Source organism: Grus americana, chromosome Z (assembly GCF_028858705.1).
Source record: "Grus americana isolate bGruAme1 chromosome Z, bGruAme1.mat, whole genome shotgun sequence".
Lineage (NCBI taxonomy): Eukaryota > Metazoa > Chordata > Aves > Gruiformes > Gruidae > Grus > Grus americana.
In genome coordinates this window covers 76,072,643-76,361,000 of record NC_072891.1, presented here as the reverse complement: position 1 = coordinate 76,361,000, position 288,358 = coordinate 76,072,643, and the positions used below count along the sequence as shown (strand labels likewise).

Sequence of the window (288,358 nt, the reverse complement as noted above, 5' to 3'; positions counted from 1 at the left end):
GTTTAATCTTTGTCTCAATCTGGTAGATACCAGCTGGCTACTGACCCCTGTCTAGCTTGGATTTACTCTCTCTTCCAGTATGTAACTGACTTGTCAACTTACAGAGTTATCTCTGTGTTTCTCCTTTCAGCTAGTGAGCACAAGGAAAGCTTTTTTCACCTAAGGCAGACTTCTGCCACAGCGTCCTGTTTCCATGTAGTGTATCTTTTTTTTCTTTTTCTGAGATGGCTGTAAAAAAGCCAAATTAAGAAGTTTGGGTTAATTTTTGTATTTCATAAAGAACGATGAAAACTCAGTCTTGTTCTGGTTGGACGATATTTTGGTTCAATGTAGTCTAGTCACATCTCTGTGTCTGACATCTTTTATTCCTCACTGAGCATTCTTGCTTTTTCTTTGCAGCCTCACTGTGTATTTTGGTCTGCTGGAGGTCTGCAAGATGAAGCCAGGAGAGACGGTGCTGGTTAATGCTGCAGCTGGCGCTGTGGGCTCTGTGGTGGGGCAGCTCACTAAAATTGGGGTGACTGGCTTGCATTTGCTCCTTAGAAGGGTCACTTGGGTGGCAGGGGAACAAGGCCATGAATGATCAGGAGGGCAAGCATCCCTGAAGGCATGCTTACAGTAAAGTCTTGAGATGGGACAAGCTCCTGAAAGTGTAGCAAAGTTAGTTGAATATTTCCTAGAGCTGAAGAACTCATATGGTGATGACAGCCTGACTTTAAGGGTGAGCCCTCTACCCAGTACTCTCTGATGGGGATGTTTAGAAATGTTTTTCTTTTTCTTGCAGGGTTGCAAAGTGGTTGGCTGTGCTGGCTCAGATGACATGGTTGCCTATCTGAAGAAAATAGGCTTAGATGAAGCCTTTAATTACAAGACCGTTACATCTTTGGATGAAGCACTGCATAAAGCCTCTCCTGATGGCTACAACTGTTGACGATGTGAGTTCAGAGAGGGGGCTTTGCCCTGAACAGGCTGTCATTTTCCTTAAACTACAGCAAGAAATCAATATTGCATACATCTAACTCAGGACTACACCAGGAACTCGATACCAAGTTCCATCTAATTGAGAAATGGTCTCTGTAAGAGCTTACTGCTTTTGTGTTCCCTTCCCACACTTATTTCTGCAACTGACTTGGGTGGTAACAGAAAGACCAAAGGCTGAAAGGCAAAGCTGTATTGTTGGTGGTGTTTGTGAATGAAGAGAGAGAAGCTTTCACTCTCTGGAAAGTATGGCACATTCTGGGGCAGTGAAGGTCACAGTGAACATTTTAACTGATGCTTAATGGAGAGAGCTCTGGTCCATTCCTGGCCCCACCTTGGACCACAGGCAGTTCTGTGTTGTTGCTGGAAGGGGAGTGAGCATGGACGGCCCCACATTACATGGTCCAGGTGGCTACACCAGTACCTGTAAACAAAACAGTTTGTAAAGCCCACTTGTAAAATTGCTGGAGTGGCCCGTGGAGGGTTCCTGACGTCTTCCAAGTACAGCTGGAGTTAACAGGGGCTGTGGACTGTTCTTGATAGGTTGTTTGACTACGACCATCTTGTTTTGGAGGCTAAGGGTGCTTAACAGTACAGGTGCAGTCAAACCATGTCATTCCACCTTGAAGCCCGAGAACGAGCCCTGGCTTTTTTAATTTCCTAGTATAGCTAATACATACATCATACCTGATAATATAATACCTGACATAGGGATATTAGCGGAGGTACTGGCCTAAAACTCCCTGGCTAGGTCTCTGGTTTAAAGGGCAGCTGTCATCACCCCTTTAACATGTTTTTCTCTCAGCAGTCCGTCTGCTGATCCAGGCATGATGGCGCTGCTGTTCTTTGTGGATTGCAACACACCCATCTTGCCCTGGCAATTGACGTGAATGCATGGTGCCAGGGCAAAGCACTTGTCCCTGTGGCAGGAGCTCCTGGTTGCTTTGCCTTATCCTTCCAAATTTCATGTCCTGTGCTGCTAAGGTCTTGAATAGGTTTTATGTTCATGTCTGTTCCCTTCCCTCTCACTTCCAACTTCTGTGCAGAGCTCTTTCCAGCAGTAAATTTTCTCACAGCTTTTCTCTGTTAAGAGCTTCTGAGCACTGCACATCCCTGTTTGGGAGAAGAGAATCATTAAATAAAAACTTGATATCACCAAGATGTGAAGAGGGAAAAGTGCAGACTGATGTGGGGGAAAAACAGAGGTGGTGCTTCTTAGTGCCCCTAGACATGCCCCTTAGGAGGAGAGATCTAACGGCAAGTCTTGCCCAATGCTTCCAAACCAAGCTTTGTGAAGCAGATTCAGATATAAAAAATATTTCCTGTGTTCATAACTGATTTTTAGAAGAGTGAGATCGAATCCTCATTAGGTGTTAGTCGACTGAGTGTAATGGTTTCTGCAGCCACTGAGTCTAGTAGTGGAACTCACCTCTTCATCCCTTAATTGAACCTGTTGGTGCAACAATGCAGGGTTGGCAGGTTTTGGCAGTCAACGCCAAACACTGGATTGTCTCTAATGCTGCACATGCTCTGGTTCCTGTAGGTGGGTGGAGAATTTGCCAGTATTGCTATCAACCACATGAAAAAATATGGAAGGATTGCAGTCTGTGGAGCCATCTCTCAGTACAATGTCTCCGTGCCTCAGAAAGGTGTGGGCCTGCTTTCTTGTGTCTAAATTTATTTCCTGTTTGGTGATGGCAGAGAGAAGGACGTAATGGGAGTCTCTTGAGATTTTATTGGTTGTTTCCGTATGCCATTTGAGTGTAAGTATGTGTGTATTTTGGAGTAACTAACTGCTGCTCTGAGAAAGTGGGAGTGTGACCACACTCCTTGAGTGTGTATGCACTCACCCTCCTTTGTGCACACTTGAATGGAGAACATCAGCTGATTAGAAATAGAGGAGAGGCTAAACTGCTTAAAATAGGATTCCCCAGGGCTCTAAGCAGATATAGATCACTAGAAGGCAGGCATGGTGGCACAATGCCATTTACACTGTACATACTTTTAGATGACAGAATTGCTTTCCCTCGGGTTTTTAGATAAGGCAGCTTAGGGTTGTTTTTTCCCCATAAGATTTCAGCTACTGGTGAAACTGCTGGGAAATGTGGGTGAGATGAATATTCACTTTCAGTAGCATTAAGTTTTCTAAATTTGCCTTCTAGAGGAAATGGGAGGTCAACTGGCTGGCTTTGGACTCCCAGGTCACTTTAAAAATTAGACAGGATTTTGAGAGTGGAGAGACTATTACGCATTTTTATGATTGAGGGAACTGGTTTTTAATGTGTATAACTTTTTTGAGATTCAGGAAGAGCATGAGAGCTTGGTAGGCTATCAAACAAGCTGTCAAAATAGTATTTCCAAGATTCAGCTGAAGCCCCTCAGGTGAAGCTGAGGCCACTTCTGAATGAAAATGTTTTCAGAAGTGTTGCATGTTTAGCCTCACAGCTTTATGTATCAGGCCTTTGTTTCCCTGGGTGGCTGTCTGTCCATGTCTTGGTCTTTTGTCCTAGAAATTCTGTTTGGGGAAAAATAGCAGTTGCTTCTGGCTGGAACGAAGTGATTCAGTGGTCTTTACTGGCTAAAAGCTCTCCTTATGCATTGAGTCTTATTTTAAATTGAACTGATATTGCAGGTAGTTTGCTGGTTCCTTTCTCTTGCAGGATCTTACGTTCAAGTTCCAATGATCTTCAAAGAGCTTCGAATGGAAGGGTTTATTGTGACCCGCTGGACTAACCGCTGGGATGAAGGTCTGAAGGCACTGCTAAAATGGGTCGTGGAGGTAAGGAAGGAAGGGGGAGTTTTCCATAAGGTGTACTCACACCCCCAGCTTCGCTTTTTGCAAGAGGTCTCTTCTCATAGCTGTTGAGGTGAGGTCCCAGCATGGTACTTTTCTTCCACCTGACTTGATCTTTGAGCCTTTTGGGGAACCTCAAACCATAATGAACACGCCTGATCCCTTCTGCTTTGTTGACACCTGCGATATTAGCTTGTGGGCTTAGATATGTTCCAGAATACATGTAGTCTTTGAAAAAGGATGCTTCCAGGGTAATTCAAAACACTTCACTGGCAATGAAGAGTTTTATATTTAGAGTAATTCCTCTATTTCATTCACAAGTCTCCTTTCATTTGTAGAATGAGCAAGGATTTCCATTGTAGTGTCATGCTGAAATTACTGGCAAGAATTTATGTTTTTATGGAATTAGGAACTGGTCTTTAAAGGGACTTAATAGGAAATTTCTTATTTTCTTAGAAAAATTTTATTTTTCTAAGTGGAGGCTGACGTTAACACTTGGTTCATGGCTGTGAAATGCTTGTGAACACTACGAACACTAAAGGGTTTAGTATGAACACTAAAGGCTAAGACGCTCTAGGTTTTACAGACATAAGGATTTGGGATGGCTCAACTTTTCATTACTTGGATTTGCAATTCATACTTCCCTATGGGTAGAGACAGGCCTGGCTTTGGGGAAATAATCCCCTACCTGTCCATTATTTGGGGACCAAGTAGCACTAAATCTGTCCTGATGTGTTTTTATAGCAGTGACCTTTGCTCCCTGTTATGACTCCAAGTAGAAGGTCTTGCAACAAAAGCAGATCCTCACAACAGCCTACTTAGTTCTGCAAAGTTAGCCTGGTGTGTGCCAGCTTGCGTGTTTCAGATGAAACACGCAAGCTGGAGATGAGTTGGCTGCAATTTAGTCTCCCAAAGATGGTAAAAACTAGGCAGCTGGTGAATGAAAACTCAGCAATTTCCCTTCTTCTTTTTGACAGGGAAAAGTGAAGTGCCATGAACAAGTCACTTAAGGATTTGAGAACATGCCAATGGCTTTCATTGGAATGCTAAAGGGAGAAAATCTTGGAAAAGCCATTGTAAAAGTCTAAAGGTCACATGTTCCTGGGAGACTGATGCAGTAGAATGTGATTCTGTTAAGTGCTTTTAACTTGCTAATTGAAAGGCATGTGTCAGTCTTTTTGGTGGACATTTGGTGATGATAACTTCTGTTAATAATTGGGCTAATAAGTGTAAGTATATGCCAATCGCTTTGCTCTTGAAGAATTTGAGAGTTGCTTCCCAAAGCTGTACAAAAAAAAGTGCCTTAAAACTGCTGAACTTAATCAGAACTGTAACAGATTTAATAATAGCTTGAACCTTTCTACCATTTGGCTTGTAGAAAGGAAAAGCACTTCCAAAGGCTTTGCCAGCTGATGGCACATGATTTGGCCCAGAACTCGGCAAAAGGGATTTTTTTTTAACCAGTATCAAGGAGCAAAGAATAGGCTAACACCACCTGGGTGTTCCCAGCTTGCTCACTGGCTGGATTTTTTTTAAAAATTTTTTTTTTTACTTTCATCAGGACATGTAGATATCTCAGTTATTCTGAGATTATAGAAAGAAAAAATAAATCTGTTAATGGATTCTTTGCTTGTGTTACAGTTTTGTTTGTGGAATGCTCTCCTCCTTGCTTCCTTGTGGTTAACACAGAGTGGCTAAAATTTTACAAGCACACATTTATCCCAGCAGATCTCACAGTGCAGGTGGCATGGATAAGTCACTTATTTCCTTGAGTAATTTGGCCATTGCTGTCCAAGCTTAGCATTGACCTTGCCATGGTGTTCACCCTGGCTCTTCTGGAAGATGAGATCAATATGGCAGCCCTAGCTGAGTTAAATGGGTGTCTAGGACCCACATGGTGCTGAGTGAAGGAGACACACAGATTAGTAACAATAAATATCTTAGATGTATTGAAAAAGCCAGAACAAGAACCTGTTACTATGGGATACAGACAGGTATTGAAGGTGATGGTGATCCGTCTTCAACCACTGTGGAGGACTTCTGGGTTAATTTTTAGGTCTCATTGTTGATCTGTGCTCTGGGTGGTCCCAGTGGCTGTCAGAAGGTGTGCAAGGGATTACCTGGGGCTAGATCTTCCTTGGCACTGCAGCAGTCCTCCATTGCATGCACCTGCAAAGGAGAAAAGGGTGTCAGCTCCACGCAGGGTGCAGTGCCCATTCCTCAATGGCCCTGCAGCTGGGGCTGTGCTGATGGTCATCTCTGGTCCTTTTGTGCTGCTCTTCTCCAGTCCACATAGCTGTGTCTGTGCCCCTACCTAAGGTACACTTAGCAAGTAAGCCTGACAGTAGGATTTCTGAGGCTGTTTAGGATCCCAATTCAGTAAGGATATGAGAGCAAGAAAAAGAGTTTATTTAATAATCTTAAATGTATACAGCTGCAGTCTTCATCATCTGTTGGCTAAATAGATCTTCATTTATACACATCATTAATTCTAGAGTTGTGGTTTAACTGCTTAATGCCTTATGCTTCCTGAGCAAAATGAAAGTCTATTAGAGGTGTTCCACTCTAATAAATATTGCAACTTTTGTGTCCTGCTCCTAAGCAAATTCAAGCTGGGGCTGGTGGCAGTGACCTGCCTGAGCTCAGGACACAGTGGGAACCAGCCTTGAGATGTTCATCGTGGCCTGCCACACCAAGGGTGGCCTCAGGAAGCCCTGGGAATTGCTGCAAAGAGCTGTGGGTTGCTGAGACTGAGGAGCTATTCCTGGAGTGCACTGCTGCCTGCTGAGCTCTCATGGTCCTCCAGGGTGGGTACCCACAGGGGGGGCAGGGGTCAGGACAACACAGCACAGCATTCATTCTCATGTGAGTCCTGGTCCCCAGCTGAATCAAATCCAACCTTAACCCCCCACCATCTCTGATGCAGCCCTGTACTGAAGCAAGACAAACCTCAGATCCTTTGCTCTTACTTTGTTTCCACAACCCCTGACTGTAGCTATTCATCTCATACCCCCCACCCAGCTAGACAGCATCAGCTCCCAACAGGTCCCCTCACAGCTTAGCTTGCTGCTGGCCATTACCTAAGGTGTGGGGAGACACCTCCTGTCCCTACCCTCAGCCCTTCATCACTAGCTGAACTTGGGCTCTGCTTCCTTGTGAGCTGGAAGCCTTTGGGGCTGTCCTGCTGTGGTACACAAACTGACCACTACATTTCCCTTATCTACAGGCTTCACAGTTCTGAGAACTGTTTGTTGTTCATGGTGCCAACCCTTGCTGTTCCCCCAGTGTGGTGGGTTGACCCGGGCTGCCCCCCCAAAGCCACTCTGTCACTGCCCTCCTCAGCTGGACAGGGGACAGAAAATGTAACAAAAGGCTCCTGGGTCGAGATAAGGGCAGGGAGAGATCACTCACCAGTTACCATCATGGGAAAAACAGACTCGACTTAGAAAAATTCATCTAATTTATTACTAAGCAAAATAGTAAAGAGAAATAAACCCAAACCTTAAAACACCTCCCCCCACCCCTCCCTGCTTCCCAGGCCCAACTTCACTCCCCATTTCTCTTCCTCCTCCCCCCAGCGGCACAGGGAGACGGGGAATGGGGGTTGTGGTCAGTTCATCACACGGTGTCTCTGCCGCTCCTTCCTCCTCAGGGGGAGGACTCCTCACACTCTGCCCCTGCTCCAGCCTGGGGTCCTCCAGGGGCTGCAGGTGGATATCTGCTCCACCACAGACCTCCATGGGCTGCAGGGGGACAGCCTGCCTCACCATGGTCTTCTCCAGGGGCTGCAAGGGAATCTCTGCTCTGGTGCCTGGAGCACCTCCTCCCCCTCCTGCACTGACCTTGGTGTCTGCAGAGTTTCTCACATCTTCTCACTCCTCTCTCTGGCTGCAAAAGCTGCTGCTAGTTTGGTGGGCTTGTTGGTTTTTTTTTTTTTTTTTTTTTCCTTTCTTAACTCTTATCCCAGAGGTGCCACCACTGCTGCTGATGGGCTCAGCCTTGGCCAGCAGTGGGTCTGTCTTGGAACCATCTGGCATTGGCTCCATCTTCTTCTCACAGAAGCCACCCCTGTAGCCCCCCCACTACCAAAACCTTGCCACACAAACCCAAAACACCCAGGCTCCTCTCTCAGAGGAACTAGAAACAGATGCAAAGAAAGGTGGAAAAAAACAGACTTGATTGCTTCCCTGAGGAAATGTCATGGACTGACTCAAGGGAAGGGGAGATGATACAAGCATGGTCTAAAACTCTTCCTCCATGGATGCAGTTGGACCTGATGCCTGGCTTCTGCACCTCCCTAGAGTCTGTTCACACCTCTGCCACATCCACCCCACTTGCTCCACTTCCTGGGGGCCAGGCAGATGATGCCACCTGGACAGTAGTAACCCAACCCCATGCATTCTCCTCTAGCCCATCATCTAGAGATACTACCACCACCCCAGCGCTGTCAGAAAGAGCGCAAGGCATTCCCAAAGCCAGTGTGTGAATAAATGTATGTATAAACATGGACAGTCACTGCCACCTTGTGGAGATTTGCATCTGTTACAATTTTGTCTTGGCCAGCTGCAGCTCCCATGCATTCTTCACCTTCTCTATCTACCAACCTGGACCATCTCAGCTTTCCCTCTCCAGAGGAGGAAAAAACTGTCCTTCACCTGCATGTGCTTCCCCAACATCTGCACAAGACTTTTTCAAATTCCTCAAACTCATCTAGTTGATGCTTGGAAGCATCTGGCTGGGTATGCTTCTCACCTGCATGAAATCTCCATTGAAAATAAGGATGCCACAGGGTGGTTCAACCTCCACTCAGCTGAGCCCACTACCTCCCCAGGGCTCCTTCTCAGATTCTTCTTCCTGCCATAGTTTTGTGCTGTAGGTCTTCCCCAGTCTTGGTCTTCTGACTGAGGAAGACCTACAGATAAACGTTTCAGCAGCTGGGGTAGAGTTGGTATACAGTTACTGCTTCAGATGAAAAGCAGAGACTCCGTGCCACGGTCAGGCCCCTGCTCAGTCCTGCATTGCCTGTTGTCAGCATGTCAATGTATCAGGTTTACATGGGAAGGTTCTGGTAGTGGGGGGGCTGTAGGGGTGGCTTCTGTGAGAAGACACCAGAAGCTGCCACCACATCAGACAGAGGCAGTGACAGCCACCTCCAAGAAGGACCTGCCACAGGCCAAAGCTAAGTCCTCTGTGATAACATACTTGAGAAAGGGTAAAAAGAAAAAGCTACACAACAGCAGTGGGAAGAGAGGAATGAGTATGTGAGAAAAAAAATATTACCCTGCAGGTGAGGCAGGCTGTCCCCCTGCAGCCCATGGAGGGCCATGGGGGAGCAGATATCCACCTGCAGCCCATGGAGGACCCCACGCTGGAGCAGGTGGAGGCACCTGAAGGAGGCTGTGACCCTGTGGGAAGCCCACACTGGAGCAGGCTCCTGGCAGGCCCTGTGGCCCCATGGAGAGAGGAGCCCACGCCAGAGCAGGTTTGCTGGCAGGACTTGTGACCCCATGGGGGACCCACGCTAGAGCAGACTGTTCCTGAAGGTCTGCACCCCGTGGACCACACACTGGAGCAGGGAAGAGCATGAGGAGGAAGGAGCAGCAGAGACAACACATTATGAACTGACTGCAGCCCGTCCCCCTGCACCACTCAGGGGTGGGGAGGTGGAAGTCAGGAGTGAAATTGAGCTCGGAAAGAAAAGAGAGGTAGGGGAGGGCATTTGTAGATTTGTACTTATTTCTTATTATTCTACTCTGTTTAATTGCAAAAATTAATTTCCTCTAGTTGAGTCTGTTTTGCTTTTGACTAACTGCCAAATGATCTCTCTGTCCTTATCTCAAGCCATAAGCTTTTCTGTCATTTTCTCCCCATCCTGCTAAGGGGCAGGGGGAATGATAAGAGGGGCTGGTGGGCACCCTGCAGCTAGCCAAGGTCAACCCACCAGTCAGTCTCTCCCACCTCTCACCAAGGGTCAGGGACCAGCACTGCAAGAGTTAAGTCTAGTGAGGATTTCACCATCATATTCCTCAAGACAACTCCTTGGGAGGCTGAAAGTTGCATGTCAGAGCACAGTACGGAGGAGCTGCTATGCCACAGTTTGTCAGCACTGGTAAAACAATAAAAGTTGTTTTTTTGTCCTTGCTAGATCCAGCTAGTTTTGACAAGTGAAGAGTAAGAGTTTAAGCATTATTGGAATCCTTCATGGGGGGAATCCAAGTCTAACTTCATTCAGGTCAAGGAAAGAATGAGAAGCAGATGGTTAACTGGAGCTGAAGTTAGGCTGACTGCTGCAAGAGACAATGTGGAAGAGATGTGCAGATAGTTAAGAGAATCCTCCCCAAGTGCACGATGGCAGTTTCATAACACGGATGGAGTTCAAGTGTCACTATTTCACTGCAATCTAATCATGCAGTTCCCTTGTCCACTCACTGTGAGCCCTTGGCCCTCCCTTTCATGATAGTCCTCTCTCATTAAGCCTAGTTATTCCAGCCATGTGTTCCAATTGCTGTGCTCAGGGAAGTGCTTCTCTTGCTGTTGGCCAGCCCACTATAAGAAAGCAAGCCATGTAACAGGCCTGCAGACAAAAACATCTCGCTCTACTGGTTTGACAGCAAGGCATAGATCCCAGCCATTTCACAGCCAAATGAAAGACTGCAGTCATTACCTGAGGGGAGGAGAACTTCTTCCTGAAGCCCAAAGAAACCTTTATATGTTGTTTCCTCTCTGCCTTGTACATCAAGTTTCTTCCAAACATTCAAGTCAGTTGGCCACCTACTGCTTCCCTCTTAAAGGCATCTTGGATCAAAGCAGCCAGCTCTGTTCCTGGAAACAGCAGATCGTAGAGTTCAGAGTGTGAATGTGCTGCACTACAGTCTGGCATATGGTAATACCGGTCTCACTCCTTCACATGAAAAACAAGCAAGCAAAAAAAAAGCACCCTCTGAGCTCCCCAGGGCATTACTTAACACCCATGTGGCATGGTATATGGCCCATGTTTTTAGCAAGGCTACACATACGCATTCCTTCTAGGGCAATCTAGGCTTTGTTAAGGTTGAAACCCCATGTTCTTGCCTGTTGGAAGACATGTTCCCATACTGAACTGCGGTTGTCTCCTCCCAGCAGGGGCACTGTTGGTGCAGGAACTGAGACTCCTGACAGCTCAGCTAGCTATAACCATTAGGCTTTGCTTTCCACCACCCTGAATGACAAGGGCCAACTTCATACACCCAAATTCTGGCATAACTACACATTTGAAGAGATGATGCTTGCTGGTTCCTTTGAAGGGAAGTTTACCTAACACACAGATCCTCACTGTATCTTCCTCAGAGACAAGCCTTAAACACCTCCTCTCAAATACAGCTATGCAAGTTATTTTCACCACACCATGCCTCCATGCCAGTTCTTGGAACAGGAAGATATGCAGCCCAGGAAGCTGAAGTTCATTACACTTGTAAGAAATGCTTTGTGCCCTGGGTTTCATCACAAGGGTTATTCCAGCCTTTCTGATCTTTCCCAATCCTATCTTGAATTTCTAGTTACTTGTCACCTGGATCTTTCAAGGCTATTTCAGAGTGGCATCTTAATAAGGGAGTAAACAAAGCATTAAGTCAAAAACACATAAGCAGCATTTCCCATTAACTGCACCTTTCCCCTGCTGTAATAGGGAGTAATGTAGTCTGGCCTCACCTCAGCAGAAACACAGAGTTGTAGCACACATTGGATGGAGTTCAGAGGACAGCCACAAAGATGATCTGAGAGCTGGAGCACCTCTCCTATGAGGACAGGCTGTGAGAGTTGGGGTTGTTCAGCCTGGAGAAGAGAAGGCTCCAGGGAGATCTTACAGCAGCCTTCCAGTACCTAAAGGGGGTCCTGCAGGAAAGCTGGTGAGGGACTGTTTATCAGGGAGTGCAATGATAGGACAAGGGGTAATGGCTTTAAACTAAAAGGAGGGTCGATTTAGATTAGATGTTAGAAAGAAATTCTTTACTGTTAGAGTGGTGAGGCACTGGCACAGGTTGCCCAGAGAAGCTGTGGAGGCCCCATCCCTGGAAGTGTTTAAAACCAGGTTGGATGGGGCTTTGGGTAACCTGGTCTAGTGGAGGGTGTACCTGCCCATGGCAAGGGGTTGGAACTAGATGATCTTTGAGGTCCCTTCCAACCCAAACCATTCTGTGATTCTAGGATCTCAGGAGCTTCCTCATTTCATAAGGATGAAACTGGATGTTAGGGGCCCCTCCTGAACTTCACCTGGACTTTTTACCAGTGATTTTTTTAAGCCTTTCTTGCTCCTAGCTACAGCCCAGAAGGAAGAAGCAGGCCACCCAGGCACCACTTTTGAAAGCTGTATCCATTTGCAGATGGTGCAATGACAGTGGTGCATTCTTGCTCCAGCTTCATGTTATTCTCCCCCCACAAGTGTTCATGGCACCACCTGGGGTAGAGGTTTCCCACTTACCTGCATGAACAGCCACTTAAACACACAGCTGCACTCAGTCCAATAGCCAGAGCTCCACAGAAAACATCTTGTATGTCCTTTTCATTGCATAATCACAACCCAGAGCTTACATCCAAGAAGATCCTTGATGGCTCATACTCTGCTAAAGGGTGTGGTCACTTCTTGGGACTAGAAAAATCTTGTTTCAAATAGGGAACATATGCAGCAAGCTGTGGAAGGCCAACAGTCCTCAACAGCCAGGAAATTCATGCATGCTTGTGGAATGAGCGTAAGGCTGAGTCACATACAGGCTCCCTATCACAAAGGGAAGATGCTCACCCTTTCCTCATCTGCATATGTAGCAGAAAGTCTTGCTTTTTCATCACTGATACTCAGAGCAGCACAGCTTACCTAGCCCTAATCATGGCATTAGGCATAGCTGCTAGCTACAGCCTTGCTTCCTTATTTACTTAATGCTTATCCAGTACTACACCCAGGCCAGGGAGAAAGACATTTTGATATGGTGGAAGAACACAACAGTTCTTGGTAACTCTGGGAAGAGTTGGAATTCTGGAAGAGAATTGTATATAGGGGCTGGCAGGTCAGCATTCATCTAGATAACCTGATGCAGGTTTGGACAACTGCAGAGGCCAGTTTACTGTCCAGCATAATCTAAGAATGGAATAGTGCAGTCAAATGAAGATGACAGGAACACAAGTCGAAGTTATCTTAAGCTTAAGACACTGAATTTTACCTCTTCAATAACTTGTTCCAGACTATTGCCTAGGAACAAAGCAGCCCAACTCAGACTAAAAATACTTTGCTACTAATAGAACCAGAAGTTACATCAATGGCAAAGCAAAACTGAAAAGGCAAAAAGGCAGCAGCTCCAAGCCCTGCTTTACACTTCCATGGTAGGGCTGCTATTATGTTCTGATACACAGCCAAGTCTTAGCTTTGAAGTCTAAAATGAAGCTTCACAAGTTTTAAGAATCTTTAGCTAAAAAGAGGCAACAAGAGAAAGAACCTATCCCACCAAGTGACCACTTTCTTTTCTGTAACTCCTGAACTCCCCTTTCTGTATCTGCAAGCCAGACTGCTACCCTTCAGAGTATAGCCTGGTGACTACCACCTGAGTAAAGTGGCAGAAGACTTCTCCTACAGCAACTGTTATTGCTATCCCACACAACACAATTCCCCTCCCACAGCCCCAGCAGTAACCCAGTAATAGGTCAGGTTGCATTTGACCAGTCTTTGTATCCAGGCAGTACTCCTTTAACACGGCAAAACCTGACGCTTGACATTATGAAATTCCTCACATTTTCATTCAATCACAGGACAATATCCAAAAATGAAGAATTTAAACTTTATTGTACTCATTTATAGATGTCAAGAGGATACCTTCCATGATGTAACCTAGCTAGCTTGATTAGATTTTTTTTAATGTAGAAAAGTAACAGGCTATAATTTAGCCAAAGCAGTCATGCTTCAATGTCTCGACGGCTGGAGATTAGACCAGACTTTTAATGGTCTCTTCCAGCTTTTCTTTATTGGCCCCAGAGAACTCCTGCACCTGTAAAGACAGAATGACTTTTAGAACTGTTGCATTCAATGCTTTATAACATTAGATGCATAGCATCCAGACACATATACATCTACTCAATTTTGCTACAACTAGAATCTTTTCACCCCCAAGAAAGGAAGTATTTTGCAGATGTTCATCCTACTCAACTCATGCAAAAATTGGAACAAGAGTCTATCAAGAATCACTTCCAGACTACCATTGCTGGAGCCTTCTACAAGTAAAACAAGGGAGAAGACAATTGATCCTGAACTAATGCTGTGTAAAACTCAAATAAAGGCTTGAACAGACTCTGGAGGTCACGACACAACAGAGCTATTTTGGGTTGCTGAGGACTCTTACTAATCAAATTCTGGAAGGATTACTCCAAATAACCTGTCTCTGAGCCTGGCTTCCCCTGAGAATTGTCCTTGTTGCAACTTACAGAGCAGACAGACAACAGCAACATTCAGGTCTCAAAAACAGCAGCTGTCTTCCAGTACCTACTGTGCTAGGTACAGCAAGCTACACTACAGGCCACAAAACTGCTTGCTTAATACTCATGTGTCCAGAGAACTCCTAAGGTCACCCAAAATAAAAAGCCACACAACAGGGTTAAGCATATCACCTTCACACACAGTCACATCATAATGACAATTCTTCTAATTACATTATGAAGCTGTATAAGTTTATCCTGAGAAAACTGTCAAAAGTTCATTATTAGTCATGATTTGGCCTCATACTGAATTAAGCTGAAAGTCACCCAACATCTGACACTCACTTTTCAAGGCCCAATTCCACTGCATTCAGCCATGAAACTTCTATCCAGGCTTTGTTTTACTTTAGAAAAGCCTACCTTCAGCTTGCTTGGCAAACTAAAAGCCTGAGACAACATACTGAGCTCAGCAATTCTTTAGTTCAGGCAGATAGTCATTCACAACTACCCTGCACAGGCAGCCTGCTATGCTGTCTGAGCATGGTCTGCATCCCATCTCACCCACCTCTTGGCCAAGCAGGCACAAGAGGTCTGTTCAGTCCTGAGGGACAGGACTTCCACTTCACAGGTTACACTGCCCCTACGTAAATGCATCCAAGCAGTTGTTTCAGCTGTGTGTATATTCAACCATGTGTTAGAGACTTCCATTTGGGTGGGATTCCATTGGCACATGTAGTCATATCTCTACTTGAATACGAGCTGCATCCAGAGAACAAATACTAACCAAGCTCAGTAAAAAGCAGGCTGCTAGGTAAACAGTCTTAACTAAGACATCTAACCCCCACTAATCTCTCATGAAGCCTGTAAGACTGATCTGTAATACTCAGTTCACTACCTGTGAACAATAGTGTTTTCTTCATCAGTTAACTGCTGGTCCATGTTACACGTGCTGCAGCACTAAGAGGAACTTAGGAGTGTCTTAATGCCAGTGGTGCCCCAGATACATTATCAAGAGAAAGCAGGCTATGTAGTCTAACATCCCCAACCTTCTTTCAAGTGTTTAACTTGCCTGCTCCAGTTCCAAGAGAGCAGAACCTACCTTCTTCCCATTCTTGTAGAACTGGAACGTTGGCATGCATTTCACATCACAGTGTGCAGCAACATCCTGGAAGAGACAGAAAACAATCTTCAGCTGTGCAGCCTCAAGGAAATTAAATTTAGAACCCACTAGCTGCCTTTTGTTTAGGTGATATAGCAAAGCCATTACTGCTAAAATGAGGCAAAAGCACTTCTGGTAGTCCATCACTAGCAAACACAGTGCAGTGTTAATATGTGACTGAAATAAGCCTGAAAGATGCTCCATTCAGCATTTAATTCATGCAACAGCAAAACCACATTTACTATACCTGTACTCTACGTTTGGAAAAAACAGACCTCTGCATCAAAACAGAGATGACTACTTGTAAGGCTCAAGAGCCCTATGACAACTTTTGTGTTTCAACCTGACATTGTTCAAGTACCTATTTGACATTGCCAGAACTGCTATACAGCAGACATTTTCCTGCACTTAATTCAAGACATGCAAGACAAAACAGCGCAAAGAGCCATGGAGAGACCAGAGCAAGCAGACAGTTGTGAGCCATTAGTTTTAGGGAAGATTGCAAAGCAGATTGAGGCCACAGACTAACACTCCCTTCCAAAGTAGATGGTCAGTGTTTCGAAGTTATCTAACACATGTCATAGTGCTTCAATGTGCAGATAACCAAGGCAGTTTGTTCTGTTCAGGTGTCCTCTGAGAATTCACTCTTTCCAGTGTAAGCGCTAAATCCCTATCTTTGCTTCTCAAAGCTGACAATCTTTTGTTTCGGTATCTGCAAGGACATTTTTAAGAGCTCTTCTTTGTCCCTTGCATGGAATTCATTAGCTCCCCTCTCTCAGCATTATCCTGGACCATACCTGGGCATCATCCACGTCAATTTCGATGAACACCACATCACCATACTTCTCACACAAACTCTAGAATAAAATAAGAAACTATGCAGTTAGTGTTCCAGGAAAGCTTTCTTTTAAAAGATACATTCATACAAAATGTACGCTGACACTGCTTACCCCCCCAGTGAAGCTTGCCTTGTTACCTTATTTTACTGACCAGAGAAAAAGTTATTTTCTGCTCCAATATCTGGAAGAGTCTGTTAAAACTTGTTCAAACATACTCCCCATAAAGAAGACTCAAATATCCCAATATAAAGTTAAATATAGCTATAACTCTATAGTCTCAAAGTAGATACTTCTGTGACTTCTCCCTTTTCCACAAAATGTTGGCAATCACATATTGCAAAAGGAAGTTTCCTCCACGTTATCATCAAGCAGCACAAGAACATCTGTATATACCTTAATACAGTTGCCGATAAAAAAGGAAAGGCTACTTACGTGGAAAAAAGGCTTGATCATCTTGCATGGTCCACACCAGGTGGCAGAGAAGTCAACCACTATGAGCTTCTCACCAGCAGATTTCAGTTCTTCCTCAAATTCAGACTATAAAAAAAGAATTGAACACATGAATGATTTTCCCTTTCCTTTCCCAAAATGATTTAGACTAATCCTAAAGCTAGCTTGCTCTCAGTCTTAATACACTAACCATTTTGGTAGCTCTTTAAACACTTAACTGGGGTATTTGTACCACCATGTAAGTACTTCAGCATGAATTACTTTCATCTGTCCTAGCATCAGCCAGTCTTACAAATTAAATTAGAAAAGACCACAATGCTCAATCAGTCATCCCAACTCAGCAACTTGTGGAAACATAAGCTAGAAATTCATCTAGCCTTACAATCCTCAACTCTAGCAGCTGTGTGCTCTGTTTAGTGTTACCCTCTGAATGTGATCCTTATCTTTCTTAATAAAAAATTTTCTCAATTCTGTCTTGGCATTTTCTGCAGAGGAAAGTCTGTCCCAGAAGAATTTGAAAAGGACACAAACCTTTGTACACTCCTCCAGTTTGATGCCCTTTTCCAATCAATGGCTAACATTATAATGATGTTGTGTGGTTTACCATACAGCATGTTATCTAAAGCAACCTCACAGGACAGTTATTTTACTTATTTTGCCAAGTGAACTAACATATAACATCACTAGCCAAAGCAATGCTACACATACAGACTACAAAAATGACACCCAATACTTTAGAGCTTCGAGCCTGGTTGTTGCACTTAGTCACACCAACCATTTTTTGTGAATGTCCTCTGGAATTTAGAGCTCCTTACATGCCATTAACCATGTTTTCTGGTCAAAAAGTGAATCTTTTAGAGGAACTGAAAGACATTAAAAGCAATAAATACTTGCATGCTAGCAAGAGGTAAACAAGTATCTCAGGCAGAAGCAGAAAATGCTAATCAGCTACTTCCTGACAGTTTCTTTTCCAAAGCAAGTACAAGCCACTTTAACATTCCTTGACTTCACTCTCATGGCAATGCAAGCTTCAGGACAGCTGTTAATATAAACTTCATTTCAGACTATGCATATAAAAAGATAGCTGCTTCATTCTCCCCTACTTAACAGTCCAGAGCATTAGAGTTCTGTGAGCAACAGCTAACTGAAAGCAGTACAGTTACTGCCACATGTACACAGTGGCTCATTTTGCAGGACAGGAGTTAACTAGTGCCAGCTTCTGCAATCAACCACAGTAAGTTGAGACTTGATTCTAGTAACCTATTGCCCCCATTAAAGAACACCATATAGGTGAGGACCCAGGAGTGCACACAAACTGGTCACCAGTATATTTAACAAGCAAACAGAGGGTCCTGCACCAGCATTCTTATGTATAAATCTATGTGAAAGTCTTCTTAAGTTCCTATAACTTCAAATATACACAGCATGACGTCTCCCTGTTGATAAGACATTTCTCCTCCCAATGCAGCTATCTTCAGAAGCGCAGCCTCCACATGCCGAGTTCTCCCATCCTTGCATCTTGGATATTCAGAGTCTACTCTGCTGTAAGATCAATAGCTAACACTCCACACCATCTACTCTCAGTCTGAAAGATGAGAACAGTAAGTTCTTCTCTCTCCACATTGCCCCATTCCTGTACTGACACAGCATGCATTCCTGCACCCCAATCCCAGAAGTACCCTATTCCCACCAATGAAGTTCAACATCCCTGCATACAGCAATCCATGTTAGCTGCTCCCTGCAACTACTTATACTCTAAGTTCCTCAGGCAAGCCTCACTCCTCCCCACATTCAAATCCTACAGCTTGGGTTTTGATATAGCTTCTCACATTTCTGCACTGCAACATCACCAGCTCCTTACTGATTCACTTCCTGCACCTGCCAGTTAGACCATCCTCTTCTTACCTTTAAGTCTCCTGTCCAGCTGCATAATTACTGTATTATGCAAAAGGCAGTCCAGCCCTGGCATGTGTTCATCATATGGCCACACATCTCAGGTTTGCTATTGCTCAGAACAAGGGGAAAGTGGCAGGGCATGATATCTGCAGCTGGTCACACACCATACACCATTGGAGACCTGGTTGTGACTACAATCAGGTGTCACCCTGCGAGTCATCTCTAGTATCAGCTAGAATTGCTGCGGGAGAGTGAAAAGAGATGTGGCTTACTCTTGCAAGTTAAAATATATTGAACTTAACTAGGGAGAAGTCCTGAAAGTTTTCCCAGAGAGCTTAAGTTCCCTGGAAGGAGGAGGACAGTAATTGGGGGCGGGGGAGCAAAACAAGCTACTCAACCTGTCCAACTGACTTCCAGAGTTGTCTTTCACATTATCTGTGAAGTGACAAGATTTCATATAAGAAAAAATAGTCTTTGTTAACAGAAGGGGAACCTCCCACCACAAAACCATCTGGTCACACTATTAGAGGATCTTGCAGCCTTGTTAAACAATGTTTTCTCCAGGTAGCACCCTACTGGGTGAAACCTGACCAGTGTTTGGGGTTTTTTTTTTTTTTGAACATTTAACTACTAGCTGCCTGAGCACATACAAGACCTGACTTTGCTTGTATTGTCCTGCAGCAGAAAAGCACATGCTGCATTCAAAGACACTGGTAGCAGGCCTCTGTTGCCAAGGGAAAAGACTCTAGTAATGAAAGCCTCCAGCGCAGCAGGGATTCCCAGTACCAGGTCATACCTCAAAATGGAGGCAACTGACCACAAACAGTGCTGAAAGGAGTCTACTGCTCTCAGCAATAGATAGCTTTAATCAGATGTGCCTGATGGTGTGGACCTTAGCTGCAACCATGATTTCCAACACATATCAAGTCACCCTTGAACTTGGATTAACCCAGTCATCAGCTGACTGCCAACAGTCACTACATAATTTAGGGTTTTGTTTTTTTTAATACAGAAGCTAGCATAAACAGACTGAAGGTTCAACTGCCTGAATTCCCTACCAGATACCACTTCTAAAGCTACCATCTGCATCTGAAGCTGCAAGTTTTTACTACTTGCTTTGACTCAAATAGAGGCAGCTAGTGTGAACAGGAAAGCTCTGGCAACACCAGCTTTCTAGCAGTTTATATACCCCATTAGCTTCTGCTGTAAAAAGCATTATGTCCTGTAATTAAACGCTGTTACAAGAGTCACCCATCTCATGACCACATACTTAAACCACCTGAAGTACTGCTTCTTCTGTCCACTAGCAGGGACTCAAGAGGGACCAGTAAAGCACCCTGAAAGTAGCCATTCTTCAGAAGCTAGTCAGTTTCTGAAGAGGTGTGTTAGGAAAGGAGCATCTCACAGCTGTCATTCACATTGCTTTACAGATGAGAATTTCAGGTTGCACTCACGTACCATTCCATCTCCCAAGATCTGAATGATCTTCACTTTAAGGAGCTTTCTGCATTCAGAGGTGATTAAGCTGTGGTCAGAAGAATCAGTATGCTCGTGTCAGATGTTAACACCTTAGCGGTCCAACAGGGAAAGTCTGCCATGCTTATTTATATGTACTATAGAACTGCATAGCCTAAAAGACAAACTTGGAAGCCATACAGCATCCCTCACATGTCCCTTACAATCAGATCCAAATGACACTTCAATCAAATTTAAAGTTCAAAATGCAAGACTAGCCCAACAGGATTTTTCCTGAAATGAAGAGCTCACTAAATTTGCACAGAGAATATTTTTGGAGATTTGCATTCATAAGTTAGACAACAATACAATATTTGTTAGCTGTATCTACTATGTCAGCTGCTGTGCAGAAGAGCACATACTATTTCATCACCAGCAGAGTATTCTCCATGTGTCAGTCTAAGCTTTATTACTATTCTGCATTACAAAGCCACAGACATGTTTGTATTCACAGAACCATCCAAACAATGAGGTGCTGCATTAGTGTACTGAACAAGTCAGACAGCACCATAACAAGGTAAATACTTCTTATGCCAGCAACTCCTGTTATTTAAGTACAGGAATGGACTCTAGTAATTCCTTTCAAGTCAAGAAAACTGGATTCATGTTTTGCATGAACTCTTATCCAGGAACTTACAATCTGTACTAAGAAAACCACCTGGTCCCCTAAACACTGGCTGTACATAAGGCAAACCGGGACTTCTAATACTACAAGTCCTGTAGTACCCTGTTATCAGCTTGATAAATGAAACATGACATTGCCTTAAGATCTTGAAGGGAAATGAACAACAATCTGTCATAATATGAAGTTACATCGTCTCTCTTCTCACTCTATCTGAAGCCTTAGGTAATATAGTTGTTTATTATCTCCCTTTGGTCTAAGCGAGTTCCCCACAGCGGCAGCTATGAAGCGGGCTGCCTCGCCGGGGCAGCGCCGGGACCCAGACTACGTCCTCAGCGCACGTGGGCTCTCACCCACCAAACCTCCGCGGGCTAAAAAGGCAGCCCGACAAGGGGCACCTGCTCGCCTGAGCGTCTCCGGGCGGCCAGGAGCGCCGCAAAGGACCCAGGAGGCCCGCTCCCTCCCCTCCCGCCGAGAAGGCGATGCTCACCTCGCCGCCCTCCCCTGGTGAAAGGACGGGGCCGCGCCGCCCGGGGCCGGCGGCCGCCACGCCCAAAGTGGAGGAAGAAACACGCTACTCTCCGCGGGCTCCCCGGCGGACAAGGAGGAGGAAGCCGCCGGCCGAAGCCACCTGCGCGGCGGGGCGGACAGGCCGGAAGGATGGAGTAAGGCCGGCCCCGCGCGGCGCCAACGGCCGCCACGCGCCTAACGGACTCACCAGGCTACCCACGCTCTTCACCATGGCGACAGCTCAGGGAGGAGGGTTGGCGGGGCGACGGCTCGGGGGTCGGCGGCTCAACGGCAAGAAGGCAGCCAAGGGTCTCGTGCTGCGCTCCGCTCTAGCCCTCTCCGTCACCAACCACCGCCTCAGCGATCTCCTGCTGCGGCCCCGGCGCCTCCTTATATGCCCGTCGCTGCTCCGCTCCGCAACGCGCATGCGCGGCGAATCGCCCCTCCCTCCGCCTCCCCGCCCCGCTGTTCGGAGCTCGGATTCCCGCGGGCGCAGGTGACGCTGCGGCGCGCGCGGGATGGGGCTGGCTGGCGCGCGCTGGGTCCGCAGCACCGCGCCGCCGGGCCGGGCAGTGGCGGGGGGGGGAGTGTGTGTGCGGTCGGCGGCGTCCTGACCACCCCCCCACACCCCTTCCGCTCCAGCCCAGCCGAGCACCGGCGCGGCGGCGTACGTGGAGAAGGGCGGGCATTGCAACCCTGCTGGCTGCCGGGGAGAAGCAACAGCGGGGGGGGGGGCGGGGGAAAAAAAAAAAAAAAAGGCAAACCCAACCATCGACTCTGGAAAAGTGCTGTGTAACGATGAGCAGGAAGTGTGTCGGAGGCACGGTCCCTAGCCTGGCTCGCCCAATTTCTCTCTTCTTCCTTCCCCTCTGCAGAGCCGTGCGCTCTGAGGCGGCGTCCTGGTGCTACCCGACACGCGGAGAGAGCGTGGCTGTTGCAAAGCTGGAAAGCGGGGAAGAGCCAGATCGGAGGGATAAATGACGGGAGTGCTTTTTCCTTTTGTTTTTCTGCTCCCCGCTCCCCACCACCAAAAGCACACCGTAGGGCAGCAGAGTAGCTGTGTGTCGCTGTGCGTTGCAATCTTTCTGCAGCACGGAGTGCCGGCTGACATGAGCGGTGCTTGCCCAGCGGTAAACACTACAATTAATACAGGTGACTGGAGACACTTGTGAGCATCTTTAGTAGTTCCCTGCTTGGAGGGAGTTAGCCAGGACCAGAAACAGTCCTCACAGACAGAATTATTTTCAGCTTTCCCAGCCAAGGGGATTTTTGTCATGGAAACTTCAATTTCCATTTATCTCATTTATTTCTCTGTGTTTTGGAGAGGTCCTTTGTTCTACGGCATGCTGCTGCACTACTGCCTGTCCCAGAGTGTAGGAGTGCAAAATGGATCTGTTGTGTCCCTCCGTTCCTTCTGTTGGGCTGGTAGAATTTTGCGTTGGAGTATGGGGTTACTGACTCCAGCTTGCACTACATGGCACACAGGAAAAGTGATGTTAGGTTCTGGGATGCAGCTGACCAGAGGAGGGTAACACTTAGTGGAGGTCCTGAATAAAAATATGAAAGAAAAAGAAAAAAAGAGAAGAGGAAAAAGGAAAAAAGAATAAAAAGAGAGGAAAGGAAAGAAGAGAAGAGAAAAAGAAAAGAAAGGAAAAGAAAGGAAAAGAAAAGAAAAGAGAAAAGAAAAGAAAAAAGAAAAGAAAAAAGAAAAGACAAGACAGTTTGGCTTGGATGCAGGTACCCTAATTCATTGCCTTGCTTTGTGGACACTGAAAAGCTGGTAACACCTCTCACATCCTCAAAGCTTGCCCCATGAGATTTGTGTTCGACATCTCCAAGGTTGCAAATTTGTAGAATAAGTCAGTTTTTATTTTGGAAGTTTATTAAGTGTGTGGCTTGCTACAGCAGCAGAACCACAAGAACCACTAGGCTTTCTTTTCAGACCCCGTGGTGCCATCCCCTTCGCTCTTCTCCCTGCTCGTGGTTGCACGTTCTGTGTGCACCACGGTGGGTCGCCTCCTGCCTAGCCCTTTGCTGGTCCCCACTCCCTTTGTGTCCGTGTGCCCCCGTGGCAGACAAAGGCAGCTGGTGCATGTGTCCCGTGCTCCTCTGGGGAGGTGCAGCTGCTGCGGCTGGCTCAGGAGAGGAAAAGCAGGAAAGCGTTATCAGCCAAGGCATCTTGCTTTGAAACCTGCTGCCGAGCAGGATAAAATGATAGAGAAACCCAGACTACTTTCAAACCCAGCTCCCAAACACCTCAGCTCAGCGTTGCGCTTCTTTTGCAGAAGCTAGTGCAAGCAAAAGAAGGAAACAACCCACTCAGACAATAAACTCCCTAGGGCTGATTTCTGTATGCAAGTGTGGATGGATAAACCCTCTGTGAATTATGAGGAGAGGTGCTACGTGCCCCCTGTCCTCAGATCCCATCAGCGGCCATTTGCCTCCTGATGTGCTTATGGTCAAGTACAAGCTTAGGCATACCACATTTTGAAGTCCAAAATGTTGCTGTGGGATTGTTGTTTCAATGCCTAAAGTAACTGAACAGTAATATAATTTATGCGATCTGCACTTGATTCTTATAGTGTACTAGTTACTATCATGACAGCACATAATAAAAATCATACAGAGGAATGTGGGACCTCTGGCTGGGAAAAAAAAAAAAAAACCACCACCACACACCCCCAGAAAACACACCCTGTTTTCTTATTACTTTTGTCTTTTTTTTTTTTTAAACTATGGAGTGTCTCATTGTTTAGCTCAAAAGTGCTGTAGCTGTGCCCCCCCCCCCCGCCCCGGACTGTGCGGGCCTTTGCTTCTCATGTGCCCTCACTGCCACCCACCTTCCTCACGGCCATAAATGCAACATACTTTTCTCCCACGAGCTGTTGGAGAAGGAGCATGGCTGTTAAAAATAGGCAAGTTGACTGTGAGGAAGTTGAAGATTAAACAAATTTTGTGCTTCAGCAGATTCTTATATGCCATGTCATACTCAGGAGTCACTTGATAGGACGGCGAGCCAATAGATGGCTCTGGGCAAGTGCTGGGGGAACCAGGAAGCGCTTTTTAAAAATATGTCTTTGCCCTTCAGGAACATGGTTTTGCTTGCTCCTTAAAGTCAGAGAACGTGGCTTGAAGAAGGACAAAGTCGAAATGCAATGAAGGCTTCAAAAATCATTCCTTAGACCGTTTCTCTGGCAAAAGCTCTGAAGGCATTGAAGAATGCCCATGCCACCCATGTATGCTAAGAATGAATTGCTACACTCCTTTGATGTGTGGAAAGACGGTGGGAGAGAATGTTGGCAGGTCTAAATTTAAGTGCCCTCAAGTGAATTAATCAGCATTAGATGCACTTAGATGCAGGCCAGTAAAGAGAGTTGTATTTTTGGAGAGCCCATGTACCCTATGACCCTCACAAACATCCAGGTGGGAAGTTAATGAAAATTTCAACTGTCTTAATCATCTTTAGCGCTCCTGTGACAGAAGGCATCCATTTTTTTAAACTCTGCTTGTGCTGATTTCTGTCATGTTAAGTGAGAGCATCATGCACCAGCAGTGGGGAAGGGCTTTGCCTGGAGCCGGCAGTGAACCTCCATGCGCTCAGGGTCAGGCCCACAGGAGGTTTGTGAGGCTGAACAAAACTGCATTTTCAGTTCTTCCCTAGCTGCCAGAAAAGGTGGGAAGCAGGATGGGAAAGGTGGGCAGCAGTGATCCCTGGCAGGATGACCAGTTAGCTGAGGCTTAAATCATGGTGTCCATCTGGATGAATGAGGTGGAGCTGTGGCCTGTGGTCCCCGTGTGATGCTCCCACAGCCCTGTCTCTGCCTCTGCCAGTGGTTTCCGGCTGCGTTTTCCTGTTGGCAGCCAAGGGCAAACAAACGTGCTGGGCTCTGGAGACATGGATCTGCTTTCCAAGGCTTGCTTTTGTCTTTTCTGCTCAGTGAGGCAGTGCATGTTGGTGGCTGGAGGAAATGCCACTGAGCGGTGAGACTCAAGGTAGGCTGGAGGTCTGCAACCGGACATCCCAAGGGTGGCACTGCAAAGCCAACAGAAAGCCAGCTCTTAGAGGCTTTGGGCTCTGGTGCACAGTAGTCACTCATGTTCCATCTCCCTGTAGATATGTGATGGACAGCAAGGAAACACGAAAATTAGGGGAAAAAAAGAGGAAAAAGAAAAGAAAAGAGAGCAGGGACCCTGATTCAGCAGCTGGTGCTAACTTCTCACAAGTTAACCCCTCCCAGCTCCTGTGAGCATATCTAAGACAAACCTGTGTCTCCCAAAACCACTGTTAAGTCACCCAGCCACTCAAATGCATGATGCAGTAAAAGGGACAGCTACAGGGAAAATATTACTACAGCCATGGCACAGATGGTCAGTCATGTCCAGCGTTAAGCAATGGTACACAGAGTTGCAGAAATGAGGAGGCTGCTAGAGGCAACAACTCCAGGCACTGCTGCATCAGATTTTATCATAGGAAAGCCAAGTTATTTGCCACTGCCTCACAATGGAAGTTACAAGTGTTGCACCTTGCCCTGACACTACAACAAAGCAGCAGCCTTTAATTGTACTTTCCATTTCCTTCCAGCCTGCTCTTCTGGAAGATTTTGCTTTTGTAACTGAGCTATTAAAGGTGCAATAAATATTTAATAATTAGTTTGGTGTGCTTGGTGTTGTGCCAACATAAGTCAAGTAGCAAACATGCTTCTCTCTCCCAACATGATGTACTGGTGATGTAATTACCCAGAGCCGTTGGAACACTTGGTGTGGCACATCTGGTTAAAAGATGAGAGGAGAAGCTGAGCCAAAAAAAGGAGAAAAAGGATGTTGGCTGTGGTTTGCCTCCCCTTACCAAGGGGAAATACTGGTTAACCAAGCACTTGCTCCTGAGACCCAAGAAAAAATGTGTGTTACCGCCCTCCCACTCATTATCGCTCCATTTTTAGTAGGTTCTTTGGAGAAAGGAATCTCAAAACACTCCAGAGCTGATGAAGCTGATACTTTTGGGCCTTGTATTAGAAGGAACCTGTTTGTTTCTTTTTAAAGAAACCTTCTGTGAGCTCACCTGGGTTTGTGGCATACTCTGGGTCTCCGGAAAGGAAGATACCACTGGCACAATGTTTGCAAACATGGGAATGCTCATCTGCATTCTCGAGTGTTGAGGCACTTCAGGTCTTGACCTGAGAGACTTCCACTTGTGCATGTGTTTGTGTTGGAGTGCAGCAGCAGCCAAAGAGGAAAAGAGAAGTTCAAGAGCTGGCCAAAGCATGAAGGTGAAATTTTGCACTTTGCTGTTGCTGTGGTTCTGCTGGGTGTCTGCAGAGTGGAACATCAGGGCTGCACCAGGAGACTCCTGGAGAGGAGACAACAAGAGGTTTTTGCCTTCTTGGGGACATTTGTATTGTCACAGCTTTTTGTCTGGGGGAGAATATGTGCTAGTTTTGCCTGATCATAGCCATATGCTGGTGAGTCAGGACAAGCCGTTGGTGCACACATGGAGGTGTCTCTGAGGAAGCAAGTCGTGAGGGATACGTGCGTGTGTGGTGTCTGCATGGAGGAAAGCAAGCTGGCATGCATTTTGCTTTCAGGTGTGGTGGGTTAGCCCTGGCTGGAGGCCAGGTGCCCCCAAAGCCACTCTGTCACTGCCCTCCTCAGCTGGACCGGGGACAGAAAATGTAACAAAAGGCTCCTGGGTCGAGATAAGGGCGGGGAGAGATCACTCAGCAGTTACCTTCACAGGAAAAACAGACTCGGCTTCAGGAAATTAATTTATTGCCAATCAAAAGTCAGAGTAGGATAATGAGAAATAGGAACAAACCTTAAAACACCTCCCCCCACCCCTCCCTGCTTCCCAGGCCCAACTTCACTCTCCATTTCTCTCCCTCCTCCCCTGCAGTGGCACAGGGGGATGGGGAATGGGGGTTGTGGTCAGTTCCTCACATGGTGTCTCTGCCGCTTCTTCATCCTCAGGGAGAGGACTCCTCACACTCTGCCCCTGCTCCAGCCTGGGGGCCCTCCCACGGGAGACAGTCCTCCACCAACTTCTCCAACGTGAGTCCTTCCCACAGGCTGCAGTTCTTCACCAACTGCTCCAGTGTGGATCCCTCCCACGGGGTGCAGACCTTCAGGAGCAGACTGCTCCAGCGTGGGTCCCCCATGGGGTCACAAGTCCTGCCAGCAAACCTGCTCTAGTGTGGGCTCCTCTCTCCATGGGGCCACAGGGCCTGCCAGGAGCCTGCTCCAGCGTGGGCTTCCCACAGGGTCACAGCCTCCTTCAGGTGCCTCCACCTGCTCTGGCGTGGGGTCCTCCACAAGCTGCAGGTGGAATCTCTACACCCCCTCATCCTTCCTCCATGGGCTGCAGGGGGACAGCCTGCCTCACCATGATCTTCTCCAGGGGCTGCAGGGGGATCTCTGCTCTGGTGCCTGGAGCTCCTCCTCCCCCTCCTTCTGCACTGACCTTGGTGTCTGCAGAGTTGTTCCTCTCACATCTTCTCACTCTGTCTCACCACTGCTGTTGCACATCAGGTTTTTCCCCTCGCTTCTGAAACATGTTATCACAGAGGTGATACCAGCATTGCTGATGGCCTTGGCCTTGGCCAGTGGGAAGTCATTTTGGAGCCGGCTGGCGTTGGCTCTGTCAGACACAGGGGAAGCTTCTGGCATCTCCTCACAGAAGCCACCCCTGTAGCCTCCCCCCCCCGCTACCAAAACCTTGCCATGCAAACCTAATACACCAGCGAATCAGTCTAATGCTTTTTGTTCAGTTTGTGTGAAATAAGATGAGTACCTGGAAATTACTAATACATGTATTTCACATGAGATGAGGCTGCTCTTGAGGGTAGGACCCTGCTCATCAGAGGGTTCCTAGGAAATCGACAGGGCCCACCCAAGGACTGGCAAGTCATGCTAGGCATCCACCAGCACAGTCTGCCAAGTCCTCCTGATTTTCTTCATCTTAAATGCAAATTCTGTGAATGAAATACACTGGGTTGGTGTGTTAACAATGAAGTAACACTCACATTTGTGTTAAAAGCAGCGTGTAGGCTCAATGTCATGCCCAGATCCTCTGTAAAGCAATGTAGAGAAGTTGCAAGTTGTAATTATGCTTAGCTGCCTTTTAAAAGCTCAGTAACAGAAAGAAAAAATCCATATACACTGGATGCAGGCTCCTGCAGTTTCACTAAGTGTTTGCTCTGATTGCAACCATTCACATCAAGCCCAAGTCTGATCTCCTGGGCAAACACTTACTGGTCTAATGCCTTTTGGCAGTCTGCTGCAGCAGAGCACACCGTGCTGCTTGCAGGAAGCAGCATGTGAGAAGTGGCGTGAGGAAAAGAGAGGTTCAGTTCTTCATTTCACTTTGCATCACATTCAAATTACAAACTGGTACCAATGACAAACTTTGCTTTTGAGTACCTCATACCCATCTCTCTTCAAACAGCTGTTTTGCTTTGTTTCTCTTTCTCTCTTTTCAAGCTTCCCCCCCACCCCCCACCTTGCTTTTTTTTTTTCATTCCTGACCTCTCCTGGGATTTTTTCCCCTCTCCTCACCATGCTCTGTTTCTCTTTGTCTGGAAGTAAGATACTGCAGTTCTGTGTAGTTCTGAATCTGCTTCACACACCTCCGCCTACATGCACAACCTCCAGGATGAGAGATCCAGATGTTGGCCCTCCAGGCATTTCTTCTGCATAAGCCACAGAGATAACTGGAGACTTTGACCTTCAGTAGTGATGCATTTCCCAGGGCTAATTTAAAAATATGTGATGTGGTTTGTATGCTGAGGCCAGAGAGTTGTCCATGGCCTTATTAGGAGGGTGTGGGGCTCACATACCACTTGTCCCTCCAGCGCAGACGAATACAGCCCCAGGGTCCCTAAGCTCAGAGGGCTGCTATGGTGCTGTCTGTAGGAAATGGCAGCCCCCAAAAACCAGAACAGATGCTGGGCATTGGGTCATCTTCACTAGCTTCAGAAGGACAGGTGTGGTATCTCTCTCAGGATCTCTGTACAGCTTTGACTTTTGTGCTCCAGTTGGGACCCTGCAACAGGCTGACCTGGTGCCTGGGGTGATTTTAACAGGTGCAGTAAGAAGCTGGCAGCAGTGTGGAGGAAAAAATGATGGAAAGAGAGGGGCAAGCTGGCTTTGGGCCTCCATCCCCAGATGCGTCAAGGCCTCCACATCACCTTGTCCCTGGGGTGGCATCACATCACTCCTGCATGGTGGACCTCAGAGCACTACAGCATCACCTCAGGACTGCTTTCTGCCCTTGCATCCATGGCTGTCCCTAGGCTGGGGGGTTGGTGAGACTCTCAAAATGCAGGTGTATGGTTGCTTCTGCAGTCCATGAAACATCAGTGTCTCATTTCCTTACCCAAAAATGAGAGTGCTCTGTGTCTTGATGCTGGCTCAGGTCAGGGTATGGTTGTGTGGGAGTATGGAGCTAAGTTTAAAAAATATATAGTCTATGCTTTCCTAGAGACTCATTAATAGAAATGTAATCCTCACTGAAGGGAGATGTGCACACGCTGCTGTTTCCAAAAGTACACATGCAATTGCATTTCTGTGCCAGGTGATGCTGAAGAGCTTGTGTTTACACTGCAGAAGTGCTCCAGCTGACAGTTGTCAAAGCAATTGTATTTTTGGATGTGCAAATTATGCAGTGTCCATCTGCAACCAATCTTAGAGTGCAGGGATGGGTTAGAAGATGGTCACGACATCCTGGAAGAACTTAGACTCCTTGAAGGTGCCTGTAATAAAGCTGTTGAAAACCAGGACAACCAAAATCGCTAGCCAGATCAAAACAAGTTAAGGACTTGTCTTGTGCTGAGAGGCCCTAAAGCAGACAGGAAGAAACAACACTAGCTGGCTGCCTCATGAGACATGCATCTGTTCACTTGCCTCTTCCACGTGCTTGGGGTGGCTGTGATTCATGCAACGACAGGAAGGCTTGAGGAACCACAGAACCAGAGTCTTAGGATGGAGGAGCCTCCCCTCTAGTCTGGCTTATCTATTGGCCATCTCAGGCCACTGCTAAACCTGAGCGGAAGAGATGCTGTAAATGGTGTCACATCCACGCTGGTGGCAAGTGAATTATCTTATCTATTTCATAAGGCTTTCACAGCTGCTTGGCTGACATGTATGTGGGGCTCCTGGGTCTGTCCATATGGCCAGGGTGACCACTGGCACATGGTACCCAAGTGTACGCCTGGCCACAGGTCATGTAAATGCCAGTGATGGGTTTCAGGCATCTGTTGGCACCAAGTGTCTTGTCTATCGGTGCAGACGAGGACAGGGAGTATCGTCCTTGGCAGCCTGCAGGGCATGAGAAGACAAAGCCTTGGCTTTCCCCATCAGGTGTGGAGCTGTGTAGCCCAGGCCATTGTTCTCTGCTGGGACCCTCAATAGCTATGGCAGTGCCTGATGGAGACAAGAACACTGCGTCACTCTCCACCCTCTCTATAACCAGGCTGAACCTCAGCCTCTGACTGGCAGAGGCTTTCAAGTTACTTGGCCGTGCCACTTGCAGACCACACACCTCCCAGTCAAGCTGTGGTCACGTGCCTAGCGAAGGTGCAAGGGAATGTGTGGACCTTCTCTTCATTTTCTGCTCTGTTGGAAAGGTGAACACTGCTGCAGCCACTGCTGTCTCACTAACTCCCTGACCTGCTGGAGGGCAAAGGATGTGACAGTGATTAATGAAGCAGGGAGGCGTAGCTGCTGCTTTTCCTTCGCATGCTGCACGTTTAACCTCCTCGTGCATGCTGTCATATCCTAGAGGATGCATGAGACAGAAACCTCCAAATGAAAAAAAGAAGCGTTCACCTGAGAGGGGGACCTGAACATCTGTATGCATCCCATGATTCTCATGGGTAGTTAATGTTTACCACCTTTCTGGCTAATTATCAGGAACCAAACAATTCTGGTTTATTGACATGCAATTTCTTTTCCCAGCAACTTCAGAATGACTTATGAGAAGTTTCTGAGAAGTGTGACGCTCATTAACAGCCTTCAGGCACACCTGGCCTGACGAGACATGCTTCTGGATGAGGGCAACACTTCTGCCACCAGAGACAAATGGCCTGTACACCCCTACCTGGGCTCGGGGTCCCTGCTCCAAGGATAGGCACTGTGTCGGTGGATGGTGTTGGTGCAGCAGGCGTTTCATCGGGGGGGTGCCTGAGGAGTCCACATGGGCTGCTGGGGTTCAGTGTGGTCATCTGATTTCTGTTAAACCCTGGCTTTTCCTGTCAGTGTTGCAGCACTGCATCTGGCAAGCACCAGTCCGCAGGGACAGATGAGGCATCGTCTGCTCCAAAAAGAGTCCTCCCTGACCGCGGCCTGGGGGAGATCCTGTCTCAGTCACAACTGCTTTAAGATTTGGACATTTTCTTCAGATTTGACCTAAATTCAAGTTGTAAACTTGAAGCTTGCTGTGGAGCTCAGTAGTGGCCCTTCACCCATACTTGCGCAACGCCAGCATGGCAGCCATGCTGGCCAAGCACCCTCTGTCCTAGGGTTACCCTTTAGCATCATATTTATATATTTTCCTTCTAATGCAATCACAGCCCTAGCTTTTTCCCAGCAGCTACAAAGCATAGAAACACAGCAATACAGAAACTGATGGAAATGCAGAAGTTTGTTCTTTTTTGTTAAGAACTGAAAGAAGGAAAGGCTGTTGGCAGGAGACAGAGTGAGGCAACGTAAAGAAAAGAAATTCAACATTTTTTTGTGTGGTCCCACGCTCTAATTTCAACATTTACAAGAGAGGCTGCAATAACAGCGTTCAGACAATGAGTTGGTCATGATGGGCCAATTAATGGTTCAGAGTGCTCCGAGCTCTTAACAAGATTAAGGGCTCTCTTGACTCATTTCTCCTTTCAGTATTGGAATAAAGGCCCAGATTTTGTCAGCAGCCTCTTACAGAGAGTATGCCGTCATTGCAGCAAACTATTTTATTTTGAGGGGAAGGTTGTGTGCAACAAGAAACTGGTTTAGTGGGGACTCCTTGCTCATGTCCGTGGGAAGCCTGGCCCCATTCCCAAGTGCTCTTCTTGGCAGCTGTGCTCCTGATCTCCTGCCAAAAATCAAGTCACCGGGAGGGAGGAACCATGCCTCTCCAGCCTTGCACCTCTCCAGGTGCCAGGCTTGCACTGCGAGGTTTGGGATGCTGCTTTTGGCCTGCAATTCAGCAAAGCACTGAAACTGGTGAGTTGTTGCAAACATGCTTTGTTTGGGGCAAAGGCAGAAGGCAAGGCTGTGGTTTTGGGATCTTTGGACTCAGGCTAGGCTTGCCTCTCCTAAGAGCAAGGCCAGTGGGCAGCTGGCTGGGGGGGGAGGTCAAAGGAAGTTTGCTAAACCAGCCAAAACGGAGACAACGTGACTGTGAGGGCACCCAGATCTGGGCTGTTACATGTCCACAGTAAAAACCAACACCAACGATTGCAGCACCTGGGAGTAGTTCCTGCCTTTGGCAATCTCCGGACCAGCCCTGCCCACTCAAGGGCAGTCGGCATGAATCGCCCGGTGCACGCTGACTCAAAACAAAGCTTGTGTTTCCAAGAGGACCTCTGGCCTTAATTTACATTGACTAGTCACTGGCCTTTTGTTTTTTCAACAGGGCAGGAGGCAAAGGCTACTGGACTGCACACTGCTTTTTTTTTTGTGCGTACCTCTTCTTTTACCGTGGCTGGCTCACATTGCTTTTGGCTCCTGTATAGGTTGGAAACCAGCTGATGTACATTACCGTGGGCTGAGAGGTGCCAGGCAGTCCCTAACACCTGCTCAGGGCTCTCATTTCTGCAGCCCTCACACAATATAAAGCCATTCAGGACCCTGTAAAAACAACTCAGTCCTCATTCTTTTTTTTTTTTTTCAAACATAGATTAAACCCAAAACACTAATAATGCCTCAACACCATAGCTCAAGCTTTCAGTAGTATTTGTTGGGATGCAGTCTCATTAGAAGTTGGATGAGATAATTCCTAATCTGATGCCTTTGTCTATGTGGTCCTGAAATTAAACACTAACCAGCCTCGGAGCAGGACACCTCAAGATTGTGCATGACCCTGCAAGTAAAATTTGAGTTTCTGGCTCACATCCACCCAAAAAAGTAGCTTCCCTTTTCCTGCATGGTCTGTCTTTCTTGGGCCCTCAGGACTGAAATATTAGCAAAAGAGGTGTCTGAGCTGCATGCAGTTTTCTGTCCGGAGAGCCAGGTTCAGGCCTGGAGAAGTTGAGGCTCCAATTACTCTTTGACACAGGTAGAAATAAGTGCCTACTAATTACAGAGGCCACGAAAGGTTGCTTAGAAGCATATTTTGGAGAAAACACACCACCTTCCCCCAGTGTGAGATGTGTCCGCATCCAGTCTTACAGAGTCTGTTTCCCCACTTCCAGTAAGAGACTCGCTTTTTCCTAATTTCTTTCCTGTTTCACTTGTTTGGCACATTTAAGAAATTTACCCGTTACAAGAAGGAACCACCTCTCCCAAGTATATATGCCAAGGTGGAAATTCAAACTGATAAAAAGTCAGGGCTTTGAAACAAGAAATGCCCAGCTAATGCTACATTAATTTCCTGGCAGCTCGCCAGAAACCCTCTCCTGTGTTCAGTAATAAAACATGATGGTCTGTGTTTGATTTGGATTTGCTTGGCTGTCTTTATTAGCTGGTGTGGATTTGGTGACGAGTAGAACAGTGTTGTTTTCCAGAAACTGAGGACCCTGACCAGAAAACCAAAGGAAAAGTTGTGGTTTATATTTGGTATGTTAATATTACCTGTCTAGTTGCTCTATACACTAAACAAAAGAGGACAAAGATTGGCTAAAATATTACAAGTGCACATTGAAATGCCCCTTTCTTATGCATATCTGTACCAGGAATTATCTCTAACTGAGTAAGACCTAACTTTGATGTAACTTCCAGGGATGTGAAACAAGAGCTGCATTAGATGCCCGGTATATATTTCCAACAAACCTGAATCAGTGGATATTTCAGGGTGTTTAGTGCTGGACTCGCATCCCAATGTATCTGAGGTTTTGGTCTTCGAAGAATTAAAACCAGGAGCAGTTTTGATTCCTGTTTCATTTTATTGCAAGGTTTAGTTGCTGGAGGAAGCAGACCATGGAAATGCCTCTTTCTTCAACCCTTAACATCTCCTTTATGCCCAAATTGCCAAATGCTACATGCAGAAATTAGTTTGCTTATTGTTTTGACCCTTGAAAAGGCAACTTCTTACAGTCGAGGGAAGGGGGCTTAGTAGTTTGGGTTTTATGCTTGAGATCTAATGTTGTTGGACTTTATAAATAAAGATGACTCAGTCTCTGTTTTCCGTCACTTAACCACCACCAAATTGACTTCAAAATTACAGAACATTGTGCTGCTCATTCCTTTTGGAGTAAGTAGAATAAATGGATTTGCCACAATGACAAGTAATAAGCTCAGCACTTGTCAGCACTCTGCAGCACAGAAGCTGTGCTATTTTATCTGAGCGTGCTGTTGTCAGTCCATAAACTCATAGGCAGAGGAGAGCTGCAATATCTCCTTGAATGTGGTGTATTTGGACAGGCTGCTCCACTGCAATTAAACCACAACACTTACAAACCAGCCACTCCTCTGAAGTGAATTTTCATGATTTGCTCTCAGCTGAGAGCTGAACTTTATTTGCTCCTCAGGAGAGAGATGATTGTGGCAGGTTATTGTTAAAGCTAGCTAGTGAGACAGGAAGCTTCTTCAGCAAGCACTGTGCTTGCTAAGGATCCTTGCAGGCCTGTGGTGCTGCCAGTAATGGTTTTCTCTGTGAGCAACAATCCTGGGTCCATACAAATGCTTGTCCTGCTTTTGGTTGGGGCGGGGAGATTACTGGTGAAGAAGAGAGGAAAGCTAGAGCCAAACCTCTTGGAGCAAATCCCCCCAAGCTCTGGGAACTTCAGAGTTTGCTCCTGAGTCCAGATGCTGCATTTCAACCTACATTTCCCGTTATCTGACCCCATAGCCCCAGAAATGGCCTTGCCTGCCCTGAGTGCTCAGGGCTTGGGGTTTGCTCTGGGATCAGAGAAGCAGCCTCCAAGCGAGACTCACATGGCTGACCCAAACCAGGTGCACAGTGAGGGCGATGAGTGATAACCCAGCTGCTGGAATAAGCATTGCAGCACAGTGCCCTCCTCCTTCACCCCCCAGAGTAGTGTGGGCAGCCACGGCTGCTCTCTGGGACCAAAGCTGACTACAAAGGTTGGACTGCCCTCTCCTGCCCTCTTCCTGGAGAAGAGGGACCACTCATGGCACTCCCAGCTCAATGCAGGTTGATGGACAGCAAGAAAAAAAAGCATTTGCCACGTCAGCTTCCTCTTCCGCTGCTTTAAATACTGCACAGGAGCCCCCAGCTCTTGTCTGACCTGCCTGGCAGCACAAGAGCAGCTGCAGGAGTCAAGTTCCCATAGCTCCCAAGAAATCAGAGATTTCCCCAGAAAACTGCTCCCTCCACCTTTTGCCTGTTGCTTACCGTGCATTAGCAGTTCTCTGCCTGATCTCATAGCAGCAGATGAAGATGGTGCAGCACCCCAAGGTGTTCCCAGGTGTCCTGGTTGTCTGCCCAGTGCCCTCCACCTGCTGTAAGGTGAGCAGACCCCAAACCTCCCCCCAGCTATGGGGAGGAGGCCTTCCTCTTCACAGAGGTATAACATAGCCCAGCGGCATTCAGGGACAGAGATGAGGATGAACCAGTTTTATCTGTTCCCTCTGGAGGGCCAGTTTTAGGTAACCTCACCTCTCCAGCATGCCGTAGCACCATGTGCCCTGAGTTGTCCCTCTTAAGGACAGCCAGAGGGTATTTTTTGAAAATGTGCATGCTTAGCCCTCATCCCCCTTCCCCAAAATTTAAACCCTTTTTACATCCTTTGAATCTTAAGCAAGAGCACAATTTGCAGCCAAACCACCCAAAGGGACCTGGTTCAAGTGAGGTATTTCCACTCTGAGCATTGCCTTAATTGCTCTGCTGAAAGCCATCATTGTGCTTTGAAGCAGGGTTGAAAAAATATCCATTAGTGACATTCTTAGTCTAACTGATGGTTGTTTCACTATTTTGTAGCATTAGTTGTCTTTATTACAGCTGGTTATTAACCCTGCAGAGCTGGGACTTGGCTTGGCTTTCATCCTAAGTAGCAAGAGCAGTGTCTGGCTAATGTTCCCTGAGACTGATGGGTTGGGTATCTCTGCTCCTGCAGGCTGGTGCCAGTGCGGGGGCTCTGTGGGGTGCTTCCCCATTGCAGTTCAGCTCTCTGCTCCTGGGGCACAAGCCTGCAGGTCATTCTGAGCCATTTTTGCTGAATTTGGAGTCAGCAACCTTCATGTTCACTGGGAAATGAGCACCCCCCCCCGAGGGGAAAAAGGATGCTAAAAGCCTATGTAGCTGCTTGGCTAAAGACAGTTGGCAAACACACACTAGATAAAATACTGGTTTGGGAAGAGCTGAGTAGTATGTAGGTAGGGATGCAGACATCCTCCCACATCCATCTCCCCTTCTACACTTGAGCACACAAATCTGCAAGCCAGTGCAGGTATAGTCCTGGCAGTCACCACAGCCATTGCTTTACTTTCTATAAGCCTTGGTGGAACATTATCACCTGTGATGTGATACCACCTCAAAACCGTCCCGTAGCCTGAATAAAAAGACTCCACCGCCGGCAGCGACCTGCCTGTTGCTGTAGGGATGTGCACACGGGCTCACCCCATGCCTTGTTGCTGCACAGAGGCAAATGGCAAAGCAGGGAAAACGCAAATGAAATGTATTATGAGGAAAGATCATATGACAGTATATGATGGGGCTGGGAGCCAGTAAAAGGAAAATCCATGCTGCTGATTCATGGGTGTTCAGGACATGCATGGGTACTATTGATGTGACAGTGTTGCCTGCCTGCCCTTGAGGGGCGAAGAAGCCTCCTGGGCACTGGGCAAGGGCGTGCAGGATGGCTCCCCAGCCTCTACTTGCTTTCCACACCACTAACCTGAGGGTTTTACTAGTCTACACCAATGGCTCTTCATGAACTTGCTGCATTTGCAGGCTTAGTTTGCTTTTACCAAGCAGTAGTGTAATCCTAGGGTAATACCCCAGATCTAAAAAAGGTGCCGCAGTAATAAATCTTCTGTGCTAGCTGGGCTTTGCAAAATCCCAGGCAACTGGCTCAGATCGTACCCCACTTTATACCAGCTCAGCTTTATTGTCTGTGCAGTGGTGCTCTTCCTTTGTTGCTGAGCGAGATCAGAGGGAGGTCTCGTGTACATCCACAACAACAGTGTGCAGCACACACCCATCTCCCAGGCAGTCAGTGTATTCCCAAGAGCCTTCTCGAGCCTGGCAATCCACAAAACTACTGAGTATTTTCTGTTTAAGTAATTCAGTATCAGCAGAGTTAAGAGATAGTCAAGGTATGTATATGGTATGTATATATGATTTTATCGGATGACTCAAAAGTGTGAGTGTTTATTCCTTTCAAGCACCTTTACATCATCCTGACTCAGCAAAACAAGTCCAATTCAACTTTTTCTTTTCTTGTTTAGCAAGTTTCCTGGGGATGTTTGTTTTAATGAGGATCTCATGCTCTAAATCTTGATGCTCCTGCTCAGGAAAGCTCCTGCTGCAGGCGAGGCACTTTGTCCAGGCGTTGACACCAAGAACGAGTCCCACTTTGACAATGGGACTTGGCACAGGGTTTTTGGGCACAGAGCCTCCTTGCGCCAGCAGGGCGTGCCCTCTGTACACGGTCCACGTGTGTCTGCCCGTGCACACGGATTATCCAGTGCATGTTGTGTGTGCCACAATTACCACTGTACCAACACTGCAGGAAAACCCTGGAGCTGGGACGCTGGAGCAAACGAGGGTTTTTTCAGTGGTCACAGCTGGCCTGCATTTACCAGAAGAAAGAATTTCTCATCTGCAGAGAGATATTTCTTCTTCGTTTACTTTAAAGGCTCCTCGATAACAATCTGCTCATTATTTGCTTCTTTGCCTGCCAGGTCGATAATAAATTATTCAGACCCACATGACATATAGGTCAGGCTCAGTAAAATAAGATGTGATGAGATACCAGAAGAGCTTGCATCAACCACAGGAAAGTGCAGACCTGCAGGGAAATAAGGTTGATCTTTCTTCCCCTCATTCTGGTTTTGGTTGCTTTAACACCACTGAAAACTGTCACTGACAGCCCGAGAAGTCAGCTCAGGTATTAAAGAAGCCCTTTTCTTTGGGCTTTACAGTAAAATGTTTGCAGCGCTGACACACGCATCCATAGTTCATCCTGCAGCCACTCTGATTTTGGGGATGGGGTACACCTGGCCAGGACTCTCAGACCAGGGGGCAACCTGTCCCATCTGCTAGGAGCTGGCTGCACCCGGGGTTTGGCAGGCAAAACTCCTGGTTTCTTGGATGGACTCTTTTTCTAGAGTTCCTGCAACCGCAAAAGGGATGTCCTGAAGCCTCTGGGGTTTTGACACCAGCCTTTCTGGGTTGCATGCTGTCATTCTCACCACAGCAAGATGCACTCCTGATAACCACCATCAGGCCTGGGATGCGCGGCTGTCAGATCTCCAGGTCTGGGATGTCACTTTCTGCCGAATTACAGGCATGTAGGCAGATCAATAGCTCAGGAAGCCTGGACCCCTTCAGCTGAGGATCTTTCCACGTCTTTGTTTGACTGTGCACACGCATACGTGTGTGTGCATATGTATAGGTATATATGGGTGCGTATGTGTAATCACAAGACAAATTTACATGGAGAAAATGTAAAACTAAGCATGGTGCTGGCTGGAGAGAGGCCAGCAAGGGCTTTTTAGACTCCAGCAGGTCCTCCAGTGTTGCATCAGTGTAAGGGGGTTTCCTCACCTGGAAATCCAATTTGATTGTGAAAGGGAAAGAAAATGCCATTTACAAACTGAATCCAATAAAAAATGAAACGCTGGGATCATTAGCAACAACAAGTGCAGAGCTGGAGTTAGGAAAGCCTGCTCTTTGATTAAGGCTACTGAACACATGAATAAAAGCTCTGGTGACCAGGATATGAACAATGAAAAAGTCTTCCTAAATGCAGAATCACCTGATGATGGCAGAGTTGTGGGTGGAAAAGAGCTAAAGGATGGAAAATTTGTAACTCTGACTCAGAAGGCAGAGGTGCTCTGTCAGTATTTTTGTTTACACTTGGCTCTTTGATGTGTTCTTCAGCAACAAACAAGTATTTTCCATGGCGTCACGCACCAGGGGTATTAAATAGGGGAATACTAAAGGCAAATAAGGAACGGACACAAGATTATCTCTGCTAGAAAACTGTTTCTGGCTCCTCCATCTCCAGGCGTTCCTAGAAAAATGCTGAAAAACGGGGAGGTTTCAATGGGAGCCCTAAGAGTGATTTGACATCTGCAGCAATCCTTTATCCGAGGTAAGGAGCGCAGAAATGGCCATGCTGATCCAGACCAGAGGTTCAGTTAACCCGAGGGCTTATTGCCAACGGTGGGCAGGGGTGGCTGCAGACAGGGACGTGCAATGGTGTCTCAGCGGGTCAGGATGGGACCGTGCTGGTGCTGGGGGCAGGACCAGCCTTGCACTTAAGGGTATTTCTGTGGGTTTCTGTAGATCCTTGGGGCTGCTGTTGCAATTAAGTGGCAGCTGTGCAAATAATCCCTTCATTATTCAGCTGGATTAGTTATTGCCATTTCAGCCATCATCCAGGAGAATGCTGGATTCCTGGTACAGGCTAGCCAGCTGCAGGGTGGATCACGCACAGGTGCCTCTCCTTGTTGCTGAGGTGCAGAGGCAGATGAAAATCAGACTAAGTAAACTCCTCCAAGTGCAGCATGAGAGCAGTTTACCCGCAGCACCCATGTCTAACGACTACAGCCTGGCCAGCTCTCCCCTCTCCACAAGGCTGCAGCACCAAAGGTTTTAGGTGAAAGCTAATTTATAACCTTCAAGACCCAACATACGTGGGGTCTGATACAAGATGGTCCACCTGGGTCTACAGGCAGCAAACTCCCTGGTGACCACCCAGCTGAAATTCACTTCACAGTGGACACTCAAAAGCCCTGTAGCAGAGAGATAAAAAAATAAGAAAAAAACCCCAACAACAACAACAAAAAAAGCACAAGAAAACCAGATAAATTAGCAAACATTAAGAAGGAGTCCATCTGACTGGTGGAGGAGCTGAGCCCTGTGACTTTGGCTGCAAAAGCAGAGGCCCTAAGCCTCCTATTACCCAGGATGGCTGCAAGCTGCTCTGCTCCCATCGGTGCTCCCACTGCCCGGGATGGGGCAGGTTAAGTCAGCCCAAAGGTGCAGCTTGAGCTGTGACTTCACGTTAGAAAAGAAATAGTTGTCCTGCTCCATAGAGAGAAGCCTTCTCTTCTGCAGGAGCTTTTCTGCACAGGGTTTTGGTGGGTGCGTACCCCCTTGCTTGGGAGCAGCATCTTAGCAGCTGATGGCACATGAGTTCCGCTGCTTCATTTTAAAATCTACTTGCCATTTTTGCATCTGCCAAAGGCAGATGATGCCAGCAAAGGGCAGCGCTTTTCCTTGTCTTCAGGCCAACTGCTGGGTCCCAGTGGCCATATGCATCAGAGGGGTCTTCAGGAGAATGGTGCCAGGATTTGCCCTTGCAGAGGATCCCGTCCACTTTCAGCAGGGGAGCAGTGGTCCAGCAGGGATGGCTGATGATGCTGAAGTTCCCCGTACCACTGGGACTATTGGTGGTGTCTGGGTGGACGTGTCCAGCACCTTTGCTTTTGGTAGAAAATAAATACCCTTCTTGGCATTTTATGTTTAAGGTATGGTGGCCCTTGCTGAGATGGCTAGGGGGAGGCAAGGAGGAAGGAAAGTGCCACACATTATGAAAATCAGCAAGAAAAATAATCTTTTTCATGATATTGCCACAAAATGAGAGCATTTTACAGGTAAGCAAACTGGGCATTGGGCAAACAGGGCATGTGATTGAAAGAAAAGGTGAAACTCAACATTTGGGATGCTTTTCAACATCCTGTCCTTTCTAACAGTACAAACTCCCCAAGATAAAGTCAAGATTTTGAACATTTCTCATCTGCTTTTTCTGTCATCCTTATTCACCTGCAGTTCTTGCTGTTTTGCTAAAAAAAAAAAGAAAGAAAAAAGGCAAGCCCCTTCCTCTCCTTTTGTGCAAAGCTCACTTTGTGCTAAATTTAAAGACACTTGATGCAGCAAGAAAAGGTCATCATCACCCAGTTACATAATCCCTATGTTTTCATGTAGTTATCTGAATTTGCCTGCCCAATGTAGCAACACATCTTTATCCTTCAATGACAAATTCCTTTTAAACCTGGGTCACCGTACCCTACTTGTACAGACGTAAGATAACAAGGCAATGCCTTTGTAATGAGTAAAATGAAGTTCTGCAAATCTGTTATTTTGCAGCTGAATGGGTTTTGGACATATGCTTCTGCTGAGCATGTTCCTGAGAAAACCCTTTTTCTGGCAGAGTTGTTCACAAAATTGGAAAATCCAGGGATGAGTTTTCAGGAAAGTGGCCAGCTGAGAGCACATCCCATCCGCTCTGTTGTGCAGCTGCTTGGCTTAAATCCTTCTTGATTGATTTAAACAAGACCATGCAGTTGATCTGGCTGATAGGGAGCGATTGCTGCCCAGCATCTCAGGAAACACTGGCTGGTTTGTGCCCATCACTGGTTTTGAATGTGTCTCAAATATTTGGAGTCCTCTGCTGAGAAGTGCTGGGCACTGAGGGATTTTAAACTTGCAGCTTTCAATTAAATTTGTCGGCTCTGTGTATGCTGCATGGCCTGAGCTGGTTTTGGGAACTAAAAGCAAAACTGTCTGGGGTCCTGCTGGCTCCCACCTCTCCCCAGGGCTGCCCTGCAGTCCCTGTGGGGGGCTGCTTTTCGGGGTGCAGAGGTGGTCCCGGCACTCGGTTGGTCCCGCTGGGGACATTTGCAGCAGGAGAGGAGTGATGATGCCAGGAGATGGAAACTGCCCACATGGGAGGTGTGCTGTGAGGAAGAAAAATATGGGGTGCAGCCCGGTGGGGCTTTGGGGGTGAGTGCTGCCTTCCCAGGAGCCGCTCACTGCTCTGACAGGAGGGGAGTGGCCGGGCAGGCTGGGGATGATGCTCTGCATGTTTTAAAAGAAACAAAGCTGCTGCTTCCCAGGTGGGTGGTCTTGATTGCACAGCATCTCTCCAGATGCAGGGGGTGTTTTAGGTAGACTTCAGCAGTGACCAGCAGTCACGATCAGCACAAACAGCTATCAGACCAGAGTACCAGGCAGTGCAGGAGGTGAATTTGCCTTGCATTTTAAAAACATTACCTCTGAAGGATGAGTGGCTCCAAAAATGTAGCTTTAATGGGTACAAAGATGTTTTAAATGAGGCACTGAGTTATTTTTTTTAAATGCATCACCTCCACTGATTTCTTACTTGTAACAGGTCCAAAAGCTCTGGAAGCTTCTGGAAGCTTTGGGAAGAGCTTTATCAGGCAAAATGCAGAGCTATTTTACAGCCCACAGCTTTTCTGTTGCTTTGACATGTCACTTGTGTTTGTAAGGAGCACTGACAAATGTTTCACTTGTGGGAGGAACTGTGCCGAAGCCCCTTGAAATGGGCAGGTGCTGGGTTCATCAAGATGCATCCCAGCCCTCACTTGCAGGCTGAGCTTTGAGGATGGACCTCTCTGCCTCCAATGGTGGGGAGTCTGCGGGGAAAGCATTCTCTGAAGGTGTTGGGTGGATGACAGGCATTTAGAGTCCTAGAACCTTTCTATGCTAGCCCTGCCCTTTGTCAGGGAAAGAAAAAAAAAGCCTGATGGGTCTCTGCTACCACTACCAGTATTTACTTGGTAATTGCTGCTTTAGAGTGAAGGGCCTTAAAAATGTGTGTATAGTGGGTTCAGCCTGGTGCTCCTTCCTCAGGGGGAGGACTCCTCACACTCTGCCCCTGCCCCAGCCTGGGGGCCCTCCCACGGGAGACAGTCCTCCACCAACTGCTCCAACATGAGTCCTTCCCACAGGCTGCAGTTCTTCACCAACTGCTCCAGTGTGGGTCCCTCCCACGGGGTGCAGACCTTCAGGAGCAGACTGCTCCAGCGTGGGTCCCCCACGGGGTCACAAGTCCTGCCAGCAAACCTGCCCTGGCGTGGGCTCCTCTCTCTCCATGGGGCCACAGGGCCTGCCAGGAGCCTGCTCCAGCGTGGGCTTCCCACAGGGTCACAGCCTCCTTCAGGTGCCTCCACCTGCTCTGGCGTGGGGTCCTCCACAAGCTGCAGGTGGAATCTCTACACCCCCTCATCCTTCCTCCATGGGCTGCAGGGGGACAGCCTGCCTCACCATGGTCTTCTCCAGGGGCTGCAGGAGAATCTCTGCTCTGGTGCTTGGAGCACCTCCTCCCCCTCCTTCTGCACTGACCTTGGTGTCTGCAGAGTTGTTTATCTCATCTTCTCACTCCTCTCTCTGGCTGCAGTTGCCCCTGGTGTGTTTTTTCTCTTTTTAACTCTGTTATCACCATCGTTTATGGCCTTGGCCTTAGCCAGCAGTGAGTCTGTCTTGGAGCCGGCTGGCATTGGCTCTGCTGGAGATGGGGGAAGCTTCTGGCATCTCCTCACAGAAGCCACCCCTGTAGTCTCCCCGGTACCAAAACTTGCCACGCAAACCCAAAACAACTGCTCAAAAGAGCAAAGGGCGTATGAACCTTTCCTTCCACTCTGGCTACAGAGCAGTTTGCTGAGTGCGGCTGTGGTGCTGACCTGCCAAAAGGGCCATTCTGCAATTTCCTTACCCATCCCACTTGAGTATTTTCATGGTACTACACTTCTGAAGTGCTTTCACGTGTCTGGCAAATCCCAGAGCCATCCACTGAGCTTGGTGTTCACATCCTGTCCTGCTTTGTTAAAAGCATGTTGCAGGCTATTTCTGGAGTGTGCAATGACAGTACCTTCTCTGCCAGAAGTGCAGCAGCACGATGGTTATGCTCTTGCCCTGCCTGTGTTGGCAAGTTTGCAAGCACCAGTGCAGGAAGGCTAATGAAGCTCATGGTTGCAAGTTGTCTGGGGGAAAACGTACCAGCAGGATATTCATGCATTGGGGCTGCAATGGTAAATTAGTGCCTCTTCCCAAATACACCTTTTTAGCAAAGACTAAGGTCTGTGCTTTCCAGCACCCTGCGCTTGCAGTATTGCCAGGCATAAGGCAAGGTGCTCTCATTCTCATAATCGAAGCCAAGCAGCTGAACTTCCATCTAGATTACCTCGTTTGCAGTGGGCTGCTTTAATTAAGCAGGGCACAAATCAACGGAAATGTTGGGGAAGAGGCAGCTGAAACATGTCTGGATTTTACGACCTGTACCTTCATGCAAGCAGAGCTTGCAAGCCTTCTATAGCAAAATGTATGTTCAAAGGATATGAACAGGCGGGTGGCATTCCTCTTTTGAGACTGTTTTATTGTGGAATGCCTTGGGCAGACCCAAACCATAAATTTGTGCTTTCGGTGCTATATAGGAGTTCGTATGCATGCCAAGAAAAGACCAGTTTGTTGCCACTCATTAAAACTATTTTCCATAGAGAAAAGCAATTTTTAAGAAAAGAGTGGAAGTTCTTTCTGTTTCTTTTTTGTCTTTTTTTCATCTTTAATACATGCATGATTTCAATACCACAGCTCAAGCAGATCCGCTGCCAGTCCTAGTCAATATAGTGGTAGCTTCTGTGAGATTCAAAGTGAAAAAAAAGGCAGCAACTGTTGGCACTGGAAGGGCCAAACTAGTTAATGCTGTATTTGCATCAGCCTTCATTTTGAGGTGCAGGCTGCATTTCTGAGCTAGGGGTTAAGCAGCAATAGCAAGCAGCAAGATTTCAGCCAAGAGGAGGAGAGGAAGAACCCACAGCTGTTAGACATTTACGGGTTGTCATGGGCTGACAAAATTAATCTTCAAACAGAGCAAGAGTTGGCTCAGTCAATCCCAGAACTATTTGTAATTACCACTGACAGTTTGCAGAGGGCAGCTAACATGCATCATGGCACCTGCACAGCAATCACGACAAATTGTACTACACCAGCCTGATTGTCTCCTGTGATGAGGTAAGATGTAACACTGGCACACAGGAGCAGGACACTTGGCACATCACTTGATGCTGCCAAGGCTTTTTGCGCCTTTTCTTACGCAGCTCTCCGCAGCATAGTTTAAATGAGATTACTAGAAGGTGGGCGCAGGCTTTGTTGGATGATTGTGCCAGTCATTTGTGGCCACATCGCAGAGAGACTTCAAGCAAGGTTTAGGAATGTTTGGGTGTTTTGGTTTTTTTTTTGGTCAGTCTGGTCCTACTTGTTATTTTTATTATTGACCTGGACGCTGGACTGTGGCATGTGCTTCTGACCTGTGTGGATGACGTTAAACTGGGAGGCACTGCCCTGGAGCACAGGAGTAGGACTGAAAATGATCCTGGCAAACTGGAAAAGTGGTTTGGAAAATAAGAGGGATTACTGTGAAAAAGGACCGGCGCAAACACTTACTTGTGCAAACAATTCCTTTGCATCCCTGCAGCATGTCTGGGAAACTTCTTTCCCTTCTGATGGCTGAAAAGCTGTTCCTGGGCACATGGAGTAGAAAAGGAAAAAGATAAAAACGACCCTTATCGGCACAGAACATGAAAAAAATGGTATCTCGTACTGGTCATGCATGCTGGCTGGAGGTGGCCCAGAGATCGACTGGAGGTGGTCTGGGTCAGAGGGCCAGGGGTAAGAGAGTGCCCGTTAGGGGTGCTCAGCCCTGAAAGGGAAAGCACAAGATTGCCTTTGGATGTCAAGTCCTTGGGTGCTGGGTGGCCCTGAGGCCATCTGACCCTGGAGAGGTGGCCTTGGAGATGCTTGGACTTGGAGGTAAGCACTGGGGAGAAGAGCAAAGATTATTTCCCATCTCCCACCTTCCTTATCTCTCCTCCTTGCTTCCCTCTCCCCTTGTTTCTGTGCAATTGAAATTAAGACAAATAGGAATAAAAAAACCCTGGGGGACCATGAGTGGATGTGATAAAGAGAAGGAACATAGCAAACATTATTTTGGAAGGCATGGGACCCCTGCCATCCTCTTTCCCACAGAGACCAGTGTACTGGGGAAGACTGTGGGACTGGGGGTCTCTTCCCACTGCGCTGCGCAGGGTCATGGTGGCTTTTAAGTATAAAAAGTATAAAAGGCTCTGGGGTGCTGCAGAAAAAAATAGTAGAAAGTGGAAAAGTGTGTTCACAGCTGCATTTAAGGACAGATCCAAACCAGGGCTCGTGTGCTCTCTGCATGGCATCCATGGAGGCATGCCACACTGCAGGCAGGCACTGCTAGGGGTGGTGGGAGGGATGGAGCTGCAGACTGGGAGCATGGGTTAGGCTTTCACCTTCAGCTGGGGCCCTGCTGCTGGCAGAGAAAAGGCTAGTGCAAGTGCAAGCCCCCGTGCAACCCACACTTTGGTGTGGGTCTGTCCATGTCTGCCTGGCAAAGGTGGCTCATGTCCAAGATCTGCATGGAAGCTGATGAGGGTGAGGGGCTTGCCCAGGCACACGCCGTGAGCCCGTAGCGGGGCTGGCAGGAGCCCCCGAGCCCCATTCCAGCTCACTGCGCTGCGTTACTGCCCTGAACAGAGGCTGCTGAAGCATTTAGTGCGGATGCAGAGCTGCTGATACCACATGTGAAAAAGCTCTAGCTGGACATGGTTGCTGGGTCTTATGTGGAAAGAAAAGCAGAAGCAGGTTAAAGATAGGGGAAAAAAGACAAAAAGGCTGTATAAGATGTTACAGGGATGAGGGGGAATGTACAGCTGCAGCTATACACAGCGCAGAGAAAGCCAAACCAAGCTTTGGGCATCCCCTGCTTGGCTGCAAGGGCAGTTCAGCTATTGCATGGACAGACCAAGGCAGCGGGGTGGGAACGGGATGCTGTAGAGAGCTTCAGGGCACAGGCAGCAGTTTTGGGCTCCCAGGAGAGTCACTGCCCTGCTATTGATTGAAGGCAGAGTCCAGGAATGTGACCAGCTCACAGGAGTGTTTCATTTGGACATATCAGTGAGACTGCATCAAATGCTGGATAAAATATCACAGGGTTGGCAGGGAAACAGTCTCATCTTCATCTGAGTCTTTTGGCCAAGCTGGAGCAGTGTGCACTTGCTTTGCTTATATGGTAAAAACACTCCGTCCTCCCAGAGGACACTTTGAAGGAAGAGCATTGAGAATAGCCTGTTCTAGGAAAAAAAAAAAAAAAAAAAGCATCTGAATGTCAAACCATTTTCATCAAGGGCAGAACAAAAATTCCTCAGAAGAGGACCCTCAAAGGACTGTTTTACCCAAGGTAGCAAAGCTCCTCAGGGAGCTTGTGGCCCAGGAGGACCCAGTGAAGCCTTGGTGTCCTTCTTTTGGCCTCTCCAGGGTCAGATGCTGGGGCTGCAGACAAAGGGTGTTTTGGCATCTGCCCTTGGGATGCTGCTTTGCTAGTACCCATCCCAAAACCGCAAGCAACGGGCTCACCCCCGGGGGGCTGATGCAACCTGCTGTAACTGCAGCCTCCCTGGGGAGCCTGTTTGCAAGCAGTGCCTAGGTGCAAGCACCGCTTTGGGGGGGGAGGCAGAGGAGCCTCCCATCAGACACCTCTCTTCTCTGTGCTGGCATGGGAGCAGTGCATTGCTCGGAGGGGATGCAGGGTCCAATCCATCACCAAAAATCTCCATGAGCAAGGTTGGGGGGGAATCCTCTGTTGTGGGACTGCCAGGCTGGTCTGAGTCAGGAGGCAAAACACAGGCTACTGGGACCCCCAGGAGACGGATGTGGGGTTCTGTGGCTATGGGAAGTGAGAGCAGAGCTAAAAGCCTTTTCTCACGCCTGTCATAATTTCTGTCACAGGGTTGGCAGCTGGGGGTGAGGGTGACTGCTACCGCCTGGGTGCCTCGTCCCAGCAAGCAGGAATATGCCAGGTTTGACCTGGATCTTTCCAGACAAGCTGGAATATTGCAAAACAAACTTTTGACGCAGCTGGTTTCCTTTGCATTTGTGGTGGTTGGGGGTTTTTTTTTGTTTGTTTCGGGTTTTTTTAATGTTCCCCTATTCTAATAGGTGTCTTCAGCAGTGGACGTGCTGTTGCAGGACTTCCTGTTTGGCTGCATCAGTCTCGCAAACTGAACTCGTGGGCAGTGCTGCTGATGCAGTGACCAATGAGCAGGAAGGAACCTGAAATCCTGCCACTTTCTAGAAACGGTGGAAATACAAGCAGCTGAGAGCCCACCCCAGCTGTCAGTCTGGAAAACTGTGCCAGGGGAGGTTCTGCATGCACTTGCAAAAAGGAAAGTTAAGCCTGAAAGCCCAAACCCACTGCATGCCAAGACTCAGGCTTTTTACCCATTGTAGATCTTTTTTTATTTCTCCCTGCTTTCATTTATTTGCTGCTTTTATGGTCCTGGTGATCCCCTGTGTGATCAGACACATGGCTCTCCCAGGCTTTCTTGCATATTCCCTTGTCAGCCTATGAGGCAGAGAGTACCCTGGTACTGGTGACATGTGGGACTTTTCTCCTGCATCCTCAGATGCCCCATCAGACGTCTGGGAGCCACAGAGGCCACTGAATGTAAGCTCTGCTTTGCAGTCATGGGCTGGCAGCAGTACAGCCTGGGAGAGGAGATGAGAAATCCCAGCTCCAGTCCAGACTGTATCTCTCCATCTCCAGTGGACAGCTGGGCAGATTACTCAGTGCCTGTGCTTTAGTTTTCCCATCTTTGTGGATGACATCAGTATGTGAAAGAATTAATTTCTTTCCTTGCTATGGAAATTAATTACATGTGGCCATGGTCTGCAAGCAGGCCAAGCTCAAGCCCATCTGCGGAGGATCTGACCTGTAACGCCTGGGGCAGCAGCCCAGCATCGCAGTGAGTGACATCCACATGTAGTGCTGGCAGCAGCAGAATGTCAAACTAACCGAGCTGCAGCAACACATCAATGTGGGCAGTAACAGAGAGTGGTGTAAGTATCCATCCCATCTACCCACCACATCTAGGCAGAGATGGCAGAGGAGCCAGAGCTCCTGACTCCCCTATGTAAAAGCCTGGGCTGCTGCCCTGGCAGCCAGCTCTGCCTCCGAGTGTGGGAGGACCGAGGTGTTCTGTAGTCCCAGCATGGGGCAAGAGGATGCCATACAGGAGGTAGCATTGTTCTTGGAGGCCAGCCCTGGGTTTAACATGACAGTGGCATGCTAGTTTGAGAGATAGTGGCCAGTGCGGCTCCCCATCAGGCTGCAGAGGGACAGCAGCTTTGTTGCCCAGGGAAGGCTCTTGACTCTCGCCACTAGACCCATGGGGTTGTCTGCTTGGGATCCTACCTGCCCGGCTCTGCACTGGGTGCATGCCTGCAGGCTGTGTGGCACTCGCTTTTGGCCCAAAACCACCTCTCCAGGAGGCTGGTTGCACATGAGCACTATGGGGATATGCACCCCACATACAGGTCCTCTGAGGCAGCCGAGACAATGGGCTGGGCATTGCTCCCATGTGGTTGCCGTGCAGAGCAGCGCTTCCCCTGGAAGGGGTCTTAGTGTGGGGCAGAGCAGGGCAGGGCTCCAGGGCACTGGCTGCCATGGGTCTGGCTCAGTGCTTTGCAGCCCTAAAGATGCCTGCCTCACCATGCCTGCATGGGCAGGGCATGACTAGACCTCCCACCAACAGGCTTTTGCTGTTTTTAAATTAGGAGAAGTCACTTTAACCATGGACAGCTAATCTGGTTCATCCCCTGCAGGCCACACTCCATCCATGCCTTGGTACAGAGCGGGGAGACGTGGAGCCAGGACAAGCACAGGCACTGCTTCCCCACGCATGGCAGACACTGTGCCTCTGTGCACACACATGTGCATAAGGGAGGTATAGAAATAGCTCATGTGATGTGGAATATCAGCCATGAAGGTTTTCTCATAGCAGAGATTTTCTGGATTAAGTGACACCCAAGTCCAATGGAAATTTCTGGGGTGTTGGACAATGTGGAAAATCCAGTTGTGCTCTTTGTTGTCCTTTGACAGGTATTCACCCCGGCTGTTATTTCCTGCTCTAGCCCACTGATGCCTCAGATCCTGATCCTCAATTTGATTTGAATTTCATTAAACTCCACAGAAGGGCTCTTGCCCAACTCCAAACGCCAATCACCAGGGATATCTGCAGCTGCTTTTGGGTCCAAAAGCACCCACTGGTGAGGACAATAGGGCCGAGGCAGATGGTGCACCCAACCACATCTCAAACATGACAAGGTCCTGAGCCTTTTCCAGTCAGACGGGGAGCCTGAGTCTGGCACCAGTGAAGGAAAGCTCTTGTGCAAGCCTGCACCCTCACTTTTGCTGCTCAGCTTTTATCTCTATTGCCCTAAGGCCCAATTATGGATTTCCTTGGAAATGTAGGTGGAGGGACATGGCTCCTTCTTCTAATCCTTGGTGCTTAAGCGTTTGATGGTTTCCAAAGTGCCAGTGTTGGTGTAGCCTGAGTCATGCATCCCAGGCAGACTGACTGTGTTCTTCACTACTTTTGTACCTTTTCATGAATACCCTGAAAGACTCAGAAAAACCTAGTACCTTCTTGAAAGCAGAAATATAAGAAGCCTGTTGGAGTGAGCTCTCTGGACTGTACAGTGTGTTTATCATGCTGTATCACGTCTAGTTTTACACTAACTGAGCTGATGAAGTCCAGGATTTTCTCAGAGGGAGCCCAGCCCACAAGTATCCTGAAAAGCCGGTATGCTTTTGGTGCAATGGGATATCTGCTCCACTTATGTTCAGTCCTTTTTTTTTTGGTATATCCACAGAGCCACATTCAGTGACTCCTCTCTGAAAGGTCCTCAGATATGGTATTTGTACACAGCAGCCACTTGTGTCTGGCTTATTCAGTCGTGCCAGGGATGAAATCAGGAGCACCCCATGCTTTCAGAATATTTATGTTGCAAAATCACCCTGAGCAGGAGGGAAATGCTAGAGCCAAGGCTCCAAGCAGGAGCCAACTTTCCCAGTTGTGCTGTGCAGTGCAACCTTTGGTGGCATGACCAGCGTCTGCTCCCCCCAGGCTGTATTTATCTCCCTTTATTTATCAGCCATTTCAGGTCCCCACATCTCCAGCCCTTGAGACATTCCTCCTTCTCCCCTGTGGACACCAGCTGCCAGAAGCCACTTGCTTCATATTCCAGCACACGCAGGAATGGCAGCAACATTATCTCACTGGTGCTGGCCAGAGAGAAATCATCACCTTGCTGGCAGCAAAAGAGCAATGGACTAAAAATCACACAGCCTCTGTTGCTGCATCACTGCCATGCTGTGGGCTGGTCTTCATTTTGCTCTCCTCTCTCGTGCCTAGGACTCTACCGGTGTCACTTCTTCCCAAGCAGGATACCCACACCCCGTGTGGGTGGGAATAGCCAGGACACCAGCATGCCTTCACACCACCCTCCCCAGAGGCACATTCGTTTTGGGTTTTTTGCTCAGAAACCACTGACTTGTCATTTCTAACTTTAATTTCACATCATTTCCTCCTCATATGATCATCCTTCCTTTATGTAATTTATTCCCACAGGTGCTTACAGCACCTCCCTGCTTATTAGCAGCAGGATTAATTAATGAACTGTTTATCCTTTACCCCAGATTGTTAACCAAGCTATTTAATAAAATCAAACCAGACATCTGGCCTAGCAATACCTGACTGGGCAGCCACCTCTTTTATCAGCCTTCTGCATTCAGCTGATGGCAAATATCCGGTGCCAGGCACTCAGCAGCCATCTCACCAGTGTCTGCAGGGCAGGCACAGTTTTTCATATTTATTATAACCCCATAATGACTAAGGCTGCAGTCCAGAAAAATGCTTAAGCTTGTTTTTAACTGCATAGGTGCAGCTAAGTACCCTTAATGGTTGTATGACATGACCATATACTTAAGTGATTTCTGAACTGCAGCTTTATTGAGGTTTCCATTCTTGTCATACCACAGAGCCTTCCATTTTGCCATCCCTTTTCTGCAGCATGGAAAAAGGTCATTTGCAGGGTGCTCCCCTTACCAGAATTCCCCAAATGCCCTGTGCCGGGTGAGACGGGTCTAGAGATGTGCCCAGGCTCTCCCCGGGCAGAGCTGCCAGGCTGCCCCTGTTCGACACCGTCAGTAATGACTGCCAGCATTTTTGCCCCTACCCCACTACCAGGGTGTGTGACACAGCCCCTCCTGGGCTACACCATGCCTGGTGCCTGGCATAGGTGCCTGGCTGCACGCCTCATCTCCTGGGCAGAAAGGCAGCAGCAGAGCCAGGACAAGGTCCTGCTGCAACGCTTTGGGTTTTGTATGCCCTTTGCTTGGGGAATGGGCTGTATCCCTGGCACAGACCCTTTATAATTCCCTTGGCACTGAGCAATATTTGGGACCTGCCTACTATGAACACCTGAAGCAGATGGGATTTCTGCACATTGCTGGGCTCCTGTGCCGTTGCACCAAACCAGGACCTTGCTCATGGCCCCATCTTGCTGCAATAAGGACAAGGGGTAATGGCTTTAAACTAAAAGAGGGTAGGTTCAGACTTGATATAAGGAAGAAATTTTTTATGATGAGGGTGGTGAAACACTGGCACAGGTTGCCCAGAGAGGTGGTAGATGCCCCATCCCTGGAAACGTTCAAGGTCAGGCTGGACGGGGCTTTGAGCAACCTGCTCTAGTGGAGGGTGTCCCTGCCCATGGCAGGGGGTTGGACTAGGTGACCTTTAAAGGTCCCTTCCAACCCAAACTGTTCTATGATTCTATGATCTACCAAGCAGCGTCTCCACGCTCAGAGCTGCACAGGCACAGATGCGCAAATCCGTTGTAAGCCACACCAGTGGAGTGGGTGTCAGGGAAAAGGGGGATCCCAGGCTGCTGCAGAGCAGAGGGAGAAGGGAGCAGCATCTACTCCCAACTGCCCAGTAAGGGACGGCCAGGCAAGGCAAGGCAAGGCATCAGCAGCTGGAGGAGCGCTCAGTTTCGCAGGGCTGCCGGTGTGCGTTGCAGGGGCTGCCAGCCCTCCTGCACCAGCAGTTGCAAAGGCTGATCACCCTTCCCACTGTGCCTTCCTCCCCAGCCAGTGAGGCTGCTCGTTTCTCATCCAATGAATCCTGCTCATTTCCGAGTTAGCTGCAAAAATCATGAAGCTCCTCTTCCAACAGCACTGAAGTATTACAGCCAAACAAATCAAAATAAATGGACTGTTCTGAGGAACCAGCTAGGAGGGGAAAGGAGGGGAAAGGAGGAGAAGGCATGACTAAGCCAACAGGGAAAGCCCTGGATTTGTTTGCAGGGCATGCATGAGCAGGGCGTGGCCACTGCAGTTATTGTTCTTTGCCACCTGGTTACGTAAGGACAAACCCATTTCCTGAGGCTGCTGGGACAAAGCACAGAAGAATCGTTACTGAGAAGAGTCCTGGGCGGAGGCGCAGGATCCATCCTCACCATGCTCCTGGCTGCTAGGTGGTGCAGGCACGGAGCATCACAGCACCAACCTGTCCCTCCCCAGCAGCCTCCTCTTCTGGACTCTGCTGTGCGTGCAGGCTCTGGGTGCAGTCAGAACTGGTGCTGGGCTGGGCTGGCTGATGTTGTCATAGCCTCAAAGTTTCTGGAGATAAAGAGGGGACTCAGGTTTCCAGGATGAACTGCTCAGCAGCTGTTGCTTGCAAACGACAATCTGAAGGAGGCGGATTTACATTCAGAAAAGAGAGTAGACTAGTAAGATTAAGGTTAGTGCTAGTCCACTGGGCTAGCAAGGAGGTATATTGATGACATCTGCCGAAGGGCTACCATTAATAATGACAATAATCATGCTTATATCTTACGTGTCTGCTTTCATCTGCAGCACCTTGGTAAAGAAGGAAGGGATCGTCTGGCCTGTAAAAAGGGAAGACGTGAAGTGACTTTCTTGTGGTGACACAGCCTGCCACTGCCTGGAAGAAACTCAATGTCCTATCCACTAGGCCATGCATGGTGCTTCTTGTAGCATGAGGTCATCATGCTGGTCCCATGAGTGACATCTGGCAGGACGGACCAGCCTGCACCAAAGAACCGTGTCAATCAGCATGTGAAAACCATCAGCTTCTATAGTGCTGCAAGCTCAGCTGGGAGAGCAAGTTTGCAGACCTTGATGTTGGCAGGCACTAGCAACACATCAGACTAGAAAGCAAGGGTAAGGGGAATACAGCCCAGGGCCTGGGAGAGGAGCAACTTGTAAATGGGACGGATATGCAAAGAAGTGCTCTGCTTCATGTGCATGAGTGGAAATAACCTTAAAGAGATCAAGAATGGTGCTGTATGTTCCATCTGGCCCGCCTCTGGGTACTGCAGTGCCCGTCTCTTGCTGCTGGAAATGCATGGTCAGGGTATGTTCTCCCAGAAAAGCAGCTGCAGTGCGGCAAAAGCAGCAGGGATCCTTTCCGCAGTGAGGATCCAAACTGCTCTAAGACAAGTCTGAGACGCACAAACTGTTCCTGCAAGATGCAAAAGAGATCACTGCTCAAACTGTCCTCAAGATGAAATGGTTACTCTTAAACCGCTGGCACACACTAACCCTGTTCAGTGCCCCAAGATCAGGGCCAACACTTGTACCTTTCCCACTGTACTTCCAAGAGCATACAGATGTAGGTGTCAGCAGCCTCCCTTCAGCGTTTTAGCTTGTTCAATTTTCATGGCAAAGAGGACAGGGCCAGGGCAAGTGCCCCATTCTTACCACACTTCCTTTTAAGTAAGGCAGTGCTCTGTATTTCCACAGCATGCACAAGATCTGAGTCCATGTGCAAAGGCAGCCCAGCTGTTCCCACTCAGGATTATTACCAGTATTTGGAAGATGTAAATTTGCATCTTTTTTGTATCAGATGCACGCCAAATTTCAGGGCTTCATGAACAGCACTGTCTGTAACCTCACACCACCTTTTGGGCTGGTGGCTTAGGCGGAGGCTTTGAAACATTGACCACTTTTTGCACTTCAAAGTCTCCACTTACACCTATGGATCAAAACATTGAAAGGCTTACTAATATTACCTTCGAAAAGCCCACACCCTAAATCTTTTGACTGCTATGTCACATATTCTCCTTGCTTGGAGGAGTGGTGAGTTACAAAATTTTCTTTCTGCTATTGTACATTTTTTACCTCAACTGTCTTTGAATATGTGTGTCTCCATATGTTTAAAAATGACAGTATTGATGCAGAATAAAACAAGCCATGTCTCCATCTGGTGTAAGTGGTGAATGAAGAAGGTTTTAATACATCTGTTTATGCCAGTGATAAATTTGGCCCTTGCAGGTTTTAAAATATGCTCTAGCAGTAGAAAGGATTTGAAAAATTAGGTACTAACTACATTTTTATCCAAAGATCAAACCTGGAATAATCCAGCACATCCCTTTAAGATTACTGTCAGCTATTTTGTCTTTTCCCTTGACATTTCCCTAATACTTGGGCTTTGCAAGAGGGTCCTAAAAGGTAGGTCAGTAATTTTCTTGCGAGGCATTAAGAAAATAGTGCAACATCACCTCTATATGGGTACTAAACAGGGTGCAACTTTATTTACAGTGTAAAGTGCATCACACATAAGTTGTTTAAAACACACAACAAGCAGTGACATAAATGACAATACAGTACTGGCTAGGGAGGGGAAAGCGTTCCAGTAAGTAGCAAAACATCATCAACAGCACTAATACAACAGCCTCTAGTTTCAGCTCCTCTGTCCTACCACCGCATCTCCTTACCAAACATGTTGACTGAGTTGATGCTGGGACCCCATGTACTAGTCACTAGTGTGAAGCTGGCGTGCTAAAAGCCATCCTGCAGCCCCAAAGTCTCCAACAATGTCCCGCCAGCTCTAAGCACCAGAGAAGCACACTGGAAAAGGGACCAAAACACGAGAGTGACATAAAGATCTGCTTTTCTCACCCATGTGCTCTTTCCCATGAGAAGTCCTGTGTTCCTCACTGCAGCTTCCATTCATATGCTGTTAAGGCAGCAAGGAGGTCAAGGAACGAAGTGCCTACAAATGGTGGCAACTATGGATTGAAAGGCGGACATTGTTTACTGAACACTAACTTCAGTCAAAGCGGTAAACATCGATGGCTGTGGAGCTGGGAGACAGAAGATTGTTGCTATGTGCTAGCAGAGTCCATTAGAAAAAGAAGGTTGTAGGAGCTGAAACAACAACTCTTCAGCTGGTTGCAGCTCCCACTGGGAAGGAATCTACATTCACATTAATCTGATCCCCTAATGACTCCTATTCTTTACCTATCTGTTTTTCTTTTAATTGGCGGAAAGCTCTTACTGGCTCACAACTTCGTTTGTTTCTTTCTTCTCCATTTCTGGTTTTGGGCTAACAGCCATCAGTTATGTGTCAGTATTTACTAGTGCCCTATTACTGTAACCGTGAGCTCATTTTGGTGTCATATCACTTTCCTGTGTCCAAATTCATGCATTCATAAAAGGAAGGTAAATCTATAAAGAGGGGAGGGGTGGGGCAGGGTGTGTACACTCTTAATCCAGAGGGTAACTAAGAGGGAATGCTACTGAAGGTAAAATTTATTTCTCCTCCTTCTTTCCCAGTGCTGACTGCAAGTCATGCTTTTCTATTATTACTGGGAAAAATGGAGCTTCTGATCAGTGACCCTCAGGTTCTCACTCTAACATGTTCTTTCAGACTTTTTGCTAACTGATGGTAATTACCAAACATTTGACCTCAAAAAATGCATGTGATTTCCACCTTGTAATTCCACCACCCTGCTTAACCATAGGTAAATCTTAGAATCTCAGTTCATTAGAGCATGACTTAACGATGGCATTCAGGTGTGTGTTATCCTCAGATGCAATGGGATCAACAGTGTGAGAAAGAGAAATCTGACAGCATGCGTGCTCACAGTATTTTTCACTCCACTGAGCATCTCTGCCTGTGTGTGTACTCAAGAGGCCTTTTCCAGTTCTCTGAGGGTTCTGCAAACATAAACACAACCTTTCTGTAAGCAAATAGCAAAGTTTCACCTGTAAACATAACTGGTGCCTTCTCTCTCCATCTTAGGGGCAGTCAAACTTTTTATATCAAAAGCATTCACCTAGCAGACAGCTACCAAGCATGTATTTCATAATTTACACAGGAAAAAGATGGTGGTTACAGGCGGGTGGTGAGTGCCATGGCAAATGGGAAGCGCAAGTTTCAGTGGTCCACCGGCTTCCCACTGCTGGATCCTGGATTATCCAGCTTTAGACCTACAACTTAACTGTCCGTAAGCCAAAAAGCCTGAAAGGCTCCTGTTGGCTACAGTTGATCCACCTTTCTCTGAATGACATGATGTTCTCTCATCTCTTTTACATTTTTGACTGTTCTACCAATAAATCTCAGGAAAAATTCACACCATTGCCTGCCATTAAGTCACTCTCCAATGATGTTAATGTCACATAATACACATTACAGAATCTTCCTCTTATGCCCACCAGAAACTGTGATTACAACATGGACCTTATCACATGTACTTCTAATTTACATCAACATGAGTTCAAAAACAGGCCCAATGCAAAAGTTTAGCGGCTCAGTTAGCCTTACGTAACTATTCTTTACTGTTGAGTTGCTGGACAGAAGTATGCTTTGGCAGATGGTAAGCAGAATTGCCACATTCTGTTTAATGTATAGTATTACATTACAGTAATGTAGCAGTATAGTATGGTTGAATTAGCTTACTGTATGTAAGAAATGGGAGGGACTTCACTGTACACAACCACATCCTCAGTGGACAGTAGGAATCTTTACATTTGTATGTGTGCGTATGGTGTGTGTGTAGCAGCATATATTTGATAATAATTTTGTAAATGAAAAATACTGAGAATTTCTTTAAAAATGGAAAGGTATAGTAAAAATGTATCACAAAACAAAATACAAAACAAGGGAGCCGGGGGGTAAGGGAAGCAATGGATTTGATTTACAATGCATTAGATTCCAAGCCCCGGTGCCTAGGCTGAAGAAAGGTATCTGAATGTAGAACTGCTGCTCAGATGTTAAAAGGGATAGAATCCAGCCTTCCGTTTCCTGTGTCAAAAAACCCAAACAAAATAAAATCAGTGCTGTACTGAACATACCAAACAAGATCAAGAATGAGGCACAAGAGGATGGTGTCTGAAAGTATACCAGGGATTAGAGTGCCACAGCTCAAGCCAGTATATTGAGAGGGGAAGAAGGTGGGCACGGGGAATAGAGGTATCTGGCATTTAAGTCTTGAGTTATCACAGAGTGGTTTGGAGGTAAGCTTGTCCTGGATGCTGATAAAAGCTTTTGGCCCTTTCAGCTTCCCCTTTAAATTACACCTAGTTAACCTGCAACAGCGAATCTTTGCTATCGTGGCATTTACTCCTATTCTGCCTGTATTGTGTTTTTCTCAGAACAGTATTGTACCCTGTGAAGAGCCACCAGTGGCTGAGGCCAAAGCTTAACAAAATACAAAACAGATCTCACTGTTTCTTTCTGTCCCCTCCACCCCCCCAGTTCTGTGTGGGAAAATTCCTCTCAAACAGCTCTTGAAGGGACAAGCTGCTAGACCACAAGCCTCTAGGGCTAATTATTCACCTTCTCTCAGACTTCACAATGCTGCATAGAGCTGTGGACTTGGACACACACACACAAAAAAAGAGTCCAGTTTGGTAATAGCCTGAAACTTTGTTATGCCTCAGAGATAAACTCCATAATTTTTGGCTGCTAAATCCACTGGATTTGGGCTTCTCTGTTTCATGTCCTAAATGGAAATACTATCAGAATTCAGATGTGTAGCTTTCAGTCTAAACAGCTGGATACTGTTTGTTGGCAGTATATTTAAGTTGCTTCATTTAGGCATATATAATCACAACTGGCAAATGAAAACTATTCATTTTGGACAATGTAATTTCTCAAACAGGCATCTTTTCTGTAGCTTTAAGATAAACAGTAGATCAGAGAGATAGGAAGGAATGTCTGTCACTACCTGTCCAGAAAGAAGAATAGAAAAAATATGCAATGTTACAGGCTTTGTCTGTATCCCAGAGAAAAATATTAATACTCAGCTGTTATTTATTTAGCTCTCCAGGATAGCAACCAATGTGTTCAGTAGGAGCCTGTGTGAGTTGAGGTATAAATATTTTTGCTAGCATGTGTTTCATGGCCCTCATTATTATTTCATGCAGGGAACAGAAGGACTCATGCTGCATGTTTTGTTATTATATCTGATTCCTGACCACAACACCACCATTACCATTCTACCTGCCTTCCCTCTTCACGGTAATAAATGGCTTTTAGTGACAGCATGAAATAAAACAGCTTTCCATAGAAAAACTGACTCCTGTGCAGACTGACCTCAAAGCCAAATACCGAAACATCACAAATTAAGTTTAAAAAACAAAGCTACAATTAAGACTTGTAAATGCTGCCTCGCATGGTCATGGGGCTCACTGATTTGAAAATCTAGTCTGCTTCTGGCCCCATTAAACATGAATCAGCAAACCAAAACACAAGGACTGGTAAAACTCTCTAAAAGAGAGGACATGTGGACCAGATCTAACCCAGTCCTTGGGGCTCTTGACACAGGGACTGCACTGCCAGGTTATTTGAATCGGGAGTTTACTCAGAGGCACTGTGTGGTGCTCTTTAAATGATTACAGCACTCAACGCTAGGTGTAAGAAGAGCCATTATTTATAACATCTATTGCATGACCAGTCTTGAACCTGCACCCAGCTGAGGTATACACAGTTCAAAATGAACATGTGTACACAGTAGGCTACCCAAATTTCCTGAAGAAAGTTCTGTATTGAACCATGACAAACATTTCCATTTACACCATTAAAAATAAGGCTAAATTTGCAGGTTTGCCTGTCTGTTACACGTAAACGTACCGTTTCCTAAATTTTCTAGAAGTTTGGCTATCATTTTCCAGAGTACTAAGATCTGTCCAGATTGCCCATAAATCATGAGCCATCCAATGACCGCTGATTTATAGGATCTTGAGATGCTCAAAATATGCAAAATTAATTGCACATTCTTCAGATTTAGATTCAGTAGGGTGTAATTCAGCCTAGCAATGGGACAGTGCTCAGCAACACTTACCTAGAGCAGTCATGTCCAGTCCATGATGAGGGACAATAGCACCGATTTGGTCGTATGCACTTCCCACCATTTAAGCAAGGCAACTGGCAAACAGCTGCATACAAATACACATAGACAGAGTTGCATTAATGAGCACATCCACAACAAGCTGATTAAGGGACAGGGCACTGAAAATCCAGCCTGCATTATTCTGTTAAGAACAGACTACTCTCAAAACTACAACATTAAACATCAGCTGTGAGTCTGTTGTAAAAGATGGTTTGCTCTGGAAATGGTAGCCTTAGAAGCACATCTCTGCTGAATGTGATCTGACCCTCTCTACTACTTCTGCTACCTGCTGCAGTGTATGAACTTCATGAAAGAGCTAGTGTATTATTTTATGTTGCCTTAACACCTCTGTTCTTTTTGCCTCAAGTTGAGGCAAAAAAAGGAATGCAAGTGGAAGCAGGAGGAGGAAGTAGAAGAGAAGATTCTGAAGATCAACAGGAGAATGCCTTATTTCTAGGAAGAAAATGTGGGTGTTTATTTGAAAGGAATATGACAGCAAAACAGTAGCCAGGGCAAGCAGACACCAGACCTGGTAAAAAAGTATAGAAAGAGGCAGCACAGAGAAAGTTAAAGGTCAGAAAGCCATTTACAGATCAACAGCAGGCAAGGAGTTAGACTTCACATAATGGCATCTGTATGGAGACAAGGAAAGGAAGCAGAGAATGACATTAAGTTGCTAAAAGACACTAGATAGCCATAAGAGGTGTGACTAGGTGGTACAGGGCATTTGAATTAGAGAACAAGCACTAGACTGCACGATAGAGTCATGCTGCGCCAGCTGTGAAATGGCTGTACTTGCTTTTGCATGACAGCCTAACCCAAGGATCTCAAGTAACCAAAGAAAAATCAAAGCTTCAAGTCTGCCTATTAATTTTGAGACTGGAAGATAAAGCACTGTACAATTTAAAAAACAGGTTTAGAGACTCACTTAACGAAGTCCTTCAAATGCAGACATTTATATCGCAGGAAAGCTGAAAGATGTGAAGTCTTTTAAGCATATAATGTCCTATCTAGAGGACAGACTTAAAGAAATCAGCGAGGACAAACACTGGGTAATATTTTTGCAACAAATATGCATCAGGAAACACTGATTAAAATGGAATTACAGGAAATGGAAATGAGTAATCACAGGAATGCGAAAGGAGATGGAAATACACTACTCTGACTCCTCTTGGCCAAACACGAACAAACACAGGAGGTTATAGAGATAGATCATCCCTGTGCAATTAAATGCACCAAGTTTGTCATGTCAAAAATGACTTCTGATTCTGGAATGAAGCATATGAATGAAACATCTTTTGCTCTCACTTTATGCACATAATTATTCCTGTGAGACCAGCAGTTAATTCAAGTATTTCTCATTTCACTTTGCTCTGTCATGGCAAAAGGTCAAGACCAGTAAGTAAAATGAGAAGTGGCTTAATAACTTCATAAGCAGTGGTTATGAGCTTTTATGAATGGGCTTTGGCACACATACAGTTGCTCACTAGAATTTTTTCTTTAGCTACTGAAAAGCAAGTCAGCCTGAACAGATTTGAATTGCTGGGACAAAAGTGAAAAAGCCATCTAACCACCTATGCTGTTACAGCGGCAAAGTTTGTGAAATATGAGAGGAAATGATGCATTATGTGTTAGGAAAGTGTCCCTTCAAAAGACAGTAGTTCTGAGTTAAAATGTTCACTCTGGAATTTCAGTTTGCTAAAGGATGGTTGGGTTTGCAGTGTACCACACAGCTTATTCTCCAGACTCACTATTCTTATCAGTTGAACAAATAATATGAACATTCATTAACGAAAGCATGAATTTCTCCTCCAGTTCATCAACTCCAAAGTCTTGCAGGAAGGGAAAACCAGGCTTTCAAATTAATGCCCTGTTAACAATCAGTTAAGGTGCGCCTGGACAATAAAAATACAGTGAACGAACTGTAAAATGATTTTTAAAAATAGTTAATATTTGTTAGTGATTGAGATTTAATAATGATTGGAAGACATTTCAATGATCACTCAATTGCTATGAGTTTTACTGGCTATTTCCACGGAGATAAGCTGTTCAAAAAACTAACATTTGTTAAGTCTTGATGTGGAACCGTATATCCCAAATTTGGGTTCAAATATTATCCCTAATTACAAATCAGCCTCATCTGACAAAAGCTGACTTGCCAGGACACAGGTCTGGAGCCTAGAATCACTCCCCTGACTATTTTGGCATGCTACATGCCCTTCAGCCAAGTAAGAGATCTAGTAAAATGCAGCACATGTTAAATTTGTTCGGAGACCTTAGATGATACCTAATGTAAGGTATCCACGTACCATGTACATAGTACCTTACATGGGTACCACACACCCATTAAACTCAACCATCCTTAAACAAATCCTTGCTTTGCTCTGCCCTCTTGCCTAGCTCAGACCTCAGGCAGTAAGTGGGAATCCCCCAAGCCAGACAGCTATGTGGTGAAAAACCTCTGTAGTACCTGCAGCTTGTTTGTCAGTTTAATGGTGACCTGCATGTACTGAAGATGAAGATTAAATTCTAGCTCTTCTTGGAATGGACAGTCTAGTTTTGTTTTCCTCTTTGGAAATCCTCTCTCCTCTGCACTGCTTTTTGCAGAGAGCACTCTTGTGAATGATGTCTGCTTCTGGGAGCAAACTTCTTTGAGGATTTTAAAGACTCATCAGGGACTACCCTGAAAATAGTTTGCAATTGGGGAACAGCAAATCCTCCAGGAATATTATTGCAGGCCTGGGTTTTCCTTCGAGAAGCTTAATAGTTCTACAGAGTCTTTAGTGAACTGTGCTAGGTATTGATAGTAGAGTCACAAAAAGTGAGAAAAGGTGAAAGAGTTTTACCCATATGGCAGCGTGATCCAGTCCATCCAAGGGGGCAGTCACACTGGTAAGGGGCCACACAGCGACCTCCATTGAGACACGGCAGAATGCATATTGCTAAGGAGAGAAGAGAACCAGTGAAAAGAATTATCTCCCATGAAAGCAGAGAATAAAGTGGGCAAGAAAAGAACTTATGTTTAATTAGAAACTCTACAACCCCTCAGAATATTTGCATGCAGCATCAGCAGAGTTGAGTAGGATCTATCCCCAAGGCATGAGCAGCAAATATGACTGGCATGGCAGCCAGAAACAAGAAGGAATGATGACAAACAAATGGACAGACTGGAGCAACTGCTGAAGTCTTCAGATGTCTGTAGGCTCCATGCTCACTGGAAATGAGCAGGGCTGTTTGCTTGTTTCTTGTGTGTAATATCCACAGATATTGCCCACTTCTGTGATGGCAATCATGCTTTAATTACAAACAACTGGATTGTCCCACAATGTAACATCCAAAGCAAGTTAACCTATGCACTGCCCATAGAAAAGCACTTGGTCTGAGCCACTTAAAACATGCTGAGACAGGTGACACCACAAGCCCCCCGTGGAAAGACAGCTTTGATGCAAGTCTTTTTGGGTACAACAGGTTGACTGGAAGCAGATACCAAGCAGCTGATGGCCTCTGGACTGAGCACCAATCAAGCTATACTGCTCCTGTGAGCAGACCTGCAACACCGTCCAATGTGCACACTGTTCATGACTTAAGTACCTTCACAAAACCACCATCTCCACTACTCTAACCGAGTAAAGCACTTGTGTGAACATGCTCTAATAAGAGCAAAAGTTGAGCTGGGTCTCAAATTTGGACCCCTGAGTGGCACTTCCAGTGGAGTTTTATACTGGGAGTGTGGATGGGGGCTGCAGAGGACTGATGCAGAGGACTGATGCAGAGGCTTCTCCTCTTCCGCTGCACAGCAGAGGTCAAGCTGAGCAGGTGCAGACAGCCCAGATAAGAAAAGAATAGTGAACTTCCATGGAGCTCACAGGTCTAACCCATAACTCCAAGAACTACTTGTCTCTATCATTAAACTAGTAGTGCTCTGCATATTTTTTAGAGTGGTCAGGTCTCTCTCAGGAAGATGAAATCTATCTTGTTATCTGTAAAATATACTGTGAACTACAAGGTGACTGAATTCTGTGAGAGCTCTGTGGCCTCACCTGTAGCCTGATCCTGACAGCACTCAATGCTCACACTCAAAAATGCCTTTGACTTCCAGAACAGGCCCTCAATTCCAAAGACTAAACCTATCTTTTCTGATCACTAGCACACCTTGCTTGACAAGCAACGCTGCAAAACTGAGGTGGTGCTAATCAATTGTGGGAATCCTTTTCCCCTCTCCTCACTACCTATGTCAAAGTAAAGGAAAAAAGAAAAAAAAAAAAATCAGAGCTAGTGCCTGTATCTGCATGAAGTGTGATCTGGCAAGTCAGCTGCCTGTTCGTTTTCCTCATACAGGAAAACAGGGTCTGAATTGTGATGACAGATCAAAACGACTAGGGGCATAAAATTTGTCCTCTGGTCCTGAAGAATGCATTAAATATCATTACTAGTGGTAAGGTAAGGAAATCAATTGTGGCATACCAAACACAATTCTGCCAGACACAGGGGTCAGTCTTCTTGTGCTGAAACTGTGAAACATACAGGGCTGAGTTTGCATGTCTGGCTATGGTGGTACTGACAGACACAGGGACAGCAAAAGAGGGGCTGTGTGAATGCACCACACAGCTGGGAGTTTCTGTAAATGCGAAGGACAAAACTTGCTGAACCTCTTCTCCTCATCCTGTATCTACAGCTAATTTGTGCCATGTGGAACTGACGTTGCCACAGAGAAAACCTGAAAGCTACAGAGGTAGATTCAGAGGAGCATTTTAACATCCGATACATCTACCTAGCAAAATGCTTGAACTATACTCCTCTCCATGAACTACAGGAGGAGGTGTCACATCTTTTTGTAGGTCTCCATGTATACTCAGAGCCAGGGACAGTGACACTACCACAGCTGCAGGTGTTCTTGGACACACTAAAGCTTTACATCAGGGCCATGCTGAGTAGTAAATACAGTAAGGGTACCTTCCTTTTCTATCCTCAGATCTTTGTCTAAGTGTGTGTACAGTAATAAGGCTTCTCGTGCAGCAGTTATGCCAGCATGAAAGGCTTAGCCCTCCCAAATTCTTTCTACTAAGATCATCACAAAAAAAATGGGAAACATGGCACAAACTGGCATCCCCAATGTCACCCAGGGAATCTCTGACAGATCCAAGAATCAGAGTTGGTTCTTTTCAACCAGAACAGATCCAGTTCCCTAACTATTCAGAGATGCAGGTCAGCAAAAGCCAGCCCAGAATTTGTGGAGTATAGGTACACAGGCCAGGAAGGACAGCGTGGAAAAGGCAACACAGTTGTATTCTTTGAACAAGAATTGATCAGGTTCATAATCAGAGACTGATAAAAAAAGAAGCTATAAAAACCAATTGCAGCCACCAGCAGCTCACATCTTTTCTGTTCTAACCCCTGTTCTTTTCCCAGAACTATCACGCATTGCTATTAGAAACAGACTTTGGAGAACTGAAGCAGGCCATTCTTCAATCACAGTGAAAGAGCACTCACAAACAAAATTGCATCAATTAAAAAGATGCTTGTTTTGGTTTGGAGATGTCAGGGGATGGTCTTTTGTCTAGAAACAAGCAATTAGTTGGTTCTTTCTGTTCTTTGTAATTTGTCAAGTAGAATAAACTAATGATTTTTTTGTTTTTGGCTCTTATCCTTTTAATTTTCCCACCTCGTTCACTGCAGTAAATTCACTTGTCTTGCCTACAACATCCTAAAAATACACTTAGGGATGATATACATACGTTCTTCACAGAGACGACCCATCCAGCCATCCGGACATGAGCAGGCATTTGGTCGCTCACAGACGCCACCATTCTGACATGGGAACCGACAGACAGCTGAAAACAATACAATTTCATCAAACTCAAGATGGTTAATTAGAAGCTTAGTAATTCAGCATCTTGCACAGATCTTTGCAGTTGTAAAGCTCAGAGTAGAACAAACAAATGTAGTGAAGTTCAGAAACATAACTTGACTTTGATTTCAAGTGCTACATTGTTTTCTGGCTCTGTGTGTCTGACTAGGTACTGCGAGCAAAAGTGTGGTAACAGATAAGACAATCAAAAATTGTCCATGGCAAGAATGAAAATGTAGAAGTTTTTAGCGTAGTTGGGTAAATTATTTGGATGATGTTTCAAGGCTGATGCTATGCTATATCTGCTTCCCCCCTGCCAAAAAAACCCCAAACAAAAACTATAACCCTGTTCTTTTTATTTTTTCTTTTTCTCTTCTAAATTAACTCTAAAATAAAATCAAGCTTTCTTCTAACCTTGGTATGAAAACACCAAGATAATGCTGTCTGGCATAATAAAAGGTTTGCCGAAAGTAAGATTAAACACTGTGACAGAACTAGCCATTTTTATTGCACTATTATCCAGCATAATGAGGAGTGACCAACAAGGGTGCAGCAGTGGCACAGCAAAGTGTTTACCTGTGGAACACAAAGTGTGATTGTAAACCTCACTTAGCATTCATGCTGACTGGTGCTCCTTGGCTTGCACACCTGTTAATAAGCACCTGATCATAAAAGTGAGGAGTTTGAAGGGGACTCTATCATGCTAGCTAGCCCACTATGTTGCCTGGACTGGACAGGCTTTGGGTTTCATCATTGTTTCTGTAGCATTGCACCGTATCTTGGCTAACACATCCAGGGAAACCAGCATCACTTTACAAAATCGTGTGGCAAGCTAAGCACAAACATGTTAGACTTAAAAGACCATTGAAGGAAGTACAATACTCATCATGTTGGTGTACATACCATATACAGAGGATCAAAAATTGCGGCTTCGAGACAATACTACAGAACAAATAAGTAATCAGACTAACTTCTAATTAGTGGTAGTTATGAACACAAAGTAACCTCAGGAAACTCAGTCTGAACTGTTAATTACATCCTATCTTTAATAAGTTACTAGGTAAGCAAAATATGAGTTTAGGCTTTGAGTGTTTTAGATCTTCTTCAATGTTAGTATTAAATACAAACAGTGGTTTAGTACACTGAAACACTGTTCAAATCTGAGCTTCACACTGGAAAGAATGCAAATCTTCCCCTGATAGAGCCAAGCTTGAGTCATTCTTGCAGTTAAGCCATGCCAAACTGCAAGCCACAGCTTGGAATCTGTTGAAATGAGGCCAAAAGCTTTTGCCATTTTATTTTTCAATCTCAAGAGCCTTCCCATCAACTGTCAGCTGATAATTAGAATGGGAAGAGACCTTAGGCCCTGGCAGGTTCACTGAAGTTGCAATATTTTAACAGGTTTTTTGAACAATTTTTTTGTAAAGATATCTATGACTACGCAGACAGCTTGTCTCTGGGTGTTGACTAAAGCAGAAGAGCGTGCCAGCCAGATTTCCTTTGTGCAGTGAAAAATTATGAAATTTGAATCAAAAAACATTTAAAGCTTTGTGTGATCCACACCACTTAAATGATATCTCATGAACATATAATGGGATGGGAAGTAAAAGGTTTGTATATAAATGATATCCCACATTAAATTCAAGGCACATGAAAAATGGTCTCTGAAATGTATTTTTTCTCTTTGTGTCAATGGACAAGATGCAAATATTTCATGCGTTACAGAAATCACTTTGGATGGCAACTCCATGCCACTCAGCGATCCAGGATCTCAGTCAGAGGTCGGCTTTTCCTGGATTTCTGCCCAGGCCCTGGTTGTGAAACTGAATGAGTAAGACAGTATCATCGCTAGGTGTACACTTGTTATAGACCAATTCAGGCAGGCAGAGACTCTGTGTCTGTAGCTGTGGGGATAATTCTTCACTCAATGGACAAGGCTAGAGAAAGGCTTGGGGCAGGAAGTTAAGCTGGGATCTCATTCTCTTTTTTTTTTTTTTGCTATTGTTAAAGCAAGCAGGGCAAACACAGTCCTGGTGTGCTGGGGAGAGAATGGGAACTATTAACTGTGACTTCAGTTAGAGACAGCAGTTCTCACATCAATCTTAAAGATCCCCTTGTAAATTCATGCCTGAGAGTTATCTCTACAGGACACAAAAGTGTTACACTGCTGCCAAGACGAACATAGCTAAGAAGGGGAAAAAATAATTTCTGCTATCTGTTCTCAGCTGTGCCAAAAAGCTTTCCTGTGGCTGTAAGTGAACAATTTCCTCATGTCTCAACTGCCCTCTCATAATGCTCGTTTGCTGATGGGGTACGAACCTTTTGGTTGGCAGCTCCACACTGACCGCTCCCAGTCAGCAAGATGTGGACAGAGAGCAAATAGACTACACAGATTTATAGCATTTCAGAGAGAAAAAATTGGAGTCAGGCAAGCTACGTACATCTGTGCAGCCCGCCAAGTCCTGCAGGTATTTACAATCAGTAGATCCAGGCTAATTCTTCTCACCCCTGAAACTCAGATCAGAATCTGGCCTGCAACCAGCAGTGATTCAGGCAAGTGCAGCTGTGGTGAGAGCTCTCCCAAAGAAGCTAACGAAGTCTGCTTTTTAATTATAATATTTACATTAACTAACCTGTTCAGCCGGGACAGAACGTTTCAAGCAAGCCTGATAATAATCAACTCACAGAGCCAAAAACAAGAAATGCAGCATGAGTCATTACAAAAAGTGCTTTCATGTAGCTTCTGATGTAGACCACAAAGGCTTGGGTCCTGTAGGCCTTTTGTTAGGCAAATCCCTCAAATGAATTATAAAGCAGTTTTGAAAGATTATTCTGACATGTGTCATGAAAACACAGGTTGGTCCTCTCAGATACATCTTTGGTCCTTTTTAGTTCCCCCTTTAAGTGAAAAGAGAGGGGGAAGGAATTGTTATTCTTCTCCCTTAATACACAAAAAGGCAGGTTATTCTGCTTTGTTTTCCTGCACTACACCTTGATCATCCATCCACCTCATCACTTAATTTTTTGAAATGATTTTCCTAATACTTATTTGTCTGAACAGTCCCAGCAGACTGAGGTTGCAAACAGGACACATGTTTGAAAGTGTTTTGCAGATCAGTGCTTCCAGGCTGCTAGTAGCCAGTGGCAAGAACCTCTCTTAGCAGAAAACTACAGCCCTTGGCATAACGTGGGGTTCTGTGTAACTCATAAATATTAAATAAGAATAAAAAAGTAATGCTGGCAATATTAAAGAGACAGTTGAAGAATCCAAAGTCTTACAATCTGAAGAGATAATATCCAAATAAATTTGTTAATGAAATCTAGCTTAGCTGGAGTAGCTATTACACAGAGATCTCTTGAATTCTGTAGCCACCACAGTTTAGAAAGAAATTACAGGATACTTGGCAAACTTTTCAGAAAGGGCTCGGTGCTTTGGGAGTGTAAATTTCTAACACGACTTTTGGATACCTCTTGACATCTGAAGTAACTCAGGTGCTTTTACTGTAAATCTTCCCTACATGGCTACTCGACAGGTGATTCTTCATAGCAATGGCAAGCCATGGTCACATAACCAGGAGAAACCTTTTTTTTCAGGAGCAGGTTCTCTATTCCTGAGTCACAAGCCCACTTCTTTGTCTCCAGGTCTTCTCAAAATGTTCTACTGATCCATGAATTTTAGGTAAGGCAATTATAACTGTCAGATAAAGAATTTTAACAGAGTACCTGCTTTCATAGAGTAAGGCAACTCAGCTTGTCTAGGTCTTAACATTCACAGTATTTTGCTGTCAGAATTCATATTAAAAAACTGATGAGGGGACCTTGATTAGTCAGGCTTAGCACGGTGTAGAACCCTCCATCTCCAAAGGGCTTCTGACCTAAGCAAAAAATGGCCAAGGAGGAAGTATTGTTACTTCCATTTCAGACAGGGGAGCTGAGACTTGCAGGAGGAGAGGCAGACCTGACAACTTTGATGATGACTGTTATGCTCCCAGATGAACATTCTGGCACCTCTCCTCTTCTGTGGGAATTCCTGAGCTTAGGGAATGGGGCTGCCTGTGACTGGCCACTGGCTGCTATGCTCAAAGATTTTTTGCTTTCAGTACTCACATTCCAAACAAAACACCTAAGGCTCAGTTTGTAGTATGGTTGCTGTTAAACCATCTGAGATAAGACTGCAGGGTGCAGCTAACTCACTGCTCTACAGCTGCCTGGCAGCAGAAGGCTAGTCAAGCTTCTGATACAAAAGTGGCAGATGGCAAGGTCTCTTCCATCAAAGCCCTGTGACCCTGGAACCCTTTCGCTATGCCTCATCCTTCATTTTAATTTAGTGCTTGAAGATGCTTACATCTGTTTTTAACTGTTTAGTTTGTCATCTCTTTCATGTTTTGTGTTAGTTTCCCCCATTTTCTGTTCAAAACTTTATTTATTTGAATATTCTGTGTAGAAGAGTTAATTCTGTAACTTATACGAGTGAAATTTTTAGCTCAACAAACCAAAAAGTGACATTCTCCTGCTGGTATGCCAAGAGTAGAAGGGCTAAACTTTGGTATTTTGCTAAAACCATGAATTTTTTGCAGTATTTAGTGTATATTATTAAGTGAGCTGTATCAACCTATCCTTAAGTATTTTATTGCAAAACAATTTTCAGGAGCTGCCAAACTATAAACACAGTGAGAGACTAAGCACCCATTGGATCTCTTACTTTTGTTTTCTGCAGTGCTTGGTCTTTGTGAAAAACTCACTGGCAGTGCTTATCTGAAACGTGTCAGAAAGATGACTGGATCTGTTAGTTTCTCATAGAAGATGTGAGGAGAGAGGATCTTATGTGTGGGATGCAACATTGTAGCAAAAGAAAGTGTACAATTAGTGAGGACAAAGGAGAAAAATTGTAGAAGCCCTCTCGCTGGGAAATAAAGCAACACTCTGCGCATTAAATGCCTTGGGTGAAACCATGACTGCACTGAAACTAGCAAAAATTTAACTTTAATTTTTATTGCAGCTAGGATGACACCTCTGTGCTTATGGCAAGTTGATATATGCTTCTGTTCATAAAAAAGACCTACCTTTGCAGGTAGGTGGTGTTGTCCATGTTCCATTTTCTAAGCAAATGCTCCGCATGGGCCCCTCCAGCATGTACCCACTGTAGCATGAATAGGTGATCATGTCTCCGTACTGATAGAAGCCACCACGAATCAGAGCATTCTCTGTGTGAGCTGGGGGGCCGCAAGATATCTCTAAACAGAAGAAATCACACAGAGGCTGGTGAGCTGCAATGCTTACACGATAGTTTCTAACCCTGGACACAGTGCTTTGCACAAAGGACCTGGGAGGTGTCAGAGAGGGACCTATGCTGGGAAATCAGTAAGCAGGATTTCTTCATGGTGTGGACACTCACAGGGGGAACTTGTATGTACACCCAGTGAGCAGGGAGATGGCCAGGAACAGCAGTTTTAGGTAATGCAACAATCGCTATATCCACCATATAGACCAGAAAATTTCAGATGGTCCTAGGACATACATGAGACTGGGTTTGTAGAGTGAGGTGATGTCATGGTCTGAACTAAACAATATTGCTTGCAAGAAGCCAAAAAGCTTTCAGACATGCCTGCACAAGGACACTATGCCTTCTGTCAGTGTCAATCAATACAATAAAAGACAGTACCTCTCCCTACAACCCTTGTCTCATCACCCATAATCTCACAGGAATCATTCTCAGGATATTTAGGGTATCCAACTACCAATCCCTGCTGCAATGCTTGCAAAAGGTAAAAATCAACCCACATAATATTCTGGATGCTTTTAAAGAAACAACTCTGCTAGAAAGAAAGAAGAAATAGCTCTTCTGTAGAGCTTCTTAGGTTGCCTTTATGTGCCTGGATCTCTCGCAGTGACCCACCTCTCCAATTAGCAACAGCAGACTAAAGCTCTCTTCTTCCAGAGTAACTGCATCTAGGTGAAGAGCTCTGCTGACAGGTCTGTGCTGTCACACACCTGTGTGATACAGCTGTGGTCACCATCCAAAGTACGATGCCCCTGCAGAACATGTACTTACTTTCACACTTAGCTGTTGATGGAGTCCAGGTCTCATCAGCATTACAGGTGATCACAGACTGTCCTTTCAGCTGGTAGCCTTCCCTGCACCTGATGGATATGTTCTGACCAACGTAAAAATCCACCTCGGACAGAAGGGCGTTCTCTGGGATTATGAAAGGCACAGGACAAGGGTTTGCTGTTCACAGAATGGGTATGAGGGAAAAGGAGAGGGGAGGAATACTTTAGAATAGTTGCAAATTTCAAAATCAAATCATATGAGAAGCAATAGAAATGGATGCTGCACACAAGTCCAATTTGTAATTTGATGTAAGGTTATGAGATTTGGGTCACAAAATAATAGTAAAAAATTTGATTCTCTGTTGTCACGTGGCTTGCTACCATATTCTACTGATGCCAGGAGAAGACATACTAAGGATTTAAGTGGGAAATATCCTACTTGTTACTATCCAACCATTCTCTCTTGTCCTTCCTGTATACTATAACCTTACTATAAAAAAGAGCCAGACCTATCCTACTTCTTGTTTTGAGGGGCTGGACCAATAAAGAGCAGCAAAAAATCCAGGTGTTTTGAGCAGAGACTTACAATAACATTAATTAGTTTCTCTGATAATCTTTCTTACTGCTGGCTTGCTGAGATATTTTTGCGTGGCCTATTTATCTCATAATGAAATGTAGAAAAGGTTAGACTCTATATATAACATAGATGGATGACAATTTCCTGAAACTAAAATCCTATGAGTCCTTTGCAATACAAAAATTAAATGTCTCAATTAACCACCCTAAGACTACAGTAGATCATAACATTAGTTACAGACACATACAGCAACAAGGAAGGCTATTGTGGATGTGTGTGCACAGTGCACATCTGTGTAAGGTACCATTTCACAGAATCACAGAATAATTCATACAACCATTAAGTCCGACCTCCTTCTCAAAGCAGGGCCAACAAGGTCAGAGGTTGCTCTGGGACTTGACCAGCTGAAATCTGAGTATCTCCAAGGATGGAGATTTCACATCCTCTCTGGGCCCCTGTTCCTGAGTTTGACTGCTATGATGGTGAAAAGTTTCTTCAAATACTTAATTGGAATTTCCTTTGTTGCAACTTGTGCCCATTGCCTCTCATCTCACCACTGTGCATCTCTGAGAAGAGTCTGGCTCTTTTTTCTTTACACTCTCCCAATAGTCAATTGTAGACAACAATGAGGTTTCACTTTGGCCTTCTCCTCCAAACTTTTCTCTCACCTGCTCCTCATATATCAAGTGGTTGACTACAATTGACTCCATTTTCTGTCAGCTTTCCAACTAAAGGGAGCTACGTAGAACACAGCTCTTTATTTTACTGTCACAAAAATACACTCAGACAAGTTAATACTTTAACATGTCTCAGTAGCTGCTCCCTTTGTTCCTCTATAAAAACGGGATGCATACCAACAAATCTCCCAATGTAGGCCAAACCAATTTTTTAAACTACAAGTGACAAATTCTGCTCATGGTCGCTCCAGAAAAAAATTACAGTACATTTCGACAAAGATCTGCAGAAGTTGCTCTTGTTTACTGTCAGTTTAAATGAAGAGCCGCCTAGGCTTTAGTGCTTACAAATTGAGATCACTTTTTCATTACAAAGCAAACACACACGTTTACAGAGAGGCAGGGGATTACTCCATCTTCCATCTCTTGTGCACTCGGCTGCAGGTTCCCCTTCCAAGCTGTATCCCCTCTCGCAGAAATATGCTATTGTACTGCCAACTGTATTGTTTTCATAAATCACCTTCCCATTCAGCAAGGAAACTGGAACTTTGCATCTGGTCTCTGCAAAGGAAGAGGTCTCATTAATTCAGCTTGATATTAGAGCTGGACTTCCAATAATTCCTGAATTACTCACACAATATGTTGAAGTGTCAGCCACAGACTAATAAATTATGAAGAGCATTGAGGGAGAGCTCAGTAGCCCTGGGAAGGAAATGTAGCCAAGCTAGCGAAGGAGCTCCTCCCAGTGATGGAGAAAAGCCACAGCCGCATGTTTTTCAGGTCAGTAAAATGTGGTGGTGCTGGGGAGGAGAGGATGTGACTTCATACTGGGGTCAGTGGAGCAGAACACAGAAATGGTTCTTTCTTGCCACTGACAGATACCGCAGAAACTTGCAGGCCTTTGTGCCTTCCTTTTCAACCCTGACAAGAAATACCAGATGAGATGCAGGATGGGTTTGGTGCAAGATGCTGACACTTATATTACTAATTGCTCCCCTCAAGATTCTCAGCTGTGTTTCTGAAGACAACAGGCAGACAGTCCAAGCTGGGTTACCACTGCTACACAAGAGACTCTGTTCTGCAACCCATTTTCCATTTGATTTTCCTAGGCGGTCTGCATAATGGGATGACTGATGATTGAACTATCACACAGACACAAAGCCATCAGGCAAGAGGAAGAGAGGAGTTGGTGAAGTGGCTGCGCTCAACCTTGTTGAAGGTGGTCTTCTTGACATCTGTTCAGCACTGCTAGTGTTTGACTTTTGTTAGGAACCTGGCTAGGTACTAGAGACCTCCTCACTGATGTCCATGTCCCCTATCAACTTTCCAGGTTGCTACTACAAGGTGTGCAAAGCATTAGGGCACTGTAGTGCACAGTGACCTGTGGACTGTGTGGCTGCCCAACATTGTATCTGATGGTCCCTACCGCTCCTGCAGTTTTCATGGCTCTGGTGATAGGAACCTAACACTTGTCTTGAGTAGAAGATCATTATCTGGCTTACTTTGGCAAGGCTGTCATAGCATGCTGGTCCCCTCTGTGTGATCGGCTGGGTGTGGAGACATCATTTCAGCTCCATGTAAGAATACCAGGAGCAACTATGAAAAGCACGCAGGACGCTGGGTCTAGAGTCTAGCTTGAGAGACCTGAGGTAAATGCAGCAGGGTCAAGAACAGCTTGAAAGGAAGTGCAATGGGCCAGAAATGAACTAGTGTGTTTCTGAGAGGAAAGGAAAAGTGTGAAGCCCAGACTCTGTATTTTCATGGCATCATTCATACTTAAAAGTTAACAATACTGCAATTTAGTAAGCATCTGTATACTTTACATTTTGAACAGAGCCATCTGACCATACTGGCTATCTGTTCAAACTTGGGATCTTAAGTTTTTGTTCTCTTCTTGTGTTGACAGCCTTGTTTCTACCCACTACCGCCCACTCCATATGACACGGCTCTTGCTTGGCACTTATTCTGCTTTGTGACATGAGCAACAGGACCTACTGAGGGAGCACCTCAAAACACTGATTTGCAAAATGCTACACATGCTGCATTCATGGTATTTGTTTATGTGAGGAGTGTGGAGGTTCAAGACTGAGCTGCTGAGAATGTCCTTGGGGCCCAAAGTTCAGAAAAAGACTATCAACTTAATAATTGACTACAGAAGCCCAGTGGAAGAAAAGTTACTTGTCCTCGTAGTCTATCACCTTTTATTAAGGGTTTGATTTTCTGAGATGGCAAGTAACCTCATTTCTCATTAAGCTTATTAAACTGCAGATTAAAACCCTAGGAAAAATAACGTCTATGCTCTTTCTGGCCTGGTAGCAGACAGTGCTCCTTGTAACACATTTCATTTTTCAGACACCATTTAAAATGAATATTACAGAATTGTTTCCCAAAAGCAGCTCAATCCCTGGATCATATGATATGCATGCGTAAGAGAGGAGCTATTGCTTATCCCAAATCAGAATGTGCCAGGCCATGAAACTGAACAGTTACCTTCACACAACGGCAATGGCTTACTCCAGCTCCCATTGGCAAGACACGTGATATTCTGCGGCCCAACAAGATGGTATCCAGAGCTGCACACAAAGGTTACATTACTTCTGTATGTGCTTCCTGTAGAAACGGCCTCTGCTTTTTCTATTGAGGGATGCAGTCCACAAGTAATTCCTAAGACAGGAGAAAGCTTTCTGGTTTTATACAGACAACAGAGGTCATTCTGGCTGTTACATACTGACAGCTCTGTTCACACCCTGAATTAACGGCAAGATGGGAAAAAAGAAGCTGTGAATTGTTATGTGGAGAAGGGTTATCCAATGCCTTGCCTGCCCTCTCTCCTGGGGTTCAGGCTACAGACACCTGAGAGAGAATGTGTCCAGATGTACCTGATGGTGTTGTAAGCTACAAGGTGTGTTCAATCAGAGTGATCCAGAGTATTTCTTCTGAGCAGGCCAGAGGCTGCATTTGCAGTTTCCTCTGCTTCCTGTACAGTGGATGGTGATCTCAAGATGTCCCCAAGAAAAATGACAATAGTTAAGAGGGATCTTGTCCCCTGTCCCACAGTTAGTGTGGAGACTAGGCAAATTGGTCAAAGGTGAGAAAGAAGAATGCAAGGGGTAGGATTATGACATCACCATGAAAAGATGGGAAATGATTTATTGGTAAAGACTATAAAATCTTGGCATTTTATTTATAAGGTTAATGAAATTCCTTCCTCCCATGCTCCCACAATTAATTACTTTCTGCTGCACAGAGAGCTAAGATTTGATCCTAGGGAGGAGAATCTTGATCTCCAGATATACTGAGTGGACAAGATATATTAGCCTTGGCATGGCTGAGACAAACCACCCCAACACATGATGTCCAAGATTCTGAACATCACAATGGAAGGCAAATCAAACACAGCAAGCCATAATCCTCCCCTATTGACCTGAGCATGACTCTATGCTTGTACCATTTTAATGTGCCAAAAGGAGCTCCCATCAGATTGGAGAACTTTTCTGCTCTGGTTTTTCTCTGGTTCCTTCTGTTGGAGGGGGAAACTGGGCAGAAGCCAGCAAAAGCACTGTTTGTTCCCTGGCTCTCCTGGAAAACTGCCACCATGCTGCTCTCCTTGCTACTTACGCCTGCATGAAGGGGTGGGGGGGCTCCACTTCTTGTCAACGTGGCAAATCCTGCGGCTTGGTCCCTGTAGCTCAAAGCCAGGGTCACAGCTGTAAAAAACCTCACTGCCAAACAGGAACTCCTCTCCCTGAACAGATCCATTTTCTATTATGTCTGGGGGTCCACATGATACTCCTATAACACAAGGAATGTGCAGTGTGTGACACTGCAGTCAGTGGGCATGAGACATCTCACAGAAATGAACTACCTTTGAGAATGAGTATCCATAGAGATACACTTGAGGATGCCAACTACCTGTGACTCCGGGCAATTAATGTTTTCAGAGGTCCTCAGTAAGCCCAGAAGTCATGACCTCAAGTGCCAGAACCATTTAAACTTGGAAGCTGTCTGCACAGCTTGCTTAGGCATGCAGGTGCAAGGCAGAAAGGTGTAGCATATATTATCTGCATACACCAGCAATTCAGTAACTCTTCCAGGCTGTTATCAGTGGTACTTATTAAAAATTTTTAGGCAAATGCAAACAGTAGGAGTTATAAAACAAAATGAGCATTATTGTTTTCTGTTGTGTAAAATCACCCTTAACCAACATTTAGTGATAAACTCAGGTGGAACGTACTTCTGCACACCGGTACTGTGCCACTCCAAAGCTTGTCTTCTTGGCAAGTCTGCTCTCCATCACCCTGTGAAACAAAAGAAAACACCTAAAGAACAACTTGACTTAGTCAACTCTCTTCTCCCATGAACTCTAATATTTTCCCTCACGTGCAACCCATGTAAAGAGATAGTTAAATGCTACAGCTTAAATGAATGTGATATGATGACCAATTTTCTCCTTCCAGGGCTCACTTACAGAAAATCTAACTAGCATTTTGTTCAACAGTACAAGCTTGCGTTTTATAAATGTAACACACTGATTTTAACCACATCCCAAACACCCATTCTTTAAATTTGCTTATAAATAATGTTATTTCTTTCTCACATACAGGTTTTATAGCCAGTCTAATAGCCCAGAATTTATTTTGTATTTTATTCCAAGACATGGATAATGACATCTAAATTTGTCTCTTGAAGTAAGGTACTTTCATTACAAAGCAAACCCATTGACAAGGGCAGATGCTTGACATGAGTGTTGCATTGCATCACACCCAGTGGACTTTGCTTCCCAAAGGAAAAAAAGGAGGACTTCTCTTCCACAGCAGTGAGAAGATTGATGCTAGGTGGCAAAGCTGGAGTACAAAGCTTAGAAGGACTTTTTACTGTAAGAAAGCATTGACTTACTACCTCCAAAAATTACTTGAAACAGCAATTCTACCTGTCTTAATACCAACCCACCCCTCCATCCCCAGTGATATTACATACGTGGCAACATAATGCAAATTAAATTTATTGTTACCTAAGCATTCTGTAAACTCTCCTCATTTGTATGCTAAGTGAGTTCACTCCTGACTGGGTGAATCCATATGCATGAAGTTGTTAATTTATTAATGGTGTTACGACAGTACAAAGGAAGCATGTTCCTGCATTCTGCCTGGTACTCACAAAACACAGTGTTAAGAGCCAGCCTCTGTCCTGGAGACACCTCACCACCTTGTGCCTCTGGGCAGGACCGATCCCTACTCTGCCATCACCTGAGGATGGTGGAGGCCATGCTGTGCCTCAGCAACACCTTTAATTTCTGAATTCACTGCAGCTTTTGAAAACACACCTGAGGCAGCTCTTAATAGGAATCCTCTCTGAGTCCTGATAAACAGACAGCAGTGCTGCTCTGGACGTCAGGTGGGGATAAGAGCCCAATGCTCATAATAAAAACAATGGACAGGAAAGAACTTTGTTCTCAAGCAGGGAACAAACCTACCATTGAACAAACTAGAATCTGTTTACTTTACTAAAACAAGAGATACAGCTTTCATACCACCTAGCAATGACATAGAACTGAGGACAGTGAGTTTATCAGAAGCATTGAGTCTGAAAGGTACAATACAGCAGACATAATGCTTGAGACATTATGAAATCAAGGGAAGAATGCAATCTACCTTTGGTCAGAGAACCAATTCAAGAGAGCAATACATGAGACATTAACTCTCCCATGATTTATGGTCACAAGCATATATAACGCTGTATTTACAGAGGGCTGAAACAACCTTCAGTTAAAAAAACCCAAACACTGAAAGGTATCTGCTGAACATGTATCTCTGAACAGGGTGCTTTTATTTGCCTCAGTTGTACCCTTGAGTAATTCAAGGACTGCTGCAGACATACCAGGAGCATTCTACAGACAGTAGCAACAGCAGATATCCAATTTCTATGGCAGTTAAGGGGATCTATCAATATGGACCAGACATAATACATTCTTGCAGTCATAAGAACTGAAAATCACAACTAAAGGTTTAGAGTGCTGGAGATTTGAACTTGCTTACTTGTAATTCATAGCCAGAATCACATTTAAAAAGAATCACGTCTTTGTAATTGTATTTAGTGCCAACCACAAATCCATGCTCTGGAGACTCTGGGGTCCCACAGGACACAGGAACACAGATGTCATCAGAAAACGATGGCACCCAAATGCCACTCTCCTGGAAAATAAATGTAATTAAAAGTGTGAAGGCACCAGTTTATATGCTTAATTCATATCTAAATGAAAAAGTTAGGAAAATCATAGTAGAAGCATCCAGTGGCTGTGGGTTACAGATGTGGTTAATGTAATGTTATCTGTGCAATCCTTAATAAAACTCAGTAATTTAAGTAACATTTCTGCCAACACAGACTGGAGCTCAGCTTTGGCAGGGGTGTTCAGCTTAGACTTACAAGACAGAAGGAACGAAAAAGTAAATGAGGAAATAGAAGCTTGGAAAAGCAAGTTCACTTGTACAAGGTCACCCAATAGCTCAGGGAACACATCAGGAGAAGAATGAAAAGTACAGCTGCCTGTTTCCATGGGTCTGTACTTCTCTCATGGCTGAATGTCTAACACCATGAGTAGGTGCTGCAGCTGCCTTCCCAGATTCTCCAAGGGAAGTCTGATACTTGAAGAAACACTCAAACACACCTACTCCTACTTCCACAGATTTTTTGAAACAGTAAAAAAAGGGGAAAACCTTTCCTTATGAAGTGGTGATTCTGCAAAAGCACGCACGCTCAGCTTTTCTCATATGAGCAGACTTACTCACTTCAAAGAGTCTATTTACAAACTTAAGTCAAGGTTGTCCACAGCTACTGTGACAAGAGGTTACTAGCAGAACTGATGAGGATGTTTGCTCTTTGATATACAGAGGATTCAAGCTTCTACAGCTGCACAGTGGATTAAAATGTGTGCTGCCTGTTATTCTGCAGAAAGACAGGTCTGCACACACTCTTCAAAATAATTTAAAAATCTTGGACATAATTTTTTTAAAATCTTGGACACGATTTATTCCCTGAAATGTGATAAAAGGAATGCTTTTCTAAAGGACAGCATTTGACGGTTGGACTTGATGATCTTAGAGGTCTTTTCCAACCTTAAAGATTCTATTTATGATTAGTTTTCAGTGGAAGAAGAAAACAATGATTTCTAGCTCTGAAAGTCTATACATGGAAAACTAATAATTGCTTTTACTGAGCAACAAGGAAGCATATTATATTTTGCAGGACATGCTTTAAATTTTTTTGTTGTGTGCAATTAAGGACCAAAAGCTAACAAGGGCATGAGGAGGACTCTTGAATTCAACAAAGCTGGCAAAATAAAACAGTGCAAATAACACTATACCTTGCAGGTAGATGTGCTTGTTCCCACCAGAGTATAGCCTTCTACACATGACAAAGTGATGTTTGTGTTCACAGTGAAGTTGTCCCCAGTTACAATTATATGGGTGATATTTCCTGGGAGGGGACACTTTCTAGGGCAACAGGAAATACTTTGAGGAGACCACTGTCCATCTTCCTGGCAAATGCACACATCCACCTCTGTCACCATTGTGTAGCCTTCCAGGCATCTGCAACACAGCATGAAGACCTGACCACAGAGACACAGCTAGGGATGAGCTAACCCATAAATTACAAAAAGTCAGTCATTTTTCTGCATTAGTTGTTCATAAGCACACCTTGGGATTTCTCTATTATTTCAAGGTAACCCTGTAAGAAGCATGCCTGGACTGAATCTATTCTGTTGCAAGAGCTGGAATCTTCAGATTTCATCTCCAGGTGCTTCATGCTGCTGCAGCACCACAGTGGAAAGTGAGTTGATGGCTTTAGTGCTTGGAGAGTACTGAATGCTTTACTGCAATTCCTGCATTGCCCTTCCCTTTGCAAGGAGAGCTTTTTGTTAGGTAAACTGTGTGAGCACCAAGCAGTTCTATAGATGATCTCACTTTCTTCCAAGAACAAACCAAGCCTTAGGCTGACCACAGGCCATTTGCTTAGACGTGTAAGGCTGATTTGTTTTGTTCCATGCGGTGCTTCACCAAGAGCAACTCAACTGGCTTGCAAAAGTGGATTCACTCGTAGAAAGGCAGTCACAAGCACCCCCTTCACCTTGTTAAAGATGCACGGAAATGACTGATACTGTTAAATTCATCCACATGCCATCTCCCAACTCTGTCCCATACAATTATTTGCTTTTACTGCCAAGAAACCATCTCCCCTTCTGCCAAGAAATTCCTCACCTTGGAGAAAGAAATCCACAATGTGCACACTTCAGGAAATTAACAAAGCCCCCTTTCTCTCATATCTGACAAAGGAGTAACTTCACATCAGCAGTGCTTGCTGACAGTGCAATGTTGCAGTACAGAAAATGGGACAGGAGGGAGATCAGCCCTTCTGTATTACAGCAGGCACCTGAAGCAGGAGGAAGACATAAATGGTATGCCAAAAGGGGAGAAAAATTGCGAACCCTGCTGACTATCACTGCCACCTGCTAAGAAAACCTGAATGTCCAGACCAGTGTTTCAGAGGAGGAAAAGAGAAACACAAAGGGGAAAGGGGAACTAAAGGTGGTAAAGGAGTGCAGCCCAACAGGCTGAAAATCCATGCTGGAGTTTTGACAGTGGTCCAAATAATATTTTATATATGCATGGGAATGTGAGCTTTGTCCATTTGAGCATGTGATAGGGCATAACTTTTCTTCCAGGTCTTTCAAAAACTTGCACTAGCTGAGCGTGCATAAACCTTCCACTTTCATTCCCTCTGAGATTTTATGGAAACAATGTCAGCAGCATTCTTACCTGTACTGGACCTTGCTCCCATAGGTGTAAGTGTTCCCAAGAACCTCTGCATTTGGGACAGAAGGTGGTGGGCCACAGCTTAACAGCTCACAGCTTGGGTATGGCTTCTTCCAGACACCAGTCTCCACACAAGTCAGTTCTGGACTCCCCTGCATGACAAAACCTGTCAAGCAGGTATATATGATGGTGTTCTCATCTGCAGAGCTGCTCCCATTGATAAATGTGTTGGGGATGATGGGTGGAGAGCCACAGGAGATCTGCCCACAGCGAGGAAACCCAGAATTCCATTTGCCAGCTGCCTCACAGGTAACTTTAGAAGGCCCTAGCAGTCTGAAGCCCTCCAGGCACTGAAACTGGGCACTCTTCCCACAGCTGAAATCTGTACCAAGAACAACCCCATTCTGAATCTGTGGTGTAGGACACAGACAGGGTACGCATGATGGAAGGCTTCCACTCCAGGAGCCATTGGACAAACACTGCCGTAAAGGATTGCCATGCAGCTCATAACCAGGGAAGCACACATACTGGGCAAACTCCCCATAGGTAAAGCCTGAGCCATTCAGAAAGCCATGGGAGATGTCTTCAGGAGGTCCACAAATGACTGGCTCACAGTGTGGAGCTTCTGAATCCCAGGTACCATCACTCTGACAGGTAAGCGTAGACACTCCTTGCAGGTCATATCCTTCATTGCAGTGATAGTGCACTTCTTTCTTAAAGCCAAAATCTGAGCCACTAGTTCTCCCATTGGGAAGAGGCAGTGGCACAGGGCAGGTCACAGCTTTGCAAACTGGAGCAATTCCACTCCAGCTTCCGTTTGCAAGGCAGACTCTACTCCTGTCCCCATCTAACACAAAACCGTCATTGCAGCTGTACTCTGTATGTCTCTGGAACGTGTACTCCTCTCCAGTCACCTGACCATTCTCCAAAACTGGTGGTGGGCTGCAGGAAACAGGAATGCAAATCGGTTCACTGCCATCCCATTGCTGGTTCTCTTGGCATCTTCTCTCTGTGGGACCATTTAATTGGTATCCAGGATCACACTCATAGTAGACAACACTCCCATATGTGTAGTTTTCCCCTCTTATGTTCCCATTCATAAGCTGGGTAGGCAAGTTGCACGTTACTGCTTTGCAGTATGGAGCAGTGTTACTCCACTGCCGACTTGGCAAACATAGCCGTGTGTCAGAGCCAACAAGTGCGAACCCTGGCTTACAGGTGTACTGCACTGTGCTGCCGAGCGTGTTCTCAGTGAAATGTAAAAAACCGTTCTCTGGGGGTGACAGCAAGGTGCACTCTATTGAAATGCAGGCAGGGGCAGTGCCGTTCCAAGCTCCATCTTCTTGGCAAGCTAGAACTGGGTTTCCCAGCAGCTCGTAGCCTGAGTAACATGTGTATAAAATGATAGTTCCAAATAAGAAAGTGGTGAGCTGCATGGCACTGTCCTCCTTCAAGGAACTTTTGAAGTCTTTCAAATTGTCAGTCAGTAACATATGTGAAATGGAGGGACTCTCTGTGACACTCTCCTGGTCAGAACGCCTTTCCCCATGTCTCACCTGCACATACTCCCCAAAGTCAATGTGAGGAGGCAAGCCACAGTCTGTTGGGAGGCAGGTTGGTGTGGAGCTAGACCAGCCCGACTCTTCACAGGTCTGCATGGCAAGGCCAGACAGCTGGAAGCCTGGCACACAGCTGTAAATGACCATGGCCCCATAGCTATAATCTGCACCCTCCACAAAGCCATTCTCAATGGGCTGAGGGGGGTGGCAGTTTATGGCTTTGCAGGAGGGAACCTCTGTACTCCACTCCCCTGTCTCTAGGCATCTCAGCGTTTCCTCCCCTTGGAGCTGGAAACCTCTGTCACAGGAATACCTAACAGTCTGCCCATAATGGAAGTTTGTGAATGAGTATTTGCCATTGAGGATCTTCTTAGGCCTTGGACATTGAATAGGTTTGCAAGCTGGCCTTCCTCCAAGCCACTGGCCATCTTCTCCACAGAGGATAGTTGTGTTCCCCATCAGCTCAAAGCCTGGTTTACATGTATAGAGGGCTGTGCTAAGGAAGGTGAGGCCCTGCACATCAACAATGCCATTCTGAATTTCTTCTGGTTGGGGGCACTCCACAGGAATACATTCTGGCAAAGGCATGCTCCATGAGCCATCAGCCTGGCATCTGATGGTAGACTCACCCTTCAGTAAAAACCCATCCACACAGATGTATTTCACAGTGCTACCAAAGTGAAGGGATGACATCAAGGGGTCACCAAAGGGGATGTATGGAGGCGCAGGACACTGTACAACCTTGCAGAAGGGAAAGGAATCATTCCACTGTTGGGAGGGCAAGCATTTCAGTACAGAGGAGCCATGCAAAACATAACCCTCCTTGCAGGAGAACTGTACAACACCAACTTGGTTGGTCACTTCCCTCAAGACCAGCTGGTTTTCTGCCAATGGTGGTTCTGGACATTTTGTTGGCACACACTTTGGGCTTTGCTTTTTGCTCCATTTCCCAGACTTCTGACATGTCCAAGAAACATCTCCAATGAGCTCATACCCTTCATCACAGAAAAACTCAACTTTGGAGCCCGTATCAAAAGTTTCTCCCTTGGAGTAGCCATTCTGGATGGGTGGTGGTTTTCCACAGCTGAGGGGAACACAGTAAGGAGGTGATTCACTGTACCATTGCCGATTGGCTTGGCAGATAAACAGTGAGCTCCCAACCAGCTGGTAGCCAGACTCACACTCATAATTTGCATGATTCTCAAAGAAACGTCCAGTTGTTTCCTGCAAAACAGATAAGACAGCGACATGTCTGAAATGAAGATGCATGATTGGAGCAATAGGGTGCTGATTTAATTTTTCGTGTTCTCTTGGTCTAGCTTCCAGCTGAATCCCAGACAGCAGTAAAGGCTGTCTGCAAAGGAATTAATGTAACTGACACAGAATGTCTTGCCTCAAATGATGCCCTCTGCTGTCAGGAAATATGAGAGCACCATCAAAAGGAAACAAAATTCAAAGCTTAAAAGGTAAAAGCTAGAAAATACTTCCTCTGCTTTCCCCCGTCCTGACACATAAGGCCAAAAGACATGTAGAAAGGAAGACAGAAAAGAAATGGGTCAGGAGAAGCTGCCATGAAATGGCCTGTTGTTGTTATGATTTTTGAGCTTACAGGCGTATTGAAGGCTGGAGCCTTCAGATGTACTACTACTAGGAGATGTTTATAAGTGCCACATATGCAGCTGTGGGGTCTTGAGCAGGCAGCTACGGAGCCCTTCAAAGTTGCAGGCTAAACTCTGGTGGAGGTATTAAAAATTATCTGTAACTGGAAGGAATATCTAGAGGAGTGATCCTACCTAAGGAAGACAACACAGAGTGGTATGCATTAATTAGAGGACGTATCTGTGTGGAAATCTGAACAGAAATTGTTGCTATTACTGCTGGAAGCCCATGTAGGAAGTGGGATGCAAACCCCACCCCAATTTTTAGCAAATGCAGATTCCTGGGTGGCTAGATTTAAGGAAGGAAGGGGGTGTTCAGAAGAAAAATCCTTTAAAAATCCAAAGTACAATAGTTTTTTTGATCTTCCTTATCACAATATTACTCCTGTGTATCAAAGCACGACACAGGTTAAGTAGTTGTTACAGGTTTGGTCTGCCACAAGGAGATTTTTAACTTCAGGCATTGTTGCAATGTAATTTGATAAAGAAAAGGAAGTTCTGACTTCAGTAAAGAAGTGTGCTTGCATCAAAAGGAGAAAAACTATCCCAAGGTGATTTATCTATTGCAAATCAGATTTTTTTTTTCACATCAGCAAAAAGAGCAAGGCTTGTGAACTGGCAACAGTTCTTCAAATCTCTCCAGATGGCACTGGAAAGCCACCTATGGACCAAACAAATGAAGAGTGAGACATTAAGGAAATCAATTGATTGTCATCTGGCATCTTGAGTCTCCTAATTGAAAACCCACTTTAAGATAAGAAATCCCCAAAAGTGTCCATGTTTTTCAGACATGATTCTGCTGCAAATCCACCTGGTTTTCCCTTTGCTTATTCCATCCAGTCACGTGCTTCCTCAATTTTAACAGGAGGGCAAAACAGAAGAAAAAAACCCCCCAAAAGTGGCAATTGTGAAGACATATTCAGTTTGCTATGGTACCAGGCAGATGACAAAACTCATTCTGTACCTTTATAAAGCCATTCTCAAGCTGGGGCGGTTCTCCACAGGACACTGGGTGGCATGTGGGCAAACTGCCACTCCAGTTGCCAGTGGCCTCACACGTCCGTTTCTTCTCTCCCTTGATGTAGAACCCCTTGTTGCAGCTGTAAGCCACCACTGCTCCGAAGCTGTAGTTGGCCCCACTGGCATAGCCATTGCTAATGTGGGGAGGCTCTCCGCAGCGAACGGGGATGCACTGGATGCTCAAAGAAGAAGGATTCCACTGGCCCCCTCGAAGGCACTCGATCTTGGCTGAAGTGTTCAGAACAAAGCCTTCCATGCACTTGAAGCTCACGATGGAGCCAGCTGCAAACCTGGCTTTACTAATGGACTCCAGGATGCTGTATGAGACGGTGGATGGCTTTTCACAGAAATCAGCTATGCAGTGGGGCATCTCCCTGCCCTCTGGAGGCACCCACTTCCCTTCTGCATTGCAAAGCAGCTGAGAGTTATCAGCCAGGCTGTAGCCATCTGAGCAGAAGTAATAAGCTATATCGCCAAAGAGGCGGTGGCCACTCTCTGGTGATGCATTTTCCACATGGGGTGGTTCATCACAGGATACTGCCAGGCACTGCTGGTGGCTCACACTCCACTCGCCGCTGGCTAAGCACTCTATGGTTGCAGGGCCAGCTAACGTGTAACTGTGGATAAGGAAACCACATAGGAAGTCAAAAAGACAAGCATTGTCAAATGCTACCTACAGTTTCTTGAAGCCCCTGCAGTACAAGCTTGCTTGTTAGCACCCGGGAAGAATAGGATCTTTTACAAAAGCTATGATCAACTTCAAAAGGAAAATCTTAAAGCCTACATGTCCACAGGTGAGGTATCACAATGAGGGATATATCCTAGCACACTGTGTATATTGCTTCTCTCTCATCTGTCCATCTGATTACCATTCCTGCACTTCCATTTTGGTTGAAACTACTACAACAAACCTAGTATTGTGCTGCGATAGTCCATATATTCCTCAAAGAAACTATCCCACCAAGAAATTCTTTCCCTTTAACAGAACTGAATGGAAAAGAAAGAGATGAAAAGCCCACAAAGGCCTTTTGGGTTCTTGTATCAGCGCTATCAATCTATTTTCACACTTACAAGCAATGAGAAACTCATTAGTGAGTTACCCAGAGATGCTCTTGTCAATAACACACGTTGCAATTTTGTAACAACTTCTTCCTAAAAAAACCCACTATAAAATGTTATAAAAGCCAATAAAAAAATTAATGCTGAGTAGCAAAGAAAAAAAATCTTTTACAATTAAATTCTACCACATGATTACTGTTAATGTAGTTCTATTTCTCTAATCTGTCTCTGGGATCTCATCACCCAACTTAAAACCCTGCTGCTTAAACATGCAGCACCTGTGACTACCTTCTTGCTCAGTTTTGAAATCTCTGTCGTGTGCTCTCACAGAAAGCAAACAAACTATAACTACTGCAAAGTTCCTGGTGACTCTTTCCAGTTGCCGGCTGGAAACTAGTTGTTCACATTTTGATGCCAACATCTATAAGGGTGCTTGTCTTGTTTGCAGGATTTGTTTTCAAAGCCTCATGACTGGACTCCAGAAAAAGAGCCTATTATGTGTCAGTGTTTAATATGATCCACTCTACTCACTGTCACAGACAGCTGTGATCCTCTTTAAATGCTGCTACCCTATCCCACTTAAAATCCTTGCACAGGAAAAAGAAGCAGCTTTTAAAATCATAATACAGTCAAGAAAATGGAATAAAGATGCTTTGCTTCAATTACGTTTCAAAAAATATTGCAAAGCCAGTTTATAAGAAAAATACTGGCTTATCAATCTACCTTTTTACATCAAGAAGGAGCAGAAAATCCTCCAGTCACTTAAGGCCTGACCTGGCAAAAGCTCTGCATACCTGCTCTGCCTTTTGGAGAGAAGTTTCAAGAAATTCAATGGGACTGCTCACAGGCTGTAAAGATAAGTATGTGCAAAGGTTCTTGCAGGATCAGAGTCCAGCATTACATTCATGCTCGACATCATCAAAGTGGAGCCCCATCTTTGATGAAACTTGGTCTGAAAAGGTCACTACACTGAATAGACAGAGATCAAAGAAAAATAATGCACCTCAATAAATGAGGAGTCAGAGTTTTAAGGAAGCAGAATTTAGAACATCAGACCAGACAGTTCTCAAAACATACCAAACAGCTTTCTTATAGCCTGAAGAGACATAAGGAATTCTTTATGATCAGGGACTTGAGTTTACCACAGAAGTACTAGTTCTGTAGGAACTTCAGGGGAGAGGGCTTCCTATTGAATTGGTCTATCATGCCCCATGACTCCTCTCCATTCTCCTCTTCCAGAGTATATTCAGCTGCCGTGAAACTACTTTAAGAAATGCCTATATTTCCCGTGCTAACTTCAGAGCCCACAAAAAAAATTCCATCACATTTAATTTCCAGAGAGTTAAGACAGAAGCAGTAAAAATTAGTTAGTGTGCAGTTATAAAGGACTTGTGAAATAGTGCACCAGTCAAACTCGTCCTGATCATTAGTCCAGTAGTGCTAATCTACATACCCTTCCTTACAGATGTAAGAGACTGTGTTTCCAAAAGTAAAGTTATTTCCATTGATGACTGCATCTTTGATGGCAGGAGGGGATCCACAAGAGACAATGTTGCAAGCTGGAGGTGTGCTGTTCCAGTTTCCTGAAGATGCACAGACAAGTACAGAAGGTCCCTGAAGGCTGAGACACAAAGATCATTATTAAGGCTGCCATTTCAGTCCGGGTGAGGAACAGAGAGGGAAAGAGGTGCTTTGCTTCTCATTGGCTTTCTGACCCCAGTGAAACCAAGGGGCCTCTCTCACTGACTTCAGTGGAGGCTAGAATCTCACCCTCTGTTCATGGAAAAGCACTGCTGATGCTGTCAAAAAAGCTGATCTTCAGATTATTTTGAAGAGAGAGCTGGTGGAATTCATGTGGGGCCTCAATGCAGTGTGCAGACGCATACATAACTTTGGCTGTAGCTTTGCCTGTCTTTGAGCCACAAAAGAAAGTCATGAGGTACTTAAATATTTAAGTTTAAATATTTACTTGTATGCCATCAACTCTATGCCAATCTTGAGACTTGCAACTAGGCCTCAGTCTGAGACCTGATTCACTCAAGGACTTAAAACACTATCTTCACTCAAAAAACTGAAGGAAATGCTCCAGTTCAGGTCTGTTTACAAAAAAGCATTCAGTTCCTTCAGGAGGTAAAGGATTTTGTTTGAGTGAATGGTCATACACATTTGAAGTTGATGGTAATTTTTTTGTTTCCTTAGCTGAGGAAACAGCAATACTTTGGTACAAAAGGTATGACTCAGTTGACTAAACACAGGTATTCAACACCACTCTGTGATGCCCTGGGTGAAGCCCTTGGCCTCCAGCTGCTATGTCAGCTGGCTATGGATTCCCAGTAGGTCTCATGTCATACCTAAGAGCCCTACCTAAGGTCTGTCTGATTCCCTACAATTTAGTCTCAAATATTATTAGACCCCCATGTTTAGTTGATGGAAATGAGCTCAGGGGTTAATGGCAGAGAACAACAAGGACCTGTAAAGTCCTTACAGATATGGCATAGGCCCTTGTCAGGGCAGTGGGCTCTGCCTACCTGTGGCAATATTCTTAAGACAAAAAGCACATAAAAGCTTCTTGAAGGAACAGATTGAGTCCACACTTAGGTCCAGCAATACTGCCTAAGAGGGACACTGTTTGGGAGGGCTTCCCCTGCAGTGGTGACAACAGGAGAGAGGACTTCTCTCATCAAGCTATCTATGCTAGACAGGTAAAGGGAAAGAGTCACAACTGATGTGGTATTTGCTGCCTCTGTGTCCTAAGTCCATGGTCAAAAAACCCACTGACACTGGTAAAACCACTGCTTGGTTTAGTGGAGTACAGATAAACCCACACTGTGGATCTATGACTTAACACTGGACTGGACTGCAGCTGAGGTATCCATTTGTAGTAACATGATTAAACCATTCACCAGATGAGCACACCTTGCCTACTTGCCTGCATCTGGACAAGGGAATGCTTGCAGCAGGAAAATAGAAAAAAAATTCAGACGTAAACAGGTCCATATGAGACCACTTGTGTCAGAGTAAATCTGCTAGAGGTACAAGCAGTTATCAGGAGAGGCAGGAACTTGCACTTGAAGCCAAATCCTTGGACGTAGCCTTACTGTATTAATTTTTAAGTGCAGCTTACTAAAAATGTGTTTCCAATATAACTGCTTACAAATGTAAAACAGAATAAAAACCTAGAGTAAATAACTACTACAAAGAGTTCAAGGAGTAAATTAGTGACTTCCAGAAGGTTCCTTCACCAAAAGTATTGTAAAACAATAGCAAAAATAATACTGGATATGCACTACAGCTGTGGGGGTATGATAATATTGAAAGACAAATGAGAACTTTCAAAAATAATGACAACTATTTTTCTGAATATTCAAAATATGTCTTTGAGCTTGATGGTAAAAATGAAAGCATTGCATATATATATATATACACACACACACATATATATATTTCTCAAATTCTGAATGATCTTATTGAACTGCTCCAATATAGGATGAAATACAAAATGTATCTTCAAGATATAAAAAAATCTTTTAAAATTCTATTTTAATATTTTATCTTTCTGAGCAACGATCCCAGCTTTGTCTCTTTCAGACCTAAGTTACACCTTTCAGCAAGCATGCTGCCTGCATTTGGCTCAGGAACATTCCCACATTTACCTGTATCCATTGTCACATGCGTATGATACAGAGGAAAGGTAGGTTGTGCCAGTGAGTTCGTATTTTCCATTGCTTATATCCTGTGGGCTAGGACAGGTCACCATTTCACAGGAGGGGGGAGAATGATTCCAAATGCCACTAGCAAGGCACAGAATCTCATTTTCGCCCACTAACTTGTATCCATCATTGCATCTGAGTTAGAAGAAAAGAAGTGCTATCAAACACAGAGCCTTTTATGCACAACATAATCAGCCATTCCTTTTCTCTCTTCATCCACACCTGCATACACCATCTTTCTCTGCAGGGCACAGAGAGGTAGAACTGGAGTAATCATTCAGCTCTACTAGTGAAGAGCCACAGCTATAACCAAATGTCTTTCCATTACGTTAATCCCATCTCGCTCCTCTCCTTCATTTCAACCACACTCTCAATTCAGCCATGCTCTCATTTGTTGCCAGATTCTCAATCAATTATTAATATAGCACTTCAAACATACTGAATTCCTACCTGTACACCACCTTATTGCGGTATGTAAAATTTGAGCCCAAAATGGCACAGTTCTCTGGAATAACTGGATCACCACAGGATATAGCTTTAAAGACAGGATCACAAGAGAGGTTGATACAACACAAATAAAAAAGAACAGAAAATCAGGATTTTTTTTTTTTTCTCTAAACAGGTTTGAAGAGGTGTAAAGCCTTAGGTAACACTGTGTTCTTGACCAAGCTATAACTGACATTGAGGGCTCTTTATCTGACTTCATCTTACTGAGAAATTTGATTAACTGGAAAGAGGTAGTTGGAACTGTTCTACAAACCACATGCTTGATGTCAAGAGGACTCCATATCCGCTCCTCCCTTTGAACAAAGTAATTGGGTTTTTGACAATGTCTCTGTCACTTCTTCATCTTACCCTGTTGCTTCACCTCATTAGTTCTGGTTTTCTAAAGAAACCATTTTTGCAATGATGCCATGTATATGTATGTGCACCAGCCTGTCCTCTCTGGTTGCTTATTATCACCTAAAACACAGTTAATGATCTTTAAGACATTACATTCCCTCAAGTTCCTTGAAAACGGGACACTGGGTGGAAAAGGAAGAACTTTTAATGTTTGCATTAAACCGAGATGAGTTTATGCCTTTGATACTTCAGAGAATCATAGAACGTTCTGGTTTGGAAAGGACTTCAAAGATCACCTAGTTCCAAACCTCCTGCCATGGGCAGGGACACCCTCCACTAGACCAGGTTGCCCAAAGCCCCATCCAACCTGGTCTTAAACAATTCCAGGGACGGGGCCTCCACAGCCTCCTTGGGCAACCTGTTCCAATGTCTCACCACCCTCACAGTAAAGAATTTCTTCCTAACATCTAATGTAAATCTACCTTCTTTTAGTTTAAACCCATTAACCCTTGTTGTATCACTACACTCCCTGATAAACAGTCCCTCACCATCTTTCTTGTAAGACCCTTTTCAGGTACTGGAAGGCTGCTATAAGGTCTCCCTGGAGCCTTCTCTTCTCCAGGCTGAACAAGCCCAACTCTCTCAGCCTGTCCTCATAGCAGAAGTGCTCCAGCCCTCTGATCAGCTTTGTGGCCTCCTCTGGACTCGTTCCAACAGCTCCATGTCTCTCTTGTACTGGGGACCCCAGAGCTGGATGCAGTACTTCAGTATAAGAGAGTATAATCTGCATAAGACAGTACCACTATGAGTGTGACAACTTGGAAAAGCTTCAACTGGTGCTTACATCTCGTAAGACAACAGAGACTTTAACACTGGGACTCAGGTCTGCGAGGACAGGGTCTCATTAGCTGCTGTGGTCTCTAAAGGCTCTACACTACTACTTTTCCCTTTCCATCTCTCTAACAACACCCATTACAATATGCATTCTCCCCAGGAACCACACCTTCACAGTAAGGTACTGGGTGACTCCACTCTCCAGATTCCATGCATGTAAGTTTAGTCACTCCTGTCAGCTGAAACCCTTCTTCGCAGGAAAATGTTACTTCACTGCCAACACTGTAAGTGCGCCCATATAAATGGCCATGCTCTGGATGTCCTGGATTACGGCACTTCACCGGTTCTGAGGAGGAAGAGAGAAACTATCAATAACATAACCAAGTACCAGGTTTTATAAACAAGTTGCAGGAGATACCCTTAGGAATCTTCTGAAAGTAGGAAGACAGAGCATGTGGAAAACACTCATAAGTAGATTACAGCCTTACCAGCTTTTCTCTGTTCTGTAAGTGACAGGTACAGAAGACTCATGCAAGTAAGCTAATCTTGATATGGAAGAGCCCTCTGTAACTGAGTTTGCATTAATTGTCAGAAGCAAACACATCTTGCAGTCAGTTTTCCCTCTGTGAGGGAAAGCGCACTCCAGTGTGTCCAGCCCTGAACACAAAATCAGCTCAGCTGCCTTTTATCCTAGCCTATGCCACTGTCTTCTCATCTTCATGCAAAGTTACCTTGCTTGATGTTTCCACAGAGAGCTCAAACCCTACTCAGGTGCCTGCAGCTCTGCTCTGCTAAGTGACACATTGTGGCATGGTGGCCTTTCCAGGTCTTCAGCACATGTGCTCCATGTGCAAAAGGATTTTGCATGTGTGCATGTCTCAGAGCAGAATCCCAATGACAGTTGCCTCCATAGGGAGAGGCGAGTTCTCAAGAAACAAAAGGAGATGCTTCATCACAGCCTCATTCAGGCCAAAGTGACCTGTAGATGAGAGCATGCCTGCCCTGTACCTTCTTAGATAGCAATTAATGGCAACTGTCTTCCATAGCTGGAGGCAGGATACTGGACTATACAGAACCTTGGACAGGCTAGCCAGATGTTTTTCTTTCCCATACCTGCACATTTTTTACCATCTCCTGTGTAAGGAGGGATGCAAGTGCAAACATAGGATCCATTTGTGTTGAGACAAGATGCGTGCTCATCGCAGTCTGATCCTACAGCACATTCATCAACATCTACAAAAACAAAACACAAAAAAGATGTCTCTAGGGTGGTATTTGTAATAAGCATCTGCTTTAAATTTCTGTCTTACTAACTCTCAAGAGGAATTGCTTTAATTAGTATAATCAAAAATCACTCTTACTTCAATCACATTTTTGATGCACTAGTAAAATAATTAATATTTAAATTAATATTTATGCTTTCTATATAATTTACTACACCATATTGTGAAATGTGAGAAAATCAGAGAAAGCCTATTAACTGTCAGTCAACACTTTCACAAAAAGTATCTTGTTTCCAAATAGTGAAAGAACAGACATTGTAACTTATGTGTTGTTGACACTAGTTTGGACAGACATTAGGAGGGAGGACTTCTGCATTAAACACCTGCTTGGGAAATCCTCTATATTTCAAGCTTCCCACCTGTAAGACAGGAAAACTTAGCCAAGAGGGGAAACACTCTGAACATAAAATATAATTAAAGCCCTGTCTTTGCTGAAGAGAATTTCATTAGCCTAGGAATGAAAAATACCTGCAGTTGCCAGAAAAGTTACAATGATTTCAAAATATATTAGTTATTATAATTAACTATTTATATGATAGTAGTCCCTAGAAATGCCAACTGATGATTTATGCTCCATGTGGCTTGGTATTGTACAGCAAAAAAAAAATTAAAAAATTCCCTCACTCCAGAATACTTCATATGAGCTTTAAAATCCTGACTGTACAGAAGTGTTCTTGGTATGTAAACAATGAATCAAAATTGCAAAGGGTCATTTTCAAAGTATCTAATTGAAATATGCTGGCATCAGGGATTATTCCTCATATAAACCAGACTGTTAGAGATAGAATAATTCTTCCTTTAAAAGCCCTGCTACAGGACATACAACTGGAGTTCTTTGCCTATTTCCAGGCAAAAAAGCTACTTGGTTAAAAAAGCAACAAAATTTGCTAAATTGGTGTGTTCATTCTTCCCTGCTGAATGAGTCTGGCCAGTAGGAAAAGAACTCAACAACGTTCTGAAAAGTGAGTTTCTTTCTGGCATGCAGGATGAAAACTCCACATAAATCAAAACAGCTGCCAATTAGACAAGCATCAAGAGAATCCAACGTGCTACCAGAACTGGAAAGACTGCTCCTCCTGTCATGTCTGGAAAGGCAAGGAAGAGTGGAAAGCAACTATGAATCAGATCCATAACAGAGCAAAAGGAATGCCCCGGGCAAAGGTGTACCAGGCTTTGTTAGCATGTGCCTGGAGCGTGAATCAGAAAGGTAAAGGGTGGGTCAGGGTGTCAAAGTCACTCTTGTTTTCATTTTCCCCTTAGTCTGCTCTGCTTTATGAGACAAGTCAAGCTAGAAGGTAGGGCACAGGGCTTTTCCTTCTCAACATTATGCTTCCTGCTGCACAGATGTCAAACTATTTGGACAGCCCTGCAGCATCTGCTCTGAGCCTGCTCATCTTGGCACAAAGGGCAAAGGATAAAAGCAGAGAGGAACAACAGACTAGATGGTCTGTTTGGAGGTTCTGAAGGAGTTCCAGTAGAGAGGATGCTACAAAACCAAATGGATCCTACTCCAAAGTGAATTTTGGCAGAACTAAAGGACAGTTAGCTTTGCTTTTGCTTGTCTTGACTGAAAAAAAACCAACCCAAAACAACAAAAAACCCAAAAGCGCTATACCTACATGAAATAAAAAGTCAATTCAAACACAGCTCTTGCCAGGTTGTTACCCTGCAACTCCCATGTCTGGCATGACATACTAGACAGCAGCAATCTGAGTGCAGCTAGCGAGTGGATTCCAGCAGGGATGTGCTGGAGACATGGCCCTACAAGAACAGTCACACCCAGTTCACCCTATGCAGTACAATGCTGGTCTGTCCAACCTTGTAGTTCCTGCAGCTGCATCTGGTATGTCAGACCTAGCTGACTAGGAAGTAAATTATGGTGTGGCAACTATGTGAACTGTGTCCTTAATTGCACTTCCGGCCTTCTCAATGCTGCAGCTGCTTATGTGACTGCACCAATAAACCCCCACGATGGAAGAAGGCTCAGAGCAGAGGTAGCTCAGGGAATAAGGTGGGGTGTGACTGACCACTGCTGTTACAAAGAAGCTGACTCAACACAAGGAGACAGGAAGGTGGCCTTTGTTTTAAGTAAACAACTATCAACAGTTGAGTTGATCAACTGGTGGTGTAAATGTTTCTCCCTGAGTTCATTAAAGGAGCATCAATGTGTACCTGAGTTAGCTACACTAGCTTGGGGGGGGGGAATTGGATACCTGGCTCAGGCCAACATGGAGTATAAAAACCAGACAACTAGAAATGGGCTTGAGCTGGTTTCAATCTACGTATTCATTCCTGGCTACTGGGGATGCCCAGTATCATGATGGTGAATGTATTACAGAGACTGGTAATGGGAAACACAGTGGTATTGTGATTGAACTGTGTATTGCAATTGCTGTATTTTGCTAAGTGTAACTTGAATATATTTGTATTGTGCTACACAGTGTATTTTGTATCTCTCTGCTAAATCAGAAATCTTGTGCAGCATCAACTATGTTAAAGTAAGTAAATTTGATATTAAACATGACAACCTCCAAGTGTGGAATGTCTAAGAGAACCTGGTCAGAGAGTATGGGATGCTGACAGCATGCTGAAGCACAGGGAAATGCACAGGTTAGAAGCAGAGAATGCAAGGACTCCAGGGCTAAATGAACCTGGAAGGAGAGAGGATGGGAGTGCAATGCAGGCTTATTATAGGGTGCAGGGCACACAAGAGGACTGACAGAGAAAGATGCCAGAATGAGTTTTGGTTTCACATAATCCTTAGCATGGTGTTTCAGAAATATGCATATTTTGGAGTGTGATTTCTGAGGCTTGGGTCAGCCTTCACAATTTCATAATGAAATCCCACCCAAAACCAAGTGCAAGATCGCCAGCCCGTGCAGCCACATGTATGGCACATCTCACCAAGGCAAGATGGCGAAATGCTGTTCCAGCTCCCATTGTCCAAGCACAACATCCTGGAGTCGCCCAACAAATAGTAGCCGTTGTTGCAGTGATAGGTAACAGTACTGCCAGCAAAGAAGTCCTCAGCTGAATAAAATCCATTTTCTAAAGGTGGAGGCACTCCACAGCTGATTCCTGAAACACGAGTCAGAAGAGGGTACAGACATTAGCAGAGCAGATACAGATCAACTTCAGAATAATTCCACGAGAGCCACCACTGGAGATTTTTTTCTCTGCAACTGTGGAATCCCATCTGCAAGAGGGTCCAGACCTTTTCTGAGGTAGCTAATTGATTCCAGGTCTGGTGGAGCGTCTTGTTTTGTGGGCACTTGTCAGAGACTGAGCAGGACTCTCCAGCTCCTGCTATTCTGCTAGCTCTGGAGGAGACATCTGTGACTAAGATCTGAGCAGTTGCCTTTCAGTCACAGAACACTTCCCTGATAATCAATGATCCTTCATGAGTTTTAAGGACAAAGGAAAAGTAAGTTTGCCTCCATAGAGGTTCCTGTTATTTCCTTTCACTGAAAAACAAGCTCAGTATTACTGTATTTGAACATTGCAAAGCTCGCTAACAGATTACTGCTAAGAGGTTATAATACTGGTCTGAGACCAGGGAATGCACAAACGATGGAGAGATTGGAACTTGACCTCACGTACAACTTTGGGCATCACTTTGACTGTAGTAAATAAGCCCTTCTGATCCTAGCTGTGCCAGCAGAAGGTGTCACTGTACCTGCCTCGCAGAAACTACTATTTATTCTAGCAGAGCTGCTTCTGTGCATCTTCATTTCAATCAAGATGACATGAACTTATTCCAACAGCTACACAGCTCATCTTTGTAACTACATGGATTGTACAAATTCTTGCTCCCCAGCCATGTGCAAGGATCACACAATAAGACACTGTGGAGTATTTAGAGCCCATGGTAATGAAAGCCAAGTCCTCGCTGTAGAGGGATATAACTGAAGAGCCTGTAACAAAGACAAGCTGTCAGGGGATGGGGACCTGTGGTTTTGGGGGTCTTTGGTAAGCAGGAAGAGGAATAGGATCCTGGTGGGTGAAGGCAGCGATTACAATAAGCCTGATTCAGTCAGCAGAACCTTTTCAGTATCACACCTTCCACCATAAAGCTGGTAGTTCTTTATGCAGGAAATAGCTATCTGCAACCCACTTTCATTCATCAGGTACTTGTGAAACAGGCTGAGAAAGGCCAGTGGTCGACTCTGGCCCTCATTCACTCAACATATTTGTGGCAGGTCAACCCTGTTCTGTCTGAGCTCTCTCCTCAACAGGTAAAACTGCCTGGCCCAATACAGAGATATCAGATGACAACACTAACAGGATTCTGGTGGCTTGTCACTGATAACACACCAAGAAAGAGCAAAGCTGTCTCTGCCAGTGAACTTATGCTCTGCCCAGCAGGACTTGCTTTTGGATAAATCCTCACATGAATGCTATTCTTTAGGCAGAAGAGGAGACAGATCCTGGATCTGTGCTATGAACAACTGAATAAAGAAGAAGATATGAAAATCACATCAAATTTAGATCAAACTATTTTTAAGGTATTTTTAACAATTTGGTGATTTTCCCCAAACTACTGATTGATTTTAGGATCATGTGATACCTACTTCTGGAGCTAATTTACTATTCTGCTGAAAGGAAAAATATTCAGCTCCAACACATGCAACTGCAGTCATGTGTGCAGTCACAGCAGAGGAGAACCAAAGGAAAGGAGAAGGCAGGAGCAGGACAACAGGAATCAAAGAACCCTGACAACCTGAATGTATACAGCCCAGTGTCTTAGAAGAAATTCTGTAAGTCTTGAGCACTTCTAAGTCCTGACAGAAATATCTGCTACCTTTAAAGAAAATACTCTACAACATACTAATGCCAAGGCTTTTATTTCAAACTAGACATTCTCAGTGACACTTAAAAATCATATTCTAGCATTTCCTGTGCATCTTCCACACTCCTGGTGCCACTGGGGAGAAAGTTCAGGGTAACAGATTGCTGATCCAAATAGACTCATTTCTGCCATGGGTATTAGAAACTGTCTGAAAAAGGTGGCAGAATCTGGTCGTAGTGTAATTCCTGCTCAGTAAAATGTGAGTTTAGTTTTAGGCATATATGTATATGCTGTAACAAGGATGGATTCAAGTGCATCATAGCTGCAGGGATAAACAGGCCATGAATAGTGATAGGGTCCAAATAAAAGCTAGAGTTGCCTAATCCTGCCAGCCCACTGAAACAACTCACTTTCACAGCGGGGAAAAGGCCGTGTCCACTGTCCCAGGTTAAGGCAGTGTTGAACAGAGTTTCCCACTATCTGGAAGCCTGGGTCACAGGAAAGGCTCACTTTTGACCCTGGCTTTAAATCAGCAGAAGAGGCTCGCAGATGTGGTATGGATCCTTGCAAAGACGGACAGTCTGTGGACAAAATATATGCATACAGTAAGAGATACAGCTATATGCTGAAATGAATAAATTTGTTATCTGATTGTTTGATCCTGTAGAAGTTTATCCAGGGGAAAGCTTTGGGAAGTGTTACGTATGCTACATTCTGCTTGGGTTCAAAGGGTTTTGAGAATCATCAACACATAACATCAGAAAAGGAATCTGTCGGAAAAGAGGTGAGGATGCAGTAGGTATTTTAATACTATCCAATTATATTTAGAATAAAAGACAAGAAAAACTTCCTTCTGACCCAACACCATTTTCACTCTTTCCCCATCTCAATTCAGGAAGCAATAAATTTCTGTCAGAGATTCTAATGAACTTTTGTTACAAAACCCTGGAATTTGAGAAATGAAGGATGGAATGTTCTAACTGTCAAATTATCAAAATAATTTATTCAAGGCTAACAGGGCAAAGGCTGCGAGCTGCATATTTGACCTCATAAAAGAGTCTTACAATATTGTTCAGAAAAACAGGGTTCTAGGAAATAAAGTTCTAACCAGCACAAAATATACTCTTGTAATCTATCTTCACTCTTCCAACAACTCCTGGCAGCAAATCTGGCCAGGCTAGTACATTTCCTTTTTGGAGTTCTTCTGGACAGGATGTAGCCAGAGATTTTACCTATGGATTTAAAAAAGTTGATTAGGTGCTGTTTAAGAACCATGTAGGAAAAGAACGTGAAAAAATATTCCTTCCATGTCTGCATGCAACACTAGAACAAATAATGAATAAGCGATGCTCATCCTTTCTAGCACAAGAGGCTTTTGACTGAACTACTTATTATTCTGTACTTACTAAGCCAGCTAGCTGTGGACCGGCATGTACTGAGGCAATATCTGAAGGCATACTTGTGATACAGGCAAAGTATAAAACATAGTTCTTGAAACACAATTGCATTTGTTACTGTGAGAGAAAAATGTATTTATTCACAGAAAAAGGCAGATATGAGAATGCAACCTTGAAAACTTGATGTATTTGCAGAAAAATGTCAAATAGGAGTCAAAAGGAACATAATGTTGAAGATCTGTATTTCTCAAACTCTGTTAGCACTTCACTACATTTAAGGAACAGAAACACAAAAAGGAGCAGTTTAATGAAGCAATTTGTTGTTTCCAAGACAAGAGTTCTGTGAATTCAATGCACTAGGCTATTGCATGGCTCTTCAAAACACTGCAGGCAAAGTCTACCCACATCAGTACTAACAGCAGTATTGGCATCAAATTCAACCAAAGCAGGACAGGGCCATAACTAACCATGTAGTGAAAAAGGAATTATACAGGCAAACTAATGATAGGAGAAAGAAAGGAACACACAGTTAGATCAACAGCAGATTCATATCTTGAGAGCAGATCTCATCAAATATCTTTGATGGAAAAGTTTTCCATTTAAAACATAACTCCTTTAATGGCACCACTAGGGGTTTCTTTTGCTTTCTTACTACAAGAAACTGAAATGCCAGTGGGAATCCAAAGCTGTTTCAGTATTCTATTTTAATGTAAAAAAAAAAAAAAAATAATTCTTCACTGTGACTCTGAGAATCTATTAAACGTAGTAATGTTATTACCTTTCTAACTGGCCACCAAAAGAAGGAACTTGGGGACTACAACCCCAGTTGGCACAGCACTTTTAAGCTATTCAGACATCAGTGTAAATTATATGCAATAGTAAGACTATGCAGACAGACTCTTAATGATGGGAAGTCATAAATATTCCACAGTAGTCCCTAGGAAGGAGCTCAGATGTCCTGACCCCAACATTTGTAAAAAAGAAGGCTGTTTAGTTCCACTGAATGCTCAGGGAGATTTCTGCTACATGAAAGTGTTTTAAAACTGCAAATGAAAGTTCAGGGCTTTGGATTCACTCTGCATTGCCTTTGTTCACTATAACTCCACGAACAGAAAGGAAACATAGTCCCAGAAGGTGACTGGGACTAAGGTGTATTTTTGGCACAGTACTCTCCCCATTACATTCCTCCCCACCAGGCCAGATGCAATCACATCTCAGCCATGGAACTGCTGAAAAAACCGTATGTGCCCTGAGGCGGACAAATGCACAGTAAAAGAATAATTAAGGATTTCCTCTTCTTTGAAGATATCACAAAGGGAAGTGGTCTATGGAGAAAAGATGGTTATTCAATTAAGAGAACATGTTAGTAATTAGGCTACTGAGATTACTTCCTACTCTTTCACTCTTCTGTGCTGGAGGGTCATTCCAGTAATTCCCTGGCAGGGACAAAGGAATGTTTCCTTCAGCAATGTGAAAAAATGAATTAAGAAGAACAAAGATGAGCAGCCCAGTGGGCTGTGTACATCTCAGCACAGCCAGCCTACCCACACAATACGTGCAGCATGGCTTCAGGACACAGCTAGCTGGTTAAAAAGCACAGGTGTGCCCAGTTCATGCCAAACAATTGGGAAACTGCCTTTCCAGAAGGACGATTGGCTTCTGTCAAGTCTCCAGTGGATGAAATCAACTAACAATAATAATGTGCTATACTGTCTGTCTTTGTGAGAAAGGAAGGTACACCATGAATCTCAGACAGAATTATTCTCACATCCCCCCTACCCTGAACTCCAGTGAGGCAGATCAGACTCTTCTAGAGTTGGATTAGCTGCAGAAGACAGCAACCTGCTCTGTTTATTCTAAAGCCATTTCAAAGATCTCACTTCAACAGTATGTGCTGATGGAAAATGCTTAGGCCAAAGGCTGCAAACAAACTGTAAGGAATCTGCTGGGAAAAATTTCCAGTGTGGAAAAGGCAGCCATATGATGGAGAAGGAAGGGCTGGAAAGGACCTCACAGTCCCATATAGACAACTCATAGTTCTATGGCTGTCTACTTAGCAACAAAATTATGAGACTGTTGGTGTACCTATATAAAATTTACGTGCAAATGGATGAGCAACTAAAGTACACAAAGAAAACTATTAAAAAGTGGACTTCACCTTTACGTTATTCACTGGGCAACATATTTTGTCACCCTACTTTCCTTTACAGCTGAGAATAGGAAGGTAAGACTTACTGAATAGTTCCATCTGACCATTACAAAACTGATAATAACAGATAATGATAGTGATTTACTATCCCAGGCTTTGAAATGAATGAGGTAAAAATTTTATGGGAAGCTTACTTGGCTCAGCTCCCTGTCTGGTCTCACATCTGTCTTTTCAGATGAGTAATATGGATACCATAAATGAAGGGTAGGATTTTCTTCCTCGTCCTAACTGTATTGCATTTGAAGTAAACAGGAGTTTAATCAAGCCTGTCACTAAAAACAGGTGACTACTGAGAAAGACTCAGAAAATCACACTTCTTCACCAGCGTGCCCTGTAAAATCACATGTATACTTATCAGCTTTAGAACTGCTAGTGAACAAAAACCTGAAGATTTGACTTGGCAATGCAACAACTAGCGACCCCAAAAGCCAAGAACAGTAGCAGATTGCTGGGCAGTTCTGAACCTACCAGAAAAGCAAAGTAGCAAAGAAAAGGAGAAAGAAGCAGAGGAGACATTTGGATGCCGGAAGCAAAGATTCTGCTTTACTTCTATTTTCTGTTAATTTTACTATTTCTTATTTGGATCACGGATAACAGCAGTGATAAACCACCAAATGGTGGTAAAACCTTAGAAAAAAAACAAAGAGGAGAAGAGCAAAACCTTTTAATCCAAAGACTCTTCTCCCAACAAATGCCTCTAACTTTGAACATTAGTCCTCACTGTTCAAGCGTTACCAACAATTTCATTGTTTCTGACCTTCAGGACTGAAATACTAATGACCAGGAAGTGGTAATGGAGCACACTGTCATCAGGTTTGCAGATAATATCAAACTGGGAAGTCCAGTCAGTATGCTGAAACACAGAGCTGCATCCATAGGGACCTTGACAGGCTGGTGGAATGGGCCAACACAGACCTCATGAAATTCAACAAGAACAAATGCGAAGGAAAAATCTCTGAATGATACCGGGTGGGGAAAGCCTGGAGAGGGAGCAGCTGTGTAGAAAAGGACCTAGGGGCTCTGGCAAGCAATGAGCTAAGTATCAGCCAGCTGTGCGCCTTGGCAATAATGAGGACCAACAGTATCCTTGGCTGTGAATAAAGTCACAACCAGAAAACTAAGGAAGGAATTATTCCTTCTTCTCAGTGCTTTTTAGACCACATCTGGAGTATTGCATTCCATTTTGGGCTCCTCAGAACAAGACAGACATTGACAAGCTGGAGGAAGTTCAGGGGAGGGCATCAAAAACGTGATGGGCAGGAGCATTTGCCTTGTGAGAAGAGGCTATGGGACCAAGGCTGGTTCAGCCTGGAGAAGAGACAGTTTTGGGGACACTTAACAGCAGCCCCGGTAGCTATGGGGAGGTAATCAAGTATATAGAGTCAGGCTCTTCATAGCAGTGCATGGCGGGAGACAGAAACTGTAGTCATAATCTGAAGTGGGAGGTCCCAAAAAATTTCACTCTCAGTATAACAGAACACTGAAGCCTCAGACTCCTTCTCTCCAGGCTAAACAGCCCTAGTTCCCTCAGCCGCTCCTCATAAGACTTGTGCTCCAGTCCCTTCACCAGTTTCGTTGCCCTTCTCTGGACGCACTCCAGCACCTCAATGTCCTTCTTGTAGTGAGGGGCCCAAAACTGAACACAGTATTCAAGGTGCGGCCTCACCACTGCTGAGTACAGGGGCACAGTCACATCCCTATTCTTGCTGGCCACACTATTTCCGATACAAGCCAGGATGCTGTTGGCTTTTTTGGCCACCTGGGCACACTGCTGGCTCACGTTCAGCCAGTTGTCAACCAGCACCCCCAGGTCCTTTTCCGCCAGGCAGCTTTCCAGCCACTCTGCCCCAAGCCTGTAGCGTTGCATTGGGCTGTTGTGACCCAAGTGCAGGACCTGGCACTTGGCCTTGTTAAACCTCGGACAGTTGGCCTCGGCCCATTGATCCAGCCTGCCCAGATCCCTCTGCAGAGCCTTCCTACCCTCACACAGATCGACACTTCCGCCCAATTTGGTGTCATCTGCAAACTTACTGAGCGTGCACTCGATCCCCTAATCCAGATCATTGATAAAGATTTCATTGGGTCTTCTCCCTCTTCTAAAAGGACTGCTAGCTTCTGTTTATGCCTTCATTTCTCTTTCAAAGCTACATAATAGAGAAAGGCTCAGTTAAAATAGAAAGTGACTTCTGTGTTGATTCAACCACATTTAGGTTTGCTTGAAGCGACTCTCCTTACTAGGCTAAGCCAGAGCTTCATGTGGTCCCCACTGACTTCTGTGGGAACACAGGTCTATCCTATATGCTCACTTGAAATGCCTTTTCAAATGTTCATCCTATGCTCAGAGCCCTTTGTTCGAACGCTGCAGTAAGGACTTACCTGCTGTGGAGACAGGACATGGTCCCAAATGTTGAGCTGGCTGATGGACCCCACAAAAGATTCAGCTGGGTTGAATCCTTCTCCTTTCTGATCTTGTTCTTGACCCAATACAAGTGCACCACCTCCTAAACTCAGAGAGAATTAGAACAGGGATAGGAAAAAAAGCCTTACAGCAGGGATCCCCATAAGAAGATTAAAAACTAAACAAAACAAAACTTTTGCTACCCTAAGTTACTAAGATTTTGTAGTGCAGGAGACCACCCACTTTCAACAAATTCTCTCAGCAAACCCATGGGAAGCCTTATGTTAGACTGAGGTAAGTAACAATTTGGAAGTGACTCTCAAACATGCATTGATTCTAAACTCATGCTGATGAGAGCAGAAGCTTTACATGGCTGCTTCAGGAATGGTACTGGCTCTAAGAGACGACTTCTAGCCCAGCGTTAGAAACGTATCACAAAGAAATGCAAAATGCAGCTTTGAGCAGGTGGGGCATATTTTAAAAGTGCTAGCTTCACTTCCTGCTTTGAACAAAAGCTTAGAAAGTTAGACAGAACAAATTTGATTCCAAACCCTCATAAGCACATTGGTGATTAGCCATTCAATGTTCAGACACACCACACAAGTTAAACTCTATGTAAATTTGGACAGTGGTAGTATGAAAACACTATCGAAATGAAATCTCTGTCCAGCAATCTAACATCAGGCCTTTCACAGCTCTTCAGTGCTGAAGATACTCCTTTTCATGTCTTCTGATATTACTGGAGAGACCGCTGATCACAGGAAACAATGAAATAGCAAAACCCACCTTGTTAGGACAAAATGCAAACATAACTTTAAAAAGATGTCTGAAAGTAACAGAAGGCAGCTAATTCAATCAATTCTGAGCACACATTTGTAAGGGAAATGTTGGTTCAGCTTAAGTTTGTTGTGTGAGAAACCTATTCCCAAAAAGCCATTCCAAAATCTGTTCAGCGCAGACTCCTTTGTGGACTAAACTGTGCCACCTCCAAAACAAGTTAGCTAATAGTTTACCCTAGAAATGTGCACTTTATCTTCAGTGAGGCTTAGTGAAGGAACTGTTCTCATTAACAAGAACAGCAAACATGAGCCCTGCTTAAATGTTGAAAATGTGAAAACATACTAAAAAACACCAAAACAAACGTTTCCTTGCAGGCATAGCAAATTCTGCAATAAAACCAGAATGAAGGCAACAGCTCTGGTATAATATAAACAAAGCATACCAGGGATTTTTGAGCCAACAGAGAGCCCGCTGCCTCCGTCAGACAGTTTTCCATCGATGTACACTTTCCATGCCCCATCTGTGCATGTCCATGTGACCGCAATGTGATGCCAGTTACCATCGTTCACTGAAGGACAGTCTGTGATCCTCTCTTTCCCATTTACATAAAGAACCCAGCTGCATGGAAGGAAGGTGAAGACATACTCAGTTGTATACAGCAACTTTAAAAGCACGGCCTGTCCCACATGACTCAAAGAAATGTTATTTGCCAAGTGAGGTAACCATGTCTACACCATACAAGAAATCTCCCTTGAGAGACCACCATACAAGATATCTTTCTCTCAGAGAACTTGGAAGTTATGGTTATCGTATACAAGGCACAGTGAAATAAGTAACGTGCTTCTGTACCAAAACATGAAGACTCAAGTCCTGGTGGCATAGTGGATTCTTAAACTTGCCCCTTGGGTCCATCCTTGCTTTTGGAGTCACACTACAAGTACTCTGAGTGCTAAGCTCCATTTTATCCAATTGTTGCCTCAATGCGCCATTTAAATATGATGTAAACATAGTCCAGACAAAAATAACCTGCTTTCTAAACTTCTAAGTTTGGATGCAGGCTTTTCTATCCCAAATAGGCAAAGCTGATATTCAGACTTCTGCTCTATGCTTTCTTTATCAATTCAAGACATCTGTAAGCTACAGAAAAGCAGAACTGTGATTTACCCATTGTAATCAGTCAGAAGAAATGCATTATCACTTCCATTCTCCACTGCATAAGAAATGGGAGTCCCATAGTTTGTGGTGTCAGTGGATTTCATCCAGAATGTACAGGTGATGTCACCAAGAGATGGGAAGACACCATCAAGCATGACGTATCCATAGATCCCAGAGACTTCAAAATCAAGATTGAAACCAGAGGACTGTTCTGCAACAAAGACAAAGAGTTTTCAGAGCTACATTCCTGAAAACCCAGAAAGACAATCAAATGGAATCTAAGCAAATGCAATAAAATGGAATGCAACCCATCTACAAAAATTATTCTCTTTATATTGATCAGAGGTAGAAAGAATGTATAGCAGTCTAATATCAGCAAGCATACAGAGCTTTCCAAGGCTAGAAAACACACAGGGTTTGAAGAAAAATGACTGGAAAAGCAGCTGATTATCTAACAAACAATGAACATGAACCTTGCTTTTCAGTCCTCTATCAATGAAATGACATATCCATCTGCAATCCAACAACCCAAAGAGGTGTAATCAGCTGGATCCATTTTATTCACAAGAGTCAAGATGAAAAAAAAAAAAAAAAAGAGAGATTTCTTCCTGTTCTGGACTTAACTGAAATATACGGCACTGGTATGGAACAGCACTTCTGTGCTGCTCTTCAATGCAGTGACGTGCTTTACAAGGATACTACATGTAAATGTACCAAGTAGAGCTCTTCTGAAAGCTGAGTGTTATTACACTCCAATGTAGGATGGCAGGTCGAAACGACCTGTATGTCCTCTACTGTCTCTGTAAAGCCAATGCAGACTCTTCAGCTTCTGTTTAAAGATTCACCAGCTACAAGTATAACACTTCATAATTTTCATGGAGACGATAAAAGACAAATGGATTTGAGCCTTGTGGTTGTGTGGCCTAACTCCAGCATCATGTAAGAGGTTCACTAGGTGTGACTGATTTTGCCTGACCATAGGGAACTTGATGCCCTTTTGCCCATAGGGAATTTGATGTCTTTAGGACTTCTAAAGCTGAGACTACCACATACTAATCTCCCTGTGATGCAAAGCCCTACATGAAATACAAGAAACAGAAAGAGCTAATTAACTTAGATACACACAGCAAATACAAATTAAACTCGATAGACCTACTAGGTATTAGAAAGATAGAACTGTGCCTTAGAAAAGAGAAATTAATAGAAATATGACATAGCACACATGCTGTTACTTGTCTGCAATTAGACATAACACTGCAGTCACACAGGCTCCACTCAGCATCTCAGAGTCCCGCCCTAGCTGCTTTCTGGGGAAGCTGTATGAAATCAGCCCACCCAGTGCAAATCTTGCCCAGAGACTTAGTCATGCCACCTTAGTTCTGACGCTTGGTCCTGTGTACCTGTTTCACACCTGCTGCCTGTAAAGCCAGGGGGACATTTACAAACGTACGAGTTCAAGGCATCCACACAGGTGGCTTGGTTTAAGCAGGGACTGGAGTCACACTCATTGATGTTCACTTCGCAGTTTAGTCCTGTGTACCCTGTCACACACAGACACCTACAAAGGAAAAGAGAAGCACGCATCAAAGGTGGCTGCTGTCACAAAACAGAATCCTGGCCGTGAGGCCAGGTCAACCAATGGGAATAGCATACACTGGAAAAAAAAAAAAATCAACAGAAGAGAATTAACAGAGTTTTATTTTGGTTGTTCAAGTATGCTTGAATTCTATTAGCTGCATAATCCTTCTTGATAGGGACAATGCAATATTGAAACACAATGTCTGTGTGTCGTCATAGAAATTGGGAGAGGCAATCACTGCGTTCCTGTGAGTGAAGCATACCTTCTAGAGTCCACAGAATTATAGACAAGAGGTACTTGACATGGCATATCTTTCAGGCATATATACTTACAGGGAGGGAAAACCAAGGAAGTAGAAAGGCACCAAAACCTCTGGTATGTGGAAAACCAAGGTGTTTGAAAGGCACCAAAACTTCTGGGACTTTAGGGAGGGAAAGAGTTATTAAACCCAGACAGTAATAGCTGGTCCATCTCTCTACGGTGATCTAGGATATGACACTGCTATTGGTATTTGTAACTTCTGATCTGAGCTCAGATACCCTAAAGCATAAAAATAAATATTTGGAAGATTCCATCGGTGTTTAAATTTTAATCTCTATATTCTCAGTATGTACAGCTATCCCTGTCTTCCAGGCTATAGAAATATAATATTATCAGGTACATAACTGGTCATCACCTATTCTTCTAGTGGAAAGCAAGACAAGTCCTTGAAGCTTGGGAAAGTGGATTTCTTTTGGAAGATCGGTATTAAAACCATGCAGTCCTACCATGCTTAAGCTTCAAACTCTGCATATTTTCTTGCTGTCTACCTTGGAATTTTTTAAGAGTGAGGACACTAGGATTTATTTTCTCACCTTTTAAAATCTCCTTTAGTGTGCATAAGGGGACCATTTATATTGGATCAGGCTGCCAAATGGCTTGCTGAAATCTAAGAAGGCTGAAGCACCACAATATATCTGACTTTCCACATTGTACTCGGGTAGATTTAGATTAGATATCAGGAAGAATTTCTTCACTCTGAGGATGATGAGGCACTGGAACAGGTTGCCCAGAGAAGTTTTGGATGCCCCATCCCTAGAAGTGTCAAGGCCAGGCTGGATGGAGCTTTGGGCAACCCAGTCTAGTGGAGGGTGTCCCTGCCTGTGGCAGGGGGTGTTGAAACTAGATGGGCTTTAAGGTCCCTTCCAACCCAAACCATTCTGTGATTCTATTACATCAATCTATTTTTCACCTGAAACTGTTGATACCATCTCTGCAGGTAGCTCCATTCCTACAGGGTCTGCTGAGACACTCATCGATGTTTCTTTCACATAAGACACCAGTAAAACCTGGGAGGCACTTGCAGGAGAAACTGCCAACTCGATCTTCACAAATAGCCCTATTAAGACACGGGTTTGAAAGGCATTCATTGACCTCCATTTCACAGTGAGCACCTGAGAAGAAAAGAACAAAGTCACAGCTCTGCTTTGAATTGACCTAAGAAAGAAGATTATTAACCCATCTGTTTTTTTAAGAACTGTTGCCCATCTTCTGGGAAACAGCAAACACCTGAGTAGCCAGGGAGGTTTGGGATTTACTCCATTAACTAAGGCAAAGTGGTCATAGAAGAATTACAGGAACCATCTTTGCAATTGTAGAAATTAACACTCAGCAAACTGTGTGGAATTTAAATGGATATTGCCCATTATGTGAGTAACTTGGGCCGAATCAGGAAGTCACCTGAGAAACTATTCTGAGCAACTAATGAAAAGCTGCTGCAAAAGACTTTTAGCTGGAACATTAACTCTAAGGAGAAACATGAAAGCTAGAAACACAGGATTCTTGGATTTCTGCTGTGAAAGAGGCTCTATGTTACAAGAACTGAAGAATGAAGAAACTGCATGTGATTTTATAGTGGAGCTCTTTGGCAACATGATCATTAACAGATATACCTAGCTGTTACAGAAAATCTATGAAAGCAGTAGAAGGCTGAGTATAGGATAGGGAGTAGTTTTAATATAGACCATTTTGTCTACAGTTACAGTATTTTTCTTTTTAAAATAAAATTCAAAATAAAAATTTGCATGCATATGAATGTCCCTATTCTTTCCTCAACATCACGTAGCAAATTCGTGGCAAAATTAGGAACTTAGTAAATCCTTCTGAAGCCACACTTACACTACGGGGACTCTGAGAGACTACACGGACCTAATGAATCTAGTACATCCATATCAACATATAGTATATGTAATATAGAGCAATGAGATTGAAATACTTTGGACAGGGTAGGAAGACATATTTTTTTGTCAGAAAGAGTGAAGGCTGACTTAAACAGAAAATGTACCTGTGAAACCTTTTGCACAAGAGCAGCGGTAACCGTTCTTGCCATCAACACAGTGGGCTCCATTCAAACACGGACTAGAGATGCATTCATTTATGTCTTCCTCACACAACAGACCTTCAAACAGCAAGGGTTACAAGGCATTATCAAGACATACTCAAGGTCTGCATGCTGCAGTGACTGAATGTGGAAGACAGAACAGCATCATACTGCTTGCACAACAAAAGGCTATTGAGATCAGGTGATAAAATTACATGTTTGACTGCGCTACTGTGAACACTTACAGAGATCACTAGTGTTATTTAGATGCTGGGATGTGAAAGATGCGAAATCCATGGTTTGTCTTTATAAAGTTTAAAAAATATCCGGCAAGTGTTGCTGTCGATAAATGTATACCCATGAAGATGAAGAATGAGGGAGACCATTTCTGGTGGAAAACACCTGGCATTTTTTTCTTAATCACATAACGTTATCTTCTCTAGAATTTATTTCAATATTTAGAAATTAGGTGCTTTTGGCAAAGTTCTCAAGCATGACAGTTTCCCCACAGATTTCACCACCTTCAACATGTATGCAGATGAGAGTTAAAAAGAGTGAGGAAAAAAGTAAGAAAAAGCCCACTCACTGATAGGGCTGTAGTAAAGCAACTGCATAAATGCTTTTTCTAGTCAGGCCGTATTCAGTCACACAAGCATTTTCCCTGTGAGTATTTACTAATTCCCTAAACTTAATTCCTTTTTTTTTTCAGACCGGAAATGTCACAAAACAGAAGCATGCATGCACACACATGGACACAAGACTGTCCTTGAATGCTCATCCTTTTATTTCAAAACCTATTCACATACAGCAGAACCTTACTCTAACCTGTAGATCAAATTGCTTTTTCCTGTTATAATTTCATAGATGTGGAATTATACAGCCCTTCTGTTTTGTGTTACCTACTTGGAACAGAAACAATGCCTGTCTGAATAAGGGCTATGAAGTGAAACAAATTACCTGAATAGCCTGGTCGACAATGGCAAACAAAGGTCCCAATGCCATCTTTACACATTCCATTGTTGTGACAAGGAGATGATTTACACTCATCAACTTCCGCTTCACATTTCAAGCCTAGAATGCAAAATAAAGGACTGAGAACAGCGAGACAGCATTTGAAATTGTTCAGAAACATAGAAGTCATGACTACTTAATGTAGTAAAACATGACTGATTAATTGCATACATTACCAGATATTCAGGTTTATTATAATTTCTTTACATTGTGTTTTAACACAGACCTGAGACAAAATGCTATGAGAAAGGTATGATGCATATCTGGCAACAGACAGATCAGTTCCAGATAGTGGCACTTAATACCTACCACAAGTAACAGAGATTACTTCTTGATAATAGCTGAATACCAAGTCATCTGTTTGCTTTGAAGCAACTGGGAAGCTAATAGTGAAGAGGAATACAGGCAGATCTGGTGGAATTAGCTGTTTAGAGTGCCAATTTCCAGCTTTTGCTAACAATAAATATTGCAAGTGATAGGATTTTAAAATCCACTAAATCCACTAACTCCACTAGAAGAAACACCATTCAAAATCCTTTTCTGCCAAATACAATATAATTCAGTGAGAACACGAGGAACCATTTCTTCTTCTTATGTATGGTAAATCTGTGATGGATATTCCAATTAGTTAAGCTATACTCCTGCACTGAAATGTTTTGCTCCTTAACACTTGCTCATGTTAATGGCATGGAGAATGTTAGCTCCTCCACCTGCTTCTCAATTTTTTACCTGTATATCCAAGTGGGCATATGCAAATATATCCACTTCCCAATTGTTTGCATGTCCCATTGTTGTGGCAGGGTTCCAGGAAACACTCATGAAAGACCTGCCAGAGGCAATAATGATACAATTACAGTAAAGGTGGACATACAGGTTGAACAAAATATTTTAAACTGCACACCCTATAATCACTTTGGAAAGCTGGGAAAAAAAAAGTCACTGGTATTAACTTCTAGCTCTTCATCTCTCAGCACATCAACCATTTGTTTTTCTAGAGAGAAGTACCAGGAATCTGAATTATTATTTTAAAATTACCTTTTACTTAGCAAAATGTCGTCATCGCAGTTGTTCCTTTAGAACTTTCTTAGTTATGATGCACAGGTGACAGTTTCTATTACGTTGTCTTTTAGGTAAGAGTTCTCCACTTACATCCTTTTACACTGGCTAATCACTTCCTGCTACTGGTCAGCAGGTGAACTGGTGGAGAACTGTACTGTATGGTGCTATTTTTTTCTAATGTAGCAAACTTGAATTCAGCAAATGGTCAACTAAAACCTCAGGAGATCAGTTTGTCACCTGTCTATATTTCATATAATGGTTCAGGCCAGATTTACCATCAGTCAACTTTGCTCCTGTTCACACAATTAGATTTAAACAAAGCAATCTTATCAGAGTTACAGGCTAGTGGGGGAGACGGTGGGAGTAAGGGTGCAACTCTGGCCAACATGGTCACTGGAGTAGTTTCTATCACATGAGGACTTGCCTGTATTTCAAAGGGGCTACTCACAGCAGAAGGGAGCTCTACTTGCCTCCTCTCAAGCGTACCTATGTTGCAGTAAGACAAAGATTTTACAACTAGGACTTAGATGCCTGGTAGCATTTTCTGGAATGCAGCATATGGAAGATATCAAATGACTGAGTGTGGTCAATCTGCTTTTCATAGATTGGCTGAACCTCTTCCATGGACTTTACATTTCTTTTATAAGTATGATAAATATTTCATACATCAGGTGAAGGCTTCAAGTCCAGAATTTAAGAATGCCAATAGCTGATGGCAGCCTCCTTTATTCAGTGAAAGTGCTCCTATCATTACAAAGACAGTTTGAGTGTTCCCCTCATGACCATGGCTATCATCTCTTCAGGAAATATAGTCAGCAAAACAATTACATTTAAAAAGGCCTTAGTCATTTACTGTTGCGGAAGGCACTCTTTCTTTCATTTGAGATAACATGGGAAAATATATCCTGTCCTTGCCTGACTGCTGACTTTGTACTGCTTGCTGATATTTTCTGGAGAGGCTGGTACCATCATTACACTTTCCTCAGCTGCTGAAAAAGTAGAGCCAAAACCTAAAGAGGAAAGATATGAAAGTGCTGTTAATAATACTGTATGGCAAGGTCCCTCCCTATTCCATGAGGGTGTAATAATTGCATGCTAGTAATGCACCTAAAGATATGCTGAAAAAAGTGAATTCGTGGGAATAAACCCCAAACTTTACAGTAACCACCACATAGTATTTTATATATATTTTACACATATGTGTTTGTAAGCACATATATTTCTAAAACATGTATGTGTGTGTACATATAAAATATATTTTATGTGTATTTATACACACATACATACACATATTTGTGTATATATATAAGTCTATAGTTTATATATATAGTATACATATGCAGTGTGTGTGCATATATATATATACACACACTCTGTACATGTATATTCTGTTATTGAGCCTTGATACGTATCACAGAGTCACTCCTTCTACATAATAGAGAGGCAAAACCAGTAGGCAAAACCAGCTGTGAACTTCACTGGTTGCAAAGGAAGGTCTACATTTGTTAGAAGAGTGAGTGGGATGTTTTCTGTTAAGACTACTGCTGGCTATCCTTTAGATGTTCCCTTTATTCGCTTTCTCCAGCAGTGATAATTTGACTTACTTGAACAATCTGTGATGGATCTGGCACCAATGACAGTTGTTGTTCCATAAAAGGGACAAGACAAGCAGTAGGACTTTCCCGAGTCTGGTTGATAGTAGTCTCTGGGACAGGGGTAGCAAGGTGTCAAGCCTGTACGAGAGAACTCGCCTGCAAGACATGGTACTGCAAGAACAAAAGGATATTTTTTGAGTGATTGCTTGCACCCCCACTCTATCTCCCCCCACCTCTTCCTGGTCATTTTCTCTCCTCCCCTCATAGTTCCTCCTCAAACTTAAAGGAATAGGGTGAACCCTGCCAGGAACTCACAACTCTAGGAGATGCTTTTTTAAATTGTGCTGTTAGGTGACATGTGGTTCTCAAAGGACTATGGAAATATCTGGGAAGTATTTCTATCTATTCCTTTTGCTGCTCTGGGGACAGCTTTCAAATGCAACTTCCTTTCCCTTTTATCTCTCACACCTTTATTTTCCTTCATTAAGGAGTAACAACAAAAGACAACTCTTTTTTGTACCATTAATCCCTGCAGACTATTTCGCCTGGGAATCTTTGTGGTAGAGCTTCCCAAAGACAGTTGAGGACAATTTCTTGAAACAAATTATGGAACAAACTGTGTTAAAATTCACCATTTTTGTACAGAGTATGTGGAAGCGGTTTCAGAGAGAAACATCCTGTCACTTCCTTTCTCTTCTGTAAGGAAAAAGGTTTTATTTTCATGTAGGTACCCATTACATACCTCCTCTTATTCATCTTTAGATAAGAATCCATTTTGGAAATAAGAAGTAGGGCATTTGAAATAATCAGGGTATCAGGAAATGATCTGTCATTTTGCTAGGAAATGCTGCTTGGTCCACACTTAATCAGAAGTGGAATTCAGTCTCAGGCAGATGAATTGATTATAATAGCTGATGTTCAAGCAACATTTAGAAATTTTTAGAATTTAATTAAAAAAAATTCTTAGCTCCTTTTGTTACAAACCTCCACAAGCTGAGACATCCACTGCACCTCTTTTAACTGTTGATGTATTTTCTGGGCAAGAGATGCAATTCTTGGATCCAAATGCTGGCTGGTATGTACCAAGTGGACAGGTTTCACATGTCTCAAGACCATTAGCTGAATACGTTCCCTGCTTGCACTGAGCTGTAAGGCAGAATAATTCATAAAGTTTAAGCAATGTCCAACAGGAAACATGGCTCCTAGCCTCTGAAAATAATGCTGAAATCACAATACATATCACAGGGACTTTTATTTCTAGAGTTTACTCTGAAGGACTTCATGGGTACAAAGAGCAAACACAAAAGGACTTGTGCTAAGTTACTGATAGTGTATTTGTAAATTATTAACCAGTTAATTCTCTTCCAATCAGCTTCACAGATGATTTATTTCAACTCACTCATTTTTAATCAACAAAATTAATGGTAAGACAATAAACAGGAAATAAAACTAGCAACTTCTTTTTCAGAGTAAGTCACAAAAAGACAGTGGTGCTGAGGTGCTCAATACCAGAGCACTGTAGTGTAGGATGCAGACATTTCACCTTTGATCATGGTAGGATGGAGAGGGACTGGCAAGGACAAGAACAGCATTATTTTAAGTGTATTAGTCCCTGCAAAATGGGCTCATAATCTCACAGAATGAAGACAGAAATTAAACAAAGCTTCAAAGGCCAGCTCTTCTTATAACATCTGCCCAGGCACCCTGCGTGCCACAGCAGTGGTGAAAACCTGGATTTTTCTCTTTACATATACATCAAAGGGCAGTTAGGACTGCTCCTCATTTCACAGGCTAACCTCACTCCAACACTCCCACAACGGGGACCAAACAGATACAACCAGGCATTCAGAAGTGGCTGTCTCAAGAAGAAAAAGTTCTCACCTTTGCATTCAGAGATGCTCCTAGAGTGCAGATACTCAGTATAGGTACCAGATGGACAATTTTTGCATTCCAGCTGCCCTTCCTCATCTTGGTAGGATCCAGTCCAGCAGCTTTCACATGTACGATGCTCCAGGGAGTAATAGGTACCCAAAGGGCAGCTGACTGTAACATTGGAAGCATAAGGTCCCCCTCAGAATCCACAATCATACATACTTGTCTTGCCTCTGGAGTCCCCATTTAGTCAAACCCTGTTTATGTGAAATGTGACTCTGTTCCTCAGCAAATGGGGTATCTCTCTGGAATACCAAAAAGATCTCACTACGCACAGGAAATGGAATCCAATTCCCTGTCTTAGCTACACATCACCCATATGACCAATAGGGTTAAAAGACTGCATACCAAGCACTGTTTTCCTGTGTATCACCAAGCGTGGATGTGCCTCACTTCCCCATGGGAGTGGAATCCTGGGTACAAAAGCGTCATTTTTGCACAGGCCTTGGTTAGGAACATAAACATCCTCTGCAAGTCAAACTACGCAAAGCATTTTTGCAGTTTATTGTTCTGGGAGGCCACAAGCACTGGACTGTGTCAAACCATAAGCCTCTGCAAACATCCTTTAAAACCTTGCTTTTCAAAAGGATTCTAAATACATGTAAGGTGCAAGTCATCTGGCTTACCACATATCCTCCCTCTCAGCACAGAACCAGGCCTGCAGAAAAGAAAGGCCTTCTCGGTCTCCAGTGAGTTGCTGTCAGCTACAATGAGTTCAGATGCAAACTGAAAAGAATACATGGGTTCCTTATTAAGAGTCCTGTTCAGCCTGTTCGTGATCATCTCCAGAGTTTTAAGGAGCCGCCGCTGGTTTTCCAGTTCCAATGTATCATTCCTTTCATCAGGCAGTGGCACGCTAGCTGGGATATAAACAGAAAACATGAAAAGCACACAGATTTTACAGTCAGGGCTTCCAGTGTACTCTGGAGTATATCAAGAGTGCAACACTCCAGCTTGCCAGTGGAAAGTGGAAAGCAGGTCATGTGCACAGTGCTCTCCATGAACATGAGGCTGTGATCTTCCCCCCAAACAGAAAGTCTGTGACGAAATGGGGCTATGAATATCTCCAGAAAACTGTCAGCTGCATCCTCAGCAAGCTTTGTGAACTGAAGGCTAAGTTTTACCAAATGTATTAGAAACATGTTTTTTAAAAAGAAGGAATAGGAGAAGGATGATATTTTGACTTCTCTCACCCGTGATGTTGAATATTAACTTGATTTTGTGGTCAGTCATTGGAACATTCAGCTTATGCCTTTTGACTCGAGCAGGTGCTGCTTTTACAGAGGCAGACAGATGCTTAGATAAGTCATCTTCTTGCGCTGCATCAACAAAATCATCATAGGAATAATCCAGCTGGTTTGCTGCGCCCCAGCCAGCAGGTCCTGTGAGGCATTAAGAAAGAACAAAAAGAGAAGCAACACCATGTGGAAAGGAAGTGCCTGTACTTCTAAAATACATCCCCAGTACAACGAGGTCTGTTTGAAGCTCCAGATGATGTGTGCTGGCTGTGCCTCCGCACAAGTGCCTATTGTACCAGCATTTTGACTAAAGAAAAAGGAAAAAACAGTCTCATTCCTAACTGGTATCCTAGAGATCCTGGATCTTGCGCAGTTAGCCAAACTTTTAAAGAAATACTGCTATAAAAGTTACAAGTTGCAATTCTTTCTGTTCCTCTGTCTTGCACGGACCCTCACCTGCCCAGTTTCATCTTCTGAAACAATTCCATATTGCTCTTTTCCTCTTCCTGCTCAATTACAGGCAGCATGGCCTACGCCACATATCTCCATTGCATCTTCTTCTCACAACTCCTGAAGAGTTCTACCATCATCTGCCCTCTCAGAAAAGGCTGGTAGCATTATCTTATGTGTTTATTCTCCCCAGACAGGCATTTCCTGTTACACATATTGAGTCAAATTCACCCCTGTATACTGTCCTGCACCTATAACACACTTTCAACCAGAAAAAGTTAAACAATTGTTTCTATACATAACCTATCTTTTCAAAATGACTAAATCTAGAGCTGTATGGTCTATTTCATTGATGTAGCTCTTTTTTTAAAAACATGAAAACATAAAAATATTCTGCCCATTATATGTTAGCAGTCATGTAGATTATGCTTAATTTACAGTGGAAACTAGGGCAAGTTAACTCCACAGCTTTGTGGTTAATACTGCATTAGTACCAATAATTTTCTAAACTGCTGTCTCCTGTGACCTGAGGAGTTCTCCTCTCCTGCCATCCTAGTATGAAATTATGAGAAACTCCAGAAAAACAATAACAAGGTTATTCTGATAAAAGGTTGACATGAACCAGAGGATAACGGGACCCCACATCCCACATCCTGAACACTGCTTCAAGTGTGCCTTTACAAGTTAGCTCCAGCTGTCATCAATATTCATCTCCACCTCAATGACAATTGCAAACCCAACACTCAGCCCCCTTGCATCTGATTACAAACAAATGTGCTCTCAAGCTCAGTGAAGCACATCTAAAAGGTGAGAACCAGCAGGAAGCTCTACCGAGAAACTCCACTATAAAAATGTAAAAGAGCCACAGTATGTACTCTGATGTTGACCTGCCAAAACGACTCCTGCTAAGATAGGTAATGTAAGTTATTTGTTTTTAGCCTTTCTGCTCTGAGCACCCCCGTGGGACTCAGAAATGCCAAGAACAACAGCAGTACATACACGAGCACTAACCTGTACAAAAAATGAACTGAAAATGACAACTTACTTGTCATAAAGCAAAGTGGGAACAGTCACTATGACCCTCACAGCTTTCACTCTGCTATAGCTACAGTCATCCTGCACAACGTGCCCTTGCATACAGCAAGTCATTTCACAGCTAATGGGCAAACTTAAACTTGTATAGCTTTACACTGTGAGGATTCTGTGCTGATCTGAACCAGCATCAAGGATGCTCCTCATTTTCTTAGCAATCTCCAGAACCATCCATTGCACTTTTTCAGTGTTTTGGTTTGAAATTGTACATTTTTAAAAGGTTGCTTTCTTCCAGGTTTGTAGGACTCTGTGTGTGGTTTTTTCCCCCCTCCTCATTATGACGCATCTCAGTAAACTTTTCATCTACACTATACAGGAAGCAGTATCAAAACCAGACAGGAAACAATTCCATAGTATTTTTATAAAATCTATTATGTAATTGCTTACTATCTTAAGAGGTCTATAGTTATTTTTTTAAAGATATCTCACACAATACTTCAGAACAAAAGGAATTATGATGCGTTAAACCTGGACGGCTAAGGAACTATGCAATCAATAATTACCAATGGCAAATCCATTTTCATAATCATAATTATATTCCAAGCAATGCTTCTGTGTCTGATCTTCCAATCTGCAGTCAATATCATCAACATCATTACAGAATGATGGGACCTTCCAACAGAAAGAAGAATAACATTAAAAAATAAAACAACATAGCCCCCTCCCCGACTTATAAAAACTTCTAGTGAAGCACTGGTCCTGCCAGTGACACTAGATTTCCTTATTTTTCCTTATTTCTCTTATAACCCTGGCAAGGTCTGCTGAAGGAAGTATGTTCTATTGATACAGCTAGGAAATAAGAAGGCAACTTGTAGGCATACAAGCTCTTACAGAGTTATAGAGTATCTTTTTTTATAAGAGAAGATGCCCATTCAGTTAACTACTCTGCATGTGAAATCCCAAAATGCAGAAATAAGTTCAGGCTTGTTTCTCCCTGCTGAAGATGACAGTAAAGGTCACGTTTGAAAACATTTGTGGTTTTTCCAGCTATGTAACTTGTAATTCTGTCAGGTTTACACCAATACCGTCACTTTGTTTCTAGCTTTCAAACTTTATTTCTTCATATCCACCCCTCCCTACCCATGGAAAGGGAGTCATGCGTTCCACCAAGAGACCTCAGAGGACAGGGAAAATCATCTGAAAAGGACAGAAACCACAGAACAGAAAAACTTGACATAAACCTTTCTGGTATTGTTGATTTCTTCTCTCCACAAAAGCAGTGGAAGTTAGATAAGAATTGACGAATGCATGATTTTTTTATAAAATCTGTATTTCTTGCTTTTTCCAGAAAAGTTTCAAGCAAGCTGGGCTCTAGGTTGTGTTTTGGAATTGCTGTTTATTTTCTGTATCGATTTTCATTGGAAAGATGGCTCCTTCTGATTCCTCCCTCCTTTTCAGATCTCTGCTATAACTTAGAATTCTTGGGAATAGGTATATTCAAAACAGCCTTTTTGACTGTTTTCCCAGATTGTTGCATTTTGATGTAATTGCTTGGGCAGATCACTAAGCATTGTTTCCTTATTATCTTTTGCTTGCTGGTAGTAACGGTCTAAGCACTGGAACCTGGTGGTAGTTGGCTCTTAAGGGAAAGGAACAGAAATAAAACCAGGCAAGATTTCTCTACTGGAAAAGAAGAAACCTGAAGCAAGGCAAAAGTGTAACAGATATTTAGGTCCAAGTGTCAGAGATTGCCTGATATGTTATGTAAGTTTTCAGCCATTTGACCAGGGCTACTAACATCTTTTCCAACTTGCAGGAGTTTGTCCATTAGCTGTAGAGAAGCTTTTAGCATACGGGCCTTGTCCTGCAAAAAATCTGTAACTGCTCAGTGTTCTCTTCTGGAGCAATGCTATCACACTATGCCTGGACATCCAGTTCTGAGGCCAGAACTCAGAGTCCTGCTGCTTCTGCTTTGCAGCTGGGGACAGACCCATGGATTAAAAGGGCAAGTTGTGATACTGAAGTGGAAAGCAAGAGGCACAGTAGAGAAGGAATGGGGTACCCCTTCAAATGCAGTGCCATACAGTTCTTAATGACAGGAGTGAGAACTCAGAACCTCAAGAAACTCAAGGAACCTGAGCAAATTATTGAAAACACTAGTACTGGATTTAAGTGCCTGGACATAGGCACCAAATGTGGAATTTATGTATTTGTATACATGTATAATCATTTATATGATATGGATATATGTTATACATATTCTATATAAAACACGTATTTTATAATTACATCCAACTTTCAAAACCAACACTGAGGTTAGGGAACAATCAATTGGGGTTTTCAAAACTGCACAGGTTCTCTTTGGAAGCCTACTGAAAATCTATGAGCGCCAGGTTCCTAAGCTACTTGGACACTTCTTATGAATTCTGTCCTATGTAACTTCACATTGAAGATTGAACTGAATCACATTAAAATGCCAGTGAATCATCTTTATTTTTAAAGGAGACTTGTCATCTTCTGAAAAAGTGCAAATTTCATTTATGAGTTTCTGTTGTATTTTCCATGTATGAAATTAGTTAGCTGGGAAAAGGAACAATGAGGTATACTTTTAAAAAGTTTTTAAAAGGAAGAAGTATTTACTAACCTACCATTTTACCAAGTGCACTCTGGAATGCATCAGTAAAGCTATTTAGAAGATTGTTGTCATCACATCGTGTTGCTTTGTAGAGCATCTCAAAGGATTTGAACCCATGGTTTGCAAAGCGATTTACTGAAAAATGTAGGAGAAAATTTTTTACTGGTCACTGCAAGGGTTTCACAGCTAAAAGCAAGATCATTCAGGCTAAAACTGGAATACACTAAGCTAACAAGCATTGTCTTTAAATTAGCAAATTCCTCGTGTTGCATACAGGAAAATGGATCACACGTACCTCAGCCAATACAGTTGAATATGACCCTTTGACAGGTATCAGATTAATTGGGGAAGCTAACAGACATTTAAAAAGGTGTGTCATTTATCTATTTCAGCATTGTCTTAATGGAAGAAACCTGTGAGCTGTCAACTAAACTCCATCTTTCTTTCTGCTGAGAGAGAAGCATGAGTATTAAAAGTCCTGTTACTAATTCTGCTAGGCTAAAAATGAAAAATTCGCATTGAGAATTCAAGCAAATCAAAGTTCCTAAGTGTCCAAGTTGTGGACTCTGAATTGATAGATAGCTCTGAAGCATAACTCTCATTTGCTCATAGCTGAAACAATGCTCTTTGCCGAAACCAAGAAATCCACTCTGATGGAGGTGGATGCAGCATGCTGCCAAGACTGGCTTCATACGTAGCTCTAATACACTTATCATTAAAATATCACCAAAACTGGGAAATTACACAGCTGAAGTTTTGCATGTGTCCATCTCAAAGAAAATACATAAACGTTTCTGATTTGGTGATAATTAGATATGTAAGTACAGCACGCACAATGCATTTGGACCAAGAAGTTGCAAATACTCTTGAACTTCCTATTGAAAAGACACTGTTAGTGTCTGTAAACAGTTTCAAATACCAATTCAAAATAATGACAGACCTTGTCTACTTTGCCATCTTTACTATTTTGTGACTCCCAGGACTCAAATTCACTACTATTCTACACACTGTTTTAGCTTCTGAAATAACACATTTAGGGGCTTTCAGGTATTCTTTGACAATATCTGTAACTATTTGGAGGCAGAGGACAGAGAAGATATGTTATCATTAAATAGAAGTAATAATTTCTAAAATATTTTCATTTACTTCCTCATTAAACAGAGTGTTTGATGAGTTGAAGATTCATTTAATAAGACTTACAAGAACAGCCAGGCCACTCTGGAGAAAAAGGTGGCTTCCAGATACCATCCTTATATGCACAATAGTAGTTTTCACTTGATCCTTCTGAAAAGCTATAACCTTCTGCACAGTGCAATGTGCAATTAACTCCCACTTCATCTGATGTGCATGTAAAATCACCATTCACAGGCTGAAAGGAGATTTCACAAGGGGAACCTATGAAAAAGACAAAGATTTATATATTGATGAATGTGGTGAAGTAAGCAAGCACACAGGAAAACAGCATTGATAGGATTTCCAGAAGTACCTACTATCAACCTGATCTTGCCTATGTTGAAGTCTGTGGAAGTATTATTTGTTGCTTCCACAAAGGCAGGATCAGGCTACTGCGAAATTATTCTCAAACTCTGCCACTGGAATTTGAAATCCAGAAATGTGAAGACTTAAAAAGATTGTGATAGATATGAGAAATTAAAAAAGCTCAGAAATGCAAGACCCAAACCCTTTTGTACTTCTGCTTCAAAGGCGCATGCTCAAGCATATACTTACTAAAATAATACAAAACATTAATCTAAATTTTTACATGAACTTTCATACAATGATTTATAGTAAACTATTACATCCTGAATTCTCAAACTAAACCTTATCCATTCTGCACTACTGAAACAACACACTGACTTGTTGGAATAATCTTAGGAGGGACTGACTGTAAAACCTCAGCTATGATTTATTTTATAGGCCAAGTAATTGTGAAGGAAACTGTGAACCAATATAAAATGGGAATGACTAAACAAGTGGAGACTAAGGTAAAAAGTGGAGTAGCATTGCATCCGTTATGATATTCAGTTAAAACAATGCCATACACTCTTGACCAGAAGATTAAGACAACAAACCTTTGATGACAATGTGGATCTCACATGTCCTGTTATTGCCAGAGGGATCCACAGCTGTGTATTGAACTGTTGTCTCTCCTTTGGGAAAGAGATCTCCAGGCGCATGACTCCTAGTAACAGTCAGTGGAGCACCTAAAAGAGTTAAAAGACAACCCAAAACATCAGTAAGCGAATGAGGGTTGCTCACAACCAACCTTGACAAATGGAGAAGGAAATGGCAGCATGTCTTCCAAATCATGTGTTCTTAAAAATAAATAAGTAAAAAAACCCTCAGAAAAATCCTGGACTCCAAGGGACCGAGGGTTGACAGGTTGGAGTTCCCTAGCCTTCCACTGTTGCGTGCATGTTTTGAGGTGCACTGTCTCACCTGAATTGTCTGAAAACTGTGGTTCTTCCCATGTCGCTGGGTACTCATCCTCTACTGCTTGCATGGGTGGTGGTGATCTGCATCTGTCAATTACGGGAGGTTCTGCATCTGCAGAATTTGAAGGGATGGCATGACATTAGCTTTCTGAACTGCTGCCACACTCAAATGAAATCTATAATCACAAGTAGTCAAGTAAACAGCAATTTTAAGTTCACATCAGAAGATATAACAAAGTTAGGTGCACACTTGTAAGCTATGGCAACTGGTGGATGCTGGGGGAATGGACAAGACTAATTCTGTGGAACTCATGGTTTCTGCATTGTGTTTGTTTTCTATAGGGCTGAATAACACAACTGTCAGACAGAAATACTTGAACAATGATTTGCATCAGCAATGTGCAAGAACCTTGGAAACTTTGTTGGAGTCTTTCAAGAAGAAAAAAAAGATATGTATGATGGAGACAATAAGTGACAACACAATAAAGCATTTAATTCACCAGTATAAGGAGAAATCTTAACATTCAGAATGAACAACAGAACAAAGCACAACCCAAACTGAACATACGGGAACAATGACTGCACACTATGCAAACTGTGACCCAAGATTAGCAAAAGCAAAGTGTTTATGGAGATTATATTACTCCTGGGCTTATACCTGCACACAAAAAAGCCGGAGTGACTCACAGTCTCTTCTGCACAAAATTATAAGGTTTCAAGTATGACAGACTCTCCCCCAGTGATTTTTACCAGCACTTACCAATAACCTTGACACTGAATGTACAGCTTGCCTCATTGCCTGACTTATCAGCCGCTGTGTAAGTAATGGCAATTTCGCCAATTGGGAGAAGAAACGGTGGTATGAAAGCTGGGGTAACGTGAACTGAGACCTTTTATAGGAAAACACTTGTTATTTAAAAAACAAGTCTGGTTAGTAATCACGACAGTCATGTTTCAAGAAATGGCCACAAAACAATATTCTTCAATGTCAAGCCTACTCATTCTTAACGCAAATAGCCTCTTCAAGCAATGAGGGCACACTTCGCAACAGATCCTTTTCTCAAGCCTGCTTTCCTTATAGCAACAGCAATTTACTCAGTCAGGGTTTGGACCCTGACCTGCTGCAGTTTACAGCACTGTGCATTAAGAAAACTCAGGACTGGCTTGTCGGCCTCACTGCACTGAACACACACTACGCTGGCTCAGAACATGCTTCGTCTGCAGTTCAGCTCTAGCTGCAAGGACAGCAGACCTGGGAGATGAGTGGGCATACAGTTGTGGGCTGTAAGTACTTACATATCCAGTTTTAATCTATGTATGAGTCCATAGCCTACAGATGCTTCAAAACATTCTGGCACAGCAAAGGAACCCTGCATTTGGATTAAATGACACTTACATGCTGTCTACAGCTCTTTCACATGGGTTAGAATTGTCGTAAGAAATTTCTCTTTAAAAGAACTGCTAAGGCACTGGGTTTCTACAGGTCAATGAATGACCGACCCTGTGTCAGCAGAGCTACAGTACCTGACTGTGGCTATGCTACAGCAAAAAAATGTGTCAACTTAAACCTCTTTTACTGGGATAGCTCACAGTTTCCAAGTGCAAAAAACTCCCATGTTTGCAGCAAATTAAAAGCACACACAGTCACTGTTCCTCTGCTGACTCATGATAAACCATTCAGTTGCTGCAACTTGATCATGTCTGAGCCTGTAGGGAATGTTACTCTTTATGAAACAGCTCTGGAGCAAATTTTCTTTGTAACTCCATTTCCAGACCTCTGATACACATAGCAGCCAAAGCCCAAATCTGAACCTTGCATCTGACAGGAAAATGAGATTTTTTTTTCTCACGTGGGAAGCTGAAACGAGTTTTTACTTATCACAGTGTGTTCTTGTTGGCCTTTTAGATTAATGAACTGGTTTACTTCTTTCTGAGAAGAGTCTATTAAACTTCTTCACATTCTAAGAGCTCATTTTTAAAGCAGCTGTCTCCATCTTATAAACAAGGCCACATTCTTTCTTTTGACCACATAAATTAACCATATAAGATTTTATGCACTTAAACACCATGCAGAGTGTCCTGTGACTGCATAACCCTAACCAAGATGGAAAATGCAGAATTCTCAAGATACAACTTTTCAGCAGATTTTTCTTTTACTCCTGCTTATCAGAAGAAAGAAATTCCAGTTCAAAAATTATTTTGAAATAGCTAGCTATAGAAAGACTGCCTCCAGTCAAATGTATAGATTTTAACTTGCCTCATCTCCAGAATTATCCTCAGCTGTTGGTACCTGCCAGCTGATATTAGCAGAGTTATGATGTTCCAGAGTCTCAGTCTCAATATTTTCTGGACAGTGGATCCGAGGAGCTTCAATATCTGAAGAAAGATCCAGAAAAAAGAGAAACTAGTTTTATATGTTGGATTACAGAAATAAAACCTCTATAATAGTTAGATCACAACTGGTTATAACCACTGTTTTTTGTGCTGCCTGGAATATAAATGCACATATTTTTGCAAGAGACTTCCTGTCTCTGCCCCTTTTTAATTTGTGCCTACAGGCTCATACATAAACAGTAAATTCCCCTGGGGAAGGGACTATTTTTTGCTGTATTTTTGTACATCACTTAGCACAATGAGACTCTGGCTTCTACATGCAACCATAAAACAAGGAACAAATAAGACAGAATGAATTTGTTTCTCTTCTCATTCATCCATTCCTTACACACACTCATCAAGAAGGAATCTGTCCTTTCACTGCCCACACACAACACATACAGATGTAAACACTTGTTTTTCATAATCAGTGACTTAAAAAAAAGTATTTGTGATATCATATATGTACTATGAACAAGAGTAGTGACTCTGAAATTCCTTGGAACATGGTGTGGAAATGACTTGAAAGAAACAATGGCAAGATTTCTGGCACCAGTTGCTGGAAATGTTCCTTAGTGAACTCCTGCTACAAGGTATTATGTTGCACCAATGGAGTCTTCTTATGACATATATGACAATGCTGGATGGTTTCAAAGGACTGGTAATGGGTATATGGGTAACATCTTCACCAACATTTAAGCCTCAAGTTTATCTGACAAACTTAAAAGTACTTCATTTCACTGGCACAGGGCCTCGCAAAACATTTGTGGTCAGGTTATTTTATTGCTGTAGTATTGTTTGATAAATGGTCTCTAGACTCAGGAGACAAGGACAACAGCATTCGAGCTCTGAACTGATATATGCCCAGGAGGCTTTAAAACAACTCAGAACTGATATCATTTATATTTTTATTACTAAGTAGTTCCAGTAAAGACATAACTCAGGCAATTAAACCTCTGTAATTAAGAGTACAAAGCAATAAATATAAGTGATTTTGCCTTCCTCTGAACTCACTCTGATGAAAATTTTATTAGAAATGCACTCTTTTAAATAACTACCAGTTATGGTTCACACTCCCCTGACCACAGCCTTCAGGCTGGGGCAAATTCCACTTAAAAGTGAAATTCTGTAGAAAGACTAATAAATAAGTCAGAAAGAAAATGGCTATTTTGAACTGGCCAAATATGTTGGCAGCAAAATAGAGAGAGACAATAACAAGAATGAAGGCAACTGAAATGCAACTGTTCATTTTTACTAGAGGAGAATAACCTTCAGAGTTTCTTGGTGCCTGGTATTTTAGGTTTTTATGCACTGGTAATATTTAAAAGCTTGAACCCAAGCCATACTGCTTTATCTTGATCCAAACACTTCAGCTTGCAGCCTTGTGTTGGGATCCCATCAAATATTAAAAACTGTGGTTTGGCACAGGTTTATATGAAAGATTCAGAAAAACAATGTGGTACATCACAGAGTAGGAAATAATATGTTTAAAGAGAGGGATAAAATCTTCCTGGCCATTACAGAGGAAAAAGTTCCCACCTCAGTTTCTGTAGTGACCTGGCATGATGACTGCCGTAACTGTTTTCTGTACTGTTCTTTCACCCAGTGCCTGGCAAGGGCCCCAATTTGGGGTGGAAGCATTAGTTCTAGGAGCACGATAGTTCATGAAGAGGTGAACAGCATATTCCCAGACAAACTGCACTTTTGATCGTATCCTCCTATAATCCAAAGCCAAGCTCTTTCCAACTCGGTGTGCATGTGTGTAAGGGAATATATAAACTAACACTTCTAGAAGAGGCGGGTAAACATGGCAGAATCATACTTAAATGCATGTAACCATCTTCTGCCCATCTTTATACCCTGTGGACTTGTGTCAGCCAATTTTGGCCTTGTGCGCTGTTGCTCCAGGCATGTTAACAGCCACAGTAAGTTCAAAGACAACTGAAATGAGCTCTATAGTTCTGTCTGTCAGCCAGGGTTTACACAGTGGTTACAGATTTGCTCCAACTACCTGTGCTAAATCAGTAACAGTATTATTATCATTGTTGTTTTACTAGGAGTGTGGGTTCCACTTTGACTATCTTTAAGCTAAGAGCCTTCACTTCTGCTTTAAAATTCCAAATTTACCTGCACATCAGGCCTTTTAGCAGGCAGCTTCCCCACAACAGTCTTATGAGACAGATCCCAGGACAGACAGTTAATGATAAGCTCTATAAGATGGCACTCAAGTAACCTCTGAACTCCACATTTTTATTACAAACTACAAATAAATCTGACAGCCAAGCTATAATGGTACAGGCAGCACTTCTTACAGACTGTTTAAATCATGCTTTCCCCAGTTCAAACCTGTCCTCACTCAGTTATTTGCTGTGTACTTCTCTTCAATCCTGCACACGCGTACATAGAAATGATGTTGTGCTGGTCTCTACCTTTACATAGAGCCTCCTGGATGTTTGCACTCCATCTCCCAAATGAAATGCACCTTAGTTCTTCTCTAGCTCCAGACAAGATGAATCCTTGGGGACAGCTCAGCTGGCACACGGTCCCAGAAACAGCAGGCTCCAGTCCACATCTGGGAGGGAGAACTGTTACACCTGCTGGTTTCTGGAGGATGGGACAACGCATTTCTACAAGAGACCAGTAGGACATGTATTTTAACTGACATACATTAAGTATACATTCAAAAAAATCTGCAAATACAGTCATATGGAAATTCAGAGGGAACACGAAATACACAGACTCTTAATTAAGAGTCTGCATGTGCTATGAGTTCATCAAAATAGTTAAGACCTGCTGAAGCTTTGTACTCCAGTGCTGACTGAAGTAAACAGCACCCAGGATATCAGATCTATTTTCTTGCTCATGCTTTTCTGGGACAGAAACACAGTATTTTTTGTGTGGCTCCACTATAGCTTACTGCCTGTTTGTTTTTTTCTTTTTTTTTTTCCTTCTTTCTTTACAACTTCACCTTTCATGGTTGCTTTGTAGCTGCATTCCCTTGGTTTTTATGGAAACCAGACCTTCATAGCAGAAGAGAGGTAACAGTATTGTATCTTTTTCCTTATACAGCTTTTACACTGCCTTTTGAAATAAGAATGAGGGAAGAAAAAGCACGCCCTGTTGTGAGCTTGCTGTTGGTTAGGGACATGGCATGTGATTTTGCCTACCACATTCCAAACTGAATGAAATCGGGCTTGGTCTTGACTGTGTTCAAACCCAGATGCAAAGACTCATGGTGATGTGGCAGCTGACCTTCTCTGTAAAGCCAGGAAGGGCTGATGGTTGCTTAAAGGCTGAAAGTGGAAGTTTTGAATTATTTTATTACTAGAATTCACCACAAATTCTGAAGATCATTTGCCTTAAAGTGTAAACTTCCAAAACCCACAATGTGCATAAACAAGGTTCAATTGTCACAAAAGTTTTGTTTCATTTTTGAGCTGTTCTTTTTAGCCTGTGAGGCAAGGAATGTTATTTTTACTTCAAACATGGAGGTATTAACAAACAGAGCAAAAAGGGGTATCCCATGAATGCAGTTTGAAGACTTTCAGTAGTGTTTCTTACACGAGATAACAGACAAACACCCAAGAAAAATGCTTCATTATTTATAGCCAGTGAGAAGTCTTGTGACTCTTTAGCTAGCAGGTCTTTACACAAAGGGTACACAAAGAACAACCCAACCCAGTTACAGAAGGTAGAGCTCTGTTCATCTCTTAGCAATGGTTTAATGACACAGAAGTGATTCACATTGAGAATGCTTCATATTCCTTTCCTCTCCTCTCCCAAAATATGCAGTGAGTAACTGAAAACTAGTTCTTCTGCATGAAACAAAATTTAAAGAGTTTAAGTATTCTAAGTATTTCCTGCCCCTTAAACTCTTGATAGTGAAATTGTGTTTAAAGTCCAAGCAATTAATAACTGCACTTCATTTCAAGAGGATGCAAAGATCAAAAATGTTAACACATTTGCTCACTTCAGGCAGACACTGTTTGCTATGCAATGTAAAACAACTCCTTCAGAAACAAAACCTCAAATCCTAACTTTTGGTTGCTCACTACAGGAAGGTAACTGACAAATAGCAGACAGATCAGAAATTGGAAAAAACAATGTTTGAAAAGCCAATCTAAAACCATTAAAATGTATACTACTCAGGTAACAAGTAAAAGAAAGGCCATGAAAGGTATAAGTATGAAAATCAGAGAAACTGCGGCTCTTTGGGAAGCAGTAACAGCCCTCCTGATTGACACACTTCCAACTACGCCAGCAAAATCCTAGTAGAGGACAAACATTCAGGATATTTATATCTGTGCTCAATTCCGGAATTTAATCAAGCTGACTCAGGAACTCTGGACTTCATGAGTAGCAGAGTGATATCCATTTTAGTCATACGAATAGGGAATTAATAGACAGAGAGGAAAAAAGCACTTCTAAGGAGAGACAAAAATGTGCTTTCATCTGCAACTGTGATGAACCACACCACTGTATTGTAATTCTTAACATGAAGAGGAACTTCAATATTGTAACAAAAGAAAAGATTACCAAGCAAATTATGCCTCTCTCCTTCAACCCCTTTGCAAACACAACGCTTCAGGGAAAGAATTGGCCAACTGCAGTTAGAATTGTGGAGTAGCAATTCTTTCAACACTAGGTGGCGTCAACAGCCTGGATGACACCTGTATTTTTACATTTCGTCCCTAAACCTTGAACAAAGCAAGGAGAACAGTATCTTACAAAATTCATTAATTTTAGCGAGCTGGATATTTAGAGTGCTGGGGAAGGAAACACAAGAACATGACTGTGGAATTTTTTTTTTTCAAATTGGACAACTAACAAAGTTTCCCTTTTCAGCAGATCTTTTGTTTGCAAGACACCTATATGTAACATACTCAAAAGTAAATCATTGCTAACGTCATCTTTAACAAAAAACACAAAAATTTAAAACATATGTAGTAGCCAAACTTGCACTAACTCCCAGTCTCTTGGAAAAAGACGCATATGACAACAGACCTCACAGAGGTGACTGTAAACAATCCAGGCTATGTAATGGTACAGTGTCAGTTATGGTTACAGATGATTGTAGTACAGTCTCAGATAACTTTAAAATACGGTAAACTTTGCACTGATGCGCACTCAAACTGAAAAGCATTCAGAAAAAGAGCTAGGAGAGTACCCTGAGGCCCAAGAAATCCATTTCAAGGTAAGAGACTGAACCCAATTCCACTTCATTTTTCTAACAGAAGGGTAGGAAATGAATAAATCATCAGTTACAAACACCTAAATACAGCAGGATTTCTGGTATCTTTTATGTAGTAGATGATAAATAATAGTTAGGAGCTGTTCAGACTAAAAATAAATGGAGAATACCCCCACGATAATAATGAACATTCAGAAAATGAGTACAAATGGTAGTTTTTGAGGAGGACATGATATTAGTCTTCTGATTTGCATCCTTCCCTGAATAAACACCATACATCTACCTGGAACAAGAATCTCAGCAAGCTTGTTCTAAACACCAGTCACAACAAGAAGCAGCAGAGATGTTTTCCAGCTAATGCTCTTCCCTCTATGACAATCAAAGGTAAATTTTATACTAGATTTTCAGACTCAGCAAAAATAAGCTATTGCCGTGGGTAATCCAGGAATGCAGGCAATATTGCATGGTGTGAAGAAATCTTCTGATACAGAGTAGAGCTGGATTTTAATAATCAAAATGCTAAGCTAGGAAGGATGAATTCAACTGATGAATACAGTTAATCTTCCAATTATAATCTTCCAACAGGATTTCAGAGTCCCTTCCTTTTGAAGTTAATTGAAGTTTTTCCACTGACTTCAACAGAAGAAAGATTAGGATCTCTTAACAAACTCTCTTGATAAATTAGTACTTGTGGATTATTTTCATCATTTTAGAGAACATATCTACAGTTAGAAATTTATTCTTGTCTTGTGCAAAGTCCACATTTTTAAGCCTGCAGTAAAACAGTAAAAAATAGCCACAGGTTCAATCCAAGTCACCCCGTTGGCATCACATTTATTGGACCCAGGTGACATGTACTTCACTCTGGCTTTAGTCAGCACTGGATCAGCTTCTGACTCACTGGACTTTAAGCTTGTGGTTTTTTTGTTTTGTTTTGTTTTGTTTTGCAGTCTACCCTTGGAAGTGTTTCAACTGTATTTCTTCCTCTTACTTTTCTAAGTTAATTTAATACCTGCTACTAGTCACAGATTCACAGATTTGTAGGGGGTGGAAGGACCTCTGAAGATCATCTAGTCCAACCCCCCTGCTAGAGCAGGATCACCTAGAGCAGGTTGCAGACGATCATGTCCAGGCGGATTTTGAATATCTCCAGAGAAGGAGACTCCACAACCTCTCGGGGCAGCCTGTTCCAGTGCTCCTTCTGTGAAGAAGTTTTTCCTCATATGCAGATGGAACTTCCTGTGTTCCAGTTTGTGCCCATTGCCCCTTGTCCTGTCACTGGGCACCATTGAGAAGAGTCTGGCCCCATCCTCTTGACACCCAACTTTTAGATATTCATAAGTACTGATGAGATCCCTTCTTGGTCTTCTCTTCTCCAGGCTAAACAGACCCAGCTCTCTCAGCCTTTCCTCAGAGGAGAGATGCTCCAGTCCCCTAGTCATCCTCGTAGCCCTCCGCTGGACTCTCCAGTAGTTCCCTGTCTTTCTTGTACTGGGGAGCCCAGAACTGGACACAATATTCCAGATGTATAGAGTAGAGTGGGAGGATAACCTCCCTTGACCTGCTGACCACACTCTTCTTAATGTACCCCAGGTACCATTGGCCTTCTTGGCCATGAGGGCACACTGCTGGCTCATGGATAACTTACTGTCCTAAATATGTACTTCTGAAATCTACAATCCTTTACTTCTGGAACAGCAATATATGCTTACCTATCCCTGCACAGCTGGTGTGACATCTAAATCTTGCCTTAGAGGTTCTTGATCCCTAACTTGCCTAAACTCTTATTTTCTGCTGGCAGTTCAGTGACAACTGTCACATCTCTACTTGGCACTCATAGTGCCTGGCTAACATACCTTAGTCCTTGTCTGAGGTCATCTTTAGCTTTAAGGTAACTTAAACCCCTAGTTTTTCACATTTAATATGCAGTATAGACCTACAACTTGCACATTTCCTACAACACATTGTGTGACAGTGTCTCATCACTCACCAGATGCAAAAACTTTTTAGTTATCAGCTGCCTGTGCTGGATTTCCTGACAACTTACTTTCTCCATTTACAAATTCCTTTGCCCCTCCACAACTTCTAAGACCTGAATAAAACATCAATAGACAAATCCTCATTCCTAACTAGCTTCACCAGCTATTAAAATATGGAGAGTTTCTCACTCATGACAGCATGTCAGAAAAGGCTGCACTCTGACATGAACAGACAGAGTGTGATCAGATACCTACCCACACACTTAGGCTCCTTTGAATCCCACTGTGAGGTTCCCTGGCAGGTGAGTTTGGCATTTCCTTCTATTTCATATCCCTCATTGCAGGTCACAAAACATACCGTCTTATAGGAGATATCAGCCGTTGAACAATTAATGTATCCATTTTCAGGAGCCTGAAGTTTGGGACATGTTCGAACTGCAAAGGGAAAGAAAAAATCAGTTCACTCTGCAGCACTGAGAACCAGTGGAGTTACACTAGTTTGCCCAGGTTTTCAGGGGTGGGACAGGTACTGGCTTGTACACTAGTTACAGTAGTTTGTACAAATTTAGGGAACAGGGCTGACTTTTTTCAAAGGCCTGATGCTTTCCTCTTCCTGAAACAGTCTTGCATAGCATGTATGAGGTTGGGTACCTGCTTCCAAGCTCACTTAAGTTCTGATGTAAGTCCAGCCTAGGAAACTAACTGTGCTCAGAAACGTTCCTAGCCATTGAAGGCATCTGGCATAAAGTGTGTGGCCTGTGCTAGTAATGTCTATCAGCCTTCAAAACAGGACAGCTGCAGTCAAACAGAATCCTGTGGAAAAGTGTGCATCTTTGGAAGTTTCTAATCCCCCAGCCTGAGAATTCTTTGGGGGATTTCCAACTGGCAGTCTGGTATGGGCTGAGTGCACACCAGGGAAAAGGCTGAGAGCTTATTAACAGAGCAGATGACAGTGTCCCACTGCTCGGGAACATTCTCAGGCACTCTGGAGTGTACTGATGTAGACATACACAAGTGTGAGCCTCCACAAATCAGAAAAGCAGACATTCATCATGACAGGGGAGAGAGAGAGGCAGGAAGAAGGAATATGAGGCATTCACAGACAAGAGGACCACGAGAGATGAAAAGAAACAAATTAGGCTGTTGCTGAGACAAAATAGACCCTTTCAGGTGTAGGGGTTCCCATGGAGGCAGTCCTGGCTGCTGCTCAGGACAGAGGCCTTTCTCCTGCCATGTCTCACAAGCACTGCAAGCAGCATGACGCCAAGGAGAATGCAGTTCTGTGCAGGATGCATGTGCAGAAAGGGAAGTGGGGCATGGAGGGCAAGCCTCAGATTGTTTTATGGTTTTGTTACTGAATCATGATGCTTCAGTTTAACATAAAGCTACACTGTAATTAAGACTGATCCCAAACCAGCTGAATGATAGTAAGAAAAAAATAGTAGCACTGCTACAGTCTGAATTTATGTTCTTCGTTTCAGTGTCATAACCTCAAGCTCTTCTACTATGGCCTCTTTCCTTTGCACTGTCTCCAGGTCTCCTCCTCTTCAGCCAGTATCTTATGCTTCTGCATTTGTCCCCTTGCTCTCCTCTGGACAAGAGACTGAGCTACATGCACACTGCCTGGCCTTTGGGTCCCTTGAACAGCTAAGCTGTATACACCTATTGTCTGGCCATGACTATACTGTGATGATGATACTTGTATGACAACCGGTTGATAGCAAGCCCAAATGTGTAGATGCCTGCTGGGGTCCTAGTGAACCTACACCTTCAATAATTCATGCCTCTCTGCTATAATCAGCTACTGATTTTCCAAAACCAGTGGAAAACTCATACAGTTGAAAACTGGTCTCAGCTGAAGCTGGTAGACACTGCTCAGTATGTTCAATGTTATTAGAGGGAGAAAAACACACACGAGCAAACAGTGTGACTGTTCAAAAATATAATCAAGAAGACTGCAGTTCCCTAAACTCTCTTCTCCCTGGGTTGTTTTCTACAGCTTCTGGTGACCTTGCTGGCAGGAAGGCAAGCTCTGATGACCGATGGCTTCAGAGATCTGGACAACTTCTCCACTGTGGTTTGGGATGCTGATTTTACCAACTAACCATCCTTGCTGCCACCAGGTAGGAGGCAAACCACAAGCTGCTCTCCAATGCACTCCAAAGTAAGCCAACTTGGCAACTTTCTGTCCTTTCCCAGTAGTTGTTCACTCTGCACAATGATGGGACAGGACATACCTACAAGTGGACACATGGACGGAACTATACACCCTCAAACTAATAAATGGGCACTCCTTTAAATGAAAGCCAGCTGTATAAATGTCAATAACTACAAGCCCCTCAAAGCTACAAAAAACACATGTCAAATAATGTCTTTTTTGAAAACAGCTATAGTGGCACCTAAGTGGAAAAAAAAGTGTAGCAAAACCTATGTATATTGGATAGGAAAGAAAGCAAGGAAAGCAAGGGAGAAAGGGAGAAAGACAGAAAGGGAGAAAGCCTTTCAGATGCACCCGATACATCTTTCATTACCACTGTCTCATGTGAGACACTCTCTGAAAGTACTATTCCTCTTGTGCTTGCATATACACAGGCCTCCTCTAGGAAGTGCATTTAAGAGTATAAAAAAGATCTTGAAACTTCCATCTTGCGAGAAGCACTCTGAGCTTCAGAGCAGCTTCTTAATACGCTGTAACTTAACTGGAGTAGAGTGAGTTAGAAAGACATTTTTACAGCTGAATCACACATGCTTTGTACAGAAGAGAATACCTTTTCTCTTTTAAGGTCACTATGGAAGTTTTTAATACCCAATCTGTGGTAAAAGGAAGCCAATGTTACCAAACTCCATGGCATTATTAACGAAGCCTGAATGAATCAAGAGGAGACTCTCAGCAATGTTAATGTGCCCAAAGAGAAGGCACTCCCTTCCACTACCTGGTAAGTCTAGCCATCTCTTCTGAGGGACTGCAATAGCTATAGTGCTCCTACCTCCTCGGTGTTTCAGCGTTCACTCTTACTTGTCTCTGTATGGCTCTGGCAGAAACATGTAACTGAGCCCATGTTATCCTGGTTATGGTTCCACCCATTAAACATAAAATCATCCTCTTGTCGACAAGGCATTTTCAATGACCAAGAAATATTTCCATAAAGCCAGTGAAAACAACAACAACGGTATGTTCTGCTTGCTCTGGGTTTTCTCCTAATACATTTTTCTAGATTAAATACATACTTTGTAGTTACTTTTTTCATGGGTCACTGTTAATTTCATGACATGACTGCATTAATCACTTTCTAATAGCACAGCAGACTTTAGCTAGCAGAACAACTGAGGAGTGTTTAATGTCAAAATCCAAAGCAGTGCAAAGGGATTTTCCTTCACTCTCCCCTCCTAAATTATTTGATAAAATACCCTTGGGATTAACAAGACAGCTATAAACTGTGCCTTTGATCTTGCTCCCTTTCATAGTCTGAGTGAATTGAGACTAGCAGATCCAGCACGTGTAAAGGTAGGATTTTTTAATATGTATTTTTTTAATTTGAAGTCTTCAGTATGATGGAGGATGGCACAAGAAAAGCAAAAATTATATCCTTTCAATGCTTCAAAGGATATTAACTCAACGTCAAGACAATATCTCAAGGCAGACTTCTCTCTTCCCCCACCTTCCAGACAAATTCCCTGTTAAAGGACAATCATGCACCAACATCTGACAGGTGAATATTTTTACATGCTCCAGAAAGTTTTCCAAGTACTAGAATCTTCCACTTCTCTACAGACAGTGAAGATGAAGGATCCTTTCTGGCTGACTGCAGCTTTCCCCAGACTTTTTGCACTGGAGGCAACTGCGTGACAAAAGCTTTGACAGGCAGGTGCTCTTTCCCAGAACCCTAGTCTACCTGAAGTAGCATACGTCTTCAGTCTGTGTTTTGATTGCTGGAAAGTCAACATCCCTAAGTCTAGCTTCTCAACATACCCTCATGGTACTGGCCAGCAATTTATTTTCTGTTGAAAGCTTCCCTTTCCTGCCTTCTGTCACTGGAAGCTATAAAGGAAAACTAAATTTTCCAGGATTATCTGAAGAAGTCCTGCAATGTAAGCAGATTTGAACTGCTACATAAGAATGTCCTGAGGAACTGATCTCTAGCTCTGATCCCTCCTTTCACAACCATGACTTGCTGTTTCTTTATGGGCTGCAGTGTTTGCTGTAGTAGCATACAACGCTAATGCCTCCAAGCATCTATCCTGCCTCCTTCCCTAAACTCAAGGTCAGGGCAAGAGTTACAGAAGGAGCTGATGACCTATTATTTGCTAGCTTCCATGCAGCATACTAATGTCAACTGCATCCAACTCAAGCTAAATATGTTGAACTACAGCCTGTGGCTGTTGAGTAGGATGAGGCTGCTACTTGTTTTTTCAGGCATACCAGACAGGACTACATAGAGATGCAGCTTCCCTTCTAAATCATCAAGAACCCAACCTCAGGCAGACACAAGTGATAACAAAGCAAAACTGTGTTCCTATGTACTTTTAAGAGCTCCAGAAATAATGTTTTTTCAGAATGCTCCTTCCCATGTTTCCTCCCTTTCACACTTTCTGTTTGTTTCTTTTCCAGCTGACATTCTCTCACAGTGAACTTCGAGGATACTGACAGTTGTTCCCTAGTGAAACTCCACTCAGAATTCTTCTGAAGACCATGCTCAAGGCCCAAGCTTTCCTATTTTTCATAAGAAGGAATTGTTAGGAAATGAAATGGAATTCTTCCATGGTTAATGTCTCCCAACATCAATGCCTCTCTGTGCCAGGAGTCTGGTGGATATTCTAAAACACCCATGTGGCAAGGTCTTGTTACATACTTGACTACTTCATAGGTTCACTGGATTTACATAAGGTAGATACAAAATTCATAGAAATTAGGTGGAGAGAGGTTTAAGGAAGGAGAGTGTAGATTTACATGGAAAAGACTGTCTGCCTACTAAATATTGCTCTGCATTTTCTACTGTAGATGACCTCCTTCCATTTTAGGAAGGAGGGAAAGGAGGGATTGGAGTGGGAGTTTACCTTTGGAACATTCTTTCACACAAGAGCTAACAGGGTCAGATCTGCACTCCCAAATATGTAGTGAGCAGCAAAAACCCCTGTTAAGAACAAACTAATCCAACAGAAAAAGACTTTTCAAACACATGACATCCATACCTCTGCAACTAGCCTCTGATCCAGACCACTGGCCATTTGGCTGGCAGAGCCGGATGCTGCTTCCCACAAGATCAAATCCTGCTTTGCATCGGATCCCACAGGCAGCATTGAAGTAATTGTTGCAGACATTCTGGACAAAGTAACCATTTTCAGGGGGCTTCAGTTGAGGGCAGTGAACAACTGAAAAATTATAAACAACCAGAGTTATGCTAGTAGCTGGAGTGCAATAGGCTATTGAAGAAAAACAATTTTTTTTCATTTCCGACTTGCATCTTGGTATTTTTGTTGTTTTGGAATGACACAGAAAATCTTGCATGGAATTAGACATGTCCTTCACAATGCAAACATGAAGAACAAAACTGTCCCAGCACTGCACTGTGCATTCCAGGGGTATTCTGTTCCTGGATAGAAACACTTACCTTCACAGCTTTGTCCTACAGCACGATATCCGTCCCGGCATGTACAATCCTCAATGGAGGTACTCCCTGGTGGAGAAGTATGATTCTTGTCAGGACATGAGGTGCAAGTGCTGATTCCACCTGGTGAACCTTCAGGCTTGTATGTTCCTGGTGGACAAGCTGTTGAGCAAAAAAAAACATGACAGAAAGGAGTTAGGGATATTGACCTTTCACAGCTAGAATAATTTTTCAGGTGTGTTGCTTTACTTTTTACATTATTTTTTCTGCCTCATACATCCAGTGTCATTTAGGGCAGGAGCATTCTCCACTTAAAGTGCTGTAGAGTTCTTACAGGGGTGAACTAAAGCTTACCAAACTCAGTGGAGGTCTCACCAGTGACTGCCTGGGGACTGATTTTAAGTCCATCTTCTTGAAAAAAAGCACAGTAGCAGAAGACACACCAGATTTTCACTGATAAAAACTGCGCTGACCTCACATTCTTGATTTAGAGGTGTAAAAATTAGTTTAGACAAAATCCTTGCCCCTCAAAACTACACCAAAGTTTAATGCATACAAATTCTTAACAACAAGCTAACACAAGCTCTTGAAAAAACCTGCCCTTGATTTATCCATTATGATTATATATGAACAACACACTATACTTGCTAAAATGTATGAACCACAAACAAAGAAGCAATTAACCAAAGCACTTGCTCCCTGCATCTTTTGTGCTCCTTTATAACCCATTTAATAGTTTTAATTCTGTGCATCTACATGCACGAGCCTTAAAGAGATTCAGGAGATGTCTTCAGAGGCAGGGAAAATGCATCGGGAAAAGGCACCTCTCACTTGAGAACTTCTGATTGGTTGGGTAAGTCCGAGTCTTATCTCTCTTTGCCTTGAATTCTATTCTTCAGGAATCCATCATAATTATCTTTATTTCACAAGGATGATGTGAGAAACAGGGGAGTGACTAATCTACAGGTGCTGATAAAGTGAAGTATTGATTGATCAGATTACCACTTGAAACAGAACTCAAAAGACGTGCTGAAAAACATACCTCCTGATGTAAAGTTCAGGAAATATTTTCAGAAGATTACTTAACACTGAAAACCAGCCAAAAAAGCTCTCATTTCATTAATTTAACTGTCTACAAATTTTCCTAATGGCCACACACGTTCTCTTGCGGACTGCAAGTCAGCCTCTCAGTTCCTGCCCTCAGCACAGTCACTTGGTATCATCTGGTGTAGCTCCGGATGGTATAAAGAACTGTACACCATAAACACCCTCAAGTGCCTTCCTCCTTACATTGTCAGGTGTGTTCTGCTTCTGGGACAAATCTCTCCTATTGAGGTATATTTTCTGGAGTTCAGAGATTCTGGTAGTATCAGTCTTGCCTTTGGTAGATATTGGACCAGCTCTGTTTGTTCTGTGTGTTAGATGCTAAGATACTCTGACTCTTTCTTATTAATGAAAAAAACTTCCTGCTTTCTAGGCAACTGGGAAAAAAAACCCCCAAACAACCAAAAAACAAAACAAAACACTCCAGCCTTTTTTTTCCTCCCCTGTCATTGGAGAATTGACTTTTATAAGCCAAATTTTATGCATTATACCTTAAAAAAATCAACCCATATGAATAGTTACCACTTCTTTCCAGAAGGAGCAGAGTCTTTTGAATAGCTTCCAGAGATAATGTTTTTGTTTCCTTTTCAGAAAAATTTGCAGTTTTATTCTGAAGAAAGCAACCAAGTGGCTAGCAGTTAAGGGGTGTTTTTGGATGCTGTAAATTGCCTTCACAAATCTGTATTTTAAAGACATTTTTAAAAAGACAATGAAAATGCCTAAGCGGTAAAGGATGTAGGAACAAATCAAGACATTTCAGGAAGGAAAAAAGGCAGAAAAATCCCATCAGAATTAGGGCTAGGAATTTTTCATTTTTGTTTTAGGACTTTTGGAAAAGCATTTGCAAAAAAATCCCTTTCCTATAGTTCACCCGCTCTTCCCATCCGAGACATTCCTCTTGGACTGTTACTGCTTCTTTCCTCTCTTCTGTGCAGAAATTCCTGCCCTGCCCACTAGATCTCTCTGAAATAGTCTCTCATGCTTCAGATGATCACCTCCAAACTGGCTAAGTATCAGAGGTATTACTCTAAACTCTGAAATATTTCCCTCTGGCACTTTGTGGAAGTCTCTGTGCATCCTTGTTAAAACTAATCGGTATCCAGTACAAAGTACATCCAAAAGGATACTGGAAAGAGTGCAAGTTAAGCATCACAGGGGACCTGCTGTATGACAAAGCTGCCCTCCACGTGCCAGCAAAAGTGAATTAGTCTCTTCTGTTCTATGTGTGGCATATACAATGCCATCTAAAAGAAATGTTTCATTAAAAATCCCAAAACAACAAAACAACAAAAACCCAACCTAACTTCTCTCTTGCTTGCAACCTCACCTTAGATGAAGAAGCAGCAGCTCTTTTCTGTTTCTGTTTTGGGAAGTATGGGATAAAAATAATCACCCATTTTATGATGTGGGTGTTTTTAACAATGAACGCAGTAATTGGCTTAGGGTTTTGAATTAGTCTGGTTTTGACAAAAGTGGTTCATTTTGAAAATACACTTACAATTTGCTCTTTTCAGTGAAGCAGGAGGGGGTAAATAATACTGTTAAAATGGTTAAGTAATGTCTCTACTGTGAAAGAAAAGTTTCTGCAAGTGTCCTGACACTTTTTGTATGCTTCAAATGCTCTCCACTGCCTTTCTAAAAAGTCGAACTATGTCCTATCTTGGCTTTTTATGTAGAATTTTCTCCAAGCCTGAGTCCCTGAACTGATTATTGACCCCACATCTCACCTAGATGTATTCAGCTACGAAACTCCACGCAAGCTACGTTCAAAATTTCCACAAGATAACACTTGGTTACAGAGCTATTTCCAAGTGTGTTGTATCACAGTCTATCCTGTGATGCCAAGAGATTGTTTAAGAATGAAACGTAAGCATGCTGACCATTGTGCATTTCCATGACAGCCGCAGAGGTTAGCCTGGCCACAGCTTAGGTTAAAACCATCCAAAATCAACTGGAAGAGCAGAGCTTCCATCATCTGCTGTACACTGGACTTGTCCATACCTGACCCAGCTAGACTGCAGACCCACTCCCTCCTGCTCCAGACAGCTCTAAAGCATGGCCTGAATCTACACACAGCAATGCATTCACAGGCAAGAGAGAACTTGATGGGCAAGCACATCTGAAGAGCACACGTGGCCCCATCCATGACTGATCGTACAGGTGTCTCTTTGGGGTCTCTTCTGAGAATTAAGCAGTGCTGAATTTTCATTGCATTCTAGTCACCAGTGTGCACTCACCAACATGCCCTCTAAACCCGCAAAAACTGATTGCAGGGAGAGATCATCTTATCCAGTGCTAATCTGTAAAAACAATTTACATTTTTTTTAAAGGCTTACTTCCACTTGCCAACAATATGATGGTATAAAAAGGCTCAAAACAGTGTCTGAATGAACCCCAGTGTAAATAAGCATCAATCTGGCACTCTCAAGAATGACAAAGAAGGCAAGAATTTTAAAATGGGGAAACAATTTTAACAGTAATAGGCTTTAAGCAGAGAGGACATTTATGTGCATGTCCACACGTATGATCTCAACAGAAGATTTAACTGCGCATATGTGAATCATGTTGTTCTTTGCCCAGAAGCAAGGGGAGGAGCAAGGCAATGCTTTTTGTTTAATCTAATTCTCCTCCTGAGACCAGAACAGTGAATACTGAGTTACACCAGAGGATTACCTTTCTTACAGGAATGAAAGGATATCTGGAAGAAGGGATTAGTGTGCTAACTCAAACAAGCACAGGTCCCAAACTCCCCAAGCACGCAAAGATGGCTCACATTAAAGTTGTCATCAACAGCAACCTGCTTGCATAAAATGGTGGATATTCACCAATAATTCACATTCAGATTCTATTGTGCATGGTGATGACAGTACAATAACCTTCTGATCAGAAATGGGAATAAAATAATACATGCTTGCTTCAGCATGCCTCCTTCAGCATGCCTCCTGCATTTTCCTCCTCAGTTATGCTCTCCTAGGGTATACAACTAACTGAAAAAAATGTAAGAAAATGCAGCATGTCTCTTCTGGTTTTGCATACCACAGGGCTTGATGGCCAATGGAACACACTTTCTTACCCATTTATCCACCAAAAAAAAAAAAAATTAAGTTGCGCATGGAAAAGAAATCACTAGAAAGGAAATATGTCACAGGTTTGCTAGAAACAAAGACCCACAGGGCAGGCATAAAAACATTTCAGTCAACGCAAGTGTACTGACAGCATAACTATGTGTCGAGACATTGCCTGAAGCTGAACAATGGACACAGAAAGTTAGGAAAGTCCACCAAAAAAATCAAAGGACAGATTTTCAAATTCAGTAGGATTTCTTCTGTTCTACCTGCCTAAAATAATGACAATTTTAATCTTCAAGCAATAATAATTTAACATTGTAAAAGTGACAACAAAAAACAAGGTATATTTCAGAGATTCACCAAACACTTAACATGCATTATTCAGTTTGGCTTTTTTTAAAATGCAAATACTAAAGCCAGTGGCAAAGTTAAGCCAACCAGTACTGAACCCACACGATGGCATAAAGAGTCCAGTCTGGATTTAAACAGGTAGAGATCGCGTGCCAAAGGGTTCCTCTCTGTGACACAGGGTCACGATACTTCCTCTGAATGTACGAGTACAAATTTTAAGGATAAACAATTCTCCCTTAAAAATGTAAATCTTTTAAAATCCTGGGAGATCAGGCAAGCTCAATATCCTCTCCAACTACACTAGTGTATCTAAGTCACTGAAATGGAATTATTCTTAATTTATCCCAGTGTAAGAGAGAGAACAGTCAAACTCTATGTATTTTAAAGATTAATTTGAGGGATTTTGTATTTTCTTCAATGCATAATTTCTCCCACTAACTACATTTACTAAGTAATCCCTGGCATGAGCTGTTTTTTCCACACTTGATGCTAATGAGGGTTCAGATCAAAGGTTTATCTTTTGCAGGATGTGGCAGGAATCAGCTAGGCAATATCCCGCTCTCTCCTGCTTCAACTCATGCTCTATTCGTACACTGCTACTGTGATTACTGTAGTCTCTAATTCTCATTTTTCCCCCTGTATGTGTAAAGTCTAAATGAAATGACACCTCGATGCAAATCACAAATACACAAATAGTCTTTATAGCTCAATCCCCAAACCTCTTAAATGAGGAAAGAAAGCCTAGTTTTCCATTTAATCAAACTGTTTTTATGCTACTGTAACTTCTTCTATAACACTGATTACGTGGATACACATTCAACATAGTGGAGTGGTGAATCTGTCCCAGAATCGGAGTATACCATGAATACCCATTCTTATTTTGGTTTGCTAGTGTCTACAAAAAATGATGCAATCCAGAGGTCACAGAATCGTTAAACACTGATCACTGGATGTTTGTATTCAATTCTTTCCCTGTTTCCTCATTTTTTTGTTACTGAACATATATGGACAGGAGATTCTTGGTTATGTGGATCTTTGACCTGGCATATGTGGTCTTGTACTTTTATTCATTCATTGGAACTTATGTGGAAGATCCAGTGTGTGCCTGGATCTACTTCAAACGATAGTCCACAACATCAGGACAACCAAAATCTTAAATTAACTCACATTTATGCCCTTGGAGAAGAACTACAGCCTGAAGGTGTGGGCTTTCTCTCACACTGCTTTACTTCACTTAAGAGTCTTGTGCCTTGGCAACAACAACAACAAAAAATTACAAAATATATCACCCTGACCTTCATGTGTCTGAAACAAGTGCTGTGGTAGCTGTGTTTGCCATCAGTCAGGTTTCAAATTTGCCACCATGAATGGGCCTGACTATAAAGCTTAGTTATTTTACTAAATAGAAGTAAAAACTTTCATGGGGAAAGAAACACAGAGAAGTTACGGTACATTATCATGTGCTACATCTTTCTACCCTGATACCTGCATCTCCCATTGTGACAGGGTACTACATGATCAGATTTGCCCCCCGGCCTCTGAAATGTATGTCACCAGACCTGCAGATAAAGATCTTTAAGCCTGCTTCTCAAAGGCTTTGCACACACTGGGTCGCTACGGTACACTCTGGCTCCAGAAATCATAGCTTTTGTTGTCACATTTAAGTTATCTGGGAAGGTGTTTTTTAAAAAAATCTCCTATATGGTAGGTTCACCAGAACAGACACTCTGTGCCCATGAAATGCTTTTGGAAAGCTAGGGAGAAAAAAATTTAAACCTTTGGCAGATACTGTAATCCACCTTACTGCAGTTTTCAACATGTATGGTGCCATAAAAAAACCATGAACCAGAAGCATGCTAAGATTACAAGAAATACGCGAGGAAGTGGCTTTAGTTAAACATTTGACATGTATGACTTGTACAAAGACTGCAAAGAAAACCTTGAGCTTGCCTTTAAGTGTAGGGATCAGGGAAGGATTTCTGCTAAGTCTCAGCATGTTCTCCAACTCTTTAGTATCTCCTGTTATCCCCAGCGTGTGCTCTGCATTAATTTCAGACAGCATTGAACCTGCTCATCCATCTGCTCTTTGTCAGTATTCCTTAAGCATCCTTCTCACAGCAACATGATTAGCAATTTAACAAGCTAGATGTCTTCTCTGTTCCTATTTGATGTATTTTGCTCCATCTCTTTATTAGATTTACAAATTTACTCTAACTAGGGAGAGCAGGCTGAAACAAATCAGAAGTTTAGCTACTTCTGTACATGATACATAGGGAGAGGTTCACTCAAACCTTTTTACTGAGTTTACAGACATCAAAATTGCAATATTCCACTACCAAGTAGGCTGCAGCATTTGGAATGATACTTTGAGATGATCTAGCTTTACATTTTTAAGTAGTTCAAACAGTCAAAACAAACTTTCAGCAGAAATAACTTGTTCATGATAAAAATGAGAATCTTGGATCCTCCCCCATGGGGCAGAAGAACTGGAAAGTTGCCTGGAAGGTGATGCAGTCCATTGGGTGAACATCTCATCTCAGGACCCCAAGCACACACAGTGTGGGGAACAATCTGCCTGCTGAAGAGTGTAAGTCCAAGAGCTATCACAGCTTGTAAAAGTTAGGATGCCTACAAGGACCTTCTTCCACAGGGAGGACTGGCCATGAGCCACGACTGTGCTGAGCATCCCTGGGTAGGCTTGGGGCCAGCACATTTAGATAGGATTACTGCAAAGCAATGATTCTGACTGTAAAATGTCCTCCTTGGTAATAGCAGCAGTACTGAGAATGTATAGAAAATCCATTTATGCCCGGTTTTAAAACTTTTTTAAAAAGCAGATCATGTTAAAAACATGGTGAGTGCCTTAAACAGATTCATACTTGAACCACATATGCATTGCAAGGACACAGAGTTTTTAAAAGCATTTAAAATGTTTTATGATCATGAAAATAAAGAGTACTGTATACACTTTTACAAAGAGTAACTTCTCTCTTTGTCTCAAAGCATGTGGGTTACTCAGGAATAAAAAAAGAAAATCCTGATTCTATGTACTGTATTGTAACTTAAAAAGAAATCTACTCATGCTTCATTCAAGCTACAAGTTCACAAGATGCATCCTGACAAGTTGTGCCATTTGTATACACAGAAATTCATGTATTGAAATGAAGCTCTTCTTGGCATTTTTGAATCTCAGTGGCATTTTAGACAGTGTTTACAGGTTTGCTGTTTGCAAAGACATCAAACCTAGTCTTGGTGATGCATTTAGAAGGTGTACCCAAAGCAAACATAAACATGTATTAGCTACAGACATCAGCTCACGCCAGCGCTTTTGATTTTTAGAGCTTGGATACTGATTTATGTCCTCATGCCCCTGCATATTTCTAAAACGTACAACAAATTCTGAAACCACAAAACCATCTTTCTGGGAAATTGACTTAGTTGATTGTGTAAAGTTTGCCATGCAAATACAGACTATTTATGAATTTATTTATGTGCAAGTGAAGGTTTTGTGTCCAAAACTTTGCACACCATCAAACTCTTAGTTAAAAGGGGAAATAAAATCAATTCTGAAAATGCTTTGCTCAGAGCAGAACTACTATATGGTAAGCTTCTCTGGACATGATGTTCAGCATAACCACAGACACACATTCCTCAGTAAACCTTGATCACAGCTGATGTGACAGCACACACTACTCTCAACAATACTCTTCTAAGTGCCCTGGTTCTCTGGATAGCTTCCTGCTATTTACATATATAAACACTGAAAAGGAACTTCTCCATCCTGTCCTAGGTGCACTTATTTGCCTTTAATATACTTGCTGTGAAGTTATATTTTTGTTTTTACAAAACTGTAAAAAAATACAGACAGGCTCAAGTAAAGCAAATTCCATTAAAAAGAACCCCAGCATTTTGTTTAGATTGTGCTACACACAGATGAGCGAATACGTGTTTCTGTCTTCTCTGAAGGCACTGGAAGCCCAGATTTCTCTAGGCCTGGTTCAACCATCATACCATGTATCAAATAGCTCTACTCTTTCAGCTGACAGAAAGGGTTCTGGGTCAAGAAGGAAAAGGGATGGCCAAGAAAAGGACACATTTGCAGAGGGGGATTCAGATCAGATGAAGGGAACAAAGTCACTCCATACTTTTTCTTACTTTTTCATTACTCCTCACTGTACCAACAAATCTACCAATCCCTCATCTCCCTAACAGGATGGACTAAAAAGCAGCTACTAGATCCCAAAACAGCCAAAATTATCCCTAGACCAAATCCCAAGTGACAGCAGTCAGATACATCAGAAGAGTTAAAAAGCTCCACCTGGGATGCACTATATGCTGCTCAGTTAACTTCTGCATGAGCTAGAGGCACACCCTGGAAAGCAAGAAATAGTCCTCCTCTATCCACAACTGGGAAGAGGGACTACTTGGAAAGAGAGAAGTCTGAGCTGGGGCTGGGGAAAAAAAATTGGTTCCTTAACAACTCCTGATGTGCTACACGCAGAGGAAGCTGGACAGAAGTGAGAATTTACACCACTGCCTGTGACTCTTGGGACACGCTGAAATCACCACAACTCAGCCAGCACTTGCTCAGCACAGCCTACACTTTCTTCCAGAAGCAGGGAGCAAGAATCTTATGTTACATGGATAACTCAACAGATCACCTTCTCCTGGGATTCCTCAAAGGTAATTTTAACCAAAATAAGAGACTGGGGTTTAGAAGTTGACAAAGCACGCACCCCAAGCTTCACAGCTCTGACAGGTTTCTGCAGTGAAGAACATGCCTGCTGGGTTCAAGATCCATCTCCATTGTGTTCACCTGTTCAGCAACTTGAAACAGTTTTGTGTTTAATGATTCTTGAGACTTAGAGTCCAAATGAAAATGACTCTGGTGAAACTGAATGAGCAAACTGGCTTTCCTGAGAACAGCAAGTTGCAGGAAGAATCTATGAGGAGTCAGAGACTCCACATCCTCAGATTTTCTCCTCATTCAGGCAAAAATTGTGAATTTGCTCTCTGGCAAAATATTAACAGAACTCTGTATGGTACTGAATTATTTTACTAGTCTAACGTGAAACACTCCCTTTCTGCTGTTGCCTCCAACACCCACTCCCAGCAGCTGTTGGTGCATATGATCATGAAGAAAAAAATTAAAAGACACCTATTTCTGCCTCCTTTTTCTGCATATCAGAGTAGTTCCAGTTGCTGAATCACAGATGGGGAATGCAGCAAGTAAAACCTATTATAAACAGGAAAGTGAAGCCATTTCTGCCAGACCCTCAATAAACTGTCACTACTGCATTAGGTGCCAAACTTGGCATCTTTTCCACATCGCTTATTTTTATCATTAAATATACTTTTCAACAACAGTGATTATACTCCTATTAAGTAACATTTCTGAGCACTGAAGATATAGCACATGATTGTGCAGATGGAGAACATATGTCACTATTTCCATGTTTATTTACTTAGCATCCCAGGGTGAGAGTCAGACAGTTTTTGGTTAACTTGAGAGCTGAACCACATGCAATGGCTCAGGCCAGTAATCAGACAATAAAAAGTGGTGGGCTTGCCAATTATTTTTTTTACATATTGTGAAACTATCCCAGCTATCCCTGTGTAGAGTTCAGTAAACTGTTGTAATCTCGATGTTATAGTTTCTACTTAATTCCTGGAATCACTACTGATACCCATGATTTACTGTGAAAAATGCCATAAATCCCATTCTCCATTCCTCATGTAAAACTCTTATTGAAACTGACAGGATCTCCTGACTACTTTTAAAATTATCTAAATGTGTAGATGAAAATAGAGTCTCATTTATTGGAAGCAAGAGCACTGAAAAAACAAATAGATCACTATTAACTGCTGCTTGGTCAAGAAATACTTGGATAAGTGACTGCTTCTCACTTCATTTCCCCTGTTTTCCCTTGTCCTTCTCCCCCTCATTTCTCTGCAAGAGATAAAGGAGTCCTTAAGGATGGATCTGATTCTTGCTAAAGCAGTATCAGCTGCAAGCAAAAGGGTCACCTCAGATTTGAACTGAAGGAACATGTTTTAAGTACCGAGTCCCACGCCTGCCAACAAGCTATGGTAAAAAAGATTAAAGATAAAAAAGATTATACTGCACTACCACAACCAAATACGCACCTTCAGTCCTCAGTCTAATGAAGCTTTCTTCTGTGAAGAACTTCCATTAAAACATTTCAGAACAACACCTTTGCATCCCCCACTAGACCGCACTAACCTGGTCTCCATCCCTTAGCCACTCTGCAAAGACCTAACCTTCTGCAATGTGGGAGTTCTCCCATAAAGCAGGAATCCCTGGCTACTGAGTCCTGTGTTTGTAACGCCCCTTCTTGCTATCAGTATTGACCAAACATGTGCTAAAGTAGCAACCTGTAACACCCAAAGGCTTTACTGAAGTGCAGTTGTTTCAACTAGAATGAAATAGCCTGCCGCTGCTGCCAGAAAGGGAGCAGGGAAATAGCAAAGTAGGATTCTTCCAAGAACTGTCAGGTGCCCAGCCTCTCTGTACATCAAAGTGAAACTGTGCTCTGTGTCCCACTTCTACATCTTCTTCTCAGCTTCAAGGGAAATTTTTCCACCCGGAACAAGCAGAATCTCTTGTTCTCTTTTTAAAGGGCAGTGAGAACTTTTTCCTCCCAAAACATACAAAGGGTCTGCCACACTACTGGCCCTACCTTCTTCTCTAAATGCATGCCCTTTTTCTGAGCTCTTTTACCATAAATAAGGCCATCTACACCTGCAGAGATGGAGAATAAGAAGGAGGGAACATTCTTACCTACAACCTGAAGGAAAACAGAACAGAAAAAAGGTAAGCAGTAATAGTGATTAAATCACTGCTTAATGGACCTAAGACTTACAACTACTAAACCACTGAATTTTAGCTAGAAAATCTATTCCTAAACAGCACTAGATTCCAATTAGTTAGGTTCAGAAGATAATTAATGCTGTCTAAAAATATCTCAGTTTTTCCTGGGTTGGAGCCAAGTTCTTGGCTAATTTCTTGCACTTTTGCAGACTGTGAACTAGTGAGGGATGCAAGCGACAGATGATAAACTACCTCTCTCATGTAGGAATGTACAAGGCATTGCACTTTCTATTTCAACATAGGAGGCCTCCCAAAAATGACCTTAAAAGTAGTGAGAATAAATCAATCTCTAACATCACTGGGAGTGAAATTTAAGATGTTACAGACAACTTTATGAAGCATCATATTCACAGACCTTGAACTTGTTACCTTTAATACTTGTCTGTGCTTCAGCCTTGAGGCACAAATCAGACAAGTAACAGCTGTAATCCATCACCTATGATGACAGGGTGATCATCTATCTTGAGAGACAGGTAGTTAAAAAGAAGTGGGGGAACAAGAAGACAGTAAGGGGCTTCCCACATGTTCTCAGGGTGCAAGTTGCCTTCTTGCCTATGACATAGTGAAAAGTGCCCAGGCAGCTGCTGAAGAACTGCTGGTATGCTCCTTCTCAGTCTGATTTTTTGTGATCACATTACTTCTGTCATCATGGGTTTGGACTGTGGGCACAAGATGGGCTACCAGTCCACCTAAAAAAGCCACACACGAATGCAGCTTGGCTACTCCCATTCCTGAAACTGAATCACAAAAGAAGACCAAGTGTCCTTGCTTTTGTGTACTCCTGTACCATGACCTAACCACCACCCCTGTGCTGCCATCGAGACAGTTTTGGGAAGTGGTTTTGGCCAACCAGGAAGAATATGGGTGCTCACAGAACTGCCATGTTTTTAAAATAGTCTTGTATTTTGTAAGGCATTGTATTTTTTACTTCTATTCAGGAAAGAGAGAGAGCAAAATTTATATATGTGTTTTGTTCCTCTACAATTCACAATGACATAAAAATTGAAGTGAAGGGATTTGCAAGTGACTGCATATGTTGAGGCAAAGGCTTAGACTCTGAAAAGAGGGAAATTGAATATTTGCATTTCAGGTGGTACTCTTTGCCAAACTGACAACAGAAATAGGGCTAGAGGACCCGATTATTTTTAGGTATACAAACTAATGCCTCTGTGACATAGATAATAATGGAATTCCAAAAGAAACACCATCTTAACTACACATAGCTCTTCTGGTATATAACCATGAGGTTTGGCAAGCATTCCTTACATTCTGTGTTGACACCAAGACTCCTCAGAATAAGGCTACTCAGCCTCTCACTCTCCTTTCCGAACTTAGAAAAACCTAGTCCTGTGAACTGAATTACTTGAAAGAGTAACTTTTGCAGCACTTCATAATCCTGCAGGCAAACCCCTCTTCCATACCCTCTGTCTTGAGACCTACGGCACCCCTGTGCCACAGAGGTAAAAAAAGGTGCAGATGATTTAAACTAGTTAGCTGCTGCATTTAAAGGTACTAGAGCACCTCCACACTGGCCTGGACTCCCCAGAGTGACCACACACACTATCGCTGCTGTAAGACGCACTGGGCTCATCTCCTGTGATGCCAAAGTTACCGCAGCAGGCTTTAACAGACTGCCATTCCCAGGCCTACGTAGGCTTCGTGGGATGCTCTGAGGGCAGCAGATGGGCAAAGTGTGAAATGAGGGGCAGGAAGAGAAAATACAGAAACAGGCCAACATTTTCCTTCAAAGCTCCAGGCATTTTTACACAGACATTGAACTCAGAATATAAATATACGGCTTTAAATTAAAGTGACTTAGAATATTCCCAGCCCATGTAGATGTAAAAGTTTCTGTGTTCCACCAGAACACTGACGTTTCCTGTCTCTATCTTGATATAGTTTTTAATACCACCTATGTTTGTTTCCGGATAAGAGTTTTTCTGGGGGAGCACAGTCAGAATGTAGCAAGCACTTTTCTGTCATAAAACCATAAAAACTGGGGATGAAGGGAAGCCTGACAATATTAATAGTGATGTTATACTCTGGACTATTCTGCGAAGCCCTAACCAACAAACAGGATGGAATTAATAGCAATAATCTGTGAAAAAAAACCCATACAGCATTAGCAGGCACAATGTAGGAAAGTTCTTGTACTTTATCTTCTGGCATTCTTGTTTGACAAACAAACTACACGCCACAAGGAGATGGAAACTTTGCATGGGTATTTATATTGCATTTACATGGGAACACCCTTTCTTTGAACTTTCAGGGCCAAAAATGCACTTTTTTTTTTTTAGCTATCCTCAATGTTTTTTTTTTTCTCTCATGGAAAAAAAAACCCACCAGCTTTGCCTCATGGCCAGGAGAAGGAGCCAGATCTTAGGTTGTTAGAATAGGGTGCAGCTCTGTGTAAAATCAGTACAGCTGTACACACCTACACAGATAAAGATTTTGCCATTCCTCTATGCTTCACACTAATGACAAGCTGCAACTTAGTGCTTAATTGTATTGGGTTTTGTTTCAAATCTGTCAGGTCCAAACTATAACTAAACAACATGACTACAATTAGACTATATGATTAAGTATATTATACACACGTAAAATTAATCTTTCTCAACACCCCACCCCCAAAGATCCATTCATTCTTCCCATTCTTGTGAAGGAAAACACTTCATATTTAATAAATTTCAGACTAGGGAGAAAAAAATCAACTCTTCAAACTACCTTCAGATGGCAGCCCTACTGAAACATCTGCATTGGAAGTGCTAGTTGCTGGCCTGGCTTTGTTTTGCATGGTAACAAATTAAACCCTAGGGTTTTCGCCTGAAGAGGTTCCCATTTCTGTGCAGAGTCCTGATTTCTGTTTTCATCAAAACACCAACAAAACCAGGAGAAACCAATTTCCTGTATGATGAAACCGATATGTGCTGCTGCTTTCTCATTCTCAAGGGATCTGGTCACACTCTACCATGCAGTCAGCACTGTTTCTGGGTGAGAAGGTTGGGCAGTAGATTTTAGGGTGACAGAACAAAACAAGGCTGCTTACAAGACAGCAGACCAAACTGCTCCCATCCATTCTGGCTGTTGAGTACCTGGCAGATAGATTAAGCTCATCATAAAATGTCTGCAACCTATTTTCCCTAATTCTGCTCCAAGTTTAGTGGGCTTTTGACCCGTTCTCATCACGATGTTTTTTCCAGCATACTCTTCTTGCTGCCTGCTGCCTTTCTGGAGTGATACCAGAGTCTGAAGTACTTCTCGACTCCTGTGGCTGAAGAAACAGACAATGTGCACAGTGGGAGAAGTGAGGGGCATAGCTGCAGAAGACAGAGAAAGAGGGCTTCTTCCCTGGAAGTGATTGTGAAATGATCTGAGGAACCTGCCAGGCAATTTTCCACAGAGAACACAGAGAAGTCAGCTGGACAAGACTGAACAAGGGAGTCAACAGAACAGCCATCTCATCCCTTCCCTCTATCTTTCCTGTCTTATGAAGGCGGTAGTCAAATGGACAGAAGGTACTGGAAGGAACACCCTTACGCCTTCTGGGTAAATATCCCCTGAAAGATTTTGTTTAGGTAAAAATCTGCAAACAAATGACTTATTCAGCTGTGGGTTATGACCTGATGAGCTTTGTGCACTTTTGCTTCTACATTTTCTTCCCCCTCTCAGCAAACCGAGGGCAATTAACAGATGACCATCTCTGAACATTTGCAAAATGATGCAAACTGCATTTTATACAAAATACTTGCTTCATATTGGAAGAGAAGTAAGCAATATTGTTTAAAATGTTGAAAGGAATAGTATTCATTCTTACAGAGAACACACTTTGCAATATTCGTTGGCCTGGGTAGAGTAAATATTGTAAGTCAAATCAAGGGTTTCAAAATGAAATTAAAACATTCCTACAATCCATGTTAAATTGGAAATTGATTCTGAGAGCTAAGAGTTAAATTTGTTTGACCAAGTGACAAATACACAACGTACAGTCCATCAAACTCCAAATGCAGAGACACAGCGACTGCCTGATTTTGTCACATTAAGAGTGCTATGTTCCACTCTGGTTAAATGAGTCAGCTTTGACAAGACTTTGGGAGCAGCTTAATGATGCTAGGAATCCTGATACCTGTTCACAACCTCACAGGCACAGGCACTAAGGCTAAACCTTACGAGTTAACTGTAGCATGAATTATGTCCTAGGAATGACTTAAATACTTAAACGTGATGCTTTGGAGCCTTAGAGAGTCACTAGGGACAAAATAGTTAATTATAACAAGCTCTAAGTCTCTTAACCTCTCTCCAACCTCTCTCCTTATTTCAGTAATTAACACTCTTTGCTGTATATTGCCATCTTATTTCATCCCTGATGCACTCTTGCAAGCATTTTAATTTTTTCTTCTCTACGACAAAAGCTACTTAAAGGCTCACAGAATGCCAAGATGCCTGCTTTTAATTTGCAAGACTGGCACAAGTTCAGGAATAATATGTGTGCGCGTGTCTATGAAAACATCCTGGCTATGTGTTTCTGAGAAGGCAGTGAAGGCAAGATGACACCATGTAATCCATAGGGGTAACCAAAGAATGTTGTAGTAAAAAACATTTAATTAAGGGATTCAATGGATAGACAATTATTCCAATAAGTGCCTAGTATGATGCAGGTGCCAATCCTGAAAATTATTCTCAACTCTCCAAGATTTGAGTCAAAGGCTTATCAAAGGCCTATGCTAAAATGTTTAAAATTTTGTGACAAGAGTCTGATGAATGTTTCAGGCAGTTAAAAAAGACATGTTCAGCACAAAATTTTGTAAACTACCACTTTGCCTGGGACTGCACAGCTGGAAAAGGATGTTTTCCAACCATGTAAAGTCTAAACGAAGGTAGGGCAGTCTGCTTTTTATCCTGTCCAGAGACTTAAGGCAAAGCCCAGGCTTAACAGTAAAGGTTTTACAATCATTTAACTAAAGGCTGAACCTATCTGCTGCTGTATCTATGCTTTGAGTTTTCTTCATTGTGATGGCCACCTACAATAGTTATACTGTGGCCAAAGGACAGCTTGGGCGCTCCAAGGAGAGACTAAGTCTGATCAGCACAGAAAGCTGGAGATATTTCTATATCACGTCTATTGCTACTCAGAGCATGGTTTCTGCTCCTTTCAAGCCCTCCAGATGGTTGATTTTTCTCCTCTAATTGCACATATGAATTTTGGCCAGAGGCTTTGTTTTCATGACATTCTGAGGTGACCAGGACAAGTCACTTCCGAGATAAGAAAAAAAGGCTTACTTGTGCATCACTTTCCAACTTTCCATCAAATTTATTTCAGAAACAGCTCTGTACTTAATACAAAATAAAGAGTCTGTTTTGGCATAGAAACTTATTTTCTAAAGCCTTAAATGACATCTAGTTGGAAAGGATGAGATGCTTTTCAATACTGCATGCAGACGTAAAATTACACCTCTGCTCTTCTGGTCTGCACATGTCAAAATTGAATCTGGGTTTTCACCTTCACCCAAAAACTTCATTTTTAAAGAATTTCCTCACAAATGGTGCCGGCATACACAGAAAACTGTTCTGTTGTTGGTTTTTGGTTAGTGGTAGGGTTTTCTTTCTCTGCTACAGTTCAACTTAAAATGCAAAGGAAACAAGCTACATGGTGCAGAGTTAGAAAAATCCTATACCAATGAAACACCATTATCCATATTAGCTATCACGTTACTTACTTAAAACTTTTAATTTTGCAACAGAATATGTATATAAGTTCATACATAGGGCCTGGAGAAGAGAGAAGAATAAGTGACTTAGTTCCAAGGACCTGATCCAAAACTCACTAACACTACTGGAAATACCCTTGTTCGCTTCAAGAGGCTTATCAAAACCATGGATATGGTTAAAAAACACCAGTAGCTGCACACGTCATTTGTTTAGGTGAAAAAACTTGCACCAAACTGACCAAGAAAAGCTCCTTTTTAACAATTTTGCAAGCAAAGTCATTGGCTAGATGTTAAAACTTCCATATTTCTGTGATGGTTTGGAAAGCTCACTGTCTGACTCAAGAGCTTGTTAAAGAGTTTTTCTGATGGACTAAGTGTGGATTAAAAATCCACTTTAGAAATTATGAAGTTCACATAATCTTAAACAAAACAACAATCCTCCACCAAAACACAGAAAAAACCCCAAGCAAGTCTGCATGATCTGCCCTACCTGAGTTGTGAATACTTAGATCCCAAAAGGAAGAAAATAAAATCCCAACCTCATTAGGTCTTTTTCCTATTTACATTTATAAAATGTATACTTAAAAACCCAAATTGTTTTACTGTCTCCCTTCACAGGCTTCACATGGGGAAAGCAGGCCACAGAGCTTTTACATACTGTAAGAAACACTTCAGTAAATGACAAAACCTGTTATCACTTCATACACACTGTAGCTCAGGAACCTTTTTGCTATCAGTCTGTGGGTTCAAGGTCATAAGGCTTCAAAGAGTAAACTCAGCAAAAGAAGCTTCCGCTGCCAGAAAAGCATCATCTTCAAAAAGATGGTTGTACAGGTAGAAAATGAACCACTTTGTTGCTAGAAGCCACTTAGAATGCAAGCAAAATTACTGTAGGATCATGCAAGCTAACAATCATCTCTGTCAGTCGTTCCTACCAAAAAACCTCTCCTGACATGAAGAGTTTACTGACATTATGCTTTTAAATTACCAAACCAAAGGAATTTATCTCTATTGTGTGCTCCTTTTCGAAAAATCTTGCAGCACCCAAATCCTTTTTTTACTCAGCCTTTGCTACAAGCAGGACAATCTCTACCTGAAGCAAAGCAGGAAATACCGGGCTTCAGGGGACAAATTTTTGAGAAAGCAGATTTCAATGCAAAAAATCTGGAAGAACATGTCTGCATGCTTCCAGATGTATTTATTTTCCACACGAAGTATCTGTAAAAGCCATTTTCTTCAGTCTTTATGCAAACAATAATTATGTATGTTTTTGCATTATTTTTAAAGTCTTAAAAAGATTTTTCAAAGATAATTAACCTACTAAAATTCCATTGCATTGTCTACAACACTTACTTCCTATATCCACCTTCCTCATCCACTTGTCTTCCAGTACCTTCAGTGGAAAACCAGATCAATTTGCATTTCTCCTGTACTTACCCATCATGATGTTATTAAACCCTCACTAGAAAAAAACACTGATTTACATTTCTTCTATATTTAACCATCATGATGTTATTCTCAAATTGTTACCCCTAATGAGTCAAGCAAGACATATAAGAAAAAGAAAAAATACGCAGAATGAGTGAGGAATGTTTTTGCCAGTACTAATTAGGCATCATTTCACTGTTGCTTAGTCACAGGTATTTTGCATCCTTCCTGTTGGTTTAGCTCCCTGCTTTCTTGTTTTCTCTTCTACTTACCTGACAGCCAATCATTTTAACACAGTATATTCATCATAGAAATCTGTGTATTATCACAGATAAAAAGTCACTGAAGAGAGGCTGTAACAGAAGAAGGCTCCACTCGGGAGAGGCATTTTTTAAAAATCAATAAAATACAAATAAAAGAGTAAAGTTTACAAAGTTATCTCATCCCCCAAAAGGGTTACAGAAAGGGGTTCATGGTTAGAGAGCTGTTAAGCAAAAGGGAGAAACACTGACTGACAGGTGGTGTACACAGAGCAAGGACTCTCCAGTCAAACTTTCCGTCTCATCTAGTAGATGAGTCCAACTCACAGTCTCTCCAAACTGCTCCGGTTTTGTAAGCATTAATTAATGCTTCATTAAGCATGTACATCCCAACTTCCATACCCAGCTGTAATACAAGTTTTTTCAACTCATCTTGTTTAAAATTTTTATTTGCTTTCTTCTTTTTGGTTATCAAGATCTGCAGGTTTATGTGGCACAAGATAACACACTAGCAGCCACATGACATTTTCCCCAAGGAGCTGTTCCTTTTTCAATTTGCCAGTTTTCAATGGCTGCAGGTCTCAGGAGAAGCCTTCTTTCAGTGAGAACTAAGCTAGAACTGAAGAGTATTTTTCTGATTTAGAAATTAAAAACAAAGGAGAGAAGAGGAACCCAAACAAACTGCTGTCCAGTTTTAAGATGCATATTCAACAGATGAAATCATGAAATGGCACTGCCTTGTGAAACAGTAAGAAACTAAGTTCTAAGAGCCTGAAAATTTGCAGTTCTGTGAACTAATTCAAACCTTCAGATTAAACAGGCAAATTTAGCCTGAGATTTTACTGTGGCTGGAGACATTTTGTACACTCTCTTTTTCACAATCCCTTTCTTGCTCTCTTTTTGCTCCCTGTCAGTCAATTACTAGTGGAATTTCAGAGTGGTGCTGGTGGTTCTACTCCAGATCCATGACAGGCACCCACTGAAGAGTATTGTTATGATATGTGTTGTTAACTCTGGATGCCCTGGGTCTTGGGGAGATCTTGTAAACTTAGTGAAAATTTCTACATACAGTACAAGTTCAAGATGGTTGCCAAAGCTTCATTAAGCCAGCACCTCCTACAGGGTAGCTAAAGAAATACCTCCCAAAAAGGAATACTGAGAAACTTCCAGGGGAGTAGAAGCTCCTATCAAAAGAAAGGAAGGATACAGCATGGCAGAAGAGATGCTTAGCTTTCTTTCACTAGGCCATTGGAATCACCACTGGAATTAGAAGTTCCTCCTGTCTGACTAAGAAAAGAACTAGCAATATATTAAACACAACAATTTTTTTTTTCTAACTGGAAAGCTATCCAACTCATGAACATCAGGTTTTGTTTTGCATTCTCAGCAGGAACAATCCTGAAAATCTCATGGAAAAAATGCTCAGCTGAAAATTGGGTTCAAAATCCAAGAAACCACAAAATGCAAATCTCCCCTGCCTTGCTGGACCTATGTTTCCTCAAAGTTTAAAGTCTTTTCAGTTAATGTGTTCTACATTAAAATTTGTAAAAAAAAAAGTCAAAGTTTTCACATGATTTCAAGTTTCATTGGAAAGGCTCTTTACAGATCTAATCCATGTGCTGTCTTGTAGGCAAAACTGTTGCCCTAGTGGCTGTGCAGATGATAAATGATATGCTGCATACTCCTAAATTGAAGACTAGACAACCTATTGAGTATTCATACATATGGTGAAATTCTACACTTCAATAATTATACCCAAGTAGTGGACCAAAAATAAACAAAACAAGGCATAACTATCATAGAGTACAAGTATTTCATTTACTATTCTGCCCCACCATCTGCACATCATCTTCGTGGATACACTGTGCTGCAAAACATGAGGTCCACATGTTAGATTAAAGAAACTACTCGTTCTAAGACAACAGTTTCCTGACCTCCCCAATAAATGTGGCTCTGCTTGGGAGGTAAGTGATGAGATGAACATGATGGGTAGCATCCTTTAGTTGCATTATCGTGAATCTAAAAGTTCATCCAACCCAAGAGCCCACTTAAAAAAAACTTTCTCTGGAGAGTCTTGCTGAAAAAATGTGTGAAAAGGCTGTGTTAAAGATGTATTCCCTAACTTCCTAGAACAGAGAAGATACAAATGGAGATATGGACATTCGTTTTACTTTTCCATGGAACAAGCAGTTGACTTGAACAACCCACCTTCTTTTTGAGGGAATGGATGAGACAGTCTTAGGTGGTGGAAATCACAGATTTATTTTTGCTGACCTCTGTATTTTTGTTTGGTTGTCTCTAGTTTGAAAATCAATGTTTGTAATCAAGGAAAGGAAGGAAAAAAAAAATGAAGCACTGTTGAAGAGGAGATGTTTATGTACTCTACAATACTTGGGACTGGTTATGATACTGCCTCTGTTCTTCCTCTTTCTCCCTTCCTTTGTCACAATTGTCACAGATGTCTCTGGCTCTATGAGGCTCCTAGTGTGGGCCAAGAAGCTTTTGTTTGGTTTGCTTTTTAAAGTAGAAAACAGTCAGTCTGTTCTTCTTTCTGTGGCACATCATCAACAACATTACAAAGAACAGGAGGGGAACATTGAAGCCAATTTCTGCTCTTCAGCACAAAGCATGTGGCTCCTATTTTATTTTATGGAAGCTTTCTAGAGGGTGATTTCAGGTAATTAGGAAAGTAAAGAACTGTTACAACTATTACATAGTTATTCTGATGTGTCACATTTAAAATCATAAACAACAGTAAGGTGTGTAATGCATATAAGCACAACAGCATACAGAAAATAACCACAGAAAATAACTAAAATAGGAGAAAGAACAGATACGTTGCAGAAGAACAATCTCTGGTCTTAATCAAAACTCTTTTACTGCATTAGGTAAATATAGGCTAGTAGAGCATCTGCAAGTTTAACTGATCAAAAGCTAGAAGTAGTCCAATTAAAATGTAAGTCCTGTCACTGGAAACTTGCCAAAAGTCCTCCTGCACATTATACAGTGAAGAAAAGTTAAGATGCATTCTTAAGATTCCTTACGCTTTACAAATCCACAACTATGCCTAGCTGGGAAACATATTAAAAAAAAAAAGGTTGGAATCCTTTTCAGAATAAAAGATTTCAAAATACACTGTTTTTCCTTTAAAGAACACATATTGCCTTTTGTTTCCGTCTGTCTTGAAGATGAATACAATAGTAGAACAGAGCAGACATATTCTACAGAACAGGCTTGAGTTATTCAGGTCAAATTCTCCCTAAATGTATAAATCTTCAATTATCTTCACATTCACAGCTGATGGCTGCAATGATCAGCATATTTGCAGTGTATCTAATACCAACTCCCTTTAAAAACTTATTTTACAAGCACTTGCTGATGGATGTCAAAATGAAACTTCCCTCTGCAGCTGTGAAGCACCCATTTAAAGAAATCAGACTTTTTTATCATTTTTGGTGGCACTCAAAAGGTATGCTCACCCCATCAAAAGATCCTTTCATGTAGAAAGGTTAACTCTAAAATGATAGGCCCATTATCTTTATGAATAGCTCAAAACAATATTTAATGACACAAGCTATCGATAGAGGTAGAAACGCTGTGTTTACTTTGTTCAATAGGCACTCAAGGTGGAGGAAATTGATTTGAATTACAAAAGGAAAAATTAAGATGAAAATCTGATTTTGTCTGAAACAAATTAGAATCACAACTGATACTAAGAAAATGGAATAGTGTATCTTCATTTAGTGTTAATTGAGCACAGAAGAAAGCTGCACCCACTTACATAAAATCAGATTCTGATCCAATGTGCCAGGGCTGACATTGACTCTAAGTACATTCCTCTACTCATGTTGCACCCAAAAATCAATGAATTCCTGATTACTTACTTCTCTTTTAGTACAGAACCAAGGAAAGATGCTCCAGAGGCACAAGGTGAATTCCAAGGTGATTATTGGCAGGGAGTGTAACACAACTAATCAACTTCCCAACAGAAACACTGGGGTATCTCAGTCCTTTCTTGCAGTGGTGACAGAGATCACCTTTCCCCCACAATGTGCTTATGTGTATAGTCTGGATCCCTCAGTGTATCCTTACAACCCTCCTTGTGCAGGCATACAGCCATCACAGTCTCTGTTAAACCTTCCCCTGAAGGAATTTTTAGCTTCCAGTCACAAACCTGCCTGTGCCTATTCTCTAAACAGAACTACCAACTTTTACAAGTTACATCAAGAGACTTTCTACATGTAATGAAAATCACATTTAAAATGCAGCATGTGACTTATGAACAATACAACCACAATCCGTATAGCCACTGCACTTGGTTCACATCTCATGAGGAAACATCTCATGAGAACTGTGATTATATATGCAGAACATAAGTAAGAATATGAGAATACAAACAAGATCAATATAAATACTGCATTTTGTTTGTAGTTGATAAATGTTTAATTGTAAGTACTCCTTTTGTCCAGCTCACAAACCAAATATAACAGAGTTCAGATATGCTCTGACAATTTCGAAACTTTTCTCCTAGAAAAATCAAGAGAATTGAATAAAACCTACTTATCTTCTCTGACAATAAAGAACTGTAAATTTTTGTTATTTCAACTATAGACTTTGAATGCATACTAGTAAAAGGACTTCTCTAAAAGCAGTAACAGCAATAACAACAATCTTAGCAAAACGTGATGACAAGTTTCTGTTTATTGACCCAAATGCCTTCTTCCTCTTTAGTAATTGAAAGTCAACATGACAGAATTAAAGAACATTTCATTGGCTGTAAGTTTGCAGGATTTATCCTGCAAAGATCCACATACACAGCCCTTCTCCAAACAGGAAAGTTTATGAAAGTTCAAAAAGTGATCAGCAAAATTCATGAAGGAAAATTTTACTAAGAGCACTTGAGTTACATATTGTTGGTGAGTTGTGTTTTAGGAAAGTTTTACTGTGTCAGAACATTTGCCCTATTCTTTCTTCTTTCCTGTGCACCTCTTTGGGCTATTGCTGGAGACAAGGTACGAGGTCAGTTTGACTGCTAGAGCTATTCTATGTCTTCAGCCAGAGAGAGTTTTCCAACAGCCTCAAACGCATTCTGATCCAGATTCATAGCCATAATCCCAAAGAGAGCTTTTTGCTCTCAACTAGATTAGCCCTATATTCAGGGCATACAGAGAAACCCAAGCACTGGCATGAGACTCACCTGTGCATTCATGTTGTAGTCCTTTCCCATAGTATCCTTTTTCACAGATGCACTCAAACTGGCCAGTGTGAGTGCCACATTTACAGCTTGCCATGATGTCGCAGCAGTTTTCATTTGCCTCACAGAGATAAGAACAATGCGATATATCTTCTTGGATATAGCTGCCAGAGGGCAGGTCTGAAATAGTATCAATTAATTAACAAAAAATCCAAACCAAAGTATCCCCCCAGCCTCACATTATGTCATTAGTGAAATGTTTCTTAAAAACCCTAGGTTCCAGTTCTAAGCAGTAGTGATGTCAGCATGAATCAGAGCCTTGCTACACTCAAAATGTAAAAAAAAATAAAATTGGTGTGCAAAGATCCTCACATTTTCTCACTCGGCTTCATTTGAGCCTAACACTGCCAGAATGCAGTCTCACTCCTAACAGAAGCTGCTGAGACAGCTTTTCCCGGCTTTGGTGGATGCCATCTTTGGCATCAGGAGAGCATTTGGTCATGGCATGTATAACCAGTTTGTCGTATTAAAAATCAAATCTTTCCTTTGGCACATTCACATAGACTAATTAAACCTTACCTGGAACAAACTGAATAACAGTAAAACACACTGTTATGTAAAAGTAGCATGCTTTTAAAAATTAAATATAGCAAATAAGTACTAATGGCTAGTTGGATGCACGTCCTAAGCCTCAATCAAACAGCTCTGGCTTACAAATGAAGGTCTAGTCATGTGTTCTCACTTACTAGTCTAAACTTATTCTATATTTCAGGAAGATTTTTTTTTTTTTTTAGAATACAGTAGATTAAAAAAAGATAAAAACACAGCCCAAACTCTCTTTCCAGTTTTACTGAATATGTAAGGTCATAAATTGTATTTACCCTTCTACACAGAGATCTATATCAGTTCTGAACAGGCTAGCTTTTGTTGATGTATAAAATACCAACAGGTATTAAGGTTAGTCCCAAGGTGTGTACTAGATGCCTCTTTTGTACAACCATGTATCTGACTACAAGCTTCATCTACTCAAGCAAAAGTTACACTGGCCCAAGACCACAGGCTGTTCTTCGTGGACAAAATGAAGAGTTGAATGGAGGTAAGTATGTATACACCAAGGAGGAGAATTTGGCTCATACTTTGTTGATGATGAGTTAGTCAAACAAACAGTTTATCTTTTTACCTGAGGAATGAATACCTCTGCTAGAAAGTAAGAGGAAAAATAGTAATAATAAAAATAGAATCAACACTACATGAAATGTAATTACAAGATTGTACTGGACATCTTTCTGTTCAGACATCTGCTCTCTGTAGACTTTTGAAGTTAGTACATTAATACCTTCATGAAGAGCTCTGCGTGCCAGAGCTTCAAACTCAGTAAAACTGTGAAGAAGGTAACAGTGATCTTCTTTTGGATGGGATGCCATGTCATTCAGTTCTCGGATATTCCCCTGCCATATCCCGAAGGTGAAGATCTCCACTCCCAATTCACGCAAGGATGCTGCAACGGGTCTTGGGTCTCCCCCATTGGAATATCCATCAGTAATGAGAAATATCACCTTTGTGGCATTTCCACGGGCATGTCGTAGTATTTGCTGGAAGAGAAAATGAAATTGCACACCTCAGCAAAGTGTTAGCAGTGGTTGATCTGTACACTCCTTCCTCCACAGTGTGACTCAATTTATTTGAATTATACAACTAGATGAAGTCCTTGCAAGACCACTCACTGTAATGAAGATTAACCATCTGCAAGTAGAGCCTATGGTTAGACAAGGCCAACCACTGAGTCACACTTCAGATGGTTACAGTCTGCACAATCACAGAAATCATGACATGATCTGAAATGAGACACTTTTCACGCTGACTGATAAAGTCACTCATGTGTCAGACAGCAATGGCCCTGACCAGTGCTTTAGCAACTTCGTTCAGACTGCAATTTGAATAGATAATACAAAAATTGACGATCTAGTGCAAGACCCATGGGACCAAAATGCAGATGCTGCCAACTGTCTCAGTGCCATGGGAGTGATGTGGACGCATATGAGCTGCCAGTTTGGTCTATGTTGCTTTTCCATTCAGCACATGCCATTTGGTTCAAAAATTGCTTGACCATTCAGATAGGTGAAAACTCACTAAATCCCACCATGAAAATGTGCTGCAAATGGTAGCACACCCACTCTCACTATCATGGCTTTCAGGATGTAATTCATCAACAAATCCTCTACAGTTTGTAAGGGGTAACTAAGAAGAAAAACTATTTTATTAGGGATTATTTTGCTCAAAAAAAGTCCACAGGCCTATTGGAAAAATTGTAGGGACTGGCAGATCAATGAAAGGTGAATAATCAGTAAAAACCACAGATACAAATGTTAAAAGCAGCTCTCACACAAAGTATCAACTTTTTATATGAGGAATCTACCAGCAGTTAAAGCTTCCACTGTGACTATCTGGCCAGAGGCCCACAAATTTTGTATTTCCACATGTTCCTTCCCCCCCCTTTCCTCTACCATTTCCTTGTCTAAAAGGTGAACGCTACTGAACTTCTGGAAAACAAAATAGTGGCTGTGTTATTGTCTTCCCATACAAGGTGGATGGAAAAGAGTTATTTACCCAGAAAGCTCACAAAAAATTTAATAGTGTATGCATAGACAGAGAATATCCCACAGAGCACATACATAAATGTGCATGGGTATGAAGGAAGAGGTAGTGAGATGGAAGAGATTCTGTCAGAAGAGTAATCTTAAAAAAAAAAGCATCTCAGATACCTGATGTGCAATGCAAAAATATAGCTGTGCCTGATGAGGCTTCATAAGCCTCTCTCTATGAGGGGAAGTTGAATAGATTTCAGAAACAGACAAGAACAAGGGATTAGAAAAAAGTTACTATTTATTGCCGGACTAGTAAATTATAAATAAAAAGCAAAAATTTGTGTGTATCTCCTATTAAACAAACTTCAAAAGAGTCACTCTGCAGAGGGTGACTTGCTTCCCTAAATGCACCCTCAGCATGCCTCCTACAGTCAGCTACTGAATCTTCGCTAACAGCACAACTGCACTAGGAAACTGGAACCTGGAAAAACAAGCAGTTCTCAAAACTGTAATTTTATGCATGGAAAACAAACCCCAAAGTGTGACAACAATCATTAGAGTTCACTATGGCATCGTGCATTCAAGGATCGAATGTCAAGTCAGAGACAATAGTTATGAAATTTAATCAGGTAATCAGTTGAGGAAAGAGAAACAAGTGACTAAAAGAACACTCAGTTTTCTTTACAGTGTGCAAACTGCTTGCTCCTAAGAGATCAAAATCCTTCTATCTATATCTCCCACCATGGTGACTGCTTTTCTGTTGGTGATACATTTTTGTTTTTCTTGCAAGTCTGAGGTAACAAACATGATCTAACATATTTTAATGTCATCTTATGTTTTGATCCACTTCATAAGGCCCGCTTCTGATTTCTCGTTAGTCTTCTCCCAACAAGCATTTGGATTGTTGGTTATTATAATCCCAGCATAGCACTCCCCATTTGTCCCTGCTGAATTGTGATTTTCTCCCTTACAACAATTTGCCAAGATCACTTTAGCTTGTCTGTCATGGCCTCAAAAACTGCCTGTAGTCCCTTCCACCCTGCTGCTATCTACAGATGTAAGGATCGTTCTTTCTAATACTTCACATAAAGCATTTGTGACAATACTCCGTAGTCCCTGAGTGAGGACATGCCCCAGAGATTTCTGCCCATTTCATCCTTCCAGTCTGATAGCACGCTAGTGCTAATTATTCTCAGAGTACGTTTGTTCTTGGATGACAGACAGAGCACCTGCAAAAATGTGATGTTAACATGCTATGGACTAGAAATCACCCTATGGAGTTATCACTCTCATAATTAGCCACAGTCTGTCGGAGTGTGGGTAAATATGGGACCATCACCAATCTCCTCTTGGTGGCCGGTGCTGTCTGCATCCCTAAAGCAGGGGATTGTGAAGGTGTACTTTCTCCTTCCTCTACGAACTTACGTAGAAGGAATTAGATGCAAATTACTAAGTTTATTTCAATAGTAGATTGTACTGTGCTACAATCAATACAACAAACCACATTTGACAGATCTTTGAATGATACTCCAAAAACCATGTCACTGTATGATGAGCAGTAAATGTATTTAAGCCACTCTTAACAAACACAAATTCCAAAACCAGTTGTGAACTGAACTGAGTAGTTTTATTACAAAATCTTCAAGTAAGGCTTATAAAGTAAAATTGACTGGCTTTCAGCTCAATCAAAAGCTTAGAAGTTCGGCCAGTCCAAATAACCTGTAGAGATTTTATAACCTTTCTTAGTAAACCAGGCCACATTTCAGGACAATTTGATTTTGATTTGGCAATTCATTGATTTCAGATAGAGACTACACAAAAACAAGCACACACACCATAAATCAAAGCACAGACCATTGGCACCATGGTCTGAAAGACTGCCAAGCAATGTGTTGCTGTTGGGCTTGATTTTATTACTACTTGTATGCAAAACCCAAAGGGAGTGAAACCAATTTCTCTTGCAGACATAAATACCCTTCGCAAACCAAACCTATTGTTCTTCATGTTGCTTAAGTCGTAAGTGGAAAACCAGAAAGAAGTGAAAAACCAGAATGAAATGGAAAACTAGAATGAAAAGAATCAGGAAGATAAAGACAAAGCAAAAGACAATATGAAGGCAAACTGTAGGAAAAAATACAAATGCCTCATTTCAAAATGCATTCTGAAATGGATGTTCTAAGACAAGTGGCACTGCAGGCAGAGAGAGTAGTCCTATTTATGATTAATGCATATAATTAACATATTTAGCATTAACTGTGCTATTTTAAAATACAATGTAAGCAACTTCTATCCAAATTCTTAAATATTCAGGCTGAAATTTTCCACTTGGGATGTTTGTCTCAAGCTGTTTCAGTGAAAAAGGCTTTCATTTTGAAAAACAAGATGAGGAAAAACCTATGTTCCATCCATACTTACTTGGTTTTTTTTGCAAAAGGAACTTTCAATCTGCAAATCATATTAATAATAAAGGTGGAAAAACAGGCCCCAAATACATGCAAGTTGTGGAACTTGTATATCTGAGGAAGTAACCACAACTTACACAGGGTTAAGAGACACAATAGAGATTGCCAGTGCAATTCTCTGAAGATCCCACCTGCACAGTTTGCTCTAGCAGAATATGATTTCAACTCACAATTATGCTGTAACATGTACAGAAGGGGGAACAAAGCTTAATTTTGGCAGGACGTGGCTTCTCAATTGCAGTAATACCCTTTCAGCACTGTTTCCCTCTGCACGTAGTACAAAGCTGCACAAACTCTGCAGATGAAGGCAGTGGATGGCATTACACACTGCCCTAGTTTTTCAGCAAGTGATGCTCATAACGGGTAGCAATTAAACCTCCATATTTTCCCCAAATACAAGGACCTGTCTGCATGGCCAATGAACAAACTAGCTTGAGCCCCAGTAGTCTAGCCAGGACAACATGGATCTCAGAAAGGGCTATTTCATTCTGATTAGTAAATTAGCAAGGATCTCTGCTTTTCTCTCCTCTGAAAGTGCAGTCGCCTCTTTGGTGCAGCACTTCTGTCACTTACAGACACAAATTGAGCTAATACGTAAGAGAGCATGAAGCTGTCTTCTTGCTGCCTGACAGGCTTGAATTTTCAGGCGCTAGTGGATCTTAGTAGAGAAACAGATGAACAGACACGATTGCTACATATTGCCCCTAGAAATCAAAACAAAACAAAGCCACTGAACAGCTTGGCCCTCCTGTCTCGCAGCTGTAACTCTAGACACAGAATCCCTGCTGTATAACAACAGAGAAAAAGAACAAGAGAAAGAAAGAAACATTCAACATTTGAGGGAGAGGGTCAAAAAAAAAAAGAGAGACATAAGTCTGTTTTTAAATCATCTGTATATGTCGGGTGGTCCAGTTAGTGTCTTGTTTCTTTCTGTGAAAGCACAGTGACATAAGGGACAGGCCACCATCCAGAGCTGCTGACAATCCAAGTAACAGTCTGAATTGCTCTGCCTCTTCTCTCCAGTATTTGTGTGGCATTTCACATAATTTTTGTTTCCATTAACCCTGACTCACATTCCTCTATTCTGAGACACCCCTCTCCTTCCCTCTCCAGAAAGTTCTTTTGAAAGCTTTTTTTTTTTTCCCCAACAGAAATCTCATATATTTTAAAATGTCTGTTCACTTAACCTCTAGACTTGTAAGCACACACTGAGGTGGTTCCATGTATTTAACCAGTCTCCATCAACTTCATGGACTGTATCTGCATAATGATGACTTTTTTTCATGACAAGGCTCTGCAGTACTTTCATAAATTGTCAGGTTCCCTCAATAAATAAAGCTTAAAAGTCCACTAAACAGTACTTGGAAGTTAAAAGGATCCGGAGAACCTGTTTCTTTGGTATGAATATCCACATCTGCTTCTGATTTTCCCATCAAATGAAACTAAGCACTAGCCATAACTCAAGGTGCTGAATGACCTGTTTAATTGAGAACACAGCTCATTTGGTGACTACTATAAATTAATAATAAGGGATAAGTACAAACAAAACAAAACAATTAATGCTTTTGATGATTGCAAAGAAACGCATGGGGCCACTAGAAACACCTCATCTTTGACCATTTTAGTACCTATTTGCTTGTCTACACTTCTTTCACAGGAGTGATAGATCAGTCAGTTTCAGTAATCCTTCCAGATCTTAAATAAAACATTCTTTTTACATTAGCAAAAAGTTATTACCATCTGTATTGTATTCAGTCTCTGTTTAGTATGTACAAATATCTGGCAGACTCACCATTTTCTTTGTGCCAATAACAGTCCTTAGAATTAAAAAATGAAGTCTTGCGCAATAAAAAAGTTGTTGTACATAACCCTCCTCTAGAAATTCACTGCTGTGAGGCAAAATGAAATCCTATCAGTAGGCACAAAACCAGCTAAACCTCTAACAACTTCTGTGTTTTTAATATTAATATGGAGTTTGAAATAGAAAATCAGGATGAGTAGCATCCAAGACCAAAGACTTCTTCAGCCATTTGACATCCACAGCAATGACGTTGTCAAGATTCTTTATTACTGCCTCGATTACATGTTCTGCATCTAATTAATAAATATTTGATATTGGGCCTAATCTCTGTCCTTACTCAGTGTTTTGCTTTTAAAGAGGATTCTGACCATACAGCATTGGCTATTAATATATCTGTGTAAAGGGAAACAAACTGAAATGGGTTCATGTGTCTCACTTTACAAACTAAGCCTTAGATGATAACATCAGTTAGCCCCAAGACCCTGGCCAGGAGAAGCTTGCCGCAAAAGGTTCATTGCTTCTTGTATATCTTGTAGGGAATACACTGCCTAGGGGCTACAAAGGGAATGTTATTTGTTATAGTTCACAAAGAACCATCACTGCACCTCAGAAGTGAAACAGAAAGCCCTCCATTAAAGAACCATTCAGGTCTGCTATACGAATAGACCACTTACACTGAATTTGTTTTCAGCCTAGGAATTACATAAAACCCACATGCCAAGGGATGAGTTCTGAATAGAATGAGATTACTTTTTTCCTACAGAATCACTTATCACTAGAAAAGTAGTAATTCCCATTTTATAATATTACAGAATTAGTATAACCATATATAATACAACATAATCACTATTAAAATTATGTTAAAATGAATAAATTATACTTTATTACAAAAACTACTGCACAGACTTGACCTATATATTCAGCAGAATATTAAAACAGTATGTCTTAATTTCTCATGGATGGCTTCAGAAGCAGATCTGCATGTCATTCACAAAGGGAAATGGCAATGCTAAATCGAAGCTCACTCTTTGTTTCAAGCTTCCTTTGCTTTCATCCTTCTTGCAGGTAAAAAAGTCCAAATCTGGCAGGAAATTTTATGTAAATAAATATTCTGGAAAGAAAAAAAAACCCAATACTGGGATCAACCATAGCTTTTGGTGGAGCTGAGGCATCTTATCACTGAATCCTGAGCAATCCTAAGGAAGTTGGTCATCCCACAAGAATAATGCAAAGCTAGGGAGTGGCAAATATTGTCTCCCTCATCATGATATAAATGTTGCTATTCCTCTACATAAAAAAGCTGGCTATGCCTCCTCTGCCCCATCTCTAAAATAGCAAAGGTCTGATTTCACCACCTTTTCTTTTAGTCACCGAACACTGCTACTTTCACGGCTCCACTCTAAATCTTACCCCCTCTTTAGGTTTTGTTGCCCCTTTCAGGATAGAAACTAAAAGATATTCCACAGTTAAAGGTTTTGGTTTGCAATTGCAACCTTTCGTTACTTTCTTCTGCACTGCTACACAAGCTCTAGAGAATGAGCTGTTACCTATATAGAAGAAATTAACTAATAGCACTCCTTGAATATACCCCTACCAGGAACTGCACTCATAATTCAGGGAAAAGATACATCTACAGGATTAATCTGGGTATTTAAATAGTGCTACAAGTAATAGGGTATTGAAGGTAACAACTGAAATTTAAAAAAAAAAGGAAAAAAGGTTATTTAAAGTACAATCAGGTCTAGTCTTAGAATCATAGTATCACAGAATCATTTTGGTTGGAAAGGACCTTTAAGATAATCAAGTCCAACTGTTAACCTAGCACTGCGAAGTCCACCACTAAACCATGTCCCTAAGCACCACATCTATGTGTCTTTTAAATACCTCCAGGGATGGTGACTCAATCACTTTTCCCGGGCAGCCTGGTCCAATGCTTGACCACTCTTTCAGTGAAGAAATTTTTCCTAATATCCAATCTAAACCTCCCCTGGCACAACTTGAGGCTGTTTTCTCTCATCCTATCGCTAGTTACTTGGGAGAAGAGACCAACCCCCACCTGGCTACGGCCTCCTTTCAGGTAGTTGTAGAGAGCAATCAGGTCTCCCCTCAGACTCCTCCTCTCCAAGCTAAACAACCCCAGTTCCCTCAGCAACTTCTCCCAAGACTTGTGTTCCAGTCCCTTCACCAGCTTCGTTGCCCTTCTCTGGACACACTCCAGCACCTCAATGTCTTTCTTGTAGTGAGGGGCCCAAAACTGAACACAGTACTCGAGGTGCAGCCTCACCAGCGCTGAGTACAGGGGGACTTGTTGTATCACAATGATTTTCACTTCAGTTAAACAATGTACTAGCTCTACCAATTATGTTCTCATGATTAATTTATGCAACAATGGATGGGTCCATCAAAATCATGTCCTTAATCTATGCATGTATCTTTCACCATTCCTATTCTTCTCATCCCCTTTACCTTCAACGTTCATCTTTTCCTTCTGCAGTGTTGCCCTCTCTGCACTTAGTCATCTTCCATTTGTCTCTTACCCTTTTCCAACTTAGATGTATTTTTTGCATAACTGAGAATGAACTTTCCAATCTCTTGTCAATAACAAAGTGCAAGAAACCTAACTAATTTTTTTTGTATGCTTGTTTTGTTTAGCCACAACACTGACCTTACAAGCATCTGTAATAACTGACATGTATGACCTGAGTAAATCTCACAACTGAGTCAGACATCCTCACTCAGTGGATCAAATCACACAGGTAAAAAAGCCAGGTGTCGTGGTTTAGGCCCAGCCGGCAGCTGAGCGCCACGCGGCCACTTGCTCACCCCTCCTCCAGCAGGGTGGGGAGAAGTGTAACAAAAGGCTTGGGTCAAGGTAAGGACAGGGAGAGATCACTCAGTAATTATCGTTACGAGCAAAACAGACTCAACTTAGAGAGGAGATTCATCTAATTTATTACTAAGCAAAACAGAGTAGAGGAATGAGAAATAAAATCAAGTCTTAAAACACCTCCCCCCACCCCTCCCATCTTCCTGGGCTCAACTTCACTCCCAGCTTCAACCTCCTCCCCCCTCAGTGGCACAGGGGGACGGGGAATGGGGGTTGTGGTCAGTTCAGCACACATTGTCTCTGCCACTCCTTTGTCCTCAGGGGGAGGACTCCTCTCAACATTCCCCTGCTCCAACATGGAGTCTCTCCCACAGGCTACAGTCCTTCACAAACTGCTCCAGCGTAGTCTCTCCCACAGGGTGCAGACCTTCAGGAGCAGACTGCTCCAGTGTGGGGTCCTCCACGGGGTCACAAGTCCTGCCAGCAAACCTGCCCTGGCATGGGGTCCCCTCTCCATGGGTCCACCAGTCCAGCCAGGAGCCTGCTCCAGTGTGGGCTTCCTTCAGGTGCCTCCACCTGCTCCAGCGTGGGGTCCTCCACGGGCTGCAGGTGGAATCTCTACACCCCCTCATCCTTCCTCCATGGGCTGCAGGGGGACAGCCTGCCTCACCATGGTCTCCTCCAGGGGCTGCAGGGGATCTCTGCTCTGGCACCTGGAGCACCTCCTCCCCCTCCATCTGCACTGACCTTGGTGTCTGCAAAGTTTCTTACATCTTCTCACCCCTCTCTCTGGCTGCAAAAGCTCTCCCAACTGTTTTTGTTTTCCTTCTTAAAGATGTTATCACAGAGGCGCTGATTGGCTTGGCCTTGGCCAGGGGCGGGTCCATCTTGGAGCCGGCTGGCATTGGCTCTGTCAGACACAGGGGAAGCTTCTAGCAGCTTCTCACAGAAGCCACCCCTGTAGCCCCCTGCCTGCTACCAAAACCCTGCCACGCAAACCCAACACACCAGGTATGCTCATATCCAGAAAGTGTAGGGATGTCATCTGAGGAAAGACTGACAACTAGTATTGTTCAGCCTGGAGAAAAGAAGGCTTGAGATCTTATCTATGTATATAAATACTTAATTAGGAGTGGAGTAAAGAAGATGGGTTAGAAGACTCTTCTAATTGGTAGAATGAGGCAAGAGGCACAAACTGAAATACAGGAAATTCCACTTAAAACAGAAGAAAACATTTTTACTAAAAGGATGATCAACAATTGAAACAGGCTTCTCAGGCTGTGGGATGTCCATCCTTGGAGACAGCAAAACCCAACCAGACACAGCACTGAGCAACCTGATCTTGTAGATCCCACTTTGAGCAGGGGGTTGGACTAGATGGTCTCCAGAGGTCCCTTCCAACCACAATTCAGTGATTCTGTGGTTTTGTGATATGGGAGGAACATATTAACCTGGCCATTTTCCCTCTTTCTGCAGCATGGATTCTGCCTGTAATGCTGTGTTAGATTTTAAACTCTTTAAGTACTGTTGCACAGTTAAAAAGTGCCATTTCATGCATTTTGTACAGTTTGAAAAATGAGTAACCCATTCTTACCTCATAGAGCAAAGCTATGTACTCCAAGTCAAAGACAATCATCTTTACATTGCATAAAGACTGTTTCTTCCCCCCACCAGCCCCCAAAAAACCAACCTGAAACCCACCACTGCCTTTGCAATGACAGGAGCGACTACATAGAATTTCAGCCTACGCACTTGTTTCACACGAGTGCTAGGACTGTTGGATCTGGTGACTTGAAATTGGGTGGCTTGCAGTTTTGAGCTCTGAATTCGAACAAACAGAATGCACCTAGTTTCCAGGAAGCAACTAATACGCATATCCTTGATCTTCTATCATTCTCAGGTCTTCTGAATGGGACATTAAAAGACAAAACACGTTATGTACATAGTCGTTTCCTCAGCTCTTGGTGCTGTACAACCTTTTAGCAGTAAGTTTATCAGGACTTTGAGAAGTTGCTGGAAGCCTTATATGCTGCTATGCTATGTGCTATATTCAAAATATCATCTTGCAAATAGATCTCAGTTTGATTTGAAAAACGAAAAATCCTAGTTTTCTTTGTGTGTGAGCAATTTACATCATTAATATAACCAAGATGTTACTTGATTTCTCTAGTACTGCTCTGGTCTTTTGCTAGTAATAAAAAAGGGATTCCAAAATATTTTGCTGAATACGTAATTAATGTTCATGTGTTTTCAGACCAAGCATTTACACCACTATTGACTAGTGCATCTGCCAAATATTTGTTTCTTTTGTGTTTGTTTTAAATATTCACTACTTCAGAAACGCAGGAAAAAAAGGTGAACAGAATAATTAATTCCAAAAGGACAATCACAATTCAAGACCTGGCCCATCTACTGCTGGCTGTCACTGCTCAATTACCTTCTGAATGTCGTCTTTTCCTCCATGACTGCTAGAACTAAGCAACATGAAAACACAGTTATACTGGTAAGAGCTCTCCCAGCCCAACTGAGTGTGGGGAAGTGTTTGGGAGAGAAATAGGAGAGACAATTGGACTCTCTGCTTCACTGTTTATACTGCATATGCTCAGCAGAGCACTACAGCTCTGACTGCTAAAGCTTTCTACAGGCTGCCTGTCAGATGCAAGGAGGTTCTTCATCCTCCTGGTTAAGGTTACCAGAGAGAGCCCGAACCAGAGGGAACATCATAATTTTAACAGGAGCTTTTGTCTTGAATTGTGTTAACACAACAGAGAAGTAAGCAGCACAAAGATTTCAACTGAGTCTTGGTCACCCAAAGAGTCTACCTGTTGCTAAAGGCAATAGTGCTTTTAATTTCTGCACCTAGGACAGTCAGAAATTTCTGAGCACCACAAACACTCTGTCTCGCCTGCAAAATCTAACTTTCAAATTCTAGTAACAAATGGAACTGGAGGACAAAGGCTAAAAATGTGCCACAGAACATGCAAAATATATGACATATATTAATGCTAAGGTTCATGTCAGGAAATACTGCTAAATATTATGTATTTTGCTGGAAAGGCCTATAAGTCTTAGAAATTAATTAAAAATATATCCGCTTATTTTATCCTCCTTTAATTCCTGCAGCAATGTCTCATGTTTCTCAGCTTTCCTCTGCATGTTACACAGGACAGTTGCTTTGTAGTACTATGCTGTAAATAAAGAGTGTGCCTTCTAAGGGACACCTGTCTTGGCAGATACGCAACACAGTGGGTACTGGCACACCTCTCTCTCTTTGCATTCCCAAACCCCTTCTCCTCCTTACTTCAGACACGGCTGGTTGACAGACCACAGGTCAGGAAGGGTGCTGTATGCTGTGCAGTACAGATCCTTTCAGGCAGGAACATCCATCTGAGCTCTCAGAGCCAGAAGGTATGAAAAATATCAGATGTGCTCTGATCATATGACCTTGTAAGGTTTAGGATTACACCAGCTTCCTGCAGCCCAGGGAAACGGGCTGAGGTAGGTACACGATGGCAAGACAAGGAACAGCTACCCAGTAATACAAATTTCCTTGCTGCTAGTGCCCAACTCAGCAATGAGAGATGCAGAACACCCTTCTTTGTGCTGAAAGAAGTATGTTCTCCTATGGTTGCCCCCTTTTTTCCAGAAAATTGTCGTTCTTTGCCTTTGTGTTTTTATGCTTAGCACATAACAACAACTCCAGAACATGAGCAAGACTAGAGTATGTTAACATTGGTGGGAATGGATCGAAATGAAAGGGTCTTTCATACAAATGAAAAGCAGACTTCAGATGAGTAATTTCCAAAACTTCAGTAAAATCCATGCCATCACTAAAATATACTGGCCATTTGCGCAGTTCCTTGGGATCTCTCTTAAACACTGGAACATTCTCTCTGCTTCTGAAAGGCCCTCAGTGCACACATGGCATCTCCTATTCGGAGCAGATGGGAAAGTCAGAAAATGTCAGCTCATCACTTCAACTGTATCCTACACAGCATCACCAACAGGTACTCTTTACAGGTGGAAATCATAAAACATTCTATGCAGTTATGTGAGGGATTAAACAATATACCCATAAGGATCACTTCAGCCTTAAAACTTCATGAAGGACATTAAGAAAACAGAGATAATCAACTAGAAACTAATAAAACCTGATGCACTTTCCACAGAACTTCAAGATTTTCATGGAGACCATGATTTAATCTAACTCTAGCATGTCTTCAAAGTTCTTCCTTCTGCTGTCTGTAACCACAAACATCTTTGAACACTGCTGATCAAACAGTAGTGCAACAAGCAATAAACAATGCACCATAATGAGCGTCTCAAAAATTGAAGAACAAAAAGAGAACTGTAACTTCACGTTCTTTTGTGGGCTGATTTACCATTCTCAGAGCTACCGAATTGCATGAACAAACTACTTGGCCAGGAGTTGTGCAAAGTACAAGCATAGATGTAACTTGAATGCCTTTGAGCCAGGTTTTAGTAAGCCATAAACTTTGCATGAAAATACTGTAAACCATCCCATCCAATAACAATTCTTATACAATGTTTTGCATTGCTGTTACTTATCCCTAGTACTAGTATGAACACATTGGAGTATATTCAAAGGAATAAAACCTATGGTTTGGGAGGACATGTAGTCCAAAGTGTTAAGAAAATTGACAAGTAACTTTTTCAAGCCATAAAAAGTAATTTTTAAAAAGCAATGAAGAACAGAATACTCACCAGTATTTTTCACCTTTTTTTTTCATCATAACTACCAAGTATATTCCTTCTAGGGATACTGGAGAAGGAAGAATACGGAGAATAAGAGAGACGAAACACGTGTTTAATTCAGAGTGTAGAGTCAGGCAGTGTATCTGTGCATCTGCAGCTTCCTACCTACTCAATGGACAAGGAGGCACTGGAATAAAGGGCTTCAGCACACCTAACGCCGAACTGCCATACAGAGGCACTGCACATGGGGACAACGATGCCAGTGGTCTCTACTGGGATACAGACTCCCAGGATGAGGCACTTCAGTCTGTGCCTGAAGCCACATTGTCTCTCTTCTGTACCTTACACTGATGAACTCAGTTTGCCTTCTTGAAGGCAAAAAAGTACATAGCAGTACCCTTCAGTGCTTCTTGTGAGACACGTACTTTGGCATTTTAAAAACAAATTACACTTAAGTTAAAGGGAAGATAATAAATGGCTAATCCGCTAAACACCAGTCTTCCAAATCACACACTTCTGCTTAGACCAAAATCCAGGACACAATTTTGGGAGAACAAACTATCAATTTCCAATGAATAGGTTTTCAACCAAAGAAAATCTTAACTCTGCTTAGCCCCATACATGATGCTAAACAGAGCACTTTTTGCCTGCCCCAACCAAAAAGCCAGAGAAAAAACGAACTACTTAATAACTTGTTAAGGTAGCCCTATTTCAGGCTAGGTCTAAAGACAATGAACAATGTGCAGATGTGTATCTTGCCTCTGACCCCACTGTATTAATCTTGTGAGCAAATCCTATGAAAGACTGCAGTATGCAGGACAAATACTTTTCACAAACACTACACTGATTAAAAGTGGTGATTTAGAGCTGATACTAATGATAGCTGACAGGAACTCCACTCTCAATTTGCTCAGTAATCATTAACTACCAGCTCTGCAATTTCAAAGGTGACCACAGAGGTAAACCAGGTTGACTTCAGTTGTTTTCACCATAATCTTTAATACAGACTCCAAGGCCATATCAGAACTTAGAGAGGACCACTGCTGTCAACTGGTCAGTTAGCTCTAACTGACCTAAGCCATCATCAGATATTTAGGGCATGACATCAGAGATAGGCTAGAATCTGCTGCTCTCTCATTATTAGTTGCTGATTTTGCAGAGGTCATAGGAATAAAAATCCATAAACACATTCTTGATAAACGTGAACTTACATGACTCATCTTACATGACTTACATGCTCATCTTCTCAGTGAAAGGTTACTACTTTTTTCAAATAAAAAAAAATTAAACCACTTACGTGGTAGGAAAAGATTTTCAATTTCCTTTGCTTCAAGTATTTTTTGTTTGAATTTCAAAATGAGATTCTGAAAATGCATTGAAATTAAAAGCCAATTGTCCTAGTGGGTAACAATGCTGAATCTTGTGCTTTCATGCTTTTGACACAGAGAAGAAACAAAGCTACCATTACTTATTTAAACAAGCATTAAATAAGCATTAGAACTGTTTATCCTAAATTGATATGTGCTTACATTCTTTGGAGGGTCATTTTTTTCGTGTTTGTTAACAGGATGACAACAGAACACTGAATTTGACATGCTGGTTGGTCATTTGTTATGCTCCCTCAAGATCAGGTTAGATACCAAAGCCAGATTTTAAAGACCAGATATTCGGAAAAAGTGTCACCTGATTCAGTAGGTGCTGTGACAGAGCTTCCACTTACATACATCACTGACTTTTCAATGGAGTGAAGATGAATTACAAAAGCAAAAAGCCCAGCTTTTTAATGCAACAATTATTAGAATAACACAGAGCAACTCCCAAAGCCTTCCTCAGCTACTGCTTTGCCAAGTGGTTTAGAACAATTGACTTGTCTGTATAAGGCTGGCTGTGCGCTACCTCTGACTTCAGCTCAAGAGTGGTGCACACCTGCAACTTGCAAGATCAGTTTTGAAGAGGAAGACTTCCCATTTTACTTCCATTGGAAGACGGAAACATCCCTGTCTTCTTAGAAACAGCTATTATTATTTTGTCAAGAGGCTGCCACATGCAATAGTTTAAATAATTTGCATTTTCATCTTTTTTAGCCCGCAACAATCAGTGCAGCTTCAGGATGTTCAAACTGTCCATCAATAAAGATGGCTCGTCAATGCTGGCACGTGTAACTGTGACTCTTGGGTGCTAAGACAAGAATACACCATTAAACTTCCATCGCTGTACAACGATCGCTTGTTTCTATTTAACGATGGATCTGGCAACAAATGCACATTCCTCCCACAAGATGCAATGGGTGTTGTTAGCAGAGGCTATCTCTCAGGACCAGAAGCTCCAATCCAGGTGCCTACAGCTGGGAAATTCAGCACTTCACACTACTGAGCTCTTTGGGCTTTAGATGCATTCCTTAATTAGCAGCAGCAGCAACACTTGCTCAAACCTGTTTGTACTGTTCTTCAGTTTTGCTTCAGTTCTTCCTCACTGCCACAGCAGCTCTGCATCCTTCCATAATGCAATAAGCTATCTGCTTAACATAAACTGCATGTAGTTTGTGCTGTCGCACCAACTCACTGCAAAAAACTGAAGCCAAAGCGTTTTGAATGAGCGAGCTTAGTTTCTTTCCCTTTCTTAAACTGTTTACATGCACCCTAAAAGAAAGACTGCTGAACATGAGCAGAAGTTAATACCACTAAATAACTGCTATTATAGATATTTTGTTATGGTAAGTATGTTTTATATAATTCAACATCTGTTCTTCCTAAGATGCACAATCTAAACACAGAGCAAGAGTCTCAAGCCACATATATTAATATCCTTTGAGTGATGTTTTGTGGATCTTAAACTGAGTTCTGAACAACTTCATGCCTTAACTCTTTCCCCATTATAAAATTAACTACTCTAGATACCATAAAAGACATATTCATACTGTAAACCATACAAGATTTCGTTGCACAGAAGATAACGTCAAGTAAGTTTTCATTCTTACCCATGCTACAGCTTTCAGCCATAAGACAAGAACTGTAGCATCTAACATTTCACTGTCAGTGAACGGTGCTAACATCTTCGGAATCCAAGACATAGGAAAAAGTATCTGCAAGAAAGCTGCTACTTACTCTGACCTCATGAAGCAGACCTCGGTATGTCTTGTGTTACAGTCAAAGTGGCCTACAGCTGTCATCTAGTTTTAGAAGCAGCATACAGGGGGTTTGATTGGTATTCTGTAAAGGTCCAGATTTGGTACCCAGTTTCCTACTGTTCTCTCTGCTCCTGCCTCATATGCTAACAAATGAAGTGAAAACCACAGACTTCTTATGACCTGTAAATATGAATAGCAGTAGTCAAATAAAAAGAATAAAAAGTTATAGCCTGGTTAGCCTGGAGGCCATCAAACTTTACTAGTGAGCAGGAAGGTGTAAATAATATTTCTTACAGACATTAAAAACTGTATTTTGGTCAAATTAAACTTACATATAAAAGTATTCTAGTATGTGTGTAGATGACCTCAACAGTGATAACGTCTAAATAAAAACGACCCTGAAATGTTACTAAACCTGACTGTCAGAATCCAAGCTTGAAAGAATTCCCTTCACTGGGGCGTTTTTAACTAGCAAGCGTGACAAACTCACCATCAAATTCCTGCAATCGGAAGGGACCCTCTAAGAGGTTTCTGATACATGTAGTTGCAATAGATTTCCTTCCTGGAATGTAGGGCAATTTCCCGCCCTCTCCCACCATCCCTGCAATTAAATCCTGACTCAGGAGCTCTGGAAGAAAGACCTTGGCAGCAGAAACTCTGTGACACCTTGATCACTGAGAAAAGTAACAAAAACACTAGGCTCCTCTACATCAGCAAATGTATCTAACACTTGCCAGCTGAAGTGTGGCATGAAATCCCAAACAGGGTCACAAAACTGAACATTGACAGCAGTTCAGCCTTCCTCATGAGGGTGCTGCCTCTTGCCACTGTCTCTTGTGGTACATCCTTCGTATTTCTGTGTACCTCATGGTACACAGAAATCTTTATCTTTAATCTGCTGGGTAGGAATATCAAAGTGTGGTCCATGTGGCAAAGCTAAGCATGGACAGCTTTGACAAAACACAGAAAGTCTGCAATAAACCTCTCTGTGAAGCACATTTGGAGAGGATGAAAAAATGCAGTGCCAAGGAGAACTCACTGATTTTTTGAAACAAAATGGACATTACATGGATGTGCAACAGCTTGTCAAACTGAGTAGCTCTGCTTTTAGGATGATATTAAATGAAAATCTTGCTCCTGTTCACTGACATTCCCAGGTCAGCCACTGACTGGCCTGATGACCGTGCAGAATTCACTTACCTCTCTGCCTCCATAGTTTCTGTAAAACTGTCACAGACTTGAATTAATCACTTTGAGACCTACCAATGAAGAGTGCTACACAACGACTTAAGTGCTCACATTTTTCTAACCATGCATTTCCTTTATTTTCTGTTACTACGACACATGACTGATACTAATTCAGGGAGTTTGTCATGCTTTGCAGGCACTTTTAGTTTTGGAAAAGAAGCAGAGAATTCTGGTTAGAAGCAGAAGAAACCCCACATTAAAGTGGAAGAAGAAAAAAAGAGACATTTTAGGAAAGTAAAAGAAATAATTATGGTTGTACCAAATGACAGTTAAAAACAATGGACAGCAGTGTAAGAGTCTAGATGGAACAACAATTTTGTTATACTTAAAATACTATAGATTTTTTCCAATAGTAGTATTTTCAACTTAGAACAGTCCATTTTCTCTAGAAAAGAGACTATTCCCCAAAGCTGTAATTTGTCTCACATGAAGATGTAATGAACAAAACCACAGCACAGTATCTAACCAAAAGCCAGCAAGCAGCCCAAAATCTAACCTTGTCATTCTATCACAATTCTCCTTGCCACCATGTGAATATTTTTGTTCCCACATTCTTATGAGACCACAGTGTAAAATGACAGTGATGCAGTTGTAGCCACAGGGTTTAGCTGGGCTCATAAAACTAAATTGTAGGTTTCTGAAGGGAATTTTTGTTTATTCCATTTCAAAGGTATGATTAGTCAAGGCTCCATATCAAGAAAACAGACAGTATTTCTTAAGCTTATGTTTTGTTTGTAATGGTTATATTTAACTCATATCATTAACTTTTTCACACAGCATTCCTGGGATGGATCTATACTGAAACTTGACTTCACAGTGGAAGATCTAACATAGTGATGTGTTTCCCTAAAGCAGGATTTCCATGTACAACTCTGAGCACATTAGACAATGGTCTTACTTTCTTCTGCCAAATGTGAAGAACAGAATAATCTTTGCCAATTTCATATGCCCAGCGCTGATGCACCTCTTGCAGTCTCACTCATCAACTCCAAATGAGAGCGTGTAAGATGTTTCAAGAGAAGTACACCCAAAGCTCAAGCCACAGGACACTACCAGAAATTAGACATAAAAATAACAGAAAACTAGACTTGCTTTGGGAATGCTCCTGCACACAGAGGTCAAATGGCAAGGAGCAGCCTGCTCTAGCCTTGTAAAAAAGCTTCCAGAGTAGACCAGCTGACCACGAGCCATCTACTGGGAAACCTCCTCAGCATGCTGAAGTGCCAACACACGCCCAGGAGCTGCCTAGACCACATTTGTGCTGTGGGACTGCGTAACAACTTAACACCACAGATGATCACATTACGGTGTCTGGAAACATTCCTGGACATGATTCTGTTTATTGGTATACTACACACAGATTAAGGGCATCTTTGTCAGTCATCAGCAATTAAAATAATCACCTGGCGACAGAATGTAGATATCTTTGACTGCTGACAGCTATCGGGCACCCAAGACCTGCTGCCAAGAAACAAGGCAGACGTTTCAGATGCCAGACTTGACTCATATATATCACTTCTGAAATCGGGACATTGGCTCCATGCTCCTTCAAAGAGTGACTCTCACACATTTGTTTGCAAAGGCAGCAGAAAACATGGGAGCCGCAGGCAGCACGGTAAGATGGTGACTAGTTGCCCTAACCAGACCATCCCGTGTCCCACACCGCACCGTTCCACATCCCACCATAGAGCCCTACACCCCTTGACACTGAACACCCTCGCACGGCACGCAGAGCCACACTCCCACACCACACGCCGCACAGCACACCGCACGCCAAGCCATCACGCCTCACCACCCCACGCATTAGTGCGCCACGCGCCTTGCCGCGCCTCCCCTCACAGCCGAGACCCGCGCCTCACGGCACGGCGCCTCACCGCCACCCGCACCTCACCCCACAGCCACACGCACACGGCACCGTCACCACACACCCAGCTCACGGAACCCCTGCATCCCTCACCGCACACCCCGCCACACACCTCACGGCGCCACCGCGACCCTCACCTCACGGCCACGCACCCCAGCCTACCGCACAGCACGGCGCCACCCCTCGCCCTCCCGCCCGCCGCGCACGGCTCACCGCCGCCTGCTGGAAGGCGCCCTTGGTGTAGGTGCCGCCGCCGCGGTAGGCGATGGCGGGGATCTCGCGTCCCAGCAGGGCGCACTTGTGCTGCTGCGGCCGCCGCTGCGAGATGTAGTCCACGCGTGGCACCACGTTGCTGCGCGAGGAAAAGGTGACGATGGCGACGCGCGTGGCCGCGGGCACCACGGGGAAGTCGGAGAGCAGCTTCTTGACGAAGCGCAGCTCGCTGAGGAAGTTGGCCGGCCCCACGCTCGACGACTCGTCCACCAGGAAGACCAGCTCTAGCCGCCCGCTCCGCGCCCGCAGCCGCCGCACCTGGCGCTTGAAGGCGCGGCCCAGCTTCTCCACTTTGCTCTCCGTCGTGTCGGGCAGCGGCGGCGCCGCCAGGGCGGGTGAGGCGAAGGTGGGGACGCGGGAGAGGGCGCCCAGCGGGACGCCCGCCCGGCTCTGCGGCGCCGACGGCGACAGCGACAACGACAGCGATAGCCCCCCCCAGCAGCAGAGAACCACCAGGGGCCACATCGCGGGGCGGCGGGTGCGGCGAGACGCCGGCAGCCGCGGGAGGAGAGCGGCTGGTCGCCCCCTGACGCCCCACCTCCTCTCTCCTCGGAGGGGCGGCCGGCCAGCCTGCCTGCCTCCCCGCCGGCCCCCGCAGGTATCCGCGCCCTTTAATCCCCCCCGCGGGCCTCCCCCGCGGCTGAGGCGCTGCCCCTCGCACGCCCCCCTCCCGGCTGCCCTCCTCCTCGGCCCCTCGCCTGTCGGTAAGGAGGCCCCCCCGCCCACGCTCCCTCCCCGCCTCCCCCCCCCCCCCCCCCCCCGCTGTACCCCGCCGCTCCGTCCCGCCCCGATGGGTCCCACACGGCTGGCGGGGGCCAGCCGGGCAGCGGGGGGCCGTCCATCCCTGGAAACGCGGCGAGCCAGAGCGGCGCGGTACCGGGCTCCGGAGAGGAGGGGAAGGCGGAAAACCCCCCAAAAGCGAGGAGCGGCTTTTCCGCTCCCCCGCCGCGGAAGCAGGAGCTGCTGTTCTCAGGGACGGAGCGAGGGCTTGCACTGACACGTGCTGAATGAATCGTGGTTAATTTACCCCTTTGTTTTGCGGTGAGGATGCGCTTGCGGCTGGCAGGTTTGACGGGGGCATGCTCTGGTCCCGCTCCTGGCTGTGTCACAGTCTCCCTCTCTGACGAAGAGACACTTCACCCGCCTGTGGAGTCAGTTTTCCAACTTTGAAGACATAGCAATACCTTACTGATGAGCGTCTCACTGAAGTGATGGCGAGGTGTCTGGATATATGGGGTGAGTGAGTGCAAGGGTATGTGCATGAAAGGCAGGGACAGCACCTGCATACGTACATCTACATGTAGGTATGTAAATATATATATGCACGGATGTAGTGACAGTGACAATAATCTTCTGTGCTTGATATGAAAAATTCCTAGTAGCCAAGTGTGAGATTACAAGCCATTTCTTGGAAGAGTTCCTATGCTGTCTTCCTGTCTGTGAATCACTTTGGGAGAGAGAAACACTCCCAAAGAGACCTCCTGCCCAAATTCAGAACCTGTTCCCCTTTCAACCAACCTCTGTACAGATTTAATTTTCTAGGCTGTTATGAGGCAATACCTTGGGTTCATTTTAGCCACTAGGTTAGTGTTAACGAGTTCTCTAGCTAATCAACTCCATTTCCGGGAATAACTCAGTCTTGGAAAAATTCCTTTGGGATAGATTAACCATGTAAACCTGTTGATTGCAACTTTTTGCCTTTCATTGGTATTTTTCACTCGTTTATTCATTTTCTAGTCATTCTGCTTTGGTTTACTTTTGTTGACATTTCATAATGCCAGGGAGTACACAGGTACATTGGTGCATTTGCAAGTCAAACCCCGCATTTAAATGTAATTGAATTATTTACTCTTTCTTCACAGGGGTGTCAGCTGATGGAAAACTGATCCAATTTGACTTTCCAGCAATACTCAAATTCCACTGCAAATGACAAGGGACTAAGTGGCAGAAGATAGTATTTAGTTAGGGAAACAATGCATTTGATACATAGTTCCAACATGGTTTTACATTTATGTAGTAGTCTAAGTGCACAAAAATCAGTTTGTTAGGTATACTTTTGCCATATAATGCTTGAAGAGAAGCAATCAGAAGCTCTTACAGAAGCATATATGAAAACTGGTTTTGGTACTGAAGAATGTGCTGCTGGGCTGGATCATTTAAACTGTTTCTGCTCTTTTGACAGCGAAATAAAGGCTACAACATCATGCTTGCGGTACTCTGCTTTTCCTTTGTACTGATAGGCAACCTTTTTGTCTTGAAAGGGATAGCTGAAAGTTGCTACAACCACCAAAATCTTCAGCAAGTTGATTTGCAGCATTGGTCTTTGGAGGATTAAAGAAATGATACTGCAATTGCATCCACTGTGGTCTGAGTCACACCACTAGTATACCTTACAATGCTCTTCATCTACGTTGTTTAACCTGGCTGACAGGTAAAACAACCACACAGCCATTCACTCACTCCTCCCTCCCAGTGGGATGAGGGAGAGAGTTGAAAATCGAAAAGGGAAAAAAAATCCTCATGGGTTGAGATAAAGACAACTTAATAGGACAAAAAAAAAAAGATAATAATTATAATTAAAAAAATATGATGATAATAATTATAATAAAAACCCAAACAAGTGATGAACAGCACAGTTTCTCACCACCTGAAGTCGATGCTCCGCAAGACCTTGAGCTGTCCTGCCTCCTGGCCCACGCGCCGGTTATATACTGAGCATGATGTCATATGTTATGGAATATCCATTTGGCCAGTTGGGGTCAGTTGTCCTGGCTGTGTCCCCTCCCAGCTTCTTGGGTGCCCCCCTGCCTTCTTGTTGGCAGGACAGTATGAGAAGCTGAAAAGTCCTTGACTGCTTGGCAACAACTAAAAACATCCGTGTGTTGTCAACATTATTCTCATCCTAAATCCAAAACACAGCACTGCACCAGCTGCCAGAAAGAAAATTAACTCTATCCCTGCCGAAACCGGGACAGTTGTACTGGGCTGGGAGATCATGTCAGTCTTTGCACAGACCAGAATGAAAGAATGGAAAAGTATAGCCAGGAAAAGGAGGTGGAAATGGAGGAAATGCCTGGTTTCTGCAAGGTGCACCTAACTGAAGTGTTACTCCTGAGTGTTCAGGTAGTAAAAGGAATTGTCTCTAGGCCACTTTAGTCTGTTGGAAAGCTAACTGTCAGTTCCCTTGTTTTCCCCATGTTTTTGTAACACCAGATTTAGATCTATAAATGCCACACAATTTAGGACTTGGAAGGAAAAGGAAGGAGGATGAATTGGAAACATTTTCAGCAAAGGAAGAACAATTTATGTCAATGGCGAGCTTTCATATGCACCTCCTGTACTGCCAGCATGGGAATCTGCAATCAGGTATGAACAACTGTGAGAACACAGCAGTTAATTTCAATCTTAGTGATCTCATCAGAATTGTGAATGCAAAAGCTAACAAGGCAATTATAAATTAGTCCTTGATACATGCACAATTTGTGAAAATGCATATTCCCCTAGGTCACACAGGCCCTGCAGTCATGCTGCACAGAAGCTCTCACTGGTTCAATGGAAAGCTGTATTTGTATGTGTAAGGGCAGCAGAGCGAAGTCATCAGTTCAAGGTGTAAATATATTTGTCACACAGGGAGTCACAGAAGAAAAGAAGTACATAGGTGAACAGCTAAGCTCTGACTGTGGATGCAAGACTGAGATCCTAGCATGGTACTGATATGAAGCAAAATCCAGGAAAATTGAAGTGGTAAGGGGTAATTTCCTTTCAATCCATGGATACATAGCGTGCAAAAGACTTCAAAAAGAATAAATGACCTGTACGTAGTGAATAACTCTGCTTATATATTCTCCCTTGTGTATAACACAGGTAACTTTCTTTAAAATCATTGGCATTCAACCTAGTTGTGCAGAGAGGAGGTGCTAAATAAAGCATCTATGAGAAGTTAGCATCAGCATCTGTAATAAACACCATCTAATGATATGAGAGAAAGAGTGAGGGCATCCAAAGTATTCTAGTGTATTCCTGGGCATCATTTGAGAAAACTATAGAATAATTTCTGGAATAAAACAAAACTTAAAAAGCTTGGAATCAGCCTGTGAAATCCTCAGGAAGGTATTTTATCTATAGGGTTGTGCTTGCAAGAGAAAGTCATCTTGGAGATGGTGGAGGAGGTTGTGTTTGTGTGTGTAAGCAGCAAGCATTCTGTTCACTACATGTTCACTAAGCTTTTCTGAAAGCACCATTTCCAGGGGAAGTCTCTGTTGTAATGAAATCGCCTTCTCCAAGCCTGCCTGCCAGCTCTTTACAAATCCTTTCCATGTTGATGCGCTTAAGCCCTCTGCTTTTGATGGTCTTTTCCCTGTTGTATTCATGCATGTTATTTGTGCTTTGGTTCATACTGATCTGTAGCAGATGGGGAAGCAGAGAGCAGAAGGAATTTTTCCTACTTTAAGTGTCCCTGAAGGTGAAAATATCTGCCCTGGGCTTCACTACTTGGACGGAAAATGTGGCTTCTGATGACAATGTACACAAGAAGGTGGTGCTGGACTGTGACTCTATTCCATTACAAAACAGCAGGTAACGAAAAACACTGGATCTTGGGAATAAACCACCTTTGTCACATGACAGAAGAGGGCTGACTGGTCCTGAAGAGGAAAGCTGAAGAGTAGCACTTCAACTGCTTTTACAATCACATTTCTGTATCTCTTTAATTGTCTTATTAAAATCCATAGACTTCATGAATTCCAATAATTCTTTACTGTCTCCCCACAAGATCATATGGTCATTTACCACCACCCTGCTTACTAAACAGAAGGGAAATCTTTACCCCCAGTTAAAAACCCTTCTGCAAACAAACAGTCTGAGGATCGTTGTCCTTTAGCCAAATAGCTTTTTGGTTGAATTGCAATAAAACATGGCTAAGCATCTTTCCAAATATGGAGAAGAAAAGCATTATATTCCCTCCCCCACTTCGATTTCCCCCAAATACAGCTGGACAGAATACATCCTTGTACTCAACCCACACAGTATTCATGCCTGCAGAGACAACGCTGCAGTATCACATACCCTACAATTTTTGGAGGAATGCAGGTCATTTTTGTTTTTACAGTAAAGATGTTCTGTGACTTTGTGCCACAATAGGAACACAGCCATAACTGAAATGTTAAGTCTTCTGCAGGAATCTTGCAGCATTCTAAATTTTATCTAAACTACAGATAAAGTGACAGCCTAAGAAGAGAACCTGATGTTACTTGAGCTTGTTCTAAGACTTTCTTTGTGCTCAAGCACACAACGTCCATCTGGGGAGACCTCACACAATACAGAGCTAGCAGAGCCAGACTTCTGTCTTCCATTTCAGCCATTGGTGGGGTACAGGGTTGCTCTGTGCCGTCCACTTCCCTTTGCAGATGTCGGGCAGTATTTCAACTGGGGGTGTTTAAGACTCCGTATGAGGAGCAAAGCTTGCAGGAATAATATTTATAGAGCAAGAGGAGAAATGCTGACATTCTCTGAAAATGACCTCTGAAATTTGTCACCCAGGAGCCATTAATACAGTATCAGGGGAGAAGTGCCACCTTGGTAGGTGACACCCAAATTCTTCATAGTTTAAATGAAGGCAGCGGAGCTATTCTAGGAGAGAGGGAGCAAGAGGAAGAAGGATCTTTGGGAAATTGCTTCTTCCTCTTTCATCCTGTACCTTCAGGGTGGAAGGGCAGAAAGAACATGTCCAGCTCCCGAGTCCTGGGACACGAGTTCTGGGACACAACACTAAGGTGTGTGGCACAGTCGACGTCCTGGAGGGAAGGGATGCCATCCAGAGGGACCTTGACAAGCTTAAGAAGTGGGCCCGTGTGAACCTCATGAAGTTCAACAAGGCCAAGTGCAAGGTCCTGCACATGGGTCGGCACAATCCCAAGCACAGCTATAGGCTGGGCAGCAAATGGATTGAAAACAGCCCTGAGGAGAAGGACTTGGGGGTGTTGAATGATGAGAAGCTCAACATGAGCCGGCAGTGTGCGCTTGCAGCCCAGAAAGCCAACCGTGTCCTGGGCTGCATCAAAAGAGGTGTGACCAGCAGGTCGAGGGAGGTGATCCTGCCCCTCTACTCCGCTCTTGTGAGACCCCACCTGCAGTACTGCACCCAGCTCTGGGGTCCCCAGCACAGGAGAGACATGGAGCTGTTGGAGTGAGTCCAGAAGAGGCCATGAAGATGATCAGAGAGCTGGAGCACCTCTCCTATGAGGACAGGCTGAGAGAGTTGGGGTTGTTCAGCCTGGAGAAGAGAAGGCTCCAGGGAGACCTTACAGCAGCCTTCCAGTACCTGAAAGGAACCTACAGGAAAGCTGGTGAGGGACTGTTTATCAGGGGGTGTAGTGACAGGACAAGGGGTGATGGGTTTAAGCTGAAGGAGGGTCAATTTAGATTAGATGTTAGGAAGAAATTCTTCCCTGTGAGGGTGGTGAGGCCCTGGCACAGGTTGCCCAGAGAGGTTGTGGATGCCCCATCCCTGGAAGTGTTCAAGGCCAGGTTGGATGGGGCTTTGGGTAACCTGGTCTAGTGGAGGGTGTCCCTGCCTATGGCAGGGGGGTTGGAACTGGGTGAGCTTTAAGGTCCCTTCCAACCCAAACCATTCTATGATTCTATGATTCTCTCCTTACCACTGAGAACCTTCACCTCCCAGTGCTGCCAGTGCCTGACCTGCCCACAGCTCTAGCTATGTTTTTCATTCACTGCCCCCAGACTATGGCAAAGACCAGGCAGGACTGCAGTCTTGTTGCAGAGCAGAGTCTGCCCTTGAGAGCTCCCCACCGTAGGGTATGTTGCTGGAACACGATGCTTCAGCAGTTTCTTACTCTTGAATATTTATTTAGTGGCAGTAGTGAAAGAAGCATGGAGGAGAGATTGGGATGTATTTTGCATTCAGTAGTGAGGTACCAAAGCTAATTAATCAAGATCTTAGTCATAAAAACTGAGTGGGTTCTTTTGGACATTTTAAGCCTCAGCCCTTGGCTTAAACAGAACATGAAGCAACATGCATGGAGGAAATGAAGAATTTTCTGTAAAAATAAGAATACTCTCAAAAAGAAGAAAAAAAAGAGATTAATCTCTTAAATTATCACTTGTTTTATCATTAAAAAGCTAGGATAGATACTTTGCAATCCTTTCAAATAGCAATAATTCACTGGTTTTAATTATTTTAAGATGAATTGTTCAGGGCTAGAAACTCGAAGTTCAGACTTCCCACATAAATTGTTTAAATACACACAAATTTGGTGCAGTCAGTTTTGATTTATACATGCAAATCCCATTGACACCTCTGGGAGTTCTGACACAGACTGAAGAGAGTATGTGGCCCTTAAATGAGGGCAAAATGTCTGTCCACATGACTTTGGAAAAAGATTATTACGTAGGAGGAGAAGAGTCAGTCTGCCAAAAGTTTCTCCTTTCAGGCAGAGGTCTGGCTGTTTTAGTCTTCAGCAGAGCAAACAAGCATTTGAATGATCCAAGCTATGGGTTATTAGTTCAAGCCATAAAAAAGAAAAACAAGATTCATATTGCTCTGCAGTATTCAGACAATGACAAAGTTTAGTCATAAGAATTTCATCCTCACTTGCGGACAAGCCCAGTGCACACTAAGAATATCATATGGCTAGCTTCCAAGATAAAAAAAAAGGTAGGCAAAATCAAAACATCTGCTGGTTTCCGTCTGCACAGCAGATGTTGACTATACTTTTAAGTTAAGCTCATGAGAGTTCATGAAATGTACTTTGTCCATAAGCATGAAGTCAGTCTGTTGTTGGCCTAGTGCATTCATGCTAAAGTGAGTATATTTTGCCATATTCTACGCCCTAAATTATGTGTTGTACGATTTTTGTAAAGATCTAGGAAGACAATGAATGTGAGAAAACTGTGGAAGGTTTCTTTCATCGTAAAAGGCAGGTTCAAATACAGGGAAACTGGAGACTCTGAAAGCCCTGGTGTGGCAGGACAGAAGATAGAGGCAAGATCTGTAGGGTGAAGTCTGTTTAGGGCATCTTTTGCTCCTGAATCAGCTGACACAATTTAAAAATGGGTTTGGTAGATAGGCTATTCCAGGTTGCTTTTTCAAAACTTGCTCTGTATTGTAGCCCTGAGACACAAAAGCACTGGTAGTCTTTGACTCTGCTTGCTTACAGTGCAGAGGTACTGCTCGTTGTGACTATCTGTTTCACAGGGTGTTCTGCACTGACCCAGCAAAGTAGGATGGTGCTCTGGAAGAATGATAATTTCTAAAGTCTCTTCCTTCTATCAAAAAAGCCCCCAAAGAACCTAAGAAATGGTCTTGAAACACATGTTTGGGAAGTGCTTTTCTGAAAGAGGACTTTAGTTCTGTCATTTCCAGAGATACCAAAGTTTAAGGAGTCAAGGAGAGAAGGTTTGGGGCATGTGGAGCAGTTCTTCCCTATTGCAACTGAAACTTGCAAGCAGGAGTGGATAAGAGATGACTCCAGTCTCCAGGGATATAGCTTACTCATTAAAATTCACACAACTTTTAGTATCGCCTATGAATATCAAATATGTTATATATGCATTTTGGATACTATGATGAAAATACTGCTCTCTGACAAGAAATTATCTTCAGCCTGGAGAAGAGATAACTGGAAAGAGATGTGATAGGGAAAAGAATATGATAGACAGTAAGTCATGAGGGAAAACAGAGGCAATGAGTAGGGAGTGACTTCACTACTGTTTCCAATGCAAAGATTACATGGCATTAAGTGAAAATGGCAGGGACCTCTTTCAAAAGGAGATGCTTTACACAACAGTGCTTACTAAGCAATTGAACTCCAAGCCATGTAATAGTGCAGTGGATGCTAAAAGCTTGTGTTCAGAAAAACCGTGCAATGAAAATCCATCCAATGCTTTAACACAGTATAAAGGTATCTCTTCCATCCCTGAACACTTGGAGTTGTATATCCCAGATTTTAAGAGAGTATTACCTACATTTGCCTAGCTTTAAACTGTTCCCTAAAATGGCAGGAGTTAAAAAGAAGATTCAAACATAGACGGATCCTTTGTCTAGTCTGGTATGGCCCATATTATATTCATATGACCTTACTTTCTTCTGTATGAGAGTTCATATGCACGTTACTCAAAATATTATTTTGAAATTAAGCCAACCCAGGACTGAAGACATGAGAAAGAGAAATGCTTTCAGAATTACTGTAATACATATCTAGGACAAAGAGCTCTGAAAAACACAGTGCCGAGAGAAGGAAAATATACAAGGCTAGAGAGAGAATGTGCTTTCTTTTCTCCTACAGGAAAAGGTATGAGTTCTGTCACTAACTTCAGGGCAGCAGGAGCAATTAACGCTGAGCTCAGTATGTTAAAATGGGAGCAGGGAAAAACTGAAATGAGAGCTAGAGCAGTAGGAAGGTCCAAGTACCTCTTCTTTTAGTCAATAATGAGGACAGTATTGGGACATCCCAGCCAACAGTGATGTCACAATACTGGGACAGCTGGAAGAGTGTCAGCCTCCATCCTCTCCTTTTTCCAGACATCTGCTGCATCTTTTCTGTCCTAACAGCAGGTACATTCAGCACCTCAAGAGCTTACAAACCCTTGTTTGAAGTCATGCACGCAATCCTGCCACGTCCATTTCGGCAGCCTATCAGAAGTTACGGCAAACAGAAAGGAGGACGTGCAGTGTTCTGGGTTTGGCTCCCTCGCCCACTTGAAATCACACTAAAGGTATATGTGCTTGCAGCAGTTAAACCAAAAAGTGTTTGGAGTAAACTTAGTACTTCTTTTAGCAGTCTGACCCATTTGGTTCATGTGACTGTTTCTGGTTGAAGTGACGTTCAGGTTATAGCCTCTCATTGTAACAGTCCAAAGTGTCTCCTTTCCTGTCTGGTTAACAAAAGATAGATAATACTAAGATTTTGGCAAAACAGAAATAAAAATCAGAGAACTCAAACTGAGACTGAATGTTCTGGGCCTAATCCTTCCATGCATATTCAAGCATAATTCCTGTTTATTACTGATGGAAATTTTGTCAGAGTAAGGGCTAAGACAGACCCCAAAATTCAGACTAACTCTGGAAATCGGTGAAACCAATGAAGCCATGGCAGTTGACACATTTCAGAATCCCAGATTTGAGTCTGAAGCAAATCATCCAAATGTTATAACTGTATTCTGTTGTATAGAGGAAAGAATTGTCTTTCTGTCTTCACATACACGTGTCCATGTAAGCGATGGCCTTGAGGCCATCTGCCTGGTGCATGAACACACATCAGCACCTTGATGAACTGTATGCTTTGTGTACTTCTCTCTCTTATTGTCTGCACTCTACAGTCATCGTATCTGGCCCTATATCTTGCTAGTTACCTTTTCCGTGGTTTTGTATTTTGTCTACTTGGCACAAAGATTTGTTTGCCCATGTGTCAGCAGATCAGTGTTGCATGATCCTAAAGGAAGAGAGAGTTAGATGAATCTAGTTCAGTAGACATATGCTCTCACTGCTATTGCATTTGATGTTTGCCATTAGGTGAACTTTCTCAAGAAGTAAAACATGATCCTCAACTGAAATAAAAGAAGAAACTGACCATTTTTTAATTTAGTTTCCATTTTTTAGTTTTTTTCCATTTTAGTGCCAACTCATTTTTCATGAACACATGTATAACTTGGAAATTAATTTGTAAGCTTTGATTATTTTTACAGTTTAATAAAAACATAAGTGTAAAATGTGTTCTAAAGAGTTGCACAGTGAGTTTCTCACACATCGCCCGTATTCCAAACCTTCAGAGAAGTATGTTAATGAATATTGTGATTGGTAAACCTTTTTACCTCTGCTTCTCATAATTTCTATTAAAGGACATTCAGGTCTTTCTTTTTCTTCATAATCCCAACTTTTCCTAATCCAAGCACAACACTTCCTCTTTTCTCATTATAGGGAATGAAGCAAGGATAATTATGACCAGAGAAGCAAAAAATGAAGTTACTTACTACCTGTTTACAGAATGTATGGTAGAAGATGAGTTGTGCAGTTTTTGTCAATGGACAACTTGTAGTAAAAGCTCACATAGTACTTTGCAAAAATTGCTGTATACTTCAGTGCTATCACTACTCATAGGCAAAACTTGGGGAAAAGACAGAATAAATTTGTTGGCTGTATTTTACTGTGTCTTCTATAAAGCCTATTTTTGTCATAACTAGGAATAAATTATTTTTTCCCCCCACTGAAATTACTAGAGGTGTGCAAGAATTAAGGCATGTTGGAGAGTTATGTTTAGTCAACTCAGTGCTAGTACTCTTCTATTTTATAAAGCTGTTCTACTTTTGTATACCTTGGTGCTCTGTTCTTGTTCTAGGGACAGTTAACTGAAACTATATTTTAAAGAAATTATGATTTCATTTTGGCCTTCAGTCCTGTGTTCACTGAAGTTTATGTGACTTCAACCGCTGATATACTTTGCATTAGACACCAGGTTTTCAGATAGATTCGGTCTAAGGATCTCCATTCTCTTGCTGTGATGTAGTCTTTGTCAGCGATGAAGACAAAGGCACATCCTCAAGTGCTGTGGGGAAGGTAAGAGACGCTTAGGGAGGGAAGAGCCTTGGCTGAGGGTAGTCAGCAGAGTGAGCCTTCATTCTGCTTCAGCACTCTCTCATTCTCAGACATTCCAGGTTACAGAGCTGTTATCAAGGCCATGCACTAAATACCATTGCATGACGAAGCTTAGTTTCAACTAGAATCTACTGCTGTTTGCGGCTTTGCAGTCTTCATTGTCAGGTATGCTACAGCCCCATTCTCTAGATGAATTATAATAGCCTGGTGGATCCTGATAAAAGTCTCATGGCTTGTAGACATCTAAGAGAATCAATCAATTTCAAGGTGGATTAGATCAAGCCTCTTGAAATCATAGAAGTGAAGATTTAAGACCATCTTTTTACCAGAAACGTGGGATGGAATCACTTAGGGCAGTGTGAAGAAGTTGTTTATATCCAACAGGATATAAATAGCCTTTATAAATATCTACTCACATGTTGGGAGGGAAATGCCATGGCTTGTTAGTAGCCATTAGGTAGGAACAGAAGGTTCTGGATCACGCACTGCGTGTAAAGAGGTACTTTGGCTCTCTTTTGCTACTTTCTTTCCTGCTCAGTTCTCCTTCCAAACTTAATGTTTACATTTTCCCTCCTCCTCGTTTGTATGTACACACAAAACATATACTCTTGATTTTGCCCCTTCTTTTAAACATATCAGTGCAATACCGTGATACCAGAATTCAATAACCAGATTGCATTCTGATCTTCAAAGAGCTTCTTCGGGTCTCCTGATACCAGCCGGCAGCTGTACAGGCTTCTACTCGGAGCAGACCCAGACTATTCTCATATATACACCAAGCAAATGGGGACAATTTCTGTTCACATCTTTAAGACACCATTATTCACAGGAAGAGCCTACAAAATGACAGAAGTCTTTGTTAGATACAATCCCTAAAATATCTTCCTTGACATCAACAGAAGTCATAAGAGAACGTAATTGCTTTGAAACCTCTTCATGAATGAAACCAATGGCTTATTTCACCCCAACTTAAACTATCTTTTACACTGAAAGCTTCTTGTTTATAAACACTAAGCTTGCCTATTTATTTACAATTAATTGCACATACTTGCAAAATTATTCCGCAAGGAACACTTTTTTTTTTCCTCCAGAAGTACAAGAATTGCCTCGCTTTTCATTCATTGCTACATTGTTCTGTTTGTGCATGTGCAAGTGCCAGCCCATGGGTCCCTCTTTGATATGGCTGGTCAAGGTGTTTACAGGTTTTATCACATCACATCACAACATTTCAAAAGGAAAGAGTGAGATTTTTAGAAACAATTATTTTATTACTACTTAAATGTAATGGGGGCACACACAGTCTTCAATGTCATTATCTTCAAGAATGGACAGACTCTTAGCAGTGATGGTTCCTGCCCTTTCAAATTAACACAGTAGATGTAAACTCTTTAAGGATAACTGACAGAGTTGGTACCCACAGCAGCCAGCCAGTTATGTAAACTAATCACCTTAAAGCACACCAGCTTCACTAGGACCCAACCATGAAATGGTGCTTTTTGCTGAGGATAAGATAGTTTTTTTCCTCAGCTTCTATGTGCTAGAGCTATTGTAGCAGTTTACTTTCCCTCTCTTTCCCTCTCTCATCACTGTTAATAAGAATTTTAAGTTCCAAGGAGACATGGTGATTTGGATAAAAAAATTCAGAAAAATCCCACTCACTTAAAATTAGAAGAACAAAGAAACAGTGGTTGGGTGCCAAACATATTTCCAGACCTCTTACCACAATCCCTGGAAAAAACCTCTTTCTTTCCCTAGAGATTTCTTCTCATTAGGTGATAAGCCCTTTGAGAACTATAGAAAGTACAAGTATTTTGTTCCCTCTAAGAATTTTCCAGTTTCCATGACCAGGAACTTTTGCAGGTTTTTGTGTTCCACTTGGAGAAATAAAATTATTAGCAGTGTACTATAGTTGTATTTAAATAAATATAACAAAAATGAATACAGTATATCATAAATCTACATTGTTTATTACAGCTTGGGAAAGTTTTAATATTAAAAAATGAAGTGTAAAATACATTCACATGCTTTTAAAAAAAATTTCCCTGAATTTGTCAAACACTGAAAGAAACACTATATAGACAATAGGGAAGAGGAAGCCTAATGCTGCTTCCTCTATTCTATCCTATGCAATCTTGAGTTCGCGGCTGCAGGAGTTGCCAGCATGCCTACAGAAAGTCATGAAGAAATTGATATGCATACATGCACTTATGCTCCAGTTCAGGTCTGTAACCCTGGTCAGGAAAGACATGCATAATAAAAAGCTCAAAACCAAAGCCAAGTTCAGTGATAGCTCAGATTCACACTGAAGTCACTCAATAGTTGGATTTAGAAAAAAAGTAGAAAATTTCAGCTTTCAAAGTAGAGTTTGCAGAACTGAAAGGGAGGTAATAATGGAAATTGCTTTTCGTCCTTAATGAAAGGGTAAATGAATATAGGAATGTTCCTTCCCACAAGAGTGGTGTGAAGTTTAAAACTTGCTAATTTCATGTACTAAATTTTATTAATTTATTACCAGCTGCATATGTTACAATATGTTACAAGTGCAAGAACCTTTTAAAAGGTTTAAAAGGGTGGTGAGGCACTGGCACAGGTTGCCCAGAGAAGCTGTGGCTGCCCCCTCCCTGGCAGTGTTCAAGGCCAGGCTGGATGGGGCTTTGGGCAACCTGGGCTAGTGGAGGGTGTCCCTGCCCGCAGCAGGGGGGTTGGAACTAGATGGTCTTTGAGGTCCCTTCCAACCCAAACCATTCCATGATTCTATGATTTGGTGAAAATAACAAATGCAGGTAGGACCTAGTTGAGCATTAGGGTTTTCTTCCCCTCCATTAAATAGATAGAAGAAAGTGTCTTTTCTCCTTTGTTTCATCCTTTCCCCTTCATTATTTACTTCTGCTTCTTTCTCCTGCAAGCACATTTAAAAGTTTACAGCAAAGGAACATCTTTCTGGAGTGTTAACAGTTTAGGGACCTCCACCCCCACCCCCTCACCCCCCAGAGACCAGCTCGGAAAGATCCAGAGTAGAAGAAAGATGAACTCTTGGAAAGCTGTGAGGGGTAAGGGAAACAATTGCCCTTAGGTGTGGAGGCTAGTTTTCTTACTCCAGACGACAGGGAAGAAGGGAGAGTGGTTTTCTAGTTTCAAACACTTTTCAGCGTTGATAATGCCATTATGTGTGGACATGATTACTACTGCTGAAAGCAGTGAGGCTGGAGGTACTTTCTAATGTGAATACTGGAAAGGAAGAACATGAACTGAAGTATCTATTACAAAAATAAATACTGGAGCATTTGATCCTCTTCTTGTGTCTTTGACATGACTGCCTGTCTCAAGCCATCTCCCCAGTGCACATCTGGAGTGAAGTGGACTGTCCTCTGCTATACCTATGAGAAAAGTGTGGCGTTTCCCTGAATCACTCTGTAGCCTCAGGGTGAAGAAGGAGCTGTTGATGGCTCTTTGGATTGCTGCTTCTTAAAGATGGCCAATAAGATCACTAACAAAGCTTAAGATAAAGAGCATGAGGGCAGCTGGAAAACAGTATAGGCTATGGGTTCCTTTTTTCAATGATGTAAATCTGTCATGGAGGTTACAGAAGCAAAAAAACCCAACCCACTACCCTAAGCTAAAGCAAAGCCAGATCAATTGCAAATGAAGACAGATGAAATTTATCTGAACAAAACAAGGAGGGATGTGAAGCCTATCTAGATAAATGGGATTTTGATGATAGAGCATGGCTTTTCTCATGGGCATCATTTATTTTAATTACCCTACACATGGAAAAAGAGGATGCTTTGGACAGAAGGAATTTTGCTCAGACATCTTGACCTAATTAAGAGTGCATTGACATTTTATATTTGAATTCTGTCACTAACATGCACATGACCTTGGAAAGTCACATTGGTTATTGTTTCATAAAACAATCTTAAACAGTCACTTGAAGGAAAATGGGAAAGCTCATTTATTTTTCTGGGCTTTGAATATAGAAGGATTTGACCACTCACACATTAAAATGCTAAGATGACTGCACAAGCATGCCTAGAAACTTTAACTTCCTTGGCCGGGGTTGTTAAATAGTCTGCATAGTTGTGGCAAAAGGTTAAATGGCAAGATGCTTAGTTCACCCGTAGAGGTTCTGGCATAGCACGGATGAACATACAAAATGCATGTGTTATTCACTACACTCCTACACTTCAAGAACAAATAAAAGCAGCATGAAGAGCCTGTGTCTTTCTGCAGAGCTTATGGCTCTGCTCTTCTGGCATGATTTTCTACATGCTTTCCTCACCACAGCATTTGGCGGGGGCGGGGGGGTGGTTCGACAAGAGAAACAAGAAGAATTGTATTTGGGCAATAAATGTAGGACTAAGAAAGTAATATAACAAAAAAATTTCATAGCCTAGAAAAGTTATTAAGAGTGTTTCTACTGTCACCTTGGCCTTTGGGTTAGGGCTTGTGTGGTGGAACATCCAGCTTCTGTCAGATCTGCAAGGTGACATTTGGTTTAAAGCTACTAGGTTCACCCAAAGGCTGTCAAAATAAGAAAAATACTGTCCTCATTTAACAAAACATAATCTTTGATAAAGTCTTACACACAATTTAAGAAGATTCTTGAACTGAACTCCACAGATTTGCTGCTAAGATGTGGAAAGTGTGTGCCCTGGACTTCTGTGTCTGGGGAGAGCCATTTTGTCATTATTCCGCTTCCTGAAAGCATTAGTGGAGCTTTGTTTTTCCTCTAGCACACATTGAAAACAAGTTTGGAAACCTTGAGAGCTGTTGTGAAACAGTCGTCCTCTGGCAAGCTCTGCTACTTTTGCCTTCCAAATATTTTAAAATTTATATTGTGTCTAGTACACCATTTTTCCAGAGAACCATGAGAAACATGCAATCTGTCTGCTACCTTAATCCTATATTTAAGACCACTTGAAAAGTTTGAGGGATACATTCAGGTTACAAAAGCAGTTACTCTGAGGCTGGGAAGTAACACAGCTAGGTTGTTTTTTTGACCTTTTGGACACAACTACTTGTACTGTGCAAGGCAGCAGTATCATGAATAAGGAGGGCTGACATAATTAGTCTTGCTCCATACATGCACACACCCGGATGAGTCTGAATGAAGGCTGTGCCTCTCACATGGGCAGCTACTCCATACAAATATTGATGGATTCTTTAAATGGACCAACAACTGCTCTCAGTGGCTGAACAAACACTTAACAAGCGTATCTGTTGATAGAAACAGGATCAAGGTGCCTGCAGGTCTATTGGCTTCATGCTGTTCTTCTGACTTTGTTCATAAACTTATTCTTAGTGAAGATTCAGCATTATATGGATGTCCAGAGTCCTTCAAAGTCAGCTTAAGGTGAGCATCAGGTTTACTGTCTTATACCCAAATGCCAAACACACTGTAGTAAGTGAGCATTTACTACTGATTTTAAAAAATGTCAGATTTCAGCTCCAAATTGGAAAACTGATCAGCTTTTTTTGTCATGTAATTGTTTTGAAAAGAAAATCCAACAGGAATGGGAGAGACATAGGCAGGAAGTGTCTCATTGCCACTTCACAAATCCACAAATTTTGCAATAATTTGTGCAAACAGGTGCATATATAATGCTACATGCTACTCAGATACACTGCAAAGGTTACCTACATCACATAAAGTAATGCACCCACCATTGCAGCTCTCCCTGCCCTCAGCAGAAAGACAGCAGTATTCAGCATTTGAGAACATGGCTCCCACTTCCATATATTTATGACAAATGAAACTCTGGTGTGCATCTGAAAAGTAGATTTTCATAATGTATTGTCCACAGTTTATTTACAAAAGAAATGCTAATGCTGGGGCCAAAGTAAAACTGCCACTTCTGAGCATGATCTGACACCCACATCCATCAAACTTCCTGGACTGCTGCTTTCTCCTGGTAATCTCAATTTTGATCACAGGTTGAAAAGGTGAAATAACACCCACTGCAGCTGACACAACTCTTGCAGGGTGTTTGTTTTATGGCAGTACCTCTTTTTTTTTGGCTTAGCTGGTTGTCTTTTTCCTGCTCACTTAGAAGCCTCATGAGCCCACTGACTCCAAAGAGACAATGCAGGAAATTGTGTGGATCAGTTTATTATTCTGAGCTGTTTGTTTAGTTATGTGGGGCTTTCACTATCTCTGGCATTCCAGAGCAGCCTTGCTTTGAGGACTCTGCTGACACTAGTTAGCAAATAGGTGAATTGAGCTGTCTGCTCTGCTCTCTTCTGCCTGAAATACATCTGAAAGAATCAAGACAAGGTGAAGCAGTTGCTCTCCAGGTTAGAAGTCCAGTAGTTATTCATTAAAGCTGAGTTTCAAAAGCTAATGAACCAGCAAATTTATGACATCTTTGTTAACAGGATGCAGTCAGTTTAGTGGGATGGATATAGAATTGGAGTGGCCGCAACGTACATTACAAACAGCATTCCTGAATGGATGAGTGAAAAAAAGAGCCTGAGCTGTAGAAAAAATGAAAATCCAGACTACTACCAGATTTGTATTTTTACATCAAGCATAATTACCACCTGCCTTCTGCTGTTGTGGTCCAGATGGAGGTCCAATCCAAATGAAGGAAAAACAGAGCCCACTATGCATTATATTGTGACAGTATTCTTGCATTTCATGAATTTCAATCCCTGTATATGTTGCAAAAAAAAGAAAAAAAGAAAAAAAAAGAAAGAATTTGTTCAGCTTCCTCTTATAGATGCAGAGAGAGAACAGAATAAAAAGCATTACATCCCTATATAAACCTGTCATGTAACCACATCAATATTATTATATGCCTGTTCTCTTGCCTCATCTCAAAGTCAAACTAAAGAACAGACAAATCGTCAAATGTGTGAAATAACTGTTGCTCCTGGGAATGTAATGATTGAGAATGCAACTATACAAAGCCTAAATGCAGAGGATTGAGAATTACTGCTTCTTAACAATTCAAGGGCTATAGGCAGCAGACTTGAAATACGAGGCAGCCAGTTTCAACCAACAAAAATAAGTCCTTTCCCCTTTTTTTGACCCCTTCTCCACTACATACACTAGACAAGTTATACTCTGAAACTCGCATAGGATGGCTTATTGTAGAGGACAGTGATATGAATGGGTTAAGATAGGTTCAATAGATTCAAGGAAGAGAACTATGCACGGCTATTAAACACTGTTGAACTCAGTACTTCAAGTCTAAACATAGCTGCCATGCCAGAAAGTTCTTACACTGCTAGACGTTTGAAGCTGAGACTTTTTACAGGAAGAAGAAGAAAAAGAAGATATTTTAACTTGACCTGTTGTACTGTAAGCTGTCGTTAGCATCTACTGTTGGAAATGAATGCTGCTCAAAGCAGCATTTGGCCTCACCCAACATGGCAGGTTTTACATCTTTTGGAAATGCATTTTAGATCTGGACACTCGATGGCTTTTCAAAATCTTTCGCTGGCTTTTACAAGAATGCATTGAAACCCCTTGTTTCAGTGGCTAACAGCCTGTGGTTCCAAAGAAATCGATTTATGTGTGTGGAGGCAGCAAAGGGAACAGCACACTCAGAACTTAAGTTATGGACTAAGCTAAAGCCAGCTTACTCTAGGAATGCAGAGGAAAAAAATATTTCTCTGCTGTTTACATAACTGGAATGTTTTCCCACTTGTAAGCAGGTCAATACTTTTATCATGGCTGTTCAACAGCGCCAAAATGGAAAATCTTGTTTCCTTCAGGTACCTCAAAGTACAACAAACATGTGATAGAGCAGCTTTACAGTTTATCAGAGAGCAAGCCACTTACTAATGCAGCAGGACATGTTCTGTTGTAAGCCATATCTAGCTTGTCACCACAGGAGTTGTGTTCTTGAGTGTGTTTGTGCATCCTGCTAACCTGGCCAGAGTCAGCAACAACAGAGCACAGTGCATATCTGAGAGCTGAAAGTCTGTTTCCCACCAATCTTAAAGACAGACAGAGAGGGAAAGCTCACTCCCAGAGGCGTTGTTTAAACATAACAATTCTTAGGTCAGAGCCTTGGAACAGCAGATAGACCTAGAGATACCACCCAAGAGATGGGATAGCCTGAGAGCCCTGTACAGAGAGCAGAACAGATTTGGAAATGTCTGACAGAGGAGGAGCCCCACCCAGCTTCCAAAAATAATGCAGAACAAGCCTCACCATGAAAATTTGTGAAAGGTTTGTACAGACTGTATACAAGTTCACGGTAACTTGAAGCTGTCATTGTTCATGTTTGCAGGGACATTTCTTCATCTGTTTCCCTTTGCTCCCACTTCCTTAATTGCAAAAAAATTTCTTAAAGAAGCTTTCTGTTCAAAATGAGGAGCAATGAAAAGTACATGCAAAGAGGATATTCAATATCCATTTTGAAAAGATGAATTCTTATATATGCAATCCAGAGAACGTTTCTGTTATGATGGCTCTCAGTTATGCTACTGCTTGCATCTGATAAGACAATGCATGTGCTTAGAGTGCACATTCATACTAAAGGCTCGGCTGGATCACAGCCATGATACTTGGCTTAGAGATTTTGAGGTGCCAGAGACAAACAGATTTTCACCATACTAGTGTCAGTTAAATCATGAAGTATTTTTGCATAGAATTAGTTCTTTCTGTCAAACTGACAAGGATGTTTTAGACAAAGCATTAGCAGCGCTAAGGCAGAGGATGGCTGTGCAAAATCCTAGAGATTTCTAAGACTGTGATATAATTAATCCCCATGATGAGAACCCATGGCTACCCTACTGCAATCTATTCAGCCCCCTTCATTTGCAACCCAAACGAAGGAGCTGGTGGGCCAGTTGCTTTCTTTGGCTGTAAAAACAATCCGGCATCTATTGCAATCCACTCCATTTTTGTCAACTTCAGACAGTGAAACTTCATATGCGGTGTGGTCGCAAACCTAAAATCAGGGCTGTACGTTAAAAGAATTCACTAGTAGTTAGTTGATTTGCCTTCCGCACATGCAGGTATGTAGATTGCATGTTCCACCCTGGGCCACAACAGCAAGAATCAGCTCTCCCAACTAACTTATGTCATAAGCAGCTTTGAAGATCAGGTTTTTGTTTTCACATCCGTATATCTTACAGCTTTGGGAACTGAACTGCAAACACTCTGGTTATAAATAATTAATTCTAATATATTGTTTATTGCCTTTTCAGCATAAGGAAACTAAGTGAATATGTAATGTGTGCATCCCACATAGTGTTTGAACCTGAGGACAACACTTCATGACAGAGTATTACAGAGTCTCAAAGACACTAAGAGACACTGAGTTACTGTAAGCTTCATGGGAACAACCAGACATTAGGAAGAGAGACACCTTAAGAAGCTGTACAAGCTTAACTTTCACTGGACATTAGGGGAGCCAAATTGCATAGAAGGCACTCCCAGCAACAAAAAGCACAAGGTGTTTGCAGCAGGCATTTCTTAGGTGCTGGTGATCCCCTCCAGAGGACACAGAGCATGAGGACACGTGTTTTTCAGCTCATGGAGCAATGTGTTATATGCACTGTTGCAGTACTTCTACCACCAAATTGCTGATATGTGAAAGCAATAGCATAAAGGGTCTGATTTAATTAACTGCAGGCAGACACACACTGATATTTCCCTTCTGTTTGCTCTGTCTCATAGGAATTCCTTTTTGACCAGATACTCAGGAGCCTTTTTTACAGGTGTGAGTGGTCTTGCTGACTGTAAAGACAAACCTGATGGAGAGGCAATATTTCTGGCTTAGCATGTCAGTTTATGAAGTTTCCTTGTTCCTATCTCTTAAAGAAAGGAGGCAGGCAGGTAGGGAAGGGACAGCACAGAGACAATAACGTCCCCACCATGGATGTCAAGTGGAGAGAGGCTGGCACAAAGCTTTTGTGCATCCATGGGAAGGCAGTAGGAGAGACCATGGGCTAAGATGGAGACTTGGCAAGGTATCTTACTTTTCAGATGTTGTAATGAAGCAGGCCATGTTGTACTGATGGAGCCATTGGCAGGCTGTTTCTCACGTTTGGTCTGTGTGTCATTCAGCAAGCAGAGGAGAACAAGTCTCACTTTTAAGTTGAGTTGCTTGTGATTAATTCAGACAGATCTGACAGCAAAAGTAAACAGCATTTGGCAGAAGTCACTCTTAATGAGAGTGTAATTAAGAAAGTCACTCCACAGAGGACATGCGTGCAACTTTCCTCCCTCTGATTTTTCTCCTAACCACTACAACATGAAAGATGACAATTTGGGTTTGTTTTCCTACAATTATGATCCCCATCGCTACCACATCACAGATTTACCAGAAGAGTTGATTCAGCTTCCAGCTAAATGAGGCAGGATTCTTGGACATTGGCCCCGCTTGGCTGCTGCAGACATATGCTGGAAAGAGACCACCAGCTCTGATGTTAGGATACCCTAGAAAATGTCCCATGCAGAAGAAAGGAAGAGAGAGATAGAAGAGAGTTGGAACTGCAGGCTGCTACTGGAAGTCTGCTGCCACCAAGGTTTGATTATCCTCAGTGATAAGTAGCTGGGTGGTCATCTGGGCTGAAACCTCTGTTGTCATATATGCAAAATACCTCGCCTAGAGTACCCTGAGGATATAAGATCGAAGAGTTGGGTTTGGGTGTGAATTGATGAGCTGAAACAGTGCTTCAGCCAGATTTATAGTTAAAATTAAAAATGTTTTTTTTCCCCCTTCCAACAGCAACAGCCTCTGTTCCCTGGAGCAGCTACAGCATCATCTAGTGGAAACTGACAAAAACTAGTCAGGTTATGGTTCCATGATCCAGCTGTCAAACATCAATTCATGCCCATACTATTTTTTTACATGGGGCAGAAAATATTATTGCCTTTCCGCCAGGGAGAAAAGGTTACCTAGGAAGAACAGCAGGACCAAGAACTTGGTCCAGCCAAGCCAGCCACAGCCTAGTGCAGTAGCTGCTAGATCAGCTGGGTATCTCCACCCAGGCTGGTCCTCTCCTTCTGCAGAGCTGTTCCTAAACACTCCCAAATTAAGCCTGCAAAGGCAGCAGTGAAGAAAACCATGCCAGTGCACCTATGAAGACTGCGGTTCTCTATCTCCGTGCCAATGAGTCGAAAGTGTTTTAATGGCATTGAGGTTCTTGGGGGACACACATGACTTTTGCTCACTTTCTTACTCTCTTGAAAAGAACCACTTTGGTCCTAGATGGAAGACCATCAATGCCAAGAAGAAAACAAGTCTGCACCGTTGGGTAGAAGCATGCACCCTGGGTCCCGCAAGAGCTCACAATTAAGCAGCAACTGTACAAAGCTGTGGCAAACTGCGTCTTGGAAACCGACATTTTAGCAACTGCTTTCCATAAAGACAACACTGAAATGTGTAGAAGACAGGGTCCTATTTCAGTGATTTTGCTCTTGAAGCTAGAAGGTCAGAGAACAGTAACAGCACTGCCAGTGCGTGACAAGAGTGAGTCAAGTCTTCCCACTAAATCTGAGCAGCGTTGCACAACTGCCACCAAGAGTGACAACTAAGGCTCTTCTGGTGGGGATTTCAGTCTCAACTTTCCGTGCTATCTTTCAAAAGAATAAAAACAGTAAATAACGTTTACAGTTTCAGGAAATTAACATATCTTGTGGATCGGGAGAACAAATGTAAGGCAAGAGGGGCCTGTACAAGCTCAGCATTGCAGAAGCTGCATCAAACCCCAGGAGCACCGGCCTCAATAAAGCGTCCTGCTACCCTCTGGTGAGGCTCCGGTGCAACTGCAGACAGCTCACAAGCAACAGCAGTTTCTTGGACGGTCACAAACGCGATTGCTCTTTTAAAACGTGATCCAAACCTGTAAAAGATCAATTTCTGTGATTACCCATGTGGTTCTGTTGAACAGAGCATGCTAGAAACTACTGGTGAAGACTGACTAAGGAGTAAGCCAGAGCTGTGCTTTGCAATATACCTGGAAAAAAAAAAAAAGGCATTTTTAATACATTGCTGCATGCTGTATGATCTTTTTGCATATCCAGGACTCGAGGTGTGGAGAGGGAAACAAAAAAGGCTTAAAATTATGCAGGCTACAAATATTTACATTCTATAGACGTAATGACATTTGAAACTGCTCTAGTGCCCAAGGGGTCTGAGCAAAATCTGAGCGCCCACCAGTTACTGAGATTTTAAAGCATTTTTATTCCACCCACAAGTGATGTGAAATAAGCAGCACAAATGAGGAGAAGGAAGTCCATAAACCAAGCAGCCAGTCACTTCTGCCTGCAGGCATAATCTCACGTCTCATTGTTTGGGAGGCCCGGAAAAGCCCAGCACTGCAGAGTAGGCAACGATAAGTGGCAGATTCCCGATTAAGTCTTTTCCAGAATGATTAGTCTGTTTTGAGACTGAAAGAAAATAGATGGTTTAAAGCAACTTCCTCAGAAAAGCATGTTATTTGAAATGTCAAACTGTGCCATTTCAACACTTTTAAAATTATGCTTATCCAAAGGGAGTCTGACTCCACTAATACTCAGTTTCATTTACAAATCATTAAGATTTTGTTTCTTTTTCAGCCAGTATTACCGTTTTTCAGAAGTTCAAGATCTTTTCCTCTCCATTTCAGGATGGTAGAAGAATAAACAATCTTGCCAGCTGAAGAGGCAGTAGAGTAATATTTTGTCCCTTTCTTTTCTCTTCCCTACTTCTGTCTGCCTGGTTGCAGCATCTGTGATCACTTGCATCACAACTGAGCCACAGGAGCTGGCTCTGCATTTGAGGCCCTGATAGATGCACGGGCAGAGCTATCCATCAGAAATGCTGGTGTCACAACATTTTAGATGGAGAGACAGAGAATGATGTCGAAAGCAATGAGGACAAAAATCTACTTATGAAGGGTTTTGAAGAGCTGATCCAAAATCATTGAAGTAGATCTTTTCCCAGTCCCAATTTTGTGAGATTTCTATTTGCTGTTCTTATTTTCCCCTTGTCAGGAGTTGAAACAACATTTTACAATAATTTTACCTTGATCTCTTCTCTCCCAGGCCTTTGAGATCGCTTAGGGAAGGATAAGAAACTGCCTTACGGAGCTGGGGAGAGCACCTCAGAGATCCAAGTGATACTGAACCTGCAGGGTCGCCTCTCCACCCCGCTACACACTCCACTCCCCACGAGGTTTATTTCTGGCCAGAGCTGTCAGCTCGACATTTGCTTGTCGCTCCCTCTGTCACAAAGCCTGCCCACCATCCAGATCAAAGGAGCCCACACATGGCAACCTTTGCTGTGGGTGGCCGCGCACCCTGCCACAGCCTCTCCTGTGTGGGCATCATTGAGGTTCAGCCAAGCTGGGAAGGAAAACCAGGAGGAGGGGCTGGAGTGGATTTTATGGCAAGTTATACACACATATTGTAAACAGTGAAGTCTCACATGTTTTTGAGGGAAACCCCCCTATCCTTTAATGGCTGCTCACATCTCTTTCAGCCTGCAAGATCTTGTGCTCTTAGGAAAACTGGTCACAAAATAACTGAAGTGCAGTGGACCAAGTGTGAGCTGAGGCACTGCGCAGATCTTTCTGAGGACTGCAGCATAGGTCTTCCTTGGAGTAAAACACTCTTCACAATTTCTGAAAGGCTGGAGTTGAGAGCAATACGCTGTGAGCATTAACAGGAATGACCAGAGGTACAATCTCCAGCCTTTTCCTCTGGGACAAATACTCTGAGGTTTCCAGCCACAAATAGTTAATTTTAACTTTGCCTAGCTGGAATATACTTGTCTGGGGAGGCAGGCAATGCCCATTCTCTAATGAAAGATGTAACTAACCATTAAATGCAGTATCATCTGTGAGCTCACATGAAAACTGGCATAGTCTCCCTCACAAGATCTCTGGGGTTTGGGGTTTTTTTGTTTGTTTTGGTTTTTTTTTCATTTTCAGGAGGCACTGAAGTGAACAAACAACAGTTCTTTCCCTGTTGTACCACACTGTACAACCAGTGAGGGAATTTAAGTTGCACTGTAACAGGGACCTGGATGACAATTACAGCCTGAGCCCCAGACTTGCCCTCACCCCTAGCTATCCACAAAGGCTAGCCTGCCTTTAGGCAAGATATTCCTGCATGTTTTATTGAACAGGGATGAACATTTGCCCTGCTCCCCAGCATACTGACTGGTCCCAGTGCCTCCAGGTTATCTTCCTCCTGTCTCAAGCAGAGAGAGGATTTGGAAACATCAGCCCATCCCCAGATGAGCACTTTTTGGCCTTACGTGTTTTGGATGCTACTTCCCTGTGGCCAGTGATGGTGGCCAGCCGGGGACAGGGCAGGGCAGCTGCCTGTGCACAGTGTGTCGGTGTGCATGGGGCACCCCGACCCGTGAGGGAGGCACTGTGCCCCACGGTGAGCGGCTGTAGGCTTCCTGGCTTGGCTTTGCCAAGTGCTGCTTGGCACCCTGTCATGGTTTAACCTGGACGGCAGCTAAAACTGCCACACAGCTGTTCGCTCGCTGCCCCCTCCACAGTAGGATGGGGGAGAGAATCAAAAATAATAATTAAAAAAAAGTAAAAAAAAAAGTAAAAAAAAAAAGTAAAACTCTTGGGTTGAGATAAAGACAGTTTAATAGGACAGAAAAGGAAAATAATAATAATAATTATAATAATAATAATAAACAACAAACCAAGTGATGCAGAGCACAATTTCTCACCACCTGAAGCAGATGCTCAGCTAGTTCCCGAGCTGCCCTGCTTCTTGGCCAACCCAAGTTTTATAGGGAGCGTGACATCATATGGAATGGAATATCCCTTTGGCCAGTTGGGGTCAGCTGTCCTGGCTGTGTCCCCTCCCAGCTTATTGTGCACCCTCGGCCTTCTTACTGGCAGGCAGTATAAGAGGCTATAAAGTCCTTGACTGCTTGGCAACGACCAAAACATTCATGTGTTATCAACATTATTCTCATCCTAAATCCAAAACACAGCACTATACCAGCTGCTAGGAAGGAAATTAACTCTAACCCTGCTGAAACCAGGACACAGACACAAGCTCCACACGTGGACACAGCAGCTGTTGTTATATGATGTTTGCATGGAAAACGTGTGACTGTTTTGTGAACACCCGATCCACTTTTCACTGCTTGACAGAGCTAGAAATTGGTCACATAACCTTTGCTTGTGTTTCTTGTTTCCCCCACTCCCTGTGAGTACCACTCTCATGAGGAAAAAGGTCTTTTTCCATGAAGCCCACAAGAGACAACTTGCATGGCTGAGTTGGAGTAGCTCCACGACAAATCAATAACGTGGACAATCTCCACAGCCAAGCATCATACCTGCTGGCTTTCCTCTTCACATCCCTGTCTATTCCCTTTCGTGACAGCTTCTACTGATGCCGGTGCTGTGCTGGCTCTTCTCATTGGCATGGGAGTCTATCTCCTGCCAAGGGGTGAGGCAAGAGAAGCCTGGCTGTCCCTGTGGGATTCCCCCTTGGGGTCCACTGCTTGGTGGGAATGCCCTCTCAGTGCTAGGTCTGGAGGAGAGTTAGCCATAACCCAGAGTGTGTCGGCTCCCAGGCTTGCTTCTTGCAGAGCCTTTTAGCCAGTCTTTCCTTTTCAGGTCTTTGGTGAACAATCCCCCACTGAGCTGCCTGCAGTACAGCCTCAAAATCCCCTCCACTGCCCTCCTCGGCCCTCCGCAGCATCCCAGCTCTGCTTATTTCTGGCTTTGTGAAGGGAGCAGATACGGCCGTCTCGATCTTCCCTCACTCTCCACAAGCCTCCAGCACCACTGGGACCCTAAGAGGGGACAGCACTCTCCCCTCAGACGTGGGAGATGATCAGGAACCAGCTCCCAGGGTTAAATTTGCTTGGAACAGATTAATTAAGTGAAGCAAGAAGATTTTCCACAGTACCCTTCAGCCTTGCTCTAGGCTTTTTATATCTTACGCAGAATGACTGGGAAGTAGCTACATGAATGCAACATATCCCTATATGCAGAGAGTTGGTTTTTTTTAAAATGATATTTCTCACTTTCTTCTTACTTCCAGTATAATTGTTGCATAACAGAATTTCATTGACTAAAATCGCAGAAAGTTCAACCAAGTCAGGCATAGTTGGAAGGTTTAGCGCTAAATGATGCTTTACTAAGAAGCTGAGTATATTTACTGATGAAATAAATCAATATAGCAAAGCAGCTCAGAAGCCTGGACATTTTTCTTATCAGAAAAGAAGTTAAAGATCAGTAAGAGCTCTGCTGTGAGGAACACAGAAAGAAAAAGAAGCACAAAAAGACCATCTTCTTTCAGCATTTTTGAATAAAATATTTCAAATGTTCACACCCAGGAGTTTTGTTTTTCTTGGAACCTCCTGCAACCAAAACCACAATAAAAATTGCAGCTACATACCAAACACAGACTTTGTTAAAGTTCCTTGTCTGGAAAAGTTAAGATTTTTAGTGACAAAAGGGATAATTTGTGGCCTGAATTTCACATGTGACTCAGCTATCCTTTGTCTTGATTTAGCCAACGCTTTTGAAATGCTCTCTGGCACAAACAGAACTGATCTAGAAGGCATGCATGATCACACCAGGGTCTGGGTCGGTGCACATGTGAGTGCACCTGCAGGGGCCTGGGGAGAAGGACAAGGCTGGGTGACACTGTCAGCATCCCTCAGGCAATCACTTCACCTGTCTCCATCTGAAGACAGTGCAGTGAGTGGTGGAAACAGATCTGAGTCTTGCCACTGGTGGCTCTACCAGGAACCGTGAATCCTGGGACTGCAGTGCTCCAGGCTTCAGGAGTCTGGGCACTGTCAGGAGCGCTATTTGGGAAACAGCTAGCTTAAATAAAAAACCCTTCTGCTTTTCAAGTTTCACGTCTAATTTTTTTCTCCTCTCCGTGATCTACCTTCCTGGAATCAGCCAAAACAATGCAATTTGTGTAAAAAAGTATCTCTTGCAGAAACGAATCTTTTGTTCATGAGCTGGTCACTGTTTCAGATGCAGCCAGGAGATGTCAGTATGCTCACAAAGAACAAACTGCTGGAGGTGGTCTTAAGCAGTGCAGAAGGCTCAGGAACAGATGCTCAGTTTCCCTTGAGAAGTTAATATTTGAATGATATCTTTTATATATGATACGGTTTAGGAGGAAGATTCTTCCTGGAGAATTAAATTGTTCAATATTCACGTGGGAAAGCTACTAGCATGCCTGCACCTGTGTTTTGCTCATGAAAAAGGTCAGGCAGCGGCCATCCTATTTCTAAAATATAACAGTTTGTGCTCCCCCTCTATAGCTCATACTCCGTGAACAGGTTGCAAGTAAAGAAAAACCAGAAGAAGAGCTGAAAATCAGAGCTGGCCTTTCCTGAAAATGCTCATGACCTGCAGGTTGCTGGCTCACACCTGTCTCAGATTTTATTGGTTGGATACTGTTAACATTTGACAAGTGTTTTGTGCCTTTGATTTAATGATCTCCATGCAATTGCTTGTGAACAGACATCTCCCATCTCATAAATCAGCACTGCTAACAACGCCCAAAGCAAGTGCATCAAAGAAACCAGGAAGCAATAGTCACAAAGAACAAGCTGCTTGCTTACAGGCGGCTTGAGGAAGCAATAGGGATAATCACAGACCTTATTCATGTCTTAGGCAGTCCTCCCATTCTCTTTCACCCAGGATAACATTTTCTGAGTTGATAAGATCGAAGGTAACAAACAGGACTTAGTTATTTGCCTAGTCGAACTTGCAAGAAAGCTCTCCTTGACTTGAATCACGCACTGGACAGCTTTCCATATGTCATTCAGTGATAGCATGTATAGACCCACAAAAAAGTAAAGCACCTCTGAAAAACAGAAATCTCAAGAGCTTTAGGAACTATTTCAGGCTGAATCTGCTCAGCTCTACTGCTTAGATCTGTAAGAGTGTCTAAACCTCTTTATATTTGAAGGAGGCAAGATGATATATTCCTGAATAACCTACTAGGAGCCCAATCCTGTTTATTTTAAAACTCTATGTTGCAGCCCATGCTAAGTCAACAGAAATCATCTGTGATCTACAAGAAGAATCCAGGTTTCCTCATTGTACTTAATTAAGCAAATATTCATGTGTTCATGGAGGCATACTGTTGGCTTCCACTGGCACTGCAGCATAGCATTTTGCCTGTGATAAGTCCAGATGCTAAAATGCAACATCTACTGAAATAAATTTGTAGTTTTCCTCCACTTCTGCTATGTGTTGTTTTGCCAAATGATGAGATCTGTTCATTTTGGAAAAATATATGCAGGTGTATGCTGTGAAAGTCATTGGTCAAGAGACTGGTGGTCTGAGAGATGGAGGAAGACATATGAAACAGCCAGGATATGACATCTTTTCAAGTTTGCTAACAACTATTTGGCATCTTGATCAGTCACTCTGAGAAAATGCCCTTCATGTTTTAATTTGTGGGCACTGTGAAAGCTGTGGATAACATAATGACATTGTGGTCATGCTTTTCTCAGGCAGTGGTTAGAGAAACTTTGTGCAGTTTTGGGAACAAACCCCCCCAGGTCCAAATATCTTCCAGCAGAACTGAATTAAATGAAACTGCTACTGGGATAGAAAGAAGTCATGCTAACCTCTCCTAACCCCCAAGGTAAGCAGCTGCATTTGGCATGTTCTAATCTGTGTTCCCCTTCTCAGGTCCTTCTCTGATAAGACTGCTCGACCTGATGCAAGAGAGCATCTTGTTGTTGACCAATATACCATGCTGACTATAAATGTTCTGTTTTTTCTCAAGTCTTAAATACACATCTGTATTGCTGCAGTGCTAAAAACCAGACACCCGTGGTGAAATAAGGAAAATGGTGTAGTTTGCCCATGTCATGAGGGGGGGTACTGTATTGTTTCAGAACTTGTGGAATATGCATCAGGCTCACAGAAAGCCCTTTGGAAGGAGTTTCACAATAGGATCTGGTTTCAAGAGCTGAAATTTCACCTGAAAAATGGAGTTTGCAGATGGAAAGCCCACTGTTATTTCCTCTGTGTATTGTCAAAGCACATCCTGGGATAATGAAACATTTAAGTGTTAAACTACCTGTTTGAAGCAATGAAAAGAAGCCTGACATTTCCTGTGTCCACAGGCCCTTTCATGGGTGGATGCATATGCCCTACGTGCAAGCTGCAGGGAGAGTACAGCATGGTGCTGAAAGTGAACTATCACCTTCCCAAAGATGCTTGGGCCATGGAGCAGTGCACCAGCCTGGGTGAAGGGAGCAGATGGAGGTGAGCTGTGGACTCAGGTTTTACCCTTGAAGTGCAAGGCAGGAAAGCTATTGGCTATGATTCATTGTCGGACGCAGAAAGTAGACATACTCTCCCAGGGACAAAGCTGGATTCTTGCACATGTGGATGAGAGCCTCAGGCTTCCTCAGACCTCACTGCTGGAGTCTGTTTTCCAAAAAAATTGTTTTTCATCATAAGTCTAATTTCTTCCAGCTTTTCTGACTGCGTCACTCTCAGACATTAAAACATCACAAAACCCCCCAAAGTACACTCCTCCAACTTACAACAAATTCAAGTTTCAGTAAAGGCTAAATTTAATATATAAAATAAAATCACTTAACAACAGAGAAGGGCTCCTTTGAGCTCTGAAAAATGAGAAAAAGCTCCTCGGTGGAAATAGTTTAGCATGAGTACTCCTAGTTATTCACTCTTCAGAAAGAGAGTTTGGAAGCAGATCTGGAGAGTGCCCAATGAAGTCAGCTCTGTTTGCAGCTGGCTCAGTCATTATCCACACTGGGAAATGCAGGTTATGGCATCAGCTAAAGACTGAACAGGCGGCTGAATTCTGGGTGTATCGCAGAAAGGCCTGAACATATCCATAGATAATGGATGCACAAACAGAACAAATTCCTATTTCAAAAGGCAAAGGAAAAGTGAAGACAAATTTCATCTTTAAATATTTTTGCCTAGGAATCTACCTATTTCTCCTATTGCATTTTTTTAGAATAAAAAACCCTCATATGGAAAGCTGATCAAAGACTTTGTTTGAAACATTGTGAGTTTGCTAAATCCAAGGCAGAGAAACTAAACAGGGATTAGAAGCCAGTTCTTCAGACCAAGAAACAAACCAACAAACCTTCCAAAGACTTATTAACTCACGAATAACTGAGGTGGGAAGGCACCTCTGGCTGTCCAACCCCCTACCTGAAGCAGGCCCTGTTAGAACAGGTTGCTGTGTGCCTTGTGCAGTCAAAATTTGAGTATTTCCAAGGCTGGAGATCCCGCAACATCTCCAAGCCCCTCTTCCAGTGACTGACCACCCTCATGGTGAAAAACTTTCCTTAGTAGGTAAACCGGAATGATCCTTTTTGCAAATCATGTCCTCTTGCCTCTTGTGCACCTCAGAATGGCCGGACATAAGGTCTGCCCTTCCCCTCCTCTCCTCCACGCTGAACCAGCCCAGCACCCTCTGCCTTCCCTCATATGCCCTATGCTCCAGCCCCAACTGTTGCAAGGGCCTCCTGTGGTCACCAGGCAGAATATGTATCTTCTTGCTTCTTGTTTATTCTTTATATAGTCTCACTGTATTTTAGCTTTTTGTCCAGAAGCCTTTGAATCACAAGAAGGTGGCATCCTGGAAATGATGCAAAGGAATGAAGAACCACTGTCAGCTGCCAAGGGGACCACATGGGGTCTGTGCACCACCATGCTGGCAGGTGAGTTTGGGCAGAGGACAGCTGGCTTTGCTGATAGAAAATGAGTTCCACTTTTGTGGAGGCACAACTTTTATACCACAAAGTCCTCGGAAGCAAATTTCTTTGCGAAGATTGTAAAAATACACCTTTTCAAAGGTTGAAAGAGTCCAGACCCTTTCTGTGAATTTCAGAGGTGCTTTCTTCAGGGCCTCAGTTTTCACATGACTGTTCCATTACCTAAGCAAAATGACATTTAAAATGCCTTGGCCACAGAGAAGGCAGCACGTACAAGGATGTTCAAGCATGCTTTTGGTTTATTAGTTCTGTTACAGACACTCAAGCAAATGAATGTAAGAGGAGAAACTGGCTTTATAGTACAGAGACCTACAGCAGTGACAAATTAATTTCCATCCTGTCATGACTCATGAGACAGCGCTACAGTAACATTAACAAAATGTCAGTTAAAGCAGTAGTAATTATTTCCATTGCTAATACTGACTCTGGCTTAACAACATTTACAGGCTTTGTTATGCTGTCATAAAATAAACAGTAATATCGAAACAAACCAGATTCTCTGCTTTTGAAAGAATGGACTTTTTCCCCCATTTGTGCCCATGACAGAATCATGCCTTGTGAAGGAAATCAGGGATGGAGGCATGAAAGCAGCTCATGAAAAATCCTGCTGAGGACTTGTGCAAAGGTTTTCAGCATCATTATACTCAGTGTCAGAAAGGTCACAGTCTTGTTTTGCCAGGCACAGTGCAGATGGAGACTGCAGAAGTAAGACCCAAACAAAGTCCCATCCAGTCCAAATCAACTCTACATTTTCTTGAGTGTTGTTATGATGGCAGACTGGGAGGAACCGGTGCCTCAGCAGTCAAGATATTCTTTCTCCTGTTAGACATGTTGAATTGTATTAATTTCTCACAGTTTTGCATGTTATTGGTGACCTGGCTCTTCAGCTGTGAGGAACAGCATTATCTGCTGCAGCCTGCAGATGGATTTTCTTGTGGTTTCGTACCAGAGTATTCAGGATCATTCAGCAAGAAATTAAACAGAACATGCCCTGACAAAGAAATTGTCAAAGGAAAACAGACATTCTTATTGAAATTTCATAATAATGATCAATTCTGAGGCAAAAGGGCTCCAGATTGATTATCTTAATAGTTTTGATATAACTCTTGTATCATGGACACCCAATATTATTCAGTTCACAGAATCACAGAGCAGTAGGGGTTGGAAGGACCTCTAGAGATCATCTAGTCCAACCCCACTGCTAGGATCACCTAGACCAGGTTGCACAGGATTGCATCCAGGCGGGTTTTGAGTATCTCCAGAGAAAGAGACTCCACAACCTCTCTGGGCAGCCTGTTCCAGTGCTCAAAGTTGCCAGATGCTGGTTTCTAGGAGTACTGGAGGGTCTTAAAACTGTGTGGTCAAAACAGAGATTTGTAACACTCATCAGACTGTATGTAAATTCACATCATGGAACAGTATTTCTCAAGGACTGTGATCCTCAACACAGGGCAAAAATATGACCAAGCCTGAGTGTTCCCCAACAAATATCTTCAGCCAGCTCAAGCTTGACTCTTTTGGAAATGGTTGTCTCGCTCTCTGGGAGTTTAATGAATATTAAATAATATCTAAGGCCTATTCTTGTCCTTTTAGTGAAGGGCATGTGCAAAGGAAGCAGATTATTCTGCGTCTGTGTCATTAGCCAACATAGGGGTACAGAAGGGAACTCACATAGCAATGGCTCTTTTTGGATATAGACAGAATTTTCCTTCCAAAATGACCTTATTGCACAATTGAACTTCTCACCTGCTTTTGACTTCCCAAGCTCATCCTCAACATTTCTTAAAATGGTTGTTAGTTCAGTAACTAGCACATCCCCAAGACACTGCTCTTAGGAGCCTCTGTCCCTGGAAATTCAGATACTATGAACCACAGAAGTTTCTTGCTGAAGAAGCAAGCTCGCTGGAGGTAAATAAGGTGCACAATTTCAGATACGTGCCTGAAGCGCTGCCTCATTGTGTGCACAGAGTGAGTCACTTCACCCTTTGCACTTCCCATTGTTGGGGACTAAGTGTTAAAACCAAACCACAAGGGATATTGCATTTTTTACCAATTGAGGGTATTATTCATATCAGCAAATGGACACTGCACCACAGAATCCCAGTTGCATTGCCTCTCTTCAAACCTGAAAGCCCCTCTGCAGGACGTTTTAGTAGTCCAAACTCAGTTATATTTGAACTACCATGAATCAGACCATAATTAAATCAAAGGAAGATTATCCATGGCCTATTCTTGTGAATTATCAGTACTTTGAATCTAATAGCGGCTTTGTATGCCAAAAATCGCCTGAGAATTAGTACCAGACTGCATTTTTCTTTTAAAGGCCTCACTTACTTTTTCAATATGCTCGTAATGAATAAAGACAACAAAATTAAGGTGCATCACTAGAACAAAATTTTTGGCACCTTGGCAGCATTTTAGGACTATCCTTCTGTCCAGGTGTTGGGTTTGCTCACTCTGAGTGCTTTGTATGTGCTCCTCCCATGCTGGGTAGCACTGCAGGGCTTCACACCCTTATGGCCACACCGCTGGGGGAAGGGTGTCCCCTGGAAAATCCTAGAAGAGGCACAAGCCACTCACACCAGCTCCCAGGTCACCAATTAGCTCCAACAGGGTTAAAACCTACTGGACCTGTTCATTGCTGCTCTATCTTCCCACACTTGTGTGATGGGTACTCTCCATGTCATCTGATCCTGCTGTCTCACCGTGCTGGGTACCACTAAGGAAATGCTCTCATGCCTTAGACCACAGCAGTCAGGGAATTTCTGGCTAGATTTCTTGTTCCACACTCTCTGTCTAGCACTAAAATGCCTTCTCAAAAGGTAATTTACAGAACAGCAGTTAATAAATGGAGAAGCTATTATTCTGGCAAGATTTAATCACTGCCTCTTTGACTGACTGCAGAATCACTTGGCTGCTGCTGGTGCCCAACAGTTGATGTGGATACTTACAGATTAATGTCTCCGTACTGGAGTAAGGGTTTAAAGTGCATTACTAAGCCAGCAGGCTGGCAGCAGACTCCGACTGTCAGCACAAGGATGGTGAGAAGGGCAGAAGGTGTATTGTAGTTTGTGAACAGACTTTCTACTGATTTCAAGCACTCTTGATTAGTCCTTGGTTTCTCAGTTTGAGATCTCCAGGTTATGCTTTTCAGCTTGTGTGCAGCAAACAAGGGAAGTGTCTCCACCTCACTCTGAATTTTTGCTAAGGTGAAATCAAGCTGCTCTTTTTGCAGTGGTTTTCAGTGTGGGTTTCTGACCTCTTCTAGTGTAGGCAGAACTGGAAATGTGTGATGTGCAGTCACTTGGTGGGAAAATCTGTGTGAGTCTGCCTGTGTTGCAGGGATGCCATTTCCGAATAGACCAGGCAGGTTGCTTGTGCTGGTGAAGGCAGGGTAACCACACCACGTCTCATTCAGCCAGACATCACCAAGCACTGATCCTCTCCACTAGCACAAGCCTCCTTGGTCCGTGAGACCTACTTCGAGCACATCAAGTACCTTCATCTCTCAAGGCCAGCCTCTGCTTCTCCCCACACACCTGGCCAACTCCACACCTTTTAGGATCCATCACTTCCCCTTGTCTGCCTGCTGTGGCTGGGCCTGTTTCTCACTTGCTCTCTTTACTGCTGCCTGTGCTAACTCCTTCCTTGCCACGTATAACTTGTGTTATGTCACTGGCAGTAGCAGTAGCTGCTGTCATACCCAACTTCATCTCTGGTTACTTGTTTCTGTTCCTTTCCCCCAACACTGATGTTGAGGTCAAGTAGTTGCAGGATGGAAGCAAGGGAGTGTTTTCCATCCTGCCTGGCCATTAGTGAAGGCTGTGCATTGTGATGGACATGTACTACAGCCTCAGAGAGAACAGCAGGGTCATTGCCACAACACAGCAGGTCTTCATTAGCCCTTGCACCAACTTCTCTTACCTAACTGAATGTGTGGTACTGTATGTGACAGCCTAAATCCTGCTAAGCCGGAGGGCAGGATGGATGGAGGTAAGTTCTTGGTTGGCACACAAGAAAGGCCACAGATCTTTTATCAAGCCTTCTAGAAGCTTGGACTGGGGCAAAGCCCGTGTCCGTGGTGCCTCTGAGCTCACATAAGAGAGAGTCTAGACATTACCACAGTTGCTCAAATACCTACTGCACAGAAAGGATTGTGTAATTTTGTGCTTCTGACAGGCAAGGAGCAGCAGATGGGGATGGCTTCAGCACAGAGTGCTATACTGGCAGCATCTTTGCTTTTAAGGGCAAAGTCTGATGAGGAAGAGCTGCATCCCTTTTCTTAGCAAATGAATACGATGCTGTCTTTTGTAACAGAGCTGTAGCCAGATGCAGCATCGCTTGGCAAAGAAATTGTAATGAAGTGCACTTGCTGGAAATGTTGATACACACTTTCTGAAAAACATGCTGTACATTTGGTCACTGTGTGACGTATGTTAACAAACTGAGGGTGGGTGGACCCAAGGGGGTGAATTAAAGGTCTGGCAGAGGATGATAGTTACCTGTGTTCCAGAAAAAAGCAAACGTGGAGGATGTGACATTCAGGGTAAGTCCATGCTTCTGGAATTGTTTCTGTCTGTGCAAAGTGCATGGTGACATCCTTAAAGACTGGGAACTCATCCCAGGTCCATCCTCAGTGTGACAGTGGAGACCCAGGGCTCCCAGGCCATCTCCCAGCATGAGGGGCTGGTTGACGGGAAGAGCTCTGATCTGTGCTAGGCGAGGCAGGGCATCTGCAAGGGCTTGTGGAAGTGTCAGAAGCTGGGACTTTTTCTTGCTTTTGAACCAAACTTTAGGTCCCCTTAAAAGCCAAGCTGTAAGCAAATAAATGCATTTTAGCCAAACCTCATGCTACACATGAATGTCACCACAATGTGATACTCAGGGGACAAGTTTTAGAGGAAGCGGGTGCATCTATTGAAATACAAAGGGACTCATTCTCCATGAGTGAAGCCCCTAAAACCTCAGAAGGTCCTTTGAAACACTACACTTTGTTGTGCTAGTTAATTTGTCAGTGCAGAAGTCTGTCCCTCAGGGGCTTTTCTTTTATCCTACTCAGAGAGACTTTTTCCATTGACTGGAACAGGGCTATCATGTAATTTCTGACAGCCACCATCTGAAAACTGCAGCCTGGAAAAATTATGGCTATGAATCACTCCACCAGAGCACACTACTCCTGTCGATGTGGGTTCTTGAACCAAGTCCCAAACCTATTGCCAGGGCTACATAAGTTAGTTTTGCCCCAGTGTTTCCAGCCGCTGGGATTTTATCACATTATCTGATGTTCCGCTTAATGCCTCAGCCCCTGGGGCTATAAGATTATGTAAGAATCTCTGGTTTTATTACAAAATAAAGTTCATTTTCTAGTTTTTCCAGAATAACTTAGAAATGTGACCCTTAATAGTGCAGACAACGCAAGGTTACTAACCCCCCCAACTATTATGTTTAAGCCAACTACGATTTTTTTTAAGACCTGACTCATGATTTTTGAATGCCTGAGGGACGCTAGTGTATTTTCAAAAATACAACTATTGTTCAGCTTTTCAGCTTGATTTCTTATTTCCTCAGCCTGACAGCATTGCCTAATTCAGGGATTTTTGTTTCTCTGAATGTTTTGAACATTGCAGCTCTGTAATGCATTTCTGACATTCCAGAAGCAAGCCCCCAGGAGCCTCTGTCATGCATCTGTCATTGGAGGTGCCTTAACAAATGTCCTACAGCACGTTTACAGTTTCAAAACCATGCTTGTCTGCAAAAAAAGTGCTTGCTACATATATCACTCTTGGCACCATTTCCATGATGAAACTTTTTTCAGGGTGCAATTTCCATCAACAACAGCAGGGATCTTTCTTTTTCCAATGTCTGAAAGTGCAGAGACCACTGCTGTGAGGTACCCATGTGTGCACCTTGACTCTATGTGCAGCCATCCCACATACTTCTGTGACTTTACAGGGGCAACTGATTCCTCCTTTTGCTGGCTCAATATCTGGGGAGACAAGGTTGCCTATTGCCCCAGGAGCATGTCCTCGTCACCCTGAGGTGGCTCCTGGAAGAAAAAATATCCCCTGTTCCCTGACCCCTGACAATGCTGGTGGGTGGTGTTGCCATTTGCAATCACTGATGGACTGTGCAATGCTTTTCCCTGCTTGTAGGAGGCAAAGGAGAGAACTGGGTGGGAAGAAGACAATGTCTCCATTGAAGTGTGACACCATGAATTATTGTGCTACAGCTCTGGGCTAAAGGGGATAGGCAGGAGTGTTTGGGAGGGGTTTACTGGGACAAACGCATGACATGGAACATGCATCGCCAGCTGGCACTGGTGACAACAGCCCCCAGAGCTAGGGCTAGGCTCTCTGCAGAGAGCTGTAGACAGTTGCCTAATAACTGCCCAACTCAGCTGGGCGTAGAAAGGAAAGTGACTGTCTTTTGTGAAAGTCTGTCCGGATTGCTCCTGCTGGTGTAAAACACACACTGGCATGAGTGGGGAGAGCAGCTCTGGGGTCCACATACACTGGGGAAGAGCCAAACACCCAGAACCACCAAAGACATTTTTTTTGCCTGGACTAAAATGCTAGGCTCTCCTTACTGCACTAAAAGTCCCCAACTTCAGTTGGATGTTGTAGCCCTGTGTATACCTCTAAATTGCACAGCAGCGGGAAACGCTCCCAGCGCTGGAAGCTCAAGGTCCGTACTATTTGGTGGTTTACGAGCTCTTTGGCACAGTTTTGGGCCATGTTGAAATAAGTCTCAGGGGTGGCTTGGGTTTTAGGGTGGGCCCTTGCCAGCAGGTGTTCGGGAGGCTGTCCACCTTGTGTGGTCCAACAGCATGGATGTAGGCTGGTGGGTGGTAGTTGCTGTTATAGACAGACCCTTCTCACTTCTTCTAGGCCTGCTGAAGAGAAACTGCATTTTGCCTCACACATGGGATCATCATGTTATAAGAGATTCAGACTTTTAACAGAAACTTCAGATTCAAAATGAGAATCTGCCTCCTGGTATGATTTGGTTAAAGTAGGAAGATACATCCACTGAAGTTGTAATTTCGATGCTGCACAGCTTCTGTAGCACAAGTCTTCACAGAGGCTTAATTTAAAATGTCTCCATGGGCTAAAATACTTCTTTTTCAGCTGGAGATAAGGCATGGGAGAGCAGAGCAGTTTACAGAGCATAGCAGCTGCACAGGGAACCTTTGATGTGCGGATAAGACAAACAGCTGTGGTCTCAGTGATGCTAATCAAATACAAAGTACAGACGAAGTTCTCCAGCAAGGGCAAACTGGCATGGCTCCATTACTGCCAAGGGAACAATAACAATTTACACCAGCTGGAAATCTGCAGACATTTTATGGAAATACAAGTCCATCCTGCTTTTTCTGTCTTGCATCTTCAATTGTCTTATCGACACCAGTAGGAATCGGGCCCCTGCTGTCAGCGAAAGTGGGATTTCCAGCCCCTGCTGAGAGAGGAGTGGGTCTTTGCACATGCCTCATGGACCATCTCCTGCATCCCCAAATGTCTGGGGAGGAGTCATGGATTTAGGATGTGATGATCTGTCCCTTGGTGAAGGGCAGGGAGGGCCCCGGGGCACAGCTGATGGCACCCTGTAGATCTGTGTGGCCTGTCCGAGCGCACATGGACAGGCCTGCAGTTCGGCAGACCTGGTCTGCACCGAGAGGAGCAACCTGCTGTGGGAAAGCCCCTGCCTGCTCCAGATGTGCCGGCAGGCACTGCTCGGCAGCTGAGGCACATTAAGCATGGCATTGGGGAGGGGGAAATCCAGTCCTACTGCGGTCGGAGGAGAAACGTCTTAGATGAATTTGGCCTACTAGTGCATTTTTTATTCATCCAGACACTCCAGCACTGATACTTATGGAAAAAGGGGAAATATTAAGAAAACGCCCCAGACAAAAGCTTTCCATGGAAGCACTGACACTTACAACTGCCTGATTGCTGTTTTGGGGACCAGAGCCCAGTGCTGCTTGCCAAGTGTGATGTCTGGGACAGGGTGAAGCCTAAGCCACCACTGCAAAGATGCTCAGGTATCTTACCACTCCTGGGGAAAACCTGCATCGATAAGCCCATGTGGGTTTCCCTAATGTGGCCTCTTCTCCCAAAGACCACCTGCCCACAACAAATCTGCCACTGGTGGGGGAAGAAGGTCCAAGGTTGAAATGTGCTGAAGCAGCAACCACAAATCCCCTCTCTGTCTGGGGTGGAGGGGAGGAAGGACCATCACCCAGGCAAATGCCCTCCTCTAGCTGCCCTCTAGGGACAGCATGTCAGGGAAAGGTGCATGTAGGAGAAGTCACTCGTCCCCCAGCAGCAGCAGCCATGGCTTTTAGGAAGGGCTCTAAGCCCATCTTCTGAGTCTCATCCTCTTGCAGAGTTACCCAGGGTGGCTTCTGCCCTGTACGGTTTTTGAGTCAAAGTGTTTTGCTCTATGATGATCTTTTCAGGACATAAGGTGAATTCTGTCCTTTGCCACTAGCTCCTGAACAGATGGATATAGTGAAGCAGTTAGCCACAAGGCAATTTCAGTCTCGGTTTTGGTGCAACCCCTTGATCCCCATCTGTATTATCTCCTGACCAGCTGTACTGCTGATCCACTATTCATTAATTATTAACAATATCTTAGGTGACAGAAATACATTGTACTGGCCAAACACTTGGGCTGTAGGGCCAGGCCCACAGACTGTGGACAGTGCACTTGCTTCAAACAAGTTTAATGATGCTATGTCAACAACAGGCAGGAACAGGACCCTCAGGCCAAGTCCACTGAAGTTGAAGGACTAATCCTGTGGATATGCCAGTGTTTTGGATCAGGTCTTCTATGCTCTAGCTCTTTTTCAGGACTAAACCAACTCCTAAGGAAAAATACTGGACAGTGTTTATAAATATGGGGCAGGAGAGCATAGAGCATCTCATGGATGGTCATAAATGCCACCTGCTATGCAGACCCTGCAGAATTTTCTTCTCACTGTCTAGTCTTCTTCCCTAGGCTCATCAGGCATGTGCAAAATCCCACACTTACCCATTTTTGTAGGATTTTTGCTAGGTTTGTCCAGCTGGGGGCTCCTGGACTCCCTTGTCTTAACACCTGTGTGCCCCACAGGCTTATTTTCCAGGGCTGCAAAAGCTGTGGAAAAGAGGTGTGCTGCTGGGGCACAGAACTCCCGCTGTGGTTCCTGCAGAAAGCAGTGTCACAGCTGCAGTCCCCCGCAGCTGGTGCCCATCGTTCATGGGGAGCTGTGCATTGCTAAGGGCGTTTTCCTGAGGCTTAGGTCTTTGGTTCTGCTCTCATTTCTAGCTTCGTGTCAGCACCCAGATGCATGTTACCATTGCAGTATTTGCTGTTAAATTTGCTGAACGTTGAATGTGTTGGATGTGTCTTTCAGCTAAAGACCCACCATTTGAATAAGGAGACGTATCCACATATATTGCCATGCTAACTGTGGTGCTTGCAAATAATAGGCAGCAGTGTTTAAATAGCTGACAGTGAGACTGCTGCATCAGGTAGGTATCGGGATGGTCCAAAACACTATAGCCGAGAATGCCGCATTGAGTGAAGTTCACGCTGGGACCTGATCTCTACAGTGCAAGCCTCTGTCCCATAGAAATGACTGGGATGTCACCAAGGATTATGGCTTCAAATGAGCAGCAGGTGAACTCTTAAGAAATAAAGATCACAGGCAACCTTCTACTCTCAGTTACACTCCATTGACGTCAGTGGGGTTGCCTGGGGTTAACTCAGAGGAGAATTTAGTTCCTTGTTTTTAATGCATATAGCTAAAGCCCCCCAAAATGTTTTTCAGCATATGGTGCAGTGTCTAAAAATGCCACCGGTTACTCCTGGGTTACACGCGCTGCAAAGTTCTTCTACCTATAACAGCAACAGAAAAGAAGCTATCATCTCATCTAGAAAAAGCTCATGGAGCTGTTTTGCGTGTTGCAGCACGCTCCGCACGGTTGAGTGAAATGAAAGGGGATAGGATGCCCCTGGGACTTGTGCATTGCACACCTCCTGCAACCGGTCATGGCAACCCGCCATCGGCTGGCAGGACGTGGCAGCTCCGTTTCAGGCGTCCTGTTCCACTGGCAGACATGCTATTGCATGGGTGCGGGTACTTTTGAAACTTGAGTGTTTCCTTATATCACACCCTTATGTTGTAACACCTCCCAGATCCCATTTGGCTGCAGAGAGGTGCTGCAGTGTTTCAGAGATGCCATAGTGATGGGTGGGAAAGGTATTTACAGGACTAGGAATACAAATCACTTAGGAAGGCTAATTTCTATACTGTGTACAGGGCCACAATCTTCCATTTGAAGCCAGTTGTGCTAGAGGCTGTATATTTGAAACTGAACTGGTTGTTTGCTTGTGGCACGCCTATAAACTCCTGCTTCTTGGCTTTTGCTCCTCCACACTCTAAAACAGCAATCAAGAACAACAAATAATGACAGCCAAAAATTGAAAATTGAACACTTTTCAATTGGACATAGGCATCACAGTACATAGATTTATTTCATTGTTTTTTTCCTTTGTTTTAGTTTTGATTGTTTTAAAGAGGTGCTGACAATAATTAAATTACTCACAGGAGTTCTAGTACAAAATAGCCAGAGTCTATTTTGTAGTGCCTGTATTCATGCAGTAACTGCTAATATCACCATCAGATCAAGCTGAGATTGAATGTACTTCTTGGTGAGAGTGAGATTTTACAAGGCACAGTATTCTGGGACTGAAGTTGATGTGATATGTTACATCCCTTACACATTCCTGTCCTGAACCACCTCCTCGTTTCTGCAAGAAGGGATTCTGTAGGGAGATGTTCTTCTTCACACGGTCCGCATGACCTAGAAATCCACACTGCATCCCTCCTTCTCCCACTTTCCTGGGGGTTTCACTCAGGGCTTTGCTATAACTGTTTCTAAATGCAGGTCTTGTTTTTCACTTGCTGGGTTGTGGCCCCATGTCACGAGGAACAGGTTTGTGCATGGGCAGCCACCCTGGCCCTACAGACCGTGCTCTTCTGACAGCTGCCAGAGGATGAAGGACTGAAAGCAGAGGCTGGAGAACGAAGGGCATGCTTGCCTGTGGCATTGCTGTTTGGGGATACATGGGTATCTCCAACTCCCCACAGCTTAGCATAGCAACAGCCTTATCCTCGCAGAGAGGAGAGTGTTATCAAGGGTGGGAACTATGTAATAGTGTGGGGCTGGCTTCTGTGGGCAGCGAGGTGAAATAGGGGGCAGGTCTTCCAGCAGAGAAATTAATTCCATATATTATGAAAAAACTACATTCAGCTCACCCTCTGTGCTACATACACCAGTGCACAGTTAGCTAGTAGCATGACAAGGAATCTTCCTCTTTCATTACACTATTTCACTACAGTAATTACACTTTGTAAAACTACATAATTTTGCCCCACCACAAAACATACGACAGCAGATTACATTTGCCTTAGTCCATACTGACAGATCCTGTGAGCTGAAAAATTACAGAAAAGTTTGTAGCAAGATGATAGCAAGATACTAATGCAAATCTTAGGTTTCCCAATACCCACAAAATCTCAAGAGAAGAAAAGTGGACCATTTTAGATTCAGGCATCAGTTAGTGTTGAAATATTAGTAGGAGATCAGAGATTGGTCCAAATGGCTGAGGGCAGAGGCCAAGCCAAGTGCGCCTGAAACCGTGCAACTGCAACACAGTAAGTGGGGCTTTGGGATGGGTCTATGTTTCTTAAAGGACTTCAGAGAAAAGTCTTTCCTCCATTTTGACAATTAAAAAAACCAAACAAAAAACCAAACAAAAAACCCCACAAGTGCAGGGTAAAGAAGAGCAGCAGAATAGCTTATTCCCTCAGATGTTACACTGAATGCAGCATTTGCTGTTACTGACACAAGCAACGATACCTTACTGGCCATATGTGTGCTGCAGGTTGCTTTAAATCCCTTAGATCTGCGGCCTGTAACAGCTGCTTCCACTCAGGATCACTGTAAAGAAGCGAGTTGCAATGTGTAATAAAAGAGCTAAAACAATGTTGACCTCCTCCCCAAATGCTGGCGTGCATTGTCAGAAATGCCCTTTCTATGCCATACACCCAGGAGCATGTGCTGCGTTTAAGGACTGCTGGCAACGTGGGCAGGGTGGATCGGGAGGATTGGTGTTCCATAACCCTATGGCACTGCGACCTTGATTAGTTTCTGTGCATGAAGGCCCATGTGCTGGCCCATGTGGTCACAAGGGTTTCACTGCAAATGTTTTGTGAGCATGCCCATATCTGAGAGGACAGCAGCTTTGAGGAGGGAAGCAGCAAGGGCACACCAGACACAGGGTTAGTGCATGCAGGGACATGTGCATGCATGCATCTCAGGGAAAGACCAGTATACATCCTTCTGGGCTCTGTGCTGACTGGAAGAGGCTTGGGGCCATGACATGGGAGCTTGGGGTTTGAAGACCACTTGTGTTTTGTGTCTGTACTCATCTGTTACCTTGGCAGGTTAGGGCTTGCTCGTTTTCTGGCTTGACCGTTACATACATGAATTGAGATGAATACTAGTGAGCTAGCCAATTTTAGGGATCCTTGCTGCTGCTGAAAAGCAAGTAAAAATAGCCTGGCCTGTTGTATAAGGCCTCAGATCTAGTCACATGCTTCAGAAACTACGTCCGTGCTGCCTTCAATAGGGTGACTGCAGGACCTGCAGCACTAAAGCTGAAGAGCGGTGGCCCCTATATTTACTGAGGTAGGTTTCCAGCACTGACATTCACAACATTGCATTAAAATGGTCAGGCTGGGTTAGTGCTGACTTGGATACTTCTGTGTGATTCACCAGGTGCTGGGTGGCTGCGGCCATTGCCAAAGCAACTTCATTGGGTCTCTCTGTAGGAGGAGTTTGTTCCCTTTCTGCTGGAAATATCTGCCCTCAGATGAACAAATAGGACTACTTAGGGAGAAGACATCCTGGGTGGTGATGTGGGACAAAAGGCAGTTTTCAGTGATCAAATCATGTTGCATTAGCATGTAAAACTGTCAGCCTCCAGCCACGCACTTGGAAGAAGGAGGGAGAGAGGAGGTGTACAGAGAAAAGGTCCAGCATTGTCCTGTCTTGCAAACAGTGAAGAGCAAATTTCCCATCATCGTGGCGGGGAGATGCCAAGCAATTCATTAACTGAAAGACAGTTATCTGAACTATTCATCAAACTTTCAAAAACTCTGACTTTCTTTGCATTTATGAATTTATTAAAAAATATTTTATTTTTTAGAAGTGAGTCTGCAAACAATTTGCAAAGGGAAAAAATGGTAGCTAGATGAATGAATGCTGCAGCACACCTTGTCTTTGTGCACTGAACTTCATGAACTAACTTTTGTGGAGGTGTTTGCAATGCAGAAAGCTAAGCTGGTGCACAAATCTTTGTGGGAGCCAAGCTTTGCCTGCAATGCCTGAAAGCCAGGGACTGCTTCTTGCTATCAGTTGTGTAGGCTGCTAGGACCTCATCTCAGCAGAGGCCTTGGGGCATGACTACAAATAACAACAGCTGTAAATAACAATTAGCTGTACAGTGTATGCATCTAAGCCTTATTAGAAAACCACCCCCAACAACCAACAACCAACAAACTCATAACTACAGGGAGCAAAAATTAAAGGACCATTTTACTTTTATAAGGCAAGCCTAGAAAATGCTTGGAATCAAAGAAAATTTGGTGTAATCAGTATTTCATTTCAACTGATTTCACTCTATACAGAAACAACTTTCCATGACAGATGCAGAGGATCACCAGCTTTATTGTTTGTTAGCTGTATGGCATGTGTAGCTGGAGAACAAAGTAACTCCACCTTGTGCACATGTATCCTCTCTACTCCCATTTATAATGTAAATTCACACCCTTTCTGTTTAGAGCAGCATAGCTCACTGTGGTTCTTAATAAAAATTCATAAAGCATAGGAAATGAGAGTTTAGGAGTAGTTTGGTAATCCTAAAAATGCAAAGGCAATATTAATATTTAACAGCCATCACTGTCAATGTAATTTCTAAATGCTGTAACTGGCAAGTAAAAGGGAAAGATTGATTTTTGGACTTGTATTGGACTGTGCACTTTCAAAGTTCTCATAATACAGCCCAGACAGGAATCCAGTGATGTTGAGGTCTTTGGCATCCATGGAGAGAATTTTACCCTCAAAGACCAAGTTGCATTTCTATGGAGCAGATTAATTGGACGTAATTAGACTTAAACAAAAGAAAAGAGATATTTGTAAGTTCAGCTTTAAGTCAGGATCTCTCTGTTCCCTAGTAGAATTGTTGTTTCATTGTTGTCTTGTTGTTTTCCTTTGCTGTTGTTGCTAGCTTTAAAATTCCTGGAACATCTTTACCATATGTTTAGAGGCTTTTGCCTTTATTCATCTTCAGAGGAGCACTCGTCTAGGCATCTTTGCTTCTAATCAGCTTTTGTGTGTCCCCAAAGTAACATCACTCTTATCACGTCATGCCAAACTTGGGATTCGCACATGCGTAGCTCTGCCCAGCTTTACTCCATTTGCTCCTCAGAGGAAGCACTGCCAAACTATGTATGTTCATTGCAGAACCGACTGGTAAGAAGTGGTTGAAACCAAGAGGTTCAGCAAATAAAGGAAATTCCAGAGATCTCAAACTACCTTTTAATGTGATATGTTATGACTGCACATTCCCTTTCCTCAAACCATGCATTTTAGTGCAAAGCTTACATCCGCTCTGCTGATAACATGATGAAAAGTATCTGGAGTCATGTTCCCAGGGCATCATCATCAATTAGATTCTCCCCAGTGTGATTAATCATATTTTTTTTTTTCTGTTCGTGCAGATGTTGCCCCACATCAGCCTTTCTGCAGTGGTAAGACTGATTGCAAATCCTCTTCATATAAATATTTACTCTGGAAAGAAAGGGAGTACAAATGACTTGACATTTTTTAAAAAGATGATGTGATATAGACCGCTGGGCTAGGATGGGGCAAGACTGAGTTAGTCAGGAGATCACCTCAAGTCTGATGCTCCTCTAAAGTTTCCTAGAAAATGAGTTCTTGATTTTCAGTCTTTAACTTTAGGCAAAGACCTGGTGGATAATAAGATATTTCTGAGGGATTAATAAGGTCAGTTCCCAACAGTCGTATTTCCCTACAGCAATGCCTCTACCCATGCTCAAGTCCCCTGCACTGCTGCTGATGTTGAAACGAAATGCTCCTTTTCTCCCAGGGTATAAATGTTGTTCCTGCTCTGGATATTCACTCTTTTTGGGGTCTGTTTCCAGGACGAGGCTCTGCTTTTCCAGTGCACTGCAGCGATTCTCAAACACTGACAACTTCCTTGGCAAAGAAGGGCACTTTCATCCCCCAATGCCAACCTCTCCTGCTCCAGCAAATGCATCTGTTAAGAAAAGAAACGCTATCAGCAAGGCAACAGGTGGCATATTGCAGCCAATCACGAAAGGTTATAATAAGACAGAGGGAATGTGTGCGGGAGAGAGAGGAGAAAAAATGAAAAAGAAGGGGACTAAGCTGAAGGAAATCCAGTGGCAAGCATTTTTTCCACTACTGCACTTACATGGTGCTGAAATAAAGGCCTAGTGACTTTGCGGCTCTGGGGTAGGCTACAGCCCTGGAAATGCATTTGCCCATTGTACTGCTCTCTGTTTGCTTAGAAGGAATTCAGAAGGGATTTGCTTTCTCTTGTTTCATGAGCCCCACGCTTTCACACTGACCGAAGTGGATACGCACCAGCTGGCCATGTCCATCACTGCCGCCGGGTGGAAGAATTCCTGATTATACTTAGATCCCACAGACCCTGCTCTGTCATTAGCAGAGGAGCTCTGCTTGCTTACTGCTGTCCGACATGCAGCTGGCTGGGAGCTCCGCACGCCTGTCCTGAAGGAGCCGGATGCCTTCTGGATCAAACATGAACGACCTGCTGAAGGTGCCCCTGGTGCACGTCCTCACTCTGGCAGTCCTCAGCTTGGCCGAGACACTCCCAAAAGGTTTGCTTGGATTTGCTTTTGCCCTGCTCCGCTTCTGCCACTTGCTGAAGGAGGTTTAGCAAAGGGGAAGGCGTCTCTAGTAATGGTGGTGTGGGTGGTGTGGTAGCATTCCCAAAAAGGGCAAAAATGTGCTGCTTTCGTTGGTCACTTCATGGCTTTTAGGAGGATAGCAGTGAAAATAATCTCATAGATGTGTCTGCGATTGAAGGTTCTTTGTCTGGGAAGAGCACGTAGTCCCGTTGTAATTGGGCAGGGGAAACCTTTGGGTTCAGCCTGGGTGGGATGGACTTTTCTCATGTCAAAGGAAGCTTACAGGTTTTCGTGGCTAGTAGCACCCATTGCTGCAGAGCCCAACTTTTGTGGTTTTCTGCATACCTGTGTACGCTTATAAATATATAAAGCTCAAAGAACAAGTAAATAGCTATAATGTCTTTATGAGGCATATATATATAAATACAAATGTACATGGTTTCTATTGCATATAACATAAAAGTTATTGCACCTTCTTCCTCTCTTGTGTGCACACACGTACACAGACACATGCACACATACTTTTATTTAATATAAAAACTGAAAGAAATCTGTTTAGAAAAGTCTTTGAGGTACAAAGTGCGACAGTGGTTTTCTGGATGTACCATCTGGTAACCCTGTGGACAAAAGGGTTTTCTGCACAGTGATTCTCGAGACCCATGCAAAGCATACCAGAAACTTTGCAGCTTCAGGAAGACAAAAAAGAACCTCAAGGAGGATGCCAGTAGTCACCTGTTAGGCCAGCATTGCTGCTGTTGCAGGGCTGTGTTCTTAGAATTATTAGTCAGGTTGGCCTCAAAATGTAAAAAAAAAAAAAAAAAAGTCTCTTATTTATAAAAAACTTTTGAATAAAATTGTTAATTTTTTCCTAAGGCACTAAAGTAAGTTGGTGAACCCCAGTCTTTTTGAAAGGTGTCGTAAAATGGGATACAAGAGACAAGAAAGGCAAAGAGGAAGGGGATTGATTTTTTTTCCTGGTGGCACAGTGCAATGAAGAGATACGCATCCTTTCTTAAAGCATCACAGGTGGTGAATTGCCTTGTTCTGTGAGAGGCTGAAACATGACTACAGCCCAGTGGTGCCATATAGAGGTTTTGCAGAATTAGCTGGAAACACGATTGAGCAGTTTTTGACTAGAGGAACTGCAGCATCTCCAGGTGTCTGCAATGCTGCAAGGGAGACTGGTTGTTTTCTGTTTTGTTTTGTTTGCCTGGCTTGTCTTGTTTCGGAAGTGTGAATCCAAACGCGAAGTGAAGCCATTTGGAGCTTCTGGTGGGCTGGGGATAGAAGAGGATCTGGCTTTCTCATGGGCCCCATGACCGGCCTTGGGTCATTTTGCTATCTTGGGAAACTACAGCTGACATCTAGAAAAACTGTGTGGCTTTATAGATATACAAGTTAATTGATTTTCAATGTTTTTAAAGCCACAGGGCTACCTAAAAAATGTCAGAGAGCCCCAATGGATGCACACGGAAAGGTCTGGGGCCATTTCTATATGCTGATAGATATGCCCATACATTGTTTGGATTTTATTTTCCCACTTCAAAATTTGGTAATGAAGGCATCGTAAGTTTTGATTGCTTTCCTGAGAAAACACGGACTGACACCAACAACTGAGCTTTTTGGACGGCTTTTAAAGCAGGCACCATTTCAGCCATTTTGGGGCTCTCTCGCTGCCTCATGACAAAATGGCGGCGCACTCTACTGCTTGCTGTCCCCTGCAGACACCATGTATCCTACAGCCTCATGCCCTCTGTCCCCTTACCCCAGCTACCAGAGCATGGCCTTCACCTCCCTCCTGGCCCAGCACTTGATTTTAATATCAGAAAGGTGAAAAAGAGTGTACAAGAAAATGACATGTTGCTGTCATTGTCACGGTTGCTCTTTGAGGACGTAGAATTTCAGGAGGCAGCTGTAAAAAAAAGTTCCCTTTCTGCTTTTACCATAGGTACAGTGCTGTTGGTTTGGACAGTATTTTCTATGAGTATGGGGCTTGATTCTACCCTAAGAGCTGTGTGCTGGCTTTCAGGGGATGCCAGATCAGACCCCATGTAGGCAATATTGCTAAGGATAAGTCTGACTTATGCTGAATTAAAGAGATACCATGGAAATACTTAACTGTTGCTAGTGAATTTATTTAATATATTTAAAATATAAATATATAAATTTATTTAATATATTTAATATATAAAACTGACAGCCATTGTTTGCCCAAAGAATAAAATACTGTCATTACGCATATTGGCTCTTGGTGCAATTCTAACTTTATTCTTCATGAGAATTGCCACACTTATCGTGACAACACTGTTATAAAACTGGTTGCTTTGAATTTTTGTTACTGTAAAAATTTACATTTCTCAGGGTTAAAAAAAATCCTTCCGGAGATCGAGGCACATGGACGACAGCAATAAAAACATGCTATATAAAATTAGATTGTAAAAGTCCATTTTAGCCAGGCTTAATGCCTCAAAACCCAATAAACGATGTCATGAAATAGCACCGTTGCCTTTGAAGTAGACACGATAGCCATCAGTGTAGGTTATATTCTCCTAAGACAACCTTCAGTACCACGGAAATTTAGGCTTTATGAAAATCTTCCATTTGGTTTCACTGGTATGGGATTCATCTGGGGTGCAATACAGATAATTACTTCTATATAATGTGACCCAAAATGACCCAATAAACTGAAGCCTGATACAATTTGAAGCAGTGATCTTAAAAAATGAAGCTGACACAGATGTGTTTTAACTAATGTTTAGTTAATGCAATTTTTAGTGCTACCTTAGCTGTAGTTTTAAATCTTTTTATAGAAGTAGAGTCGTTACTAGTTATGCAATCTGAAGTCATATAATGTAGAAATATTATTGAGGCAGATTTATTCTAATGACATTGCAAAGGTGTTAGGACTTTTACATAAACCTGATAGCAGAAGCCAATCCTTTCTTCCTCTAGCTTCATTCCAGCTGAACTCCAATAGCATTCTAATTTTTACTCCCATGTACATTCAAAAAGCATTAAGGTAAAGGGTCTCTATTATTCTCAGTCACTTAAATTGGAGTGTCTTGTATTTTGCCCTGGGTTTTTTTTTGGTGGGGGGAGTGGGGGGTAAAATTGATGTAGCTTATTTTTTGCCTGAATTTAAATCTTTTTGTACTGAGGAGAGCCTGCAGATACAGTGCGGGCAGGATTGTCCTGTGAAAAGACACACAGTGTGCCAGATACTGCTACAGTCAGTGAGGAACAGGGAGATTCCTGCATCCGCTGTACATTTTCAAGGTGGTGTTTCAGGAACATGGTATGAAACTAGCTCATCTCAGCACAGCTGTCAATGAAATCCAGTCCAACAGATATTGGATGTGTGTCCCTTGCATTCATAGATTAAAAGTCATTCAAGTGTCTTTGGAGGCAATGGCTGCAATGCATACTATGAGCAGGGAAAGCGGTTCACTAGATGTATCCTTTGATCCCTTCCAGCCGTGCTTCAAGTCTTTAACCAGAGCAACGGAAAATGTTTCTAAAGATATATTCAAATAATGTATGATGACAGGTCTGTGATAATAAGCGTCAGACACAGCTATTACACGTCTAACCCTGGTGCTACTTGGTTAGAAAAGCTGAGAAAAAGAGAAAGTGTGCTAGTCATGCCACTAATCTGGAAGACCTGAAGGGCCGTTATGAGCCTCGCTTTGAAAAATATAGTGTTATATAACAGGTTTTTTTTAAAAAAAAGAGTAGTTGAGTGGAACAAGTCCCATATTAATGAGAAGAAGTCAAAATCTCATGCATTATGTGTTAAAAAGGAGGCACTGTGCACACTCCAAGGGGCAGGTCAGCTTGGCTTCAATTTCTGTGCTGTTCCTTGCACTTCCAGCCCATGCAATACCGCCCATGTAGCAGGGGAACAGCCTGACCTGTGTCCTTGTATCCCACCCGGTGCCATGCACCTTGGAGGAGAGGAGGGTTCAAAACAAGGGACATGCTGGACTTGTTGGAGCTGCCCCATGCTTGGGTTGCTCTGTTTTGCAACCTATAGAGAGAGCACAAGGGAAAATGCAAAACCTGCAGCAAACAGAAGGCTGCAGCTACAAATGCAGAGGGACCTGTGTTACATTGAATGCGTGGAAGCTGTTCAAAGCACCTCTGCACTCGGGAAAAAACCATGGAGTGACACTGCAGGGACTCGCCTGCCAAAGTGGTCTGACAGGCTTCGTGCCTCTGTGGGAGGCACGGGGAGGTTTTCTCATTTTCTCTTCCTTTGCGCAGCTCCCTTGATCAGCACTCCTCTGGAAACTGTGGATGCACTGGTAGAGGATGTCGCCAAGTTTGTCTGCGTAGTGGAGTCGTACCCTGAGCCGGAGATTACGTGGACGCGCAACAGCATTCCCATCAGGTAGGGAGCAGCCCCAGCCCTGTCCAGCATCTTCTGCCAAAACTGTCAGTGCATTCCTTCAGGATAGAGGAGGTATCTGGAAACATCAAAATGGGTCTGTGGTCAGGGAAGAGGATGAGTGGCTCTAATTATATAGCAATCTGTGTTCCTTAGGAAGTGCTGGAGCCCCTGGGGGGTGCTCTTGCAGATTCATACACTTGAGCTTGTAGACAGTTGGTTTCTACTTCAAGCAATGTGAGGAGTTTGCTCTCCAGCTTCAGACAATGCAATCTGCTCTGTACCTTACTTTCCACATTTATGAAGAAGGAGGATGCTGTATAATATTTAAAAGAAGCATTGCCAGACTTGTCGTCCGAGTGTCTGCAATGTGCTTGAAAAGTTTGCATGGAAGGGGTCATATCATGCCATTCTTGTTTGCTTCTAGTTCTGGATCTGACCGTAGGAAACTGTCTTCTCATTGTTATGCACCGTCAGACATTAACCACCAGGCATCAAGGTGCCACCAAAGAAGGCAGCCTTGGAAACGTGTTATGGAAGTTGCTACCATTGCCTTAGCTCTGTTGCTGTAGACAGGCTCTTGAAAAGTAAACTGTACCTGATCTGCAAACTCTGAAATCACATTACGTCTGCCACATGGCTTCACATCAGTTTCTCATTCTAGATTGCTGTTAGTGACTCCCTCTGTAAGGGAAAATTACAGAACAATCTCTGTGTAACAGATGGTCACCTGAAGCGTGGTTCCTGCTATTGTGATCAAGTATCCAAACAGCCCTTGAAAGATTCACTCAGGAGACTCTAAATAAGTCAGCAGCAGCAGGAAGTCTTACTGTTAGGAAGACCATTTGAGAATAGGAAAAAAGCAGAAGGCTACATATATGCAGGCTGGCCTTCAGAAATCGTTTTTTTCATTGTCTGCAACAGAACTTCAGCAAAACCCCAGTCCTAACCCTCTGACCCCAGCCTTGTTGCAGGATGGAGGTCTGAATTCCCACAGATGTTATTTCCAAATCAGGTCACCTTTCTCCTAATTCCTTCCCCATCAGTAACACCACACCTGAAAATCAAAGCTGGGAGAGGAAGCCATTCATGCAGGACCACGGAGATTACATGCCCTTCTCTCCCCATGGTCTTCACCCCAAAATAATTTCACTTTGTCTATGTTCTAATATCATATGAAACCCAGATTTTTTTTTCTCACCCCCGTCCCCAGGTCCAGAAGCCCAAAACACCTTTCTAAAAGCCATCCCACTCTCTCTGAGACACAGTGCTTTTTTCACAAGATTGACCAAAAAGGAAAATAGTGATCAAAAAAGCTCTGCTGGTGAGGCTGGAGAGCTCAGGTGTTTCATTCCTTTACTGGGGTTTCTGGAGAAACTATTGCACTTTCCCAAAGATTGTTGGCATTAATAGTCAGTGCTGCTGGATACAAAAGCTCAGACCAAAGACGGGGAAATAGATAAGCTGAAAATATTTCTGTTACTTTCCAAGAACTTGGATGAAAGTATTTGCACAGTGGAAAAGGATCAGATCAGTGGACTTTTTTTCTGGAAAAAACCCACATAAATATATTTATGTGCTTCTGTGTGTATGTATCAAGCTTCAAAGGGGCTAGTTATTGCAAGCAATAAATATCAGTTATTTTATTTACAAAATTTTCTTCTCTGGCCAAGGTCCCAGCACCCTGAACAGACAGCTAAGCTAACCTTCAAAACAAAACAATACGTAAACATTCAGTTTCAATGGGAATAGTGCCAGGACAGAGGTTCTTGTCAGCACTAGTCTTTTCGAAGTGCCTTTCTTTTTGGCATCAAAACTTGTGCAAGTAAACTGGCAGGTGCCCTGTGTGAGTGAAATGGTTTACCTGCCCTGTCTCCCAGGGCAGGGCTGCCCAGAGTGAGCCTTCGTCAGGGAAAGAAGAGAAGGGAGCCTGCACCTCTTTTACACAATGAATGAGTTCATTGTACTCTTTCTTTTCAGGGTGAAAAAGAGGAGGGAGATACAAGACTGAAAGGCAAAAGGCTATTGAAAGGAAATATGTACCTGTAACACTATAAATGGCACATTCAGATTACTCGGTGACTGCTGTATGATTTTTAACAGTATAAGACAAACAAACTGGGACATACTTAGGCGTCAGGTATTTGTGATAGCTTGGGAAACAATCCTCAGGTCAGATCCCTTTTGCTACCATTCATCAGAATCAAAGGCAAAATAACATGAAAATGCTTCCAAAAAGCATCAATGAAAAGTGTGAAAATCAAACATGGAGGAATTTATGAAATGTTATGCAAATCTTGTTCCACTGAAGTTTGACTATACTTTTTCAGTTTTGCAATGAAAATCAGAGATCAGCGTTCTGCTTTCTCACCACTTTTCCTTCTGTCTCTCCCTTGCTCTTGCTCATGTCCACAGACCAGACACACAGCACACCCCATGCTCACATATAGAATTGATCTTTGCTCTGCAGACTTTGTTACAATATCCCATACCTTTGTTGCTCGAACTTCAGGGCTTCTCTTGACTTCTCTGAAGTCTCCAGGTTAAAGCCTGCTGTCATTGAACTACAGCTATCCTTGCATCCTCTAATCTTTAGATGGCTTTTTTCTTCAGCACATTTCTTTGGTTGTGTGTTGGTTTGGGGTTTTGTTACTTGTTTTTGTTTTGGTTTGTTTTTTTTTTTCAAAAACCAGACAAAACTGCTCCTGGGTGCAGACACAAAAATACTTGGTTTGTAGTTTGTATCTTTTTTTCACAACAGTAAAAATCTTTCCATAACATTATCTGTTTAGTGAATTATTTTTTTTTAAAAATCTGAAGAAAGTTTCTTTAAAAAACTTCAGCCAATTCCAGTTCCTGTATAGGCAGTCCTTCCCTTGCACTGAGTGATTATACCTAAAACAGGACCCAGCTGGATAAGATTACCTGTGTTCATGCCTGTCCTTGGCCAGACCAAAACCCAACTGTGTTACCTACTTACTTTACCAATATCTGTCTGGAGGAAGAATTGCCACCACGCTGGGGGCAGTCAGGAACTGCATAGTCTAGTGAGGACCAAACCGAACCTTAAGGTCCAACTCAAATTTTCAGTGCCTTCCCTTCTCTTTGCAGCTTGAAAAAGTAAAACATAGATGACTATTTGTAGTGCCGTCAGTGTTCTGCAGATACCCAATTCCCCCTCTCCGTCCCCGGCTATCCCCCCACCCCTGACAATCTGTGCTGTGCCCTGCAGGCTGTTCGACACCCGGTACAGTATACAGAGGAATGGGCAGCTCCTGACCATTCTGAGCGTGGAGGACAGTGATGATGGAGTGTACTGCTGCACAGCGGATAACGGGGTTGGAGCTGCTGCACAGAGCTGCGGGGCTCTCCAAGTGAAAATGCGTAAGTGGGAAAGTAATTTCTTCTTGATGCCATGTGAGTGTGTAATTGAGAACCTGAGCAGTCCCCCCAAGTATGGCCCCTGGGGGTCCATGTTGAGGGCAGACTCATCCGTATTCCTGTGAGGCTCTGCAGTCCCTTGAGGCAGAGACATGGCATATTGGATCATACCTTAACTAAACCCAATTGTGATTCTTCACTTTGAATAACACACACTTGTGCTAGGATCAGAGGAACTGTTTGCATAGCAGAGGATAAAAGCTGATGCTTTGAAGAACACCCTTTGTACAAACCTTTGTAAAAGCAGCACAATTTGACAGATTAGACCTCCGTAGCAATACTGTATGAAATCCCTTGTGAATTTTAAATGCAAGATCTCACTAATCAGATTTATACCTGAGGATGGCAAAAGCAAGTAAATGCTCTTCAGCTGTTCTTAATAGCAGTCTTGAGAGGTCTGGAGCACCATGGTGTAAATATCATCATCCCACATGCAAAGGGCTATATATGTGCTGAGCTCGGTGAAGCTATACTCACATGGCTGCAGTTATTTACACAAACACTTAAAAGGGCAGCTGAGATACATCCTGGCTAAAGCATCTGTTTATAGGAAAGGATTTGCTTGCGCTAATAAGCATGACCCTTCAGGTCTGGTAATTCTGGGGATCTCCAGCACCCCAGTTGCCTGCAGGTGGGGCCAGGAGGTGATCATCTCTGAAGGCTGGTATCGCGCAAGGGAAGCAAAACTTCAGATCTCTCTAAACACTGAGATGAAGATCTTTTTTTAATCCCAGCTCAAAGTAAGCTAAGTCATATTTTTCTTTAGGTAAAATGAATTTAAATTTGTCTCATGTTAACTTGAAATGAGTTTGATTGTTTTTTCTTTAAGGATCCTTTCTCCTTTCTACTAACATAGTTATAAATCCTTCAACTGGGTACATTATTGAATGTACATGCCCTTCTTATTGAGCTAGAGACAAACCTGGGTTAAAAGTATTTCAAAACCGATTCACTCCAGATCTGAGCTTTCACACAAGACACTGTTTATGCAGTGAAGAATTCAATGCAAACATTCTTCAATATTGGAAATACTCTTATCTGGATTTGGGTTTTAGACCAGGCACTAATTCAAATGACTGTCAAATGCCACTCCTGAAACAAATGACCTATGCATGTTAGCTGCTCTTGCATCCATAAACTGAAACTCTCAATGCTGTGCTTAAGAACTTTTTTTCTTTCTCAGGCAGCTCATGACCTGCTAAGACCACTCTATCTTTCAGCAATATAGAGAAAAGCAGCAGAATTTTTTTTTTTATTTCTGAACTTGTCCTGTTCTAGGTCCTCTTAACTTCAGTTCAGCTTTAATTTTTGACTTTTCAAATTTTAGGACCCAAAATAACCCGACCACCTATAAATGTGGAAATAATAGAAGGGTTAAAGGCTGTTCTTCCATGCACTACAATGGGGAATCCAAAACCTTCTGTTTCATGGATCAAAGGAGAAACAGTTGTAAAGGTGAGTAGAGAACGAAATGTAAGTTGCTATTTGCCAAAGGTACGGCGTTAAGATATTAGCATCTATTACAGCATTTGTAAATTCTAGTTGCTAGGTAGCAAGCATTTTGAAAATTCAAGGCTAATCTCATAAATGCCTGGATCTGCAATAATTCTGCCTATAAACTAAGGATTCTTTGTGTATCTATACTTTATATTATATATATTTATTACTACTAAGTGTGGCCAAATGCTGCTGAATGCACTTATGAGTGTTGTCATAAATAAGAGCTACTGAGACACTTAGCTAAGATTGAGGGCTCTTTTGAAGCTATAATTCACTGATCTGCAAAAAGAGCAGTGGGTGAGTGTCTCATGATAACGATGAGTAGGAAGAGCTGGCCCCAAATCCTTCAGTTGTAGGACAATACAAATAACTTTCATGTGTGTAAGCCCAATCTTTGGAAGCAGATACTTGATGCCGCTTGTGTGCAGTCTGCATGTAGAGCCCTCACCTCAATCTCTCCTTCCTCTGGCAGGAGAATGCTCGCATTGCTGTCCTTGATTCGGGGAATTTAAGGATCCACAACGTTCAGAGAGAAGATGCAGGACAGTATCGATGTGTAGCCAAGAACAGCCTGGGCACAGCCTATTCAAAACCTGCAACAGTGGTAGTGGAAGGTGAGTAACCCTTGCACCGGACTCCACCTCCACATGCCAGCTCCTCCTCATGCATACCTGATTAACTTGAATTAACCTGAAGTATCACACTGATGTCAACAAAAACATCCTAGGGCGTTATCTGGAAGGGGAAAGGGGAAAGGGGAAAGGGGAAAGGGGAAAGGGGAAAGGGGAAAGGGGAAAGGGAAGGGAAGGGAAGGGAAGGGAAGGGAAGGGAAGGGAAGAAGGAGAGAAATAAAGTTTGTCCACACCTTCTCCCATTGCTGGCTGATGTTGAAAGGGACTATCTGTGGAGGGTCCTTGTCCATGGCTGCTGTGGCTCTGGTGGGATATTTGTCTGAGTAAGGACTCTCAAATATGTTTTTCCTTTTGAATTATGGTTTCAAAGATGCCAGCTTGTTTCTTGTTTGAAAAGCCCCACCAGTCCTGTGGATTGTACACTATGGCTTGTGGAGATGGGATGGACAAGTAGAAAGCTAATGGCTCTGGAAAACTGCTGCAAACAGCCTGATCAGAAAGAGCTGCAGCTGCAAACAGTGAAACATTTTGCAGCATTATGTGTATGTCCCTCTCCCTTTCCTCTGATTTTCCATCTGAACTGGTTGATTCTTCAGGTAAACAGAGCATTTCTCTTTGAGGACTTCAACATTTTCTGCCCGCTTAACTGAACACCAGATTGATTTTTCAGTTTCTGGTCTTTATGTGCTCAGTGTCCATCTCTTATTTACAGAAGGTGTTTTCTTTGTGGTATAAATCATTACCATTTTCAGAGTGCTGAGACCAGTGGACTACTGGGGAACCCAAATGTAGGCAATGAGGCATTCAGTGTTCCTGATCCCTGCAAGAGAAGTTGGGTTATGCAAGGTTTTGTGGAGTGGGAGGAGGGATGACTGACTCAGTAGATGAACTAATTCTTATTTCTTATTCAGAATGGCTGTACTGTAGAAAGTGGAGAAGGATCTCAATTTGCCTAGTAAGCTTCAAAAGATTGTTATAGGTTACATTTGGCCTGAGACTATCAGAGGTTACTTAGGGTGCAATCTCATTTCTAAGAGGACCATTGACTTTCTTCTGGGAGCAGGATCAGGTATATTAGATCCAGCTACAGATTACTGTAGGTCTGCTGTTTCACTAAAAAAATGCATTCATTATTCAGTTGTGGGTTTGTTTTTTTTTTTTTTTAATATTTACACATACAGGCTTCCAGTATGTTAGAAATTCCTTAAATATCTTTAAAACAGGAAGGCAGCTATTCCTAATCTAGATTCAGAGCTGTACTTCTCCTGAGGTAAAAGCGATGGGGCAAACCGAAGGCACTTGGATCTGGCTGTGAACAGCTTGGGCCCTGGGTTTTGGTTTGGCTCCATCATTGAGACAGTGGCTAAAGGCTTGTCAAGAATTAACTGTGAATGCCAAATACTCGGCACCATATGTACAACCGCCCCCCCCTTCCATGCTGAAGGGCCTCATGCGCTGAGATTTTATTGCTCCGGATCTACCAGAGCCAGTTAGGGAAGCTAAAAGTGGGCTGGAGCTGCACCAAAATCCAGGCTGTTAAGGTTGATACCTTGTTTTGTCCCTGTCTCCAGAATTATGCAGCTGCCTGTTAAATCAAGGAATGGCAAAATAATCCACAAATATCCTACTTGCAAAGAAGAGCCTGTATGTGATCTTTTTAAAATGAGGAAGATTAGTTTTTAATTAATCAATGGGAGCTCAGTGCTCCCACGCAAACTATCCCCTCATGTTCCATTCATGTGTTGGGTGAACAAAGCAATGCTGTTCTCCAAGCTTGCCCTGGTTTCTCTGGTGGGGCACCCATATAATATACCTTGTTTCAGGCTGCCACCCAAACTAGACTGATGCATGTGTGTTTTACTTTTTTGGCTTCCAAATTCTGAAGATAATAATCTTGACTGCATCTTGCTGTATATACAGATCCCCTCCCCTCCCAGTATTTTAGATTAATTCTCATGGATATTTAGCGTACATGCATATGCACATACCCATGCATGCATGTGGGTATGTGCACATACATGTATCCCCCTCCTGCACATCTTTTATAATTATTTTTAGTATCCCTCTCCTTTTATCTCTCCTACCCCCTTAGTTTCAGCTTTTAAAAATAACTCCAAGTAAATAATAATCTAAAATTGCTTAATGCAGGAAAATCACACTTCAGTCAATCTTTTTTGAACATTTGCTACGTTGAGAAAACTTATGAAAGAAAAAATGCTGTTTGTTGCTTCTCTGTAATAATGCAACAATATTTTTTCTTAAATCTTGGTGCTGCCATTCACTGGAGTTACCACCCTGCATAGTTTGGCTTAATATTAAAATAAAATGACTAAGCATGGCTGGTTAACTATGAATATTTAATCCCAAAGCAAATGCCCATTCAAAGAGCGGTGCAAATATTTATGTCTAGCTAAATCTAGATCAGGAGGGTCCTGATTTGTGAAAAAGGTTTCTGATTTTCTGTTGTAAGCTTCCATTTTAACGGGTTCATCGTGCAATTAGTTTCAGGCATCGTTCAAAGTGCAGAACTGTCTAACTTCTTGAAAGATTGTCCCTCTGCCTCCTGCATGCAGTCAGGCTCCTTAATGCATGTAAGTTCAGGCACATGATTAAATGACTTGCTGAAGCTGGGCCTAGAAGCTACAGCAAGTCTTAGATATGTAAAATTATCTGTGCTGGATGCACTCCCTCAAACTAACGATAATCTTGTCCCAAGCATTTACACCACTGAGGTTCCTTACAGTCCTACTTCTTGCCTGGTTTCAGTAGCCATAGTAAAAGTTTGAAAAACGCTGCTATTGTGATTTTCCAGGTATTTTTTTCTCTGTTCCTTGTTGGCTTTTCTCAACGTTTATAATACTGGCATCTATTTATTACATTTAAATCACAGCTTTAAATATTTTTAAAGATTTAATATTTTTAAAGTGAAGTTGAAATAATTTAAGCAATGATTTTATATTCAGGTGCAGTTCTTGTCAGGAAAAAGAAAGCAGTGGAGGCCTTAATGGAACTGATTTTTCAGTTGTTCCTCATTTTCATCAGTGAATGGGCGGAAGGAGATAAGGGTCCTCTGGGTGCTGCCCTCTGCATGGACTGGTCCTTAGCCAGTGCAGCCTGCTTCCTCTCCCAGGGCATGTTTCAGGCACCAGAGTTCAGGTGAGGAACTAGTGAACTCTAATCAGTTAATGAGCTTTAGTGTCCAGAACTGGGTCAGGATTTTAATTAAAAGGGTTGAAAAAAGCCTGTCATTTTGGACTCTGCTTTCCCCAAAGTTCAGGGCAAACCCACATGAATTTGGACACGTGGTGGTGAAACAGATTCTCTCCTTAAAAGGCATAATCCATTGGGGGTGAAAACATGATCATAATGTACCTGACTGCTGGGTCTTTGGGAAGAGCTGGGATCTTCATTGGGAACTGTGCTGAGCTCATGGACAGCACTGGCCTCACTGAAAGGCTGTCTGGGGTGCCTGGAGGGGTTTAGGAGGAGAAGCAGAGCATGGGGCATCCCCTTGATTTGACACAAAGGAGTGTGCATAGGAGGTGAGGGACACAGAAGGGACACAAGAGGCAAGCGTTGGCCAAGACAGCCAAGTGAGTGACCATGTGAGGTTGGCAGCCCTCCTGCTGAAGGAGGATTGCACACTATTTTTACAGTCTTGGTGTGTCCCATAGCAATAAAATGACAAATGCCTTTGGTTTAGTTCTCAGTGGACACCTTGGAGGAGCAGGGTTGGTTCTCTCTGACATGTGCTGGGGTCACTATGAAGTGGTCCTGGTTTCCAGCTGTGCAGAAGCTGCATGGGTGTATGGAGTTGGCTTTCGTCCACTTGGTTCCTTTGTCAAATTAGTTACAGCCCATGCAACTTTTGGAAAAAAGGACTAGTAGAAGTACTGGCGTGAGGCAGAAGTATAATAGGCAGAAACAAGCATTCTCCATACTGCTCTGCAAAGCAAAACAAATGATCAATGATCAGTTTGCCGGTTCTGTTAAAATTAGTGTGTGAGGATGACTTCCTGTTGCTCATGTACATCTAGAGATGGCTACAGGATGTAACATGTGCATTGAGATAAAGGAACAATATTATAATCTTGGCTGTTTGCCAAGAAATGTGTTTTAATTTCCTGGAGGCAACATTTCTGACCTGCAGTTTTGTATTCATTTTCTATCATCTTAAACATTTTGCTAACTAGCTGCTTAAATGCTACCTTGTCAGTTTTGATAATGAACACTTCTGCTAACCCTAGAAGAGAAGAGCATTTATATGAAGCAATACCTTGCCAAAGGATTTATATAAATTTCCTATTGATTGCTGTACTGATGCCCAAAGTGAATCTGTGGCTGAAAGGTTCCTGGATGAATCCAGGACTATGGTAGAACAGAAGCATTTGCTTGCTTCCCTGATCTGTAGTTCACACAGATGTCTGAAGGCTGAAGTTTATTGACAAGATGTTGGCTGAGATGGCTAAGATGTTCCATCCAGTTTTACCTGAAGATTACTCTTTTGGAAATAGATAGGAGAGCAGCTATTGCCTTCAGTAATGTTGAGAGTTATCTTCAAGTGCAGAATTTCCTATGGATGTCAGTAAAAATTGAGGGCAGGATATAGACTTTTAGGCTGTGCCATGAATGTATTTCTTGTCCCTTGTCTGAGCATTTGAAATCTGTAGGGTTTGCATGATAGGCAGCATTAGTGAGACATTCATCTTTTTTTTCCTTCATGCATTGGACAGCTGTTTATGTAACATAGACTGGAGAACAGGAGGAATTTCGGTTTTCATTGCTATTTGCAGTGACATTATCCAGTCCATTAATAGGACCAGCTCAGCAAAAGCTATGCAAGCACTCATCAGGTTCAGTTTCTGGGACTGCTGCCTAAAATTGTACACCCTTTGCGGTCCTCACAGCTTACATGTGTAGCAATGATATTCTCCATACCCATTATGTCTAAATTGTATGACATTGAAAGAATAAATGTAAAGCCACAAACTCTTTCCTGGTAAGAGGTATGGGAATATTCCTGTTATGAGCATGCTTGTCACTCAGACAGAGAGAAGCTGTCTGGTAGGTTGCTTTTTTTTTTTTTTTTTTAAAAATGTGCAAAATACCCTCCACTAGATGGTTTTGCTTTGCTGTCTTTTTCACATATGGTGCTTATAACCAAATATTCAAATATATACAATTCCTGCATTAGAGAAGTGTCTTCTTTGCAAAACAGCAGTAAAACAGTATGCTTTGCAATGAATTACAGGCTTGATCACCTGAACTGAGCTCTATGTTCTGGCAGAGTTTTTTGCTCTGTTTTGGAGAATGTTTCCTTCTCTCCTTGGGGAAGGAAAATGCCACTTTATGAATTGGTAGAATGAGCTACTGTCCTGTATGTTCTTCATTCTTTGAAACAAAAAAGTCACAAAAGGAATTGAAAAGTTGACTGTGAATTGCATACAGTTTAGAAGTGACAGCTGTTTATAAATGAAGCATAGAGCTATAAACCACATGTTTCTCTATCAGCCTAATTTTTAGCTTCAACTATGGAAAGAACATTTTCTGGAAATGAATGGAGTTACTGCCATTAAAATATACAAAGGGTTGCGGTGGATCAGGCAGTAACACAACTGAAGGCAGAATGTTCTTCTGAGAGATGTCCTTCCATTCCAACCGAAGGATGTGCATGGAAGTCTTCTGCTGTAGGAAGACAGTCTGAATTGTCTACTGTGCTTTTTAGCCTTGCATAGTGGGACTTTGTGTGCAGAAATCCTGAAAAAAGGTTTTTCTTCCCCTGAGGATTAAGAACAACCTTCCTATTGTGCCTTTCTAGGTGTTGCACCCAGCCAGTGAAACCTCTGATGTTCCCAGTTTGCCCAGTGATGCATTTTTAATGTTGAACAAGAAAGAAAAAGGCCATAAATACATGGACTGTAATGTGAAAGGAAGGGGCACACAGACAGTCCTGTTGGTTGTGTACTGAGTTAGATGCACCTCCATCTTGTGATTTAGATGAAGTTGAGCTCGATCTCCAGCCTGTGGCACCAGAGAGTTGTGGAATTCGGGAGTTTTGGAGTATACTGTGCAATAAGGGTTAGTTTTGAAGTTATCACTGTACAGAGGCATGTCTAGAAATTAGCAATCATAATTCTGTCAGGAAACAAAAAAATTAGCTAGGACAAGTGCTGGAAGATCCATCATGCTCATCAAGAAACTAACTGGATTCTCCATGGATTTAATAACATTTTTGTATCAAATCTTCTCTGCTGTTTCCAATTGGCTAAATAGGACGTTGGTTGAGGGCTGCTGATCTTTTCTTTGTCCAGGCAGTTTTATTCATCCTTCTGTCCAAGTGTTGCTGCTCCACTTCCTCCTGTTCTACTATGGGACAGCACATGAAGCAAACAAATCAAAACAAGGGTGGAAGCAACACTCTTCATGCTCTGACTTAGATGTTGTTTGTTTTTGCGTTCCAACCTGGGTAGATAGCAGTCTTTTCCTGCCCACATTTTATTGCTTATTACTAGCTACTAAAATAATACCCTGCCACAGGCCACAAAAATGTTCCCCTATAAGCCACTTGTGAGATCTGCCTTAGCCTTAAAAATAGGAAGGTTTTCCTTGGAGAATCATCCCTTCAGAAGGAAGGATCTGCCAAGATGTTGGTAGATTCAGACTAGATTTTTTTTTTTTAATTTTCTTGTCTAATTCTTGGAGTCAGTGAGGGGACAGCAGACTAGATGACAACAGAAAGCAGTGCCTTGACTATTTAGTTAACAGACTATGCCCATGAAAGGACTAGCTTCCTTCAGGTGTTTTGTGGAACTCCTATGTAGTCTTGGGACAAATTTGCATCACAGATAAATCAAAAACCAAGAAAGTCACACCATAATTCAAGCACCAAGAATGGAAATATGTATTTAGTTCAGCTAATCTATCAATTTGGATGGACCACATGCCAGAGATAGGCCCTATTTCAAACGAAAACTGACTCCAGATGTGCCATCCATGAAGTTTTCTGCAGTTTTGTGTCAACACATCTGTATTTGTCATAGATGAAATGGTAAAGGGAGATACCAAGAGACCACCAAAGCAGCCAAGTCAGCACTATTACCCTGACTTTTGCCACCTTGCCCATAGATCAGCTATTGACATGAAATCTGATTTTTTATCTGTGCCATATTCTGAGGTAGGATGTTTTGGGTGAGACGGATTGCCAAATAGCAGACTGACAAGTTTACAGATTTGCGTTTACGTACTGGGCAAAATTTCTTCAGGGAAATTTTGATACCGACACTGAGGAAGAGTATTTGGCTCTGCCATGAGCAGAGACAGAAACCCTGGGAAAGGATTGCCTTCCCTGTTTGCGATGATGCTGGTCTATATACCTGCAGGCAGTGTCCTATGGCAGTAAATGGTGAATATCACAGTATGCTGTTAAAAATTGCAAAGGATTTTGGCGTGGGGAGCATTACAGGGAAAGAAAATAGTACCGAGCTTGCCTGTAATTACACCAAAGTAATTGACTGGCCTCAGCAGGGTGGCATGGGCGTAACTGAAAGTCCAGAATATCTCATTAAATCTCCTCCTATCTACTGCATTCACCATAGTCATCCTGAGGTTCTCAGATGCTACAGATATGACCACAGCCCTAATTACAGGGTAACAGGGCAAGCTGCAGGAGAAGAAAACAGCCCCAAACCTTCAGCAAATGAATAAACAAGTGTGAGCCATTCAATTTATGCCTGAGGCTTGCTCTGCTGTGACACAGGCACAAGGTGCACGCTGCCTTCGAGAATTGTCACAGGGTGGCCTCCTGCACTGAGGAGCTGCAAACCAGGCCTCCTGGGAGCATGAGGTTTGTGACAAGGCGTATATGAGCAATTCTTCTTTAATGGCCATTTGAGCCTGCTGTTTCCCTTTGCAAAAGACTCTTTTCCCTAACGAAGAGTTTGGAAAGGTACTTAAAAAATATATGAATTTCTCACATCATTGCATGAATTGTCGTTTTAAGAAAAAAATAAATATTGTGGATGAAATCCCTCTGGCTTGTAAACTGGGTTGGGTAGCTAGGAAGCATCTGCTTCCTGCACAACAACAAGGAGAACTGAAGATAGAGAATATCTATAGCTATCAGATAAAGGGGGCCAGAGCAAACTGAGACAACGATCCTGATGTGACTGCCTTTTCACACTGAGAAACCAAGATAGAGCTGGGGCTTGAAGACACAGAAAGAAGGGTTTTGAAGACAGCTTGGAAATTTTATAGAATCTATTTAAAAGTCCAGTTTTGGTAAGCTGTTGTTGCCTGTTGACCATGGACCAATACCATTTTTCTGAGGCTGATGCCTTCTGTCTTCCAATGACCTCTTCCATCTTCCTCATTCAGGTAGCCTTGGTGGAAGTGAAAGCCCTGCTCTTATTTTCCACTGTAACTGACTCTTCCAAACTGTACAACTCTAGATTTTGCTTCTAGCACTAACGCCAGTTCTAGTGTCACACACTATTTCTAGGTGGTGTTCCTGTGCTATAGAACAGAAAGTATCTGCTGCTTTGTGTAGGAATGGTCCCCTTGCATCTCTGAAATTGAATGCAGCCCCAGGCAGCCCTTTCTAAAAAGGGCATCTCAAACTAGGAGTTGAGAATAGGGAACAACGATGGATCTCTGTGTTAGCAGAGTTTTCAGAGTTGAAAACCAAGCATGCATGGTGGATAAGGTCAGCAGGGAACAGGCTACTTGTTATCATCCCAAAACAAGAAACATCCTAGCAGCTACTGCTAGCAGCATTTTAAAATAGATGAAAGTACTTTTCACATGGTATGTAATTAAATTTATGGCACTGCTGTTACCCATTGGTGAAACCAGATGTCAGGATGCTGCAGGGCTTACCTCAGGTTTGGGAGTCCCAGTGATTCCCATAATTGCCTGCTTCATTCCTGAGAGTGGGAGAGAAGGAGACTTGTGTGCAGCTGTGGAGATTTCAGTACACGCAGGCAGACTGGTAGCCTTGGCAGCGGTCATGATAGGTTGTGATCATGACTGGAACGAGTGAAAGAGTTGCTCTTTGTCTCAGGAGATTGGGAACTTCTTTTCCAGTTTCACATGCAGTAATGAGTAATGGTAGAGTTAAACGGCACATGACATGTCTCCATAATGTAGAAAAGCCGAGCATGGGAAGGTTTAGGAGGGTCTTTCCTTCAAAGAAACCAAACACATATATAAGACTAGTACTGACATGAAAAGAATTTCCTTATTCATTTCCTTGGGAAGTAATTTGAACACATTATCCTCGCTTGTCCTTGAATCTGGTGTTTGCTCTGTATATAGAAATGAACACTTGTACAGAACAGGTTTTATATAGTTACACAGGATATAAGCTATCTATTTACATTTTACTCCTGGTTATTATAGCTTTGCATATTTACAGGGTCTGCTTTTAGGATTCCAGAGACATCTACACGCAATGCAAAATCTTTCACAGCTAAGAAGTTCCTGTGCTGACTGGTACATTTAACATTGTATGAGTCCTTCTGCTGATGTAAATTGTCCTAACATCCATAAATCTTGGAGCTCACCCTAGAATAAGGTTACCTTGAAAAGTTATTGCCTTGCTAAGAAAAACTTGCTTTGATATTAGACACCAGAGCTTAGAATCTGAAGGCATATGCTTCAGGATGAAGATGTTGTGGTTTCTCCATCTCCCTTCCACAGAGATATTGAATTGTCCCTGCCTCAGGCGCCAGGTTAAGTGTCTATGTATTGCTGTGCTGTCTGGCCTGTGCTGCATGAGGTGTTAGAACTACTGCAAGCCCCAGACCTCCCAAATCATGTATCAGGAGCCAGAAGAGCTTGGAGATTTTGAGATTTTGTATAAAATGCTGACATTTCAAATGCATTGGGGGAATTCTCCTCCCAGATTACCATGATAACCAGGTGAGGGGCAAGTGGATGATGAAGTATTGCTAGCTTAAAGTGCTTCTGCAGCTTGCTTTTCTGAGGTCTACACCTAATAATGCTGTTCCTTGAGAACTGATAGAGTGGTTGTGTGCATTTCCTACTGCATTTGTACATTTTTTTCTTTTGATAATCTGTATACACGTGGTTCTCTGGCAATAAGCGTGTTTGGACGGGGATTAAATAAAAATGGGTAAGCAATTTGATAGAGATAAGTGGAAGTGTCTCATATCAGCTTTGCCTGTGGCATTTTGCTCCTCTCTGTGATTATTTGGTAGGCTTGCAAAAAGATAAATATTGCAGTTTTGATAAGAAATACTCAGAGATCAAAGCGAAACTGACCTTGCAGTTATCTTGGCATTTAATTATTTACCCAGCAGTTTTGGAAGGGACTGGGAGGGTGGCAGCATGCCTTGAACAGTGGCAAAGATACAACATGAGCCGTTCTCATACAGAGGTGTGTGGTGAGCCATGTGCAAAGCCCATCGCTGCTGCTGCAAGAGGAGCTGCTGACAGTGCTTGCTGAAGAATTTGTTTGTTCTCTGAGCTGGGATTCGGTCCCGCCGTGTCAGCTGCAGAGACTGTGCCTCGCTTGTTCAGCCCTGGCTCTTGGCATGCGATTAGCTGCTGCACGCAGCTCAGCGTGGCCGCCTCTGTGACTGCTGATCCACGAGCGTGATGTGTGGCCTGTTCTCAAGCCCTGGTATTTCAAGAATTGTTGGGATTTTACACCGATTAATTTGAAATGTCAGAAAATGCAAATGTTGCAGCTTTGTATGTGTTTATAAATTTATTTGTCTGACCTCCCCTCATCTCTCACCAGTGGGAAGGAAATGGTAGCCCTTCTGCTTCTTACCTCTCCTTGACTGTCTGGTTTAGACTTGTCAGGAAGAGTGAATGGATGTGAGATGAATGAGTCTGAATGGAGATTTAGATGACTGGACTTCTCACTGGCAAAAGACTGCAAACACTTTGGCACAAGTTTATGGTTCTTCAGAGCATATAGGTGGCAAGCATAAATGATTTTTTACGGATTAGTAGGCAAAGTCCAAGCCCAGAGAAATCTTCTGTAGAGAAGGAGTCATTTCAATCTGTTATGCTTCAGGTACAAAAGGCCCGCAGGACAAAAAAATGCTTGCAGTTTAGCTCCTAAATGCTTACACATGAATAGTATGCAGCACAAAGGCTTTGCCAGAGTATTTATATCAGGAAAGTTTCCGAGGTCATGTGTAGCTTACCAATTCCCCCAGCAATGCAGACACATCAGTTCTCAAGATGGCACTAGCTGTACCAGAGGAAAACGCCTTTTGCACACAGGAGTTGCCTTTACCCACTGCATTTTGCAGCTTAATTGGAAGAAAATTTCAGTGTAAGACCTGGCCATAGTGACCCAAAGGGCCATTTTTCATGATAAAAGCAAAACAACCAGGGAAAGTGGAGCAGGTTGAGATGTTAAATCTGGCAGTATGGACACTCCAGGTTGGGCTCACGTGGTAGACGAGGCTCAGATTGTGGTGGGAAGCGGGCGTGCTCCTACTATTGCCAGGTGGTTGCTAAAACAGGTTTAGCTCTTGGTGGCCTTATCACAGTTTGGACTATCAGGTATGCTTTATAGTACACCAGGACTAGGAACAAACTCTTGGACATGAATATGTGCAGAAGTTGACAGGCTGGGTTAATTCACGTACACTGGCAAACGTTGCTTGTGTTCTCTCAAAGTCAAGGTTCACCAAGGCCAGTGGAGGCTCTGGGTAAAAAAACCCACCCCACACCCTAAAACCAGTGCTTGCCTGGGCCTGGTGTGTCAAAGCCAGTGTCAAGGCTTATGAAACCCTGTCTGAAAAGGGCATCCTCCTGCAGTGCGGCTGTGCGCACAAAGGTTTCCCATGAGCTCTGGGCATCACTTTGTCCTTTCCCAAAAGCAGCAGCATGGCCCCAGACCACCCAGACTGCTGTCTGGATACAAGTGGCCCAGTCCAGCCCACTTTAACAAAGAACCATGACTTACCCAGTGAGGGGGCAGACATCTGCCAGGATTGCAGGATTGGGCCCCAAACCCTGGAAATGAAACACAGCTCAGTCAAAGGCAACGGGAAAATGTAGTCACCTGGAAAGAGTTAGCTGTTCAAATTGAGGACTGGGGGGGACACCCTGCTTTAATCTTTTTATAGTATAAAAATTTCGTGACTGAATTAAAGCCCTACTGTTTGGACTGGATGATGTTACCTAATTCTCAGAAACGAGAGCAGCTGGCCACGGTGCAGATACCTCCTAGCAAGCCCTGCAGTGCACAGCACATCATTTAGCAGGGCTGTAAAAGAAAGGACATTTATTAGGGGGCTTGTGAGTGAAACTTGACGTGCTGGCTTGCTTTTAGCTGGCTGGATTTCATTTCCAGCTCCTCTGTTTTATTTTCCATTTAAATAAATAAATAAATGAAGCTCTCTTTGCCTGCCTGCCTTAACTGTTTTTTTGGCATGCCTTTGGGTAAATCCTGTGCTGAGAGCCTAGGGAGTCTTGACATGAATGTTGTTAGCCTTGTGGTGATGTAGCTAAAGAGGCGAAGGTCCTGGCAAAAGTCACTTTTGGGAAGATATGGAAAAGGAGGGCAAGTAATGGGCGTGTTAAAAATTGCCTAATTGTTGGGAATTTTCACTCTGAGGCAAAATGAAAACAAAACCATATCCTGAGCCCACCAAATAATGTGAATTTTACAAACATGTATATCCATTTCCTGTTCCTTCTTCTTCCTGCCTTTCACCTGCTTCTCCCCTCCAGTTGCTTAGGTTGGCACCATCAGGGTAACCATTTTTTCCTTGCCTTTGCCTCTTTTCTTTGTGTAGTATGGTGGGGGGGAAAGAAAGTCATAGTCTTGGGCACTGGGTTCCTCCATTTAGCTACAGAACTGATTTCCTAACTGATGCAGTTGCCAAAAGGGACCTTGAGCTCATCTTGGTGGTCTTGCCCCTCTTTGCACTGGTGGAAGGTGGCACTGCCTGTTCTCACAAAACCTGTCATGGTTTTCCCACAGCACCCGAGCCTGCTGGCAACGGCAGTGTATCAATCATCTACCCATAGATGATGGGGCTGAGAAATAGCTGACGATATTTTTTTAATGCTGTTTCCCAAAGCAATAAAGAGCCCTTTGGAAAAGTGTGTCCTTGGGTGTGCCAGTCAGTGGCACTCCAAAGCCTAGTGGGACTTGGGGTGTCCAGCTCTTGTCCCAGGGAATTTCTCACTTAAAAATAAAATAATGTAAAAAACCCCAGGTTATTCCATTCACAGTATCTAGAGACAAGTATTTAAGTTAAAGTAAAACATTAGGTATAAGACTTAAAAAAGCATGCAAATGTAAGTACTTGAAATATTAAAGTATTAAATCTGTCACTTCAGTTTTGAAAGTCAGGGAAAGGCACATGGTGGCACTGAGGGTAGCAGGAGCTTCCATTCTTCCACACTTTGGAAATCAGCTTATTTCCTTATAGCCCACTTTTATTTAGCCATCCCTACCTGTGCTAGATAATACACTTGCAGTACTTTCCACAAGAAACATGTGAATGCTTATATTAGCTGTGGCTGGATTTTTTTTAACCCCGTATTTGTTTTTTTTAAGCTTGAATGGCCTGACCCTTTGCCTTCCCTATGCTGGCAAATGAGCATTCATGCCAGCAGTGTGCCGGGCTACTAAAGCAAGTGCTGTGATCAGTGCTGGCGAGGGGTCCCCGGGGAGTGGGATGAAGCTTTCTGGCCTCCCCACAGGTCCCACATGTCAGCCTGACCAGCTGCTGCATTTGCTGTGGCTTTGCTTCCTGCCTGCACAACTGCCATCATTTTTGAAGAGTGCCTCTTTTTCTCCTGGCTGACAGCTCCTCACAAATTTTGGGTGAGCAGCCAGTACAGAGGAAGGCATACATGCCTGTGTCTGGCACTAGCTAACGGGGTGCTGTTAATTCATCACTTTGGTATTAATTAAGCTGGACAGGATCCAAGCATCAGAGTCATCAGGTGGGCAGGGTCCTAGCAGCACACTGAGAAACCAACAGCAGCATGAGAAAAGCACTAAGGGACATATTCTGGCTCTGGGAGTTAATGTGCTGGCTTCAGCGGGAGCCGTGTGCACGTAACTGCTGCTGGGGGACAGGCCCAAGAGTTTAGTATGTCTCCAAATGAAGTATAAAAGTAATTATGAGCTTGGCCCAGGGCACTTGGGGCTGAATTCGCAACCATCTGGTGTTAATGGCCTGAAGTGAAACTTCAGGCAAAGGTTTTGTTTCACTTATTATTCATCAGGAAAGTCCCTGGCCAGTGACTGCAGCTTTTCTTGTTAGTGCTGGAGCTTCGTGCTTGCTGCCTTGGTGAGGGACAGGGGGGATGCAGCAGACCTGATGCTGTTCTGCTTTGACTTTAAGCAAGTGGCACCAAGCATCGGCAGTGAGGAACCGCTCGGAGACTGTAGAGAAATTAAGAAGCTGAATAGAATACATATCCTCCCACCCTTTTCACTTCACTTCACTGTCATTAAATTTAATCTTCTCAAAAACCCCTGCCCTGGAGCCTATTGAATGGCTGTGCTCCTAACACAAAAAAGTTTCTGCACTGAAATATATTCCTAGTGCTGCCTATCCATGAGCAAAAGATGGTGTTAGGCTCTTTCTTAACACAGATCTCAGCCCCTTCCCAGGCCAGGACTGAGTGGAAGGACTATGTAGACAGCATATACTTTTTTATTCCAACTGAAATTTTGCAGATGCAGCCTTCCCATCTCAAATGGCAGGGGTAGATGTTCAGTTTCTGAAGGGACCCTCATTGCTCTCCTAATTGCTGTGCAGCAGAGGTCTCCATCTGGGAGCAACCAGTGGCCAGTGCCAGGAGGTGTGTCAGGCAAACAGAGACACAGAAGACTGTGACATGATCAGATATGTTGGTAAGGGGAACCATGCAGTTAGCAAAAGTGGCAAACAAGATATCAGGCTTGTCTGAGAACTACAAGACAAACTCCCTTGCTTACTAAAATTTCTGATGGAGACTTTTAGACATTGCTGTGCAGCCCAGAAGGTAGAGAGAGAGCATTAATCACTAAGCATGAGAAACTGGAGTAAGAAATGGCACAGAACTATTCAGTGTGCTTCTGCGCAGACATTCAGGCATCTCCATTAAAAATTTTGAGTCAAAACTCAAATGTTCCACATGGGAAATGTCTCTCTTCTCTGCTTTCCTTTATGTGGTCCAAGTATAGCAGCTGAAATACAGCTTGTGAAGGCCATCAGACTTGTGTATCTGGATCAAAATAAGTTTTCAACAAAAATACTTCAGTTCCTATTTTCACACACACACACAAAAATTCTCAAGGCAGGGAGGTGCTTATCTTCAAACTGCTTAGTAAGCATATTGCCACAAAACAAGCAAGAGCAATAGAGATGAAAAGTCACTTTAAAAACCTACTTTCCCCCTGCAATCTCAGAGTCTCAAAGTCTTTGCTGGCCATTCCCCCAGAACTCAATGTTAGACTTTCTCCCCTTAGGGCAGGTTGTTGTGGCAGGGAAAATGCCGGGTTTTGCAGCTCTCCATGGTAAGTCAATCACTGCAATCACACTGAAGAGCTTATCTGACCCTTAACCTTCACAGTATGTGACCACACTGGTGGTCTCCGTTGATGGTTTTGAACAAGTTTCGCATGAGGTCACCCTTGGCAGGGCAGCATGGTAACTTGCTGTGTATTTGGTGGAAGCTGTCTCATCTGTGTGCTACTGATGAGTTTGCCCTTGGCTTTTTGCATATTACCTCCTCTGAGGCATTGAACTCAGACGATGTAGAAATTTCCAGAGGTAAAATTTTGGTCTACAAGGTGCAGAACATAACCATGCTGGTTACTTTCTTTCTCCTCCTTGTCCCTCTCCCAAGACTGTTGCTCACTGGGAAGCCCATGCTATGCTCTGCCTTTGTTCGTGGGCCTGTGGCTTGTTTCAAGACCTGTTGGGGAGGAAGCATCCCCATGTCAACACAGCCTCAGCTTTACTTTGCAGTTCAACTAGCACCTTTGTCCTCTCCCACAGTTTTTGCCAGAATCCTGAAGGCTCCTGAATCCCAAAATATCACCTTCGGTTCTGTGGTGACGTTGCGGTGTGCGGCAACCGGCCTTCCAGTCCCCACTGTCACCTGGCTGGAAAATGGGAAAGCTGTAAGTGCCTCTTTTTCATGCTTTTGGCCCCAGAGGGCTGCTAGCATCCGGAAGAACAGCTCAGGGATTAAAATGCAGGGCTGGGAGCCAGAGCCCGTGGTTTCTATTCCCGCCTTACTTAGCGCCTCATTGTGCGATCAAGTTGAGCCTGCCTCACCTCCCTGCTGCAGATTTCTCCTCTGCAAAACACCGTCCCCCTTCTCCAGGGTGTTGTGTGGGTTAATTCATTAGGGTCTGGAAAGCCTGAGTTGAAGGATGCTTTAGATGCTTACAACCTTCCTCTGAGCCAGGTTTCTAGGACATTGTTGTGGGTTTAAGTATTTCTGCAGCCACCTTTCCTCTCCTTTCTCCTAATGTGGTAACAATAACATGGCAAAATTGCTTATTTGACAAAATAACACAAACTCAGGTAGTCAGGTAGAGCAAACTGTCTTGAGGCAAAACACCCGTGGGACAGCATATATGTACAGCATATTTTCAGATAAAAAGATCTGAAATTTTCTAGACTGACACAGGTGGTGCACTGAAGTATGTCACCAATTTATTCCTGGCTAGAAGTACACCCTGAAGAAAAGCACACCCTCTTCAGCAGCAGGCACCAAGAGATGCAAATCTACTGCTTCTCACAGGAAATTGTTCCATGGTCTAATTATCCTGACCATTTAAAATAGATGCCTGCTTTGAATTCATCTGGAGTTCCTGTTCATGTGTAGGCTATTGCAAGGCCTTTCCTTCAGCTGAACTGAAGAACACTTGACACCAGATACTGCCTCCCTGGCAGCGAGCAGTGCACCACAGTCACAGCAGCTCGGCAGTCTGAGCCTGCCATGGGTTTCCTCCAGTCTTTGCTCCATTATGGTGGGCATGTTTCATTCTCTCTGTGGTCTTTCAACAGCTTTTTTAAGCATGTGAGCCCCAGGGCATGATGCTGTGGAGGCAGGTAGAGCAGCCGCTGCATGCAGGCTGGCAATTTGCTTCCGCTTTTTCCTCACTGACGCCCTGTCAACCCCAAGTCCTTCTGGCCCCCAGCTAGCCTGGCCATTCCTGTGGACTTGCTTGTCCAACAGCACCAATACATCCTGTTGCTCAAGTTCCTTACTTCAGGAGTCTATCCCCATCCTGGTCTGTACCCCCTCTTTCCATGTGTTAAAATACATCATTAAGGAGCCTGGGCTACTCTGCAGGCTGTCTTGCCTTATCTTCTCTAAACCTTATTGTGTCCTCTAGTCTGATTGGGGCTGATTTTCTATATTTCTTCGAGGTTCCTAGGGAGCACTGCAAAGGGATCAGATTAGTCTCCGCAGAGCCCCTGGGTCCTCGGAAGTTTCTGGTGATAATTATTTGAAGACAACTGCAGGTGTTCAATCAAGACTTTTTCCTCACTGAGGAAGAAACCTTTCAGAGGGTCTGGGGTCCCTGGTAAGGGCAGAGTGTTTCCAGAGCACAGACTCCTGCACTGCCAAGCTCCCACCGAAGCTGTGGTCCCACAGAGAGCTGTGTGTGAGACAATGCTCAGCCCCTGCCTGGGGCCAATGCCTTGCTGGTCAAATCTGCTCTGCCCCATTTCTGTCTGCATGGCAAAGCACAGTCCCAGGAAGGTGGTGCTCCAGACTTCCTCACTTTAAATATGGCAAGGAGACCTTAACAAGAGCCTATCCCTGGGAAACTCAGGCCTGGAAGTGGGTGGACTGAAGCGAGTGCGTTTGAGGGCTGGCTTACAAGCAAGTCATTTGCAGATGCAACATACCTGCAGCATTATGGTCTCTGAATGCTGACCTGTAATTGTCCTGAGGTTCAAAGAGTGGGAATCTGCTGAGATTATTGAGCTGCCTTTGAAGACGAGGGTGGAATCTCCTTTGTGCAGCAGCTGCCTTGCCTACCTAAACAGAAACACAATTCCTTTTCCTCCCACTATGCACTAAGGGGCATCATGGACCTTAAACTACAGTTTTCCACACTGCAAAGAATAAGTGAGCCAGGTGTGAAGATTTGAAGAGGTATCTGCTTTGGTGGTGGCTGAGGTGGCATTTTAAAGGCTAAAAAAAGACCTGCTGGAAACAAAATCTCAGGGATTGTATTTGAAAAGGGAAGGGAATGAATTAACAGAAGGGAATAGCTTGAGGTTCTCAAGAGAAAACAGCAACCAGCCAGTGTGGAAGTCCTAGGCACAACTACCTGACACTTTCAAGAGCTGTTTGCTAAGGCAATCACCTGTGATTTTCCATGGTGCATGTGGCCACACATACTGCTCCTACTGCTCTCAGCTACCTGAGTGCCCTTTTCCTCCCGCACCCCAAGCCGGGAGGAGCAATCCCAGCACTCCATGCTCACCAGGCACAGTCCAGTGCTGCTGGGAGGGGAGCTAACAGGACAGCGTGTGCCCGAGGCCTGAGGGGTAAGGAGGGAGAGAGGACTGCATCAGCAGGAGTGGCTCCCCAGCTGGATGCTGGGAGGCAGGGGCAGCCTGTAAAGAAATTCCTCCTTGCCACCAGCAAGGTCCCAGCAGTGTCTTAGTGTTGAGTGGTTTCTGGGGAGAAGAAAATTCTAAAAAAGAAATCTGACCAGCACTGTAAAAAAGCAGAAACTTGTGGAAAATTATCCCCTGAGCTCCAATCCACCTGAACTTTCTCCACAGCCTAAGGCCAAAAATTATCCCTGGTCCCTGCATTTGCACAGTAACCAACATACCACCCATCCCTGATGCAATACTTACAATAACTGTGATGGTCTGGTTATTTAGTGATTTCTTCCCATGCACATTCCCTCACCACAACTTCAAGTTGAGCTCGAGTGAGGCACAACAAATACATTATTTCCAGCATTTTCTTTTCAGACAGAAACCAATCCACTTACTGAAGACATAATATAACACCAAGGCATCCCTTATTGCTTTTTCAATTATCACTGTTATTACTTTTGGGAGCAGACACAGATCCCATTGAAATCATATTTCTAGTAACTTCCAGGGAGGTCAGATTGATCTTTTTAACCTCTCAGATAGATGTGTAGGTAGAGTGCTTTGCTGGGATGTACCCAGGGAGACAACTCTCACTGTCCTTAGGGCCAAGTTGCACTGGTGGGATCACTTGAATTACACTTGATGTTTCCTATCAGTATAAAGGGTAGAGCAGGCAATGCTGCTCCTTCCTATTGCCCTTGCAAGTTAGAGTCTTAGTGCACCATGTCCTCCTACTTTAAGGAATTCCATATGAGCAGGAAAGACTTGAAGATAAGACTTGTCCTTCTATGATGGGGTTACAGCATTGGTGGACAAGGGAAGAGCGACAGACATCATCTACCTGAACTTGTGCAAAGCATTTGACACTGTCCCACATGACATCCTTGTCTCTACATTGGAGAGGCATGGATTCAATGGATGGACCACGCGGTGGATAAGGAATTGGCTGGATGGTCGCACTCAAAGAGTTGTGGTCAATGGCTCAATGTCCAAGTAGAGATCAGCGACGAGTGGCGTTCTTCAGGGTTCGGTACTGGGACCGGCACTGTTTGACATCTTTGTTGGCGACATGGACAGTGGGATCAAGTGCACCCTCAGCAAGTTTGCTGATGACACCAAGCTATGTGGTGCGGTCGACACGCTGGAGGGAAGGGATGCCATGCAGAGGGACCTTGACAAGCTGGAGAGGTGGGCCCGTCTGAACCGCATGAAGTTCAACAAGGCCAAGTGCAAGGTCATGCACATGGGTCAGTGCAATCCCAAGCACGACTATAGGCCGGGCAAGGAATGGACTGAAAGCAGCCGCGAGGAGAAGGACTTGGGGGTATTGATTGATGAGAAGCTCAACATGAGCCGGCAGTGTGCGCTTGCAGCCCAGAAAGCCAACTGTGTCCTGGGCTGCATCAAAAGAGGCGTGACCAGCAGGTCGAGGGAGGTGATTCTGCCCCTCTACTCCGCTCTTGTGAGACCCCACCTGGGGTGCGTCCAGCTCTGGGGTCCCCAGTACAGGAGAGACATGGAGCTGTTGGAGCAAGTCCAGAGGAGGGCCAAGAAGATGATCGGAGGGCTGGAACACCTCTCCTATGAGGACAGGCTAAGAGAGTTGGGATTGTTCAGCCTGCAGAAAAGGCGGCTCTGGGGAGATCTAAGTGCGGCCTTCCATTACCTGAAGGGACCTACAGGAAAGCTGGTGAGGGACTGTTCATCAGGGAGTGCAGTGACAGGACAAGGGGTAATGGGTTTAAGCGGAAGGAGGGTCAATTTAGATTAGATGTTAGAAAGAAATTCTTCACTGTGAGGGTGGTGAGGAACTGGCACAGGTTGCCCAGAGAGGTTGTGGATGCCCCATCCCTGGAAGTGTTTAAGACCAGGTTGGATGAGGCTTTGGGCAACGTGGTCTAGTGGAGGGTGTCCCTGCCCATGGCAGGGGGGTTGGAACTAGATGGTCTTTGAGGTCCCTTCCAACCCAAACCATTCTGTGATTCTATGATTCTATAAAATCAAGCCTAACTGGCCAAAATCAGCAGGCTCCAAGCTCATTTATCTGGGAATTTCTGACCTGGGAAAAGAACTGGCCAAAGTCACCACATCTGCAGTCCCTTCCATATTTCGAGGTGTGAGATAAGAAAATCCGTCATACATCTGCCTGAGTGTTGCAGCCAGAGTGCTTGCTTTGCTCACAACTGCTTTGGAAGTGTGGCAGTGGTTATGTTAATCCAGAATCAACAACTTCCAAACTATTTTCTTTTCTCCCTCTGTATAGCCAGGGTGCACAAAGCCACCTCCTGTCCTTTCTTGCTAAGGCATGAACAGACAAACAATCTACTAGAAGAGGTCCTGGAGTAAATACCCAGCTCAATTACATGAGTAAAACCAAGACTACAGCCCTCTGGAACTGAAAATTAATTGCAAAAGTATTGCTGAAGTGTGAAATAGGAGAAGTCTTTAACATTTGCTTTTGTCTGTGAAGTCATCTGCTAAGAAAACACCAAAATAACGCCAGCAGCTTTAGCTCTCTGCCACTTCTATCTATGTGCTACATCTTTCTCTGCCAATTTAAATGTTTGGGGCTGAGTCTCTTAGAATTTTCCTTGATTTGCTTGTTTGCCTTTGTTGGAAATACCACTGCACTGGGCTTTTCACTCCTTTAGGTTTCTGCAGGCTCTATAGTGGAGAGCGTCAAGGACAGAGTGGTTGACTCCAGACTGCAGGTGTACGTCACCCGACCTGGCCTGTTCACTTGCCTTGCCACGAACAAACACAGCAAAACTTTTGGAGCCGCAAAAGCTGCAGCAACCATCAGTGTTTCAGGTATGCTGGGAAAGAAGGGGGTCGTTAATTTTTTACCCTTGCAATTGCAGTCCTGGCTTTCCTGCTGGGGGAGAGGAAGGGGGTGTGAAGTATTCTGGAGGAGGAGGGAAAGCCTTGGAGAGCTGATAGTGTGGAGGGGGCTAAATTTGTGTACAAGTGCATCCCCCGCCAGGCTATTTCCTCATATATTCTTACACTTTGGAGAGTGGCATAGCTGTCATTTCCTGAATGTTTGATGCCATCTTGTACTTTGTGTCCCAGAAGCACACTTGGTAAGTTCATCCATGTGGAGGAAGTTGTGGCCATGACCCAGCGTTGGTATCACCTAACAGCAAGGTGAAAATAGCTTTCGTGAGCACTTTGGCATCTCAGGGGGTTGCATCCAGAAAGCAGGGAGATTGCTGTCAGAGCAGTACCCCGCTGTGCCTGGAGTAACTTCTGCTCCCAGAGACGTCTTCCAGATGGGGAAAGGATTAACCAAAGAGGAGAAATACCAATGGTCTGAGCGAGCTGACAGCATTTATCATACCAAGAGAAACGTGGCAGCTTGTCCCTTCCTTCCTGGGACAGGCAGGGGGATTTAGTTAGAAGAAAAAGGAATCATACAGGACTCCAGAGACAGGGTGGTAGCCCTGATCCTGCTGTTAATCAGGCACACATCTGCCCCTCTCTTTGTACCTCAGCTTCTGCTCTGCCGAGAAAATAACCATGCCCTGTCTTACACCGGGCATTGAGACCTAGAAGCAAGCTCTGCCCCATAAGACACTCAGCACTTGGTACTGTATTTCACATCCCCACTTCTGCTTTTAGCCCACGCAAGGCTCTGCCCCACGAAGCACAGCTGCACATGCAGTAGGGAGGGCAGGTGCTTTAGGGTGGTGGGAGAAGCTGCACTGCCCTCCTCCAGGCTGTGTGTGATCAGCAAGAGGGGAGCAGCCCCCCGGCCCTGAGCAGAAGCCTTCCTTGGCCTTGTCCCAGCTTCCAAAGGTCCCACAGCAGAGGCGTCCTGGTCCTTTGCCAATGCTCAGCACCTCTTCCCTGTGCCAGTGCAGCCCAGCTCCCCACAGCGCTGCAAGCTGGGGGCATGGCTGTGTGCCTGTGCTGCTCCTCCAGCCCTGTTTTTTCCAACCTATTACAACTTCTGCCTGTAGTAATGGGTGCATGAGCAGCTTAAACAGAGGATGCTATCTGCTGGTTATGTAGGACCCAAAGGATAAGAGTAGAGGTGTGGCTTTAGGGTGCAACAGTCCACCTCAGCAAGAATTGCAGTCACTAATCCACTTCCAGCTCCTCATTCCCTCTCCCTGTACGGTGTCCAGTGTTGCCCAACTCTTCTTCCCCACAAAAAGGTACAAAATAAGGAGAGAATTTAGCTGCACCCTTTTCAGACAGCTTACAGGTCTCAGACAGATTTCCTAGCATGGAATTCTTAACTTCCACATCTCAGAGGGGGCAATGAAATGTCACTGATGTCTTTTCCGTTTCTTCTTTCTTCTTCATTTCTTCTCATCACAATTCCTGGATCCCGTGCCTCTCGGCAGAGTGGAGGTAAGAATGACTTTCTGTGGCTGCCTGGGGGTTTTCTCTGGGCCAAGAAGAAGAATGATGAATGGAGTGGATTTGGTCAATTTGGATTAAATGAAGGGAGTGTGTTTCTGGATTGCAAGCATGCAGATGAGGTGCACCTGATGGGAACACTGAGTTCCTTTATATAGGCATAATTGGAGACTGGGCCCAGATTGATAAGAATGCTTCTGTATCAAGCAAGCAGTGCTTACGTCAGTAAGGGTGTTTAAAATATGGTAGTGGGTAGAATATTCTGGAATAAATCCTGTTCACAGTTACACATCCACAACTTCACTGACCTTATAAATTTACAGGCAAAAGCTTAACTGCAAGTTAAACTCCTGTCTGTACACAGCCAATAAATATATTTTGGTTCAGTGATCACCAGATTAGGGCAAGAGAAGTTTAGATATTTGTTCCAAGCAGAGTTATGGATGAGTAAAGCCACTTGTATGTGATCAGACATGCACTTTTGCTTAGTATTTTTTGGAGTACTGAACGATTTGGCTGGCTTTTTCTTTTCAGAGTCCTAGCATATTTCTGCAAGCTGCAGTGGCAGATTGGTGTGGAAGGAAAGTGAGAGGGTTAGCCTGGGAGGAGGGCTGGGAGCTACCGGGCCTCAGAGAAAAGAGCAGAGCCTGAGAAAGTTTGAGCAAATGGCTTTGCCACTCTGCTGACACAGGCTCCCTGTGAAGGCCCTTGCATCCCTCACAAGGTCTTGCAAGATTGATTCAGGAAGCTTGTTAGTGATTTAGTGACCACCCAATGATGATGGCAAACCTACGCCCGTGTAGGTGTGACAGGCGTGGGAGCAGTGATCAAATGCTCAGCCCTTCTGTCTCACAGTTGTTCTCAACATTTGCTGCACAAAATTCCCTTTCTGTGACAAGGCATTGTGAGAAATGCATCGTTGCTGCTTCATCATTGCAGCCTGGTCCATGTCTCCCCGCAGGTTTTAAAAAAGCGAGGAAACACAATATTAGTGCTGGTGGCTCTTGTCTGGCTGCTTCTGCAGCCCACTGAAGTCAGCAGCACAGCTGCGCCATGCATGCCTGTGCCCTCTTTTGCCTCTTGGCAAAGGACTCACCTTTCAGATTAAGTACAATGGATATCATCAGGAAAATGTAAATAACGTGACCCCTGCCCTGCCAAGGATGGCTCTAAGCAGGGTGCTGTGGGCAGTGCGGTGCTGTGGGGAAATCAGCTCTGTGCCAGGGAGATGTCAGGGGCTGTGGGACCGGTGCAGGATGCTGGGAGGTGCCTGTGTCACATGAAGGGTTGTCTGTGGAGCCTGGGGTGATGCAAGGTGTCACTACATCACTGCTGTTTTTGTGGTACCTCAAGGAATCAGTGCCTTCCTGTATTTTTTAGCCAATCTGACATATAGGAAAAAATAATAATTAAAAAAAAATTGACATGGAGCCCAAAGTAGTGCAGCTAAACCAGGGCCAGAGAATGTCATCTGCAGGAAGCGGCATCTGAAGAGAAGAAATTTGGGAATTCTGTATAATCCCTTGTCCATGTACCTCCAGCTTTTGAAAGAAAAAAAGCAAGAACTCCTAGGGTTGACAATGGGCGATTATTTGAACATGGGAAAGAAATAAAAGGCAAAGATACAAATAGCTCTGCTGGCTATTCCAAATGGTTGGCATGTTGTGAATTGAACTCCCTGACCCCAGTTAAACTGACCGAATGAGCAGTGGGGACAGCTGCACCCAGCCCTCCTCCCTCCTGAATTCGTCTGTCCCCTGCACACAGGGGAGGCTGTTTTCCCAGGTTTCCCCCAGCACAGAGGGCACTGCATCCCATGGGCTGCCTGAGCAGACGGCATACCCTCACCCTCAGCTGCAGACCTAGGTGCCATGGGGTGGCTGTGGGAGCTACTGGGAGCAGGGCTGACTTGTGCAGACCCTCGCCCTGCTGATCCCTTTTGATGGCCATGGGGAAGAAGGGAGGGAGGGAGGGATGACAGCCGTCTCCTGCTAGGTGCAAAAAACGCAGGAAAGATAAATAAACGGCCCATGAAGGAGCTGACCCCACTGTGCTTTTTATTGCTCTGTCATAGCTCTGGCTCCCTGCTTTGTGGCAGGAGTTCGCGAAGTGGGAGATATGGTGAATGGAGGAGAGGACGGACCTTGCAGGGAAACGCCAGAGGGATAACTGCAGAGGCTTGTGACTTCCGCCTCCCTGTGTCTCCCACTTAAATGTATGTGGAAGAGAGGCAGGGTCAGGAGGGGTGCAGGAGCTGAGAAGGGGCAGCAGGAGCTTGGCTGGTCTGATATTGTGAAGAATTTCCTAGTATGTGTTGGGTGGGAGTCACCTGGCTCCTGCTCATTGATTCCATCCAAAATGGAATTGTTGCTAGTCAGGAGAGCAAAAAATCCCAAGTTATCACAGGTGTGCAGCAAGCAGCATGGCTGATCTCTATTGCAAGGAAGCAGGAAAAAAAAATGTTTTTCGATTAGGGCCTGGGGGCAGGATGAGGGGCCATGTTAGGTCACAGTTGTGCATGATCGCCCAGTCTTTTTGCCCACTTATAATGCTAGCAACCCTCGGCCAGAAACTTCCTTGCAGGAGTTTAATTTTTGGGTGGCATTAGCTCTTCTTAGTGGTTATAACCGTCTACCCTGTCCTATACCCTCTGTTAGCCTTACAGATGCCACTTTATTCAGAAACAGAGCCTAGGCATCCTGCTCCTCCAGGTATTTAGGCCTGTGAGCTTACTGTGCATGTATGCTCTTGTTCTTAACAGCAAGCTGTACAAGGGTGATGCAGGCTATTGCAGCACGTACAGAGGTGAGGTGTGTAGCGCTATCTTGGCGAAGAACGCTCTTGTTTTCTTCAACTCCTCCTATGCTGACCCAGAGGAGACCCAAGAGCTGCTTGTGCACACTGCCTGGACTGAACTGAAAATGGTGAGTTCATTCTGCCAACCGGCCGCTGAGTCTCTGCTGTGTAACTACATCTTCCAGGAGTGCAATCCCTCGGGAGCTGGGCCAGCTCCAAAACCAGTATGCAGGTAAATTTAAAAAAATGCTCATCTTTCATTTCATGGGGATGTGTAGGCAGCAGGGGAGTGGTGAGGGTCTGTCCAGACCTGTAGTAGCAGTGAGTGAAAATGAGCTCTCTAGGTTTGCATGACTTTTCCCTTTGCTCCCTCCTCTGTATGCACAAAGACCTGATCCAGCTCTCTCTGTGCTCATTGCTAGGGTATTGACTGACATTCAGGCCCAGACGTATGTATAGTGGACAGTGCTGAAAAGAAATATCCATTTGAATGACATAATTTAAATAATTAACATATTGCTATCAGTTAAATCTTACTAGGACAGTATGTACTCAATATTACTATCAAAAGTAAATATGGCCACAGCGCGTGCAACAAATCTGGCCAAGGCACTACACTTGTCATTCAGCACTTCCCACCACGATGAAGATGAAACAAAAAAAGATGACACCAGAGACACTGCCAGAAGTTGTACCTGCTAAACCAAACTTCCCATATGGCCCTTGAATCCTCCCATATGCAGAGAAATGTGCATTGAAACATGGCTGGCAGCACCCCGAGGGATCCAAAGCATCTTCCACTACAGATAATCCACGGCTGACAGGTGTTTGTACAACACATCCCAGCGACAGAAACGCTACTCCCTCTTTCTGCAACCTCCTGAGCAGCCCATCCCCCATTGCTCTATGACCACAGAGACAAGTTTCTTCTCTTCCTCTTTGCAGTGAGATTTTAAGTCTTCCCCAACTTCTCAGACTACAATAAAACAGATTTTTCCAAGCTTTGCTCATAGCTCTGGCTTGCCTGGCCTCTGAAGCTTCTGCTCCTCATCTTTCCTTCAGCGCTAAATATATATATGTATATATCCTCCAGCCCAGGTTCTGTTAGTGTTAACTATAACGGAATGATGATTGCTTGGTGTGCCTTGCAGAGGACAACCCCACGTAGATGTCTCAGGGTGAAGTTTTCTTTTTTCCTAATGTAACTGTTGGCCACAACTGATTCGTGTCCATTTTCAGCCCCTGGAGGACTGTTGTCTGGTCATTAGCCATTTTGTGTTTGGGCAGCTGACATCCCTGTCTAAGTGCAGTACTCTGCTCTTGTCCTCCTTGAACTGCATCTTAAAACAAATTATTCATATTTGTCTTTATGGGAGAGCAGCCCCAACTCGAGTGTCTCAAATGAAATACAAGTCCTCTCTGCAGACATGGCAAGTACTCTGCCAGCTGGACTTGGGCCAGATGTAGTCTACTGGCAATTATTTTTCCAGTTATGTAGGGGCTTTTTAGGACAATCAGCAACATGTTGTCTTTGTAATCTGGACCTTTCTGATTGTTCTTCTTTTGCTATCTCTAAAGCAAAAGTACAGAGGAAAATCCCAGTACAAAGCTTGACAAAAGATTATGCTCTCTATTTAGTGCCTATGCTATTCGGTATTCCTCCTCCAGAGAAGTAAGGGCACATACCCTATGAAAGAAGTGTATGTGCAAGTAACAACAGATAATCATGCAGACAAGTACTGAAACTTGCTTTTTGCTGGCAGACTCCTCCCTGCCGCCTTGTTGTTCTGCTCTTTGTCATTGTACCCTTTAGTACATGATCTCTCTGCCTATATTCAAGACGTGTGACAGTATTTATATCTAAGCCACACATGCACTGCACATTTGTCAGCTAAGGATTTTGCACAGTACTCCACAAGGCATTTCAGTGAGATCTGGGTCTCACTTCATTTGCCCCTGCTCACAAGTGGCCCTGCAGGGCCAGAACTCATGGTGATTCAACTGAAGACCTGCATTTCTGAGGCATGTCTGAAGTCAGAGTGATATAAATCAGCATAAATCTGCACTTGATCTTGAGCTAACAAGCACAGCATTTGCAAATATGTCTAGATCTTAAGGGACTTGGCTGGCATCATCTTTCTTCAAAGCCACGAGTCAGTGCTATGTTTTCTTCCCTTTAATGATTTTTCCCTGTGATTTTAATGCAGATTTAAATGCAGCTTTCTTCATGACAAGAGCCATGGAATGGCATACTTCCTGTTCCCAGAGCACATCAGGTGGATGACAGTTCCTCCAAAACCCTAACCCAATACTCCTTTTGATAACTCAGACATCTAATACTTACTTCTGAATAGTTGAGACCTCTGGGGCCTCTTGAACACATTTCACATGGTCTTGGTTACTTTCCAATTATCTTATCTGCTTTTTACTGACAACTTTATACCTTTCTGTAGAAACTGGCTAGACTACACCAGGTTTCAGATGAAGTACTTCATGAGGAAGAATTTAACTATCTCAGAGGCTGGAGAATTCTCCCAGTTAGTGAGGGACATATTTCTCTCAACATACTTCTATGTGTTTTAGTCTTGTTATTTATTCTCAGCACCATTTTTTCTCTCCCCATGTCATTTTTTATTTTCATTTTGGTTTGGAAGCTAGCTAGCAAGAATAACAACTGACAATAGACTGAGTAAAGCTTTTACAAAAATAATCGGGGGGTAAAACAAGATTAAGTGAAACAACAGAAAAATTTCACTTCATGTACATGAAGATGCAATTTGATTAAGATTAGAGTTTTCCTCTTTTTAGAGTGATGTCTCATCTCATAATTCTTGATTACATCTGCCTTTTACCACTGGATGCTTCAGCAAAAGAAAATCCTTCAATTTTTGCTTCATCCACTGCTGATAAGAAGTGACCAGGCTGCAGGGAACAATCTCATGTTGGGAAATGTTTCACTTCGGTCGGGTCTGTGTGTCCCCACCTCCTCTTAAACAGTCCTTTGTGGTCCCTAAAATGCTACTGACCCACTTGTCCTCTTCTGCTGCTGCCGTTCTTTGTCTATCTGTCATTTATATGACATAAAATTTCTAATAATAGTCTGAAGTAATCTTTGCATATGATCTCATCAAGCTCTCTCTGCTCAGGATTAAGTGTTATAACAATGGTATGAACCTGGCTCGAGGAGACTGACCATCTCTCCCGCTGGAGAGATCCATTCCTGGAGTGGATTTATGGGTGAAGATATGCCCCACCCATAACAATGCTGTAGTGGACAGGATTGCAGAGGACTGATCTTTTGCATTTTGCAGTTGCACACTGAATAGGGGGCTTGTTTAAGGATGCTCAGGCTTCAGGAGTGAAGGTAGCTAATGCCGTCCAGATTTTCCAAGTATCAGCCAGTGCTTCAAATGCAAGATTTTCTCATTTTCCTAGCTAAACATTTCTTTAATCCAGAAGGTCATTCCTGTTCCACATGTTGTTTAACATAAAAAAGATAAATTATGCCATCTGGCTGCATTCTAGCGTTCATGGAAGTGAGAAAGGAATAAACCAGCACTGGCTAAAACCAAGCAAAGGGCTGCTGGGCTTTGATGGCTTCAACCTGCAGACTTGAAAGGCATCCATTGCTGTTGCAGAAAAGCTGCTGCACTGGTATAATTCCCAATGGCCTCTGTCCTTCAGGTGCCTTAGAAGGTTTGCACTGTTGGTAGTAGTCAGCACCGGAACTCATGGCCATCTGCTCTTGCCAAAACTGTTGGCAGACTATAAGTAAATAAACTGCATCAGCCCACCAGGTGGTGAATTTGGCTAGAACCTTCACCATGGACCTCAGCTGTACTTTTCTGCATCACTGTGTCCTCTCCCACACATACCAGCAGGTGTGGTGGTCAGGAAGGATGTGAATCTGCAAAGGACTGCAGCTGAGCTCAGCAAAAGTAATCTCTGCACATAACCTCAAAGCTGGTTTTGCAACTCAGGCTCTCAGGAATGAGTACATAAATAGGCAAATCACCAATAAATTGACTAATGCAACAAACCCTCAAACTTTCCACTATGATACAGGTGTTTTATTTATTTTTATTTATTTTGCTAGAGCAGATATTTCTGCCTTGGCCTTTTTCACAAACACTTTCTGATCTAAGGAACATTTAAACATCCAAAGCACTTCTTGTCAGTCAATGTTTCACATCATTATGGAGGTAATACATAAGGTAGGAGACAGTTAGGTGTCTTGTTTTACCAGGTACTGTAAAGGTTTTGCTGCAGGCACCTGACAGCTAAAAAAGGGACTGAAAGGTGTCTGTGGATAAAAGAAGAGATTTGGATGAGTTATTCTCTGAGATTAAAAACACAAGCAAATATTTATTTCAAGAAGATTAAGAATTGCAGCTCACCCCCTGTCTTTAACAGATGACACTTTAATGTACAATTTACAGAAGACAGATGACATTTTTAGAATGTGCTGAAAAATGCTAAGGTAACTCCAAGACATGATGTTTATTAGTAGAACATGGCAATAAATCTGGAGGAAAAGATGGGAACAAACTCCTCACAAACTGTGATGTGTGTTGTGTTTTAAGCATAACCCTGCTTCATTAAAAATATAGCTTTGTGGGTTTCTAAAGGAAGCTGTTATATTTTATACAGAATTTCCTGTATAGTTTATGAGCTAGACAGATGGGCTTAAAGAAGTGTAGCCCCATAAATGGATTTCTGTGATCCTGCATAACCCCTGCACACCACACACTGCAGCCATTTTTATCAAGCCATTGACTGCTGTATTTCACTGTTTTTTGCAAAATAATGTAGAGAGAATTGCCTTGCTGTAAAGGATCTCTACTGCTTTAAGGAATGGCTCTCAATGGAGGAAAACGCTCAGAAGGGGATTTACAAGCCAGGGCTGATGCTGCTCACTCTTCCTGAATGCAACAGGCTACCCAGCCTGCACCAGGACCCCAGTGCCTGCACCCACATCCCATTCTTTGGTAAGGTGGCACACGTTGCCCATTGTGTGTAGAGCTGTGTTCTTGGTGAGGGAAAGGGGAAGGATGCGATCCATAATTTACAACTAAAGTAAAGGCTGATGGTGGGTAATGTCTTGTCAGCCACATTGACTGTTTGCCTGTCATTTGACTGGGGTGTGGGAAAAATCCCTCACGCAAATAAAGCCTGGCTCTTTACTGAGAGGTCCATAACAGCCTCATTCCAATATCAGTCTTAATGATGGCAAAGTTGCCATCCAGGTGCCATTTCAAAGAAACAAGCCTCTTAAGCACTTCTGAGAGGGAACTTTTTCCTATAGCATGCTCCTAAGCAAGCAGCAGTTATATCACATCCTGGACAACCCCTCCTTATGTCTTGTCTTTTTACAGATTTTAAGAAGGAGAATATAACCAGTAAGTAGACTGCTCCAGGCTCTATGTTTCTAGAGATGAGCATGATATTCTTTGTTGAAGGTGCAGCTTGCACGGCATTTTTGTGGTTTGTTCTGGTCCTTGCTGGCTGGATTCAGGTCTTTACCAGGGAATGCCTGAGCTTCCACATCCAAGGCATGGGAAAACACATTTCCAGTTCTTCAGAGCTTGGGGAGAATGTGGGCTGATAACTGTTGAAGGTGATTAGAGAGGCATGGTGCTTTTAGGTGGTACCCTCCCTACCAGCTGTTCCCCCTTCTTTCTACCCATTGCTTCTAGTTTTGCTTTACCCATATTTGGTATTTCTGATACTGCTACCAAGGTCATCTCAGCCTTATATGCTGTTACTGACATGGTTACCTACATCAGGCTGGACTTGCAAGACTGTACTACCCAAAAGACCCCAGCACTCTCCTCCAATCATCTCTGAAGTCTGGACATTTCTTGCATGATCCCCCCATGACCAACGGTGAGACCCAACTGTCCCCTGCAGCACTGCTGTGACTTCTGTTGGCCTTCTGCTCTGCCACTGGTCACAGATGAAACATGCACATCCAGCTCTTCCAACTGACACGCGACTGCAGTTTAAAGCTCAGCCACTCACCTGGTCCCATTGGAAAAAGGAAGAACAGTGCTTCCCTCCTGCCATGCTTCTGAGCAGGCAAGGTCTGCAGATTTGGCAGTGGCAGGAAACTTCTGCATGGAGATAGAAAGTGAAAAAGGTGAAATCAAGACTTCTGAGGAATTTTCTTTCATGGGAAGGCCTTGGCTCCACCTGGTCACCCAAGTCCCAGGCGCCTGTTGTTGCACTCCTGGGAGACAAACGCTTTAGCACCCTGTGAGCACTCCAGCATCACTGCACAACGCTGACAGCCCGCAGCTGCAGCCATCCCCTCCCTGGGGAAAGGAGCATGAGGGAGGGATGCCAGCAAATGAGTGGTGCATTCATTGGATGGTTTCAGCCTCCTCTTGGATGTTTGCAAGTTCAGGACATAGCCTCTGTCTCCTGTGCAAATGTGTGACCTTTTTGTTCAGCTTTCATTGTATTTTCCCAGGGTGGTATTGCACGGATGTGAACTAGTTGGTCGTGAGTCAGGGAGACATAACAGTAACATTTTAGTGATGTTGCTCCCTCTTTTTTACTTTAGAGCCACTGTAATGTGCACAAAGGTTTGGGGAGCATGAACCGAACTGTCTTGTAGCTTGCCCATCAAAGTTATTCATTAAAGTCCAGCTAGACCACCTTTATTATTGCCTCTGTCCTCATTGTAGCAAGACTATGTAGGAGAGCATCTGCCTTTTCCAGGCCACCAAAGACTCAGGGGTGCTTAGCCTTGCTGTGCCCCTAAAGCTCTCCACATTGCTCCTCTTAGGTTTCACCCTGATGTTTATTTTGGATCCATGAAAAAGTTTTTTCATGTTGGTTACTAGCTCAGTCATGAGGCAGGTTTCAGGCATTGCTTTCCTTGCCTTTGAATGCAAGACATTTAAAATGCTGGGCTCAGACACACAACTATGTACTAGGGCAGCTTAACAAGATTTTACACCTCTGCAGAGCTATAGATGCTAGTTGTGTGGAGGCTAGCTTGTTGCAGATGTGAGGCATAACATGATAGCTTACATACCACTCAAAGTCCAAGTTACAACATTTTACTTTGGATTTGTGATGGGTTAAGTGGGTTAAGTGTGCTCATGAAGTCAATGGTCATTCCCACACTGAGGTGTTTGCATGCGTTGGGCTACAGGACTTGATGCTGTGTTTGAACTCACTCACCCGGAGCAAACATTGTCATGGTGGTGTTTCTACCTACCCATGTGTAGTGCCTGGTGCGTGGTGAAACTTCAGAAAACTAAGGGCCTATAAAAGACCCGTAACTGCAATCCTGAGTGCAGTGCATGATGCAAGAAGAAAAGAGCAGATAGTCATCATGATGCATTTACTACATTCCTCCTACAGGAGAAACAGGACAAGCTGTGAGGATAAATTAAAATACATAACCTTTGCCTCAAACTTCAAAACTTATACAAAGCTTTCATGAAGCTGAAAAAGATTTGCTTAAAACCCCCTTTATTTTAGAACAGGTCAGGTTTCCTCCTGTTTTTCTATTTCTGACCTGCAAGTTTAAGAACACAATAGAAAATAAAATTATGACAACAGTGTTTTCTGGCTTGTTGATTTACATAACAATGTTAATAATGCAGTGGACCCTAATGCATGCCATCAACCAGAATGTTATCCCCTGGTCAGCAAAGTTTACGTAATATTAGCTAGCATGTGTTAAAGTGTGTAAGGCTGCATTTCCTCTGTTGTCTTCCTGCTTCCTAGATTATGCCAGCATGCATTAAAGTCTCTTGTGAGGACAGGTGGTGTCTACATTTATGCTTTGGGAACATATTCCTGCAGTAAAAATTCTCTCAAGATTTTCTGCTTAATTTTTCTGCAGCCAGGGTAAGCTTTGTGTATGGAAAATGAACTACTCATTCTTCATTATAAAGAACATTATTTTATACTGTTCCTTCAGATCTGTAGTTGCCTTTAGTGTGTAGTTTCCACCCATGCTGGAAACCATACGCTGTTTCCAAATACTCAGTCTAAGAGGCCAAGCCCTGTACAGAGGCAGGGAGGAAGGGATACCACTGTGGGAACTTATGAATTCCAGCCCTCTGCTACCTACCCCAGGAACGTCGGTGTCTTCCTGTTAGTGCTCCTGTAAGACTGCAGGCTGGGAATCATGCAACCAGTGCTGCAATTTGCCTTCTGCCTTGGTTTGGCATGGGTGGGTTCACTGTGGTTCTGCCCTGCACTTTTTGCATGGAAGTGCCATGAACTGGATAGATGCAGCACAACAAGGGCAGGCATGTGGCCCGTTTTCTCAATCTAGAAGAGCTCCAGCTCCCTCTTTGGAGTTTTACCAGATTTGATCTTATGTATTGAGGTCAAAATCCATTTAAGCGCAAACAGGAGGCTAAGCAGTTCCCTGCCTGCAGTTGTCTGGTCATTTTACGTGTTTCAGATCTGTTGCTAATTGCCATGTACTCTTGTGAAGTTTACTCTTGTGTCTCCCTGCTGCAGGACATGGTCTGAGATGCCTTGACCCCATGTGTTTTTTCTTCCCCCAGGGACTTGCTACAGTGGCAATGGCCAGTTTTACCAGGGCTGGGCCAACATCACAGCCTCTGGCATTCCCTGCCAGAAGTGGAGTGACCAGGTGCGCATCACTGTGAGACCCACCAAACGGAGAGCCGTGCTCGAGGTCTGCTTTTCCAAAGAGTTTCCCAGAGCTGGACAGCCCAGTCCCAGTGGAAGGGCTGAGCAAGGGACAGGTTGCCTTCATTCTTGAGTTCACTGGTGTTTTACACCCTTTTTGTATTTTAATCTGCAAGTTCCCCTTCCCGTGGCAAGAAGCGTTCTCTGTCATTCTGGCAGGCTACTAAAAGGCTGTTTTACCTCTGCCTTTCTTTGCTCCTTTGTTTTATTTAGTTTTGTTCTGCTAGTACCAGCAGGAAAAATTATACTGAAACACTAATCCAGTTTGTTTCCTTCTCCAAGGCTCCCCACTTGCACAGGAGAACTCCTCAGGTTTTCCCTGAGCTGTCTGATGCTGAGAATTACTGCCGCAATCCAGGAGGTGAGAATGAACGTCCCTGGTGCTACACAAAAGACCCATCCGTGACCTGGGAATACTGCAGCGTGTCTCCCTGTGGAGATGGTAGGCAACTGCAATTTATGATTTCTGCCACTGTGGTTGTTTTGGGGCCACGCAAAGCGTTTGCATCCTGAGTGTGCACGGCTGCACTGGTCTGTTCTGTCTTCTGGATTCGGTCAGTCCTGGTTCTTCTCATAAGTTCACTCAGCATCTTCAAGCAGAAAGTGTAACATGCACCTTAAAGATGGGAAAATGAAGATATGCAAATTGAGCACCTTGCCCCAGACAATATTAAGGCCAAAAGATGAAATCAAATTTCCTGTGTTATTATGAGAAATGTATTTGCCACACTGTTTTAAGGAGAAGGTAGGGTTTTGGACATACTTTCCAAAGTTGTTTTGCTTCTGATGATTTTTTTTCAATAATAAAAACCAATTCTGACTAAAAACAAATCTGAAAAAGATGGAAACATCTTCACTCTGTGATGTTGAAACGAAGTCCTTCTGTTATTTCTTGTTTAGAGAACAGAACAATTTTTCAAACTTATTACATCCGAGAAACACAGTTTCTGGATCACAGTGTTTGGAAATTCTGCTTGCACAGAGAGCAGGGATGCTGTGGACTTAAAGAACACAAGTCAGTATCAGTTTAGCTGTCCTTAAAAACAATCGTTTAAATTTCTTCTGTACTCATTGTGTGTACAGATTAGCATTTTCTAGAATGTCTCAGAAAATACTCAGCAAGTGTGTACCTGAATATTTTATTTTTGTTTCTAAAGATACAGCCAAATGAATTTTACACTAGTTTACCATTTTTGCCCCATAAAGAGGCTGAGATGCAAATTGTTGGATGCAAGGTGATATTTCAGGAAAGTTTCACTGTGTGCTTACTTAATCTTACACTCATGCCTGCAGATTCCTTTTAGGACACATGATACGTTGTGGTCCACATTGCAGATCATTGATCTTTCCCACTGCAGACATTACTATATTTGAATACTGTTGAGACTATCAGATGTGATCTTCCATCTGTAGCTCCTGCAAACATTCCTTCCCAAAATTGTGTTCCCAGCTCAATAGGAACTATGTCTTGGTCTTTACCAGATCCTGGGTTTTCACATTTGGCAAGCAGAAATGGGTTTTGCTTCCTGCAAACCAGGCTTTCCTACTATGGTCTTCTCATGCAGTCATAGGGTTGTATCTGTGATGTCAGTAATTCCCCAGACATCAGGCTGACTCTATAAATACCTCTCAGAAAAAGCCCTATAAACTAGCAGAGACATAACCTTTTGATTTTGTTTGCGTTACAGCATTGTTATCACTAGGAACAAGAAAACCAAATGGAGACACTTCAAATCTCCCCCCTCCTCCTCCCTTTTCCCCTACATACTCCATGACTGTTATAATTTCGATCATCTCCAGCTTTGCCCTGGTCGTGATCCTTGGCATTGTCACCCTCGTTTGCTGCCGTCGGCGAAAGCAGTGGAAAAACAAAAAAAGGTAAAACTTGAGACTTAATTGAAGGCAACAAATGCTGTTTTGAAAGAGGGCTTGCCTGTTTCTGAGACCGTAGTCCCGTGAATGCCTGGTAGGGGAGAAGCACCCTCCCTTTGCCTGTGGCAGCCCAGTGCAAGCTCTGGAGAGTCCCTGTGCCAGGGCAGAAGATGGCCTGGTGGCTGTTTTGGGGACACGGCATGACACCTTGCTGCAAGGCTCTTTCAATAGCCTTGCTGCACCTCCCTTTTACATCCTGGAAGAAACCAGCCCTGATGGAGATGCATATAGTTATCTCCTGGTTGGGGGCTGTGCAGAAACTGACCAAAACCTGCTCTGTTGTTTCAGAGAGTCAGAGACACCAACACTCACCACTCTGCCCTCTGAACTTCTCCTGGACCGGCTGCACCCCAACCCCATGTACCAGCGGATGCCCCTTCTCCTCAATCCAAAATTGCTCAGCTTGGAGTATCCCAGGAACAATATTGAATATGTGAGAGATATTGGGGAAGGAGCATTTGGGAGAGTCTTCCAAGCAAGGTAAGCAGACTGTGTGCAAGACCTCTATGTGGAGATACCTGGGAAAAACTGGCAGTTGGGCAATCTCTTATCTGGGCACTGGAAATCAATCAATCAATCAATCAATCAATCATTCATTCATTCATTCATTCACTCAAACCAAAATCAAATGCATGTTTACCAAATGGTACACTCAGGCTTGAATAATCTTTTCTGTTGTCCACTGCTTTCTGTTGATATTTGTTAAACTTTCATCACAAATGACTCTTCTGTTGTTCTTTCTCGTAGATGTAATGTCCTACTCACATAACAAAGTCTGCTGTAAAAGCTTAGCTAAATTTATCATTGCTGTTTTTGCCAAGAGTATTGCCTATGACATGTGACCTATTGTGAAATTCTTGCATTTCCCAGTATTTGCAAATTGTCAGTGTGTGGCATCCTCCATTATAAAGCCAACACGGCCCAGCAATTACCAAACAGGGCAATGTGTCATGCTACAGCTAGGTCCTGACCCAGTTTCCATTTGATTCAGTGGCAAAACCAAACCAAACCAAAAATCCCCTAAAAATCCAATCCACTTAGGCCAATAGTATTTTTTTTGTGTCCCCTTCAGTTACTCATTTTTTATTCTTGGAATTTGCAGACATTGTTGTCTGTTTTAAATTTAAGGTATTAGATGAGATCCCAGTTCTGTTAAATCTCATGGGAGGTGAGATCATGCACTTCTTCAAATGTGAAAACTATTTCATTGAAAAACCCAGAGATGAACCCAGTCCTACCTAGACTGAGGTGGATGGAGGGTGTCTTGTAAGCCTTGACAGAGTTTGTAATTTCTGTAGGACAGTCTTTGGCCAGTACTGGTCTCCTTGGAAAATCCCATTCCCAAATTTCTGAAAGGAAGTGGACAGACTGTCAAGTTCCATGTTTATTCAGGATGGTTTTCTTTGTCCTTTACAGTTAACAAGTCTGGGATGGGGCTGATTTTCTAGCTGTATCTGGAGCAGCATATGATGACCTCAAAAAAACCCCAGGGGAATATCAGAGTCCCACCATGGGCCAAGACCTGCCTGGTGGAACTGCTCCCATTGACTTCAAAGACAGAGGACTCTCCTTGCAAAAAGCATAGTTGCAAATACTTCTAATCTTTACAGTTATGCTGTGGATGTACCTGCTAGAAAATGAGTTACATACACGTTAAATGTGTTAGAGTGAGGAAACATTTTCAATAGTTGTGATGGATTTTTTTTTTAATGAGGGAATGCATTTTTTCTAAGGGAAGAAACGAAGGCATACTTTAGTACAGAGAGAGCTAAAAATAACAAAGTTCAAAGGGCGCACAGTGGGAAAATCACAGATGCTTAGCCTGTGATTGATTGTTAGCCTGGATGGCAAAGCCAAACACATCTGAGCTTGAAATGAGAACAGAGCTGCAGGAACTGTGCCACAGCTGTGCTTGGGGCACTGCACGCCAGCCAGTGCAGGGGTACAGGGCAGCCCTCATCCCAGCCTCAGCACAGCCCTTGGGATGCCCTGCGGAGCGTTGCCTTCCCACTTGTGTGGTGGGGGTGTTCACCATGCTGCAGGTGTGCAAGCAGGGCAGGTGGTCTTCTTGCCAAGTGCTGCTTTGGCCCTGTGCTGGGAGCTTGCATATAGTTTAAGTGCTGCACAGACCTTTCTGAGCTGGAACTGACTCCTACCCACATCAAGCATGACCTTTCAAAGGGCATTCAAATGTCACTAAAGCACTGGGTTAAGCAAGTGCTGAAGTGGTGTAAGAGACCTTTTAAGTGGATTTCATCCACCCCGGTGGTGCCATTTCTTTTAATTAAAACTTTTTGCTATTGTCAGTGGAAACTGGGAGAAAAAGAGATGGAAAAAAACCACAACCAACACATCTTCTTAGCCAGTGTTTGCAAATTGGAGAGTACCGTACCCTGAGAAATGCCTGCTCTCTGTGGCTCAGTGAAGGAGCCACAGAAATACTGCTTCTGAGGGGCTTCCTTGTGTTTGTTAATATCTCTATCAAAAGTCCCTCCAAGGCCTTGTATTTCCAGGGAACATTTAAGCCACTGGCATTTCTGCGCACCGCTGGCAGATCAGCACAGACTTCTGATCCAGTAGCACCAGCTGTGCATCCCTCCAGGTTACTGAAGCTATCACAACTCAAATTGTTGCCTTCCCATCTCAGATGGATAAAATGTACTTGTCTATGTGTGTTAAATGGACATCTCAAGCTAAGTTTAGCAACCCTCTTACTTCTACTGGTCTCATGTTTCTCCTTCTCCTGTAAACACAGCTCTGCACACAGTGCCAGCAATGCCTTTGCCAGTTGGCTTGCTGTGAGTCCTGATTCAGTGTTTACTCAGTCCTGGGTCAAGCAACATGTTAGGACAGGAAGTGTCTGGCTATCACTTACCAGCTTCTCCTGAAAGGCTGCCATCTTCACTGGGGGCAGCTTCACACTGGAAAGGATGAGGAAGTAACCAGTTACCCTAACAGATGTCCTTAAAACAAGATTCAGGACCTGGCTCAGGTCTGTCCTGACTGGGTCGTGATGGCCAACTCAGGATCCTCTGTCCCTGGGAGGACCATGCTGGCCCCACATGCCACCGGCACACCAGCCCTGTGCGGTTCCATGCAGACCAGCATGCAAGTTTTCTCCCAGAGCTGGAGCTGCATGGTCCAGGCTAAGCCTGAAGCCCAGGATTGCCTAAAAGCCTGGATGTGGGATCTTTGCTAGCAGGCCATTAGACTCCCACTGCAAAGGCACAGGTTGTCATCTCTGCAAGAGACAAGGCTGTCCCTAAGTTTGGAGTTTCTCTGACAGAAGTCTCCTCATGTTCTTTCCAAGTGCAAAGGGTGTTTCTTTGACCTGCTGTCTCAAATATAGCTGAAAATGTTAGTGTGGATGTTAATTAAAAAAAAAACCACTATAGAACGAGCCCATGCCAATTCAGAGCACTCTCCTGCCCACATACAAATTTCTCCAAAGGGCAGGGTAAAGGTAGGTCTCCACCAGCCTCAGTAGATGTTGCTTGCATCATTTAATGATTTAACAGAAGCTACATGGCTGTGATGCTGAGGAAGTTGGGGGACAGGACACAATCTCAAATACAAGTTCAAGCTGCTCCTCAGTTTTTTCACAGTTACTGCCCTGGAAAGAAAACCTGACTGGAAACATAAAGTCAGGCACTCTCTGTAGATAGGCTCTGGGTGAGATTCTGAACTGCACCACAGGTTGGGTCTTTGATTGGCAGGTACCTGAAAACCAAATGCTGCCAGTGTTGCACAAATGTGAAGAAAGCAAGGACGCCTGCCTGTGCTCAAACAGGGGACATTTCTTCTAAGCATTTAGAAAATCATGAGAGGAAACCCAAGGTAATTTCTGTTGATGCTTCCCAGTTCTAGAAGAAATTTACCTATTTTCTAGAAAACACTCCATGTTCTGGCCTGCCGTTTGAATTCTCCTGGTTAATTTCAGAAGCAGCAGCTTCTCATTGCTCCCCTGCAGATGTGCCCCTATCCCTTGTGCAAAAACTGTCTTTTGGGCATCAAAGGGGTCAACTTCAACACCTCTCTGCCAAGACTGCAAACAGCGTCTGTCTCTCTTACAGATTAGTGTGATTTTCCCAGGTCTGCCAAGAACTGGGCTGAAGTAGCACATGAGTTACCAAGGGTGAAATTACATGCTGTTGCCTGAAGGCCTGTTATAAGGCTTTGTGCAGCTTAATCTCACTTAAGTTACATTTAGGTTAGTTTACATTACAGGATTTCAGTGAAGAGTAGATGGATGGCTGTACTTCAGGCTTTAGCCTGGGGTGAGTTTCTCTCTCTGAAGCCTACAAGATGGAGCTGTGCCTGTCCCTGCATTGGCACTGCACAGTCTGCACTAGGTCTGCTATCGAGTGATGAGTGGTAATCTACAATGAGGCTGTTTCAAAGAGAAAAGGCCCTCCTTCTTTTACTTTTAAATGCTCTAATGGTTTCTTCAGGCTGTTGCTGCTGATTCTCTCGAGCGCTAAGATTAGACAGCAGCTGGTAGGTGCTGGTACTTCTCCCCTCCTACTAGATTGGAAACTTGCTGGCAGCACAGGGGAAAAAAAAGACATTTTTCTGCACGGAGGCTGTAGCAGACAAGTGTGGAGTCTGCTCCTCTGCTCTAGCATGCCGGATCTCCTTGCCCGAGTGTCTCAGCTGTGATCTTGACACCTGTGAGATTCCTTTCTTGGTGGGCACCCTGCCATCTTCTGATATTTGACATTTACAGCATCCAAGTGCATCTGTTGCAACTACCATATGTCTGGAGTAGATGACAAGGAAATTGGAAGTTTGCTTTGGAAATTGGAACCTCCTCTTGGGGCTACTGAGCAACAAAATAACCTGGCATTTGAGCAACGGGAGGGCAGTTGGGCCAGCATAGTAACACGATACATAAATGGGCACCACTCTCCATGGGCTCTGGCTGGCTACTTGTGAGGAACTTATTTTAACTGCAGGACCCCTGGGAAGAATTGGTGTGGGCAACAAAATGCACGTCTGAGGTTTGATGCATGTTTGAAGAGTGGAAAGCTACTCTTCCTTGGCAACAGCTACCCCTAAATCTTTGTCAGGTCCATCTAATTAAACTTGTTGAGGGTGCAGTGACCTGTGGATAAGAAAACAAATTGAGTCTGTGATTGCTCTAAGTCAAGAAGCTCTGTTTCCTTGTGCCTCTCAGCTCTAGCTGAAGATTCACCAGTGTCTTAACACAGGTGTATTCATGTATTACCTTGTTTTTCAGACAGGACACATGTATGCTTTGTGTCTTCTGTCACCTGTTTCCACAAAACTTGCAGGAGCATAACTATTTCCCAGAGCTCAGCTCCACCATGTTAAATTCAGCTGCAATTAGCCAATGTGTTTATAACTTGTTGAATTACAGGCACACACACATGCCACACACATACACAGAGAACAGTGGGAAAAGGCTATTTTCCTTACAAAACCAGGGGAACATACTTAACTGTAATTGTTACTTTCACTCTAATAGTAGCCACATGTACCATTGTGCCAGGTATGGCACAAGAGTCACTGAAAAGAGGCTCTTTCAACATTTTCATATAAAACAGGTTTATTTTTAACTCTGGTAAGCTCAGTCATTACACCCCAAAAGGGAATTGATTGCACTCAAGAGTTTGTCCTGCCTTCCATGAAGCTTCTGATGTGACCTCCAAGCCAGGGAGAGGTTATTGCTTACCAATCTGTTATTGATCTATCTCTTTGCCAGTCATGGTAAAGAGTTTGTAAGCAGAAAGAGCAGTGATCAAAAAAAGCTATACTGGATTTCGTCCCCCCTGAACTAAATCATATGTCTTTGTACTATGCAATGCAGATGTGCCCAAGAGGTGAAAAGGATCTTTCATGTTCCTTTAGTTGGTGCTGGGGCCTTCTGCCTTTTTTTTTTTTTTCCTATTCTTTTTTTCTGTCAGCCTACTCTTTTACACCAGAAACAGAGGCTACATTTGGTGTGCGTGCATCCATCACTGATGTTTTCCTCTCTCCCCTCTCCCTGCAGGGCCCCAGGGCTGCTGCCGTACGAGCCTTTCACAATGGTGGCAGTGAAAATGCTGAAGGAGGAAGCATCTGCAGACATGCAGGCTGACTTTCAGAGGGAGGCAGCACTCATGGCAGAGTTTGACAACCCAAATATTGTCAAGCTTTTAGGTAACTGAATGAGGTGCCTATGTGCAGGGTACTGCCTTCTGCAAATTTGGGGTTGTTGGGGGTGCAGGGGTGACCACACATGCATGACTGGCACTTAATGCAAATGGCAGTGCTGGTCTCTTTTGCAAGAGAACATGCCTCTTGCGAAAGAGGTGAGCTTTTCTGTATGCCACTGCATGCTCTGCTAAATTATCCACCAGAACATGTCTCAAAATGTAGGTCTGATGCTGGTGCTTTAACGGGATGGTGCATAGTAATAAACCCTCCTCGTCCTGCATTGAGTATACTGTTGACCATCTGGCTGCCTAGCTCTGCTTCCAGTTTAATAGACTGGCACATTGTCTTGAAGGGAAGGAACTATCTTCCTGGAGCTGTGATTTATTTTGTGGGTACATAAAAAAACCATGCACAAGTCTTGTTAGTTTTATGGGTGCCACTTACTATTGTGATGTTTGAACACTCACCAACATTAGAAAAAACAAAATGAAAGAAATAAACAAAAAAAAGCCAGCCACAAAAAAGGTCCCGTCCCTTCCCTTCCCTTCCCTTCCCTTCGGAAAGCCAGTTTATAAGGTTTTTCAGAAAGTCTTAATGCAACACCTTGGCTAATAGGGCATTCTTCTGTGAAGAAAGCTGCCAAATAAAATTTTATTTCGGTAAATTTTCAGGTTTTGACCGAAGTAAATGTTGCTAGCCACCTTCACCTGGCAATCCTGCTCTAATTTTTTGTATGCAGATCTGATCCCGATGAACAGGCAGCTGAGATCTTAATTTATTGCAATAGGAAGCTCCACAAAATTTGGAAATAGATAAATCCCAGTTTTGGGAAAGCTGGGGTGATACAAGTAGTTTGGCTACAGAAGAGAAAAGCAGGAAATGCCCCAAACTCACATAAACACCATGTTTATTGTCAACACATTTTAGATGAGGAAAAGGCAAAGGTACAGGAAGAAACTAGTTTCACGTAGTGGGGGTGTGGAGAAAACAGCCATGTTGTTGAAGACAGCTTGGACGATAAAGCTGTCACATACGCTCCTCATGCTTGTCAGATCCTGATTTTATCACACTGGGAACAGCTATCTGTTTTTCCCCAAAGATTCAAGTATTAGGTCATCAGTAAGAATTTCAGATTTTGCAATAAGTTGGATCACCAATTGCTAAGTGATGGCCCTAGGAAAGCAAAACACATGCATTTTAAATGCTGGCTTTTGCTGGTTGGCAATTTAATAATAGACATGCAAATATTTTTTGCCATATTGCTGTATGCTCAGTAAAACTGGTGGGAGTGGGGTCCTTTGCTGATGCTGGTCCCCAGTAAAGCTGGTACAGGGCCAAACATGTGCCCTTCCGTGGGACTAGGTTCTGCATCTATCAGATGTGGCAAATCTCTCCTTTCTAATATCTATTTTTTCTTTTTTGAGTATCTGTCATGCCAAAAGTAATTTCTGCAACCAACATTTTTTGCATGAGCTGTTTAAAAAAAGAAGAACACCCCAGCAGTTGTAGTAGGAGTGTCTTTGGATTTCAAGTATTCCAGTGAACCTTTGAACATGCCCCTGGTGAAGTCTTCCTGCACATGTGTAGCCCCTACACACATAACAGTATAAGTACAATAATTACGATAAACAAGAATTTTAAAAATACCATAATCAGAACTATAAAGGTTATTTCCTGAAAGTACATCCTTCCAGTTTCACCTGGGAAGAGGCAAAACTCCTGTTAATGCCAAGTTCAGCAGGATTGGGCTCTTAATTAAACATAGCTCCAAAAGTGTATCTTTTTCCTGGGATGCCCAGACAAATCGGGCAACTGCATGACAAGTTAGCATCTCCCACAGAGCTTAGCATTAGATCCCTAGTGAGGGAGATTCAAAGACACAAAGGGATGCAAGCAAACTTGATAGTATTTGCATGCTTCACCTTTCTCTCTGTCCCTTCATGCATTCTTGAAAGTCTCCCCTTTGTGTAAGTACTTTTGGAATTTTTTGGTTTTGCACAACCCTTTCTGCTACCCAAATGACCTGTGTGGTGCATCTGTCTTCTTCCAGGTGTATGTGCTGTTGGGAAACCGATGTGCCTGCTGTTCGAGTACATGGCCTATGGGGATCTCAACGAGTACCTGCGTGACCGCTCACCCCGCAACCTCTGCAGTCTGGTGCATAGTAGCCTGGACGCACGAATCCGCCTCCCCAACCCCCTGGCACTGTGCTGCACTAGCCAGCTCTGTATTGCCAAGCAGGTGGCTGCCGGCATGGCGTACCTCTCTGAGCGCAAGTTTGTCCACCGGGATTTGGCTACCAGGAACTGCCTGGTGGGGGAGAACATGGTGGTCAAAATCGCTGATTTTGGTCTCTCGAGGAACATGTATTCAGCCGACTATTACAAAGCCAATGAGAATGATGCCATCCCCATCCGCTGGATGCCCCCTGAGTCCATTTTCTACAACCGCTACACCACAGAGTCTGATGTGTGGGCCTATGGGGTGGTGCTGTGGGAGATTTTCTCTTATGGCATGCAGCCCTACTACGGGATGGCTCATGAGGAGGTCATCTACTATGTGAGGGATGGGAACATCCTCTCCTGCCCGGACAATTGTCCTCTGGAGCTCTACAACCTGATGCGCCTCTGCTGGAGCAAGCTGCCTGCTGACCGGCCAGGCTTTGCCAGCATCCACCGGATCTTGGAGCGCATGTACGAGAGGGCTGTGGCCACCCCGTCCATCTGAGGGGTGTGCCTGGGAGGTCCCCTGTGTCCACCACCCGTCCAGACTGACTCGGGCTGGCCCATGGGCTCCTGAGCAGTGGCTCCATTCAAAGCCCTGCTTTAGGGGGAGGAGAAACAGCTTGTTCCTCTGCCAAGCAAGAAGGATGGACTGCACTTCCTTATGGTGGGCTATACCTCCCTGAGTGGGACTATACCTCCCAAACGACAGGGCTGACCGCTGGTCACCAAGCCTGGACTCCTTGAGTTGGCAAGGGTATATATTAGGCATTTCCAGGAGCACAGGGAAAGCAAACTAACTTTTCACTGGTGGCACTTCCCTTCCTAACAGGTCCCTCCATGTCCTTCTGCATTTATGCTCTTGGCTTTTACCTTTTTCTTCCCTTCCTCATATGTTGTCAAGTATTATTTAAAAAAAAAAAGATTGCAGAATTCAATCTTTTTGGGGATACTCTTTACTATTTTATTTTCGCATACTCACATTTGTAGAAAA

At 43.3% G+C, this 288,358-nt stretch overlaps 4 protein-coding genes and 1 long non-coding RNA gene across 10 annotated transcripts in view; 3 read left to right on the top strand and 2 right to left on the bottom strand.

Annotated features, from left to right (window-relative positions):
• PTGR1 (prostaglandin reductase 1) overlaps positions 1-4,860 on the top strand; it is a 10,014-nt gene extending 5,154 nt beyond the window's left edge. Inside the window, 5 exon segments of the mRNA XM_054809985.1 lie at positions 400-517; positions 785-952; positions 2,522-2,627; positions 3,639-3,757; positions 4,750-4,860. Of these exon segments, the coding sequence (XP_054665960.1) occupies positions 400-517; positions 785-952; positions 2,522-2,627; positions 3,639-3,757; positions 4,750-4,860 (622 nt within the window).
• An 8,690-nt stretch (positions 4,861-13,550) lies between these two features.
• On the bottom strand, positions 13,551-21,572 carry LOC129199563 (thioredoxin). Its single transcript, XM_054810252.1, has 5 exons — positions 21,403-21,572; positions 16,634-16,738; positions 16,160-16,219; positions 15,303-15,368; positions 13,551-13,779 (listed from the first exon to the last, which is right to left on the bottom strand). Exons 1-5 carry the CDS (start codon positions 21,424-21,426, stop codon positions 13,717-13,719), a joined length of 318 nt encoding a protein of 105 aa, XP_054666227.1. The 5' UTR covers positions 21,427-21,572; the 3' UTR covers positions 13,551-13,716.
• Positions 21,573-55,720: 34,148 nt separating this feature from the next.
• On the bottom strand, positions 55,721-185,034 carry SVEP1 (sushi, von Willebrand factor type A, EGF and pentraxin domain containing 1). 2 transcript variants are annotated; one of them, XM_054809309.1, is made up of 50 exons: positions 184,304-185,034; positions 164,797-165,052; positions 163,464-163,640; positions 139,462-139,620; positions 139,043-139,222; positions 134,108-134,287; positions 129,112-129,309; positions 126,567-126,685; positions 125,070-125,199; positions 124,314-124,421; positions 123,947-124,078; positions 123,075-123,269; positions 121,888-122,009; positions 119,803-119,911; positions 117,713-117,901; positions 117,146-117,379; positions 116,469-116,630; positions 115,572-115,733; positions 114,597-114,758; positions 113,908-114,002; positions 112,663-112,759; positions 111,880-111,993; positions 110,887-111,000; positions 109,795-109,996; positions 108,385-108,542; positions 106,994-107,195; positions 106,272-106,447; positions 105,028-105,152; positions 100,154-100,277; positions 99,456-99,626; positions 97,161-97,334; positions 94,087-94,206; positions 93,143-93,319; positions 91,747-91,831; positions 91,240-91,431; positions 89,040-89,207; positions 86,472-87,144; positions 82,294-85,073; positions 80,841-81,066; positions 79,516-79,671; positions 77,715-77,778; positions 77,099-77,272; positions 75,971-76,144; positions 73,868-74,041; positions 72,231-72,407; positions 71,242-71,412; positions 66,066-66,161; positions 63,177-63,272; positions 60,283-60,376; positions 55,721-58,241 (listed from the first exon to the last, which is right to left on the bottom strand). In XM_054809309.1, the coding sequence occupies exons 1-50, from the start codon at positions 184,826-184,828 to the stop codon at positions 58,211-58,213; spliced, it is 11,079 nt and encodes a 3,692-aa protein (XP_054665284.1). In that variant the 5' UTR covers positions 184,829-185,034; the 3' UTR covers positions 55,721-58,210. The 2 variants fall into 2 exon arrangements, with proteins under 2 accessions (XP_054665284.1, XP_054665285.1); XM_054809310.1 differs by lacking the exon at positions 77,099-77,272.
• Positions 185,035-185,197: 163 nt separating this feature from the next.
• Positions 185,198-189,083, top strand: LOC129199219 (uncharacterized). 2 transcript variants are annotated; one of them, XR_008574618.1, is made up of 4 exons: positions 185,198-185,599; positions 186,625-186,794; positions 187,577-187,729; positions 187,994-189,083. It is a non-coding gene; the product is annotated as an uncharacterized LOC129199219 (long non-coding RNA). The 2 variants fall into 2 exon arrangements; XR_008574617.1 differs by having other exon boundaries at positions 187,577-189,083.
• Positions 189,084-232,540: 43,457 nt separating this feature from the next.
• Positions 232,541-287,869, top strand: MUSK (muscle associated receptor tyrosine kinase). 4 transcript variants are annotated; one of them, XM_054809999.1, is made up of 17 exons: positions 232,541-232,637; positions 236,931-237,057; positions 240,287-240,438; positions 241,823-241,950; positions 242,468-242,609; positions 258,620-258,744; positions 263,854-264,013; positions 265,555-265,561; positions 268,332-268,598; positions 273,179-273,354; positions 273,742-273,765; positions 276,904-276,992; positions 277,334-277,493; positions 278,740-278,929; positions 279,272-279,463; positions 284,997-285,145; positions 287,193-287,869. In XM_054809999.1, exons 1-17 carry the CDS (start codon positions 232,541-232,543, stop codon positions 287,867-287,869), a joined length of 2,862 nt encoding a protein of 953 aa, XP_054665974.1. The 4 variants fall into 4 exon arrangements, with proteins under 4 accessions (XP_054665974.1, XP_054665975.1, XP_054665977.1 ...); XM_054810000.1 differs by lacking the exons at positions 276,904-276,992; positions 277,334-277,493; XM_054810002.1 differs by lacking the exons at positions 268,332-268,598; positions 273,742-273,765; positions 276,904-276,992; positions 277,334-277,493.
• The last annotated feature ends 489 nt before the right edge of the window (positions 287,870-288,358 follow it).

Coding starts and splice junctions, on each gene's coding strand:
- SVEP1 (XM_054809309.1), bottom strand. CDS start 184,828: ATGTGGCCCCTGGTGGTTCTCTGCTGCTGGGGGGGGCTATCGCTGTCG. Junction 97,335..99,455: donor GCCTTTTCCCCGCTGTGAAA/GTGAGTTGTTTC, acceptor CTCGTGTTTCAG/GAATCAGCTGTGGAGTGCCT. Junction 85,074..86,471: donor TTGAGAATGGCTTTATAAAG/GTACAGAATGAG, acceptor TCTGTTTTGCAG/GAAACAACTGGACGTTTCTT.
- LOC129199563 (XM_054810252.1), bottom strand. CDS start 21,426: ATGGTGAAGAGCGTGGGTAGCCTG. Junction 16,220..16,633: donor TGATCAAGCCTTTTTTCCAC/GTAAGTAGCCTT, acceptor ATTTTATTCTAG/AGTTTGTGTGAGAAGTATGG. Junction 13,780..15,302: donor TCTACAAGAATGGGAAGAAG/GTAGGTTCTGCT, acceptor CTGTCTTTACAG/GTGCAGGAGTTCTCTGGGGC.
- MUSK (XM_054809999.1), top strand. CDS start 232,541: ATGCCTTCTGGATCAAACATGAACGACCTGCTGAAGGTGCCCCTGGTG. Junction 237,058..240,286: donor CGCAACAGCATTCCCATCAG/GTAGGGAGCAGC, acceptor TGTGCCCTGCAG/GCTGTTCGACACCCGGTACA. Junction 276,993..277,333: donor GCCAGAAGTGGAGTGACCAG/GTGCGCATCACT, acceptor TCCTTCTCCAAG/GCTCCCCACTTGCACAGGAG.